The sequence below is a fragment of the Hemiscyllium ocellatum genome, chromosome 28, assembly GCF_020745735.1.
Source record: "Hemiscyllium ocellatum isolate sHemOce1 chromosome 28, sHemOce1.pat.X.cur, whole genome shotgun sequence".
Lineage (NCBI taxonomy): Eukaryota > Metazoa > Chordata > Chondrichthyes > Orectolobiformes > Hemiscylliidae > Hemiscyllium > Hemiscyllium ocellatum.
Window position 1 is genome coordinate 36,882,441 of NC_083428.1, and position 288,358 is coordinate 37,170,798.

Here is a 288,358-nt window from a genome sequence, read left to right on the forward strand (position 1 = left end):
CCAAGCACTTGATATGACTGCCATTCTCTCATTTCCTTTGCTTCGATCTGTTTCTTAGATGCTAACATAGTTCAATTATTAAGTCAGGTAGTACATTTCACAGCTTTGTAACCCAGTGTGGAAAAATGCTGCTCTTTCTCATTGTATCTGTTATCTCTATTCTTCATGGAAATTGGTCTGCTTTTACCATTTCATGATGTTTAAGCCTTTATAAACTCATCCACAAGCTCCTCTTTCTTCATGAGAGTAGGTCCTTCTTTCTGAAGAGAATTGAGTATTAGCTTCAAGATTAAATCAGGGTTAGAAGTTACAGAATGTAGCTGGACAAGGCTGTAAAGACATTAATAATTGAGAATGTAAATTTGGATCTGCTGCATTGAGTAACAGAAGAGCAATAAGAAACATCAAGGAAGGGGTCCTGGATGATCAAGCACTAATGTGAAACAGGATACTGAGATTATTGCAATTGAAGGAGCAAGAAAATTAATCATTTGTTAGCTGCATTGGTATCAGGATTGAACTTGAATGTGATTCTGAAACATTAGCTTTACAAGCAGTTGGAGAGGCAAGGCGAGACTTGGGATAGTCGGCATGGATTTGTGCGAGGGAAACTGTGTCTCACAGTTTTTGAGTGTTTTTGAGGAAGTAACCGAGAAGATGAATGAGTGCAGAGTGATAGATATTGTTTACTTGGACTTTAGTAAAGCCTTTGACAAGGTTCCACATGGTAGACTAATCTGTAAAGTGAGAAAAAAAACTCAGGGAGGTGTAAAAGAATTTCTTGATAATACCGTGATTCATTGTAAAGCCATCAAGATGTACCTATTGACCAAAACTGCCCAAATATATTGTATCCACTTTAAGACAGATCTTAAATGCATCGATGAGCTTTAAAGAAATTTTTGAGTTCAACAAGGATATACTAACATTGGCCCATGCAATTAAATGAGTGTTGATATCTTTTTATTTTGGTGCGTGTGGGAATCACAGATCACCATGGAACAGAGTGTGTATTCACTTGTAATGTTAGAATTCCTACTGTAAAGATGAAGTCACCATAGTTCTGCTGTCTCATTAGACAGGAAGACAACGGGTGCTGGCTTTAACCTGAAAGGCTCCACACCATCGGGCAAGGGGTGAAGTTGAGAAGGCATGACATTCATGGTAACCTGATCTGATACAGAAAGTGTACCCTCACTGGCAATGTCCCTCTGTATCACCAACCAGCTATCCAGCCAACTGTAGGACATTTCTCATTCTCTCTTTTCAGGCGCACATAGAAATATGGGAATAGGAACAGGCCATTCAGCCCATCAAGTCTTCTCCACCATTTAATATGATCATGGTTGATTGAACATCCCCATAAGCATGTACATCACTGGTAATCAGTGGTCGATCAATCTCTACTTCAAATGTACTCAAAGAATAAACTTCACTGCCGTCTGTGTTAGTGAATTCAAAACATTTACAATTCTCTGAGTGAAAACAAAATCCCTCATCTTAGGGTGGGATGGTGGCCCTGTGGTTAGCACTACTACCTCACAGCACCAGGGAACTGGGTTCAATTCCAGCTTTTGGGTGACAGTCTGTGTGGCATTTACACATTCTACCTGTGTCTGCATTGGTTGTGTCCAACAGTCCAAAGTTATGTAGGTTAGGTGAATTGACCATGCTGAATTGCCCATGGTGTTCAGGGATGTGCAGGCTAGGCAGATTAACCATGGGAAATGCAGGGTTACATGGATATAATAGAGGGTTGATTCTGGGTGTGTTGCTCTCAGAAAATTAGTGTGGACTTAATGGGCCAAATGGCCTCCTTCCTCGCTGTAGGGATTCTATGGTCCTAAATGACAACCCTCTTATTTTTAAATTGTGTCCCCTGGTTCCAGACTACCCAACCATGGGAAACATCTCACCTTTATCTACCCTGATCTATTTATTTAAGCATGTTGTCGATTTCAATGAGATCTAAAATTCATGACAGCTCCTCTTTTGTGAGATGCAGAGGATCAATCCTGACATTGGTCTGAGTTATTTATGATGTCTGGATGAGCAATGCCTCCTTTCGGCAGTCACCCAGTCCCACTATTCTGCAAACACTGTCAAAATGAAGACAGTGAGGAGGGGCATTCCTTTCTTCCCTATGATCTCTGGACTGGTTTTTATCACCTTGGAGTTGGTGCAAGTCATCAGCATCACTGAATATTTAATATTTACTGTCTCTTCACAGTGTGGCAGTTCCTTTCAGTAATGAAAAGCCCCAAGTTTGTCTTGTCTTCTTCTCTTAACTCAACCGTTGACTGAAAGGGAACAACCTCTTGGCTTTCCTTCAAACCATCCTGAGTATGAATGTCTTTCTTGGGTCTAAGCGATCCTGACTGGTTGCAGCCCACAAGGCATTATTTGTTCAAACTCTTGTGTAATTTTAACATTACATTCTCTCACTTTTACTCCAGTGATTTAGAACTCATTTCAGCATTCCATTAATTTTATTCGTTTCTGCTGCACATTGTCTAGACATTTTTAGCGCCAAGTCCATTGCCATTCTTAAATCACCTTCAGTGTCTCCACAGCTACTTTACCACCATTCACCAATGTTCAGTTCATCAACCTCTTCCATCTTTGGCAAATAGGTACCTTCCCACAGGAAGGAAGTAGAGCTATTGCTGGATTGCTTTGTTTTGGGTTGTGTTGTAGAAATATTGCAGCACTTAGCCAGCCTTGCATTATGGTTCTGAATTATTAACCATGCACTCTTGCCTCTAAATCACAAATCCCGGTCCATTGTTGAGCACTTAGCCCTGGTAAAAGTACAGTCTGAGGGAGTGCTCCATTACTTCACGTACGGGTCATCAGAGGAGATGGGAAGCAGTTAAGTTAAGGCGATTGTTAAAACTCCCAAGGCACTATTTTTAAAAAAAGGGAACAATTTCTCATTCTATAATCAACACTAAATAAAAACAGATGAACTGGCGCAAAATTACACTGCACAAAATTGCTGCCAGCATAAGGCAACCACTGCACGTCAAACCAATTCATTGCGGCTGGCTCATTTTGAGATATCCTGACAAACGTAACCACGTGTTAGAAAAAGGAAGCATTGAATGGTGGAGTCCAATCAAGCCAAGGGAAAATGAGAAGGAAAGTGGAAAGTTCCACCTCAAAAAAAATAAAACAAAGACATGGATAATAAAGGTGCAACAGAGCTTGAAAAGTAGTGCTTATGCTATTAAGAATGATGAAAGCACTGAATCGACTAATAGGTTCAACAGCTGATGAGCTAGAAATGGATCAAAGCATAGTGAAAATTGAGAGAAGCTTCAGGGAAAGTCAGGAACTGCACTGGAGACTGGCTGCAGCAAAACCAGACCAACAGCGAAAATATCCAAATCAAGAAAAATAGAACTAATGATGGGGAGTTGAGAAAGTAAGTATGAAGCAAAATTTTTTTAAAAAGTAAGAAACAGCAAGGCATTTCAGTGAACAAAGTGAAGCATTTACAAAAAATAATTCTGTGAGTGTTCTGACAGTGAGGGAACAACACAGTAGTGAAAAATGTGGAGTTTTAACACTTCAGTTGGACCGACAATCTGTTGCAGGTTCAAGGTTATGTATGCAAGGGGAGAATAGATATAATCAGATTAAGAGAGACAAGTATAGAGCCTGAGGATGTACATCATTTTAATACAGATGGATATCAAACATTTCAAAGAGACATAGATTGAGGGTAGGCTGCTTATGAAAGAGGATCTCAGCGATATCAAAAGGACTGATGATCGACAATACGAAAAGTCATTTAGTTTTTAAGGAAAGTTTTCAAAGCCAAGGCAAGTGTTAGAAAAGAGAAGGAGAGTTACTAATCAAGGATAAGCATAATCATCCAAAAGCTAAGAGAATGATGGGGGCTTTTTGAATGAATCTTTCAGTTAGAGCACTTAGTAGTTGCTGTGAGCCTGAGGTGGTGTAAAGCTTAGCGTTTAAACATGCTTAAGTATCCATGTCATGAGAAAATTACGAAATAAGATGAGAAAGGTAATGGAGCATGGTGCCTTTGTTAGCTTGAACAGCTTATTACACTTGGACTGACACTTTTGAAATGAGAGTTTAGATCAGAGTGGAGCTGAGAAAGCACAGCAGGTCAGGCAGCATCTGAGGAGCAGGAAAATCGATGTTTCAGGAAAAAGCCCTTCATCAGGAATAGAGGCAGGGAGCCTCAAGGATGGAGAGATAAATGGTGGGGGTAATGGGGGAAGGTAGCAAAGGGTACAATGGGTGAATGGAGGTGGGGATGGAGGTGATAGGTCGGAGGGGAGGGTGCAGCGGATAGGTGGGAAGGGAAAGTGTCAGGTAGAACAGGTCGTGAGGACTGTGCTGAGCTGGAAGGTTGGAATTGAGGTAAGGTGGGGAGATGGGAAATGAGGAAACTGGTGAAATCCACATTGATGCCCTGGGGTTGAATGTTCCGAGGTGGAAGATAAGGCGTTCTTCCTCCAGGCATCAGGTGATGAGGGAGCAGTGGTGGAGGAGGCCCAGGACTGCATGTCCTCACCATTTATCTCTCCACCCTGGAGGCTTCCTGCCTCTATTCGTGATGAAGGGCTTTTGCCCGAAACATCAATTTTCCTGCTCCTCTGATGCTGCCTGCCCTTTTCCAGCACCACACTGATCTAAACTCTGGTTTCCAGCATCTGCAGTCCTCACTTTTGCCTAGTTGATTTTTGAAATGAGTTGACCAGAACAAGAGTACACTTTGAGAACAATCTGCATTTATAAATACAGTCCGATCTGATGTACCGCTAAGTTCCATTCTCGTGCGATCTCATGCAGAAAATCACACAATAGCCTCACCATTTAAACTAATGGAGCTGAAATCATGTTATAGCCAGTACAGGTAAGGAAAGTTTGTATTCTACAAATAACACTCTAAATTCTTCAAAAATTTTAAAGCCAATTGATGTTGAAGAAACACGCATTATAGCAGAACTGAATGTTTAACTCGGTCCTCTTTATTTTTGAGATGACCTTGCAATGTGATGAAATTTAAACATGGAGTAAGAGTGCCAAACACCATTTATTAAAGCAAAGGATAGCATGGTGGCTCAATGCTTAGCTCTGCTGTCTCGTAGTGCCAAGGAGCCAGGATTCCAGCCTCAGGCAACCATCTGTGTGGAGTTTGCACGTTCTCCCTGTGTCCACGTGTATTCCATCTGGTTGCTCCGAATTCCTCCCCCAGTCTGAGGTGGCAGTCTGGTGAATTGGCCATGCTAAATTGCCCATAGTATGTAGGGATGTGCTGGCTGGGTGAATTTGTCATGGGAAATGCAGGGATAGGGTAGGAGATTGGATCTGGGTGAGCTGCTTTTTGGAGTGTTGGTGTGGACTCGATGGATAAAATAGCCAACTTCCATACAATAGTGATTTTATGAAAATATTGTGGATGCTGGAACTGTTGAAAATAAATATCAGAGGTGCAGGAGGAGGCCTGGCAGCATTTGAAGAGAGAGAAACTGAGAGCTGAATGTTAGGTTTTCTTGTCTAAGTCCAGATTGCATTTAGTTTTTTGGAAGCTGTTTCATTATGAGGCACTGTGTCTTAGCTGTCGCTGAACAAACTTACCTCATGAAATACTTGCCCTGCACTTCTGTCATCTCTCACATTCAATTCTGACCCCACCTTACCACACACCATTGCTGGAAAAACTCATCACTGCATGGATAGCCACCGAAAGGCCAGACTCCATTGTGCCGTGCCATTTTGAAAGGTTGCTGTATATCCCAACGTGTGATGGGAATCGGGTGTTGCCACCCACTGGCAACATCAACTACTATAACAATGACTGTACATAGCTCACAGCACATAGATAATGTAGCTTAGACTCCTTTATACATTATAACCCTTTCTCTCCTCCTCTGTTTGTTAAGATATAGAGGTAAATTAGATAGATTACTTACAGTGTGGAAACAGGCTCTTTGGCCCGACAAGTCCACACCGACCCGTCGAAGCGCAACCCACCCATACCCCTACACCTAACACTACGGGCCAATTCACCTAACCTGCACATCTTTGGACTGTGGGAGGAAACCGGAATAGCCAGAGGAAACCCACACAGACACAGGGAGAATGTGCAAACTCCACACAGACAATTGCCTGAGGCAGAAAATGAACCCGGGTCTCTGGCACTGTGAGGCAACAGTGCTAACCAATGTGCCACCCTGCCAGGTAAATGCTAGTGACTTGGGCTGTTAACAAGACATTTAACAGGAAATATTCCCCTCTAATTGTCAGCTTGCTGCTGCCTAATGCGAAACTTGCCATGCTGCTTGCCAGAATTCAAAAAGATGCCGAAAGATACTCCTACGGTCAAGATTGGCGTCATCAGACTCCATGTCTAATTTTGCTGTTATTCTCACACTAACCCACTCAGAACCCTCTAATATTTCACTAAAAGCTACAGTTTGAGTCCAGTGTGATTTGCTTTCAGAGCTAAAGAAGAAGAAGGAAATTTGACGGTTTTTACGACATAGAGAAATGTAAGGAGGAGCGGGTGGAATAGACAGGAAAGGCAAGGTAAGGTTATGGAGTGAGGCAGATGAGAAGTCACAGATATCACATACCAATAAGCAAAGAAAATGGAAGTGGCTTGGGTGGCACAATGGCTCACTGTTACCTCACAATTCGGATTCGATCCCCCCCCCCAGGTCACTTTCTGTGTGAAGTTTGAATGTTCTCCCCATGTGTCTCTGCCAGGTACCCGGTTTCCTCCCATATCCAAAGATGAGCAGTGAAGAGGACTGGCCATGCTAAATTGTCCCACAGTGTCCGGGGATGTTCAGACTAGGTGAAGTAGCCATGGGGAATGCAGGGTTATGGGAATAGGGTAAGGGGATGAATTTGAGTGGGATGGTCTACTGAGGCTTGGTGCAATGGGCCAAATGTCTTCTTTAACACTAAGGATTCTAGGAAAAAAGATAGGTCCAATTAGGTGTTGATTAACTCACTTTAATTTTGTTCTATGACACCATGCGACCTCTATTCTAACTCACTCTCTATCCTTCTCTTGACCTTCCCTTCTGCTCCACATGCAACTTCCCATCTTTTCCACAGCATAAAATCCACCAATTTTCACCTCTCTCTTCAATTCTAAAGAAGGGCCAAACCGGATTTGAAACATTTCCTTGAGTGCTGAATAGGGAGATGGATTGGGTGAGAGATGGGCAGAGCAGTCAGTTTTAATAATGCTTTTGAAAGAGATAAAGCAATTGAAAAGACTTACAATGGAACTTCCAGAGTGCTGGAAAATAAAATCTGGGGCAGCCTCCAATGGTATCAGAGGTTTAAAGATCATGGGCATCGTGAAGTTAGGGTCACTTCAAGTTATAGAAAATGATTTTAAAATCAATTCAGAATTAGGATTCTGGTGTAACCGTAGATCAGGGATAGCAATGACCAGATAAATAGCAAAGTGGTCTTGGTGACAGATCAGTTGCACTGAATTAAAGAGTTCCAAATCAAGCAAAGACGAAAACCTTTCAAACTACACGGCACCCTTGTAGAGGAGGATAATTCAAGGAAGGAAAGGCTACGTTCAGAAGAATTTCACCATCAAGTGACTTCAGAAATTGTACCAAAGCCAAAATGTGTTGCATGTTTTGAGTAAATGTCTTGGTGCTGAAAATGTGTTGCTGGAAAAGCGCAGCAGGTCAGGCAGCATCCAAGGAACAGGAGATTCGACGTTTCGGGCATAAGCCCTTCTTCAGGAATGAGGCAAGTGTGTCCAGCAGGCTAAGATAAAAGGTAGGGAGGAGGGACTTGGGGGAGGGGCGTTGGAGATGCGATAGGTGGAAGGGGGTCAAGGTGAGGGTGATAGGCCGGAGTGGGGTGGGGGCGGAGAGGTCAGGAAGAAGATTGCAGGTTAGGAGGAGCAGTGCTGAGTTCGAGGGAATCGACTGAGACAAGGTGGGGGGAGGGGAAATGAGGAAACTGGAGAAATCTGAGTTCAGATTTCTTGGTGGCCTCAGTAGCCCAACTCAACCACATTAAACAAAGAACAAAGAAAATTACAGCACAGGAAGAGGCCATTCAGCCCTTCAAGTCTGCACCAATCCAGATCCTGTCATCTATTTTCTTAGAGTCTGTAACCTTTTGCTCCCTGCCCATTCATGTATCTGTCTAGATATATCTTAAATGACGCTATCATGTCTGCCGCTACCAGCTCCACTGGCAACACATTCCAGGCAACCACCGTCCTCTGTGTAATGAAGTTTCCACACATGTCTCCCCTAAACCTTCCCCCTCTTACTTTGAACTCATGACCCCTAGTAATTGGGTCCCCCACTCTTGGAAAAAAACTTCTTGCTATCCACCCTGTCAATACCTCTCATGATTTTGTCGAACTCAATCACGTTCCCCCCTCAGCCTCCATCTTTCTCACAAAAATTATCCTAATCTACTCAACTTCTCTTCATAGCCAGCATCCTCCATACCAGGCAACATCCTGGTGAACCTCCTCTGCATCTCTGCCAGAGCATCCACATTCTTTTGGTAATGTGGCGACCAGAATTGTACGCAGTTTGCTTGAAGAAGTGACAATGGAACAGGGAGTCAATTAATCAAATTAGTGTTATTGCCAGGGAAGGCATCATGCAACGAGTGAGAAACATTTGGAATGGTGTTCCCAATGGATTGTAGAAGCCTAAGCCACTATTTAGAGAGGCATTCAACTCCCCACAAGGTTGGGGAAAGTAGTCATGTCATTGTTTCTTACCTTTCAATTATCTTCCTGTTTTCCTGAAAGTACTGACCTATATGATGGATTTGAATGTTATCAAGCATCCTTTGGCATCACAAGCTAATATTTCATGTGTAACCTCCCCCTCCCCCACCCCATCCCAAATTCCCTCTATCTCAGATAAGAAATGCCAGTTCTTGCTGAGGGATAATTGCTGAGTATGATCATATCCATTCAAATGCATTTTTCAGCACAACTTACTGAGTAAAATCCAAATCTATCACTATCACATACTCAGTAACTAGATAGTCCCTTGTAACCTTCCTGGTCAGCTTGCTTGTTAATCATATAAAGGTTACAGCTTGTTATGGCAATGGGTAACACCCCTACCCCCCCCCCATCCCCCCTCCCTTGCTAATTTAAACCTGCAACACAGAAATGATGTACTCCGTGCAGTAATCTGTGAAAATTTGAGAGGCCAAGACTATTTAAAGTAGAAATTAACAAATTTATTTCTTAAAGTATAAAGTATAACAGAGAATAATTAACAAACAACTATTTAGAACTCCTTTCTCGAACCTATCTTTTACTTTCTCCTTCTACAATGCTAGTCTGATAAAATCTCTGATTAAGATTTACCAAAAATTCAAATTTCAAACCCAGCCAGCTGTTGAATTTTCTCTCTATATGTTCCTCTGTCTTCTTTTCTTGTTCTCAGAGATCACTGTTTCACAGGTCACTGATTAATAAAGATACCTTTAAGAGAGCTATTCTGTGGGCAGTCTGTATGTGTTGGTGGCTTGGCAGTCCTTCCCCAGTCTTATACCCCAAAGCATCGGATTGAGTCATTGGCTTTTAATATTGGCAACATACTAAGTTCAAACTTGATTGGAGTATTTTTTGGTATTTTTTGGGATATACTTTAAAGTGATTGGCCGCATTTGAATTTGTTCTTGTCTCCAGACAATCGGCTACTCTAGCTACTGAATCAAAAGGTTATATTGTTTCTTGTTCAGAACATTGGTGCTGTCAGGTAGTTCTGGTAGCTTTTAATTCTCTTAAAAGTACAGTACACTTCTACACCTTCCTATAACAGCTACATTTTTTACCCTGAGGCAGGGTAGATCCTAGGAAGCACTTATACTTTATGACCCAGTGTGGGAATTCTTTGAGATCAAGAATGAAGTGCTTCCAGTCCAATCCATTGGACTCTCAGAGATCTGATAAGTGCAAAGGATGATCGTCAGACACTGCCAAATATAACTCGTACTTGAAGGGTCAGGTCGATATTTTCTTTAGGTTTCTGAACTCATGTTGATCCCTCAACTTTGTCTTTGCATTGTTCAGCGCCTTAATCTGTTTTGAGTTTAACTTTGTTGCATGGCTAAGTAATCAGCACTGTTTGGGGTAGGGTTAAGGGCATAATGGGGATGGGGAGATGGCGAAATGGGAGGGGATTAGCTCACTTGGTTAGGTGGCTGCATTTAGATCAGGTTAATAACAATGGAGGCTTTGATTCTCATTTAGGTTGACTTGGACTTTGTCAAACCCAAACAAATACAACGTTCTTCCATAATTTGGCAAATAATCACCAAGTCCTTTCCTTCAAGCAGAGAACTGAGGAAGAGCTAATCAGTCACTGAAACAGATAAAACTAATTGACCACACCAAATACATACAGCTTGATTCATTCTACACTCTGTACTAGTGACATAAATATTTCAAAATGAATCTGCAGGATTAAGGCAGGAGAAAAAGAATGAAATCATAACTCATCTCCACAAGTGTCCTAACAGAATATTGATGACAACGTACCTAAGGGAATTTCAAATCTTTCTTCAGTTAGAAAATAGTCTAACTAACAATATCTCCACACATGTGAAAGCAGGTTGCCTTGATCTTCCAGTTGTAATTGTTAAGGGGTTAATGAGTGCACTAACATGGCACAGGCAATACAGTGATAACCTCAGCACTAAAAATACCCAGATCAGAGAATTTGAAGACTCCCTGGGCTACTGGGTTTTAATGAAATCCAGCTTTGGAATAAATACCATTATTACTGCAATGTCAACCATAAACTATTAAAATAAACCTAAAACATAATTTATAATACATTTTCCATACTCATTCTGTCATCCACTTTGCCTTCTATACTTTATCTTTGACCATATTAGCTTGAAGTTGCCCTGTTAAATTGTAATAATGTATATGCTATAAATAAATTAACCTTATTATTGTTAATACAGTTGTGAATAATTTGAATTACTTTAGTTTTAGCATTACTTTAGATTTAATTCTACTCCACTTCAAAGATCTTAAACCCCACCCATTGTAACCCATTCTAATCCCAATTAATTTGGTAACATCTTAAAATATTTTAAAAAGGCTGAGAACTGGACTGGCTGAATAGAGCAGTGGGGATCTCCATCGTTTGTATGTTTACATGAACCTTGCATTTACCTGGCATCCTTCATGACTTGAAGATGTCCTAACATGCCTTACCAGGCAATTAAATTGTTTTCCAGAATAATTGCTGCATCACTTAACCATTATCTCTCTCACTTGCAATTTCCTTCTGCAAAGTGAGAACCCTCCCCCCAAAGCTGAAAATGTGTTGCTGGAAAAGCGCAGCAGGTCTTACAGCACCCAAGGAACAGGAGATTCGATGTTTCGGGCATAAGCCCTTCTTCAGGAAACCCTCCCCCCAAACCCAAAGTTTCCAATTGCTGAAAATTCACACCAAAGGATTTTTTTTTCTCTAACTACAAATTCTCATCGACAGAAAGTGGTCATCTGATTCATAATAGCCAAATTAGATCATGTGGAATTAAAAGTGGCAGTAGCAGCATGATTCAGAGTGAAGGTAGATGGTTGTTTTTGATGAAAGGAAGGTTTATAGAGTGGCTCTGCGGGGGATCACTGTTAGGATCCTGTTTTGGTATGTATCCACACCCAGAGGAATTTCAGATTTGCTAATGATCCAAAACCTGGACGATTATTAACTGTGAGAATAGCGTTAAACTTCAAGGGAAGGCAGTGGACGTCTGGTGAAATTTACTTTAGAGAATCGTGAAGTGATTCACTTTTGGAAGAAAGAACCAGGAGTGGCAATTTAAAAAAACACACACAATTCACAAGCCGTGTGGAGCAGGGGGGATCCAGGAGGATATGTGCACAAATCATCAAAAGTGTCTGGGAGAGTTGTGAGCGTGGTTAATAAAACAAACAGATTCACTTTTTTTATAAATAGGGATATAATTTACAGATGTAAGCAAGCTATGACAAACCTGTATAAAACACTGGCCTCAACTGGGGTAGTGTGTTCGTTTGTGGGCACTGCACTTTTGGAAAGATGTGAAGGCAACAGAAAAATGCAGACATGTTTCAGAAGAACAGTTCCAGTTATGAGGAACTGCAGCCAGCTGGCTGGATTGGAGAACATGGGCCTAATATCCTTGGAGGAGAACCGATGAGGAGATTTGATGGAGGTGTTCATAATCCTGGGGGGCCACTCAGAGTTTAGGAGGAGAGGAAATGTTACAGTTGGCAGAAGGATTGAGAACCAGGAGAGACCAATTTAAGTCGATTGCCAGAAGAAGCGCCAATGACATGATGAAATGGTTTTTTACAGTGCCAGAAGAGAATTGGCTAATAATCTGAGGAGAAAAATATTGTGGAGTTAGAGGAGGGTGAGATTGATGAGGTACCCATGAAGCCAACCAGTGTAAACATGATGGGCGAGATGATCTCCTTCTGTGTTTTAATTGTTCCATGATTTGAAAAACACTTGATCTTGTTTTGAAATAAAGAGGCACTGCTGCTCTAAAGAAACATGTGGACAATCTCGCTGTACAGCGAAACGTCTCAAAGGACTACAATTTGATCTTATGCTATGTGCCTACAATCACATTCATCCCATTAGGTGTCTGGAGCCTAAATGAGATCTCCTAGGAGTGCAATGCAGGAACACAGGGCCAAGAGTAACTCTGCACTCTGCAGTAAACATTAGGTATTAGGATTCTTTGCTGTGGATGGAGATAATTAAAGCCATGAGGCACAATGCTGAGGCAGCTATCAATATTCTACTGGCAAATGTGTTTCATGCAGATCTCCAGTGGACACCTCAGGATCACAGTAAATTGTCACATCATGCAGTAAAAAGAAACTGATATATGTCTGATCCTGCAGCTAGTCACACTTCCCAAGAGGCATCTCAAGGCAAGAAAGAACAGCTCATCAGCTTTCTCGGAGCACAAGTTACTGTTAGTTCTGGAACTGCAATTGCTAAATTACCAGCACTTATTATATCATGTGTCAAGTATCAACAATGCAACAAATGGCACTTTGGGACATTGAACAGCAGCATGTGGGTCCGGCCGACTCGACAGTCATTGACCATAGACCGGTTAGCCTAATGTCAGTGGTGAGAAAGTGAGGACTGCAGATGCTGGAGATCAGAGCTGAAAATGTGTTGCTGGAAATGCGCAGCAGGTCAGGCAGCATCCAAGGAACAGGAGAATCGATGTTTCGGGCATAAGCCCTTCTTCAGGAATCCTGAAGACTTGATTCCTGAAGAAAGGCTTATGCCCGAAGCGTCGATTCTCCTGTTCCTTGGATGCTGCCTGACCTGCTGCACATTTCCAGCAACACATTTTCAGCTAATGTCAATGGTGGGTCAGTAGTTGAAGCGAATTCTGAGGCACAGGATTTATGTGCATTTTGAAAGGCAAGGCCTGATTAAAGGTAGGCAACATGAATTTGCGCGTGAGAAATCATGTCTCACTAACTTGACTGAGATTATCGAAGAAACCACAAAGAAGATTGATAAAGGCAGAGTGATAGACATTGTCTAAGTGGACTTCCGCAAAGTGTTCAATAAGCTTTTGCATGGCAATTTGGTTAGTAAGGTTAGCTTGTATGGAATCCAGGGGACCTAGTCAATTGAATACAAAATTGGCTTGAAAGTAGCAGACTAAAGTTAGTGGTAGAATGTTGCTTTTCAGACTGAAGGCCTGTGACCAGTGGAGTGCCACAAGGAACCGTGCTGGGTCCATTGCTTTTCATCATTTATATAAATGATTGGGATGTGAACATAAGAGGCATAGTTAGTAAGTTTGCAGATGACACCAAAACTGGTGCGTAGTGGACAGCAAAGAGTACAATGGTACCTTAGAGTACAATGGTACCTTGATCAGATGGGCCAATAGACTAAGGAATGACAGATATAATTTAATTTATACAAAGGTGAAGTGTTGCTTTTTGGAAAGGCAAATCAGGGCAGGACCTATATAGTTAATGGTAGGGCTCTTGGGAATGTTGCTGAACAAAGAGACCAAGGGGTGCAAATTCATAATTCTTTGAAAGTGGAGCCACAGGTAGACAAGGTTGTGAAGAAGGAATTTGGCACACTTGCCTTCTTTGGTCAATACGTTGGGATGTCATGTTGTGACTGTACAAAAGATTGGCTAGACTATCTTTGAAATGCTGTGTTCAATTCTAGTATTCCTGGAAAGATGTTGTGAAACTTGAAAGGGTTCAGAAATGATTTACAATGACGTTGCCAGGGTTGGAGGACTTGACCTATAGGGAGAGGCTAAATGGGCTGGGGCTTTTTTACTTGACACATCAGAGGCTGAGAAGTGACCTTACAGAGGTTTATAAACTCATGAGGGGCATGGATCGGATAAATAGCCAGGGTAGGAGAGTCCAAAACTAGAGGGCATAGGTTTAGGGTGAGAGGGGAAAGATTTAAAAGGGACCTAAGGGGCAACTTTTTCAGGCAGAGGGTGGTGCGTGTATGGAATAATCTGCCAGAGGAAGTGGTGCAGTCAGATACAATTATAACATTTATGAGGCATCTGGATGGGTATATGAATAGGAAGGGTTGAGAAGGATATGGGCCAAATGCTGGCAAATGGGGCTAGATTAATTTAGGATATCTGGTCAGCATGGACGAGTTGGACCAAAGGGTTTGTTTCCGTTCTGTACATCTACGACTATCAGACCAGTACAACACAGTGAAAGAAGGAACAACCTGTTGTATTTAAATTATACCGCGTCAAGTCTTTCACGCTGCATTCACACTGTTTCCAACTGCTTTGTGCAGTAATGGTTCTGATTAGACAGTCTGGTTAGCAGTAGGACCCCATAGGCAGGAGCTGGTGAATTCATGTTCCTCTTGAGGGCTTGGGGACATAATCCAGACTGACAGTCCTTCAGTAAAACTGAAGGAGCACAGCATTGTTAGAGATGCTGCCTTTCAGATAAGACGTTAAATCGATGTCCTGTCTGCCTGCTGTGCCTCATGTGAAAGATCCCATGTCACTGCTCGGAAAAGAAGAAGGGGATTCACCCAATGTCTCAACCAATATTTTACAAACAGCATGAAAAGCATTCGCTGGTCATTTATCATACAGCTGCTGGTGGGACCATTCTGTGTGCCAATTACTTACTACAGAAATTTGCTTAGTTAACAGCATTGATGACAATTCCAAAATAGTTCATTGGAATATTCAAAACATAAATGATACGATATACATATCAAACACTTTCTTCTATCCTCTATTCATAGTTTCTGGCTAGATCTCCAACCAGCGCCAGAGAATATTGGAGTGGTTACATTCAGGTGGAGTAACACAATGAGGACTCCTGATTATTACATTTCAAATGCTTCTGCATTTGTTTGCACTGTCTGAAAATTTGAATCAACATTTAGAGCCACACCACATTGTAGATATGCTGCTTCCTGTGTTGAGTTGCCTCTTTTAGGGAGTTTAACTATCCTCTCAAAGGTCAGGCCTGATGCTGTGTTGGACATTATGACAAGTCAAAATATAATAAACTACAATGAATGTCTGATGTTGGCCTCTTGTGAATTTCTATCTCCATAGTCCTTCTGAATGGACACCTGGGAGTGCAAACATTGGGCAGCATACTTTGAAATTGCTTCTTTAAACCCTTCCACCTCCTTCTTCTCCTACAAGATCCCCCTTAAATGCCAGTTGCTGATCAACCTCAATGTCACCTCTGTCTAACATCTCCCTCTTGGTATCTCAGCATCCATTGCTGTCTGAGTGCAATGTGCTACAGAAACATTTTATTGCCATTAAAGGCTGATGAAAATCTCATTTAAAAGGAACCTAGATCTGCACCTGAAGCACTGTGCAAGGCTATAGATTAGGTGCTGTTAAGTGGGAATAGAAAGAGCGGTTAGTTTATTCAGTCAGGGCGGATATAATAGACTGAATTGCCTCTTTCTGTGCTGTAACTTCTCTAAGGCTGTACGGTTGTATGGTTAAAGGTGCTACATAAATGCAAGTTGTTGATGTTTACGTGCACTGCAGGATGCCATGAACTGAAATGAGTATAACAGGGGTCACTGGAGACAAGCTTTGTTCACTTTCCTAAGGTTTGTACGAGTCATGGACAAGGTGAAGGAATTGATTAAACACGGCAAGAGATAAATCAATTCCATACAATGGTTCTACTCTGCCTGCAGTGAACAAAACTCAGGACATCAGTTAAAATATTTATCTGACACTCCTGCCACATTATAAATGTGTGGATGGTCAGAATCCCTGACTGGCGTTTTGGGTAGCTGTGCCAGGTGGCCACCTCTTGCCGCAGAGCCAGATTATAGAGGGACTGCTCTCAATGGCAGAGTCAGATCACCAAGGACACCACCTCTCTACAGAGAGCCTGCTTTAAATCAAATGGGACAACTTGATAATCAGAGAGGTGCCATATTTCAGCTGCACCACCATCTCCAGCTCTGAATGGTAACAGACACAAATGCTTTGTTCACTATCCTTGCTGTTTGAGAAGAGAAATTGTGAGAGAGAGTTTGAGGAGAGAGAAGCCCAAGAAAGGAGGTGAGAAGTTGAAATCCTGAAACACCAAGAAAAGATCATTGCAGTTGACTTGGTTTGATTGAATCAGACCCGTCGCCATGCCTTCTGCACTTCAGTCAACTAATGCATCATTAAGACCAAGAAGATTTTGTTTAATGCATCCCGCATAGATTGAAAATTAACAAAAAAAAGTTCCTAATTTCAGCAGTGATTTTTTGAAAAATTATTTAATGTCTGTGAATGTCACTAGCTAGGCCAGCACTGCATCCTGTTCCTACGCTGTATCACTGTGTTGATTACTGAGAAGACAGGTAGGATGGAAATTGGGTGGATTGATGAGGGCAGAGCAGTGGATGTGATCTACATGGATTTCAGTGAGGTGTTCAACAAGATTCCTCATGGGAGACTGGTTAGCAAGGTTGGATCTCATGGAATACAGGGAGAACCTGCCATTTGTAATCAGAACAGGCTCAAAGGTAGAAGACAGATGGTGGTGTTGGATGGTTGCTTCTCAGACTGGAGGTCTGTGACCAGTGGTGTGCCACAAGGATCGGTGCTGGGTCCATTGGTTTTTGTCATTCATATAAATATTTTGGATTGAACATAGGAGGTATGGTTAGTAAGTTTGCAGAAAACACCAAATTTGGAGGTGTAGTGGACAGTGAAGATAGTTACCTCAGAATATAATGGGATCTTCATCAGCTGGGCCAATGGGCTGAGGAGTGGCAGATGGAGTTTAATTGAGATAAATGTGAGGTGCTCCATTTTGGAAAGGCATATCAGAGCAGGACTTATACACTTAATGGTAAGGTCCTGGGGTGTATTGCTGAACGAAGAGACCTTGGAGTGCAGGTTCATAGTTGCTTGAAAGTGGAGTTGCAGGTAGATAGGATAGTGACGAAGGTGTTTGGTATGCTTTCCTTTATTGGACAGAGCATTAAGTATAGTAGTTGAGAGGCCATGATGCGGCTGTACAGGACATTGGTGAGGCCACTTTTGGAATATTGTGTGTAATTCTGGTCTCCCTCCTATCAGAATGATGTTATGAAACTTGAAAGGGTTCAGAAAAGATTTACAAGGATGTTGCCAGGGTTGGAAGATTTGAGCTATAGGGAGAGGCTGAACAGGCTGGAGCTGTTTCCTGGAGTGTCAACAGCTGAGGGGTGACCTTGAAGAGGTTTATAAAATCATGAGGAGCTGCTTAGGGTAAATAGGCAGGGTCTTTTCTCTGGCTTGGGTGAGTCCAGAACTAGAGGCCATAGGTTTAGGATAAGAGTGGAAAAATCTAAAAGGAATGTAAGGTGTAATTTTTTCACGCAGAGGGTGGTGCATGTATGGAATGAGCTGCCAGAGGAAGTGGTGGAGGCTGGTACAATAACAACAGTTAAAAGGCATCTGGATGGGTATATGAATAGGAAGGGTTTAGAGGGATATGGGCCAAGTGCTGGCAATGGGACTAACATAGATTAGGATATCTGGTCAACATGGATGAGTTAGACTGAAGAGTCTGTTTCCGTTCTGTCCATCTCTGTGACTCTTTGACTCTATTATTGGATTGGTCCTGCTTTTTGAGGGAGGGTAAACAGAACATAACTGGGAAATTGTCCACATTGCTGGGCAGAAGTCAGTGATGAAGATTTACTGGAACAGATTTGCCAGAGTTGTGTCTAGTGCTGGATCACAAGACTTCAGTACCATTGTTTGGATACTGCCAGGGTCAATAGCTATTGCAGTGTCAACTGGCTTCAGCTATTTCTGTTATCATGTGAACTGGATCAGATTAACTAAAAGCTGTGATGCTGGGGACCTCTGAGGCTAGCTGAGATGAACCATCTGCTCAGCACTTCTGACTGAAGAAGCAAATACTTCCACTCTGTCTTTACACTGATGTGGTGGACTTTCCCATCATTGAGGTTTGTGAAGCCTTTCCCCTTCATCAGTTAAAGAATTGTTCACTTTTATTTATGATTGGATATGGCAGAACTGCAGAGATTCAAACATTCCATCTAATGCTTGTCACATTCACTGTTTAACATGTACATATTTCTATGGGTGGTTTCACCCAGATGGTATCTCAGTTTCTAAGGTCCTGTTCCTGGAATACTCTACTGCTCTCCTCACAGGAGTGACATTAACCTCCGGTCATGGTAATGCCAGAATAAGGAATATTCCAGATCATAAAGTTTCAATTTGGGCCACTTCCATTTGCTTTTTAGTGAAAAGCACTGAATAGCATTAGGTCAGTGGTTTATTTTTAAATATTGTTAGAGGCTGGATTAGGCGTGTGAGGCCACATCAATATTTTAATAATCTGCTCTAGCCCTACAATCACCGAAGAGCTCATCATTTCCCCAGCTTTGGCTCCCCCACTTCCTTCATTGGCACTTCTGTCATTCACTGTCTAGGCTATAGATTTTGAGATGCTTGAGTTTTTTTTAACTCTCTATTAGGTACTCATTAAATCAAGCTCTTTGACCAATATTTTCTGCTTATGTGGCCTCATGCGAGAGACGGTGCAGTGCATTTTTCGACCAGTTTGGACGGAGTTCATTTTATCTGATGTCAATGAGAATATTCAGAATGACTGGATTTTCCTGCTTTGCACATCTTCTCAAATCTCACTTCATCCATTTCCTGCTAGCCTGTGTGATGTGCAGACACCAGATGGTGTATCCCTTTCCAACTCCTACTCTCAAGACACTCCCCCTCCCCCACCCCGCACTTGCTGTTTCTTTCAGATATCTTAGATTTGCAGCCTGACCATTGAGTGGACCCTCTCCATGAAGGGTAAGAGTTATGGCTAATGATGGAGCACTGTCACATGTTCTCACCCTGACCACCACCAGCTCTGGTACTAACACTGTGTCTGCCTCAGAGGGTTGTGCACTGATAGGATCAGCAAGTGGTGAGATGCCAGGTATGAGTGGACTGCAACCAGGACAGGGGGGAAAAGATGTTAGAGTGCCAGCTCATAGGCGGGTTAGCCCCCAAACACTCCAGAGGATGAAGAAGTTTACGCGTTGCCACTGAACAGACAATTGCAGATAAATACTTGGTGCATTGGCCTGCCACAGAGTCTTGTCATAATCAAGGAGAGTGGAAGACTCTCGCTCTAATTTGGCACAGAGCTTTGAACAACACCTTGCACCCATCCTGCCTGGGGTAAAGGTGATGGACAACTTTGAGAAGCTTTGGAGGATCTGCTCAAATGGACCATCTACTGGTCTCTGTGTCAGCTTCCATTACAGCAAGCCAATACCTGAGCTCTGCAGCGAAAGCTCAGATTCAGGCCACGCTTGGTGATATGCAGCTCAACTAGGAGCCATGCAGGTGAGGATTGATGCCACTGTCTCTGCAGATGCCAGTACTCGAAGGACCTTGCAGGGTTTTCACTGCAGATTCCAATGACTCCCGAGATGTCACCCTGTGGAGGAACAGTGGCTGGATGCAGCAAGAACCTGTTGTCCTTTATCACTGACAGCATTTCTGCTTCCACCACCTCCCGAGTGCCTCTTTGATCCAAGGCCCAGAGCTACTCAAAGTGACCCTGTTTGGCTATTTGCAATATCCCCCTCTGAAAGCTGAGCAACATTATCCTCAATGTTTTGGCAACATCTACAACAGCAGCTGAATGAGCAATGTTTTCAGCAAATGATCCCTTGGTCCTCAAAGAACATAGAACAAAGAAACTTTACAGCCTAGGAACAGGCCCTTCGGCACTCCAAGGCTGTGTTGATCCAAATCCACTGTTAAACCTTTCACCCAATTCCTAAGGATTTGTATCCCTTTGCTCCCCACCTGTTCATGCATCTGTCCAGATGCACCTTTAATGAATCTACCATGCCTGCCCCTACCATCTCTGCTGACAACACATTCCAAGCACCTACCACCCTCTGTGTAAAGGATTTTCCATGTGTATCCCCCTTAAATTTTTCTCCTCTCACCTTGAACGTATGGCCTCTCGTTATTGAATCCCTTACCTTGGGAAATAGCTTATCTCTATCCACCCAGTCGATACCCTTCATGATTTTTAGACCTCATTCAGGTCTCCCCCAATCTCCTTTTTTCCTAATGAAAACAATCCTAATCTACTCAACCTCTCTTCATAGCTAGCACCTTCCATACCAGGCAACATCCTCATAAACCTTCTCTGCACCCTCTCCAAAGTTTTTGGTAATGTGGCGACCAGAATTGTACACAATATTCTAAATGCAGCCAAACCAAAGTCTTGTACAATTTTAACATGACCCGCCAGCTCTTATACTCAATATCCCGTCCAATGAAGGCAAGCATACTATATGCCTTCTTGACCACTCTATCCACCTGTGCAGCAACCTTCAGGGTACAATGGACCTGCAATCCCAGATCTCTCTGCCCATCAACTTTTCCCAAGGCTCTTCCATTTACAGTATTGTTCGCTCTAGAATTAGACCTCCCAAGATATATCACCTCACATTTACCCATATTGAACTCCATCTATCATTTCTCTGCTCAACTCTCCAGTCTACCTATGTACTCCTGTATTCTTTGACAGTTGTCTATGCTTTTTGCTAATCCACCAATCTTCATGTCATTTGCAAGCTTACTGATCAGACCACCAATGCCCTCTTCCAAATCATTTATGTAAATCACAAACAAAAGTGGCTCCAGCACTGATCCCTGTGAAACACCACTGGTCACCTTTCTCCATTTAGAGAAATTCCCTTCAACTACTACTCTCTGTCTCCTGGTGCTCAACCAGTTCTTTATCCACCGAGCTAGAACATTCTGCACACCATGTGACTTCACTTTCTCCATTAGTTTACCATGGGGAACCTTACCAAATGCTTTACTAAAGTCCATGTATATGATATCAACAGCCCTTCCTTCATCTATCAACTTGGTCACTTCCTCAAAGAACTCTATTAAATTGGTAAAGCATGATCTCCCCTGCACAAAACCATGTTACCTATCACTGATAAGCCCATTCTTTTCAAATATAAATAGATTCTATCCCTCAGTACCTAATCCAGCAACTTTCCCACCACTCACATCAGGATCACTGGTCTGTAGTTACCTGGAATATCCCTACTACCCTTCTTGTACAGGGGACAGTTCTCTGGCACCTCAGCTGTGTTTAAGGATGCTATAAAGATATCTGTCAGGACCACAGCTATTTCCTCTCTCACCTCCCTCAGCAACCTGGGATAGATTCCATCCTGTCCTGGGGATTTGTCCACCTTAATATCCTTTCGCCTACCCAACACATCTTCCCTCCTTATGGCAACGTGATCCAGAGTAAACAAACTTCTATCTCCATTCTCTGCGTTCATCATGTCCCTCTCCTCAGTGAACGCTTTTGCAAAGTAATCATTGAGAATCTCACCCATTTTCTCAGGTTCGACACACAGCCTTCCTTCCTTATCCTTTAGTGGACCAACCCTTTCTCTAGTTACCCTCTGGCTTCTTATATATAAATAAAAGGCCTTGGGATTCTCCTTAATTCAGCTCGCTAAATTTATTTCATGATCCTTTTTAGCCCGCTTGATTCCTCATTTAAGACTGATTCTACTCTACGATATTCCTCCAAGGCCCATTCTGTTCTTAGCTGTCTGGACCTTATGTATGCTTTCCTTTTCCTCTTGGCTAGTCGCATGATTTCTCTTGTCATCTAAGGTTCACAAATCTTGCCTTTCCTATCCCTTTTCATAGGGACATGCCGTATCCTGCACTTTTTTCAACCTAATTTTGAAAGTCTCCCACATATCAAATGTGGACCTCCCTTCAAATAGCTGCCCCCAATCCACATTTTCCAGGTCCTGCTAAATTTTGATAAAATTGGCCTTGGCCCAGTTTAGTGCTCTTCCCTTAGGACCACTCTCATCTTTGTCTACAAGTATTCTAAAACTTACAGAATTGTGGTCACTATTCCCAAAGAAATCCCCCACTGCAACTTTTACTACCTGGCCTGGCTCATTCCCCAACACCAGGTCAAATATAGCCCCTTCCCTAGTTTGACAATTGACACACTGCTCTAGAAAATTGTCCTGATTCTTCTTACAAATTCTGCCCCATTCAAACTTCTGACACTAAGTTTATCCCAGTCATTGTTGGGAAAACTAAAATCTCCCATCATCACCACCCTGTTGCCTCTACATCTTTCCATAATCTATTTAGCTTTTTTTTCTTCGACCTCACGCTCACTGTTGGGAGGCCTGTAGTAACAGCCTCAACAATGTAACTACACCCTTCTTATTTCTCAGCTCTACCCAGATGCCTCACTGCTCAAGCCCTCCATAGTGTCCTCTTTTAGCACAGCTGTGATATCATCCCTGACCAGCAGTGCAACTCCTCCTCCACCTTTTACTTTCTACCCTCTCCTATCTGAAGCATCTATATCCTGGCACATATAGTTGCCAATCATGCCTTTCCTTCAACAAGGTCTCTGTGATCACAATAACGTTATATTCTCAGGCACCAATCCAAGCCTTAAGTTCGTCTGTCTTAACCATTATATTCCTTGCATTAAAGTATATGCACTCCAGACCACCAGTTCCATTGCGCTCATCTGCTTTCTGCCTACTCTTCCCCTTGGTATTGCTAACTTCATGATCTTTACAGTCTCTAGTTTCCACCTCACTGTCTACAAGTCTTCTCTTCTGGTTCCCAGCCCCCTGCCACTTTAGTTTAAACCCTCCCCAACAGCAGTAGCAAAAACTCCCCAATGTCATTAGTTCCAGCCTGGTAATTTGTAAAAGTCCTCGGGAGTACATTTGATGGATAGTTGTCTTCTTGGAAATTGAGATGGGTCCTTGTCCATGGGACAGTTTCTAGGCTATGGTAGCGTCTAGTGTATTAGCAGTGACAAGATGGCCTTGACGTTCTGGGACTGGGGGCTGCTTCAGCATGCTTCCTCCTTGGCGTTGCGTCCTCAGAGATACCTTTAACAGCTGCGCAATATGGCAGCGTCTCCATATCCATTTAGGAAATAAATAATTGTGGATGGAGCCAAAAAAATGAAATTTGTCCTAACATTGTATGATTTATCTCTTTTTTATAATTTATGTAATTAAAATGGCACCGGTTTATGGCAACTTATACACATTTTTTACATCATTTCCAATACCCCGAGAGTTCCAAAGTAGCTATTGATGAAGAGATCCAGTACTGCCTTCAGTGTACTGGCACAGCCTTTGGCCACCAGAGGAAAAGGGTGTTCGAGGACAACAACATCAGATTCAACACCATTGTATACAGAGCTGTGGTGGTTCCCACCCTCCAATATGGCTCTAAGACGTGGACTGTCTACAGCAGGGACCTCAAGGTGCTGGGGCAGTCCCACCAATGCTGCCCATGCACGCTCCTGTAAATCCGCTTGGAAGATAGATGCACCAATACCAGTGTCCTCAACCAGGCCAACATCCTTCAGCTTCAAGGCACTGCCCACCTCCTTGATTGGCTGCAATGGGCTGGGCATGTTGTCCACATGACTGACACAAGGCTTCCCAAGCAGGTTCTCTACTCCCAGCTCCGAAACGGCAGGTGCGCCCCAGGTGGACCCAGGAAGTGCTTTAGCGATACCCTCAAGGCCTCACTGGTAGAGTGCAGACATCTGGAAATCACTGACCCAAGGCCATCCAAAATGGAGGAGGAGCATCCGGGAAGACGCCCAGCACCTTGAGATTTGCTGTCAGGAAAAAGCACAGAAGTCAGGTGAAAATAGCTAAAGCAGCACACTGCCACACCAACATCCCACCTACCCCCTTCCCATGACCGCCACCCTCCCCAAGTGTAACAGAGCCTGCGGTAGCCACATCGGTCTGTAAGGCCACCTACAGACTCACCCTGAGGGTGGAACATCCATGAGGGACTACGGATAATATAACAATACACATTTTACCGTATTTTCATAAATACATGCAACAATAAATTATTACTATTACATTGCATAGCATAAGAGGACAGACCAGGTAAAGGCAACCATAAGATAAATGCCAAAAAATATACAACGGTCAATAGTTATCTGTGTGTTGTTCAAAGTTTAATTGAATAAGATATAGAATGGGTTTTTGTTGGTGACTTTACATTCGGGATCCTGGTCAAGAGGATGGTTGTCAGTAAATAGACTGAAAGTTGAGGTGTAGAACAATTATGATGTGAGAATGAGGTCTGAGGGAATGTGGAGTTTGTGATTATGCTCATGGAGCACCTAAACATAGTTAGCCTGGCTTACTCTCTTTTGCCTCTAACCCTTACTCCTCCTATTCCTCATTCAGGAATTACACTTCAGACTTAAACACTCAACCGTGGTGCTGGGGAGTGTTGCTGAATTAAGAGACCTTGGGGTGCAAGTTCATAGATACTTGAAAGTGGAATCATAGGTAGATAGGATAGTGAAGAAGCTGTTTGGCACACTTGCCTTTATTGGTCAGTACAGGAGTTGGGATGTCATATTGCGGCTGTACAGGACATTGGTTAGACCACTTTTGAAATACTGCATGCAGTTCTGGTCTCCCTGCTAAAGGAAGGATGTTTTAAACTTCAAATAGTTCAGAAAAGGTCTACCAGGATATTGCCAGAGCTGGTGGGTTTCAGCTTTAAGGAGAGGCTCTTTAGGTATGACCTTACAGAGGTTTACAAAATTATGAGGAGCATGGTTAGGGTAAATAGACAAGGTCTTTTCCCTGGCGACTCCAAATCCAGAGGGCATAGATTTCAGGGAAAGATTTAAAACACACCTAAGGGGCAATATTTTCATGCAGAGGATGGTGTGTTTACAGAATGAGCTGCCAGAGGCAATGGTGGAGGCTGGTGCAATTACAGCATTTAATGACATCTGGATGAGTATATGAATAGGAAGGGTTTAAGAGAGATATGGGGCAAATGCTGGCAAATGGGACTAGATTAATTTAGGATATCTGGTCTGCTGGAGCGAGTTGGTCCGAAGGGTCTGTTTCCGTATTGTATAGCTCTATGATTCTAAGAATCTATCAAAAGTCACAGAAGGGACAGTCAGAGAACCTTCTCTGGGGAATACTTCAGGATTCCCGGAGAGCCTCAGCTATTACTTAAGGATTGTTAAGTCCACAATATTCAAGAGAGTTCCATGCTTCTTATTGTAGGTGGACTACCTGTGTGTGATGCTGTGCAATGGAGCATGGCGTCCAGTCGCCAGGTTTGAGGTTCTCCTCCTGAGGGTGGGCACACTTAACTGGCACAGGATGAATGAATCCTGGCTGTTGCCAAAACACCAGGCATTCAGTGACAGGATCTCCTGGGCACAGTCACACTCACCACCTGCACATTAATCGACTGTAGCCCTTGTGGTTATGGTATGTCACTATCAAGATTGCGTCAAGATGACGGCTCCAACATAGTGGGTAGTGTTTGGGTTGAACCTGTCCACTATAGGGTGGCTGCATTCTTTTTCTCTCTCTCCTTTTCATCTTTTTTTCTTTCCTTCACTTTCCTGACGTTTTGGAGAGGCTACAGCAGTGTTAGCAGTGATTCCTGGCTTGTAGGCCCGATGAGTGAATTCCTCGAATGGTTGTGGCATGTTGATTGCAGCACTGGCAGATCAGAGGCTCCTGGCTGCCATTGGGCCCAGAACAGGAACTTCTAGCTGTGGTAAGCCCAGAGCAGAGACCCCTGGTTGCAGTAGGCCCAGAACAGGGGCTCCATGCTGTGGTAAGCCCAGAGCAAAGGTCCCTAGCTGTGGTAGGCCCAGAGTAGGGGCCTCTGGCTGTGCTAGGCCAAGAGCAGGGCCCTCTGGATGTGGTAGGCCCAGTGTGAGGACTCCTGGCTGCGGTAGGCCCAGAGCAGGAACTCCTGGATAGAGTACACCAGAACAGGGACTCCTTGCTGTGGTAGGCCCAGAGTGGGGACTCCTGCTGTGCTTGGTCAAGAGCAGCGACCTCTGGCTGTGGTAGGCCCAGTGTGAGGACTCCTGGTGGCAGTAGGCCCAGAGCAGGAATTCCTGGGTACAGTACACCAGAACAGGGACTCCTTGCTGTGGTAGGCCCAGAGTGGGGACTCTTGGCTCTAGTAGGCCCAGAGCAGGAGCCTTGCAGGAGCTGTGTTTTGGACCCTGGCTTATGAAGATGAACTCTGTTTCAGTGTTTTATTTTTATTCTTTTGTACCTCAAATGGTGCTGGTTGTGGCGACAGAACACCTTTCACTGTATCTCTCTAGATATATGTGAAGATAAATTGTTCATTTGTTTATTCATTCATATCAATATATAGGCCCCACAGAGGCAGTTGTGTGCTGCTGACTGTATTCTGTGCCATTGGCAAACCAGACCAGCCTGGCAAAGAGAAGCGCTCATGCCTCCTGTTGCTCTCTCTGGTCCAAGACAATGTGATGGAGTATCCTCCCTTGCCATATAAGGCCTGTTTCACCTCCTAGATCCAGCGATGGATAAAGAGCAGTGAAATTCTGGCAATGTCACCCTGCTCCCAACCTGGACAAATTCTCAGGCATTGAGACTGTGGGCCTGGTGATGTGGATAGGCCATTGGCTGTATCACCCTCACTCTGCACTGAGGCTGAGGTAGACAAGCAAAAGGCTGGAAGAGCACAGCAAGTCAGGCAGCATCAGTCGGTGGAGAAGTCAACGTTTCAGTCCTGAAGAAGGGTTACACCTGTGTTAGGCCGGAACCTCGGGGTTCCAGTCTTCGCGAGTTCTTTGGAAGGAGAGACCGTACCAGCTTCTTTAGTTTGGAGCAGAGCACCGTTTATTTTACAGAATCAAAACTGGCAAACTATACAACGAATTCTACAGCATGCAATTCGTTGGAGAAGGCGTTCTGTCTTCTCCTTTGGACTTGGCTCAATTATACTTCGCACCGCCAGGAGTTCCCGGTCAGTTCTCCCTCGTTCGTTCCCCTCATTGGTCGGTACACCTGAGAGCGAGGGGGTCTGTGCCTCTATTGGCCGCATCGAGGTGCCTGTCCAGCTCCCGCTGCGCCGGATAATGGTACAGCCATCCTGGGGTCGGCAGTTCCGACCCTGCAATCAATAGTCCATTGTTCAGAGTATCGATCTCATTACTATGTGGCTTAGGTTGTCCCTCGCCCGAGGGATCTTACCCGTCATCGGCTAACCAGTCGTACTGCGTTGAATTGTAGATATCGACATCCGTTTCACCGCCGTCAAGAACGGACACAGGCAGTGGCAACCGGCTCAATAGCGTATTCAGTGGCCCTCGAGACCAGCTGAAGCCAACCGGGAGCACTGGAGATTATGTAAAAATCGCTTGTGTGAACAGCAGCGTTTCGAGTCCCGGGCACACAGTACACCTCAACCTCCCGCTGTACGAAAGGATCAATTCACATATCCCCAGGTCAAATGGGCAAAATAAGTAGGGGCTCCTTGGACAACCGGACCACATTCATTGTTTATAAAGGAGAAAAGTTAGTACTGAGTAGCATCAAGAGCAGAACCGTAGCGCACCACCGTGGACGACGCAATCGGATGAATTCGAAAGAAAGCCATTGAGACCGCTGACATGCACCGGAGAGATAGTATTTAGTACGCCTGAACCCGTAGCCCATTCAGAGGTGGTAGTGCATCATTGGAGAGAATAACCGCCAGATCCCCACTCGCCTGGCTTCCCATCGGGAGGCGTGAGTCACTTTCTGCAACCGGCCGCGCGGAAAACCGGCTCCACGGTTCATGAATGGAAGTCACCCCACAGCATGTATTCCATATGTCCCTGCACGTTTGTAGGAGATCACACGCAGGCTGTCATGTGCAGAGCCCAGCGTATGGGGGGTTCGGTTGAAAAGTAATGATACCACATTACATTTAGACCAGAGAGATGGGGCTGCAGAAATGTGGTGAAAAGAGTCCTGCCATCCCCAGGGTGACATTTGGTGAGGTGAGCCAGAAAACATCCTACCAGTATGGGAAATAAAAGCATTGTATTTAACAACCGCCATTAGCACATTCCTGTGAAGGCGGAGCCATTGGGTGAGCTGATCTGGAAAAGCTCCTTGCTATTAGACTCAATGGACATCACCATGCCAGTACTTCTGGATGCGAAGTCTCATCTAGTAAAAGGAAGAGGGGGCCAGTGCGAAATGTCCAGTGCATTCACTAAGATTGCCCCCCACCCAGTTGTGCAGCAGAACTGGAGAAACCAGATGTCAATCAAGACAATGAGAGAGAGAAAAAAAAAGTGAAGGTAGGCCTAACGCCTAACCTTTCTCACAGCCCATGGACCTGTACGAAGCTGTCACCTAAAAAAATAGAGTGATCCCAGTGTGAGGTAGAAGGAGTGGTTCCGTCTAAAAGGAAGAAATAGTACCTTGTACAAAGGAGTGCAGAGCAATTTGTGAACTCCAATCAGAGAGAAAAAAGGTCCCTGACCACTGGATGCCACAAAAGGCAATTGAAACAGGGGGAAATAGATCATCCTGTAGGGGAATTGTTCGTCTTATTTTTAAAGAGTCAGAAAAAAGCGAAAAAATGCAACCACCCCACTGATTCAGTATTGGGAGAGGTAACTGCGGAAAAGCAGTCACGCAAAAGATACCAAGTAGCAGCATTTCTTAATCAGAAAAAGGTAAAAAGCAAACGTGCGCAGGCTGTGGAAGACATTCAGTAGGAAAGGCTGCGGCCGATTGGGAAATAGCACTATACAGGGCAGATAAATTCCGGGACAATGATGAAAATGCAAGATAGTACGAGTCTCGGTTATAACTTGCCGTGCATCTGCACTAGCAGCTGCAGGCGCAAAAACGTCGTCATGCACATGAAATAACCAAATGTTGAAAAGTAAAAATATCCGGCCAAAAGCTCTACCGAAAAAATAGGGTGACCCCCTAGAGGGGGTCAAAGGATTGGCAACAGTTAAAAGGGGCGAAATAGTACACCGTATAGGGGAAGGCAAACTATGTCTACTGTCACCACAGGTGATTACAACAGATTGTCGTATGCGCAGGTTACTTCCTTAGGAGGCAAACCGAAAAAACAGGAGGAATATAAAGTAGGTAATCAGTTCAGATGAGCTGGACATGGGTGAATGCACCGCGCAGGAACTGTAACAACTGCAGCGTGTACACTATGTAAATGACAAACCAGAAAGTTGTCGGGTGTGAGATCACGAACATACAGGGTCGGCTCTGCTGCAGTATGGGTGACCCGTGGCAACAGGACAATAGAGCAGCTAAATTTCCACTGTGTGGTTACAAAAAAACATGGCGCAGGGGGCCCCCTAATTTCCCAGGGTGCACAGCATAACTCGCACGTAGGGGAGAACCCCGAGCTGTTCGTAAATATTGTTGAGAGGTAATTTAAAAACACAAAGGCAACTCAGAAAGCATGGGTAACATCAGCAAAAAAGGCACCTGCGTATCGCTGAAGCTCCTCTTCAGGCGAATTGTTCCCTGCTCTTCCCAGATATTCATGTACGTCCTGCCCGTGTTTTAGTCTGAGGGTCCCCCATGCGTCCAGGGAGAGGGTGGTGGGGAAGCTATCTGGTGGGGACCGCCGTATAAGATTTCAGAAAAGGTCAAACGAGGCCGTCTCGTCTGTCCGTGGTCCTAAATTATCTCATGGCAGGTTTCTCTCTCAAAAGTCGCTATGTGACCAGGGGACCTAATTCTCCTCCCCCACACTAGTGGCGAGGAGAGGCGCTTGGACGTTTGGCCTAGTAGCAATGGCCCCCTTTAGCGGGCTACACCCTTCCTCACGACCCGCAATAATCTCCCCCTCGTCCAGCTGGGAGGTAGTGTCAGGCGGGGAGGTGAGCTCACACCCCCCTGCACAAGTTTGCCCTGGAGGTGGGCTCCCGTGACTATTAGAGTGTCGTTTTATGCTGCGAGGGGGTGTACCCCCGTCGGGGCTTGTGAACTCTGCGGGGCAGCAACAGGGGCCGCGGACAGTAGGGGAATGATAAGGTCGAGGCCAAAGCTTTCTACCCCTGTGGGAGGCGATTGTATGTATGGTGCTTTCAAGCGCAGGTGAAGGCAAAAACGCTCCGGACACTGTAGGTGCAGCGGAAAGTCAAAAGTAAACGTCGGCCAGGTCTGTGACAGAGAAAAAATGACAGGCAGGCGTGAGCGCCTGCAGTGCAACAGCGGGGTCCGGAACCTTCAGATTTAAAGTGACTGTGGCCCCGTTTATTCTTCGGAGGTCATGTAACGAATCCTGGTCATTAAAGAATCTGTGAGCATAAGAGTGGAAAAAATGGCTTAAGCACCCATGTCGGCGGACAAAAATGAGTGACTGGTCACGAGGAAAAAGAGATGGATGAGCTAGGCCAAACGCTTTACTGTCTGCTGAGTCGCAGGTCCCGGTTGGAGACCTGAGATCTGCGGCCTCCGGGAAAAAAAAGGAGGAATAGGCAAAAACAAGTGGGCTGGGGGCTGTCAGAGCCTAATGCCGGCTTCGATAATGCCGGGCAAACAGCGGTCGCATGAAAACCACTTTAAAAGGGGCGAGTAGTAGCGGCCACTGTGCCACCGTATGGTCATGCTGCACTGCGCATGTTGTTGGTCGGTATTTTCTATTTAAAAGTAAAAAGGGTACAACCTGTCGAATAAGATGTAGTTAGAAGCATGATCCATGTCATCATCATGATAATTTAAGAAGACCTTCCCATCGGATTATCCCATGGACCAGGACAATCACGCCTACGTGTCCCTCCGATGTAGTAGTAGCTTAGTGGTCGACCTGTTAGGGTCGCAGACCCCTGAAAACGAGTAGCCCCTCCCAGAGCGAGCAATCCTGCCAAGAGTGAGCATTCGCGCCAAAACTAAAGGGACCCCGCCCAAACTGAGCATTCGCGCCAAAATTGAGCAAACCCGCCAAAAGTAAGGCAACAAGGGGCGCGCTCGGCTCCGAAAGCCACGTGAATTAAACAGACAACAAGGGGCGCGCTCGGCTCCGAAAGCCACGTGAATTAAACAGACAACAAGGGGCGCGCTCAGCTCCGAAAGCAACGCGAAATCGAACCGGTACTAGTTAAAAGGTTAGTGGTAGCTTACCAGTCAGGATTCTGCGATGCTGCTGCCAAACTGATCAGTTTTTTGGGTTGGTGAGGGTCAGAGAGCAGACAAGAGACTAACTAAAGAAATTTAACTACTGGAAGCCTTAGGTTTAACAGGCGCTTCCTCACCTTAGAAGGTTTCGGACGAAGGTTGTCTGCCCCCTGATCCGCCAACGTGGCCAACTTGCCGTGGTCTCATTCCCTTCCTGCGTCAGGCTCACCAGATATTAGGCCGGAACCTCAGGGTTCCAGTCTTCACGAGTTCTTTGGAAGGAGAGACCGTACCAGCTTCTTTAGTTTGGAGCAGAGCACCGTTTATTTTACAGAATCAAAACTGGCAAACTATACAACGAATTCTACAGCATGCAATTCGTTGGAGAAGGTGTTCTGTCTTCTCCTTCGGACTTGGCTCAATTATACTTCGCGCCGCCAGGAGTTCCCGGTCAATTCACCCTCGTTCGTCCCCCTCATTGGTCGGTACGCCTGAGAGCGAGGGGGTCTGTGCCTCTATTGGCCGCATCGAGGTGCCTGTCCAGCTCCCGCTGCGCCGGACAATGGTACAGCCATCCTGGGGTCGGCAGTTCCGACCCTGCAATCAATAGTCCATTGTTCAGAGTATCGATCTCATTACTAAGTGTCTGACAGGCTAGGTGTTTTCCATAACAGAGTCAATGGTTTTCCGCAAGCGAATTAACAATCATTATTATTTATCATGGGTTTCGATGGGAATCCGTTCTAGTAGGTACATTAACAGATGCTTTAACAATCATGTACTCCGATAGCGCAATTCACACCGTTCGACAGTTACCGGTTCCTTTATTAGTCATGAGTTCTCAATGGGACAGTCTGATACTGGCTGACATGATCTAATCAGCGAGGAATGTTGCTTCAGACAGGTAGCCCTGCAGTTGCTAGGTTCTCCCCCATGGCTGTGGTTAACTGTTTGGGGACTGGAACTGGTAATGTCTGCTGTAGCAATAGTGCTACCCTCCCTAGCCCCACTCTAGGCCCTCTGATGATGTATTCTCCCCAACACCTGAAATGTTGACTTCTCCACCTCCTGTTGCTGCCTGGCTTGCTGTGTTTTTTCAGTCTCCTGCTTGTCTACCTTGGTTTCTAGCAACTGCAGATTTTTTTTAATATCTGAGGCTGCAGCACCATTTCTGATGCTGGCTCTGTTCAGTCCTCATCTTCTTGGTGAAATCGCAGCACCCAACCAGACTGTTCCTGGCTGAGATGGAGGCAGGAGAAAAGTTGCCTAACATCTTCCCCATGGTAGGCTTATGCGGAAAGTCAGGAGGCATGAGATAGAGGGAAATTTGGCCATTTGGATAGAAAACTGGCTAACCGGTTGAAGTCAGAGAGTGGTGGTAGATGGTAAATATTCAGCCTGGAGCCCAGTTACAAGTGGAGTTCTGCAGGGATCAGTTCTGGGTCCTCTGCTGTTTGTAATTTTTATTAATGACTTGGATGAGGGAGTCGAAGGGTGGGTCAGTAAATTTGCAGATGATATGAAGATTGGTGGAGTTGTGGACAGTGAGGAGGGCTGTTGTCAGCTGCAAAGGGACTTAGATATGATGCAGAGCTGGGCTGAGGAGTGGCAGATGGAGTTCAACCTTGCCAAGTGTGCGGTTGTCCATTTTGGAAGAACAAATAAGAATGCGGAATACAGGGTTAACGGTAGGGTTCTTAGTCAGGTGGAGGAACAGAGGGATCTTGGGGTCTATGTACATAGATCTTTGAAAGTTGCCACTCAGATGGATAGAGCTTGTAAGAAGGCCTATGGTGTATTAGCGTTCATTAGCAGAGGGATTGAATTCAAGAGTCGTGAAGTGATGTTGCAGCTGTACAGGACTTTGGTTAGGCCACATTTGGAGTACTGTGTGCAGTTCTGATCGCCTCACTTTAGGAAAGATGTGGAAGCTTTGGAGAGGGTGCAGAGAAGATTTACCAGGATGTTGTCTGAAATGGAGAATAGGTCGTACGAGGATAGGTTGAGAGTTCTCGGCCTTTTCTCGTTGGAACGGCGAAGGATGAGGGGTGACTTGATAGAGGTTTATAAGATGATCAGAGGAATAGATAGAGTAGACAGTCAGAAACTTTTTCCCCGGGTACAACAGAGTGTTACAAGGGGACATAAATTTAAGGTGAAGGGTGGAAGGTATAGGGGAGATGTCAGGGGTGGGTTCTTTACCCAGAGAGTGGTGGGGGCATGGAATGCGCTGCCCGTGGGAGTGGTAGAGTCAGAATCATTGGCGACCTTTAAGCGGCAATTGGATAGGTACATGGATGGGTGCTTAATCTAGGATAGATGTTCGGCACAACATCGTGGGCCGAAGGGCCTGTTCTGTGCTGTATTGTTCTATGTTCTATGTTCTATGTTCTATGTTCTATCTCTAAGTAGGTGGCTTTCAAATGAAATGTCTCCTCCTCTTCGGCCAGAGCTCCCCTCTCTGTCTGTGCAGTCTGCTCCAACCTCAAGTAGCCTGAGAGATCTGAAAGAGGCTTGCAAAATTGTGAGTGGGCTGAATAGAGGAACAGGGAGACGCCATTCCCACCCATAAAATGAAAAAAGAATGAGGGGCCATTGATGTGCAAAAGATATAAGGGTAATGTGAGGAGAAAAAAACCTTTCTCACTCAGTGAACAGTTAGGGTATGGAATGCACTGTCAGGAAATGTGGTGGAGATGGATTCAGTTACAACATTCCAGAAGATCTGGATGGTTATTTGGATGAAAATGGTGTACAGGGATATTAGGAAAAGTCAAGAGAGTGACACCAGGCAGTAGAATCAGTACAGGCATGATGGGCCAAAGGGCACCCCTTTAGTGCTATAACAATTAGTTATCGAATCATATAGTATGGAAACAGACCCTTTGGTCCAACTCGTCGATACCTATCAGGTTTTCCAAATTAAACTAGTCTCATTTTCCTGTGTTTGGCCCATTTCCCACTAAACCGATTCTGTGAAGAGGAACTGAGATGATAGTCTCTATTATTGAAGAAAACTTGCTTCCAACTGATCAATCAAGCCCACCACAACACCAATCCAATGTCGCTGCCCTTGGACATTTGTCCTTTTTTGGTGACATCACTGGCTGGCCCACACTCATTGCCCGTCCCTTCAGTGCAATACCAGTAACACTGCACGCAACACTCAAACAAAATCTGCACCAAACAAGTTAAAAGCACTAGCATTAGGTCATTAAGTCATATGTGGAGCATCCCTCAGTTGTAACTGATTGAGTGGACTTGCACTGGGCAAATAAATAGATGTTGCAGGCAAATCAATCCATGTTGGCATGACGACCTGCCCATTCTGTATGTTTTGATGCACTTTAGTGTGGTGACAATCAGGGAGACCCGAGCAGAAATTGGGTGTTTTGACCTTTCAGGCTTTCTGCAGTGCCACCGATCAGAACCTCACTGGGTTTTACCACACCCCAGGACATCTCTGTCTACAGCTTTGAAAATACAATCACTCTTTATAAACATAGTCGACAGCTGACCTCTGAATGGCAAGATCCCACAAGCAGTTAATTTTCTTCTTGGCACATTCATCAATTGGTAACCAGGCTGCCTTGATTGGTAACCTCGGTTGGTAACCAGGCTGCCTTGTTCTGAGACCATCCCAACACCAAATCTTTCCAGTGCTCCTTAATGTAACAAACAATCGAGTGATGCCAATCTGCCATTGAAGCATTCCTTCCTGAAACCTAAGATCATACGTACGTTACCTGGACTGAAGGTCAAACAACCTTGTGATTCAAATACAAAAGAGAAGCGACTGGACCAAACTGGCATTTAGATGGATGCATTCCTGCTTGAAGACTGTGCACTGAAAGGAGTTAAACTATCCTCCCTCTACCTCTGACACCATGATTTAAATCCATTTCAGACTGATAGGATCAAAGTCTGCTCTTTAATAGCTGTCGTGATCCTAAGTGAAATGAATAGAGTAATCTCAAGCAGGTTTCTAGTGAGCGTGTGTCCTTGGTGGATAATTCAACAGCAACTGGCCCTGAAATGCCAGTCTCTTTCAGGATTATCGACATGGTGCCTGGTGTACAAAATGGAAATGACACTTGGGCACAAAACAGGTGCTCTTTGGAGCTTTTATCCCATGTTACTGTATGAATAGAAAGAAAAAACTTCAATCCAACTGAATTTATTGTACCTGACTAGCACGTACTTGGTCCTAAAAATGTGAAAGAAAATCTTCAGCTTCATTCACTGACATGTTCCTGAAAAGGACAAAGTCCTCGTAAAAACAATCCCTAGTGAGTCGTTACATGTAATCAAGAATTGCTTGGAAAAAACAATTTGCCACATAAATGTTTGAGCACTTAATATGTTCCTGTGATAAGCACTTGTCTGCCTTTTAGAGGCAGATTTTTCAGGCTCGTTTCAAATGGGTTAACACCTTTACTAATGCAGAGGACAATATGATGTCATCTAAGCATGGAGAAAAAAATAAGCTGTAGGCTAAAGGCACTAAAAAAGCAAAAGGGTTAAAAAACACCATCATATTAAATTGTCATTCAACAAGCTAGCCAACAAAGAGATGATTCCTAACACATTGTGTAGGAATCTCTGAATAAGTGTTTGATTGTGCCAGCCTTGCTTATGCTCACATGAAATAAGAGGTTGGTTAACATCCTTATGCTGCCAGAAATGAGCAAAGTGCTGGTTTGTCTGGAAGGATGTTATGCACTGAGCAAATTTACCAAAATTCTGTCATCAATAAAACTATTTCCATTGATTAGACGTTCACTATTAGAAAGGCACATTTTTAAAGACTTGAGCTAGGGCAGGAGTGAAATTGGGAAGTAATTCTCACATCAAAGGTAATGGGAATCTGTTACTTTCTGTCCATAAAGCTGACGTGTCTCCCACTATAACCTGGAATGGCTTTAATGGAGCTTCGAGCAGATGGCACCTGATGGGAGTGTTTGAGGCTTTTCTAGGGTATGTTATTTTTAATATAATGCAATCACAGATATGTTAGACGTCTTTGCTCACAACTTAATGATTGTCTGGTACATGGAAGCTTAAAAAAATGTCTCAGGCAGGATTCCAGACTTGGCAGACAAAGGTGGATACTAATAAAATTGGGGTTTACCCAAGATACTAATATTTTGTACAATTTATCACCAACACTCTTTAGTATGTATCATTTCATATTATTTTTGCATCACAAGCTGCCAATTTTCCTTCGTTATCAGTTTTTGAATCCAGTAACCTTCACACACACAATTTCAAAGTTTAGCACCAACATGGCAGACGAACATTGTCTAACTACTCCAGTTGCATGCTGTTGTCTTTCTGACTGTTTATCAGCTCAATATCAGAGCCGAGGACTCAAATTTTTCTGTCAGAAGTTCATCAAATTTAAATCTAGATGACACTTTATGCAGATTTGAAAAAAAAGACTATCGTCCCCTCTTTCAGGTGAAACATAGTCAGAAGTCACACAACATCAGGTTATGGTCCAACAGGTTTATTTAAATTTACAAGCTTTCGGAGTGCTGTTCTTTCACCTATCAAAGGGGCAATGCTCAGAATGCTTGTGATTTTAAATAAACCTGTTGGTCTATAGCCTAGCATCATGTGACTTCTGACTTTGTCCACCCTAGTCCAACGCTGGCACCTGCACATCAGGTGAAAATTGACATTGAAATTGTGTCGGACAGTAAAGGCAGACACAAATGACAAGTGTGATGCCAAATGAAAAGGAATGGGGAGCTTCCTTAGTGCCTTGCCTCATATTTCATCCTAATAACAACGACAAATCAACAGCTCATTCAACTAATTTACTGTTTGGGTGATCTTGCTGTCTGTAATTAGTACTGCTGATATAACATTTTTTGTGCCCAGTGTTCATTTGGGCAAAAGTACAGAAGTGATAGAAACCTGTAATGTGCCAGAAGGATTTACCACTCAATATGTTGGAGGTACATAAGTAATCTCTGTAGCCTCAGCAAAAAAAATCTAGGCCTCAGCGTTCTGGGTCTGTTAAACTAAGAATTGAAATCACACTCTCTGGAACAGGCTTGTGTTTGAAATTTAATCGCTGTGCAAATGAACAGAGGTGCTGTCTGATGATTCCAATGTCTTATGTTTGGAGTGCGCATGTCTGACTGGAATGGAAAAATCAATGGGTTAACTGCAGTAAAATTGGTATAGTATCACGGGGGGGCCTGAATTCTCTATTGGTTAGCGCAATGGCTGGGAGTGACATGGAGCAGCGACTAGCAGATGTTTCGGGTCCTATGTAAACCAATTGCCAATATCTGAGGTACAAGACTGCACATGCCACCCACTAAATGCCATGAAACCACTGACACACATCAAGAAATCACTATGTAAATTTTATTGAAACTGATTAAAGAGTAATGAAATGGAAATATATGCATTGTTTGCCTTCCTAATTTGCCTTATTAAAAAAAACAACCTCGACACATTTAGCACTGAGGTAAATATGACTAATCTAGAAACTAATATCCCCCACTGGGTCAATTAACACATCAAAAGTATTTTAAAATGTTGAGCTGTTTATAAACCAAAAATAGCAGTCAGAAGCATGTTTCCAGAACTGATAACCATACAGGGACAGTATATAACTATGGGCTCAGTAATGAGCTAACACAGGAGAGACTTATACTGCACAAATAAATTGAAAGGACTTATATTGGAGAAGCTAACATATACAGGCAAAGCTGCAATAAATGATTGTGGTACAGTGGGAAAAGTAATTTACATTAAGTGCCTTCAAAATTACAAGGAAAATAATCCAGTTAAACTCAGTAATGAGTTGAATGCAATGAATAAATAAATGAAAGCCTTAAGCTGAAAGATTATCATTATTCAGCAATCTGTCGGAATGTTGGAGGTTACTGGAGGTTCCTGGGAAAGTTTCCTTCTGCTGTCTAGACAGACCTCAGTGTTTTCAGTCCTTGGATGTAGCTGTGACAATTCTGCCTGACCCAAAATACATTAAAAAAGTAAAGCTGAATCATCCAAATGAGCTAGAGTGGCAATCAAGGTGGAAAGTGAAGCATTCACATATCACCCCTCCCAGAATTTTCCAAGAAACTCATAACATACAATAAAAGAAATTAGCGCACAGTTCTTTTGGAGCTGCTAAATACTGCAGGTATCACAGATATTAAATGTGCTGCATTGCCTCTCTGTGTTTGCCAGTGTCGGTTGAGGGAAGAAAGTTGGCCAGGACTTGGGAGAACCTCTTTCTGTTTGCAATTTTACTGTCGTTCTGAAATGTTAACTTAGGTTCCAGTCCCATTTGAAGGAGGGAATTTCTGTCAATATAACACTTAACATGTGGTGTGGTAGATTCTGCACCCAAATCTTGAAATATGGATTGAGGGATGACAAGTAATGTCTATTTGAAGACAGTTCAGCAATCCTTATGGCACTTGTGGAAGAAAGATTAGCTGACTTTTCCTTAAACTATTGCAGATTTAGTTGTGACATATTGAGAAAATTCATAATAATGACGAAGAGCTGTAAGGTTTCAATCTTGCAGAGGGTGTGACGAGTTCTAATTGCGACAAGGTATGAGTGCTAACTTGGGAATTTGGTGCACAGTTTGCTGTCTATGCATCGCTCTGTGTGAGCACTTTATGATCTGTTACATCCTTAGTTGTCTGATCTGCCGGCATTGCTCACAAAACAAAGCTTTTCACTGTACTTAGGTACATGTAACAACAATAAATCAAATCAAAATCAAATCAGTGGAGGGAGCAAGTGCTGCTTGTTATATTTTGTGTCAATTGCTGAATCTGATAAATGTTCAAAATGTCTATTTAGATAAGCAAGTAGGTGTTATTGTTTGTTGTCTGTTTAAGATGTTATCCCTCTAAAACATAGGTACAAATTGAAACCAGTACTGGGGAGAACACACCTTGCAATAGACCCATAGCTTAACTAATTCACCTAAGTTATTTGGTGATATTGAACTGCTCTGCCCTCTTTAAACCTTTGTTACTTCTTCAAAAAACTCAATCAAGTTAGTGAGACATGATGTAATGCACACAATGCCATGTTGACTATCCCTAATCAGTCCTTGCCTTTTCAAATACATGTAAGGCCTGTCCCTCAGTATTCCTCCGTCAACTTACCCATCAATGATGTCAGGCTCACCATTCTATAGTTCCCTGGCTTTTCCTTATCATCTTTCTTAAATAGAGACACCACATTAGCCAACCTCCAGTCTTCCGACACCTCACCTGTAGTTACCAATGATACAAACATCTCAGTAAGGGCCCAACATTCACTTATCAAACTTCCCATAGGGTTCTAGGGTGCACCTGATCAGGTCTCAGGGATTTATCTACTTTTGTGCATCTTAAGTTGTCCAAATCTCCTCTTCTGTAATATGAACATTTTTCAAGATGTCGCTATTTATTTCCCACATTCTCTTGTAGATACAAAATACTCTTTAGTGTTTCCCCCATCTCCTGCAGCTCCATACCTTATGGTAAGGTCCTGGGGAGTGTTGCTGAACAAGAAGACCTTGGACTGCAGCTTCACCTTTCGTTGAAAGTAGAGTCACAGGTAGACAGAAGAGTGAAAAAGCTGTTTGGTATGCTTGCCTTTATTGGACAGAGCATTGAGTATAGGAGTTGGGGGGTCATTTTGTGGCTGTACAGGACATTGATTAAGCCACTTTTGGAATATTGTGTGCAATTCCGGTCTCCCTGCTATAGGAAAGATGTTGTGAAACTTGAAAGGGTTCAGAAAAGATTTACAAGGATGTTGCCAGGTTTGGAGGATTTGAGCTACAGGGAGAGGCCAAATAGCCAGGGGCTATTTTCCTTGGAGTGTCAGAGGCTGAGGGTTGACCTTTTAGAGGTTTATAAAATCATGAGGGGCATGGATAAGATGAATAGACAAGTTCTTTTCCCCATGGTAGGTGGAGTCCAGAACTAGGGGGCAGAGGTTTAGGGTGAGAAGGGAAAGATTTAAAAGGTACCAAAGGAATAACATTTTTCATGCAAAGAGTGGTGTATGTATGGAATGAGCTGCCAAAAGAAGTTGTGGAGGCTGGTACAGTTGCAGCATTTAAAAGGCATATGGATGGATACATGAATAGGAAGGGTATCAACCAAATGCTGGCAAATGGGACTAGATGTTTTTAGGATATCTAGTTGGCATGGATGAGTTGAACGAAGGGTCTGTTTTTGTGCTGTGTAGCTCTATGACTCTGCTACATGAGTATTTTTGACAAAAGACACATTTTGTTGCAACCTTATGTTTTGCAATCATCAGCACAATTTACAAGAATACCAATGTAAAGAGAAAACCAACACTGACAATGCATGAGAGGAGAATGCTGAAGCATTTTCATTTTTTTTTCAGACGAGAAATGGAGACGTATAGCTTTTTCTATTTGAAATAACTGCACAGGGGCTGGTATCCCATTCTCAAGTCACCTTTTATTTACTTGTGCACAGTACACTGGCTGTGGCCAGCCAGCTCAGAGTCAGTCCCTTGAACTGAGGAGATTCTAAATCTCCTGTCATTTCTTTTTCTCTCCCTTTCCCCCACACTACCACCTAATGCAGTAGTGCTTATATTTTCCCCAGTGTGTAGGCATTTTCATGAATAATGCACTAGTTAATGACAATTAACAGTTAACTGTCAGACTTTGTTTAAATTTTAAACAAGGCAGGATGACTCTAATTAATCAGGTCATTGCACTGAGAAATGAACATGTGAATGGCTATTGTTTGCGTTGTTGAGTTGAAACAGGTACAATGCATGTACCCCTTCTGACCGTAAAGGTCCTGTACATCTATGCCATACCGTGAGATGAATTGACAGTCCTAAATTGGTTTTCAGCATAATTTTGCACAGTTAAATTACTTGGTTTTAACTGCAGGTAACAATTGAATCATAATTCTAAAACTGAAACATAATTAATTAGAACTGCTGCCTCACAGCACCAGAGACGCGGGTTCATTTCCCGACTCAGGCGGCTGACTGTGTGGAGTTTGCACGTTCTCCCCGTGTCTGTGTGGGTTTCCTCCGGGTGCTCCAGTTTCCTCCCACAGTCCAAAGATGTGCAGGTCAGGTGAATTGACCATGCTAAATTGTCCATAGTGTTGGGTGTAGGGATATGGGTGGGTTGCGCGTCGGGGTGGATTTGTTGGGCCGAAGGGCCTGTTTCCACACTGTAAGTAATCTAAAAAAAATCTAACTACAGTAAAGACACTTGGGCATATGATACATTGCAGCTGGAGTTTGTGGATGCTACTAGACTCTAGTCTGATCCACAGCAAACACATTTGTATTGATGTCTGTAACTCAAGGAATGCTGGCTCAGTGCTGATGAGCTGAAACCTCAGCATTAGGGGGGAGGCAGTTATCAGGACATTTTGTTCCAGAGGGCAGTCAAACCCCTCAGGTTAGCTGTTGCTGGAAAAGCTGAGCAGGTCTAGCAGCATCCGTGAAGAGAAATCAGAATTAACGTTGTGGATCCGATAACCCTTCCTCAGAACCCAACAAGTTGCAGCATGCTGCTGTGCAGAGGGACCTGGGTGTCCTTGTGCATGAATCACAGAAGGTTGGTCTGCAGGTACAACAGGTAATTAGGAAGGCAAATGGAGTTCTGTATTTCATTGCTAAAGGGATTGATTTTAAAACAGGGAGGTTATTCTGCAACTGAACAGGGTGCTGGTGGGGCCATACCTGTGTGCAGTTTTGGCCTCCTTACTTGAGAAAGGATGTACTGACACTGGAGGGGGTGCAGAGAAGGTTCACTCAGTTGATTCCAGAGTTGACGGGGTTGGCTTCTGAGGAGAGACTGAGCTGACTGGGATTATATTCATTGGAATTTAGAAGAATGAGGGAAAATCTTATGGAAACATGTACAATTATGTAAGAATAAATAAGATAGATAGAAGAAAAGATGTCTCCTCTGGCAGGTGAAACTAGGACAAGAGGACATCACCTCAAAGTTAGGGGGGAGCAGATTTAGGAATGGATTGAGAAGGAACTTCTTCACCCAGAGGGTTGTGAGTCTATGGAATTCCCTGCCCAGTGAAGTAGTTGACACTACTTCAGGAAATGTTTTTCAAGTGGAGATAGTTTTTTTTTAACTCTAAAGGAATTGAGTGTTATGGAGAATGTGGGTAAGTGGAGCTGAGGCCACAGAAAGATCAGCCATGATTTTATTGAATGGTGGAGCAGGCTCGAAGGGCCAGGCGGCCTACTCCTGCTCCTAGTTCTTGCGTTCTAATTTATAGCATTGGAAGAACTTTATTAATCACCCAACATGTTTAAGATTTTTGTAACTTACATGAATGGGATCAGGAGTCTATGTAGAGACATTAAAATGGAGTGCATGAATAATTGGTGCAATAATGATCGGGACAGAATAATTAGTGAGATACAAACTATGGTTTGTTGCTGCGAGTCCCAAAGGCTATGTTGCTTGTCTTGTTCCAGGTTTAAATTAACCTTTTCAGTGCTGGAAAGGAATTTGACGTGAGAAGCGAAGAATTCAGTTGTCATGCTCTAGATGGATATCAATGACAAACTGAGAAAGAGGTTCTGCTGAAGGAACATGAGGAGCTGAGAGCCAAAGGAAAACACAGAATGATCAAAGCAATAATCTCTGAGATACGACCTGATCCATGAGAAAGTAGCCTGGGATAACTAAGATTAGAGAATTGAATGCATGCCTTAAAGATTGGTGTGGGGGAAGTGGCTTTTGATTCATAGGACACTGGCAACACTACATGGCAGAAAGGAAGTTGAAATACCGAAATGGCCATCACCTGAATAACACTTGGCCAGTGTTCTGGCCAATCATATAATTATGGTTACAACTATGGCTATAGAGAGGATTTAAAATATACAGTAGAGGGAAGAGTTTACATGAGGCAAGATTTGGAAGTAATGAAGATATGAAAAGGTCATTGTGTGGAGTAGTGGCATGATAATGATAACCAGAAAGTTTCAGGAAGGGAGGGAGCTTGCAAACAGAATAGCACACCAAAAAAAACAATCAGATTAGGGGAAAATATTAAACAGGCAGAATGATAGGTTGGTTATGGGCGGCACGGTGGCACAGTGGTTAGCACTGCTGCCTCACAGCGCCAGAGACCCGGGTTCAATTCCCGACTCAGGCGACTGACTGTGTGGAGTTTGCACGTTCTCCCCGTGTCTGCGTGGGTTTCCTCCGGGTGCTCCGGTTTCCTCCCACAGTCCAAAGATGTGCGGGTCAGGTGAATTGGCCATGCTAAATTGCCCGTAGTGTTAGGTAAGGGGTAATGTAGGGGTATGGGTGGGTTTCGCTTCGGCGGGTCGGTGTGGACTTGTTGGGCCGAAGGGCCTGTTTCCACACTGTAAGTCTAATCTAAGTCTAATCTAATCTAATCTGTAACTGCATAGGCTGAATTGACAGCAAAAATATAAAGACATACATTATACTTGCCTTCACAATGTAAAACACAGAAACCATCCCAAGGAAAATAAAAAAGCAAAAAATCAGGTAAATAACATCTACTATATTAGCAGAGATTACAGTGTTATGTCCTTTAAAGTAATGTTAGTCAAACAAGATTCTCTCTTTCCTTTCAATATTTATTACTGCATGTGATTTCAAATAAACCTGTTTGACTATAATTTGGTGCCTTTGATTTCTGACTTTACAATGTTATATTCCTTTATTTAAATCCAGAACCACAATATCTTTCTGCCTGGCACTACACCCTTCTCTAATTAATCATTAAACAGGTGTAGCAATGCTTCTGTTATCATTTACCCAGATGCTTTTAAAATATATGTTTGCAAGACTATTTGCATTTGAAGTTCTTTAGAGTTTTTTTAAAAATTATTTAATGAATCCCCTTTCATTATAAATGCACATATTTTATTCTGTATTACCTTAGCCAATGTTGTTGCAGAATGAATGTTGTGCGGAGTGGTGTGTTGTTGAATGGAATCTTTGCTACGCTATTTCGGAGAAAGTTAAAAATCACACAACACCAGGTTATAGTCCAGGTTTGTTTGGAAGCACTAGCTTTCAGAGCGTGACTCCTTCAGCAGGGTGGTTGCGGAGTACACAATTGTTAGACACAGAATTTATAGCAAAAGTTTATAATGTCAAGAATTCTCAAGGTAGATTAGATTAGATTACTTTACATTACTTTAGATTAGATTACTTACAGTGTGGAAACAGGCCCTTCGGCCCAACAAGTCCACACCGACCCGCCGAAGCGCCCATATCCCTACATTTACCCCTTACCTAACACTACAGGCAATTTAGCATGGCCAATTCACCTAACCAGCACATCTTTGGACTGTGGGAGGAAACCGGAGCACCCGGAGGAAACCCACGCAGACACGGGAAGAACGTGCAAACTCCACACAGTCAGTCGCCTGAGTCGGGAACCTCAGCTTTTCTAACAATAGGTGTGAAGTCTGTCTTTGTCCCAATGCTATGTCTGACTGACAAACCCTCTGCATCATTTTACAGAGTTTTACATGGATTCATACAGTTTTTGAGCAAAATAAAATGTCATTCTGCAAAAACAAATTCACCCCATAAACTTATGTGTGTCCTTGTGTAGGAGGGGCAGAGTGAGTGTGCATGTGAGTGTGTGCGTGTGGGTGTGAGTGCACGTGATAGAGTATGTGCGTGTGTGAGTGCGTGCGTGTGTGTAAGCTTTAGGGGAAGATAGTTTCAGTAAGAATTAGATCTAAAAGATAATACTGCCAACAGTGGAGTACTCCCTCATTCACCCATTAGACTGTTAGCCTCGATTACGTCCCTGCATCTCTATTATGGGGCTTGAATCTAGACTTTCTTATTTAGAAGCATGATGTGATCTGATGAATTACTGGTCAGAAATAATGATAACCCACAGCCACAGTTACAGTTGTGTCATGCTTTGTAAATTATCAGAATCCGGTCAGCAGAATCTTAAATGCCAGCCAAGTAGTCCTTTCCAAAATAAAGCGCACATTAAGATTAGGAATTATACATTGTAAAAAATGTACCATGGCCTAAGGGATCCTATTGTATTTAACATGAACAGATAAACAAAGTCACACATAATTATTCTCTGTCACTGCCTGTTCAAATTTCAGCAGCAGACTCTGTTATCTATTCTCAACCTGTTCAACCCCTTTCTTTAATACTTTATTGCACACATTTCTAGATATATCCTGAATAATTGTTCATCCATTCCCACACAACCTTTCTCAAAATGGTGAACTCCCTTCAGCACCCAGAATAAACTGCCAGCTCACCAGCTGAATTGAAATTCAATGGACCTTCAGATTAGATTCCCTACAGTGTAGTAACAGGCCCTTCAGCCCAACAAGTCTACGCTGACTCTTCGAAGAGTAACCCAACCAGTCCCATTTCCCTCTGACTAATGCACCTAACACTATGGGCAATTTAGCACGGCCAATTCATCTGACCTGCACAAGGAAACCAACGCAGACACTGGGAGAATGTGCAAACTCCACACAGACAGTCACCCGAGGCTAGGGATCAAACCTGGGACCCTGGTGCTTGAGGCAGCAGTACTAACCACTGAGCCACCATGCCGATATTAATGCTTGTTTAAAAACAAAACCTCATCTCTGGGATGTGGGTACTGTTGACTTGGCCAGCATTTATGCCCCATCCCTACTCACGCAAAGGGCAGTTAAGAATCTAACATTTTTGTAATTCACTTGAGGGATGTGGGCCTTACTGGCCTGTCTCTAGTTGCCCTTGAAAAGGTGAATGGGAGCTGCCTTTCTCACTCGCTGCAGTCCAGGTGGCTGTAAATTGACCCACAATGCCGTTCCGCAAGGTATTCCAGGATTTTGACGCAGTGACACCGCCACTGACATTACTATGGGTCTGCCGTCAAACTTAGCACAGAGCAGTTAAACATAGCAGATTTCTTCTCTGAAGGGTGTTGGTGAACCAGATGAGTTATATGACCATTGACATGGTTGCAACTGGACCATCTTTTTATTCAGTTCAGATTTCACCACCTGCCAACGAGGAACTTAAATGGATGTTCCAAAAACATTAGCCTGGAGTTCTGGATCACCAGTTTAGTAGTAATGTCAGTTCACCACTCCCTCTTCTTTGCATTTCGCAGTGGCCTGTGGCCCAGTGCAGAGTGTGGGGGCAGTGGCTCAGTGTGGAGTATGGCAGCAGTGGTGCAGTGTGGAGTCTGGGGGCAGTGCTACAGTGTAGAGTGTTGGGGCAGTGGGACAGTGTGGAGTGTGAGGGCTGTAGGACAGTGTGGAGTGTGGGGGCAGTGGGACAGTGTGGAGCGTGAGGGCTGTGGGCCAGTGTGGAGTGTGGGGGCAGTGGGACAGTGTGGAGTGTGGGGGCAGTGGGACAGTGGGACAGTGTGGAGTGTGAGGGCTGTAGGACAGTGTGGAGTGTGGGGGCAGTGGGTCAGTGTGGAGCATGGTGGCAGTGGGACAGTGTAGAGTGTGGGGGCAGTGGGCCAGTGTGGGGTGTGGGGGCAGTGACTCATTGTGGTGTGTGGTGGCAATGGCCAGTGTGGAGTGTGGTGACAGTGGGACAGTGTAGAGTGTGTTGACAGTGCCCCAGTGTGGAGTGTGGGAGCAGTGGGCCAGTGTAGAGTGTGGGGGCAGTGGGACAGTGTGGGGTGTGGGGGCAGTGGGACAGTGTGGAGTATGGGGGCAGTGGCCCAGTGCAGAGGGTGGTGACAGCGGCCCAGTATGAAGTGTGAGGGCAGTGGCCCAGTATGGAGTGTGGGGGCAATGGGACAGTGTAGAGTGTGGGGGCAGTGGGCCAGTGTGGAGTGTGGTGGGAGTGGCCCAGTGTGGAGTGTGGGGGCAGTGGGCCAGTGTAGAGTGTGGGGGCAGTGGGCCAGTGTGGAGTATGGGGGCAATGGGACAGTGTGGAGTGTGGTGGGAGTGGCCCAGTGTGGAGTGTGGGGGCAGTGGGCCAGTGTAGAGTGTGGGGGCAGTGGGCCAGTGTGGAGTGTGGGGGCAGTGGGCCAGTGTAGAGTGTGGGGGCAGTGGGCCAGTGTAGAGTATGGGGGCAATGGGACAGTGTGGAGTGTGGTGGGAGTGGCCCAGTGTGGATTGTGTTCACAGTGGCCCCATATGGAGTGTGGGGCAGTGGGGCAGTGTGGAGTGTGGGGGCAATGGCCCAGCATGGAGTGTGGTGGCAGTAGCCCAGTGTGGAGTGTGGTGTCAGGGGTCCAGTGTGGAGTGTGGGGCAGTGGGCCAGTGTGGAGTGTGGGGCAGTGGGCCAGTGTGGAGTGTGCAGTCAGTGGCCCAGTGTGGAGTGTGGTGTCAGGGGTCCAGTGTGGAGTGTGGGGCAGTGGGCCAGTGTGGAGTGTGGGGCAGTGGGCCAGTGTGGAGTGTGCAGTCAGTGGCCCAGTGTGGAGTGTGGTGGCAGGGGTCCAGTGTGGAGTGTGGGGCAGTGGGACAGTGTGGAGTGTGGGGCAGTGGGCCAGTCTGGACTGTGGGGGCAGTGACCCAGTGTGGAGTGTGGGGGCAGTGACCCAGTGTGGAGTGTGGGGGCAGTGGGCCAGTGTGGAGTGTGCGGACAGTGGCCCAGTGTGGGGCGTGGGGGCAGTGGGCCAGTGTGGAGTGTGGGGGCAATGGCTCAGTGTGGAATGTGGGGGCAGTAGTCCAGTGTAGAGTGTGGGGGCAGTGGCCCAGTATTGATTGTGGTGATAGTGGGATAGTGTGGAGCGTGGGGCAGTGGCTCAGTGTGGAGTGTGGGGCAGTGGGCCAGTGTGGAGTGTGGGGGCAGTGGGCCAGTGTGGAGCGTGGGAGCAGTGGCCCAGTATTAATTGTGGTGACAGTGGGATAGTGTGGAGTGTGGGGGCAGTGGGTCTGTGCGAAGCGCAGCAGTAGCCGGACCATGTGAATGCCCCGTGCATTGGTTTGCTGCGAGAGCTCTTTTAGAGGCACTGCGATGTTGGTCTTTTTAATTTTGCCTCTTGTTTCTCTAAGCTGTGGTTACACTGTGTCTTGCTGTAATGAAACTGCGTTTTTCCTTCAGTTCCCTTTCTGTAATAAAAGGCTGTATTCAGTACTCTGTACCTAAGATGGCACCATGTGTCGATAACACTGTAACTAGCCTGTAACTGAAGAAGCTCTACTGAGATACCTTTATGCCTAAAATGGTGCTGTAAGTGGCAACTTATAGACTTTTCTCTGTACTCATTTGGGTACATGTGACAATAAAGCTAATTCAATTTGATCTGCCTGGTGATTTTTGTCAAATCTGCTTTGTTGTATTCTATGACTGCGCATTTTCAGCTGACCCAATCCCATACTCCTTCTATTAGGTACCTTCAAATCAGTCACTGCTCTAATGGAAATAACTGGGCTCTCTGGTCTTGACTGGATCAAGACTGCTACTACAGTACTTTTCACCAGTCTCCTTTTCTTTTGTATCAAGTCAATGCAAGTGTTCAGACAAAATGAAAAATAGCATAACATTTTCTGGAATGCACCTATAATGTATCTCCTGGTGTGCTCGCAGCAGTATGCTGAAGATCAATCTATAATTCTTGGAAGCTCTAGGATAGGTCTGTCATGTAACACCTACTGTATGAGGGATGTAGCTTAAAAATAAATTATATCTATATTAGAGAGAGAACAATTACTTCCTGCAGTGCCCATGGCCAATTTCTCCTCTTGCTGTCTTGAACAGAAATTGCATCAAATGAGGTATTCACAAGTGACGATGGATTCTGTGTATGTGTGGTAGTGTTGGTGTAGGTGTCTGTCATCTGTGCTGATAGTGACACTCCAGAAAGTCTGTTCATCTTCCAGAGATTCAGGAAACTAAGTAAGTCAACTTGGAGTGAGAGAAAACTGTTATCATTATAAACTTTGCAACATTCGTGAGAAAGTTGTTGGATTCTTAGCAACGCAGGACACTTAGGAAGCCACAAAAAAATCTCATAGCAAACGCTTAAACCCATGTAAATGTTTACATTTTTGAACTCCCTGGCTTTGCTCCAGTGTCAGGTGTCACTCAGTTGTGTCAAAGATCCTGGGTTCAAGTCTTGCTCCAGGAGTTGTCTACAAAAGTCAAGCCTGTCACTCCAGTGTGGTATTACAGGAATGTTGCACTTATGGAAGTGTTACCGTTCAGCCAGTACTCTGTCTGCCTTTACGGATACAGGAACCGTGTGGCACTTTCCTTAAAGAACAACATAGGCCATTCTCCCTTGTATTCTGGCTAACATCTGCCCTTCACTCTAAATTAAAAACAGATCATCCATCAATTGTTGCTTGCTGTATGCAAATTAAACTGCATATCTAATATTACAATCAGTGATTACATTTCAAAAAGGCTATATTTATTGTCAGGTGCTCTGGGGCTATTAGTAATCATGAAAGGTGCCACATAAATGCAATCCTTTTCCCCTATTGTGCTCCTTTCCTGCTCATTTTGTTGAGTTTTTCAAAGCTGTTGCATCAACTTGGCCAAGAAAGTTGAGGTAAAAAATTCCACCCAAATCATTGGTGCAGCTCTGTCAACTGTTGATGAACCTGCTTTTTAGTTTCATCACTTTCTATTTTATACCACTAATATAAAGACACAAAACTTGAATGCTCAGCTAGGTAGAAACACGGACGACAGATGCTGGAAACCAGAGTCCAGATCAGAGTGGTGCTGCAAAAGCACAGCAGGTCAGGCAGCATCTGAGGAGCAGGAAAATCAACGTTTCAGGCAAAAGCCCTTCATCAGGAATTGAGGTAGAGAGCCTCCAGGGTGGAGAGATAAATGAGAGGAGGGTGGGGGTGGGGAGAAAGTAGCATAGAGTACAATAGGTGAGTGGAGGTGGGGATGGAGGTGATAGGTCAGAGAGGAGGGTGGGGGAAGGTAGCAAAGAGTACAATGGGTGAATGGGGGTGAGGATGAAGGTGATAGGTCAGAGAGGAGGGTGGAATGGATAGGTGGGAAGGAAGATAGGCAGGTAAGACAGATCATGAGGGTGGTGCTGAGCTGGAAGTTTGGAGCTGTGGTGAGGTGGGGGAAGGGGAAATGAGGAAACTGGTGAAGTCCACATTGATGCCCTGGGGTTGAAGTGTTCCGAGGCGGAAGATGAGGCATTCTTCCTCCAGGTATTGGGTGGTGAGGGAACAGCGTTGAAAGAGGCCCAGGACTTGCACGTCCTCAGCTGAGTGGGAGGGGGAATTGAAATGTTGTATACTTGCTACTCAATTTTTAATGCTTTTCTGTTATTGCTCTTTGATTGTTATCACATGGAACAAGATATGGTGAAAAGTGTTGTTTTGCATGCTAACCAGGTAGATGGTACCATAGAAAGTGCATCAGGGAAGCATAAAAGAGTGTAAAATACAGTGTTCCAACAGCAGAGAAAGTGCAAAAAAAGACAGTCCAGAATTAACATTTGAGATGTCTATTTAAAAGCCTGATTACAGGGGCAAGAAGCTGTCCTTGAATTCATTTAGAGTCATAGAGTCATAGAGATGTAGAGCATGGAAACAGAGCCTTCGGTCCAACCCGTCCATGCCGACCAGATATCCCAACCCAATCTAGTCCCACCTGCCAGCACCCGGCCCATATCCCTCTGAACCCTTCCTACTCATATACCCATCCAAATGCCTTTTACATGTTGTAATTGTACCAGCCTCCACCATTTCCTCTGGCAGCTCATTCACGCACCACCCTCTGCGTGAAAAAGTTGCCCCTTAGGTCTCTTTTATATCTTTCCCCTTTCACCCTAAACCTATGCCCTCTAGTTCTGGACTACCCTACCCCAGGGAAAAGAACTTGTCTATTTACCCTATCCGTGCCCCTCATGATTTTATAAACCTCTATAAGTTTGTCCGTGTATTCAAACTTTTATATCTTCTGCCCAGTGAAAGAGGACAGGAAAGAGTATAACTGGAGAGGGAGAGATTTTTGATTATTTTGGTTCCTTACTTGAAGCAGGAGAAGCATAGATGATGTCAATGGATGGAAGGCTGGTTTGCGTGATGGACTGGGCGATATTCATGATTCCCTGTAGTTTCTTACGGACAGCAGTTGCCAAACCACATTGTGATGCATCGTGATAGAATTCTTTTGATACTGCATCTACAGAGACTAGTAAGAGCTCATGTGGACGTACTGAATTTTCTTAGCCTCCTCAGGTAGTAGAGATGTTGTTGTTCTTTCTTGACTGTCGCATCAATGTGGGTGGACCAGGACATGTTGCTGGTGATCAGCACTCCCAGAAACTTGATGCTCCTGATGATCTTCACCTCCGCAACACTGATGCAGTCAGGGACGTGCTGTCCACTCCACTTCCTGAAGTCAATGACCAGCTCCTTTGTTTTGCTGGCAATGATGGAGAGACATGCAGTTCAGCACTTAATCTCTGTCTTGTCATTGTTTGAGATCTGACTGAGAACAGTTGTCAGGTAACTTATAAATGGAGTTGGGGCTGAATTTGGCCACATAGTTGTAGTTCCATTCAGTTACAAATTGATTTTCATTATATTATTATCTCTTTTCCATTACGTTGTTAGTGAGGAGAAAGATGTTGGAGATCAGAGTGAAAAGGTGTGGTGCTGGAAAAGCACAGCAGGTCAGGCAGCAACCGAGGAGCAGAAGAGTCGACGTTTCGAGCATAAGCTCTTCATCAGGAAGTTTTTAGGCAGGCTTTTATTTTGCAATACTACAAATAATATTGAATGCTCCCTTCCAAGCAGCAAGATAGTGGCATCATGGCAATGTCACGAGCAATCCAGAAGTCCAAATTAACTCTCTGCAGAAAAAAAAAACAAAATTAAAACCAAAGAACTGTGGATACTGGGAATCAGAAACAAAAAGAGAAATTGCTGGGAAACTCAGCAGGACGGGCAGCATTTGTGGAGAGAGAGAGAGAGAGAGAGAGAGAGTGTTAATTGTTCTAAAAGGGTCACTGGACCTGAAATGTTAACTCTGTTTTCTCGTCACAGCTCCCATCAGACCTGCTGAATTTTCCCAGAAATTTCAGTTTTGTTTAAACCCTCTGGGCACATACTTTGGGTTCAAACGTTAGCATGATAGCTGATGGAATATAACTTCAATTAATAAATTCTGGTGAGCATGAAACTATCACTGATGTTCCAAAAATTGATCTAACCCAGTAATTTCCATTGATTGAATCCTTACAGTGTGGAATCAGGCCATTCAGCCCATCAAGCCCTCACTGACCTTCTGAGGAGCATACCATCCAAATCTACCACACAGCCCCCACTTCGACCTCTGTAGCTCTGCATTCCCTATGAATAATCCACATAGCCTGCACATCCATGGACACCACGGGCAATTTAGCATGGCCAATTCACCTAACCGGCATATCTTTGGACAGTGGGAGGAAACCAGACCACCTGGAGAAAACCCACACAGATGTGGGGAGAATGCACAAGCTCCACACAGAGAGTCACCCAAGGCTGGATTTAAACCCAGGTCCCTGCTGCCATGAGGTAGCAGTGCTAACCACTGAGCCACCATACCACCCATCCTTTGTGAAAGCATATCTGTCAGGCTGGACATGTATTGATACAAACCAAATCCACAGCAATAAAGAAAAACACTACAGATACTGGAAGTCAAAAAACCTAGAACAAAATGTGCTGGGAAAACTCAGTAGATCTGTGGAGAGAGATAAAGATTTAATGATTTAAGTTCAGTTCTGAAGAAGATCAACACTGTGCTCAAAATGCTAACTCTGTTTTCATTCTACAGATGTTGCCAGACTTGTTGAGTTTCTCTGCACTGTTTTGTTCTCATTTCAGACCCACAGCAATGTGTCGGCCCTCTGAAGTGGCCTGTTAAGCCATTCAATTGAAACATGATTAGGGATGGACAATAAATGCAGGCCCTTGTCAGTAATGACCACATCCTGTGCAAAAAATAAAGCATTACCATTTTAGTTTTTTTTCTGAAGAGGGTGGTGAGTAGAATCGATTACCCTTTCAGCTCCTGATCACAGAGTTTGAATCAACTTGTGATTGATATTTGAACTTAAAGGAAGTTCAAGCCTTCTGAACAGAGCTGCTTGATGGATGTCCCATCTGAGGAGAGAACCTGACAAATGGAGTGAGAAGCTGATGGGAGATCTGTCACTCACATTTTCTGCTGAGCAATCATCAGAGAGAATGGTCAGAGTTTACAACAGCAAGAGAGAACAGAACACAGCTTACATCGCCTCGACGGTTCACATTAAAGACATGAAAGGAAGGAACACAATAAACAGCCCAAGATTGAAAGCTGCGTTCAGAATACAGATTTTTAATGGGGAATCTACCTAATCACACCCACAGACTGTATTAACTGGGATTGCTTGGAAATAATTTTTGTTGTGTAATGCTGGAGAAAGCATCTTGATTTCATTGAGAGATGATTGTAATTTCAGGCACACGTTAATTTGCTCTGGTTTTCAGAGACCCTCTTTGATTGACCTAATGCTGCTCAACCTTAAGAGACTTTCCTTTTTGTTGAATAAATCAACTTTGCTTCCTGTGAAATAGATTATTTATTTGAGGCTCTACTCTTAAGTCCTTCACAAAGCTCCACATGACTGGATGACACACTCTGGCGAGGGTCTGGTCTGACTGATGTCAGTGAGCTTGCTATATTAACGTGGGTCTTGGAAGCTCTTGCAATATACCAGCACGGACATGCCCCCCCACCCCCCCACCACCCCCACCCCCTCACCCCCCGCCACCCCACCACAACTGCCTGATTAGGATTAAACAACAACAGATTATCCCACAAAGATTTTGGCCACCAACTCTCCAGGATGCCCACCTTGCGTCCCACCCCCCTCAACAGCTCCTGGTGCAGGGAGTGCAGATTGCAGACAGAATAGCAGGGGATAAAGGGACAAAGATAGTATAGGTGACAGCTCACCAGAAAAGAAGATCAAACATTAGTTCCCTTGCAGGATGCTGAAATGAGGATTTTGAAGGGTCACTTACACAAGAAAGCTATATACAACCCAACAGTCCTTCAGGAATCCTGGTGGAAATCCTCAAGAAAGAGGGCACCAAGATAGAATCCTGGCACTAACGTGAAGCAGGGCTTTGTCCAGAGCTTGAAACTTTTTCACTGGTGCATGATTTGACTCTTCAAGAGATTTGTAATGGGCTATGGGTAACCCCATGTAGAAGGAAGGCATGGTTAGTCTTGGGCTGGAGTGGTGTGGGGTGGAGCTGGGCTTTGTAGTATGGGTGGGTTGGAAGGTGCTAATTTCTGAGGAGGGAGCGGGTTGAAATAGCATTTTCATTCCAATTTTATTAACCAATGATATTAACCATTATTCATAAATTATAAATAATAAATTAAGTGGAATTACTTCATCAAACTTAGTCAGGCGGGTCCTGGCAAAGGTGTGCTGGGGTATGAGGGGTGGTGGGGTTATTGTGGGAGTGGTTGTGGTAATAGCAAAGCCTTTGCTTGGGCATAAGTGCTTGAACAAAAGTGCCACCTTTCACTGGGCAGAGTGCCACATGAAATGCCTCATCAATCCATCAGACTCTTCAGGGCTTGAATTGTCTCAGGAGTATGAAGACCAACTTTGACCTCGCCACCTGGATTTAATTAGAGGAGACTTAGGAAGGGGTCAGGCTCTCCACCCTACACCTTCCCATCCAGTTGGATGACCCCTGCACCTCCCAGACCATTCCTGGGGGCAAGGCATTAAATCCCATCCACCGTGTAAAGGCACCACCACTAATCTGCCTTAACTGTGAATGTGTGTCTTCATCATCACTTTCCTCTTGTTCCTCCTCTATTGTGTGTTCAAGCAGCTGAAAGGAGAAAGGCACAAGAGTGAGGCTATAGGGAGAAGAGGGGATTCTCACAAAGCTGGTCCTTTTTTTTCTCAAAGCCGTTCCTTTTCTCAAGGATACTGTGTCCTTTGTTTTTCTCAGAGGGATAATAAACCCCTCCCAGTTCCAATTAGTCTTGTTTGATACAGAGATCAAAGGATATTGAGAGGCCTTTTTGTTGATGTGTAAACAGATGAGACGTCAGGCTGAAGTGGTCATGTTTTAGAAGTAACCTGTATAATGAAAGGGGAGTGGTCAGCTCTCTAGCTGAGCAGTTCAGTTTAGTCCAGAACTAGCTAGGAATTCAACAGCGAGCTATGTGGAAGCTCTCTCTCTCTTTCTGCCCTTCTAACTTCAACCTGTAAGCATCTGTTCCATTTAACTGTGTTTTAAGGGAGTTTGCTTATTGGGACTGTTGTGTAGATTCAGAACAGCATAATTATGTTTAGTTTGGATAAACTGAGTTCTGTAGGGGTTCTTTATTCTGTTCTTTGTCTTTCATTGTGTAATTTTGTGAATAAAATTCTGTCTGCTTTAAAATCTAGTAGTCAACCTTGCGAACCTACTCCGGGTAGGTTCTTACTGTACACTTACTGAAATAAATTATGGTCTGGGTTGCCTGCTCAAGAATGTTTTGAGTGGTCTGGCCTAGTCCATAACAGGATGCTGAGGCCATCAGCAGGAAGTGTGGGTAGAGGAGGAACTGTGGTGTACAAAGGAGGATTAAGTATGAGAATATAATCATGTTCAGTTGATTCAGCCTGGGCGCAATGCTGGTCTTTCTAATAAAACCAGTTCTGCTCCCTCAAGAGCATTAGCCCTCCCTCCAGATAGCTCCTGCTGCCTTCACCTCTGTGCCATTGTCTTCTGAAAGTAAGAGGAAAGTGTGTTTGTGATTGTATCATAATCTATTGTAGCTGCCATGGTAGAATAGCTGGCAGTGAGCATCAGCCGGTAGTATGAGACTTATAGCAGTATAAATGGGTGAGGGTTTAATGGAACATGATAATGTTTGGCATCAGTCCTGATTGATGGAGATCATTAATAGGTGAGCAATCGACGTGGCGAATCAAGCAGTGACTGAGAGTAGTGGTGCAGTTGATTGGATATTGTCTTGAAAATGCGTGATCTGATCTTGGGCACTTGTGAACTCATTGAACTTCGTGCACCACTGCATCCAGATTTTCAGGGGTCGATTCCTTCTCTCAATGTCTGGAGTGCCTCCTGATCTCTTACAACCAATAACAAATTTTTCTCCACTATATCTCAGTGTACCATCCAAAATCTAAGGTCCTTCCCTATATACCACTGTGATGAATGGATGTGAGTTCACTATGTACCATTTCAAAGAATGGATGTGGGCCCACTATATACCATTACAATGTATGGATGTGGGCTCACTATGTACCATTACAATGTATGGATGTGGGTTCCCCATCTACCATGATTCTCATGCCCTTTTTAGGTAGCTATCCAATTTCATCAAAACTTACACTAATGCAGATTTTAAAATGATATCACAGACCCTGAATGACCACAAACACAATGTTCTGTTATTTTATAACGGACAAGTGTATGTTTGTAAAGTTTTTTACTTGCTTTAACACCTGGAAAAGTAAGAAAGATTCCAGAGCTTAAATTCAGCTATATCAGTGCAGATTTGTAATTGAGTATATCTTAGCAGAAGCCTTCTTTGATTTTCAAGCAGTTTTATTTTCTAAAAGCTCAGAATTAGCAGATCCTGTGTGCTTCGGAGTGGCTGACCTTCTTGAATACATTGCTCCCGGGCCGCAGTTTCTTTCATTCTGCTCTTCGAGGAGCTGTCTGTCGGAAGTCTTTGGGTCATATCACAATTCCATCCACCCTGCACCAAGTGAGCAACTGCTATTTTAATTCTGCTTCTGTGTCACCTCTCTAAGGGAGAAGGAAAAGAACAGAAAGTGTCCTGACATTTTGATTAATGGCTTGGTGGCCTCACTGGGCCCTGTTTTGTGATCATTGATTGCATTTAAGAGACAGAGTGAAATCTGGCAAATAGACCATCCTCAGCCTGTGTAGCAATGAATACGTGACCTGCAGGGGATAAGTAACAGCAGATGTAAGTACTGTTTTCATATAAGCATATGGCTGAATATGCAGGGGAACAACAAGAGCAATACAATTCTTCTTATGTGAATACACTTGGGCTTCTTGATGGCAAGTGCCCTGCTTTGTGCTGTACTGTGACCCAAGGACATCGGAGGTCCCAGGTTTGTGTAACATTAGGTGATTTCCATTCTGATATTCACCAGAGTATCTTTGATTTGAGCACTTCGGACCAATATTTTGTGGTTATCCGGTAGTCAAAAATGTTTTAGGCATATTGAGTCTACATTGACCATCCAAAGAGCATCCAAACCAGACCCACCCCCCCCCCACTCTAATTCTGTATCTCCGCATTTACCATGACTAGTTCACCTAGCCTCTACCTCCCTGGATATTAGGAGGCACTTAACCATGACCAATCCACCTAACCCGCGTATCTTTGGGAAGAAACTGGAGCACTGGGAGGAAATCCACATAGACACAGGGAGAACGTGTAAACTCCACACAGATTTTTCTTCAAAATTCAATTTACTGCAACTTGCACACAGATCAGATTCCTTTTTGGCTGAAAACAAGCTATAATTTGCCAGCATAGGCACCTGTCCCAATCCCACCATAGTAATGCCAACATTAACATTCAGAATAGTCTTGATCTCAAATGATTAGGATAATTTCTGCAGTTGAATCAGCTGAAACCATACAGATTATCATTACAAATACTGGTGAGCTTCCAATCCATTGCTCTTCCATTAGGACATGGCTTTGTGGAAATATTTAGAGCATAACGGAATGAAGCTTAGCCCCAGTGTTCTCTGTACTTCCAGATCCAATAGACAATCACCAACAATGTATTACCTGTTTCAACTATCAGGTTAAAATGAATCATTGGATAATGGCTTGATTCCAAGCTTCCATTCCCAGATCTCTCACTCGGTGAGACCACAGTTACCTTTTGACTATTTAATAGTAACAATTGGTCATTGGACAAATATTGAGTTGAGTCTTTGTAATGGAGCTACCATTGGCTGTTTTGGTGATAAATTCCATTCACTTTAAGATTCATGAGGAACTTGTTGCCTGACTGCAGACCCCACTCCATATTCTATTAATGGACAGGACAGGGGTATAATACCAGCTGTCTATCTGTTTGAACTCAAATCATGGATGCGTGCTCTCACAATTTGTCCAAATCCTGAAGTTTCTCCATCAGTTATACAGTCCCTAGATCTTGCAACCTACCAACAGCTTTGAGGCTTTGGAAGATCATATCCCAGGTAGACATTTATATGTAGGACATTGACAAAAACATAAGTTGGACATGAAACTAGTTCTACTTGCAGGGTGCCCAGTGACAGTTCCTGCAGCTCTCCCTACCTCTGACTTGGAGTTGCTTCCCCTTTACTACACAAGTCCACTTCATGGGTGTGGATCTGACAACAGGAGCCCCTTGTATTGGATATAGAGGAGTTCTAAAGTATGCAAATTGGAATTTGACTACATTGCTTTACTGTCGACATGATTCTACTGTCATTGAAGACAAATAAGAGAGGTTAAAGCATCTTTTGTCCTTTTTCAACTCTAATCCTGATATAAACCTGTCTGGCTTAAGGCCAGCATCCATCAACACCAAGTACTGCTTGGAATCAACAATTAGTATTATCACTTTACTCTTCAATCAGGCTTACAAATCCTCTACTCAGCTATACAAAACGCAAATACTACAGTTGGAGAAAGTGAGATCTCTTTCAATTACTTCATTGTACAAGGCAGTGGAATAAAGGGCACTAGTTCTTCAGGTTATGTCCAGGAGTAACACAATTTCACCTGAGAAAAGACAAGCGATAATTCTTTCAGAAATGACCACAGTGGGTGTACCAAAGCCAACACTAAGTCATCCAAATATATCTTTGGACAACATGAGTACATTGGACAACCATGTCTCAATGTCCTTTTCAACACCATTCAATCTCCTGTGTGCTCAAACATGGATAAGAAACTAAAGTTCAACTCTTGGATAAGGTCAATCCATGTCATGTCCTCCCATCACTTCTGGCAGCATGGAAGCAGGTCATTCAGCCCATACTGACCCTTCGAAAACCTATCTCCCTACATTTCTCATGGCCAAAATCACAAGATTGTTCAATTGTGAATAAACAGTAAATGTTACTGTGCAATGTAAGACCAGTGATACAAAGTACAAAGATATACAACTCATTTCTGACAGCCAGAATTATCATGTGGTAAACAAAGATAATAAACATGAGTAAGCAAATACCCCACAGCATAGTTCAAATGGCAAATTCTATCAAGACAGATTCCACAGATTTTGCAGCAAATTCCCTGTGAATGACACAGTGAGTTACAAAATCTTAATAAACTTGACAAGAGATTTTAATTCTTCACTTCTGCTGCTCTGGCCTCCAGACACTCTTGCGTGAGCTTCTCCAAATGGCGATGGATTCTATTTTGGTCAATCACTCTCCTTTCCTGGAATCTGAAACTCAGTCAGATCTGACAGCTAGACTCGCTGAGCCAACTCTACCACAAGATTTTGCACGAGTCTCAAACCTACTCAGTTCAGTGACTTGTGAGCTTCTTCACCCCCACCCTCTTAGTTACATTGAAGTATGAATGATTATAGACTTCTCCCAAGTTTCTCACAGTGTTATTAACGTAGAACTTAGGGTGGCATGGTGGTTTAGTGGTTAGCACTGCTGCCTCACACAGTGCAGGAACCCAAATTTGAATCCACTTCAGGCAACTGTCTGTGTGCTATCCTCTGGCTGCTCCAGTTTATTCCCACAGTCCAAAGATGTGCAGGTTAGGTGAATTGACCTTGCTAAATTGCCCATAGTGTTCAGAAATGCGTAGGTTAGGTGCATTAGTTAGGGGTAAATGTAGAGTAATGGGGAATGAGTCTGGATGGGTTACTCTTCAGAGGATCAGTGTGGGCTTGTTGGACCAAATGGCCTCTATGAGAACCAGCTTTCCACTTTCACAACTCCCCAGTATTTCTTGAGTCCTGACTCCAACATTTAGCTGCCTACTAATTCCTAGAACTTCACCCTCAGTTCCAAGAGAACCTATCCAGCATACTTTAACTCCTCACTGAGTATCCCACACAGAATCTTTATAGTTCAGCTGCCTTACCAGCAGTACAGCTATTTGCCATATGACTAGTATGGAGTCTACCACTGTCTCCCTCTCTAACCTTTCAATTCTACTTCAGTGGTCCCTGAACTGTCCTGAGTAACCTATTGAAAGCCTGTCAATAAACCCCTTAACTACTGCTAAGCAAAAATGAATGGCATTTAGGTTTTGAACAAACTCAAATTCACCACCATTAGAATTGAGTATACTCTGAAGATTACATTCTCACTGAATGCTGAAAATAATGCACAAACTGTGAAGTTAAAAATCTCATGGATACACCAAGAAAAATAATATGAATGGCTTCATCTTTCTGCAATCTCATGTCAAGCACAACTTGTTATATAAGAACCACATGCAAATGAAATTAAACTGGTTGCTCGTTGCCATTGCAGGTGAAGTCAATGCTACAATAATCCCCAAAATGTAGTAGCATTGTTTAATATTCCTCTGTAGAATTCAGCTTCCCTCTGTTTTCCATTCTTGTGAATAGATACTTCAAGTGCAGTATGGAACACTGGGGACAGATGTTTGGGAGAGACTGCTCCTTCTCACTTCTCAGAGTCTAATAGATTTTCATTGATGTCATTCTGCCATTCCTGTCTCCTTACTCCACCTTCTGAACCTGAACAATTGAATCTCTTCTTATGTAGCAAGCCACAGATATAATCCCCACAACAAGATATTTGAATTAGTAATTGTCTGACATTTGTTCAGGGTATCAAATAATTTCTTCAGCATAATCAATAGAATGGTGATCTGACCATTAAAATTTGCTGATATGTATTTAATGGGTTTGATTGCAATGTCTATTAATCTTATACATGCATTAAACCAATTCTTTCTACAAGTCAGATACAAAGGAGAGTCATGTCAGAGTCTCAAAACGACAGAGCAAAGCTGAGCACAATTGACTAATGGCTGTAAATATTTAGAGTATATTAGTAAAACTGTAAAACCAAAATCTCAAACAGAATGTGATGAGGTCCCACCACTTGCTGGTGGGCTGAAGGATGGAATTCATGCTAAGGTGCTTACCAGGATATGAACCATTATACATGCATTGTGAATTAATTGCAGCCACTTACTCACCATGAACAATAATAACCAGCAGAGCCTTAATCTAAATCCATAGCTCATTTGGAGACACTGTCAAGAAGAATGGCTTTCAGGACCTCATGCATCTTACAATTTGGCTGATTTCTGTCTTTTGCTGTTTGTAAGTCTGATTGGAAAAGTCAGAAGCACAAACATTTTTTTGACAATGTTAGGACCCAATGGTCATGATAGAATTGACCCTCGATATTGAATGTACAGACTCTTAAAAATGAGGGAACCGTATATACAGAAATAGAGCACCCACATTACACAAAGCATTGATTGTATTTCTCAAACACCTTTTACAATCTCGTATAACACCCATAAGGGCATCGCAGCCCTTGACTAGTTTGGAATTTTAAGCGCGAGCAGCAGCAGAGAAGGAGCGGGAGCAGCAGAGGAAGTGACGTGGACTAGAGGGGCAGCTGGGAAGGAAAGCAGTGACCATTTATATCAGCAAGGCGGCTAAACCTGAGACTCTACTACTGTAGTGTCTCCCACCCACCCTCCTCCTCTAACCTAGTTAATAAGTAGGAAGAGCGGGAGCGACGACCAGGGGACTGCCGGTAATATATCTGGGCAGTGGCTGAACCTGAGACACTACACGTGCTGTGTCTCTTCCCCTCCCCATCTCCGCCAACCGCCCCCCCCCCCCCCCACCTCCTCTAACTAAAAGTAGGACTCTGGTTTGTTCAGGTAAGGATTTTCTATTTCTTTATTGGTGAATGGTTAAAAATTTACTTTTTATGGTTTATCTATTAATTGGTTTTTAGAAAAAAAAACTACAGCAGAGAGGTATCAGAAAGTATTTTAACTCAAACCTATACAAAGTAATAAAGTAATTAACTAAGCAGAGCTGGCTGGGCAGGTGATGAGCTGTAGCTGTATGATGTGGGAGCTGGCTGACCCCATTGTGAATGGCAGTGACCACATCTGCAGCAAGTGTTGGTTGCTGGAAGAACTCCGGCTCAGAGTTGATGATCTGGAATCTAAGCTTCAAACACTGCAGCACATCTGGGAGGGGGAGAGTTACCTGGACGCTTTGTTTCAGAAGGCAGTCACACCGGGGAGATTAAGCAATTCACATTCAATTAGTGATCAGGGACATCAGAGCGTGACTGTAAGTGAGGCAGGTAGGGGGAACTTGAGTTCAGGAGTGCAGGAGCCTCAGCCCTTGACCTTGTCCAACAGGTATGAGATTCTTGCTCCCCATACGGATGAGGAAAAGGGTTCTGGACAGGATGAGCCAGCTGACCACGGCACTGTGGTGCATAAGGCCATTCAAGAGGGGGGAGCAAAAAGACAAGCAGTTGTTATAGGGGATTCTATAATTAGGGGGACAGATAGTATCCTTTACAAGCCGGATCGGGAGTCTCGCATGGTGTGTTGCCTGCCCGGTGCCAGGGTGCGGGACATCGCCAACTGGCTTGAAAGGATATTGGAGCGGGAGGGGGAGGATCCAGTTGTTGTGGTCCATGTTGGGACTAACAACATAGGCAAAGCTAGGGTGGAGGACCTGTTTGGGGATTATCAATCACTAGGAAGGAAATTGAAGTACAGGTCCTCAGGGTCATAATCTCTGGATTACTGCACAAGCCACGTGCCAATTGGCATAGGGATAAGAAAATTAGGGAAGTAAACACATAGCTAAGGGATTGGTGTGGGAAAGAGGGATTCCATTTCATGGCATCAGTTTTGGAACCGGGGGGATCTGTACCGTTGGGAAGGTCTCCACCTGAACTGATCGGGTACCAATGTTCTAGCGAAGAGGATAAATAGGGTGGTCAGTAGGACTTTAAACTTCTGAGTTGGGGGGAAGGGAAAGTGAAAGCGACAGGGAGTATGGAGTTAAATGGAGAGATAAGCAGGAGGATAGCATGTATGCAGGTGGATTTAACCTTGGGGCAGATTAGGAATGCAACAAAAAGGAAGGATAACTTAGGACATCTTATGATTTCCAATATCTCTAATGATAAGAATGTTAGCATTAAGGCACTTTACCTGAATGCTTGTAGCATTCGTAACAAAGTAGATGAACTAACGGCACAGATCATCATGAACGATTATGGTGTGGTAGGCATCACAGAGACATGGTTGCAAGGGGTTCAGGACTGGCAGTTAAACATTCAAGAATTTACAACTTATCGAAAAGACAGGGAGGTGGGCAGAGGGGGTGGGGTGGCCTTGTTAGTTAAGAACAAAATTAAATCTGTGGCACTGAATGACATAGGATTGGATGATGTGTAGTCTGTGTGGGTGGAATTGAGGAACCACAAAGGCAAAAAAAAACATAATGGGAGTTATGTACAGACCTCCTAACAGTGGTCAGGATCAGAGGCGCAACGTGTACCGGGAAATAGAGAAGGCATGTCAGAAAGGCAAGGTCACGGTGATCATGGGAAACTTCAATATGCAGGTAGACTGGGTAAGTAATATTGCCAGTGGATCCAAAGAAAGGGAATTCTTGGAATGCTTACAGAATGGCTTTTTGGAACAGCTTGTCATGAAGCCCACAAGGGAGCAGGCTATTTTGGACCTAGTGCTATGAAGTGAACCAGACTTTACAAAAGATCTTAAAGTAAGGGAACACTTAGGAAGCAGCGATCATAATATGGTAGAGTTCAGTCTGCAGTTTGAAAGAGAGAAGGCAAAATCGATTGTAAAGGTTTTACAGTTAAACAAAGGTAATTACGAGGGCATGAGAGAGGAACTGATGAAAATCGACTGGAAGCAGAGCCCAGTGGGGAAGACAGTAGAGCAAAAATGGCAGGAGTTTATGGGTATAATTGAGGACACAGTACAGAGGTTCATCCCCAAGAAAAGAAAGATTATCCGGGGAGGGATTAGACAGCCATGGCTGACAAAGGAAGTCAGGAAATGTATCAAAGAAAAAGAGAGATCCTATAAAGTGGCCAAGAGCAGTGGGAAATCAGAAGATTTGGAAGGCTACAAAAACAAACAGAGGATAACAAAGAGAGAAATAAGGAAGGAGATGATCAAATATGAGGATAGGCTAGCCAGTAATATTAGAAATGATAGTAAAAGTTTCTTTCAATACATAAGAAACAAACGACAGGCAAAAGTAGACATTGGGCCACTTCAAACTGATGCTGGAAGGCTAGTGATGGGAGATAGGGAAATAGCTGGAGAACGTAATAAGTACTTTCCATCAGTCTTCACAGTGGAAGACATGAGTAATATTCCAACAATTAAAGGGAGTCAGGGGGCTGAGTTGAGTATGTTTGCCATTACAAAAGAGATAGTGCTAGAAAAGCTAAAAGGTCTTAAAATTAACAAATCTACTGGCCCCGATGGGCTACATCCTAGAGTTCTGAGAGAGGTGGCTGAGGAAATAGCGGAGGCATTGGTTGAGATCTTTCAAAAGTCACTGGAATCAGGGAAAGTCCCAGATGATTGGAAGACCACTGTTGTAACCCCTTTGTTCAAGAAAGGATCAAGACAAAAGATGGAAAATTATAGGCTAATTAGCCTAACTTCGGTTGTTGGTAAAATTCTAGGATCCATCTTAAAGAATGAGGTTTCTAAATTCTTGGAAGAGCAGGGTCGGATTAGAACAAGTCAACATGGATTTAGTAAGGGGAGGTTGTGCCTGACAAACCTATTAGAATTCTTTGAAGAGGTGACAAGTAGGTTAGACCAAAAGGCCTTTGATAAGATGCCACACGGGAGGCTACTGAGTAAGGTGAGGGCCCGTGATTTTTGAGGTGAGCTACTGGCATGGATTGAGGATTGGCTGTCTGACAGAAGACAGAGAGTTGGGATAAAAGGTTCTTTTTCAGAATGGCAGCCGGTGACAAGCGGTGTCCCATAGGGTTCAGTTTTGGGGCTGCAGCTGTTCATGTTATATATTAATGATCTGGATGAAGGGACTGGGGGCATTCTAGTGAAGTTTGCCGTTGATACGAAGATAGGTGGACAGGCAGGTAGTACTGAGGAAGTGGGGAGGCTGCAGAAGGATCTAGACAGTTTGGGAGAATGGTCCAGGAAATGGCTGATGAAGTTCAATGTGAGCAAATGAGAGGTCTTGCACTTTGGTAAAAAGAATACAAGCATGGACTACTTTCTAAATGGTGAGAAAATTCATAAAGCCAAAGTACAAAGGGATCTGGAAGTGCTAGTCGAGGATTCTCTAAAGGTAAACATGCAAGTTGAATCCATGATTAAGAAAGCGAATGCAATGTTGTCATTTATCTCAAGAGGGTTGGAATATAAAAGCAGCGATGTGCTACTGAGACTTTATAAAGCTCTGGTTAGGCCCCATTTGGAATACTGTGTCCAGTTTTGGGCCCCACACCTCAGGAAGGACATACTGGCACTGGAGCGTGTCCAGCGGAGATTCCTGGAATGGTAGGTCTAACATACGAGGAACGGTTGAAGATCCGGAGATTGTACTCATTGGAGTTTAGAAGGTTGAGGAGAGATCTAATAGAAACCTACAAGATAATACATGGCTTGGAAAGGGTGGACGCTAAGAAATTTTTTCCAGTAGGCGAGGAGACTAGGACCCGTAGGCACAGCCTTAAAATTAGAGGGGGTCAATTCAGAACAGAAATGTGGAGACATTTCTTCTTCCAGAGCATGGTGGGCCTGTGGAATTCATTGCAGCAGAGTGCAGTGGAGGCCGGGACGCTAAATGTCTTCAAGGCAGAGATTGATAAATTCTTGATGTCACAAGGAATTAAGGGCTACGGGGAGAATGCAGGTAAGTGGAGTTGAAATGCCCATCAGCCATGATTGAATGGCGGAGTGGACTCGATGGGCCGAATGGCCTTACTTCCACTCCTATGTCTTATGGTCTTATGGAATGTAGTCACTGTAATACCGCAGGAAATAAATCAATCTGCACTCACCTCGCTCCCACTAAACAACATTGTGTTTGGTAACCAAACAATCCGTTTTCATCTGATAAAGGGTCAATAAACCTGAGGGAGTAGACGGGAGCTCCATTTAGCGTCTCATCCAGGATACAGCCCTTTCTACAGCGTGGCATTATCAGTGTTTCATACGAATGTCTGCCAGGACTTTACTGCCCATGTTTCTGGAATGAATCGTATACCCCCATTGTCTCCTGCCTTACAGTGAGAATGCAGACAACCGAACTACAACAGTAGACACTAAAAATTGGATCAGCACATGGCAATTGGACATGGAGGTGCATACAGTGAAATGGAGAACACAGCATCCTCCTCCTTGGGACCCTCCAACCACACAGGATCTATGTGGATTTTACCAGTTTCCTCACTTCCCGTCCCCCCATCTTATCTCAGATCCAACCTTCCAACTTGGCACTGCTCTCTTGACCTGTGCTACCTGTCCATCTTCCATCCCACCTATATGCTCCACCATCCTCTCCGACCTATCACCTTCACCTCCAACTTCATCTACCTATCACATTGCTAGCTAGCTTCTCCCCAGCCCCACCCCACTCCCATTTATCTCTTAGCCCCCTTGGGCCACCCCGTCATTCCTGATGAAGGGCTTATGCTCAAAACATCGACTCTCCTGCTCCTCAGATGCTGCCTGACCAGCTGTGCTTTTCCAGCACCACACTCTTTGACAGGAGAACACAGCACACAATCTTTGAGCATAAGTTCAGAGAGAACCCTGTAAACATACTTTCAGCAAAAGTACTGTTTCTCGAATTTTTTCACTTAAAAGGAATAAACAAGACAGGAATGTATGCCACATATGACTGCAGGAAGTATGTTTTAAAATTCCCTTAATATGAATCTGTCACTGAGAAAGACTGTTGGGAAAATGAGTCAGACAGACACAGATTCAAACAGTGAAAAAGAGACTTGAATGATACTGCTGCTTTCCAGTCTCTGCTAGCAGGGGAGCAGGATGCTCAAAAACAGAAGGAAAAAAGATAATTTCAGACATTAAACCAGTCACAAGGGACTTGTGAATAAAATATGAAGCATGAATGGCTGCTTTTTGTTTAAATTTTGGAGATGTTCATAGTTTGATGACTCTTCCTAACTGCTGACCTAATGTGTGCTCAGTGTCTGATAGTTTTAATGGGACTTACATGATGCTGTGTGAATACACAACGCTACAATTGTGGACATGCACATAAATCCTTTCCTTACCCCTTTCCTTTCCCTGCCTATGATGCTGTATGGTTTGTGGTTTATTTGCATGTTTTATTTGAATGTCTTTTCAAGTAACTAGTGGCCTGCTGTGTTTTTGTAAGATTTGATCAATTATATGTGACTACGTGGAACGTTTCAGCGGAATACCTATTATTCACACTACAATAAAAGCTCCACTGAGGGATAGTCCACCAGTCTTTGGAATAGACTACTCCTTCTCAGTTCTCAGAGTCTGGTGGACGACTGCTGATGATATTCTGCCATTACTATCTCATTACTCCACTTTCTGAACTGGGGAACAATTGGAATTTCTCCTTGTTGAGTAAGTCACACCTCCCCCCTTACTTCCCTCCAAGGCCCCAAGGGATCCTTCCATATCTGCCACAAATTCACCTGCACTTCCACACACATTACTTACTGCATCCGCTGCACCCGATGTGGCCTCCTCTATATTGGGGAGACAGGCCACCTACTTGCGGAACGTTTCAGGGAACACCTCTGGGACGCCCAGACCAACCAACCCAACCACCCCGTGGCTCAACACTTCTGCGCCCCCTCCCACTCTACCAAGGACATGCAGGTCCTTGGACTCCTCCATTCCCCAGACCATAGCAACATGACAGCTGGAGGAAGAGCGCCTCATCGTCCGCCTAGGAACCCTCCAACCACAAGGGATGAACCTAGATTTCTCCAGTTTCCTCATTTCCCCTCCCCCCACCTTGTCTCAGTCAAATCCCTCGACTTCAGCACTGCTTTCCTAACCTGCAATCTTCTTCCTGACCTCTCCGCCCCCACACCCACTCTGGCTTATCACCCTCACCTTGACCTCCTCCCACCTATTGCATTTCCAACGCCCCTCCCCCAAGTCCCTCCTCCCTACCTTTTATCTTAGCCTGCTGGACACACTTTCCTCATTCCTGAAGAAGGGCTCATGCCCGAAACGTCGACTCTCCTGCTCCTTGGATGCTGCCTGACCTACTGCGCTTTTCCAGCAACACATTTTCAGCACAGATATAATCCCACAACAAGATACTTGGATGAGTAATTGCCTGATGTTTGTTCAGGGTGTCTGATAATTTCTTCAACATAATCTGGCTATAATCAATAGGAACATGATTTGAGCATCAAAATTTGTTGATGTATATTTAATGAGTTTGATTGCAATACCTACTAATTTTACACAAGTTAACCCAATTCTTTCTCCAGATCAGATGCAAAGGACAGTCATGTCAGACCTGAAATGTTAGCTCTCCTGGCTGAGGAACTGCTGGACCTGCTGATTTTATCCAGCACTTTCTGTTTTTATTTCTTTCTCTAGATGTCTGCTCCGACAGTATAGACCCAGTTTTACACTGCATTCTGTATTGAGGCACTAGAAAGTTTATTCTTAATTTATTACAATGACCAAACTTCCACACTTCCTTCATTTAAAAGAAGGCAGTTTGGCCTATCCCATCTGTAAAACAGTCACGGGAAGCTGGCAAGTTTTGAGAAAAGTGATAATGTCACCAGACCTGTAATCTGGAGACTCAGAATAATGTTATAGGGAAAATTATTTTAGCCACCGTATATAGCCATATTAGCACACCTCCTAGCCCAAAGACATCGACACTATCACTGCACTAGCTTTGTAAATGACACAAACTTGTTCAAATCTCACCATGGTATTCGGTGAAATTTAAGTTTAGTAAATTCACAAGTATGAAATCAAAAGCTATCCACAGTACTAGTGACTATGAAGCTGTCACTATATGTCAGAACATTCACAGCTCTTTCACTGATATTCTTGAAGGAAAGAAATCTGCTATTCTTATCCGATCTGACCCACAGATCTGCACATGGAATACAGGGAGAACTAGCCATTTGGATACAGAATTGGCTCCACAGTAGGAGACAGAGGGTGGTGGTGGAGGGTTGTTTTTCAGACTGGAGGCCTGTGACCAGTGGAGTGCCACAAGGATCGGTGCTGGGACCTCTACCTTTTGTCATTTACATAAATGATTTGGATGCGAGCATAAGAGGTACAGTTGGTAAGTTTGCAGATGACACCAAAATTGGAGGTGTAGTGGACAGTGAAGAAGGTTACCAAAGATTACAACATGACTTTGACCAGATGGGCCAATGGGCTGAGGAGTGGTAGATGGATTTTAATTTAGATAAATGTGAGGGGCTGTACTTTGGGAAAGCAAACCTTAGCAGGACTTATACACTTAATGGTAAGGTCCGAGGGAGTGTTGCTGAACAAAGAGACCTTGGAGTGCAGGTTCATAGTTCCTTGAAAGTGGAGTCGCAAATAGATAGGATAGTGAAGAAGGCATTTGGTATGCTTTCCTTTATTGGTCAGAGTATTGAGTGCAGGAGTTAGGAGGTCATGTTGTGGCTGTACAGGACGTTGGTTATGCCACTTTGGGAATATTGCATGTAGTTCTGGTCTCCTTTCTATTGGAAAGATGTTGTGAACTTGAAACGGTCCAGAAAAGAATTACAAGGATGTTGACAGGGTTGGAGGATTTGAGCTATCGGGAGAGGTGGAATAGGCTGGGGCTCTTTTTCCTGGAGCATCAGAGGCTGAGGGGTGACCGTATAGAGTTTTATAAAATCATGAGGGGCATGGATAGGATAAATAGACAAATATTTTCCCTGGGGTGGGGGATTCAAGAACTAGAGGGCATAGGTTTAGGGTGAGAGGAGAAAAATATAAAAGAGACATGAGGGGCAACGTTTTCACACAGAGAGTGTTTTGTGTATGGAATTACCTGCCAGAGGAAATGGTGGAGGCTGGTACAACTGCAACATTTGAAAGGCATCTGGATGGGTATATGAATAGGACGGGTTTGGAGGGATATGGGGCGCGTCCTGACAGGTGAGACTAGATTAGGTTGGGATGTCTGGTCGGCAGGGACAAGTTGGATCTGTAGGTCTCTTTCCATGCTGTACATCTCAATGACTCTATAACAGAATGCAGGTGAGTGTGACTGCCCACTGCAATGGCCTATCAAGCATTCCCCATGAAAATGCCTAGATAAGCCATTCAGTTCAGAGATAGGTAACACACAGGATGTTCCTAGTGGTGTCCCAAATACCATGAGATAACTAAAGCACTGATCTACATAGGTTACCAAACTCACTCAACCATGAGAAGTGTTTTGCTGACTGTACGTGCTGCTTCCTGTTTTCCTGTGGTGACATATACAGAGGGCATCGGTCAACATCATTAACATATATAGACCCTGAAAATTGGTGTCCACAGAATTTTCTGAAGAGATATGCAGAAAAGTAATGTTATTTAATGATGACATGACAATTCTATGAGTGGAGAGTTCTGCCATAGATGACTCCTCGCTGTGTATGAACCCAATTGGTAGCTCACTGAGAGCATAAAGCAACTTGTCAATTCTAATTGATTTTGGAAGGCATCGTAGCCAAGACTGATTCTGTCTTCCCCCAGTAAGCACACGATTGATGTTCAAATCATTTACCAGTTGGTCATGGTTTAATTTCTGATTCAGAGAACTATGGGTTCAAAATGTGAACATGTTGACAACTGAAAGCTGTACTTTTGCTGCCTTTATGATGATGTACTTAAAACAAGGCCTTGTTTGATCATGTGATTCAAAAGATCCCATAATACTATGTTGTAGAATAATTGGAATGCTCTTTCTGGTGTCCTGGCCAATAGTTACCCTGCCAAACGACACTTAAAAGAGATTAGCTGGTCACTGATTTTATTAGACATTTGTTATTTGTTGAACATTGCCAACATTGTGATTACACTTAAAAGAAAAAAAAATTGTTGATTCTAAAGTACCTTGAGGTGTTCTGAGGTCATGGTAGCTTCGATATAAATATGAGTCTGTCTTTGTCAGGATGTGGAGTTGGCTTCAGGTTTGGCCTGAGTCTTACACATTGCAATGTTCCTCTAACCAGGCGACCAGGAGAATAGCCATTTTGTGAACAAACAAAATTACACAGTACGATAGACAAATTGATGAGATGCAAATTTTTAGAATAGCATTTCTGATAATGAGATCAGTCATACAAAATTTTTGTATACAAAAGTTTCCAATATGATCTGATAAAGACAATAACTATTCAGAGGGGATTGTCTTGGTAATATGCCAATTTAGGAAATTGATCTGAAGTGCAGTGTAGGACCCAAAGAATTGACACAAGATGCCTGTCAGTGAGCTAATGGCTGAAAGCAGAGTACATAGCTCTCTGCTTGCTTGCCTTGTCTGACAGCGACATGGTGTCTTGAAATAGCCCAGACAGCAGTGATGAATATGATTCACCTTCCTGAATGAGGCACTTGTCACAGAAAAGAAGGAGAAAAAAGCATTTTGCTCTGACAGATAGGAACCCAAGTGTCAGCAAATGTGAAGTCAAACCCACCAGTTCTCCAAAGGAGTGAGGAGTGTCAGAGTGAATCGAAGCATTGTCCTAATGCAGTACATCGAGCTATACATAGAAACACTGATATGGAAATAGGAGCCAGCTTGTTTTGTGCACTACAGCAAGTGATTATCTTGTGTGTGTCATGCAGATGCTTTTTATTCCATCTGCAGACCTGACTTTCTGCAGCTTGGTAGAGAACTGTCAGCTCATAATCCCTAGTACAAAAGAAACCTCATGCACTGCCAAAATAAAGCCTGACTCTCCCTGCGGTCAGCCTGATGCTTTCAAACTGCTGCATTTGCATTAGTGTAACGTTTGAGAACAGGGCACGGCAGCAGAAGCATGTATTCTCCTGCCAATGGAGTGGAATTACTGTGTTGCAATTGTGTTAAATGCCTAACCGTCAATGCTGATACTGAGGGTTGAAGCACAGATTATAGGCAGCAAAAACACTGTCGAAGTACAAGAGTGAGAGTTAGGGCTGAATGGTACCAAAATCAGCTAAGTGTCAGTTTTGTGGAGTTTCACTGAGGGTTTCTCTCAATGAACTCTCATTGATTATCTCAGACAATTCTCTGCCTCTCCCCTCATTTTGTATGCAGCATCTTTATTGCACTGCTCTTGAGCTATCTTGGCACACCAGCAATGAGTGTACTCATCACTGCTAGGACTTTCTGGGACTTTCGCCACTGGCACCATACCTCAAGACCAGTTGTACAATAGGTCAATCGCTGCCAGCCACAAATCAGTATGGAGAGGAAAATGGGAAACAACAGCTTCAGGGACGTTGTGGCTCTTCATTGGAAATACAAGCACACACTGCTTTGCTACTTTACACCATCACTTGGCTGAACAACTGTCACTGTAATTACAAATACAAGAATTATCCAGGTTACCCATCCACAGTGTCATATCATGTTAGAAGACTGTTCACGTTTTTTTTTGCAAATGCCCAGCATAGTGTAATACTTTGTCATTGTTTGCATCAACTGTTGGAAATGTCTTCAAACAGTTGAAGATGTTAAATTTTATAGATAATGTGCAAAGCAAAACAAACAAAATAAATCTGTATTTGCTCTGGGAATAAACAAGGACTGCTTGCCCTTTGAGCAACGCCAAATTCGCAATCAATGAGTGATCCCTACAAGTAGCTCACAGCTATCACAGTGGATGTTAAATTAGTCCTGAAAATGTGTTGCTGGTTAAAGCACAGCAGGTTAGGCAGCATCCAAGGAATAGGAAATTCGAGGTTTCGGGCATAAGCCCTTCATCAGGGTTTATGCCCGAAACGTCGAATTTCCTATTCCTTGGATGCTGCCTAACCTGCTGTGCTTTAACCAGCAACACATTTTCAGCTGTGATCTCCAGCATCTGCAGACCTCATTTTTTACCCGTTAAATTAGTCCTGTCTGGCTTGTTGCTCATGATGCTGCACTGCTCTATGAGGGTGAAGCTAATGTTCCTCCTACTCAATGTCTTTATCTTCTTCCTTAGAACACTGCTGCCATTCTCCCAGCTCGTAAGCATCCATCAGCCCTTCCCACCTCTGACTGCTGCAAGAATGCAGAGCACAGTCTGCAAGGATTGTTTGAACTGTACTGCAAGGTTCTCCATGAGCATCCAGGCATGATAACCTCACATCTGCTCCACAATGGCTCCAGTGGAAGAGTGGGCTGCATTGTATCTTTGCTCCACCTCTGTCAAAGGGTTACATAACAGCCATGTGTTTTAGAGGCTGTCAGGTTTGTGTCGTTGGAAGGAAAATGGACCTTGAAACAAATGGAATCCTGAGAGCTCTCAAGGATGTAGCAACAATGGCAGCTGCCCCGGTGCCTAGTACAGACTTCTCTGATGTTGTACAGATAATCCCTTGCACGTTGATGAATTGGAGTCTCTTTCTGTTGATAAAGCAAGCCATATTATGATAACGTACTTTGCCTGATGACCAAAATTGCCTGTTGAAGGGTCTCACATTGTTCACAAGTAAACCTTGTGACCTCACACAGAAAAATAACACACTTATTCTGCCCAGTGGTGGTAACCATTTTCCAGTTCTAGTCTCCATTTGTGTTTTGGATGAAGATGGAAACCAATACAGGACTCGCATCAACAACTTATGCTTGAAACATCAACTCTCCTGTTTCTCAGATGCTGCCTGACTGGGTGTACTTATCAAGCTCCACACTTTTCAACTCTGATCTCCAGCATCTGCAGGCCTCACGTTCTCCTATAATATAGGTTTGGCCTGGTCGTCAAGGAGACCTCCAAAACCTCCAGTTTCCTTTCCTCCTTGCACTCCCTGTCGCCCCTCCCGGTTTTTGGCTTTTATGCTTTCCTACCCAACTCTTTCTTCCCCCAACTTTACCTCCGAGAAACCAGCCTACACCACAGTTGCGCCAACCAGTGTGCCGCACTGTCACACTTTCGAAAGCAGGGTGATGGTGATCATTAGTTATCCTCCTGCTGCAGAAGCCATGAAGAAGGGCTTATGCCCGAAACATTGATTCTCCTGCTCTTTGGATGCTGCCTGACCTGCTGCGCTTTTCCAGCAACACATGTTCAGCTCTGATCTCCAGCATCTGCAGTCCTCACGTTCTCCTCCTGCTGCAGGAACTCTTGTTCTCCAATTCTCTCCCATCCTTTCACGTTGAATTGGTCCAATCATGATTAATGTCCCCGTGTTCATCCCAGCACACAATCCTCACAACTGACTTCCCAATTTCTTACCACAGCAGCGGCCTCTGATAGCCCCCTTTGAATTTCAATGAAAACATCTCCTTTGATTGATTGTTTCACAGCACCCCGATTGGCTTGGAATGACAACCCTGGCTAATGACTGACTGGACTCCTGACCAATTCCAAACTGACTTATTACTAATCACTGGGCTAGTTACACTGGACCTCCGGGACAATAATAATATGGAAACTACGGCCCTAACCACTACAAGCAGACAACTGACCATACCAGTCTGCCCTGCACTGAGATTGGGTGCTGCCCTGGACTAACTATGATGGGGTCTTCTGATTAAAACCAATTCCCCCTTGACTTGATCAAGACTACTGCTCTTGGGGCCTGTTTCTTTCTCAGCATTAAGAATCAGGTCAGTCTGGTCACATGACTGACAGTAATGTGCTGCTCCTCGGATGCTGCCTGAACTGCTGTGCTCTTCCAGCACCACTAATCCAAAATCTGGTTTCCAGCATCTGCAGTCATTGTTTTTACCTAGTAATGTCTCCCCCACTATTGCCTGCTATTGGTGTGGGAATGACTTATAAGTTGACACTCAACATATTTTAGCACATTGTTTGCTTGGCCGTCAAGTCCTGGAGTGGGACTTGAACTCAAAGCTCCTGGCTCAGAGACTGGGGTGCTACCACAGTAGCACAAGATCTCCCATTGTTGGGTTAAAGAGTGAGTAAATAATTTATTGGGCAATCTATCATTATACAGTAATTATCCACATTACACACTTTTCAGGAGAGGATCACAGAGCATTCAGAAGCAATTATTCTTTGTTAGGTACATAGAAATCTACATAGCACCTGTCACTGCCTCAGAATGTCCCAGAGTGCTTTGCAGCGAATGTATACTGAGTTGATAAAAAGAAGACTTGCAGGGCTTTGGGGAATGAACATGGGAGTGGGGTGTAATGGGATAGCTCGCTTGAAGAGTTGACACAGGCACAAGAGACTGGAAGGCCTCATTCTGTACTGTAAGATCCCATAAACATATTACTGTTCTGTGAAGTGCTACAGCTATCTTCTCACAGGAAAGTCTAACCAACAGCAATGAGATAATCTGTCTTTAGTGGTATTGGTTCATAAATATTGGCCAAAATAAAGGTGAAAGCTCTCATTCTCTTCTTCAAACGGTGCATTTCAATCTTTAACGTTCACTTAAGGAAGCAGACAGATCTTCAGCATAAAAATAACGTGAAAAACAGCAAGCTGGACTTGAGCACACACAAATGTGAGCCCAGCCCTTCAAAAAAAAATTTGACATCCTTCAAAATCCTTTGATATAATTTGCTTTCATCAGTTGTAATTTGCTCGTAAAAATAGTGATTCAGGCATCACTTCATTTCATTTAATCTCATTTGCACTGAAATGCAATCTTTCAGCTATCAGTAGCTATCATTTGCAAAGAAGAGAAAATGCATATCTATAATTTGGCATCACAAAGGTTATCAACTAGCATCATTGTCAATAATTAGCATTGAATGGAATATGAAGACAGAGTATTTTTTTCTTTTCCTTTCTCACCCCCACACGACTGCCTAACTGCAGTAGTGCTTATATCTTCCCCAGCACCCATGTTGTGTGTGTGCAGGTGTGAGACACAGTGAAAGACAACAGGCATACAAATCTTTATTCAGTTTCCACCACCAGGAAGAAAGGAAACACCAGGGTAGCCAGTGACAAGCAGTGCCCTTCACATCAAAGGGCAATGCTGCGTGATCATAAAAGTGAAAGGGAGAGCAGGGATTAAATCAAAATAGAGTTGGAGGGGGAAGTAATATACTCCACTCCCTGCAATACCCACCTCTCCCTGAACAACTCGAGGGAGTTGGTACCCACCACATGCTCCTTCTCCAGGGACACCTGCACTCGGAGGTAGCCCCGGAAGAAGGGCAGGCAATCAGCAGTAATGACCCCCTCCACAGCCCGCTGCCATGGACCTATTTATAGCTAGTTTGGCCAGGCACAAGAGCAAGACATAGAGTATTTGTCATTAACATTGTTTGATTTCCCTTTAGTGCTCAGGATCTTTTCGTTTTCATTTACAGGGCACACCCATGTCTGGCCATGCCAATATTTATTGCCCATCCCTAATCACAGTTGAGAGTCAACCACATTGCTGTGGGTCTGGAATGAAATGTCGACCAGACCAGGTAAGGATAGCAGGTTTTCTTCCATGAAGGACATTAGTGAACAAGACGCTTTTTCCTCCACTGACGATTAGCACCAGTTTCATAGTCTCTTACTTCACTAGGCTTCACAAGACTCTTGATCCCTGATTTTTATTGAATTCAAATTCCACTTTCAGCTGTGCTGGGGGATTTGAACCCAGGTCCCCAGAACATTATCTGGGTTTCTGGATTAATAGTTTTGTAATAATACCACTAGGCTATCGCCTCCCCTTAAATTGACCAATGTGAATTTAAGACACTATTTGACAAAGTTCCACTCATCATTTGTGATCAGAAATATCATGCCATCAATATTAAATAGTGCCAAATGATATGTGAAACAATGTGTAGACACCTTAATAGCACAGATCATGTTGTCAGGCTGTGTATATATATGCCTCCCTTTCCATTTCTTGGTTCCTGTATTTGGGTAACTACGTGGATGTGAAACATATAAAACTTCAACCTGTTAATGGTTCCATTGTCTTTCTGACCCACTCCAAGGCAATTTATCTATCAAACCTATTCTAGCATAGTAGAGAGAAAAATTATAGTTGATTGCGTGGTGTTCTTGTAATGAAAAATGATTTGAGGGTAACGTTTATTATCTAAGTGATTTGTGCATAAAATTTTCTGAATCAAATGACAATTTCAATTGAGATTTTCTCGTGTCTCTTGAGAATAAACTTGTGAACTAATGTTTTCAATATCATGCATCACATAATCAATAAAGAAAGATTATTTCATAATCTCAATAACAGACTTCAGTGTTGTATTTATTTCATTCCGATTAACTTGACACAAGGCATTGTTCTACACACTGACCAACCAGATGCAGGTTAATAAATTAAGCGCAGTCTGGCCACTGAAAGGGGTGTGAGAGTGAGGGTAGCATGATAGGCTACCAGTCCTCACACACCCACAGGGCTGAGTTCAGGATGGAGACAGCACCACAAAATAGATAGAGTACCCCTTAATGAGTGAGTCAGAGCTCAACCTCACCATTAATAACTGCTGCCTAAATGCGTGATAACCATCCAGGATCCAACATGAGTTGGTGGAATAATGGAGCTATGCAGAGGTCAGCACAGTGGTTAGCACTGCTGCCTCACAATGCCAGGGACCCGGGTTCAATTCCTGCCCCAAGAAAATGCCTGTGTGGAGTTTGCACATTCTCCTCATGTTGGTGTGGGTTTCCTCCAGGTGCTCCAGTTTCCTCCCACAGTCCAAAAGGTGTGCCGGTTAGGTAAATTGGCCATGCTAAATTGCCCACAGTGTTAGGTGTAGGGGAATGGGTCTGGGTGGGTTGCTTTCCAAAGGGTCAGTATGGACTTGTTGGGTCAAAGGGCATGTTTCCACACTGTAGGGAATCTAATCTAATTGATGCTGATCTGATTCTCATCATTTTCATAGTTTGTTGATTTTATAACTTAATTAGGTTTTGTTATTCTTTTTACAGTTATTAAATACATTTACGTTAATGTTTAAAAGTAAATGAAAAAATGCATTAAATCTTACATAGCAATAATTTCTTTGCTGTGCTTTTTAAAACATATTTTTCAATACATACATTAATGATTAGATTTGATGTCAAATAATGCCCTTGATAGCTTCCTTTTGATGCCTTCCTTTCACACTTCTGGGAGTTTAACTGATGGCCTTTGGTAGCTTCAAATTGATGCCTAGATGTGAGGGATTTTGTCCAATGTCGAACATGCCTTAATACCACTTGGAAAAGCTCTGAGTGCTTTATTTGTTCCAAATGAAAATATTTGATACCAAAAGCTTGCTGCACTGTTATTAAGAGAGTAGAAAGCATACATCTGATGTCAGAATCTTTTACTAGGGAAATCATCTGCTCAAGGTTTTGAGGTGGGTTTTGAATCTATAGACTTCAAATGAGGACGAATAGACAAATCCATTGAGCCCCAGTTGCCAAAGTTTGTAACTGACTTTATAGAAGAAATTGAGGTTGCAGATTCTAGAGTGAGATACAGCTGACAGAAAACTAAGTGGCTGTTAATGGCAAACAGAACTTTAAGGTAATTGCAGTACAATTATTGTGATGTTTCAAAAACATTCCCAATTAAAAAAAAAGTGAAGTCACCACTCTCTCATGAGAGAAAGAGAGAGAGAGAGACAGCAGACTGATGGTGGTTTAACCTGAGGGTCACCATACCTCAGGCGAGAGGAGAGGTTGAGAAGAAGAGTCTTTCAAAGTAACAGCAGCTGGTGTGGGAATTGAACCCTTGCTTTTGCTATCACTCTGCAATTGCAAACCTGTCCTCCTCTAACTGATCCCCATTGCTAATAACAACGCAATGCAATCAGTGAAAATATGAGTTTTAACAGTTAAAACAAATACTGGAATCTGAACAATTCCATCAATGTGTTAATAAATATCTTCTGTGGGGAGAAACTCAGCAGGTTTGGCATTATCAATGTTTGCATCTGTGGTTTCATTGTTAAGTAACATGGTTAGTGACCAAATGTCAGAACAGTAAGTACATCCACATACAAACAACAGACCTGCTGAGTTCCTCCTGCATTCTCTATGGTTGTTTCAGATTTCCAGAATCCACAATATTTTACCTTTAATGCAAACATACTGCACTGAAAATCCAGTGTGCAACTGACCATGTGGCCTCAGGGTCTGGACAGTAGATACAGCCACAGAATGAGTTGCTGATGTCTCAATAGTCATGCCTTTTTGCAGCTGTGAAATTGTATTTACGAAATGACTGTAGAAAACACGGTGGAAAATTTCCTAGACAGTATAGAAGGCTTCAGTGTAGGCTTTGCAGTTAGTTTACTATTGATTATTCCATTGCTCAGCCTAGTTTGGGGCCTGGAGATTCAGCTAAACAACTTCCCAGCAGTCTATAACCAGCTAAACATGCATTTTAAATAACCTTTTGTATCCCATCTGTTCAATTGGCCAAAAGCTGCAATCATTTGCTATTCACGTGCATAAATAGAACAGAGTCAGTGTAGGCCAGGGCAAAATAAGAGGAGAGAATGTAGGCAGCAGTCCTTCTCTGTCAGAGCCTCTCACTGTCAGATTGCTGAACAAAGGCAAGCCAGGCCACCTCTGTTGAGTAATTATATCCTGGGAAAGAAAGCAGCTGTCAATCTTCTCAACATTATTTTATCGATGAACTGTTAGAGGCAAAGATACCAACAGAAGGACATAGATTGACTGTCTACATGAGCTGCTCTGATCCTCAAAGTAAACAACAGAACATAGAAACATTGAGTCATTGAGTCATACAGCACGGGACCCAACCCTTTGGTCCAACCAGACCATGCTGAGCATAATCCCAAACTAAACTAGTCCCACCTGCCTGCTCCTGGCCCTTATCCTTCCAAACCTTTCCTATTTATGTATCCATCCAAATGTCTTTTAAATGTTGCAATTGTACCCACATGCATCACTTCCTCAGGAAGTTCATTCCACACGTGAACCACTTTCTGTGTAAAATAATTGCCTTTTATGTATTCTTTAAATCTTTATTCCTCTACCTTAAAAATGTGTCCCCTTGTCTTGAAATTCCCGATCTTGGGGAAAAGTCAACTACCGTCAATTCTATCTATTCCTTTCATTATTTTATAAACTTCTATCAGTTCACCTCTCAATCTCCCAGTGACCTACAACCTAAAATTGCAGTACACTCATAGTGAAGACATTTGTAGGAGCGTCCAGTACACACATTGACCACTGCCTTCCTTGCAATACAGTTTGAAAGTATTCTATTGGTTGAGATGTGTTTTAAAATGTGGTTCTTCTGGCTCGAGAATGGACCATTTTCGAAGGACAGTACTATGATAGTGTTCAGTGCTCTCCAAACTTCCCTTGGGATCACAGTCCATATTTCAGATACCTGGCTCCTGGGTTCTGCACAGGAATCATTTTCTTCTTTGACCTTCTCCAATCAGTGAGGTATTTAAGCAACATATTTAGGTCACTGAACATGTGGAAATGAAACCCCAGTCCTCTGGTGAGGTCACAGATGCAGTGCAGCTTGCACAACCTACAAATCAAGCTAATAATGCCCAAAAGAGAATCATGGAATTTCTATTGTGTGGAAGCAGGCCATTCAGCCCATAGAGTCCATATTGATCCTCTGAAGAGTATCTCATCCGGACCCACCCCTCCATCTTGTTGCTGAAGCCCTGCATTTCCCAAGGTTAACCCACCTGACTTGGACACTACCTGGACACTATGGGACAATTTAGCATGGCCAATCCACCTAAACTACATATCTTTGGACTGTGTGAGGAAACTGGACCACCCGGCAGATTGATCTGTATTTGAGAGCTGTTGTTTCAGGATGAGCGCTGTCTGTTTCCAGAATCTACCATCTTCAGAGTGGGTGCTGGGCATTAGTTGGTATAAATGGGGCTTAGGGAGTGTGTGAGGGTGAGTGAGCATTAGTTATTTTTTCTTAACAGTAACAAACCCTTGGACCAACAAGGCAGACCTTTTAACTAATTCACCTTAGCATCTGACAGGTAGCCCTTATGACCACTTCCACACTTTTTCTGGGGTCCCTACGCCCAACTCCAATCAGACAATGGGTAAATAGCAAAGACTGTGTGAGCCTGGCAATGGTCTGAGTATCAGGATCAGTCAAAGTGAAAAAAAGAAAGGACCCGAATGTAAGAGTGAGCACAAAGGATGATGTATGAGTGCCCATCAGGGTCTGTGGAAGTCACATGACACAGAGTGGAGAATTTTAGAAAGTGTGAGAGATAGACTTTGAAAGACAGACTGTGACAGAGTGAATATGAAGGAGAATGGCAATGCAAGGGAGCATCTTTTTAAAAATGAGCGTACCACTGAATAGGAATGACAATGTGCGAGGAGATGTGAATGTATGTGAACTCTATTGGCAGTGTTAAATATGAGATTGCAACAACTACACTGTGATAGAGAAACAAAAGAGAAATTTAATGTGACAGTAGGAAGAAACATGAATGCATTTCAGTGAGAGTGCATGTGAGAGAGATTATGTGAAACTGTGAGTGAGTTTGTGGCTATGACAGTGTTTGAGACTGGAACAAAGTGTGACAGAGAGCATGTGTGGGAGTACATGAGAACATGCTTTCCAGGGAGAATCTGAGGGTCGAGGATGCCTGTTAGAATGTGACACAAGGACTGCAATAGTGTGACAGACTGTGAAAGTATTATCTTGGGAGTGAGAGGTACTGAGAAAGGCGACACAAGGATAAGAGACAGAGTAAGGCAGTGAGAAAGAATCTAAGAGAAATAGACTGCCTGGAAAGCAGATTAAACTTACCCCTATGATATTCTCAGGAGAATTATAGCTGAGGTAAAGAGATTAAGATTGAGAGAAGCTGCGCAGACTTAAGAAGGTTTTTTCATTTCAATAAATTCTCGCTTTGTGTTTGACAGCAGCTACTTTCAGTAAAAGCAGGAACTGAAAGCTTGCACATTACTGAGTTGCACTGTTGTCATGCAGTAACAGATGTCAAGCCTCAGAGAGTGTGGAGGAAATTGGCAGCCTTTGGCAGAACGTCAAGAACTGTGCAAACTTTATTGTGACACTGTGGGGGCGAAACTCAATATAGATGATGTAGGTGGGGGAGCTGAACCTGAGTAATTCAATTTGCTATTTGATGCAACTAGCAGATTCTGAGCATTGGTGGAACAAGTTTCTGTCTGATCTTGAGCAAAAACATTCAACAAGTTTTCTTTTGGAATGCATTCTTGACAGGGTGGTTGAAGCAGATTTGTCCAGGAATTGGAAATGATTTTTAGGGCAATGGGGAAAGAACAGTGATGTGAGTCGGTCCTCAATAGCAAAAACAAAATGGGCAGAATGAAGTCCTTTCATCATATATTGTTCTAATGCTCCCAGTATCTTGATCACAAGCAGTCCCTGACCTTTTCACCTTCAACAGGTTATTGAAGTAAACAACCACTGGAACATGGAAATGTGGGTGAATTAGCCACTAACACTGTTTGTCAGGCAAATGAAAAAGTGATTCCAAGTGGCCACAGAGAACCTACAGCGTTCTGCACTTGAGCATTGCTGAAGTCTATAATTCCTGAAGAAGGGCTTATGCCCAAAACGTCGAATCTCCTGTTCCCTGGATGCTGCCTGACCTGTTGCGCTTTTCCAGCAACACATTTTCAGCTCTGATCTCCAGCATCTGCAGACCTCACTTTCTCCTTGAAGTCTATAAATCCAAATCTTAAAGGCAGAGCTGAAAGAGGAGGAGATATACATCCTAATTTTCTATTCACTCCACTTTCCTCATTCCATTCTTCAATTAGTGATCTCTCCTTTATATTCCAAAATGTTCCTTTCCGTCCGTTATTTCAGGGCTTTTCCTTATTCCCCATTCCCTGCAAACTACTGTTGATTAAGCTCATTCAGACACTTTGAAATGGTCTCTCCAGATCGTCACATTTTGCCACCTTGCATCTTGATTTCAAGAACAGCTGCAAGGCAGTAGGTATCCTGCTGATGGTACACACTGTTGCTATAAAGCATCGGTGGTGAATGGAGAAGATGTTTGTGGTTGTGTTGCTTAGTGGTTTGTTTTGCCCTGGATGGTGTCAAGCTTCCTGTGTATTGTTGCCAGTGCACTCAACCAGGCATTTGGGGAGTAGTCCATCGCACTCCTGACTTGTGTCATGCGGGTAGTGGACAGATTTAAGGGAGTTAGAGAGTGAGTTACTTGTTGCAGGATTCCTAGACTTTGACCTGCGCTTGTAGCCATTGATTTTATGTGTGTGTGTGTGTGTGTGTGTGTGTGTGAGAGAGAGAGAGAGATAGGGGTGTGAGATTGCTAGTCATATTCAGTTTCCAGCCAATTATAACCCCCTCGATATTGATCGAGGGAGATTCAGTCATAATACTATTGAAGGGACAGTGGTTACATTCTCTCTTATTGAAGATGGTCATTGCCTGATATTTGTGTGTAGGGAAGTGAACATTACTTGCCATTTATCAGCCCAAGCTTGAATATAATCCAGATCTTGCTGGATTTGGACACAGACTGAAGAGTTACTAATGGTGCTGAACATTGGGCAATCCTTAGCAAACATCCCCACACCTGACTCTAGGATGGAGGGAAGGTCATTGGTGAAGCAGCTCAAGCCAGTTGAGCTGAGGGCTTTGCCCTGAGGAACTCCTGAGGAGTTGAGATGACTGACCTTCAACAACCGCAACAATTTTCCTTTGTGCCAAGTGTGACTCCAACTAGCCAAAACCTTTATATAGAACAAATGCATTGGAAGGTGGGAAGCATTTAAAGATCCAGTGAAATTGGAAACACGCAGCACCTCCACATCATGATCTGGATGTGTAATGCCTGCCATACCAGTAAAGGCTTTGTCTAAGGACCAGGTTCCAAACAACCATTAGATCCTTGATTCCTGATGAAGGACTTTTGCCCGAAACGTCGATTTTCCTGCTCCTTGGATGGTGCCTGACCTGCTATGCTTTTCCAGCACCACTCTAATCCAGACATTAGAGCTTTGTTTTCATATTCCAATAAGGCTCCTCCAGCGCCAAACACGTTTGTTTTCCCTGATCTACTTCACACTAACACATTGGGATTTTCACTTAAGAGGCAAGAGAGGGCTCAATTTAAACCTTATCTCATTCGTAATTGACAACTTTGTTTTCTTAGGTCATCTCAACCAACATCACCATTCAAAAAAAATGTCTTTATCTAATTTCTTGGAAGGTTGTGCTCGTTTTGCACAAAATTTGTCAGCCATGAAGGGATTTGGAACATCCTCAAGATATAATAAAGTGCTATGATGTTATCAATTATTTCTCTATGTAAATGTGTTTCTTGTCCCTCCTTTCCAATGATCAATGTTTAATTACAAATTGGCACAGAAACTGTAATGGCTGACTAGAATAATAGAATCCTTACAGTGTGGAAGCAGGCGATTCAACCCATTGAGTATGCACTGACCCTCCACATAGACAGTTGTCCAAGGCTAGAATCGAACTCGGGTTCCTGGCAGGGTCCTGTGAGGCAACAGTGTTAACCATTTCTCAGGATAGCTTTGAGTTCTACGTCAGGACCCTTTGGAAATTCCAATCAATTGACTCCATTAAATTCCCTACAGTGTGGAAACAGTCCACACCGACCCTTCAAAGAGTAACCCACCCAGACCCATTTCCCTCTCCCTAATGCACCTAACACGATGGGCAATTCACCTGACCTGCACATCTTTGGACTGTGGGAGGAAACCAGAGCACTTGGAGGAAACCCATGCAGACTCCATTGAAATTGCTGGGAAATTAAACTTTCCTCCAGATATTGTCTTGCATTTGGAACCTTCAACTCACTTAAGGTTAACAATTCCCCAGGAATAAGTAAACAAAACTACTTTAATACTGAGTAACTATTGGAATGAAACCCTTACTCAATATCAATCAAATCCTCACTCCACCGGACCTGATATCAGCAGCATAAGCCCAAACCCAGTGCACTCAGAACACTCTCCTACCCATTGACCCAGTGAACCAAGACTGTAGGAACAAACCTCCACCTTTGACTCTACCACTCAGTGTAGCTTTTGCTTTCATTAAGGGAGGCAAAAGTTTGGTTGTAATATTGCTGGACTGTCAATCCACAAACCCAAGTGATGTCCCGAGTGATGTCAAATCGTGCTATGGCCCATGTTGAAATTCAATAAAAATCTGGAATTAGATTAGATTAAAGATTAAACTCCCTACAGTGTGGAAATGTCCACACCGACCCTTCAAAGAGTAACCCACCCAGACGGTGGCACGGTGGCACAGTGGTTAGCACTGCTGCCTCACAGCGCCAGGGACCTGGGTTCAATTCCTGCCTCAGGCGACTGACTGTGTGGAGTTTGCACGTTCTCCCCGTGTCTGTGTGGGTTTCCTCCGGGTGCTCCGGTTTCCTCCCACAGTCCAAAGATGTGCGGGTCAGGTGAATTGGCCATGCTAAATTGCCCGTAGTTTTAGGTAAGGGGTATGGGTGGGTTGCGCTTCGGTGGGTCGGTGTGGACTTGTTGGGCCGAAGGGCCTGTTTCCACACTGTAAGTAATCTAATCAAAAAAAAACCCCATTTCCCTCTCCCTAATGCACCTAACACTATGGGCAATTAGGCATGGCCAATTCACCTGGCCTGCACATCTTTGGACTGTGGGAGGAAACCAGAGCACTTGGAGGAAACCCACGCAGACACGGGGAGAGTGTGCAAACTCCACACAGACAGTCGTCCGAGGCTGGAATCGAACCTGGACCTGGTGTTGTGAGGCAGCAGGAATTAAGACTCTAATGTTAGCCATTATTGATTGTCAGAAAAGTCCATCTGGTTCACTAATAGAGAAGGAAACAGCCATCCTTACCTGGTCTGGCCTCAGTGTAATTCCAGACCCACAGTAATGTGATTCACTCTGAACTGCCTCTGAGCAGTAAATATTGACATAGCTAGCATCACTTACATTTTGTAATGAATACAGAGGAACCTCTATTATCTGAATACCAATTATCCGAAAATCGGTTTATCCGAAAGAGATTTCGATGTCCGGATGAAAACATTACATCAAAGATGTGTTTCCAACAGAGATCGTGTCTTTTGTTTACAGTGATTAAGCAGGCACCGTCTCCGAATGGCTGACTGTCCGCCCTCTCTCTCTCCCCACACTTTACCTGGAGTTCTACACAGGGGTGTACCCTAAACCCCCTTTCCCAGATAATCTCTCCAACATTGTCCTGTACAGGGCAAAGGTGGCACCTGTCAAAAGGATTGTGTAAAAAGTTGCGTGTGTGGCTGTGTGTGTGTGTGTGTGTGTATGCGTGTGAGTGCGCTATTTGGAGACTTACCCCAAAAAGGCAGCAGCAGTAGTCTTGTTGTTGGTGTCCAGTCCAGCGGCCACGGATAGGGGGTGAGTGTGTATGGGATTGGGAGCGGAGTTGGATGGGGTTGGGGGTGGGGGTGGGGGTGTTGCGGTGGTGTTGGATGTGGTTGGGGCGGAGGGGGGGGTGTTGGCCGCGGGGAGTATTGGGGGGCAGGGGCCGGCTCACTGTGTGCTGCTGCAGTCTCCTGAACGGGGAGCAGACTTTTGAAACTCCGAGCACCAGAGGAAAGTCATTTAATCGATTAACCGAATAATCGATGATCTGGGCGAAATAGTGCCCACCCATCATGCTCGGATAATCGAGGTTCCCATGTATAGAAATCTTTATTGTAACCTCTCACCTAACAGCCATGCTAAACCCTTATCCACTGTGCATCCTTGTGTCTAAACCCACCCGGAACCCTCCCCCTCACTGACCTGGCATCATGCCCTGACACTTATTTTACATACTTGCCTTTTCACAGTAGTTGTCAAATAGGTGCTGGACTTTTAAACTACATGATATGGTACACTTACTGCAGGTAAAAGAGCCTACAGTCTTCATGTTGATTCGCTTTGCTGTTGGCACTGATGATTCCTGGATTGGTCTTCTTTTTTTGTAACAGGAGGCTCATGTCCAGAACGTTGAAGGGCAGAAGTGATCAAAAGGTAAATGTGTCCATTTTAGTCCTCTCAGGAAAGGAAATTGGGCAGAATCTTGTTGGGATGTGGGCCAAGTGTCCTATTTTGAGATGTGTGGCAGAATTGGGTGACAAATGTATGAGATATATCAAGAACATCTTGCCTCATCTTTTGTGCTTTGATAGATGTCAATTGACAGGGATTAATGCTTGTCAAATGCCTTGTTAATACCAAAATTCAGATGCCATCTTACCAAAATCACCAAACATGATGTTGAGAAGACATGGCAGGGAAGTGAGTGTGTACCTGACAGAATTAGTTCAGCACTGGCTCCGCCATGAGTCTTGTGACCAAACTGCAGCTCAGGGCAAGATACACTGGCAATATATAGATCATGTAACATTCACATCACTGCTCTGTATATAATATGTATCATTTGGTAATCACATCTGGTTATTAAGACCTACTCCAACACACCTTTAAGTGCATTTTCAACAATGACAAGTCACATTGCAATGGGATGGATGGAGTAAAACTCACACTTGGAACTGTCCAGGACAGGACTTAGATTAGACTTACAGTGTGGAAACAGGCCCTTCGGCCCAACAAGTCCACACCGACCCGCCGAAGCGCAACCCACCCATACCCTTACCTAACACTACGGGCAATTTAGCATGGCCAATTCACCTGACCCGCACATCTTTGTGACTGTGGGAGGAAACCGGAGCACCCGGAGGAAACCCACGCAGACACGGGGAGAAAGTGCAAACTCCACACAGTCAGTCACCTGAGTCGGGAATTGAACCCGGGTCTCTGGTGCTGTGAGGCAGCAGTGCTAACCACTGTGCCACCGTGCCGCCCGTTTCAGTTGATTGGCACCCACGCTTATGACCAGCATCTGGATCAGTGGTGCTGGAAGAGCACAGCAGTTCAGGCAGCATACAACGAGCAGCAAAATCATATGACCAGCATGCTCAGTCTACCAACTTCAGCCAACTGTGGTTTCAATGTGCATTATTTACCACGTGTACTGCAGCAACTCACCAACTGATAAGGATTGTAGTGCTGTAAGGGGCTACAGAGATAGGGAGGGAAAGGCCATGAAGATATGTAAACACCAAGAACAATCTTACATATAAGTCATTGATGGATCAGAATCCATGTAGACTATCAAGCAAAGGGTCATTCCATCCCCTGCCTTTCCCATGTGGAACAATCCTATTTGATTCCAGATAGATTGTAAATTCATGGTGACAATATAAAGGATAAAAGATGCTCATAAACTGGTTGCATGAAAAAGAGTGAAAAATAAACCCCATCATTAGTCATTCTTATTACTGAAACTGAAGGGAATTATATACACCCCCGGAATATCGGTGATATTAATGCAAGATAATTATTAACCCTCCAATCAGCTCCATGTTTTGTATGTCCAACTAAACACCATTAAACACCACAAACTTTTTTTAATGTAATTTAAGTTTTGAATGACATGATCTTTGAGCAGTGGAATGTTTAATTGACAAGACAAAGGCCTATAAAGTATTGTTCCTAATCCCTTTTGTTCCTGCAAATAACCTGCCTCAGGGGCTCTGTATGAAACAGGCTAACACTAACTGTGTATTCACAAATATACTATGGATTAGGAATGTGACAGACATAAGTAACATCCTGCTGATTCACCTCAGAGAATGGTGGATATCTTTCAGGAGCCTGAGGCCTTTGGCTCATTAACACAGTTTTCATTGTTCACAATAAGCTGTCCTTCTCAATTCTGTCTCTGAAAAATCCCTTTATTAGCATTAATTTTAGATGTTGGCAAAAGAAAACATTTTTTCTCGCCCCAATGTCAACACTGGATATTCATCTCAAGTTTCCACCTAATCTTCACCAACAAAGGCAGTAAAACGGCAAAAAGATGAAAACGCCTTTCAAAATTGGAAGCAGAAATCTGAGGAAATGCAAACAGCTGCAAGCTGCGACAGAAGTCAAGTCTGAGCAATGGGGGTGGGGGAGACTGTAGCAGGACGTTATCTCGAAGTTACAATGCAGCAAATTACTCAAAAGGATCCTTTGAATGGATTGAGCTTAGCTAGGAAAATGTGTAGATTTTCAATAAAAGTCCTGTGGCAGCAAATTACACATCTCATTGCAGCAGCACTCCACAAATATCCACAATTACTGGGCAGAAGTACTGAGTTTATGATTCATGTCTGCCTTCTCCAGTGTCATGATTTGGAGATGCCTGTGTTGGACTGGGGTGTACACAGTTAAAAATCATACAATACCAGGTTATAGTCTAACACCTGTTGAACTATAACCTGGTGTTGTGTAATTTTTCTCCAGTGTTCTCCACCTTCAGATAATTCGAATCACTCCAACAAAGGTTGGAGGCACTGCAGGGTTATGGGCCCTGACAACATTCTGGCAAAAGGCCTGAAGACTTGTGTGCTCCAGACCTTGCTGTGTTTTTAGCCAGGATGCTCCAGTACAGCTACAACACTGGCATTTACCTGACTTGAAAAGTTGCCAAGTAATGTCCGCTTGACAAAAAGTAAGACAAATCTAAACTGGGCAATTACTACCCCCATTAACGTACTCTCGATCATCAGTAAAGTGATGGAAGGTGTCATCAATAGTGGTATAAAGCAGCACCTGCTCAATGACCCGCAGTTTGGGTTCTGCCAGAGCCACTCACCTCCTGACCTCATTTCAGCCTTGGTTCAAACATGGAGAAAAGAGCTGAATTCCAGAGGGGAGCTGAGAGTGACAGCCCTTGACTCAAGGCTATGATTGACTGAGAGTGTAGTAGATGATTCTCTGCTAATGGCTGGGACACAGGTTGATGGTTGTGGTTGACAAAAGTCAGTCATCTCAGTTCCAGGGCAGAAATTATTTAGAGTCGTGTCCTAAGCCGAATCATCTTCACCTTCCTGTCAACACGAGACCAGAAGCAGAGTTGTTTGCTGACTACACAAAGTTCAGAACTCCTCAGATACTGAATCAGTTTATGTCCAAATGCAGCAGGACAAAGACAATATCCAAGCTTTGGCTGATTACTGGCAAGTAATACCCATATCACACAAGTTCCAGGCAATGACCGTGTCCAATAAAAGAGAAGCAAATCATCACCTCTTGACAATCAATGGTGTTACCATTACTGAATCTACTCCCATCAACATCCTGGGGCTACAACTGGCCAGAAACTGACGTTTAACGAGTTACATAAACACTGTGGCTACAAGAGCAGGTCAGAGGCTGGGAATACTGCAGCAAGTAATTCAGCTCCCGACTCCCCAAAACCTGTCCACCATCTACAAGGCACAAGTCCGGCATAATATGGAATGCTCCCTATTTGTCTGAATGTGTGCGGCTCCAATAACCTTAAAGAAGGTTGACACCATCCAAGACAAAGCAATCTGCCTGACCTCACACAGGTCCACAGACACTTGCTCCCTCTACCATGACTGTTCAGTAGCAGCAGTGTAGACCATCTATGAAATGTACTGCAGAGGTCCACCAATGTTCCAGGGACAGCACTTTCCAAACTCCTGATGACTTCCACCGAGACCGATAAGGGAAGCAAAGACGTGTGAACACCACCTCCTACAAGCTCCCCTCCAAGTCACTCACCATCTTGATTTAGAAATATATCACTGTTCCATCAGTATCACTGGATGAAAATCTGAACAGTGCTGTGGGTCTACTGACAGCAAATGGTATTAAGTCGTTCAAAATAGCAGCTCACCACCATCTTCTTAAAATCAACTGGGGATGGACAATAAAAGCTGGCCCAGTCAGCTAAGCCTACATCCCGTGAATTAATTTTTTAAAAAGCTGTTAATGAATTATCAGAATAATGTAAAAAATGAGGTCTGCAGATGCTGGAGATCACAGCTGCAAATGTGTTGCTGGTCAAAGCACAGCAGGCCAGGCAGCATCTCAGGAATAGAGAATTCGACGTTTCGAGCATAAGCCCTTGTGGTCACTGAAACACTGTCTTATTTATTTGCAACAATACAGCCCAATGGCTAGGCTGAGCTAGGAGCTCAAGAGTGGGGTGCTAGAAAAGCACAGCAAGTCAGGCAGCATCTGAGAAGCAAGAGAATTGACGTTTTGGGCAAAAGTGATTTGTCAGGAATGAGGCTGGGAGCCTCGGGGATGGAGAGATAAATGGGAGGGAGTGGGCTTGGGGGTAAGGTAGCTGAGACTGCAATAGGTGGATGGAGGTGGGGGCATGATGATAGGTCAGAGGGGAGGGTGGAGCAGATAGTTAGGACTGAAGATGGACAGGTAGGACAGGGCATGAGGGCGGTGCTGAGCTGGAAGTGGGATAAGGTGGGAGGAGGGGAAATGAGGAAACTAGTGGAATTCACATTGGTCGTGTGTGGTTGGAGGGTCCCGAGGTGGAAGATGAGGCATTCTTCCTCTAGGCATTGGGTGGTAGTGGAGTGGTGATGGAGGAGACTCAGAATCTGCATGTCCTTGGCAGAGTGGGAGAGGGAGTTGAAGTGTTCAGCCATGGGCGGTGGGGTTGGTTGGTTTGGGTGTCCCGGACATGTTTTCTGAGGTGCTCTGCTAGTAGGCATCCTGTCTCTCCGGTGTAGCAAAATCTACATGGGAAATCGTGACTCACTAACTTGACTGAATCTTTTGAAGAGAGGATTAATGAGGGCAGACCAGTGGATGTGATCTATTTGAACTTCAGTAAGGCATTCAACAAGGTTCCTCATGATATATTGGTTAGCAAGTTTAGATAATGTGGAATACAAGGAGAACTAACTTTTTGGATACAGAACTGGCTCGGTGCTAAAAAACAGAAGGTGGTGATGGATGTTTGCATTTCAGACTGAAGGCCTGTGACCAGTGGAGTACCACAAGGATTGGTGCTGGGTCCACTACTTTTCATGATTTATATAAATGATTTGGATGTGAATATAGGAGGTATAGTTAGTAAGTTTGCAGATAGCATCAAAATTGGGGGTGTCGTGGACAGCAAAGAAGATTATTTCAAGTGGAATGGTCATGCTAAATTGCCTATGGTGTTCAGGGATGTGTAGGTTAGGTGCATGAGTGGGGGAAAATGTATGGTAGGGGAATGGGTCTGGATGAGATACTCTTCGGAGGGTCAGTGTGGACTTGTTGGGCCGAAGGGCCTATTTCCATACTGTAGAGATTCTAACTCAAGAGTAATGGGATCTAGATCCATCTCCAGCATCTGCAGACCTCATTTTCTCCTCTAGATCAGATGGTTGAGGAGTGGCATTTGGAGTTTATTAGATAAATGCGAGGTGCTGAATTTTGGAAAGGCAAATCAGGGCAGGACTTGTCAACTTACTGGTAAGATTCTGGGGAGTGTTGCTGAACAAAGAGACCTTGGAGTGCAGGTTCATAGCTCCTTAAAAGTGGAGTCACAGATGGAAAGAATAGTGAAGAAGGCATTTCCTTCATTAGTCAGAGATTTGAGAATAGGAGTTGGGAGGTCATGCTGCGGCCGTGCAGGATTGGTTAGGCCACATTTGGAATATTGTGGTCTCTCTCCTGTTGGAAGGATGTTGTGAAACTTGAAAGGGTGTAAGAAAAGATTTACAAGGATGTTGCCAGGGTTGGAGGGTTTGAGTTACAGGGAGAGGCTGAAAAGGTTGTTTCCACTGGAGTGTCAGAGGCTAAGGGTTGACCTTGTAGAGGTTTATAAAATCATGATGGACATGGATATGGTAAATAGACAAGGTCATTTTCCTGGGGTGGAGAAGTCCAGAACTAGAGCTCACAGGTTTAGGGTGAGAGGGGAAAGATTTAAAAAGGACCTAAGGGGCAACTTTTTCATGCAGAGGATGGTGCATGTATGGAATGCGCTGCCAGAGGAAGTAATGGAGACTGGTACAATTACAACATTTAAAAGGCATCTGGGTGAGTATATGGGCCAAATGCTGGGAAATGGGACTAGATTAATTTAGGATTTCTAGTCAGCATGGATGAGTGAGACTGAAGCATCTGTTTCTGGACTCCTATGACTCTATGACCTGGAAAGTGGGAAACAAGAAAAGAACACACGCAGGTATCTCAGAACTTAGTGGTTCCAATATGTCAGTAAGAAAACATGATCAGTGTGAGGGGGACCTCAACTGAGTGGGACAGAGTCTGAGTGAACTTGGGGAATTGGTCGAACTGGAGTTTAGTGCAGAGGGGGAATGATATGCTTAAAGTTAGATTTACTACACAACATAAAGTGTGAAGAGTGACAGGTTCAATGAAGTGTGGGTCAAAGGTGATCTTTTCCTCTCCTGTTCATTTTTTTCAGATTCCTGCACCTGTTTTCCAAATATTGTGTAGCAGATAAACCATGAACTTGTATTATGAGCAATTGTAAGTTTTTTTTTCAGAATTGTAAGTATTGCATTATTTCATCGGTATTTTAAACTTAATAGCAGTGCTAAAACCTTTTGGTAACTATAAGCCGTATTAATGTTAAATTAATGAATTATTAATTATTAGTGTTTTGGTCTATTAACTATGTATCGCTTGCCCTTGCACATGCGATATCAAGAAACAGCTGGAGACATTGGAAACTGCAAAGACGACAGGCCCTGACAACACATCAATAATACTGAAGGTAGACTCCAGAACTTGCCGCTCCACTAGTCAAGTTGTTCCAGTACAGCGACAACAGTAGCATCTACCCAACAATGAGGAAAACTACTCAGGTTTTTCCTAAGCAATTACCACCCAATCAGTCCACTTTCAATTACCAGTTAAATGATGGAATATGTCATTGATGCACTATCAAGCAGCACCTGCTCAGCATTAACTTATTCAGTGATTCCCAGTTCGGGTTCCACCAGGGTCATTCAACTCCTGACCTCATTACTGCCTTGGTTCAGACATGGACAAAAGGGCTGAGTTCCAGAGAGGACATAAAAATGACAGCATTTGACATCAAGGCTATATTTGATCAAGCATAGCATCAAGGAGACTGAGCAAAGCTGGAATCAAAAGATACCAGAGGGCAAACTCTCCCTGGGTTGTGGACTCCACTGCAGCCATACCTGCCACAGAAGGAAATGGTTTCAGTTGTTGGAAGTCAGTCATCCCAGCTCCAGGACATCATTTTGCACGGCACAGTGGCACAGTGGTTAGCACTGCTGCCTCACAGCGCCAGAGATCCAGGTTCAATTCCTGCCTCAGGCGACTCTCGGTGTGGAGTTTGCATATTCTCCCCGTGTCTGCGTGGGTTTCCTCCGGGTGCTCCGGTTTCCTCCCACAGTCCAAAGATGTGAAGGTCAGGTGAATTGGCCTTGCTAAATTGCCCATAGTTTGAGATGAAGGGGTAAATGTAGAGGAATGGGTCTGGGTGGGTTGCTCTTCAGAGGGTCAGTGTGGACTTGTTGGGCTGAAGGGCCTGGTTCCACACTGTAAGTAATCTAATCTAATCTAATCACTTCTGGAGGTCCTCAGGGGAGTGTCCTCAAACCAACCACCTTCAGCTGTTTCATTAATGACCTTCTGTCCATCATAAGCTCTGAAGTGGGGATGTTCACTGATGATTGCACAATGTTCAGCACCATTCCTGGCTCCTCAGATACTGAAGCAGCCATGTCTCAATGCAGCATGACTATATCCAGCTTTGGGCTAAAAAGTGGCAAGTAACATTCATGCCACACATGTGCCAGGCAATGACCATCTCTAATAAGAGACAATCTAACCACAGCTTAACACTTAATGATATTACCATTACTAAAACTCCCATTACCAACATCCTGGGAGATATCATTCAGAAACTGAACTGGACTCTTTAAATAAAAACAATGAATAATACAGTAGGTCAGAGGCTATGAATACTACAGTGAGTAACCAACTTTTTGGCTCCCATAGCCTGTACATCATCGGCACAACACAAGTCAGGAGTGTGATGGAATACTCTCCACTTGCCTGAATGGGTGTAGTTCCAACACTCAAGAAGCTTGACACCATTCAGGACAAAACAGCCGGCTTGCTTGGCACCACATCCACACTCAAACGTTCCACTGATGCTCAGTAGCAGCTGTGTGTACCGTCTGCAAGATGCACTGTATTAATTCACCAAAGACCATTAGACACAGCCTTCAAAATCATGACCATTCCCATCTAGAACACAAGATACATGGGGATACCGCTATCTGCAGGATCTCTTGCAAGCCACTCACTATCCTGGCTTGGAAATACAACTTCACAACTGCTGGGTCAAAATCCAGGAATTCCTTCTCATTGTGGATGTACCTCTGGCACATGGAGGTACAAGAAGGCTGCTCACCTGCATCTTGTCACATACAACTAGGGATGGGCAATAAATGTTGGCTCAGCAGCGACACCCATGTGCCACGAGTGAATAAAAGATGGGGCTGCATACAAGTTCATCAAGTAATAAGGAAGACATATGAAATGTCTGCCTTTATTTCAGTTGGCACAGAGCATAAAAATTAGGATTTCTTTAATCAGTCAGGGAATCAAGGCTTGGGGGGAAATGCCAGAAAAGTGGAATTGAGAATTGAGATCAGTGATGATCTTATTTCATGGTTGAGCAGACTCACTGCCTACTTCCACTCTTACATTTTATGGTCTTACCCAATGGTTTGTATTTTGATAGAACTGTGTGCTTCTTCCTGAGAAATAAGATATACTTGGAGTGGATATTTTTCTCTTCCTTAGAATAACGTGGATCTAACAGCTGCCTGTGGAACAACCTACCCGTAAAATATTAGGAATGTAACAGAATTTTTTAACACAATAAGGAAACCTGTTTCTTCCAAACAAAAAGGGTATATCATTGACTGTGAATCTCCTGAGGGCATCCTGAGGTTGTGGAAGGTGCTAAATAAATATGAGACTTTTTAATAATTTTCCTAATTAAAATGGTTGTCAGACTCCCATCTAAAATATTCAAAATACAGGACTTGATATTGCATGGGTTGTGGACCCATGTGCTGCACCCATCAAAGTTTCCAATGTTGGCCCTGGAGAGAGGCAGATGAGAAATCTTTGGGATAGCAATTAACCATGTGAAACTCCCACAGTCTTGGATTAATGGTGTAAGTAAGTTATATAATGAAAGAGGTATTAGTTTTGGTCAAGAAGCTTGATCCTTTTGTGCAAACTTCCTATCCTATGTGAAAATTATTTGTAAGCACATGAATTTAGGCAACTCCAACGCGTACAATTGTCAGAAATGCTTTGTCATGCAGTACCTCTGTCCACCAATAGGTATTGCTAACGTGCTTTGATCGATATGGTACCTGTTGACTCTTGATTTAGGGAAGGCATGGGAATGAATTAACCCCTTTCTTGAACAAAGGTGGATTAAAACAGAACTTGCTATAAAACGGGGTGAAATTTCTCTTCTCATCCCCTTAGATTTATACTCAAGGCCTTGATCACTTTAAGCAATATTAGTGCCCCATAATGGTGATAGAATGCTAATTCATCTCAACCAGTTGAAGTGACTGAAAACTCAACACAGCATCCATATCCTAACTGTAAAAAATTAACAGTTACCTATGTTTACTGTATAAATAGAGTTATAATTATACACATTGAAACAAAAGCTGTCATACTGCTATAATAATTAATTAGCGATATATCAGGGAAAGACTAAAGTGTAGAATAATAACCAGTTTATAACCCTTATTGATATATTGTGTTGTGTGTGTTGTCAGATTGCAGAGAATCTGTTTATGAAATGACTAAAAATGTGTTATTGTCACAGTTGATGCCTCCACCCCAATTTCTTCATCATAAATGGTGTGTAATGATTCAGTGGACAGGAGTGCTAACAGATTACAATAATGGATATGGATGAGGAAGGTCTTTCAGTCCATGCCGTTAGTGCAGCCAGCCAGAAAAACATTATAGTCCCTAATTACAGTATCCAGCTGTTTCTTAAATAATTTCCATCACTCATCCAGATGTCCATTCTGTGTGTTGATTACTTGTTGGGGGTGGGTTTGGATGTGATTCAGTAAAGGGAGGTTTCAATGAGTCTGCAGCATGCTTTTCAATTCTCCCAATTTTCCCATTGACTGCAGCTTATTTGATAATGTTTGATTTTGGGCCAGATCTTCCAATCTCTGGAGAGTCAGCGATCATACGTTCGACCCAGAGATGCATCAGGAGCCCTTGGATGTCCTAATGCATTGACTCAGGGGTAACTTTTAGTTCCCACAATCATGCAGGAACGTGTCTGACTCTGAGTTGGGTCAGAGGCTAGGAGGGAGAGATTGGACAGATTTACCTGGATATTGACTGAGGACATGTCAGAGAGATTAACAATGTTCTCATAAGTAACAATACAACTGAAATTCTCAATTCTCCAACTCCCTCTTCCTGAATCCTGAATACCCCGACTCTCCAATCCCCCAACTCTACCCTAACTCTCTTAGATCTCCCCAAAACTCTGGCGTACCTGACCCTCTAACTTTTCCCCTAAGACCAATCCCTTACCCCATTGATAGATGGGGTATCTACCTTTACTTTCGACATACTCACAGCTTGAGCTTCCACAGATCTCTGTTGTACATAATTCCAAAGATTTACAATCCCCAAGTAAAATAGTTTCTCCTTATCACAGTCATAAAAGACTTTTACTTACTTTGAAATTGTTCTAGACTGTACAAACATTTTACCAACATCTACTTTGTTTATCCCTTCAAGGGTTTCATAAGGCTTTAATGAGATCACCTGTCATTCTTTGAAACTTTAGAGAATCCAGGCCCAGTTTGCCTAACCTCTTTTCACAGAACACTCTTGCTATCCAGTGAACAAGCTGGGTGAACCTTTTCTTGCATTCTCTCCATGGCAACAATACTTTTCTAGCGATAAGGGGACCAATTGCAGACAGTGCTCCAGCAGCAGTCTAACCAAGTGCTACACATGTGAAAAATGACGCCACTACTCCTGTACTAGAATCCTTTTATGATAAAGGCCAGCATTCCAATACCCTTCCTAGCAGCTTGTTGCATCTATATGTTAGCCTTCAGAGACTTATTGACAAAGATACTCTGTACGTATACACTTAATGACCTCTCACTATTTAAGAAATACTCTGCACTCCTGTTCTTCCAACCAAAGTGGATCACCTTGCATTTTTCCACATTATATTTGTGATGACGCTGTCACTTTAAAAAGGTTATTTTGTCCTTGGTATTTTTTTGAAGAGCGGTCATAAAGGCAGAGGTGTTGAAATGTCTAGTTTAACAACGGAAGGGGAGTGGCCAGTTCTCCCAGTTCAGGGCTTTCTAGTTTGGTTTAGCTGTGGCACTCACAAGATGTGAGGGTCCAAGGGATTTGCAAGCTTCAGTAAAGAATTCCTCTGATTTGCTTCTGAAATCTCTCTTGAAAATTGTTCCCCCCTGCCAGTGAGAATTTGTGTTTGAATTTCCCTTTTTGCCAAGGGATTTTATGGGATGTTATTGTATTGGAGCAGTTAATAATAGTTACTGTATCAAGTCGGTTAGAGTTTTCAGTAGTTAAGTTATTCTAAATTCCACTTTCTTTTATTTGTGTTTCAACTGTAGTGTTGAAATAAATTCTGTTTTGCTTAAAACCGAGTGGTTTGACCAGCTACATCACTCCTGGAATATCCACTTCATATCTGACTTAAAAATAAGAACAAGTTATGATCTAGGCTCTCTTATTAAAATAATTTGAGGGGGTCTGACCTGGTCTATAACAGATTGCATTTACATTTTTACCTCATCATCAAGCTTATCCAAATCCTCCTGAAAATATTTTGCATCTTGGTCACAACATACATTCCAGCTTAAGTTTTGTAATGTTAAAAGTTAGCACTGCCAAGGAGACCTTCTCATTTTATCCAGCTTGCTGATTCCTTCCGAGATTGTCAGGGTATGGCGATTGCATCCCATGCTGTGCATAGCATCCACTGGAAACGCTGTTGCCAGCACTCTCCCAGTTACCTTCGAACAGACAGAGATGGAAGATCACCCTAGAAAGTTAGGGTGAAGTTCACGGGAGCGTATGGATGTGTACTCTGTTTAACAGCAGGTCATTGACTCAATGTCTGTTCATGCTTCACCCTGGGCCATTTTCTTGGCAGTTTTTGAAAGTGGTGGCTTGCCATTGCCTTCCACTCTCAGAGATAGGAAGCAAGAACCATTTCAACCTTAGCTACACTGGCAATCGAAGCTGTGATGTTGGAACTACTCTGAAGCATATTTTAGCCACCGAAGCCAACCATCCTCCTCGAAACCTATAGGAACGTACAAAGAGGAATAGTTAATTTAGTCCATTGAATTTGTTAGCTACTCATTCAGAGCATGTCTAATCTCTGATGTATCTCCATGTGCACATCTTTGCTACATGTTTATTTAATTCCTTTGGTTAATAAAAACAATCAAATGCAGATTTAATATTAACAAGGGACTCCAGCATCAAATACCATATGTCGAAATGAGAAGCATATTTTGACCATACTTTGCCTGTGAAAGTGTTTCATAGCTTCACTGCTGAAAAGCCCGTTTCTGACTTAGATTGTGTTTCCTCATTTTAAATTCTCCAACCTGCAAAAATAGGGCAGATAGAAAGAAGCATTCCATTCTCCTCAATACAGAAACACAGCAAACGGGATCAGAAGTAAGCCATTCAATTCTTTGAGCCTGGTCCAATGTGGGTGTCACAGTGGCACAGTGGTTGGCACTGCTGCCTCACAGCACCAGAGACCCGGGTTCAATTCCGCCTCAGGCAACCGTCTGTGTGGAGTTTGCACATTCTCCCTGTGTCTGCGTGGGTTTCCTCCCACAGTCCAAAAGAAAATGCATAGGTTAGGTGAATTGGCCGTGCTAAATTGCCCATAATGTTAGATAAAGGGGTAAATGTAGGGGAATGGGTCTGGGTGGGTTGCTCTTCAGAGAGTTAGTGTGGACTTGTTGGGCCGAAGGACCTGCTTCACACTGTAAGTAATCTAAAATCAATACTGGAGATATCACAGGCTCAACACTGGGAGACAAAACTTCTCCACATCTTAACCCTGAATGGCCAATCCCATAATCTTTGACTGTGACCACTGGTTATTCTAAAAGCATCCATCACATCATCTCTTGGCATTCCAATTTTGAGCAACATTGGCCCTGGTTAGTAGAGGTTCAATTAATCACTTGGTATCCACCCACCATTGTGGTAGATCTATATTGCCAATGTGCCTCCAAGGCTTCCTTCCTGAGCTCTGGTGCTCAGAGTTGAACCAGAAGTAGCTCTCTGTACTAAGATTTTATTATCATGGACATATGACTTCTGCCCCAACTAATACAGCAGAGGTTCAAAGGGTAACATGCTAATCAGATAGCATTACATGGCAGTGTTAACATCGCACCTCATTCCTCCTCCCAATTTTCAGCCCCTTAGGCTCAGTGCTCCATTGTGCTTGCCTCATACTCTCTCTGATATTGCAGAAATTGGCAATCTGCTAATATAAAACACAAGTACCTGGCCAGCACTAAGGTCTGGAACAATCTGTACGGTGCAAGAGTAATGTCACTGACAAGTAGTAATTCATTGAGTAAACAACGTATTAATATACTTGAATAGATTGCTGCTTAATGGTGCACACCACGGAATGTTTCTTCAAGGCTTTAAAACAGCCGGTGAGTAGTGGTTTATTGGTTTCCACACACAAATCTGAGTCATTTCCTGTTAGTTTTCACCCTCTTGGCCTCTGCAATATACATCACATGAAATAGCAAGGCGCCTATCCATGCTTGAAGAATACGACTTATTTTCTCAGACTCAAGTTATCAATGTGATGCATTAACAGACTGCACTTCGAGGTTAACTAACATAGATGTCCTGGCTGAGTGTTTTTTTTTGCCTTATTTTATCTTTTCTTCTCTTAGAAGTGACAATTCATGCTAGCATATTGGTTCCCTGGAGGTAGGTATTCAATTTTCTTGACTGACCATGGAAGGTATCAGCAGACTTTTTGACCACTGTAGGCATCACATCTCAGCTGATCCTGCCCTGAAGTGACATCCAACATAATTTTCCCCATCAATAGATGCAGAAGTAGAGACTTGTATTGATTGTTCCTCTCCTTTGCTCAGTGTTCCTCTGAGTGCTTTTTCTGGCACCACCGCCACTTGCTTACAATCAGCTGAGTCAACAAGGGGATGGAATGTGGGCCCTTCATGTCTCAACACCACACCGGCACATTTTGAGAAAAGCCCTTTGTTTCATGTTTTGAGAGTAATCAGTTAAAAAGAAGATGAGATGTTTTGTCTGCATGGGTTTGTCACTGATCACAGTCAGAAAGGTGTTGGCTTTAGTTCATGCAAGCAAGGGTAGAGGGAATCAGCCAACTATTGGAGATGAAGCTCAAGGCAAAATTGAGGGCATAATCTTCATCTGCTGAGGTTTACTTTACAATCATTTGACTTATTGCACCTCTAATTCACACACTTGGTTTCCTTGACGTCAATTCTCCATATTCCTCTCTTCCTTTTTATGTTTAAAACAATTCATTCTCAGGATGAGGACATTGCCTGCTGCATCAGCATTTATTGACCATCTCTAATTTGGCAGTTTTAACCATATTATTGTGGGTCTGGAGTCATGCGTGGGCCAGACCAGGTAGGTTTCCTTCCTTCAAGGAAATTATGGGTTTTTCTGACCATTGGCAGTGAACTAATGCTCATCATTAGACTCTTAATTCCAGATATTTATTGAATTCAAATACCACCATCTGCTGTGGCAGAATTCGAACCCAAATCCCCAGAATATTATCTGGATCTCTGGATTAACAGTCCACCAATAATAGCACTAGCCTCCCCTCGTTCCGGCCCTTTTCCTCTTGTTCCTCCTTCCTCTCCTCCAGACCTTGCTTTCTCATTCTCTGCTTTCTCCCTGGACACTTCGCTATTCACTCCTGTCCTCCCTCCTTCCTCTCTCCTTCCACTCTTCTCCTCCTTCAAAACCCTTCCCTACATTGCACCAAAGAAACAAAAAACAGAATAAGGTAGGGAAAACATTTCTCGTGTGGCATGATTGCTGTCTTTGCACTGTGTCTACAGATGGTTTTATACCACAATAAGTTGCCACCCAACCATGAGGACAAATTGTAGAGAGCTAGGAAGCATTTCAGAAGTGCTTCTAGTAAAAATGGTTCTGCAAAATCAATGCAGGTTCCTACCTAACTGTTCCACTTCACTGCCTTAATGACTGCACTTCTGAATGAAAGTGCCACTGCTCCCAAATGATTTTCCATTTAGTGGTTTGCACAATAAATTGCTTCTTGCAACTTTTGTTGCAATGCAGTGGCCGATGGAGTAAAATGTTACGTTGCCATGGAGCCATCAATTAAAACCGAATTGAGGCTTTGTGCCAAATCAAGAGCTGAATTAACTCCAGCACAGAAACAGACATCAATCTCAGATTATGCCAGTTCACATAGGCTCGTCTTTAAGCAGATCTTTCAATCCAACAGAATGTTGCTGAGAGTCAAAGCTCTGGCTGATGCTGCAGGCACAGCATCTAAAAAAAACTAAACGCCTTCAAAAGTCCAGTTCCAGCAAGACTTGTGCCCGCTGGCTTTTTACATCTTTTCAGGTCACGTGCCATCTTTGTGACTATGCACATGCCTCCATTCACTGATACTGCACCACATCAGGGTTAACCTTAAAATATGTGACATCCCAACATGTAATGTTGCTGAATGATTAAAAAAAAACTTTGTAGGCATTCATTGGAAGGCAGCTTTTGTAGGGAGCATGTGCCTGAGATAGACTTTCTCCTTTTAGATGCAAATGAATCTCTGTGCGGTTTGGATTCATTTATTTTGTATTCCACTGTTTTACTCATCTACTTTGCTGCATTTGTTTATTTTAGTGGCTCTTAACTCGATCTGAAAGAGAACCTCCATTAGGTTTCATCTCTTTGCAAGTTTGAGAAACTATTTTCACTTTCTCCCAAGCATCTGCCTCCCAACACATCCCTTTACTTCATATTGATCAGCCTTGATTGTAATGAATGATGGGGAAGAATCCAAGGACCAAATGCACCATTCCTTCTTCTATTGATCATGCTCCATGTCCCATGTCTGGTTGGCCACTACAAGGAGTTTAATGAAAACAGAACATTTTGGAAACTAGAGGGCAGCTTTTTTATACAGAGCGTGGTTTGTGAATGGATGAACTGTCAGAGGAAGTGGTGGATGCAGGCAGTTACAATGTTTAAAAGACATTTGGATAAGTTCATGAATAGGAAAGATTTAAAAGGGTATGGGCCTAGCGCAGGCAGGTGGGACTAGTTTAGTTTGGGATTATGGTCGGCATGGACTGGTTGGACCGAAGGGTCTACGCTGTATGACTGTATGAATTAATCTATCAGAAACAAGATCAATTTCCGACACCCTGACCTGGAGTCTTAATTCACATATGGAGAGCATCTGAAAACACTGCGTCCCACTCTTCTGGAACGATTCTGCGGTCAACTTTTCAGATAGAAAGCTCCGTGAGAAACATTTATTTGTCGAAACTTTTATCTCTCTTTAACAGATGAAATTGCCAACATTTGTGGTGTCCTCGTGACAGCAGTTATGGAATTGCAACCATAATGTCTGCCATTAACTCTTGTTTATTACCTTAGACACAAACTTTGTTGGCATCTGCATCATGAATAATTTAAAAGCATGGAGATAGCAGCGGCCTGGAAAACATTCAGAGGAGAGATACTGGTTTAATACAACTTGTAAAAAAAACAGTTATCGCAATGTAATAGAAGCTGTGACATTTTATTCTGAATGACCGTAGATTCCGGTGATATTTGACTGACTGATTTAAAATGATTTATATTTGTGGATAGATCCTTTGAATCAGATACATTAAGGAGAATGAAGTTGTATATATTCTGTAATCATAACATTAAGTAATGGTCTATTATTCTGACAGAGGGTTAATGGCCTCTCACACTGGCTATGTTCATAGAGGAAGTGAAAATTATTATATGCAAATGCTTCATAAAATAGGTGGAAAGGAGACACTGTTACTGCTGAAGGTGGGGTGTATTGGAGACAATACATTCCTTAGTCATAGCATGGCTGACTGGACAGACTCCATGGACCAGTTGATCTTTCTAGGTCCATCATTTTTGTATATTTGCTCGAAGAACCTCATTAAGACTCTGGGAAGTGGTTCAATTGTAACTAAATGGAGTACATCATTTCATGTCTAGCATCTTGGAAGTGTTTGTCAAGATTCCTGGGAGGGTAATCACCAGCAGCTCAGGATCATGACCTTCTACGTGAGAAAGGTAAAGTAAACATTTGCAAATCTCACTTCAAGATGACCTGTGTGAAGAAAAGGAGAAACAATCAACAGCAGGTAACATTCATACGATGTTAAACATCCCAAGGAAGTATTGTCACCTGGTCATATATAAACAAACTACTTGGACAGATGACCAAAACCTTGGTCAAAGAGGTTTTAGATTAGATTACTTTACAGTGTGGAAACAGGCCCTTCGGTCCAACAAGTCCACACCGACCCGCCGAAGCGCAACCCACCGATACCCCTACATTTACCTCTTCACCTAACACTATGGGTAATTTAGCATAGCCAATTCACCTGACCTGCACATTTTTGGACTGTGGGAGGAAACCCACGCAGACACGGGGAGAATTTACAAACTCCACACTGTCAGTCACCTGAGGCGGGAATTGAACCTGGATCTCTGGCACTGTGAGGCAGCAGTGCTAACCACCGTGCTGCCCTATTGTATAATAGGAAATGAATATTGAATTGAATTAACTTTATTGTCACACATACTTACATGAGTGCAGAGAAAAGTTTACAAGTCGCCACTTCTGGCGCCATCTTTGGTACAAAGGTACCAAGGTACAGAATCTTGGTACAAAGCAGAAAAATAAGGAAAACAAACTTAAAATGTTAAACATTACAGTCCTTCTTACTAAAAAGTGGAAAAACAAAGAAACACTGTGAATAGTTCGACACCACATAGGATACTGATAGAATGGAATCCCGACGGTGTGGAAACAGACCATTAGGCCCAACAAGTCCACATTGACCCTCTGAACAGTAACACACCCACACCTATTCTCCTATCTTATTACAGAACAATTTGATTATCTGAACAAGACGGGCAGGGAGTATTTTGTTCAGATAACGGATAACAGTTTTATGGGACCTTGACATTTTGTTTGGATAGTTGATGTTTGGATAACCAAAGTTGTTCTGTACTCTACATTTACCCCTGACTAATGCACCTAACCCACACATCCCTGAACACTATGGGCAACTTAGCACAGCCAATTCACCTAACCTGCACATCGTTGGACTGTGAGAGGAAACCCACGCAGACACAGGGAGAATGTGCAAACTCCACACAGTCAGTTGCCCAAGGCTGGGATCAAACCCGGGTCCCTGGAGCTGTGAGGCAGCAGTGCTAACCACTGAGCCACCATGCCACCAACAATTTGATTTGTATATGAATTTACAATCCTGGCATCAACACAAGCTATTGAGAGTGTAAGAAGAGAATCAAAACATTGTTCATAACGAATGTAATCAGCATTCTTTACATTAGAATGTCAATAAAAGAATTGGCAGGACTTACTGAGATTCAGTAGACGTGGAATGGGAGCAGTCTAGCAAAGCCCTTAACTGAGCAACACAGACATCTATCTCCTTGATCCCATGGTAGGCAGAATCCATGAAGGGATAATAACGTAGGCTTGGGCTTGTGGAAGTACCACAGTCTGTAGCGACAGCCGCAGTGGCAGATTTTAAGGAACAACTTAAAGGAGGACAGGGAGATCTAAGAGGCAAATAGAGTCATAGAGATGTACAGCATGGAAACAGACCCTTCATCAGGTCACTAAGGAGCAGCTCTCTGAAAACTTGACAAATGCCTTTCTCGATCTCCCTGTCCTCCTTTACGTTGTCCTTAAAATCGGCCACTCTGGCTGCTGCTACAGATGAAGGGTCGGCGCTCCGAAAGCGTATGATTTCAAATAAACCTATTGGACTATAACCTGGTGTTGTGTGACTTCTGACTTTGCCCACCCCAGTCCAACACTGGCACCTCTACATCCTAGAGAGGCAATGCCAGAGTTTGGGATCCAGGAGCCTGAAGATTGGAAATTGAACAGGGAAGAAGTGATAAGTTATAGGAGATGTGCAAGGCTGGAGAAAGTTTCAGAGATGGGGAGGGGTGAGACCATGAAGTGCTTTTAATTTTAGAAATTAAAAATAGAAAAGGTAGCTGGAAAGTGTGGATACAATTTTTCCTTGGGCCATTCTTTGGCCCATTGTCAGAACCAGTTTGATATTTTTGGCCACGTTTATGACAAATAAGGAGACACCTCGCTACATGAATAGCGTCAGTGGTCACGTCATAGTGATACTTCCACAATCCAGTAATCCTAGTATAGGATCTTCACATGAGGAACATGATTACATCTCATGAATGTCCCCACATTAGCAAATTACAGTAGCCATGCACTGGTTCTTTTCAAATGGACCTGTCTTTTATATATCTCAATTAACGAAATCATGTAATGTTCTGAAGTAGAGTCGTACTGGACTTGAAACATTAACTCTGTTTCTCTACAGATGCAACCAGACCTACCAGAGCTCTCCAGCACTTTCTGTTTTGTTTTAAGTCATGAAGTATTACTAAAAATACTGGAACTAGCAGGTAGAGTCTCAGGATAACAATGGGTTAGTTAGGACTGAAGATGAGGACAAATGACTTCATTTAAAAGCTTTTCAATCTTTGGAATTCTCCAAAGAAGGTTGAGGATGCTTAGTGGATGAGAACATCCACTTTGACACTAAGTTACTCAAGGGATATGGTTATCCTGCAAGAAAATAGATTTCAGTCAAGGATTAGTCGTGTTCACATTAAATGGTGAAGCAGGTCCTGTGGCCAACACCTGCTTCTTTCATGTTCTTACAACAGAGGAAACTGTTGGGATATGTGACACATGTCATTGTTCTTACAATAATGAGCATACTCAATGCTGGAGGATTGCCCCACACCAGTAACAAGGACAAGCATCTGCATCCATCTTCAGCTAAATGTGTCAAGTGGATGATCAATCTTTGCCTCCTCAGTTCCCCAGCATCACAAATGCCAATCTTCAGCTGACGTCAAGTGATGTCAAGAAATGGATGAAGGCGCTGGATACTGCAAAGGCTATTGCCTTGACAACATACCATTGGAGTAGAAACTAGAAGTAGCCACCCTCTGTGTCAAACTATTCCAGCCTGGCTGCTATACTGACATTTCCTCCACAAAGTGGGAAATCGCAGTGGTAAGTCCTGTTTACAAAACCATGCTAATATAAAACAAAGAGCTGTGGATACTGGAGATCTGAAACACACACACACACACGAAATTACTTGGAGAAATTCAACAGGTTTGGCAGCATTTGTGGAGTGAAAGCAGAGTTAATGTTTCAAGTCCAATGATTGTTCTTCAGAATTTGCTAACCAGGTTGAAATATATCAGATAAAAACAATAGTGAAAGCATACATACAAAGTCAACTAAGTGATAGGAACTGGGGAGTAGTGATGAACAGTTGTGCGTTTGACCAGAGGAAGCTAGAGATCCTAGTATTAAGATCCACTAATGTCCTTGACATATTAATGATCTCGACATGGATGCAATTTAAAAGTCTGCAGATGACAAAAACAATTGACTTTGTTCAACAATGCTCAGGCTAATCAGAGCAGCCAGCACTGCATGTGGAAACCTTATTGTAAAACAACCGTTACATGTCTTCTAGACTTGATAAATCACATTTACATTGCAATGACACTACCACTTTAATTTCTCATGGATGAATTTGCATATTGACAAAGACTAATTAAGAGAGAAGAACAGAACTTGGATTTAAAGATTAATTAAAGGCCTGGAAAACAAGATTTAGTATCACAAACACACACATCACATGTAGGAAAGGGTTTTAAATCACACTGAAAATTGACTCAGGCATCTGCAAAATCCCATTATAACATATTATTATAGAAATCCCATGGTTTGTACACAATTCATTGCCTTGCCATTATACTGATCCTATACTGACGTCTTTGTAAATGCTTTCCAAAATATTACCATTGTAATTGATTGTCAGCACTTCTGTTGAGGTGAGTCTTAAAAGGAGTTGAAAGAGAGCAACAAGAAAATTGCGATTGTACAATGAAATAACTTTCATGACCTCAGGGTCACCCAAAGCATCTTACAGTCAATTAAGTTGCTTTTGCGGTCACCATTGCAGTGTTGGAGACACGGCAGTCAGTTTGTGCACAAAGTCCCACAAACAACAACATGCCGATGATTAAAGGAGCATTTTTGCAATGTTTGTTGAGGGATAAATGCTGTCGAAGAAACCAGGGAGAAATGCCTGAGTCTTTTTCAAAGCAATACAATGGGGTTCTGTATCTGCACGAGGAAACCTGTAGACAGAGGCTCAGAGTTTTATACCTCACTTGACTGCAATCATTGTCACTCAGGGCTTTGAGTGGATGATCCATCCTGAGGTCCCCATTATTACAGACCCCAGTCTTCAGCCAGGTCCATTCACTACATCAAGGAATATCAATGAAGTGTTGATCAAGTGGGGTACAGTGCAAGCCGTGGAATCTGACAATGTCCCAGCTGTAAAGTTGTGCACCCACCTGATGAAGGAGCAGTGCTCCAAAAGCTAGTGCTTCCAATTAAACCTCTTGGACTATAACCTGGTGTTGTATGATTTTTTTAACTTTGTACACCCCAGTCCAACACCGGCAACTCCAAATCATGCCAGCAGTAAAGTCTTGTGCTTCACAATTGGATACACCCTTCACTTGACTCCTTCTTGCATTGAACCAGAAAAGCCTGACAAAGAAAAATTCTTATCAACATGCTGCTGTAGATGGTACACCCTGCTGCTACTGAGCATCGGTGGTGGAGGAGTGAATATTGAAGGTGGTGGATAGGCTGCTCATCAAGCATGCGGCTGTGTCTGAGATATTATTGGGTCTCTTGTGTCATTAGAGCTGCACTCATCCAGGCAAGTAAGAGTTTTCCAAAACATTGTGACCTGGACAAACTTTGTGAAGTGAGGAAGTACTTTATTCCCAGCCTCTGCTCTTGCAAACACATTGAAACTGATTTCCACCTGGGCCAACTAAAGAGGAAGCATAAGGCAAGAAGACTAAAGGAAATGCACCCTCTGTCATAAAAATAAAAGTGTCATTACTCTCAGTAGGTTAACACAATGGGATGAGAGAATACTGTGGAGAGAGCAATTAACTTCAATGTAATTCACAGCATAGCAGCAGACCACCCAGATCCATGTCAGTGTTTATGGTCTACATGTCCCTCCAAACAACATGAGCCCCAGAATATTTTATAGCACTCTAGTATTTATTTACATTTTGTAAGTGTTCCAGATACTCCATCCAGATCTTGGAAGGTCAGCAGGTCAGGCAGCATCCAAGGAGCAGGAGAATCTACGTTTCGGGCATAAGCCCTTCTTCAGGACTAAGGAGAGTGTGCAAAGCTGGCTAAGATAAAAGGTAGGGAGGAGGGACTTGGGGGAGGGACATTGGGAATGCGATAGGTGGAAGGAGGTTAAGGTGACGATTATAGGCCAGAGAGGGGGTGGGGGCGGAGAGGTCGGGAAGAAGATTGCAGGTCAAGAAGGCGGTGCCGAGTCCGAGGATTGGGACTGAGATAAGGTGGGGGGAGGGAAAATGAGGAAGCTGGAGAAATCTGCATTCATCCTATGTGGTTGGAGGGTTCCTAGGTGGAAGATGAGGCGCTCTTCCTCCAGGCGTCGTGTTGCCATGGTCTGGCAATGGAGGAGGCCAAGAACTTGCATGTCCTTGGCGGAGTGGGAGGGGGAGTTGAAGTGTTGAGCCATGGGGCGGTTGGGTTGGTTGGTCCGGGTGTCCCAGAGGTGTTCGCTTTTACGTTCCGCAAGTAGGCAGCCTGTCTCCCCAATGTAGAGGAGGCCACATCGGGTGCAGCAGATGCAGTAAATGATGTGTGTGGAGGTGTAGGTGAATTTGTAGTGATATGGAAGGATCCCTTGGGACCTTGGAGGGAAGTGAGGGAGGAGGTGTGGGCGCAAGTTTTGCATTTTTTGCGGTTGCAGGGGAAGGTGCCGGGAGTGGAGGTTGGGGTTGGTGGGGGTGTGTGGTCCTGATGAGGGAGTTGCGGAGGGAGTGGTCTTTCCGGAATGCTGATAGGGGAGGGGAGGGAAATATATCCCTGGTGGTGGGGTCCGTTTGGAGGTGGCAGAAATGATGAAGGATGATACGATGTATCTGGAGGATGTTGGGGTGATAGATGAGGACCAGTGGGGTTCTGTCCTGGTGACGATTGGAGGGGCAGGGTTCTAGGGTGGAGGAGCGGGAAGTGGAGGAGATGTGGTGGAGAGCATCGTCGATCACGTCTAAGGGGAAATTGCGGTCTTTGAAGAATTTCAAAGAATTTCACTTTGAGAAAGTGAGCCCAGTGTGGGGGGAGAGAGTGAACCCAGTGTGGGGGGAGAGAGTGAACCCAGTTTGGGGGGAGAGAGTGAACCCAGTGTGGGGGCAGAGAGTGAACCCAGTTTGGGGAAGGGAGTGAGTCCCGTGTGAGGGGAGAGAGTGAGCCCACTGTGGGGGGAGAGAGTGAACCCAGTGTGGGGGGAAAAAATGAGCCCAGAGTGGGGAGACAGTGAACCCAGCTTGAGGGAGAGAGTGAACCCAGTTTGGGGGGAGAGGGTGAGCCCAGTGTGGGGGGAGAGGGTGAACCTAGTTTGGGTGGGAGAGTGAAGCCAGTTTGAGGGAGAGAATGAGCCCAGTGTGGGGGGAGAGAGTGAGCCCAGTGTAGGGGAGAGAGTGAGCCCAGTTTGGGGGGAGAGAGTGAATCCATTGTGGGGGAAGAGAATGAGCCCAGTGTGGGGGAAGAGAATGAGCCCTGTGTGGGGGGAGAGAATGAGCCTAGTGTGGGGGAAGAGAATGAGCCCTGTGTGGGGGTAGAGAGTGAGCCCAGTGTGGGAGGAGAATGTGAACCCAGAGTGGGGGGTGACAAAGAGCCCCATGTGGGGGGAGTGAGTGAGCCCATGCAGAGGAGAGAGTGAACCCAGTGTGGGGGTAGAGAAAGAACCCAGTGTGGGGGTAGAGAGTGAGCCCAGTGTGGGAGGAGTGAGTGAGCCCATGCAGAGGAGAGAGTGAACCCAGTGTGGGGGTAGAGAAAGAACCCAGTGTGGGGGTAGAGAGTGAGCCCAGTGTGGGAGGAGTGAGTGAGCCCAGTGTGGGAGGAGTGAGTGAGCCCATGCAGAGGAGAGAGTGAAGGCAGTGTGGGGGTAGAGAGTGAACCCAGTGTGGGTGGAGAGAATGAGCCCAGTGTGGGAGGAGAGTGTGAACCCAGTGTGGGGATAGAGAGTGTGCCCACTGTGGGGGGAGAGAGTGAACCCAGTGTGGGGGGAGAGAGTGAGGCCAGTGTGGGAGGAGAGAGTGAACCCAGTGTGGGGGGAGAGAAAGAGCCCAGTGTGGGGGGAGTGAGTGAGCCCAGTGTGGGAGGAGAGAGTGAACCCAGTGTGGGGGGTGAAAGCGTGTTGCTGGAAAAGTGCAGCAGGTCAAGAAGCATCCAAGGAACAGGAAACTCGACTTTTCGGGCATAAGCCCTTCTTCAGGAATGAGGAACGTGTGTGCAGCAGGCTACGATAAAAGGTAGGGAGGAGGGACTTGGGGGAGGGGCAATGGAGATGTGATAGGTGGAAGGAGGTCAAGGTGAGGGTGATAGGCCGGAGTGGGGTGGGGACAGAGAGGTCAGGAAGAAGATTGCAGGTTTGGAAGGTGGTGCTGAGTTCGAGGGATTCGACTGAGACAAGGTGGGGGGAGGGAAAATGAGGAAACTGGAGAAATCTGAGTTCATCCCTTGTGGTTGGAGGGTTCCCAGGGGGAAGATGAGGCACTCTTCCTCCAACAAATGTGTTGTTACAGTCTGGCGATGGAGGAGTCCAAGGACCTGCATGTCCTTGGTGGAGTGGGAGGGGGAGTTAAAGTGTTGAACCACGGGGTGGTTGGGTTGGTTGGTCCGGGTGTCCCAGAGGTGTTCTCTGAAACGTTCGCAAGTAGGCGGCTTGTCTCCCCAATATAGAGGAGGCCACATCGGATGCAGCGGATGTAGTAAATGATGTGTGTGGAAGTGCAGGTGAATTTGTGGCGATATGGAAGGGTCCCTTGGGGCCTTGGAGAGAAGTAAGGGAGGAGGTGTGGGCGCAAGTTTTGCATTTCTTGCGGTTGCAGGGGAAGGTGCCGGGAGTGGAGGTTGGGTTGGTGGGGGGTGTGGACCTGATGAGGGTGTCACGGAGGGAGTGGTCTTTTCGGAACGCTGATAGGGGAGGGGAGGGAAATATATCCCTGGTGGTAGGGTCCGTTTGGAGGTGGCGGAAATGATGGCGGATGATACGCTGTATATGGAGGTTGGTGGGGTGGTAGGTGAGAACCAGTGGGGTTCTGTCCTGGTGGCGGTTGGAGGGGCGGGGCTCAAGGGCGGAGGAGCGGGAAGTGGAGGAGATGCGGTGGAGGGCATCATCGATCACGTCTGGGGGGAATCTGCGGTCCTTGAAGAAGGAGGCCATCTGGGCTGTACGGTATTGGAACTGGTCCTTCTGGGAGCAATATTCCCAATTCCTTCGTCTCCGCTGCAACTGCTCCCAGGAGGACCAATTCCAATACCGTACAGCCCAGATGGCCTCCTTCTTCAAGGACCGCAGAGTCCCCCCAGACGTGATTGACGATGCCCTCCACCGCATCTCCTCCACTTCCCGCTCCTCCGCCCTTGAGCCTCGCCCCTCCAAACGCCACCAGGACAGAACCCCACTGGTTCTCACCTACCACCCCACCAACCTCCATGTACAGCGTATCATCCACCGTCATTTCCGCCACCTCCAAACGGACCCCACCGCCAGGGATATATTTCCCTCCCCTCCCCTATCAGCGTTCCGAAAAGATCACTCCCTCTGTGACTCCCTCATCCGGTCCACACCCCCCACCAACCCAACCTTCACTCCCGGCACCTTCCCCTTGCGCCCACACCTTCTCCCTTACTTCTCTCCAAGGCCCCAAGGGATCCTCCATATCGCCACAAATTCACGTGCACCTCCACACACATCATCTTTGCATCCGCTGCACCCGATGTGGCCTCCTCTATATTGGGGAGACAGGCCGCCTACTTGCGGAACATTTCAGAGAACACCTCTGGGACGCCCGGACCAACCAACCCAACCACTCCGTGGCTTAACACTTTAACTCCCCCTCCCACTCCACCAAGGACATGCAGGTCCTTGGACTCCTCCATCGCCAGACCGTAACAACACGACGGTTGGAGGAAGAGTGCCTCATCTTCTGCCTGGGAACCCTCCAACCACAAGGGATGAACTCAGATTTCTCCAGTTTCCTCATTTCCCCTCCCCCCACCTTGTCTCAGTCGAATCCCTCGAACTCAGCACCGCCTTCCTAACCTGCAATCTTCTTCCTGACCTCTCTGTCCCCATCCCACTCCGGCCTATCACCCTCACCTTGATCTCCTTCCACCTATCACATCTCCATCGCCCCTCCCCCAAGTCCCTCCTCCCTACCTTTTATCTTAGCCAGCTGGACACACTTTCCTCATTCCTGAAGAAGGGCTTATGCCCGAAACATCGAGTTTCCTGCTCCTTGGATGCTGCCTGACCTGCTGCGCTTTTTCAGCAACACATTTTCAGCTCTGATCTCCAGCATCTGCAGACCTCACTTTCTCCTGCATTGTGGGGGGAGAATGTGAGCCCAGTGTGGGGGTACAGAGTGAGTCCACTGTGGTCGGAGAGAGTGAGCCCAGTGTGGTGGAGAAAGTGAACCCAGTGTGGGAGGAGAGAGTGAGCCCAGTGTGGGGGAGAAAGTGAGGCCGATGTCGGGGAGAGAGTAAGTCCAATGTGGGGGAGTGAGTGAGCCCACTGAGGTGATGTCAATGAGTTAGACCCACTGTTGAAACCTGGCGCCTTAGGATTGGTGACTTTGTTGTTGGCTGTGCCCAATGCTGATGGTGGAAAAGCAATGGCGGGAGGGCAACAAGGCAACATCAACCTGGGCGATAGTCATGAATTTGTGTGTCTAATGTGGATGGTGGCAAAGGTGAGTAAAAAATGAGGTCTGCAGATGCTGGAGATCACAGCTGCAAATGTGTTGCTGGTCAAAGCACAGCAGGCCAGGCAGCATCTCAGGAATAGAGAATTCGACGTTTCGAGCATAAGCCCTTCATCAGGAATAAGAGAGAGAGCCAAGCAGGCTAAGATAAAAGGTAGGGAGGAGGGACTAGGGGGAGGGGCGATGGAGGTGGGATAGGTGGAAGGAGGTCAAGGTGAGGGTGATAGGCCGGAGTGGGGGGGGGGCGGAGAGGTCAGGAAGAGGATTGCAGGTTAGGAGGGCGGTGCTGAGTTGAGGGAACCGACTGAGACAAGGTGGGGGGAGGGGAAATGAGGAAACTGGAGAAATCTGAATTCATACCTTGTGGTTGGAGGGTTCCCAGGCGGAAGATGAGGCGCTCCTCCTCCAGCCGTCGTGTAGTTGTGTTCTGCCGGTGGAGGAGTCCAAGGACCTGCATGTCCTCGGTGGAGTGGGAGGGAGAGTTAAAGTGTTGAGCCACGGGGTGATTGGGTTGGTTGGTTCGGGCGGCCCGGAGGTGTTCTCTGAAGCGTTCCGCAAGTAAGCGGCCTGTCTCACCAATATAGAGGAGGCAAGTAAGCAGTGACACAGGCCGCTTACTTGCGGAACGCTTCAGAGAACACCTCCGGGCCGCCTGAACCAACCAACCCAATCACCCCGTGGCTCAACACTTTAACTCTCCCTCCCACTCCACCGAGGACATGCAGGTCCTTGGACTCCTCCACCGGCAGAACACAACAACACGACGGCTGGAGGAGGAGCGCCTCATCTTCTGCCTGGGAACCCTCCAACCACAAGGTATGAATTCAGATTTCTCCAGTTTCCTCATTTCCCCTCCCCCCACCTTGTCTCAGTCGGTTCCCTCAACTCAGCACCGCCCTCCTAACCTGCAATCCTCTTCCTGACCTCTCCGCCCCCACCCCACTCCGGCCTATCACCCTCACCTTGACCTCCTTCCACCTATCCCACCTCCATCGCCCCTCCCCCTAGTCCCTCCTCCCTACCTTTTATCTTAGCCTGCTTGGCTCTCTCTCTTATTCCTGATGAAGGGCTTATGCTCGAAACGTCGAATTCTCTATTCCTGAGATGCTGCCTAACCTGCTGTGCTTTAACCAGCAACACATTTTCAGCGGTGGCAAAGGTGAGTCTGCCCAGTGGTGAAAGGTGGTGCCTGAGGATCGTCAACTTTGACGTTAGTTTGGTGTGGTGAGGTTGTAGTTTGGTGAGCCTGCTCAGAACTCATACGTAGGTGGACTTCTCTTTCAGTGATATCTTTCCATTTTCTCTTCCTCATAAACTATCAAAACTGAGTGTGGCTACAATGAGAGCTTTTCACTCTATTTTATTCTATTTCACTGCGAAATGCATGTGACAATAAATCATTCATTCATCCCTGTTCCTGGCTCAACACTCTGGCAGGTGATGTGGCCTACCTGCCAGGTGACACCAGCTTGTGCCATGCACATTCAGGATATGGTGAGTGAAGTTCTGGCAATGACAAACAGATTCTGCAAAACAAGCAGGGGGACATAGTGGTTATCCTGCTTGGTAAAATGTACCTGCCTGGCAAAGCTACCCTCACCAATATGGCACCTTCAGTGGTTAAATCACAGAATGAACTGACCAATAGAATGCTGGAAGAGAAACATATGAGATCACCAAGTCGAGTTGACATTAAGAAAACATAGGAGACCAAAAACTAGTAACATTGACCCCTGTACCCTTGTCACACATAACTCCCTGTTACAAATGCAGCTTCTCAACATTTACAACATTAAGACAACTTCTGTATTTTTGTTATTAATGCAAACATTTCAGCAATTTCATTCAGGCAAAAGAAATATTACGGTTATTATCAACTTCCATTATACAGCTACACAGCCAGAGAGATATTGTGAGGGTAAGCTGGAAAGACTGCCATTTTTATCGAGCTTTATCACATCTCTCAGAATCAGCTCACATAATGAATTGCTTTTCAGGGAGAATGACAGTCACTATTTTGAGCATTGCCCATTGCTCAGCTTATCTGTGTTTTCTTTTGTGAAAAATAGTCAGGATAACTCCTCTCTTTTTATAGAGTAGCGATGAGATTTTTAAAGCCTTGCTGAACTACAGGAGACTCACTGTAGCATCTCAGCCAAAGAATGGTGCCTTTAACAGTGCAGCACTCTCGAGACATCAGCCTATAATTATTGATTAATATTGCCGTGGGTCCTACCTAGTGACTCTGAGGTAAAAGCAATGCTAACGGAGCTAAAGTGACACATACAGGTCTTATTATCAATTCAATACAATAGTGTTAAGGTGCTTTGAGCTAGGAGAGTTTACATTCATTTCTTGCTTGGAGATTTAATTAAAACAATCTGTTTTGAATAAAACACCTTCATTCTTTTTAAAGGAATTGCATATTAAAAGTTACATTGCCATTTCTTTGGGTCATTCGTAAACTTATATTGAAATCTACATAATACGATTATGTTGTCAACTATACAAATCTTTGTAATTATTCTTGCAGAACCATTTCCCATTAAACATTATTTAAATGTTATTCCTGTAACCTTGCTTTAATTTATAGTCCTCAGCCTCAGTACATGTCCTGAATTTATGAAATTGGATCATTTCACTGTGAGCCACTGTAGTTCTGCCATGGAGGGATCCTTCTTCACGATCCTTCCTCACAAACAATGACAGACCTTTGAAGTTTGCTCACCCGTGTAGTTTAAGAACTATGACAGAATTTTTTTACCCACACCAACGAGCCCCTAAGGAAAAAGTGGTGATGGCCAGACAATTGATGTTTGTGACCTTCATTCAGGCACAAATACTGATCACAAGACCTGGGAAAACGTCTTCAAATTAGTCATCAAGTCACACAGCATGGAAACAGACCCTTCGGTCCAACCAGTCCATGCTGAACATAATCCCAAATTAAACTCATTCCACCTGCCTGCTCCTGGTCCATATCTCTCCAAACCTTCCTATTCATGTACGTATTCAAATGTCTTTTAATTGTGCCAATATCCTCCACTTTGTCCGAAAGTTCATTCCACACCTGAACCACTCTTGCTTAAAGAAATTGCCCCCATGTCTTTTTAAAATCTCTCCCCTTAAATAGTATGACCCCTAGTCTTGAAATCCCCCTCCTAAGAAAAAGAGGATTGCTGTCATTAATTAACCCTATTCATAACTTTCATTATTTCTACAAGATTGCCTTTCAGCCCCCTATGCTTCAGTTAAAGGAAAGTCCCATCTTATCCAGTCTTGATTTATAACTTAAAACTTCCATACCTGGCAATATTCTGGGAGTTTGTGTGACCACCCAGTAGGGCAGATGGAACCCTTGGTTGATGTTTCATCGAAGAGATGGTGCCTTCAACTCCCATGCTCCTGACCTGAAGTGTCAGCTATGTGAGGGCCACAAGCTTGTGGAATAAGTCTGGAATACCCAATCTTCCAACACACAGGAAACTAAATCAAAGGGGCATCTGAGGTGATGATGAATAATGATATGGATTGCCTTTCTCAGTGTGACTACCATTGTTATGCCATGTGGCTAAAACACACAAGTTTTTAGGTGATTAGCTAAAGTGTTCATCACATTCCTAAACTCTGAAGATCATCCCATTTTCAAATCCGAGAGTGGTTCATCTAGAATGGCAATGTATGAGCAATTATTGACCTCAACCCATTTATATCAAGCCTGCTAAGTCGCTTAAGTATATGGATGAATTTTGAACCATTTTGAACTCAGATCAAATTTACTGCTCAATGTGTGAAAAACAGTCTCACAATTTTCACATTGTTGCCTTAAATTCTTGCACATGAAAAGCAATACAAAATAAAGAAACTTAACCTTAATCTCTAAGGTTCTGTGAAACAAATAACATCTGACAAGTCACACTTAAACATCATGTGTTATGTTATATCATTACTTCCGAGTTGGTGTGATTTAGGTAATATGGGGAAGAGGAGAGAACTTGAAGAGGAAAATGATATGCCTTTAGTTTGGGATATATTGGAGAGAGGAATTGCCAGAAGGGTAGCAGGGATGAAGGACTTCAGGTGCATGGAGAGGTACAAAAACCTGGAATCGTTCTCAATAGAACAAAGGAGATTAAGAGGCAGTTCCATAGAAGTATGCTAAATTCTTAAGGATTTTGATCAAAAAGTAACAAGGAACAATTTCCAATGTCAGGAAGGTCCGTGGCCGGTAAACACAGATTAAAGGGAATTAGGATAAAAAGAAGCAGAAATGAAGAGAATTTTTCCAGGAATGCAGTTTGAAAGAGTTCTGTAAACAGATTCAACTTTCAAAAGAAAATCAGATTCCAACTTGAAAAGTGACAAGTCGCATGAGTCACACACACCCTTCAGTCTAACTTGTCCGTGCCGACCAAACTTTCCAAACTTAACTAATACAATTTGCCTGTATTTGGCCCATTTCCCTTTAAACCCTTCCATTCATCTATCTATCCAAATGTCTTATCAATGCTCCAACTATGCCATCATCTACCACTCCCTCTAGCAGCTTATTCCACATACATAACACACTCTGTGTGAAGAAGTTGACCCTCAGGTCCCTTTAAATCTTTCTCCACACACTTTAAAAAATATGCCCCCTAGTTTTGAAATACTCCACTCTAGGGAAAAGAACTTTGCTAGACACCTTCTCTTCATAATTTTATAAAAACCCCCATTTTCTACGCTCCAGGGAAAAATGTCTCATCCTATCAAACCTCTCCTTATATCTCAAATTCTCTAATCCTGGTAACATCTTTGTAAGTCTTTTCTGCACCCTTTCCAATTCAATAATATCCTTCCTGTAGTAGGACAACCAGAACTGTGCACAGTATTCAAAACATGGCCTCACAATGCAACATGACATCCCAACACCTTTACTCAAAGGTCTGAGCAATGAAGGTAAGTTTGCTAAGTGCCTCCTTAATCACCCTGCCTACTTGCAACACAACCTTCAAAGAGCTATGTACCTGAACCCCTGGGTCACTCTGTTTGACAACACTACCCAGGGCCCTACAATTAACTGTACAAGTCCTGCCCTTGTTAATTTTACCAAAATGCAAAACCTTGTCTTTATCCAAATTAAAATCCATCATGCCTCTCCTCAGCCCATTGACCCAATCTTAGATAACCTTTTTCACTGTTGAACACACCATTAGTTTTGGTATTATCCACAAACTTACTAACCATGCCTCTAAATTCCCATCCAAGTAGTTTAAATAAATGACAAACAGCAGTGGACCCAGTACCAATCCCTAGTCACAGGCCTCCAGTCTGAAAAACATACCTTCATCTCCACCTTCTGTCTCCTACTGTCAATCCAATTTTGTATCCAATTGGTTAGCTCTCCCTGAATCCCATACGGTCGAACTTTACTAATTAGTCTGCCATGTGGAACCTTGTCAAAGGCTTTACTCAAGATCATGTCGAAAGTATCTGCTGCTCTGTCCTCACCTGTCTTCATAGTTATATCTTCAAAAAACTCAATCAAGTTTGTGAGACACCATTTCCCAAACTGAGAGTGACGCTGACTATTTCTAATCAGTCCTTACCTCTCCAAATGCATGTAAATCCTATTTCTCAGACATCCCTCCAACAACTTACCCATCACTGATGTCAGACTCACAGTTAACAGTGATGAAGGGCTTTCCTGATGAAGGGCTTATGCTCGAAACGTCGAATTCTCTATTCCTGAGATGCTGCCTAACCTGCTGTGCTTTGACCAGCAACATATTTGCATCACAGTTAACAGTACCCTGGTTTCTCCTTACAGCCTTTCTTCAACCAAGGCATAACACTAAGAGATAAGAGACACTGGAGTTGAAGAGAGGATTGAAGAGAGGATGATCAGTGAGATATATGAAGGGATGGTGGGGGCAGTGTGGGTGTTATAATTAAAGGGCAGGGTGAAGAAGATGGTATGTGTTTGTGAGGGGACATGGGGCAGTGGTATACTATGTGTGTTTGAGGAGTGGATGTGGATGCTGAGGGTATATGGATAGCTAAGAGACAATGAGAGAGTATGTGCGTGTGAGGGGGGTGGAAGGTATATGTTTGTGACAGTAGGTGAGATAGGTTGAGAGTGAAGTTAGGGGATAAGGGTCAAGGGGCCCCACACTCACCTGTAAGGAACTGTCCCAGAGAATAAATGTGGGTTATTTAACCTGGTCTCGTGGGTATCAACCCATTTCTGTATTCACCCAGAGTCTGTACTGGCAGACTTTAAATAATTATAAATAATTTTTAAAAATCCACTGACTATTTGCTACTTTCATTGGTACGTAATACTCAGTTTCTCAACAATAATAGACAGGAAGTCCTTCTATAACACAGAGACTGTGTTCTTGTGCAACCCTGCATTATAGAAACATCGCACTTTAGAAACACCGCTTAAAGTATTGGCAATGTAATCGTGTTACAGCTAACACACGTAAACGTTTGTTTTTAGAAACAGCGTCCACAATTCGTCAATCACGCCATAGTGAATTCGCGTTAACAAAACGTGCATTATAGCAGAATGACTTGTACATATTTAAAAGCACTTAACATGTACCTATTTATGTCATTGCACATATGAGGAAGCATAAAAGCCAATTTTACATTTCTCAAATTAGTGGAAACTCGCAGAAATGATTAACTCGCTTTGGGAGCATGCCAGTATTGAGGGTAAAGTTGGGCTTCCAGTGTCAATGTTCTTTAGAATAGTGTAAGAAATAGTGAAAATTTGATTTGCAGTGGGTGTCATTTGTACTTTAAATTACTCAATCTATTGTATGGGTATTTCTGAACGATGGCAAACTACATCGGAAACAATATTTTAAAACCTATCAACCTCTCTTCATTATCATGCCCTTCACTTTTCCTATTTCATTAATCTTCAAGCTTTCCAATGTCCACAAATTGTCTGTTACAGAGTCAGAGAGTCATAGAGATGCACAGAGCAGAAACAGACCCTTTGGTCCAACTCTTTCATGTCGACCAGATATCGTAAATTAATCTAGTTTTATTTGCCAGCATTGGACCCACACCCCTCAAACTCTTCCTATTCACATACCCAGCCAGATGCCTTTTAAATGTTGTAATTGTACCAGCCTCCACCACTTCCTCTAGCAGCTCGTTCCATACACACGCCACCCTCTGCATGAAGAAGTTGTTGCTTAGGTCCGTTTTATATCTTTCTCCTCTCACCCTAAACCTATTCCGCTGTCTCTGGTCTTTAGTGTCTTATTTCCACTTCAACATTAATAGCCCTGAATTTAGCGAAGAGAGTGTGATGCTGGAAAAGCACAGCAGGTCAGGCAGCATCCAAGGAGCAGGAGAATTGAATGCTGCCTGACCTGCTGTGCTTTTCCAGCACCGCACTCTGGACTCTGATCTCCAGCATCTGCAGTCCTCACTTTTTCCTAGGCCTGAACTTAGCCTCTGTGCCCCATATCCCAGACTTCCCTATTCTCCTTCACACCACTCCCCACCTCTTCCTTTAAAATCCCACTGCCTACCCAATGACCCTGATTTTGTGCACTTTCTCTCAGATCATTCTAGTTTGGAGTTCATTTTGATTATACTCTTGTGAAGTCTTTTTTTTACTGTGTTAGAGGAAATACATTTGTCTGTGTCCTTGTCATTGCACATCCTTTGTGATTATTCAAGGAAAGAAAGGAATTGCCTCTGGTACATTGGCTCATGACAGACAAAGGGGTCCACATTAATCAACTTTTCTTGTTAACAAATGCTGACAGTCCCTGTTCTGTATATTTCTACAAAGAGGGATCTGTCTCTATTCCTCTTCTTTAACAGGCTGTTTTCCATCTCTAACCAAAGACAAATTGGACAATCAGGAACCAAATGGCCGATGAAGGAAATGAAAGCCTCCTCAGGGGAATGACTCGAGTGCTGAGTAGAGACTAAATGCCTCAGGATCGATTCAACGCCCTTCTGAATGTTCTAGAAGGGACTGAATTCTCTAGGAAGGGATTGAACACCCCTGGGAGGGAACCACGTTCCCTTCCTTAGTTACAGGAAGGATATTATTAAGCTGAAGAGAGTTCAGAAGAGGTTTATAGGGATATTGCAGGGTATGGGAGATTTGAGTTACAAAAGAAGGTTGGATAGACTGGGACGTTTTTCACTGGAGCATAAAATGCTGAGAGGTGATCAACATAAAATAATGAGGGGTATAGGTAAAGATAATAGTAGGTGTTTTGTTTTCCCCTAGGAAGGAGATTTCAAGACCAGAGGGCACAGTTTTATTGAGAGGAGAAAGGTTTAAATAAGGCATGAGGGGCAAATTTGTTTTACACAGTCGGTGGTTTGTGTTTGGAATGAACTTCCAGAGGAAATGGTCGATGTGGGTACAGTTATGTTTAAAAGACATTTGGATAAAATGTGAATGGGAAAGTTTTAGAGGGATAGGGGCCAGGAGCAGACTAGTTTAGTTTGGGAATATATTCGGCCTGGAATGGTTGGGCCAAAGAATCTGTTTTCGTGCTGTATGACTATAACTGAATCTTACTTTGCAGAGGATCAATTGCCAAATGCAGCATTATCTGGAGCGATTTTTCAATTGAATAAAGTTATTGTTTCTCATTCAGTGAGCTCCAAATGAGACCATCGCTGTCTCCTCAACATCTTAATTAACAAAGGCAGAACATTACGGCTTTCCTGGGGGTAGCGGTGATTGATGGTCTCTCCCCTTGGAGAGGGATTGGAAAAGGGAGGCCACATGTAAAAAGAAAAAAGAAATAAGTAACTTTGAAAACAGGCCTGAAATTCCTGAGCGAATCATAGCCTGAGGATCTTTGTGATTGGAATGTAGTGATTTATTTAAACAGTGGAACCTTTTCTCCTCTCCCCTCCTTATACTAAATCCCAATAGATCCTAATGAATAGATATGTCCGCTTAATCTGTCAGCATTGACAGGAGTCTGTGTGTATTTTTCCTCCGTCAAGGCTAATTAACCATGGTTGCCTGACTTGGGCTACACAGATCCTCAGCATGTTGAGAATAGCAACTACTTGTTTGACACTCTCAGCAAGGATTTCCTTTTGCCAAATTGTACCGAAGTCTTTGACTGACACTACATCATCCCCCGTGCAGCACAACAGAAGGTTAGACATATAGTTCTGCCCAAGAAACATTGACAGTAAGCCCAAGCAGAGAATTTATTCTTTAAGTTATGCATTCATGTCAGTAAAGGACATCAGGTCCACATGAGCTCTCCTCATTGATTTGTCTGATCACATCCCCATGCACTACTGCTTCGCCTTTTTCTAACTCCTAGGGAGACAGATGGGCTTGAATAAAGTTATTGCACATATTTCAGCCTTGAATTATATGTTTCCAATCAGTACCTTGCTGCCACATCAAAGATTCCATGAGTTACTCCATTGGCAAATGACATGGAACATCTCCTGTGGGAAATACTGACCGAAAAGTTGGCCTTTCCGTTGCCTCTCCATGGACTGGATTGGCAGACCTGGAGCAAGTTCAGGAATCCTCTTCTCGAAAACTCTTGCTTAACACTCTATTAGGAAGGGTTTGGAGAGATATGGGCCAGGTGCTGGCAGGTGGGACTAGGTTGGGTTAGGGTATCTGGTCAGCACAGACGGATTAGACCGAAGGGTCTGTTTCCATGCTGTACACCTCTATGATTCCATGATCTCACAACCAAGCATCAGGAGGAATCAACTTATTAGTTACTTTGAGATAGAACCATCTTACTTCCTCATGCTGCTCTGACGATGGCATTGACATTTCAACAGAAAGACAATCACAATCCAAGATGGTGGCTGAGGAAATGGAAGGTGTTTGTATTTCACACTCAAGATGGGAAGCTACATGGTGAGTAGCATATATGTGCTAAACGTGGACTGCACAAACGTGTATTGGTAAGGAGTGCTGATTAGACAGGACACATTTATCCAAATAACAGGTGTTCATGAGCTGCCATTTTGAACCGAATGTAGAATGTGGTGTGCATTATGAACAGGGGATTTGGAGACAGATCAGCTAGACCGATTGTGGAATTGGGAGCAGTGGGAATGCTCCTTCCAGCTCCATATGAAATTCTGGAGATGCTGCCAGCCACCTCTTCCCATTAGCATCCTGATCCCCCAACTCCACCCCCCCCTCCCCAGGTAGACCGACTCTCTTTCAGAGATCATTTAGCTTCGAGATCTCACTGGAACTAAGTTCTCACTGAGTTGCAGCATGTGTAATGTCAGGTTCGCTCCCAGCGTGTCTGGCTCTCGGTGGCCCGCCCCAGCCGTCTCTCAGCGGTACTTGGCACGCTCTGTGCCTGGCACAGCCTCAGTGTGGACTTTCAGTCTCAAGGTGATTCCTTGAAGTGCGGACCCACTGTGGCAAAGAACGTAACGTTTGAACTTTCAGCTTCATTTCTTTATTTTCTACTTAAAACTGCAATGTGTAACTCCTAACCTTATTCCATATGTTTTCTGCTTTACCGTAATTACTGCAATGTTTATCATTTAACTTTGTTCTTTTTTTTCTACCTTGTTCCTAATATTCTGTAGCTAGTTACTTGTACTTGCATTGCGTGGTGATATTATCCACTTTCCACTGTACTCCTGTACTTTTGTGCTTGAACACACATGACAATAAAATCAAATCAAATCATCCAACCTTCTCAATGTATTACATTCACATTGGGAAACCTAACTGAGTCAAGGAGCTCAGAAACATTATGAGCTTGCACAACAAAGAAGGTGGCCTGGTAGTTCATCAAACCTGTACCAGCCACTTTCTGAAGAAACAATCCATCCCTTTGCCCTTTCACTGTCCTATAGCTGAGAGTGGTGGTGCAGGAGGACTTAACAAGTTGTGATTGGCAAATCCCAAACTTACCAATTTATAACAAACACACATTAATGGCTTAAAGAAAGTTATGGAATAAGAGATCTTGCCACCACATTCTCAGGGGTAATTAGAGATGGGTAGTAAATGCTGGCTTAGCCAGCAAGGTCCATATCATGTGAATGGATAAAGTTAAGTTAAAAATCGCACAACACCAGGTTATAGTCCAACAAGTTTAATTGGAGGTTTCAGAGCTCTGTTCCTTCATCAGGTGGTTGTGGAGTACTCCACAATCACCTGATGAAGGAGCAGCGCTCCGAAAGCTAGTGCTTCCAATTAAACTTGTTGGACTATAACCTGGTGTTGTGTGATTTTTAACTTTGTACACCCCAGTCCAACACCAGCATCTCCATATCATGAATAAAATTAAAATTGAGAAATCACTAACTCATACAGTCATAGAGATGTCCAGCACGGAAACAGACCCTTTGGTCCAACCCGTCCATGCCAACCAGATATCCCAACCCAATCTAGTCCCACCTGCCAGCATCCCTCTGTAAGGAAAACCAATTTCCTGCAAGGAGGAAAAGCAGGATGGTCAATTGAAGAAAATTATGAAGTAGGAACATAGATACGCTTAGTTTTTTCCTGAGTTTTCTCAAAGATCCCCCCCCCCAAAATACGCTTAGTTTTTTCCTGAGTTTTCTCAAAGATCCCCCCCCCAACACATTAAAGTATTTCAAATATTCTTCAAAAAAAGCATTTACCAACCACGGTAAGGCGTAACAAAGAAGGACCTTCAACAATTAGGTAGATGGAATGAGGAATTGCAGGCGGGTTTAATGTAGATAAATGTCAGATGGTGCATCAGAATAAAGCACCACACAAGAGTACATGATGGAGAGGGTCTATTAGCACAGGGTAAAGATGGAAAAGGCTTGGTTCATTCACTGACACTCTCCAGGAAAATGGAAGATGTGTGCAAGAAAACTAATCAAACGTGAAGCTGTAACGAAATCTTATTTAACTATAAATTTATACAAGCTAATCTTTTACATGCCAGACTCCAGTGAAGTCAATTTAAAATCTGCGTCCTGCAACATTGTCTCCTCGGCATGTGACCATGTATTTGTGTAACAATCTGAAGCACACTATTCAAAGCCACATAAAAGGCTGTGAATAAAGAAGCAAAAGATGGTTGTACCCAGATTTCGTTACATTCCTCTAAATATTGAGGAGCAGTCACAGACAGAAGAGGAGCCAGTACACTTAAGAAGTCAAGAAAATGGTTTGCGGCAGTTTAAATGGGAAATAAGGTAGGCAGGACACAGAATCCAAGTCTTTCAGATGGAGAGACTTTGTGTGATGCAAATGTAAACCGATTATCCCATTTGGAATTGAGAGCACACCACTAGATATTCTCATTTAACATTTTCTAACAAGGTTAAAGAGCTAAGCAATAGAGACATGAACGCTTTAAAGCTTAATTTTGCTATCTTGGGGGGAATGAAAAGCATTACCTCAGGATGTTAACTTGTAGATTAGATTTTTTTTAAGATTACTTACAGTTTGGAAACAGGCCCTTCGGCCCAACAAGTCCACACTGACCCGCAACCCACCCATACCCCTACATTTGCCCTTTACCTAACACTACAGGCAATTTAGCGTGGCCAATTCACCTGACCCACATATCTTTGGACTGTGGGAGGAAACCAGAGCACCCAGAGGAAACCCACGCAGACACGGGGAGAATGTGCAAACTCCACACAGTCAGTCGCCTGAGGTGAGAATTGAACCTGGGTCTCTGGCGCTGTGAGGCAGCAGTGCTAACCATTGTGCCACCTTGCCACCCACAATGTAATGCCACAGTTTATGAAAAGGTGTAAACTGTAGTCTATTTTTCACTCATTTCATAAATAGTTAGTTTTATCTTCCTTAAAATTAAGCTTCTAACCTGGTATAAGAGTGTAGCCAACAAAGGACATTGCACTGATGTTCCAATACTTCCATATATTAAAAGGAGTTTGTGCTCTGAATTGATTAAAAAACAATTGAGCAAATTAAATTTAAAATAATTCAGCTGGAGTACCAAGTTAAAGACTTCTGAAATACACGTGTGAAGAGTCAGCCATGGTGACTTTATTGGAATTATTCATTGGTCTCAGGGTCAACATCGTCTGAAACAGATTGTCCAAAATGTGATGAATGTGATTCTCTAATATCTGCTAAAAGCAAACTTGGCAGTTCCCTAAGTGAGGAGGTTAATCACAGTTATAGAGGCTATTCTCTTCAAAAGACATTCCAAGAATTTTGCTTAAGTACCTGATAGCATCTCAGGGGAATTTCCATAAATTTTCCTTCATTATATTCCTGTCAGGGTGAAAGAGAAGGCTGGTAGGTATAGGGAATGCTGGATGACTAAAGAAATTGAGTGTTTGGTTAAGAAAAAGAAGGAAGCATATGTCAGGTACAGACAGGATAGATCGAATGAATCCTTAGAAGAGTATAAAGGAAGTAGGATATACTTAAGTGGGAAATCAGGAGGGCAAAACAGGGACATGATATAGCTTTGGCAAATAGAATTAAGGAGAATCTAAAGGGTTTTTACAAATCTATTAAGGACAATAGGGTAACTAGGGAGAAAATAGGGCACCTCAAAGATCAGCAAGGAGGCCTTTGTGTGGAGCCATAGAAAATGGGGAGAAACTAAATGAATATTTTGCATCAGTAATTACTGTGGAAAAGGATATGGAAGATATGGACTGTCGGGAAATAGATGGTGACATCTTGCAAAATGACCAGATTACATAAGTGGAAGTGCTGGATGTTTTGAAACGGGTAAAGGTGAATAAACCCCCAGGACCTGATCAGGTGAACCTGAGAACTCTTTGGGAAGCTAGAGAAGTGATTGCTGGGCCTCTTGCTGAGAGATTTGTATCATCGATAGTCACAGGTGAGGTGCCGGAAGACTGGAGTTTGGCCAGTGTGATGCCACTGTTTAAGAAGGGCGGTAAAGACAAGCCAGGGAACTATAGACCAGTGAGCCTGACCTCAGTGGTGGGCAAGTTGTTGGAGGGAATTCTGAGGGACAGGATGTACATGTATTTGGAAAGGCAAGGACTGATTAGGGATAGTCAACAAGGCTTTGTGCATGGGAAATCATGGCTCACAAACTTCATTGAGTTTTTTGAAGAAGTAACAAAGAAGATTGATGAGGGCAAAGCAGTAGATGTGGTCTATATGGACTTCAGTAAGGCGTTCGACAAGATTCCCCATGGGAGATTGATTAGCAAGGTTAGATCTCATGGATTACAGGGAGAACTCGCCATTTGGATACAGAACTGGCTCAAAGGTAGAAGACAGAGAATGGCGGTGGAGGGTTGTTTTTCAGACAGGAGGCCTGTGACCAGTGGAGTGCCACAAGGATCAGTGCTGGGTCCTCTACTTTTTGTCATTTACATAAACGATTTGGATGCGAGCATAAGACGTACAGTTAGTAAGTTTGCAGATGGTACCAAAATTGGAGGTGTAGTGGACAGTGAAGAGGGTTACCTCAGATTACAACAGGATCTTAATCAGATGGGCTGAGAAGTGGCAGATGGAGTTTAATTCAGATAAATGCAAGGTGCTGCATTTTGGAAAAGCAAATCCTAGTAGGACTTATACACTTAATGTCTAGATTCGATTACTTACAGTGTGGAAACAGGCTCTTTGGCCCAACAAGTTCACACCGACCTGCCACCCACTCCACTACAACTAACACAATGGGCAATTTAGCATGACAAATTCACCTAAGCTGCACATTTTTGGACTGTGGGAGGAAAGCGGAGCACCTGGAGGGAGCCCATGCAGACACAGGAGAATGTGCAAACTCCACACAGTCAGTCGCCTGAGACGGGAATTGAACCCAGGTCTCTAATGGTGGGAGGCAGCAGAGCTAACTACTGTGACAACATGCCTCCTAGTGCATGTTGCTGAACAAAGAGACCTTGGAGTGCAGATTCATAGCTCCTCGAAAGCGGAGTCACAAGTAGATAGGATAGTGAAGAAGGCGTTTAGTATGTTTTCCTTTATTGGTCAGAGTATTCAGTACAGGAGTTCGGAGGTCATGTTGCGGCTGTGCAGGACATTGGTTAGGCCACTGATGGAACATTGTGTGCAATTCTGGTCTCCTTCCTATTGGAAAGAAATTGTAAAACTTGAAAGGATTCAGAAAAGATTTACAAGGATGTTGCCAGAGTTGGAGGATTTGAGCTATGGGGAGAGGTTGAATAGGGTGGGGCTGTTTTCCCTGGAGCGTTGGAGGCTGAGGGGTGACCTTATTGAGGTTTACAAAATTATGAGGGGTATGGGTAGGATAAATAGACAAAGTCTTTTCCCTGTGATCGGGGAGTCCAGAACTAGAGGGCAAAGGTTTAGGGTGAGAGGGGAAAGATATAAAAGAAACCTAAGGGGCGACTGTTTCACACAGAGTGTGGTATGTGTACGGAATGAGCTGCCAGAGGAAGTGGTGGAGGTTGGTACAATTGCAACATTTAAGAGGCATTTGGATGGGTATATGAATAGGAAGGGTTTGGAGGGATATGGGCGGGTTGCTGGCAGGTGGGACTAGATTGGGTTGGGATATCTGGTCGGTATGGACAAGTTGGAATGAGGGGTGGGTTTCCATGCTATACATCTCTATGACTCTATGACTCTACTCAAAACTCCTTTTCTCTCAGTTCCTTTCATTCACCTAGAGGTTATGTAGGTGTGTGTGTGTGTGTGTGTGTGTGTGTGTGTGTGTGTGTGTGTGTGTGTGTGTGTGTGTGTGTGTGTGTGTGTGTGTGTGTGGGGGTGAATGGCATGAGAGTTGGGAGGAGTGTGAGAATGGGAGTAAGTGCTGAGAACGTGAGAAAGTGTGGGTGAGTGAGAGTGGGAGTGAGTGGTGAGAGACTGTGAGAGTAACAGAGTGGGGGTGAGAGGCAAAAGAGTGAGAGATGGGGCAAGTGGTGAAAGTGTGTGAGAGTGGGAGTGAGTAGCGAGAAAGTGAGAGTGAGGGCGAGTGGTGAGAGAGTGAGGCTGAAGGTGTGATTGGAGTGTGTATGAGAGTGGGGGTGAGTGGTGTGTGTTAATGAGAGTGGGGGTGAGTGGTGTGTCTCTGAGAGTGAGGGTGAATGCTGTGTGTATGAGAGTGCGGGTGAGTGGTGTGTGTCTATGAGAGTGGGGGTGAGTGTGTGTGTATGAGAGTCACGGTGAGTGTGTGTGGGTATATGAGAGGGGGGTGAGTGGTATGTGTTTTTGGGAGTGGGGGTGAGTGTTGTGTGTGTATGAGAGTGGGTGTGAGTGGTGTGTGTATGAGAGTGGAGTGAGTGGTGTGTGTGTTAGGGAGTGGGGGTGAGTGGTGTGTGTATGAGAGTGGAGGGTGAGTATGTGTTTCTATGAGAGTGGGAGTGAGTGAGTGTTTATCAGACTGGGGATGAGTATGTGTTTATTAGAGTGGGGGTGAGTGTTTGTGTATGAGAGTGGGGGTTAGTGGTGAGTGTATGAGATTGGGGATGAGTGTATGTGTATGAGAGTGGTGGCGAGTGGTGAGTGTATGAGATTGGGAGCGAGTGGTGTGTATGTGAGAGTGGGAGTGAGTGGTGTGTATATGAGAGTGGAGGGTGAGTGTGTGCGTGTATGAGAGTGGGAGTGAGTGAGTGTTTATGAGGCTGGGGATGAGTGTGTGTTTATGAGAATGGGGGTGTGTGGTGTGTGTATGAGAGTGGAGGTCAGTGGTGAGTGTATATTATAGTGGGGGTGAGCGGTGTGTGTATGAGAGTGGGAATGAGTGTGTGTTTATGAGAGTGGCGATGAGTGAGTGTTTATGAGACTGGGGATGAGTGTGTGTTTATGAGAGTGGGGGTGTGTGTTTGTGTATGAGAGTGGGAGTCAGTGGTGTGTATATATTATAGTGGGGGTGAGCAGTGTGTTGATGAGAGTGGGGTTGAGTGGTGTGTGTATGAGAGTGGGTGTGAGTGGTGTGTGTATGAGAGTTGAGGGTGAGTGGTGTGTATATGAGAGTGGGAATGAGTGTGTGTTTATGAGAGTGGCGGTGAGTATTTTTTTGTAATAGTGGGTGTGAGTGGTGTGTGTATGAGAGAGGGTGTGAGTGGTGTGTGTGTGAGAGTGGGGTTGAGTGGTGTGTGTATGAGAGTTGGGGTGAGTGGTGTGTGTATGAGAGTGGAGGGTGAGTGTGGGTGTGGATGAGAGTGGGGGTGAGTGAGTGTTTATGTGAGTGGAGGTGCGAGATGTGTGTATGAGAGTGGGGGTGAGTGGTGTGTGTATGAGAGTGGGGGTGAGTGGTGTGTTTATGAGAGTGGAGGGTGAGTGTGTGTTTATGCGAGTGGCAGTGAGTATTTGTGTGTAATAGTGGGTGTGAGTGGTGTGTGTATGAGAGTGGGGGTGAGTGTATGTTCGTATGAGAGTGGGGGCGAGTGTGTGTTTATGAGAGTGGGGGTGAATGGTGTGTGTATGAGAGTGGGGTGAGTCTGTGTGTATGGGAGAGGGGGTGAGTGGTGTGTGTATAGAGTGGACATGTGTGGTGTGTGTATGAGAGATGGGGATAAGTGTGTGTTTATGCAAGTGGGGTTGAGTGGTGTGTGTGTATGAGAGATGGGGTTGAGTGGTGTGTGTGTATGAGAGATGGGGATGAGTGGTGTGTGTGTATGAGAGATGGGGTTGAGTGGTGTGTGTGTATGAGAGATGGGGATGAGTGGTGTGTGTGTATGAGAGTGGGGGTGAGTGTTTTTGTGTGTGTATGAGAGAGGGGGTGCGTGCTGTGTGTATGAGAGTGGACATGAGTGGTGTGTGTTTGAGAGTGGGGTTGGGAGTTGTTTTTATGAGAGATGGGGATGAGTGTGTGTTTATGCGAATTGGGGTAAGTGGTGTGTATGTATCAGAGATGGAGATGAGTATGTGTGTGTATGAGTGTGGGGGTGAGTGGTGTGTGTGAATGAGAGTGGGGGTGTGTTGTGTGTGCATGAGAGTGGGGGTGAGTGGTCTGTGTATGAGAGTTGAGATGAGTGTGTGTTTATGAGTGTGGGGTGAGTTGTGTGTTTATGAGAGTAAGGGTGCGTGGTGTGTGTATGAATGTGCGGAGGAGTGTGTGTTTATGCGAGTGGGAGTGTGTGGTGTGTCTATGAGAGTGGGGGTGAATGGTCTGTGTATGAGTGTGGGGTTAGTGGTGTGTGTGTATGAGAGTGGAGGTGGGTAGTGTGTGTGTATGAGAGTGGGTGTGAGTGGTGTGTGTGCATGAGAGTGGAGCTGAGTGGTGTGTCTATGAGAGTGGGGGTGAGTGGTGTGTGTATGAGAGTTGGGGTGAGTGGTGTGTGTGTATGAGAGTGGAACTGAGTGGAGTGGTATGAGAGTGGGGGTGAGTGGTGTTTATGAGACTGGGAATGAGTGTGTGTTTGTGAGAGTGGGGGTGTGTGTTTGTGTATGAGAGTGGGGTCAGTGGTGTGTGTATGAGAGTTGGGGTCAGTATTGTGTCTTTATTATAGTGGGGGTGAGCCATGTGTTGATGAGAGTGGGGGTGAGTGGTGTGTGTATGAGAGTGGGTGTGAGTGGTGTGTGTATGAGAGCTGGGGGTGAGTGGTGTGTGTGTATGAGAGTGGAAGTGAGTGTGTGTTTATGAGAGTGGCAGTGAGTATTTGTGTGTAATAGTGGGTGTGAGTGGTGTGTGTATGAGAGAGGGTGTGAGTGTGTGTTTGTATGAGAGTGGGAGTGAGTGAGTGTTTATGAGACTGGGGATGAGTGTGTGTTTATGAGAGTGGGGGGGGGTGTTTGTGTATGAGAGTGGGGGTCAGTGGTGTGTGTATATTATAGTGGGGGTGAGCAGTGTGTTGATGAGAGTGGGGGTGAGTGGTGTGTGTATGAGAGTGGGGGTGAGTGGTGTGTGTATGAGAGTGGGGGTGAGTGGTGTGTGTATGAGAGTGGTGGTGAGTGGTGTATGTATGAGAGTGGGGGTGAGTGGTGTGTGTATGAGAGTGGTGGTGAGTGGTGTATGTATGAGAGTGGGGGTGAGTGGTGTATGTATGAGAGTGGGGGTGAGTGAAAGTTTATGAGACTGGGGATGAGTGTGTGTTTATGATAGTGGGCATGAGTGTGTGTTTATGAGAGTGGAAGTGAGTGTTTATGAGACTGGGGATGAGTGTGTGTTTATGAGAGTGGGGGGGGGTGTTTGTGTATGAGAGTGGGGGTCAGTGGTGTGTGTATATTATAGTGGGGGTGAGCAGTGTGTTGATGAGAATGGGGGTGAGTGGTGTGTGTATGAGAGTGGGAATGAGTGTGCGTTTATGAGAGTGGTGGTGAGTATTTGTGAGCAATAGCGGGTGTGAGTGGTGTGTGTATGAGAGAGGGGGTGAGTGTGTGTGTATGAGAGTGGGAGTGAGTTGTGTGTGTATGAGTGGAAGTGAGTGATGTGTGTATGAGAGTGGAGGTTGAGTGTGTGTGTGTATAAGAGTGGGGGTGAGTGAGGGTATATGAGATTGGGGATGAGTGTGTGTTTATGAGAGTGGGTGTGTGTGTTTGTGTATGATAATGGGGGTCAGTGGTGTGTGTATGAGAATGGGGGTCAGTGGTGAGCGTATATTATAGTGGGAGTGAGTGGTGTGTGTATGAGAGTGGGGGTGAGCGGTGTGTTTATGAGAATGGGGGTTAGTGGTGTGTGTATGAGAGTGTGTGTGAGTGGTGTGTGTGTATGAGAGTGGAGGTGGGTAGTGTGTGTGTATGAGAGTGGGTGTGAGTGGTGTGTGTGCATGAGAGTGGAGCTGAGTGGTGTGTGTATGAGAGTGGGGGTGAGTGGTGTGTGTATGAGAGTGGGGGTGAGTGGTGTGTTTATGAGAGTGGGGGTGAATGGTGTGTGTATGAGAGTGGGGTGAGTATTTGTGTGTAATAGTGGGTGTGAGTGGTGTGTGTATGAGAGTGGGGGTGAGTGTATGTGCGTATGAGAGTGGGGGCGAGTGTGTGTTTATGAGAGTGGGGGTGAATGGTGTGTGTATGAGAGTGGGGTGAGTCTGTGCGTATGGGAGAGGGGGTGAGTGGTGTGTGTATAGAGTGGACATGTGTGGTGTGTGTATGAGAGATGGGGATATGTGTGTGTTTATGCAAGTGGGGTTGAGTGGTGTGTGTGTATGAGAGATGGGGATGAGTGGTGTGTGTGTATGAGAGTGGGGGTGACTTGTGTGTGTGTATGAGAGTGGGGGTGAGTGTTTTTGTGTGTGTATGAGAGAGGGGGTGCGTGCTGTGTGTATGAGAGTGGACATGAGTGGTGTGTGTTTGAGAGTGGGGTTGGGAGTTGTTTTTATGAGAGATGGGGATGAGTGTGTGTTTATGCGAATTGGGGTAAGTGGAGTGTATGTATCAGAGATGGAGATGGGTATGTGTGTGTATGAGTGTGGGGGTGAGTGGTGTGTGTGAATGAGAGTGGGGGTGTGTTGTGTGTGCATGAGAGTGGGGGTGAGTGGTCTGTGTATGAGAGTTGAGATGAGTGTGTGTTTATGAGTGTGGGGTGAGTTGTGTGTTTATGAGAGTAAGGGTGCGTGGTGTGTGTATGAATGTGCGGAGGAGTGTGTGTTTATGCGAGTGGGAGTGTGTGGTGTGTCTATGAGAGTGGGGGTGAATGATCTGTGTATGAGTGTGGGTGTTAGTGGTGTGCGTATATGAGAATGGGGGTGAGTGGTGTGTATATGAGAGTTGGGGTTAGTGGTGTGTGTGTATGAGAGTGGGGGTGAGTGGTGTTTATGAGACTGGGGATGAGTGTGTGTTTGTGAGAGTGGGGGTGTGTGTTTGTGTATGAGAGTGGGGTCAGTGGTGTGTGTATGAGAGTTGGGGTCAGTGTTGTGTCTTTATTATAGTGGGGGTGAGCGGTGTGTTGATGAGAGTGGGGGTGAGTGGTGTGTGTATGAGAGTGGGTGTGAGTGGTGTGTGTATGAGAGTGGCGGTGAGTATTTGTGTGTAATAGTGGGTGTGAGTGGTGTGTGTATGAGAGTGGGAGTGAGTGGTATGTGTATGAGAGTGGAGGGTGAGTGTGTGTTTGTATGAGAGTGGGAGTGAGTGAGTGTTTATGAGACTGGGGATGAGTGTGTGTGTATGATAGTGAGGGTGAGTGTGTGTTTATGTGAGTGGGGGTGAGGGGAGTGTGTATGAGAGTGGGAGTGAGTGACAGTTTATGAGACTGGGGATGAGTGTGTGTTTATGATAGTGGAGGTCAGTGGTGTGTGTATGAGCGTGGGCATGAGTGTGTGTTTATGAGACTGGCGGTGAGTGGTGAGTGTATGAGAGTGGGAGTGAGTGGTGTGTGTATGAGAGTGGAAGTGAGTGTTTATGAGACTGGGGATGAGTGTGTGTTTATGAGAGTGGGGGGTGTGTGTTTGTGTATGAGAGTGGGGGTCAGTGGTGTGTGTATATTATAGTGGGGGTGAGCAGTTTATTGATGAGAATGGGGGTTAGTGGTGTGTGTATGAGAGTGCGTGTGAGTGGTGGGTGTGTATGAGAGTGGAGGTGGGTAGTGTGTGTGTATGAGAGTGGGAATGAGTGGTGTGTGTGTATGAGAGTGGGGGTGAGTGGTGTGTGTATGAGAGTTGGGGGTGAGTGGTGTGTGTATGAGAGTGGGGATGAGTGTGTGTTTATGAGAGTGGTGGTGAGTGGTGTGTGCATGAGAGTGGGGTGAGTGTGTGTGTATGGGAGAGGGGGTGAGTGGGTGTGTATAGAGTGGACATGAGTGGTGTGTGTATGAGAGATGGGGATAAGTGTGTGTTTATGCAAGTGGGGTTGAGTGGTGTGTGTGTATGAGAGATGGGGCTCTGTGTGTGTGTGTGTGTGTGTGTGTATGAGAGATGGGGATGAGTTTGTGTGTATGAGTGTGGGGGTGATTTGTGTGTGTGTATGAGAGTGGGGGTGAGTGTTTTTGTGTATGTATGAGAGAGGGGGTGCGTGCTGTGTGTATGAGAGTGGACATGAATGGTGTGTGTTTGAGAGTCCGTGTGGGGGTGTGTGTGTATGAGAGATGGGGATGAGTGTGTGTGTGTGAATGAGTGTGTGGGTGAGTGGTGCGTGTGAATGAGAGTGGGGGTCAGTGGTGTGTGTATGAGAGTTTGGATGAGAGAGTGTTTATGAGTGTGGGGTGAGTTGTGTGTTTATGAGAGTAAGGGTGCATGGTGTGTGTATGAATGTGCGGAGGAGTGTGTGTTTATGCGAGTGGGAGTGTGTGGTGTGTCTGTGAGAGTGGGGGTGAATGGTCTGTGTATGAGAGTTGGGGTTAGTGATGTGTGTGTATGAGAGTGGGGGTGAGTGGTGTATATATGAGAGTTGGGGTTAGTGGTGCGTGTGTATGTGAGTGGTGTGGTATGAGAATGGGGGTGAATGGTTCCTGATGAAGGGCTTATGCCCGAAACGTCGAATTTCCTATTCCTTGGATGCTGCCTGACCTGCTGTGCTTTAACCAGCAACACATTTTCAACTGTGATCTCCAGCATCTGCAGAACTCACGTTTTACGTGAATGGTCTGTGTATGAGAGTTGGGGTTAGTGGTGTGTGTGTATGAGAGTTGGGGGGAGTGGTTTGTGTGTATGAGAGTGGGGGTGAGTGGTGTGTGTATGAGTGTGGGGGTTAGTGATGTGTGTGTATGAGAGTGGGGGTGAGTGGTGTGGTATGAGAGTGGGGGTGAGTGGTGTGGTATGAGAGTGGGGGTGAGTGGTGTGTGCGTAATAGAGTGGATGTGTGTGGTGTGTTTATGAGAGATGGGGGTGACTGGTGTGTGTATGAGAGTGGGGGTGAGTGGTGTGTGCGTAATAGAGTGGGTGTGTGTGGTGTGTTTATGAGAGATGGGGGTGACTGGTGTGTGTATGAGAGTGAGGGTGGGTGTGTGTGTATGAGTGTGGGGGTGAGTGGTGTGTTTATGAGAGTAAGGGTGTGCGGTGTGTGTATGAATGTGCGGAGAAGTGTGTGTTTATGCGAGTGGGAGTGTGTGGTGTGTCTATGAGAGTGGGGGTGAATGGTCTGTGTATGAGTGTGGGGGTTAGTGATGTGTGTGTATGAGAGTGGGGGTGAGTGGTGTGTGTATGAGAGTTGGGGTTAGTGGTGTGTGTGTATGAGAGTGGGGGGGAGTGGTGTGTGTGTATGAGAGTGGGGGTGAGTGGTGTGTATATGAGAGTTGGGGTTAGTGGTGTGTGTGTAAGAGAGTGGGTGTGTGTGGTGTGTTTATGAGTGTGGGGGTGAGTGGTGTGTGTATGAGCGTGAGGGTGAGTGTGTGTGTGTGTATGAGAGTAGGGATGAGTGGTTTGTGTGTATGAGTGTGGGGGTGAGTGGTGTGTGTATGAGAGTTGGGGGTGAGTGGTGTGTGTATGAGAGCTGGGGGTGAGTGTGTGTGTATGAGAGTTGGGGGTGAGTGGTGTGTGTATGAGAGTGGGGGTGAGTGTGTGTTTATGAGAGTGGTGGTGAGTGGTGTGTGTATGAGAGTTGGGGGTGAGTGGTGTGCGTATGAGAGTGGGGTGAGTGGTGTGTGTATGAGAGTGGTGTGAGTCTGTGTGTATGGGAGAGGGAGTGAGTGGTGTGTGTATAGAGCGGACATGAGTGGTGTGTGTATGAGAGATGGGGATAAGTGTGTGTTTATGCAAGTGGGGTTGAGTGGTGTGTGTGTATGAGAGATGGGGCTGAGTGCGTGTGTGTATGAGAGTGGGGGTGAGTGGTGTGTGTGTATGAGAGTGGGGGTGATTTGTGTGTGTGTATGAGAGTGGGGGTGAGTGTTTTTGTGTGTGTATGAGAGAGGGGGTGCGTGCTGTGTGCATGAGAGTGGACAAGAGTGGTGTGTGTTTGAGAGTCCAGGTGGGAGGTGTGTGTATAAGAGATGGGGATGAGTGTGTGTGTGTATGAGTGTGGGGGTGAGTGGTGCGTGTGAAGAGTGGGGGTGAGTTGTGTGTGCATGAGAGTGGGGGTGAGTGGTGTGTGTATGAGAGTTTGGATGAGAGAGTGTTTATGAGTGTGGGGTGAGTTGTGTGTTTATGAGAGTAAGGGTGTGTGGTGTGTGTATGAATGTGCGGAGAAGTGTGTGTTTATGCGAGTGGGAGTGTGTGGTGTGTCTATGAGAGTGGGTGTGAATGGTCTGTGTATGAGAGAGGGGGTGAGTGGTGTGTGTAAGAGTGTGGGGGTGAGTGGTGTGTATATATGAGAGTGGAGGTGAGTGGTGTGTGTTTGAGAGTGGGGTGAGTGGTGAGTGTGTAAGAGAGATGGGGGTGACTGGTGTGTGTATGAGAGTGAGGGTAAGTGTGTGTGTGTGTATGAGAGTGAGGGTGAGTGTGTGTGTGTATGAGAGTAGGGATGAGTGGTTTGTGTGTATGAGAGTGTGGGTGCGTGGTGTGGGGGTGAGTGGTGTGTGTATGAGCATGGGGGTCAGTGGTATGTTTGTGTGAGTGGAAGTGCGTGGTGTGTGTATGAGAGTGGGGATGAGTGTGTGTTTATGTGAATGGAGGTGTGTGGAGTATGTATGAGAGTGGGGGTGCGAGATGTGTGCATAAGAGTGGGTGTGAGTGGTGTGTGTATGAGAGTGGGGGAGAGTGTGTGTATATGAGAGTGGGGTTGAGTGGTGTGTGTATGAGAGTGGGAGTGAGTGGTGTGTGTATGAGAGTGGGAGTGAGTGGTGTGTGTATGAGAGTGGGGGTGAGTGAGTGTTTATGAGACTGGGAATGAGTGTGTGTTTATGAGAGTGGGGGTGTGTGTTTGTGTATGAGAGTGGGATCAGTGGTGTGTGTATGAGAGTGGGGGTCAGTGGTGTGTGTATATTATAGTGGGGGTGAGCGGTGTGTTGATGAGAGTGGGGGTGAGTGGTGTGGGTGTGAGTGGTGTGTGTGTGAGAGTGGGAATGAATGTGTGTTTATGAGAGTGGTGGTGAGTATTTGTGTGTAATAGTGGTTGTGAGTGGATTGTGTATGAGAGAGGGTGTGAGTGTGTGTATGAGAGTGGGGTTGAGTGGTGTGTGTATGAGAGTGGGAGTGAGTGGTGTGTGTCTGAGAGTGGAGGGTGAGTGTATGTGTGTATGAGAGTGGGAGTGAGTGAGTGTTTAAGAGTCTGGGGAAGAGTGTGTGTGTATGAATATGCGGAGGAGTGTGTGTTTATGTGAGTGGGAGTGTGTGGTGTGTCTATGAGAGTGGGGGTGAATGGTGTGTGTGTATAGAGTGGGGGTGAGTGGTGTGTCTATGATAGTGGGGGTGAGTGGTGTGTGTGTATGAGAGATGGGGGTGACTGGTGTGTGTATGAGAGTGAGGGTGACTGGTGTGTGTATGAGAGTGGGGGTGAGTGGTGTGTGTATGAGAGTTTGGATGAGAGAGTGTTTATGAGTGTGGGGTGAGTTGTGTGTTTATGAGAGTGGGGGTGAGTGGTGTGTGTATGAGAGTTTGGATGAGAGAGTGTTTATGAGTGTGGGGTGAGTTGTGTGTTTATGAGAGTAAGGGTGTGTGATGTGTGTATGAATGTGTGGAGAAGTGTGTGTTTATGCGAGTGGGAGTGTGTGGTGTGTCTATGAGAGTGGGGGTGAATAGTCTGTGTATGAGTGTGGGGGTTAGTGATGTGTGTGTATGAGAGTGGGGGTGAGTGGTGTGTGTATGAGAGTTGGGGTTAGTGGTGTGTGTGTATGAGAGTGGGGGGGGAGTGGTGTGTTTATGAGTGTGGGGGTGAGTGGTGTGTGTATGAGAGTGGGTGTGAGTGGTGTGTATATGAGAGTTGGGGTTAGTGGTGTGTGTGTAAGAGAGTGGGTGTGTGTGGTGTGTTTATGAGTGTGGGGGTGAGTGGTGTGTGTATGAGAGTGGGGGTGAGTGTGTGTGTATGAGAGTTGGGGGTGAGTGGTGTGTGTATGAGAGTGGGGGTGAGTGTGTGTTTATGAGAGTGGCGGTGAGTGGTGTGTGTATGAGAGTTGGGGGTGAGTGGTGTGTGTATGAGAGTGGGGTGAGTGTGTGTGTATGGGAGAGGGAGTGAGTGGTGTGTGTATAGAGTGGACATGAGTGGTGTGTGTATGAGAGATGGGGATAAGTGTGTGTTTATGCAAGTGGGGTTGAGTGGTGTGTGTGTATGAGAGATGGGGCTGAGTGCGTGTGTGTATGAGAGATGGGGATGAGTTTGTGTGTATGAGAGTGGGGGTGAGTGTTTTTGTGTGTGTATGAGAGAGGGGGTGCGTGCTGTGTGCATGAGAGTGGACAAGAGTGGTGTGTGTTTGAGAGTCCAGGTGGGAGGTGTGTGTATAAGAGATGGGGATGAGTGTGTGTGTGTATGAGTGTGGGGGTGAGTGGTGCGTGTGAAGAGTGGGGGTGAGTTGTGTGTGCATGAGAGTGGGGGTGAGTGGTGTGTGTATGAGAGTTTGGATGAGAGAGTGTTTATGAGTGTGGGGTGAGTTGTGTGTTTATGAGAGTAAGGGTGTGTGGTGTGTGTATGAATGTGCGGAGAAGTGTGTGTTTATGCGAGTGGGAGTGTGTGGTGTGTCTATGAGAGTGGGTGTGAATGGTCTGTGTATGAGAGAGGGGGTGAGTGGTGTGTGTAAGAGTGTGGGGGTGAGTGGTGTGTATATGAATGTTGGGGTTAGTGGTGTGTGTATATGAGAGTGGAGGTGAGTGGTGTGTGTTTGAGAGTGGGGTGAGTGGTGAGTGTGTAAGAGAGATGGGGGTGACTGGTGTGTGTATGAGAGTGAGGGTAAGTGTGTGTGTGTATGAGAGTGGGGGTGAGTGGTGTGTGTATAAGAGTGGTGGTGAGTGGTGTGTTTATGAGAGTGTGGGTGCATGGTGTGTATATGAGAGTGGGGGTGAGTGGTGGGTGTATGAGAGTAGGGATGAGTGGTTAGTGTGTATGAGAGTGTGGGTGCGTGGTGTGGGGGTGAGTGGTGTGTGTATGAGCATGGGGGTCAGTGGTATGTTTGTGTGAGTGGAAGTGCGTGGTGTGTGTATGAGAGTGGGTGTGAGTGGTGTGTGTAAGAGATGGAGGTGTGTGCTGTGTGTATGAGAGTGGGGATGAGTGGTGTGTGTATGAGAGTGGAGTGTTTTTGTGTGTGTATGAGCGTGGGGATGAGTGTGTGTTTATGTGAATGGAGGTGTGTGGAGTATGTATGAGAGTGGGGGTGCGAGATGTGTGCATAAGAGTGGGTGTGAGTGGTGTGAGTATGAGAGTGGGGGAGAGTGTGTGTATATGAGAGTGGGGTTGAGTGGTGTGTGTATGAGAGTGGGAGTGAGTGGTGTGTGTATGAGAGTGGGGGTGAGTGAGTGTTTATGAGACTGGGAATGAGTGTGTGTTTATGAGAGTGGGGGTGTGTGTTTGTGTATGAGAGTTGGATCAGTGGTGTGTGTATGAGAGTGGGGGTCAGTGGTGTGTGTATATTATAGTGGGGGTGAGCGGTGTGTTGATGAGAGTGGGGGTCAGTGGTGTGTGTATATTATAGTGGGGGTGAGCGGTGTGTTGATGAGAGTGGGGGTGAGTGGTGTGGGTGTGAGTGGTGTGTGTGTGAGAGTGGGAATGAATGTGTGTTTATGAGAGTGGTGGTGAGTATTTGTGTGTAATAGTGGTTGTGAGTGGATTGTGTATGAGAGAGGGTGTGAGTGTGTGTATGAGAGTGGGGTTGAGTGGTGTGTGTATGAGAGTGGGAGTGAGTGGTGTGTGTATGAGAGTGGGAGTGAGTGGTGTGTGTATGAGAGTGGAGGGTGAGTGTATGTGTGTATGAGAGTGGGAGTGAGTGAGTGTTTAAGAGTCTGGGGAAGAGTGTGTGTGTATGAATATGCGGAGGAGTGTGTGTTTATGTGAGTGGGAGTGTGTGGTGTGTCTATGAGAGTGGGGGTGAATGGTGTGTGTGTATAGAGTGGGGGTGAGTGGTGTGTCTATGATAGTGGGGGTGAGTGGTGTGTGTGTATGAGAGATGGGGTGACTGGTGTTTGTGTGTGTATGAGAGTGAGGGTGAGTGTGTGTGTGTATAAGAGTAGGGATGAGTGGTTTGTGCGTATGAGAGTGTGGGGGTCAGTGGTATGTTTGTGTGAGTGGAATTTCGTGGTGTGTGTTTGAGAGTGGGTGTGAGTGGTGTGTGTAAGAGAGTGGAGGTGTGTGCTGTGTGTATGAGAGTGGGGGTGAATGGACTGTGTGGGTGTGAATGGTGTTTGTGGGGGTGAATTTGTGTGTGACTGAGTGGGGATGAGTGTGTGTTTATGAGAGTGGGGGTGAGTGGTGTGTTTATGAGAGTGGGGATGAGTGTGTGTGTATGAGAGTGGGGGTGAGTGGTGTGTTTATGAGAGTGGGGATGAGTGTGTGTTTATGAGAGTGGTTGTGAGTGGTGAGTGTATGAGAGTGGGGGTGCGAGATGTGTGTATAAGAGTGGTTGTGAGTGGTGTGTGTATGAGAGTGGGGGTGAGTGTGTGTGTATGAGAGTGGGGTTGAGTGGTGTGTGTATGAGTGGGTGTAAGTGGTGTGTGTATGAGAGTGGAGGGTGAACGTGTGTGTGTATGAGAGTGGGGGTGAGTGAGTGTTTATGAGACTGGGGATGAGTGTGTGTTTATGACAGTTGGGATGTGTGTTTGTGTATGAGAGAGGGGATGAGTGTGTGTTTATGAGAGTGGGGGCGAGTGGTGTGTGTATATTAGAGTGGGAGTGAGTGTTGTGTGTGTATAAGAGGGTGGGGGTGAGTGTGTGTTTATGAGAGTACGGAATAGTGGTATGTGTATGAGAGTGCGTGTGAGTGTTGTGTGTGTATGAGAGTGGGGTTGAGTGGTGTAAGTATGACAATGGGGGTGAGTGGTGTGTGTATGAGAGTTGGGGGTGATTGGTGTGTGTATGAGATTGGGAATGAGTGTGTGTTTATGAGATTGGCAGTGAGTATATGTGTGCAATAGTGGGTGTGAGTGGTGTGTGTATGAGAGTTGGGGTGAGAGTGTGTTTATGAGAGTGTGGGTGAGTGATGTGTGTATGAGAGTGGGGATGCGGATGTGTATATGAGAGATGGGGATAAGTTGTTTTCATGTGAGTGGGGGTGAGTGGTGTGTGTGTATGAGAGATGGGGATGACTGTGTATGTGTAAGAGAGATGGAGTTGAGTTTGTGTGTATGAGTGTTGGGGAGAGTGGTGTGTGTGTTTGAGAGTGGGGGTGAGTTGTGTGTGTGCATGAGAGTGGGGGTAAGTGTTTGTGGGTGTGTATGAGCGAGGGGGTGCGTGGTGTGTGTATGAGAGTGGACATGAGTGGAGTGTGTATGAGAGATGGGGTGACTGGTGTGTGTGTATGAGAGTAAGGGTGAGTGTGTGTGTGTATGAGAGTGGGGGTCAGTGGTGTGTGTGCATGAGAGTAGGGGTGAGTGGTGTGTGTATGAGCGTTTGGATGAGTGTGTGTTTATGAGAGTGGGGGTGAGTGGTGTGTCCAAGAGAGTGGGGGTGAATAGTGTGTGCGAATGAGAGTGGGGGTGAGTGGTGTGTGTGTATGAGAGTGGGGGTGAGTATGTGTGTGTGTATGAGATATGGGGATGAGTGTATGTGTATGAGTGTGGGGCGAGTGGTGTGCGTGTGTGTATGAGAGTGGGGTTGAGTGGTGTGTGTATGAGAGGGTGGGGGTGAGTGTGTGTGTGTGTGTGTGTGTGAGTGGCGGTGAGTGGTGTGGGTATGCGAGTGAAGGTGAGTGGTGCGTTTATGAGAATGGGGGTTAGTGGTGTGTGTATGAGAGTGCGTGTGAGTGGTGTGTGTGTGTATGAGAGTGGGGGTGAGTGGTGTGTGTATGAGATTTGGGGGTGAGTGGTGTGTTTATGAGAGTGGGGGTGAGTGCTGTGTGTATCAGAGTGGGGGTGAGTGTGTGTGCGTATGAGGCTGCGGGTGAGTGTGTGTTTGTGAGAGTGGGGGTGAGTGGTGTGTGTATGAGAGTGGGAATGAGTATGTTTTTATGAGAGTGGGCGTGCGTGGTGTTTGTTTGAGAGTGGACATGAGTGGTGTGTGTATGAGAGTGGGTATGTGTTTGTGTGTATGAGACTGTAGGTGAGTGTGTGTGCGTATGAGAATGAGGGTGAGTGGTGTGTCTTTGAGAGTAGGGGTGAGTGGTTTGTGTATGACAGGGGAGGTGTGTGGTGTGTGTATGAGAGTGGGGGTGGGTGGTGTGTTTATAAGAGAGGGGGTGAGTGGTGTGTGTATGACAGGGGAGGTGTGTGGTGTGTGTATGAGAGTGGAGGTGAGTGGTGTGTGTATGAGAGTGGGGGTGAGCGGTGTGTGTATGAGCTTTGGGCTAGTGGAGTGTATATGAGAGTGGGGGTAAGTGATGTGTATGTGAGTGGGGTTGAGTGGTGTGTGTATGAGAGTGAAGGTGAGTGGTGTGTGCATGCGAGTGGAGGTGAGCGGTGTGTGCATGAGAGTGTGAGTGAGTGGTGTGTATGTGAGTTGGGGTGAGTGGTGTGTGTATGAGAGTGGGGCTGAGTGGTGTGTGCATGAGAGTGAAGGTGAGTGGTGTGTGTATGAGAGTGGAGGTGAGTGGTGTGTGTATGAGATTGGGGGTGAGTGGTGCATGTATGAGAGTGGGGGTGAGCGGTGTGTGCATGAGAGTGGGGGTGAGTGGTGTGTGTATGAGCGTTTGGATGAGTGTGTGTTTATGAGAGTGGGGGTGAGTGGTGTGTTTATGAGAGTAAGCGTGTGTGGTGTGTGTTTGAATGTGCGGAGGAGTGAGTGTTTATGCGAGTGGGAATGAGTGGTGTGTCTATGAGAGTGGGGGTGAATAGTGTGTGTGAATGAGAGTGGGGGTGAGTGGTGTGTGTGTATGAGAGTGGGGGTGAGTATGTGTGTGTGTATGAGAGATGGGGATGAGTGTATGTGTATGAGTGTGGGGCGAGTGGTGTGTGTGTGTATGAGAGTGGGGGTTAGTTGTGTGCGCATGACAGTGGGGGTGAGCGGTGTGTTGATGAGAGTGGGGGTGTGTGGTGTGTGTATGAGAGTGGGGTTGAGTGGTGTGTGTATGAGAGGGTGGGGGTGAGTGTGTGTGTGTGTGTGTGAGAGTGGCGGTGAGTGGTGTGTGTATGAGAGTGCGTGTGAGTGGTGTGTGTGTGTATGAGAGTGGTGATGAGTGGTGTGTGTATGAGATTTGGGGGTGAGTGGTGTGTTTATGAGAGTGGGGATGAGTGGTGTGTGTATGAGAGTAGAGGTGAATAGTGTGAGTAAGTGAATGGGGGTGAGTGCTGTGTGTATCAGAGTGGGGGTGAGTGTGTGTGTGCGTATGAGGCTGGGGGTGAGTGTGTGTTTATGAGAGTGGGGGTGAGTGGTGTGTGTATGAGAGTGGGAATGAGTATGTTTTTATGAGAGTGGGCGTGCGTGGTGTTTGTTTGAGAGTGGACATGAGTGGTGTGTGTATGAGAGTGGGTATGTGTTTGTGTGTATGAGACTGTAGGTGAGTGTGTGTGCGTATGAGAATGAGGGTGAGTGGTGTGTCTTTGAGAGTAGGGGTGAGTGGTTTGTGTATGACAGGGGAGGTGAGTGGTGTGTGTATGAGAGTGGAGGTGAGTGGTGTGTGTATGAGAGTGGGGGTGAGCGGTGTGTGTATGAGCTTTGGGCTAGTGGAGTGTATATGAGAGTGGGGGTAAGTGATGTGTATGTGAGTGGGGTTGAGTGGTGTGTGTATGAGAGTGAAGGTGAGTGGTGTGTGCATGCGAGTGGAGGTGAGCGGTGTGTGCATGAGAGTGTGAGTGAGTGGTGTGTATGTGAGTTGGGGTGAGTGGTGTGTGTATGAGAGTGGGGCTGAGTGGTGTGTGCATGAGAGTGAAGGTGAGTGGTGTGTGTATGAGAGTGGAGGTGAGTGGTGTGTGTATGAGATTGGGGGTGAGTGGTGCATGTATGAGAGTGGGGGTGAGCGGTGTGTGTATGAGCTTTGGGCTAGTGGAGTGTATACGAGAGTGGGGGTAAGTGATGTGTATGTGAGTGGGGTTGAGTGGTGTGTTTATGAGAGTGAAGGTGAGTGGTGTGTGCATGCGAGTGGAGGTGAGCGGTGTGTGCATGAGAGTGTGAGTGAGTGGTGTGTATGTGAGTTGGGGTGAGTGATGTGTGAATGAGAGTGCGGATTGCTTCCCACACAAATAACATGTGAATACATCCATGCTCAATCGAACTAACCCATAGCATGTTCAGGAGGTTAGTAGACCATGTGCTGGAAAGAAATTCAAACATTCAGTTTGTTTTGAATGTAGTTGTTCTGAAAGAGTGAACTTTGATAACTGTATTAAGCTCTACCCTGTCTGCTTATGTCAATCCCCTGGGAAGTCAGGATAACAGCTTTGAATCTCAGAAGAGGAAGCTGTGCCATTTATGTCTCCCATCAGTTCTCAGAACAGTGCCTATCTAATTAATCCAACTTGTAACCTATTGTTGTTAGCCACATCTTGCTCAGACTCATTGGCTGTTGTTCCTCTCCAACTTCGGTTCCTTCGGCCAAGTGGAGGAAAGAAGATTGTTGGCTATATCCTTTTACCTACAAAGACAACATGGTGACAGCAGTGAGTTTTGGCATAATTACTCAAGTGAAAAATCCATTTGACCCAGGAAATACATTTACAAAAAACACAACTGACCACTTTTGGAAATACTCAAACAGTAAAAAATGAGGTCTGCAGATGCTGGAGATCACAGCTGAAAATGTGTTGCTGGTCAAAGCACAGCAGGCCAGGCAGCATCTCAGGAATGGGGAATTCGACGTTTCGAGCATAAGCCCTTCATCAGGAATCTTTTCCTGATGAAGGGCTTATGCTCGAAACGTCAAATTCCCTATTCCTGAGATGCTGCCTGGCCTGCTGTGCTTTGACCAGCAACACATTTTCAGCGAAATACTCAAACAGACAACCATCAAATATTTAAACAAAGTCAGCAGGTTCTCGTGGAAAGACCAAGGAGGGAGAAACAGCACTCCCAACTAAAGCCTTTAATTTGACCTGGTAAGAAGTTCAGAGAAAGCAGTGTGGGCTAGAAAGAGTTTAAAGATTAGTTATACTTGGCAGCTCCAGATTTCACCAGACTGAATTGTACAACCATTACTGGTTAGAGATTCCATTAGGATGTGAACATATCGGAGCTCTGTGAGTAAGGTTAAAAATCCCTTTTGGGCAAAGGGAGAAATGTTAAATGAATGACACATGAAACAGGCTGACAGGGCCAGAGGCAAAATACAAAGGAGTACTTCATCTCACAATGAGCATTGCTGCTAAAGTGAGCAAGCACTTTGAGCCATAACCACGGAAGGGAAATTAAAGGCTATAGAAGGATTTTAATAACAAAGTCATGGCACTCAGACCATGACAAAGCAGAATTAAGGCAAAAAAGGGACAAATTAAAAGCTAAAGCAGACACAGTCTAACAGAAAAAGATAGAAGACTTTTGAAACCAAGACAAGAGCACGAGATCTATAATTCGAACCATGGTTCCGACAGGAAGAATTTATTAAGACTGCAGATACAATATTTATTTAAGAAAGTTCTGGAGAGGGACATACATTGTGTATTAGCCGGTAAAAGGAAGGAAGTCAGTCAGTGAAAAAGCAAGAAACTTCCATTTTGAATGCACAACTGTAAGGAGTAGAGTTATATAGTGAAACTATTTAACAGATTTAAAAATAGCAAGCCAGTACAGCTGTAGAGGCTGCCCCCAGGTTGTGAATTAGTTCCAGTTCTTGCATTTGTTTGCATGTTAATTTATATGTACATCAGAATGCAATTCAGGACAATATAAAATAGCTGTTTTTTAAAAAAATACTGTTTGTATGCTGGATCTTTAAACGTACACCCCCATATTGGATTGTGTTAGTAATTCAGATCATAAAATTCAGAGAGAGCCCCTGTGTACGGCATTGTTTAAAAGTTGTAAGGTAAGGAAAGTAAGCAACATTATTATATATAGAAGTAAAAATCATCAATGAAAGAGATTTCAGCAGAATTGAGATACTGTGGAACTTAAAAGTTTTAGAATAAGAATAATTAAATAATCGAACTAGGATAACATGGCTGGACAAATAAATCTCCCTGTGAGACTGCACAGGATTGTCAGAGCACAGAGCTAAGTCACTCAGCCCATCTCACCTGCACGGGCTCTTCAAACAAGCATTATTACCTTTGTGCAAATCGCCTTTTTCTGTCCACCTATTCTTGAATGCTCTTTCTATCCAAGTAATCACCCATTGTACTATTGAATATCTCACTGCTCTTCCAGGCTGTCTGTTCCAGTCTCTATTACTCACTATGTCAAAATATTTATTCATACAGCACATTTACTCCTTTTGCAAACAACTCTAAATCTATGCCCTCTCGTTCTCATTCCTTTTACAAGAAGGAACAATTTCTCCCCTTTCAGTCTCTCTCTCTCATGCTCATGATTTGAAAACCTTTTTTAAAAAAATTCCTCTCAGCCTTCTTCTCTCCAAGGAAAACAGTCCTAACATCTTTGATCTATCCTCATAACTGAAGTTTCTCATCCATGGAATCATTTTTATATTTCATGTCTGCACTCTCTCCAATGCACTCGCATCTTTCCTGGATTGTGACATCCATTAACTGTAAACAATGTTCCAGCTGAAGTATATCAAGCATCTACTATAAGTTCCTTGATGAAGGGCTAATGCTCTTCTGTTCTCCTTGACTCTCCTGCTCCTCGAATGCTGCCTGACCGGCTGTGCTTTGCCAACACCACGTTCTTCGACTCTGCTCGCCAGCATCTGCGGTGCTCACCTTCGATCTCCTGACTCTTTCAGAAGTCACAAAACACCAGGTTATAGTCCAACATGTTTATTTGAAATCATGAGTTTCAAAGCACTGCTCTTTCCTCAGGTGCAGTGGGTGGCACGGTGGCACAGTGGTTAGCACTACTCACAGCGCCAGAGACCTGGGTTCCCGTCTCAGGCGACTGACTGTGTGAAGTTTGCACGTTCTCCCTGTGTCTGCGTGAGTTTCCTCTGGGTGCTCTGGTTTCCTCCCACAGTCCAAAGATGTGCGGGTCAGGTGAATTGGCAATGCTAAATTGCCTGTAGTGTTAGGTAAGGGGTAAATGTAGGGGTCTGGGTGGGTGGGGGTTTGTGTGGACTTGTTGGGCTGAAGGGCCTGTTTCCACACTGTAAGTAATCTAATCTAATCTAAGTGTCTACACCAGTACCTCTACATCATGGCCACTTGTATTTACTCTTGTACTCATTGTTCTTATTAAAAAGCCGAGGGCTGTGTACACTGTATACCTGTTTTTTCCACTGTGCATATTTACATGCATGCCCTTCTGATGCCCCCTTTAGAATTCTGTCCCCTATTCTATATTGTCTTGCAGTGTTCTTCTGACCAAAGTACATCACCTCACACTTCTTATCTGCCATATCCCAGCCTACTTCACAAACTTGTCAATGTCCTTTTGGAGTTCTGCACTGTTGTCCTCATAGTTTACAATTCTTCCAAATGTTGTGTCAACAACAAACATTAACATTGTCCCTTACATATCCAGATCTATGTCAATGTGATGTACAAGTACAATAATATTAGAATATCATCCGAACTGAGACTGTGCCAAAGAAATGCCAGCACATACTTTCTAGGCGGGGGCTTGACAAGCCTGAAGGTGGAACCTCAGTGACGAGGTGCAGAGGTAGTCCAGTGCCTGATGAGCATTCCCAAGTGGGAGGCTCAGTCGCTCAGCAGTGACGTGTGCCTTCAATTGTCCCAGAAGAAGTGGATGAGCATTTTCAGTCAGCGTCTTTGTGACAAATTCCAGTGGATTGATCAAACAGCTACCTCAATATTCTATTTGTTTGCGTGCAATGGCAGTGTCCTTACCTCTGGACCAAGGAGGCCTGTGTTTAGAGCCTACCTGCTCCAAAGGTGTCTCATGATATCTCTGAACAGGTTGATGAGAAAATTTCTATGACCTGTACTTAACCCTGTGATGTGTGGAAGTAGTCTGGGGGACAATACATAATAATACATCCATCCCCTTAGGCACCAAACCACCATTTTCACAAAATTCCCAAGTTTCAGCTTTTGCAGCCTGCACTTTTGTGTTGATTGTGTTTTTTATTTTCTGTCTCTCTTGTTTCAGGACCCAGTTTAGATCAGCCTTGAGTTGGTTGTCCAATTAGCTAACTGAGCTACAACAGCTTCCACCCAATAGGGAAACTTGTTTGTACACTCCTTGGGCCTAAAAGATACTAAAATGGTTCCCCTTGAACTTAAACCCAGATTGACAGTTTATCATACTGCCAGCATTTAGTATTACATTTTAAAGCAAAAAATTAACTCAAGCTCCAACCTTCAGAAAACACCTAAGTGCCAATCTTTGAGACCTGCACCCTAGACATATAAGATTATGAAAGGATTGGACAGTCTGGCAGCAGGAAACATGTTTCCGCTGATGGGTGAGTGCCGAACCAGAGGACACAGCTTAAAAATACGGGGTAGACCATTTAGGACAGAGATAAGGAGAAACTTCTTCACCCAGAGAGTGGTGGCTGTGTGGAATGCTCTGCCCCAGAGGGCAGTGGAGTCCCAGTCTCTGGATTCATTTAAGAAAGAGTTGGATAGAGCTCTCAAAGATAGTGGAATCAAGGGTTATGGAGATAAGGCAGGAAGCGGATACTGATTAGGAATGATCAGCCATGATCATATTGAATGGCGGTGCAGACTCGAAGGGCTGAATGGCCTACTCCTGCACCTATTGTCTATTGCCTATTGTCTATTGTCTAGTAAAATTATAATTTTTTTCAAAACTTAGCTATTCCTTGGCAATTTTCCTCCCCAATGCCAGGCCACAAATAACATCATTTATTCAATTCAATCCCATACATTGCCAAAGTATGATTTGAGCTAATGATTTCTGGTTACTATTCCAATCACATACCCTCGTTTATTCATGGAGACAGCTGCAATGCTGTAAGGTAGTAACATGATGTACATGCATATTCAACTGCAGCAAACTACAGCAACAGTTCCCACTTTGGACATTCAGTTGATGTCAGTGTTGAATTAAAGGCTCAGAAATATTCCTTGTGCTCTGCGTAAAACAAAAATGCGTTACAATTTAAATTATCCCCAACTTTCCCATTCACACATCATGAGCTCTCATGCTTTTTCTAAGCAAAATGCCAACTTAACACAAGGCGATAGGTTTGTTCACATTTCTGAACATAATGGGTTAATTCAGTCCCGGACCTTGCAGTGATAAAGTGATCACCAAGGTTTCTTCATTAGATTTCAATAGAATTGAAGTTTAGGCTCAATGTAAAAGAGATGGCTGATTCCCTGTAACCCATGTTCTACCACCACTCAAAATAAAATCTAACTTCAGAAAATTAAGACATTTTTGCTGCTTGTCTAAAGTCACTGATTGCAGGAGAAACGACGTTTCGGGCATGAGCCCTTCTTCAGGAAAGAAGGGTTCATGCCCGAAACGTCGACTCTCCTGCTCCTTGGATGCTGTGCTTTTCCAGCAACACATTTTCAGCTCTGATCCCAGCATCTGCAGTCCTCACTTTCTCCTAAAGTCACTGATTGCAGTGTAAAGCAAAAAGATGCTGCTGTAACTCAGGGATGTTTTGATGCAGAATTTCATGTCGGTTCTGTGATGTTGCAATCTAATTTCAGGGAAGGAAGTCTGGAAGAAAGCCATTTATATCTCTGAGCATTTGTTTCTGGCTCAACAGTTCCGTTCTTGCTTCTGTCTTCTGTGATTACGAAGGTGTTCGGGGCACACACAGACTGGAACCAACATCGAGTATTGCTGAGGAGCCAGTCAGAAATCCACTTTGGCTCCACATCAAAATTTAAAAAGAAAAGAATACTCTTGCCTTGCTTTTGGTAACTTCAAATAACTTTATTTTTAATAACCTCTGGTTAACCAACTGCAGGCCCACAAAAACATGTCCTGGCTCACATGGTACTAGGAGGTCTGGAGAAGGCCACAGACATATGGTGGGGTTGAGGCTATAGAGGATACAAAAAAATAAGAGCATAAGGAAAAGCAGCAGGAAGAGGCCTTTTGCTCTCTCAAGCCTGCCACCAAATCATGGCTGATCTGTCTGGGCCACAACTGAGGTGGAAGTGGTCAAGAGCCTCAGGTTCCAAAGAGTAAATATCATCAACAATCTGTCTTTGTTTATTCATGCCCATGCTATGGTGAGGAAAGCACATCAATGCCTCTTCTACCTCAGAAGGCTAAGGAAATTTGGCATGTCCGCAATGTCACTGACCAATTTTTATGGATGCACTATTGAAGACAACCTATCCAGATACATCTCAGTTTGGTAAGGCAACAGCTCTGCCAAAGATTGCAGGAAATTACAGGAAGATGTGAAGGTAGTCTAGTCCATCACAAAAATTTGTAATTTTTCCAATGACTCCCATTGCCTTGGGAAAGCAGCCAACATAATCAAAGACGCCTCCCGCCTCAGTTATACTCTTTTCCACCCTCTTCTATCAGGTAGAAGATACACAGACCAGCAGGTTTAAGAACAGCTTCTTCCTTGCTGTTATCAGACTTAGGAACAGACCTCTCATACATTAGAGTTGATCTTTCTCTGCACCTTCTCTGTAGCTGTACCACTATGTTCTGCATTCTGTTCTATTATCCTGATGTACTTATGTGAGGTATGATTTGTTTGATTAGCACGCAAAACAATGTTTTTCACTATCTTCGGAAATGTGACGATAATAAAGCAAATCAAACTTCTCTTTTGTGTCAGCTCTGCATTGTCCAATACTTCAACAATCCACCTAACTCCTCTTTAAACATATTTAGTGATTTAGCTGCCACAACTATCTATGTTAGAGAATGCATAATCAATTTTCTCCTTCCATGAGACCATAAAACATAGGAACAGGAGTAGGCCAGTTGGCCCTCAAACCTATTCTGCTGATCCAACATTCCTCACATCCACTTTTCAGCATTTTCCCCACAACCCTTGATTTCTTGAATGATCAAAAATCTATCTCAGCCTTAAATCTACACAAGGACTCTACCCCCACAGCTATCTGTGGTAAGGATTTCCAAAATTTCTCAACTCTCTGACAGAAGAAATTCCTCCTCATCTCAGTCTAAAATATGTGCCCTTTTCTTCTGAGACTATGCCCCCTTGCCTGCTTGGCACACTCTCCTCATTCCTGATGAAGGGCTTATGCCCAAAACGTCGAATTTCCTATTCCTTGGATGCTGCCTAACCTGCTGTGCTTTAACCAGCAACACATTTTCACCCCTTGCCTTAGGCTCACCCATGAGGGGAGGCATCTTCTCAGCATCTACTCTGTGAAATTCCTGGGCAAAGGGGGCATAGTCTCAGAGAAATTCTGGAACTCCTTACCACAGATAGCTGTGGGGGTAGAGTCCTTGTGTAGATTTAAGGCTGAGATAGATTTTTGATCATTCAAGAAATCAAAGGTTGTGGGGGAAATGCTGGGAAGTGGATGTGAGGAATGTTGGATCAGCAGAATAGGTTTGAGGGCCAACTGACCTACTCCTGTTCCTATTTTTTACAGTCTTATGGAAGGAGAAAATAGATAGTTGAGTCAGCTAAATCACTAAATATGTTTAAAGAGGAGTTAGGTGGATTGTTGAAGTATCGGACAATGCAGAGCTGACACAAAAGAGAATTTTGATTTGCTTTATTATCTTCTCATTCTATTTAAACTCCAGTGAGTACAGTCCTATTTTGTTTAACCTTTGCTCATAAGACAATTACTCCATACTAGGGATCATCCTCGTGAACCTTCACTGAGCAAATAAATGATACCTTTCTTGAAATAAGTGAATCAAAACTGCTCATAGTTATCCAGGTGTGGTCTCAACAGCACCTTGTGAAGTTGTAGTAAGACTTCCAAACTCTTAGACTCAATGTCCCTTCAAATAAGGGTCAATATTTCATTAGCCTTTCTGATTACCTGATTAACCTGTGCGCTAGCTTTCTGTGTTTCAAATACAATTACCCAAGTCTCTTTCTGCAGCTTTTCTCAATCTAAACAATATTCTGGACTTTTGTTCTCCCTTCCAAAATGAACAACTTCACATTTCCCCATATTGTTCTCCATTTGCCAAATATTTGGCCATTTACTTAAACTATCACAAATGCTCTGTAAACTGTTGGTATTCCCTTTTGGAACCTGACTTCCCAGTTGTCTTAGTTATATGCAAACTCAGCTACAGTACATGCACCTCCTTCCTCCAAGTCTTTAATATGTATTGTAAACAGTTGAGATCCCAGTACTGAACTCTGTGGAACCCCACTGGCCACAGGTCACCAAACTGAAAAAGAACCCTTATCCCAACTCGCTTGTTTCCAACATGAGCCAATTCTTTTTCCATGCCAATAAACTACCTTCACCACTGTGGGCTCTTACTTTATGACTTAGTCTTTTGTGAGGTACATTCTCGAATGCCTTCTGGAAGCCCAAATGCAGCACATCTACTGGTTCCGCTCTATCTACTCTGATTGCAAAGTCCTTGAAAAACTCTAATAAATTAGTCAGACTCAATTTCACTTTCATGAAGCCATGACAATTCTGCTTGAGAACATGATGATTTTCCAAAAGTGCTGCTATTAATTGATTTCAATATTTTTCCAACAATTGATGTTAGGCTAACCAGATTATAGTTCCCCATTTTTGCCTCCCTTTCTGAATAGGGTTGTCACATTGACAGTTCTCCAATCCCTGGTATTTCCTCAGATCGAAGAATTTTTGGAAATTGCAATCAATGCATTCATTATCACTGCAGCTACCTCATTTAGGATCCTAGGACCTATTTGCCTTTAGCCCTGTTAGTTTGTCTAATTCTACTTCTCTTCTGATGTTGATGGTAGTTAATTCCTCCTCTGGATTCTTTAGTATAAATGGGATGTTCAAAGCATCTTTCACCATGGAAACTGATGCAAAATATCTGTTTAACCCAAATGTCATTTCCTTGTTTCTTGTTAAGAAGACATATGGTGTTTTGGCTTTCAATAACAGGGGGATTGAGTTTAAGAAGCACGAGGTTTGGTGCAACACTATAAAACCCTGGTTACACCAAACTTGGAATATTGTGTCCGGTTTTGGTCACGTCATTAGAGGGGAGAATGTAACTGCTTTAAAGCAGGTGCAGAGGAGATTTACCGGGATGCTGTCTGGATTGGAGGGTTTGTCTTATGAAGAGGAGTTGAGCGAGCTCAGGCTTTTCACACTGGAGAGATGAAGGAAGAGAGGTGACCTGATAAAGGTGTGCAAGGTAATGAGAGGCATAGGTAGAGTTGATAGCCAGAGATCTTTCCCCCAAGCCAGAACTGGCTATCATGGAAGTCATACTTTTAAGATGATTAGAGGAAGGTGTAGGGGAGATGTCAGAGGTAGGTACTTTATGCAGAGAGTGGTGGGTGCATGGAATGCACTGCTAGCAGAGCCAGTAGTATCAAGGACATTAGGGACATTCGAGTGAATGCTGGAGAAGCACATAGACGCCAGTAAATTGAGGGTTGTGTCAGTTAGGTTGATTTTAGATTAAGATAAATGCTTGGCAAAACATCATGGGTCGAAGGACATGTACTGTGCTGTATTGGTCTTTGTTCTATAACCATCTCCACAGATTCATTTTCAAAGGGGTCTATGTTCACTTTGTGACATCTGTCTTATATATATTTAAATGAAAGAACAAACGTTCAGAGACACAACATTCCTGTTGGTGTGAAGGGCAAGCCTGGTAGGCATAGGGAATGCTGGATGACGAGAGAAGTGGTGTGGGGTGGCTCTGTTGTCTCACAGTACAGGGGACCCAGGTTCAAATCCAGGCTCAGGTGACTATCTGTGTGGAGTTTGCACATTCCCCCTGTGTCTGTGTGGGTTTCCTTCAGGTAGTCTGGTTTCCTCCCATAGTCCAAAAATGTGCAGGTTAGGTGAATTGGCTGTGTTAAGTTTTCCATTGTGTTCAGGGATGCATAGGTTAAGTGCATTAATCAGCGGTAAGTATAGGGTAGGGGGTATGTGTGTGGGTAGGTTACTCTTTGGAGGGTCGGTGTAGACTTGTTGCGCCAAAGGGCCTGTTTCCACACTGTACGGATTCTATGAAATTGAGGTTCTAGTTGAGAAAAAGCAGGAGGCATATGGCAGGATCAAGTAATCTCTAGAGAAGTATAAGGGCAGTAGGTGTATACTGAAGAGGGAGATCAGGAGGGCATAAAGAGGAAATGAGATAGCTTTAGCAAATAGGGTTTAGGAGAATGCAAAGAGATTCTACAAATACATTAAGGGCAAAAGAATAACTAGGGAGAGAATAGGCCTCCTTAAAGATCAACAAGGCTGTCTATGTGTGGAACTATGGGAGATAGGTGCGATACTAAGTTGCTATTTTGCATCAGTATTTATTGTGGAGAAAGACATGAGAGTTAGAGAACTTGGGGAAATATATAGTGATATCATGAAAAGCATCCATATTACCAAAGAGGAGGTGCAGAACATCTTAAAACACATAAAGGTGAATACATCCCCATGACCTGATGTGGTGGTCTCTTGGAACTCTGTGGGAATCTAGGGGAGAGATTCCTGGGTCCCTTGCTGAGATATTTACATCATTGATAACAATGGATGAAGTGCCAGAAGACTGAGGGTTGACTAATGTGGTGACATTATTTCAGAAAGGTGGTAAGGAAAAACCGGTGAACAATAGACCAGTGAGCCTGACATCACTGGTGAATAAGTTATTGGGAAGGGATTGAGGGACAGGATTTACATGCATTTGGAAAGTCCAGGATTGATTAAGGATCATCAACATGGCTTTGTGTGTAGGAAATTGAGTCTCACAAACTTTATTGAGTTTTTTGATGAAGGCAGAGAAATGAATATTGTCGATATGGACTTTAGCAAGGCATTCGACTAGATTCCGCATGGGTAACAAGGTTACATCACTTGGCATCGTGGGGGGTGGGCATGGGAGGAGTGGGGGAGCTAGCCAATTATTTACAAAATTGGCTTGAAGGTAGGAGACAGGGGATGGTGATGGAAGGCTGTTTTTTGGACTGGAGGCCAGTGACCAGCAGTGTGCCACAAGGATCCGTGCCAGGTTCACGGCTTTTTTGTCATTTATATAAATCAATTGCATGTGATATAGGAGGTGTGGGAAGTAAATTTGTAGATGAAACCAAAATTGGTGGTGTAGTGGACAGCAAAGAACATGATCTCAGAATACATTGGGACCTTGATCAGATGGGCCAATGGATCAAGGAATGCCAAATGGATTTAATTTAGATAAATGTCAGACGTTGCATTCTGGAAAGGCAAATCAGGGCAGGACCTTTACTCTTAATGTTAGGGCCCTAGGGAGAGTTACTGTACAATGAGATCCAGGCATGCAGGTGCATAGTTCCGTGAAAGTGGAGTCGCAGGTAGACTGGATGGTGAAGAAGGTATTTGACATACTTGCCTTCATTGGTCAGTGCATTGAGTATAGGAGTTGGGATGTCTCATTGTGGCTGTACAGGACATTGGTGAGAGCCACTTTTAGAATACTGTGTTCCATTCTGGTCTCCCAGCTCTAGTAAAGATGTTTTGAAACTTGAGGGGGTTCAGAAAAGGTTTACAAAGATGTTGCCAGGATTGGAGGATTTCAGCTATAGGGAGATGTTGAATAGGCTGGGGCATTTTTCTCTGGAGCATCAGAAGCTGAGAGGTGACCTTTTAGAGGTTTATAAAATCATGAGGGGCATGGATAGGGTGAATAGCTAAGGTCTTTTCCCCAGGGTAGGGGAATCCAAAATTAGATGGCATGTGTTTAAGGTGAAAGGAGAAAGATTAAAAAGGATCTGAGGGGCAATATTTTCATCGAGGGTGGTGCATGTAAGGAATGAGCTGCCAGAGGAAGTGGTAGACTCAGGTACAATTACAGCGTTTGAAAGGCATCTGGATGGGTACATTAAAAGATGGGGTTTGGAGGGATACCAGCCAAGTGCTGGCAAATGGGACTAGATTAGGTTAGGATATCTGGTTGTCATGGACGAGTTAGACTGAAGGGTCTGTTTCTGTGCTATACATCTCTATGACTCTTCTTGTGTGTTTTTAAAAAATTCTTCAGTAGTTTGCCCTCGTAGTTTATTTTCTCCATCTTGATTATCTTTTTAATCCTCCTTTGCTGGGTTCTGAATTTATTAAGGTCTTTGGGGCTATCATTGACTTCTGTCTGCTTATATGCATTTTCTTTTATACTCTCCTTAACTTCCTTGGTTAGCCACGGTTGATTTATCCCTCTCTTAGAATCTTTATTTGGATATGTCTTTACATGGATTACTTCCTTAAAAGTCTGCCACTGCTTGCTTATTGTTGTTGCATTAACTCTGATTTCTCTCCAGAGATGCTGTCAAATCTGCTGAGCTTTTCCAGCAATTTCTGTTTTTGTTTCTGATTTACAGCATCAGCAGTTCTTTCGGTTTTGGCATTTTGTCATTCCTGTTAATCATTCACTTTATCGTCATTTCATTGTAATTCCCTTTAACTTAAACAGTTGCTTTTGTTCCAAGTTTCTCACTGTCAAACTGAATATTAAAATCTATCATGTGATGATTGCTATTTCCTGCAGATCTTTTACTCTGAAGTCATGTTCTAAATCTGCCTCATTACCCATTACCAAATGCAAGTTCGCTTGCTCCCTGGTTGACTCAATGGCATATTGCTCCAAATCCCTAATGCAGTTATAACTTCATTGTCATAGCCACCCTTTCCAATTAGATTAATTCAATTAACATGATGGTTAAATTCACTCATAATTACTGTTGTATTATTTTCAAATGCTCCTAGATTGTTGATATATAGCCTTTCCAACAGAGTGGCTCCTGTTTGGGAGTCTGTACACTACTCCTATTAATGTCTCCTTTCTCTTGAACTAAAACAGAATGTGCTAGTAAAACCCAGCAGGTCTGGCATTATCTGCGAGGAGACAGCACAGTTAATGTTTTGAGTCTGGTGCTGGTTCATCATCTTTCCTTTGCAGTTTTGTACCTCTGTACAAATGGACTCGACATCATCTGAGCCTAAATCATCTCTCTCAACTGTCCTCATTTCATCTCATTTCAATAGTGCTGCCCCACCATATTTTCAAACCCTTCTGTCACTCGAAAAGCTCAAACGTCCCTGAATGTTAAACTCCCAGTTATGATTTCTTCATAATCATGTTTCTGAAGTGATGAGATTGTATTCATTCATCTTGATTTGCACTTGCAGTTCATTTACCTTACTCTGAATGTTTTGTGTATTATGATACAAAGATTGTTCTAATATCAAATGTGCCTATAGTTTTATGGTTCTTTGGTGCAACATGACGTTTACACACTCCACCCTTTCCTTTCATTATCTGGTAACGTAGTGCTCTTGCAATCTGCAATCCAATCTTCTTCATTATCCTTGATTTTCGAACTTTCTGTGCAACTGAACCCAACTCCCACTTCTTTATTGCCTTTTTTCTGTCATTTGCTCATGGTTCTGAAAACATTCAAATCTTCTGGCTTACTTTTTTTTGCCAATTTGTATGCTTCAGTTTTTGATTGGATACTCTCCTTAACCCAATTTAGCGAATGGTGAGTGGTTCATCATTTCATCGAGTCTTTTTTATTGACTGGAATAAATTCTTTTGTAGTGTTATAAAATATCTGCCACTGCTCATCCACTGAAATTCCCCTTAGTACGCTTTCTCAGCTTGCTTTAAACATCTCTTCCTTCATAATTTTGTGATCCAATATTTAAAGTTGAAGATATTGGTTTGAGACTCAAATTGTTCTCCCTCCAACTGAATTTGAATTTCCATCATGTTGTATTTGCTACCCCCTAAGGGATATTTATCTTCATGATCTCTTACTAATTCTACCTAGTCAGAACTCACACAACACCAGGTTATAGTCTAAAATCACAAGCTTTCAGGGAGCTGTTGTTTGTCAGGTGAAGTTTGGACTGAAACCTGCTATTGTGTGACTTCTGACTCTGTCCATCCAAGTCCAGCATCAGCACCTCGATACACATTACTTGCTCTTAAATAGCTTGTTTCCTTGCAAGTTCTGTTCTAAGAAGCAATTCCTGAATCTCTTAACGAATTTGTCTTCCATGTCACCCTTATCTATTTGATGTGTCTTGATTTGATTAGGGCATCTTGTATTTTCGTTTTACCTCCCATTTCCCAGAGGCCAGCAAGGCCAACAGACCCAATTCATGATCCTACACAACTTGTTATCTAAGTGTCTCTCACTGTCAGATTCCCCATTTATCATCCGGGAGCCCTATCTCATAGAATTTACTCTGCATCCCTGTGGAAGTTCTCAAACATCTTCAGAGTTGCTCTACTGCTGCATGGTGGCTCATTTGGGGTGGCACAGTGGCTCAAAGGGGTCGCAAGGTGGCTCAGTGGTTAGCTCCTCTGCTTCACAGTGCCAGGGACCCAACTGTCTGTGTGGAGTTTGCACATTCTCCTGATGTTTGTGTGAGTTTTCTCCAAGTGCTCCGGTTTCCTCCCACAATCCCAAAGACGTGCAGGTTAGATGAATTGGCCATGCTAAATTGCTCATAGTGTTCAGGGATGTGTAGGTTAGTCTGGGGTAAATATAGGATAATAGGGTCAGGGAATGCATCCAGGTGGGTTACACTTCGGACAGTCAGTCTGTACTTGTTGGGCTGAAGGGCCTGTTTCCACACTGTGGGGATTTTATGATACTTTTCTGCCTTATGATCTCTGCAAGTGGTCATTACCTGACCTCAGGGTTTCTGAGGACTGGTTTGAGAAATCTTTCACAAGCAATGCTTAACTTATACTAACTGGCTGATGCAGGTATAGAACATTGCTTACCTCTAACCTCCCCTGGTGTATGAGGTATAAAAAGGGAAGCTGTTTATATCATAGTATTCCCAACTGAATAGAAATTAAATAAACACTTTGTTTCAAAATTAGGTTCTAGTTGATTATCCAGCATTGAATCAACATTTGAGAATACTGTAGCTGTTTGAAATTAAATTTTCATCACCAGCTAGTCTTCCTTTGAAGTAAAGCTCTGGGTTTACCTTATCTGTATCATTTAATGACTTATATAGTTCAATGTGGTTTCCCCGTGAGCATTTCTCTACACTGTACGGCTTGAGATCTTTAATCTTTCTTTACAGTGGTCATGCATTCTTTATGAACAACAGCAACTCCATTTATACAGCACCTCCAATGTAACATTTGTCTCACAAACTGTCTTCAGGAGGCAAAGGAAAAATGGATGCCAAGCCAAGAAGGGACAGTGTCGGAGAGATGACAAACTGCTGGCTCACTGCCAGGGTTTTTAAGGGAGGTTTCTGCTTGAGGATGTATGAGAGAGCAACACAGAGACGCAAAATGAAGGCAAGAGAATCACCAGATAGCAGAATTCAAAATATGACCGTTGTAGCTGTTGGCTCGGCTACCACTTTAAAATCAAAAATATGAAATTATAAAATGTCTGCCAATAATTATCATCTGCATTACATCATTATAAGAAAGATAATAACCCAATGCTACCCACTTCCAAATAGTTGCTTTGTAAACACAACATTTTTGCGTCTCTTGGGCTATCTGAAGAAACTGTGTCGTATTGATATGCCTCATGATGTTTGCTGAGCATGCTGGAGGGAAAACTCTGTAACCCCCTATTAAATAATCCCATTATTGTTCACGCACTGGTTAAGGTGGAGTTGGTAGCTTCTGTGAACCCTGGAAAGCACCATTTTAAGTTTTTGTCTCCTGTGTGGAGCTTCACCCATTGGCAGGACACATTGAAAATGGAAGAATTGAGATGATATGAACAAATGAGTTAGGAGTAGAGGTGGCCCAAAGCCTGCTCTGTCTTTCATTAAGATTATGGCTGATATGTTTGTGTTCCAAATTTGACATTCCCATCTATCCCACATAATGTTCCAGTACCCTTGCCTAAGAAATATAGAAACATTGTTAGGGTTGAGGTAAGTAATGATTTTAACTCTGATGTAGGAGTTTCAAAGTTGCATAACCCTTAGTAGATAATAAAAACCTCATTTCTGTACTAGAAGGGAGATGGCTAATTTCTAAACAGTGTCTCTTAGTTCTGCACTACCCAGAAGGATAAAGATTTTTTCCACATTTATCTTGTTGATGCTAATTCAGTATCTTATCAACTTCAATCAAATCACCTCTTCCTCTTCTGAACTCTGGTGAGAATAAGCTCAGCTCATTCTAAATATCGATTGAGTAAACCTCATGTGAATTTACTCTAGTACATTTACATCCTTTCTTAAATAAGAGACCTAAACTATATAAAGTACTCAAGATGTACTCTCACCAATACCTTGTATAATTGCAGTATAACATCTTTATTATGAGAGGAATTAAACACAGAAGTGAAGACTGGCAGCTCAGTGCCATTTTTGATTATGTGCTGCACTTGTAGAGTTTCTCATGCACTGGAAAACCTAAATTCTTCTGCACCTCAGAATTCTGCAGTCATTCAACATTCAAGGTTTGTGCGAAGATTTGTAGCTTAGGTGCTCATTGTTGTGGTTCTGTTCGCCGAGCTGAAAGTTTTTGTTGCAAATGTTTCATCCCCTGGCTAGGGTCCGGTTTCGCAGGAGGCTCCAAAGCACTGATGATGTCGCCTAGCCAGGGGACGAAACGTTTGCAACAAAAACTTCCAGTTTGGCGAACAGAACCACAACAACGTCATTCAATATTTAAGTAATAGTCTATATGAGTTCCACAAGAGTCTCAGTTCATTGATGTGGCCCAGTTACATTCAACCCAAATTCATTCTCTCAACAGGTAATGTTCAATATCGGGAACTCTCGTATTTTTGAGTTCAGGGTTCTTGTTTTCTGTTCCATTCTGGTTTGGTGGGTAGTATTTCTTTCAGGATGTAGGTTTGCTTGTTGAGCTGGAAGGCTCATTTCATCACCATACTAGGTACCATCTTCAGTAAGCCTCCAGATGAAGCACTGGTGGTATAGCCCGCTTTCTATTGAAATGTTTGGGTTTCCTTGGGTTGGTGATTCATTTCCTGTGGGGATGTCATTTCTTATTGTGATGTCATTTCCTGTTCTTTTTCTCATGGGGGTAAATGGGATCCAAGTCAAAATGTTTGTTGATACAATTCCTGTTGGAACGCCATGCTTCCAGGAATTCTTGTGCATGTCTCTGTTTGGCTTGTCCTAAGATGGATGTGTTGTCTCAGTCGAAGTAGTGCCCTTCCTCATCTGTATGTAAAGATACGAGTCAGCGTGGGTCATGTCTTTTTGTGGCTAGTTGATGTTCATGTATCCTGGTGGCCAGTTTTCTGCCTGTTTGTCCAATGTAGTGTTTGTTACAGTTCTTGCATGATAGTTTGTAAATGACATTAGATTTGCTTGTTATCTGTATAGGCTCTTTCAAGTTCTTTATTTGCTGTTTGAGTGTGTTGGCTGGCTACCATGATGCCAAGGGATCTGAGTAGTCTGGCAGTCATTTCTGAGATGTCTTTGATGTAGGGGAAGAGTGGCTAGGGTTTCTGGCTGTGTTTTGTCTGCTTGTTTGGGTTTGTTGCCGAGAAATTGGCGGACTGTGTTCATTGGATACACATTCTTTTTGAATATACAGTATAGATTCTCAAAACTCAATAGATTTCTTTACACCTGGTTTTGCAAAGTCCAGTTTCTTGCCTGAAATTACTATTAAAGTTGTACTTTATTCATAAAATACAATTGGAGACCAAAGGTTGGATTGCAGTGTAATAAATACAAAAAATCATATTTTGACTGTAAGTAATCAGATTAAAGCATGCAAAATTGTAGTATCAATATTAAACAAATACATTTGGCAGGTAACAGGACAGCAGTGAATGTGATATTAAAAGAAGATCATTTTGAATTAAAACATTAATATTATAAACCAATATATTATTCCAATTTACAGCCACTGATGTCCATACACATTTCATAATTTAGACTCTTAATTGAGGACCCAAACTATGTAGAGAATAATGTTACTTCAGAATATTTCCATTCTGTGTTTTATGGAGATGAATTTACAGGTTTTGGTGTCAATATTTTTAATTGCAGGAGAAGGAAATAATAATTTTCGTCAAGCTCTCCACCCATCTCCCAAATTCAAACAAAACTAAAGAAAAATGAGTTCAGAGAGTGCTCCTGTAATCCTCAAATATTAATATTACTCAGAAATATCACATTAATCCCCATGACTAATGAAATAACCTGCTCTTCTTTTCCATTTTCATGCTTCATAATCTAAGTAGGAATTCAATTCTCTTTATCTGTTTCTCTCACCTTGGTCCCACTGTGCGCTACATCATAGTAACTTCCAGTGCTTCACTTCTCACATTTCCTCTGCCAAATATATTCCCTGAAAATGCATTACCGGGAGCAATGAGACCAAATCATCCCTTTTTTACAGACTTCCATTGTTCCTCTCAGGGACATCTGTTCTCTCAATTCTGCATTCTCTTGTTCCTTCAAGGCTTCTTCCTCTGTCTCCTCCCTGTGGAAACCCAGATTCATCCCCTCCCTAGATTCCGCCTTCCCAGGACTCATATTTGGGTTTCTCACCTCCTTCCGATAAGTTTTTGTTTTCAAAGATCACATTTGATTTGTCTTGTCATTACATCTTGTTCTCTCTAATTCTCCGGCCTTTAGAACGTTGATGCTGTCTTCCTCTTTAGCCAAGCACCCAAGCTTCTCCTTTTAAAAAGAAAAAAAACAAATAGGTTCTTAAGCATTTCCAACTAAACAAAGCAGCAACCTTGTTATATATTTTGAGTTTGGTGAAGCATTGTTAGTGCAGTTTTCGAAAGTTTGGTGTCAGCATTTTTAATCGCAGGAGAAGGAAACAATAATTTTTGTCAAACTCTCTGCTCAACTCCCATAAAGTCAATGCAGACCGATGCAGTTTTTGCTGCCATCTTTGATATTGTCTAACATTTGCTTTGTTAGTAGGATGGGTTCTTATGGAATGACATTATACAAGGAAAGATTTCTGTTTTCTAAGCTAGAACTACTGATAACACAGGACTCGTAAAATTCAGCTGGCTGAATGGAATCCCCAATTTAGTTTCAAATCATATTCAGTTGTTGACAGACTATCCTCAAATTGGTGGTATATGCTGACTGTGTTGGTGTGCAATCATTCCTGCATGGTTATTGTGTACCAACCAACTTCACATCAATGGGTGCTAATGGGGCACCAGAATGGGTGAATTTTAGCTCTGAAGTGATTTTCCTCCTATCTCCCTAAGAAAACATTCTTCTGTCCTCTTGCAATGATATGCAGCCCCACATGGTTTAATGTGAGAGGTGAAAGGTTTAAAAGGGACTAAAGGAGTAACTTTTTCATGCATGTATGGAATGAACTGCTAGAGGAAGTGGTGGAAGTTGGTACAACTACAACACTTAAAAGGCATCTGGATGGATATATGAATAGGAAGGATTTAGAGAGATATGGGCCAAATGCTGGCAAATAGTTTAATTTAGGATATCTGGTTGGCATAGACAAGTTGGACCTAAGGGTCTGTTTCTATGCTGGGCATCTCAATGATTGTAAATGCGAGTCAAAACAGATATAGTCACCACAGTCTTTGCAATGGGTTGTTCTCCCATTACAAAAAGAGATAGGAATGGTGGTGGTTTAATTAGAGGACCACCATGGTAACTTCAGCTGGTGCAGCATTTGAACCCGTGCTGTAGGCATCACTCTGTCATGCAAACCAGCTGCCCAGCCAAATGAGCTACCCAATACCAAACACAAGTAAAGTTTCAGTGACTTAGGGTCATAAAGTCCTACTAGGCTTATCAAATCTGCACCAACTCATCTACACTTATCTCACTATCCAGTACCTGGCTCATAGCCATGACTGTTACATCATTACTGTTAAAATTGTGATGTGTCTCTGCCTCAAGTACCTGACCTGGAGAAAGTGAGGACTGCAGATGCTGGAGGTCAGAGCTGAAAATGTGTTGCTGGAAAAGCGCAGGAAGAAGGACTCATGCCCGAAATGTTGATTCTCCTGCTCTTTGGATGCTGCCTGACTTGTTGGGCTTTTCCAGCAACACATTTTCAGCTCAAGTACCTGACCTGCCACCTCAGGGATCTGTGGACAAGCACTCCAAGATTCACCCATTCCTCTGAGCTTTCTGGTGTTAATTATAACTTGGGCCATAAGACAATATTTTGGTAGATGTGCAAATATGGAGTTCAATAAGATTCCACAATCAGCAAATAAGATGTAGCTTGTAATTAGATATGGTTTGTAAAGATATTGCTCAAGGCAGGAACATTGGCCCAATGTTATAAAATGCCCTAACATAAGTCAAAAGGGTGCTGAGGAAGGGTAACTGAACTCAAAACATTAACTCTATTTTCTCTGCATTAGACTTGTTGAATCTCCCCAGCAATTTCTGTTTCTCATCAATGAAATTCCTTGCTCTTTTATGTCAGTGAAACAAAAAGAAAACAATTCAAAGCAGTTTTTAAGCCACATTATGTTTCTATTATGGATGTTCATGAACGTTAGAAATTTCAGTTTATTCTTGCAAACAAATTAAGCCACAAATTCAATGCTGTTAGAGTTCAATTGTTTTGAGCAAAATAATGCAAATCCCAATAAGTGTACTCCTAGCATTTGGTTGTAGTTTAATAGTAATTATGTTTTTTTATATTTTATACCAGTTTAATCATTCATTGATCTCCTGAATTAAATAGTAATACTCAACTGGCCCCATCCCAATTGAAAGGTAATCAGTTATGCTTCCTCATGGCAATGAAAGCCTCCCTTTCCCAGGAGCCGGTTGTTATCTCGATGCTCAATAGGTGGTGCTCTAAGCACTCACCAAGCATAACCCAGCTCCCAATGAAACATTGACTCATAAGGGAAGCTGCTTTCTACAACAGAATTATTTAAAGCAATAAAAGAATCTCAGTAACCAACTCCAGGACTCAGCTGCTTGTGTTAAATTATTCCCAATCTACTGTCAGATGTTGCATTGGAGGAACATCAGACACTTTCAAGACTAGGGCAAAGCAAAGTAGCATTATGCCCTGGTGCCAAGTCTCTTTGGCATATTTTTCTGATTATTGTTCACTTTTGGTGACTGAAGTGAGGGCATCTACCTGCATGCCAGGGGCTGAAGGCAAGCTGTTCAACTTGGCAAGACTTCATACCAAGACCGAAGTGCGTGACTCAGTAACTTACCAAGGCTGGAAACAAAAACTGTTGGATGTCACAGCGGGTCAGGCAGCATCTGTGGAGAGAGAGCAAACTAATGTTTTCGAGTCTAAGTGACTCTCCATTAGAGTCATCAATTCACCAAGGCTTCTGACATAGCACCTTCTCAACCAATGAGCTCGACCTTCTTGGAAGGACAAGAGCAGCAGATGCATGGGGAAAACCACCATCTGCAAGTACCCGTTAATGCCATCCTGACTTGGAACCATATTATCATTTCCAGGTCAAAATCTTGGAATTCCCTTCCGAGCGGCACAGTGGATGTTGCTTCGCCTCAATGTTACAGTGGTTTAAGAAAGAAGCCTTGCCAGTGACACCTACATTTCATGAAACCTTTCTAAAAGGACCAGGCTATGAATTGTTATTTGTGAATGACTCTGTACCAGTTCCTACTGAAGAAGCTTGTGAACAAATTCAATCAGTGCTGGAAGGCATATGGGCTGACAAACAGAATAAGGGAAAATGCAATTATGGGTCAGAATATAGAGGGCTTCGCCTCTAAAGTGCCAACCTCAAAGAAGAAGTCATTGATTGCTTCACTCACCATGAACCAATAATTACCTGCAACCTGTCCCATAGTGTCAGAAATCAGCACAAGCGTTGCCAGTCTCACTGCTGTCATGTCAAAGTTGAGAAAGTCAACAGCAAACAAAGCAAGACAAAGCTGTGTGTCTTTTCAGATTCTTGTTTAGCAGTAACAGAATATGGAAAGCTTACCCAAATGAAACATTAAAGGTTGAACATCTTCCACCTCTGCTGCCTGGCATCCATTTTGAGGATGCTGAAAATGTGTTGCTGGTTAAAGCACAGCAGGTCAGGCAGCATCCAAGGAACAGGAAATTCGACGTTTTGGGTCAGAACCCTTCATCAGGAATGAGGAGAGGGTGCCAGGCAGGCTAAGATAAAAGGTAGGGAGGAGGGACTTGGGGAGGGGCGATGGAGATGTGATATGTGGAAGGAGGTCAAGGTGAGGGTGATAGGCCGGAGTGGAGTGGGGGCGGAGAGGTCAGGAAGAGGATTGCAGGTTAGGAGGGCGGTGCTGAGTTCAAGGGATTTAACTGAGACAAGGTGGGGGGAGGGGAAATGAGGAAACTGGAGAAATCTGAGTTCATCCCTTGTGGTTGGAGGGTTCCCAGGCGGAAGATGAGGCGCTCTTCCTCCAACCGTTGTGTTGTTATGTTCTGGCGATGGAGGAGTCCAAGGACCTGCATGTCTTCGGTGGAGTGGGAGGGAGAGTTAAAGTGTTGAGCCACGGGGTGGTTGGGTTGGTTGGTCCGGGCGTCCCAGAGGTGTTCCCTGAAGCGTTCTGCAAGTAGGCGGCCCGTCTCCCCAATATAGAGGAGGCCACATCGGGTGCTGCAGATGCAATAGATGATGTGTGTGGAGGTGCAGGTGAATTTGTGGCGGATATGGAAGGATCCCTTGGGGCCTTGGAGAGAAGTAAGGGAGGAGGTGTGGGCGCAAGTTTTGCATTTCCTGCGGTTGCAGGGGAAGGTGCCGGGAGTGGAGGTTGGGTTGGTGGGGGGTGTGGACCTGACGAGGGAGTCACGAAGGGAGTGGTCTTTTCGGAATGCTGATAGGGGAGGGGAGGGAAATATATCCCTGGTGGTGGGGTCCGTTTGGAGTTGGCGGAAATGACGCCGGATGATATGCTGTATACGGAGGTTGGTGGGGTGGTAGGTGAGAACCAGTGGGGTTCTGTCTTGGTGGCGATTGGAGGGGCAGATCTCAAGTGCGGAGGAGCAGGAAGTGGAGGAGATGTGGTGGAGGGCATCGTCGATCATGTCTGGGGGGAATCTGCGGTCCTTGAAAAAGGAGGCCATCTGGGCTGTACGGTATTGGAACTGGTCCTCCTGGGAGCAGATACGGCGGAGACGAAGGAATTGGGAATATGGGATGGAGTTTTTACAGGGGGCAGGGTGGGAGGAGGTGTAGTCCAGGTAGCTGTGGGAGTCAGTCGGTTTATAGTAGATGTCTATGTTGAGTCGGTCGCCCGAGATAGAAATGGAAAGGTATGGAAGGGGAGGGAGGAGTCTGAGACATTCCAGGTGAATTTGAGGTCGGGATGGAAGGTGTTGGTAAAGTTGATGAACTGTTCAACCTCCTCGTGGGAGCACGAGGCAGCGCCGATACAGTTATCGATGTAGCGGAGGAAAAGGTGGGGGATTGTGCCAGTGTAGTTGCGGAAGATGGACTGTTCCACATATCCTACAAAGAGACAGGCATAGCTGGGGCCCATGCGGGTGCCCATGGCAACTCCTTTAGTTTGGAGGAAGTGGGAGGATTGGAAAGAGAAGTTATTCAGGGTGAGGACCAGTTCAGTCAGTCGAAGGAGGGTGTCAGTGGAAGGGTACTGGTTGGTACGGCGGGAAAGGAAGAAGCGGAGGGCTTTCAGTCCTTCGTGATTGGGGATGGAGGTGTACAGGGACTGGATGTCCATGGTGAAGATAAGGCGTTGGGGATTGGGGAAGCGAAAATCCTGGAGGAGGTGGAGGGCGTGGGTGCTGTCCCGAACGTAGGTGGGGAGTTCTTGGACTAAAGGGGACAGAACCATGTCGAGGTACGCGGAGATGAGTTCTTCCTGACCTCTCCGCCCCCACTCCACTCCGGCCTATCACCCTCACCTTGACCTCCTTCCACCTATCACATCTCCATCGCCCCTCTCCCAAGTCCCTCCTCCCTACCTTTTATCTTAGCCTGCCTGGCACCCTCTCCTCATTTCTGATGAAGGGCTCTGGCCCGAAACGTCGAATTTCCTGTTCCTTGGATGCTGCCTGACCTGCTGCGCTTTTCCAGCAACACATTTTCAGCTCTGATCTCCAGCATCTGCAGTCCTCACTTTCTCCTATCATCTATTCAACACATTTTCAGCTCTGAATAGATGATAGCCTTGTCCTCAAAGGCGTGCTGTATTGGCACAGGACCAACTAGACTCATTGACTTCTGCAATATAAACACATCTACAAGCAATACTAGAAGCTGACCAGGATCGGAGTAAGTGTGTAGAAGGTTTGCACTAATGATGGAATGCCTCCATACAAACATTCAGGAATAAGGTTTGCTCACTGAGATGGAGGGTTCATTTTCAGCTGTTTTGTACCATATTAAGTAACATCGTCAGTGAGCTTCTGGATGAAACACTGGTGGTGTAACTGCTTTCTATTTATATGTTTGGGTTTCCTTGGGTTGGGGTGGGGATGGAGGTGTAGGTCAGAGGGAAGGATGGGGGAAGGTAACAAAGAGTACAATAGGTGAATCGGGGTGGGGATGGAGGTGATAGGTCAGAGGGGAGGGTGGGGGAAGGTAACAAAGAGTACAATAGGTGAATTGGGGTGGGGATGGAGGTGATAGGTCAGAGGGGAGGGTGGAGTGGATAGGTGAGAAAGGAGTTTGGCAGGTGGGACAGCACTGAACTGGAAGGTTGGAACTGAGGTAAGGTGGGGGGTGGGGAAATGAGGAAACTGGTGAAGTCCACATTGATGCCCTGGGGTTGAAGTGTTCTGAGGCAGAATATGAGGCATTCTTCCTCCAGGCATCGGGTGATGAGGGAGTGGCGCTGGAGGAGGCCCAGGATCTGCATATCCTTGGCAGAGTGGGAGGGGGAGTTGAAATGTTGGGTCACGGGGCAGTGGGGTTGGTTGGTGCGGGTGCCCCAGAGATGTTCCCTAAAGCGCTCTGCGAGGAGGCGTCCAATCTCCCCAATGTAGAGGAGACCGCATCGGGAGCAACGGACACAACAAATGATATTGGTGGATGTGCAGGTGAAACTTTGATGAATGTGGAAGGCTCCTTTAGGGCCTTGGATGGAGGTGAGGGAGGAGGTGTACAGTTCCTGTGGTGGCAGGGGAGGGTGCCAGGATGGGAGGGTGGGTTGTAGGGGGGTATGGACCTGACCAGGTAGTCACGGAGGGAACAGTCTGTTTTATGTAGCCGACAAAGGGACAGGCATATCTGGGGCCCATTTGGTTGCCCATGGCTACCCCTTTGGTTTGGGGGAAGTGGGAGGATTTGAAGGAGAAATTGTTAAAGGTGAGGACCAGTTCAGCCAAACGAATGAGAGTGTTGGTGGAAGGGTACTTTTGGGACATCGTGTGAGGAAGAAACGGAAGGCTTGGAGGCCCTGGTCATGGTGGATGGAGGTGTAGAGGGATTGGATATCCATGGTGAAGATGAGGCATTGGGGACCGGGGAAATGGAAGTGTTGGAGGAGGTGGAGGGCGTGGGTGGTGTCTCGAACGTATGTGGGGAGTTCCTGGACTAGGGGAATAGGACAGTGTCGAGGTAGGTGGAGATGAGTTCAGTGGAGATGGGGCAGGAGCATGCTGAGACAATGAGTCGGCCAGGGTGGTCAGGCTTGTGGATCTTGGGAAGGATGTAGAATTGGGCAGTGCGGGTTCTCGAACTATGAGGTTGGAAGCTGTGGGAGAGAGATCTCCTGAGGTGATGTGGTTCTGTATGGTCTGGGAGATGATGTTTTGGTGATAGGGGGTGGGGTCATTGTCAAGGGGGTGGTAGGAGGAGGTGTCTTAGAGTTGGCATCTGGCCTCAGCGATGTCGAGGTCAGTACGCCAAATTACCACTGCACCCCCTTCATCTGCTGGCTTGGTGGTGAGGTTGGGATTGGAACAGAGGGAGTGGAGGGCTGCGCTTTGTGAGAGTGAGAGGTTGGAATGGGGAGGGGGGTAGACAGTTTGAGGCAGTTAATGTCTCAACTGCAGTTGGAAATGAAGAGGTCGAGCGTGGGTAATAGGCCAGCGCGGGGTGTCTGGGTGGATGCAGTGTGTTGGAGGCAAGTGAAGGGTGGGCGGGAGTCCTGATTGTAAAAGTAAGCTCGGAGGCGGAGGCGGAGGCGGCGGAAGAAGTGTTTGACGTCACAATGCGTATTAAATTCATTGATGCGTGGACGGAGAGGGATATAGGTAAGGCCTTTGCTGAGGACTGATCGTTCGTCCTCAGTGAGGGGAAGGTCTCGGGGGGATGGTGAAAACTCAGCAGGGCTGGGAGCTGGGATCTGGTGTAGCTGTAGAGCTGGGGGCGGAGCCAGTAACTGGAGTGGGTGTAGTGGTGGGGGAATGGGGGTGGAGTCATGAGCAAGGGCAGTGTTTCCCTCAGGGTTCTGGAGGGCGGGGATGGTGAAAGTGGGATCTGTGGGGGGGGGGGGGCGTGTCGGCAGAATGCAGGTGAGTGGTTTTGGTGGGGGCAGAAGTGGTGATGAACACTGCAGTAGAGGGGGCAGACGTCGCTGAACACGTAACGTCAGTGATTATGTGGAGGACGGAGGTGATGTCACGTGTGGTGCATGAGGAATCGTGAGGGGTGAAAGTGGCTGTGGAAGTGGCCATGATGGGGGCGGACATGATGTCATCGATCACCGTGAGGATGGTAACTGTACCAGCCACATGGTTAATGGCGTCCTAGCAGTTCCAGAGACTGGGTGAATCTTCTGGAATATTTGAGGAGCACTGGTTATGGAGGTGGGTGTGTAAAAGTTTGTTGTACTTACAGTTTTTGATGTTTGAGATGGTGTTGAAATACTGTTTGTTGAGACTATGAATTCTTCTTAGAATATAGTACAGAGTGGGTCCTTTCCAGTTCTGAGAGAATGTGGCCCTCAGCTGAGGCAGGGCTGACTGTGGAGAAATTAGGTGCCGGCGCATGGTTATGAACGTGGAGAGGAGGATCCAGAAGGAGAACTGTTTTTGGTGGTTTTAGAAGCTGTTCAGTTCCAAACTGTCTTGGGTTGAATGTAGTCCGGAGTCCATGTGGGATCAGTTGGTTACGGAAGGCAGGCACTGAGGAAGCAAATGTGGCTGTGGTAGCGAGTCTGTTTCAGTATACGGTTGAAGAGCTTCAGGGCAGTGGAGATGACCTGGGGGCTGCAGTGAGAGAGAGGCTCACTGAGATTCTTGTGGAGAGAGGAGGAGAACTTCTTCAAGGTAGGCATCCTTGCAAGAGGATTCACAGTAAGGTTAAAATCAGCTCAGCAAAAGTGAGGACTGCAGATGCTGGAAACCAGAGTTTAGATCAGAGTGATGCTGTCGTTATGCAAAGGATGGTACAACCATGCAAGTAGCTACCAGGTGACCCAGAATCTGTGGAGGGAGTTGTCTTTGGCCTGTGATCAAACAAGATCTGCAGCTACAAAGTCACTAAAATAAGCAATCGCTGGCAATTCCTTGATTCTGATCTATCTGGTAAGACATCATTTGTCTCATAAGACATCAACTATTACGAGCTACATTCGGAGAAGTTTTGAAACCAACCTCATTAATTTTGCTTTGATTTCTCACTCCTTGACAATGTGTTATATAAGGTATTAGGTCTGAAAGGACAATGTTGACATATGAGATTTGTTGTGTACAATAAACAGGATGAAAATCAGAGACTATAAAGGGTTGGCAGAAATGTATTCCACTCTTATCATCAAAGGAGCAAGTTCACGTGACAAGATTAGCAAAGGTTGCAAGACACAACTAAGATAACAAGCAGTACTGCTTATTTTCCCTCATCAATGAATCTTCAGGTGAAGATTTTCAAGTAGATATATACTCGGTGAACATATTGTTATTGCAAACATGATGTTAGGTGATGGGACAACACAAGTTCATGAAGAAATTTCAATTCTTCACTTTCCAAGAAAGAAACATCAGTACCAGAACAGCGAACATGCTAAGGAAGCAACAGTCCTCAAGCGGTATGATTGAGGAAGTGATCATTTTTCTATTCATGCTTAAAGCAACCACAAAGGCCAAGTGTAAATGATGTGGAGGAGCTAGTGTTGGACTGGGGTGAACAAAGTTAAAAATCACACAGCACCAGGTCATAGTCCATAGTCCAACAGGTTTATTTGGAAGCACTAGCTTTCAGAGCGCTGCTCCTTCATCAGGTAGCTGTGGAGCAGGACCATAACACATAGATTATAGTGTCATGCAATTGAAATGATATATTGAACCAACCTAGATTGCTGTTAGGTCTTTCACCTTTTAGAATGGGTTGCAGGTTTTGGCTCATTAACATGTAAATCTCTGAACTTCTTTTAAGCCACATTCTCAAGATAACTTAAGGTTTTATATAAAACAAGTGAACTGAAACCTTCAATCCATTCTAAAAGATGAAAAGATTGCTCCTACCCCATTGCAAAGTCACATGATTCCCACAGTATTAAATGCAGCTGCTCCTTGAATTTACAACTGCGCAACAGCAGGAAGCTTTGGAGTTAGTGCTGCTCCATACAATATCTGCTGCATATCAGGGTGCCTCAGTCTGGGATACAAAGGAATACATTGAGTTCTGAGGAAGAGTCACTCAACCCGAAATGTGAACTGCTTCCTCTCCACAGATGCTGCCAGACCTGCTGAGTTTTCCCAGCAATTTCTGTTTTTACAAAGGAATACACTGATTCATAAAAATCAGCCAACCGTCTGTATTTGAACTTTGAAACAAAATATTTCGAAGCAGTGAAATGAAAGTTAGATTTTGATAAAAACTTTCTCAGAAAACTTTGGGAAAGATTTTTAGAAAGAAGAAACTGCCTACAAACTCTTCAAATGCTGAATCAATCACCCCCAACCACAAAGGAATTTCAGACTAATACCAATGTTGAACATTTAGACTTCAGCTTTGAAATAAGAAGCTTGTTAAAGTGATATTCCTCATTTGTTTTCTTTTGCAGTTAAGCTGTTACTGGTTGAGTAATGATGTTACCTTTGAGTAAAAAATGAGGTCTGCAGATGCTGGAGATCACAGCTGAAAATGTGTTGCTGGTTAAAGCACAGCAGGTCAGGCAGCATCCAAGGAATAGGAAATTCAACGTTTCGGGCATAAGCCCTTCATCAGGAATGTTACCTTTTCCGATTCTACCTCCCTGTGTGTTCGCATCATGAACCATCTCCCATTTCATCTTGGAAGTGTATGAATTAACCCTACTGGTGTTCCACAACAATGCTGCTCCAGTCCTTGCAAAATCACAGCCCACAAATAGAGGCAACAGGGAAAGAAACATCCCGACTGTTAAATAAAAGGAAAGAAATTAAATCACCAGCTGTTTACGGACAGGTGGTAAGATTAAGAAGAGAGATTTGTTTTAACTCTTGCAATCTGTCGTGCTACCTACCAATCTTCTCACTCTGAAGAGAATGTGTTCTGGAAGAACTGTTAAACTTCAAGACTGGAATTTTGAAGTCAGAGATTTGGATGGAGGAGGGATGGCAGTAAATGTAACCATATATATGAATGCATAAATGTTATTTATGGAAAAGTGTTTGAGGGGGAGACGTATAAGGTAATGGTTCTGAAAGCGTTAATGCTGAAGGTTGTTTTCTGCATCACTGATGTCATAAGGATTTAGGTGGAGAAAAGCAAAACGTTTTAGCATTGAAATAAGCCAGACTTGCTATCCTAGGTCTCCCAATACTCTTAGTCACAAAATCTATCTTACTAGAGCCATAGAGTTATACAGCATAGAAACAGAACTTTTGGCCCAACTCGTCTATCCTAACCAAATTTCCTAAACTGAACCTGTGCCATTTGTCTGTGTTTAGCCCATATGCATTTAAACCTTTCCTATTTATGGATCTGTCCAAATGTCTTTTAAATGTTCTAACTGGATCTATCACTTCCTCTAGCAGTTCACCTTATCCATGCCTCTAAAGATTTTATAAACCTCTTTTAGGGTCACCACTCAGCCTCCTATGTTCCAGGGAAAAAAGTCCCAGCCTTTCCAGCATCTGTTTAACTCAAACCCTCCAGACCTGGTAACGTTCTTGTTAATCTTTTTTTCTAATTAAATAACACCCTTCCAAGAGCAAGGCAACCAGAATTGCAATTCCAAGTGTTGTCTTATTGCCTTGCACTACTGTAACATGACGTCCTAACTCCTATACTGAATGCTCTGAATGATAAACGACTTCCTCACCACCCTGTCTACCTGTATTACCACTTTCAAGGAACCATGTACCTGCACCCCACAGTCTCTGTTTGACAACAGTCCCTAGGGGCCTACCACTAACTGTGTGAGTTCTGCCCTGGTTTTTCTTAACGAAATGCAACACCTAGTGTTTATCCATATTAAATTCCATCTGTTCTACCTCTGCCTACTGGCCTAGTTGATCAAGGTCCCATTGTATTCTCAGATAAGCTTCCTCATTTTACCACCAATTTTGGTGTAATCTGCAAAATTACTAACCATATCTTCGATATTCTTACCTAAAACATTTATACAAACTACAAAGTAACTTATACCTGATTGCTGTCATGAAGATCATGGCTTCTAGTCCGAGATTATCCCACAAGGTTAGACAACCTTAGAATCTTGTATATTTTAATGAGGTCTCTTCTGATTCTTCTATATTCCAATGAGGACAAGCCAAATCCACCCAAACTCTCATAAGAACATTTCTTCATATCTGATATCAACCGAGTGAGGCTTCTTTGAACTGCCACCAATGCCACTGTATCTTTCTTTAGATTAGGGGCCCAAAGTGTTCAGTGTTCCAGCTATGGTTGACTCGTTTCTTACATAATTTTAGCAAAAAACACTTACATTTGGACCTCATTCCATTTGAGATAAAGGCTAACATTTCAGTTTCCTTTCCTATATTCCATAGAACTTTTTATGCTCACTTTGCTATGTTGAGCAAGAGTTCGCAAATCCATCTTCTTGTAGTTTTCTGCAGTCTTCCTCCATTTAAGTGATATTCAGCTAGACTCATATAGTTATAGAGATGTACAGCAAGGAAACAGACCCTTCAGTCCAACTCATCCATGCCGACCTGATATCCCAACCCAATCTAGTCCTACCTGCCAGCACCCAATCCATATCCCTCCAAACACTTCCTATTCATATATCCATCCAGATGCCTTTCAAATGCTGTAATTGTGCTTGGCTTCACCACTTCCTCTGGCAGCTCATTCCGTATATGCACCACCCTCTGCGTGAAAAAGTTGCCCCTTAGGTCTCTTTGATATCTTTCCCCTTTCACCCTAAACCTATGCCCTGTAGTTCTGGACTCCCCCACTCCAGGGAAAATACTTCTTTATTGTTTCTGCTAAAATGTGTAACTTCACCTTTTGTCTCCCAAATTGAATTCCATGACATTGCCCAAATTATCATGAAGGACTGTCCTTCTCAACCTTTCCCCTTGCCTGAGGTGCGTGACCCTCAAGTTAACTGAGCTAGTCTCTCTAACCCATTTATATTCTGAAGCAGACTCTGTCATCTTCACCACTTACATTCTCACCTATTTGTTTGCAGATCTCTCAATCACTTCCCTGTGCAAGATTTAATATATTGTAAATTGTGGCACCAGCATTGATACTTGTGATGCACCACTAGTTAAAGGTTGCCATCCTTAAAAAATGTCGCTTAATACAACTCTGTCTTCTATTAGATAGCTAACCTTCTAATCATGCTAATATATGATTCTACCAATATGTATGTTTATCATATTAAGTAGCTCAATGTAGAATCTTATCAAACACCTTCTGAAAATTCAACTATATTACATCCACTGCTTCCCCTCTATCTACGCTCCTTGTTACCTCCTCAAAAGAAATGTAATAAATTTGTCAGGTATGATTTCCCCTTCATGAAGCCATGTTGTTTGATGATATTATACATTTTTAATGTTCCGCTATGGTAACCTTTATAATAGATGCTATTTTTATAACATTTTTCGAACAGCAGATCTCCTTTCCTTTTAAATGAAAGTGTCACATTGGCAATTTCCTCTGGGACATATCCAGGATCAAAGGATTTCTGGAACCTTTCTACTTGTGCTTCCACGAACACACTTGCTGCTTCCTTTAACATCCTAGGACGTATACCCTTATGTCCAGGGAATGTATAGATATTTAGCCTCATTAGTTTCTTTAGTACTTTTTCATCTCGAAATAAGTATTGTATTTACTTACCCTCCCTCTTTGTCCATTGATTATTTAGTAATTTTTTAGAATGCTTAGTGCTTTCTACTATGAAGATGGATGCAAAGTATCTATTGACTTCATCTGCCACTTCCTGTATCACCATTATTATTCTTCATTCCCAAACCTCATTCTCCAATGAGCCTGTGTTCACTTTGGCTTCTCTCTTCCTTTACGTATATTTAAAGACGTTCTTGATCTCTATCTTGATATTACTTGCAATTTTCCCTTTAAAGTTTATTCTCTCCTTTTCCCATTTTTCTTTGGTTATCTTTTGCTGGTTTTTCAAACTTTCCTAATCTTATAGTTTACCATTTGCCTTTGTAGGCTTTCTCTTTCAACTTGATGCTATCCTAACTTTCATGGTTAATCATGATTGGCTTATCTCCTTCCTAACATCCTCTTTCCTCACATGAATACATCTTTTCTGCGAGTCAAGACTATTTTCTTAAACATCTGCCATTGCTCCTCGAATGTGTTTGATGCTAAAATTGTTTCCCAGTCCAACCCAGCCAGCATTGCCATAATTTCTTTGTCATTATCCTTACTTAAACTCAGTACAGTTGTTTCTGACTAAGGTTCACCCCTTTCAGGTTGAAAGCTATGTTTTGCCATGCCATAGTCACGTTTACTTTGTTCTGAATGCCAAGAGTGTTCAAGTGGAAAGCAATCAAGTTTGGTCTTTTTCCCCTTTCTATTCCCCTTCCTATTTACTCTTGTTTTTTTCAGTGTTTGCTTACTCTGTCCTCTCCTGTCCCATTCTAGGTATCAATATCTGAATAGCTGTTCTATAATGCTACCGCAGGTATCCTTTTGCTTTTAAGCCAATATTTCCCCTCTTCCAAGTCCTCCACTTCCCTAATTAGTTTGAAGTCATCTCTACAGCTGTAGCTGTTTAGCTCAGTTGGCTGAATAACTGGGCTAGATTAGAGTGGTGCTGGAAAAGCACAGCAGGTCAGGCAGCATCTGAGGAGCAGGAGGATCGACGTTTCGGGAAAAAGCCTTTCGTCAGGAATACAGCAGTCATCATTAATGGAGAATAACTGGTCTGCAATGCAGACTGACACTGCTAACAGCATCAGTTCAATTCCTGCACCAACTGAAATTATTATGAAGGACTCTCCTTCTCAACCTCTCTCCTTGCCTGAGGTGTGGTGACCCTCTGGTTAACTGACCAAATTTCTCTAATGATGGAACAGCCCTATGTTTCACTAAGATTGCAACAACTTTGCCTTTCGTTCAGTTTGCCAAGGCACTTGACCCAGCAGAGTCTAAGTGAAGATTGGCATCATGTGCTCATATTCACCGTGTAAAGTTTGATTTAAAATATCAAGACATTGCAAGAACTCCCATGAGCACTGATAAGAAGCCTTTTTAATGGCTCTAAAGTTTTGCTTTCCCCAGTGCTAAAGAGCCTTGGAGGTGTTTCAATTTTAGTCAGTTTTTTGAGGATTGTGCATACATTCAGTTCTTTGATCACAACATTCCTTACACATTCTGAAAAGAAACATACACTGAGCCCGCCCCCACAAACAAAAAGATGCTGAGGTCAAAAAAGAAATAAAAACAAAGAAAGAAAAGTACAGAAGCTGCAGAAAATGCAAATTGAAAAGATTAGACAGAGGATATTTTGCTTTTAAGTCATGCCACATATGAGGCTTCCATTTTTGTCCACACCAGGAGGGAGAACAGACAAGAAAGTGAACCCAGCTTTAATTACAAAGATTAACATTTATTTAATATTACAGCAGTAATCCATCCATGAGACCAGCCACCTCCAGTATACATACCAGCACAGACAGGAAAAAAACCTGTCCAAAATTGGATAAAAAAAGGAACAATGCCAAACAAAACAAGGAAGATAAATATTGCAGGCATTGAAGAAACTGTTGGCAGGAGAGTTAATAGCCAGAGTATACATTTACCATAATGGACTACACAAAAAAGAAATCCAGTGGACGAATGAATATTTTTCTTTTCAACACATTGAATTTTTATAATGTTGAATTTTTTGCCTGAAAGAGTGAGGAAAACAGACTCAAAGATTAGATTACTTACAGTGTGGAAACAGGCCCTTCGGCCCAACAAGTCCACACCGACCCGCCAAAGCGCAACCCACCCATACATTTGCCCCTTACCTAACACTACGGGCAATTTAGATGGCCAATTCACCTGGCCTACACATCTTTGTGACTGTGGGAGGAAACCGGTGCACCCGGAGGAAACCCACACAGACACGGGGAGAACGTGCAAACTCCACACAATCAGTCGCCTGAGGCGGGAATTGAACCCGGGTCTCTGGTGCTGTGAGGCAGCAGTGCTAACCACTGTGCCATCATGCTGCCCACAAACATTACATTAACTTACAAACATTAAAGAAATAGTGAAAAAGGAAAGCACTGCATGATTATGGCAGACTGGCAATAATTGGACTAGAACCGACACTGGCATGATGGCTGAATGGCCATCTCTGCTGTATTATTCTGTAGAAATGGAGAGGAGGATCAAAGATCTGAAAACCAAATCCATAGAGACCTGAAATAAGGTGACTTGGCTCATTGTATCTGTATTAAACCTTTGTTAGAGCACCCAAAATATTCCCGGTGTCTGTCTTCCCTTCACAATAGAATGATATCTATTGGTTCTCTTATTTTTTCTCTTTATAATGATCAGTGCTCAACTATTATTCCCTGAGGCAAAAGATTCAGTGTAGAAACTTATTGAAAACTCCTCGCATTTCATTTTGAGTTTGGTGGCAGTTGTCTTTTGACTTTCTCTTTTCAGTCTGAACAGTAAGTCGAATTATAAAGCATCTCTAATCTACCAAAACATTCAAAGGCACTTCAGAGAGAAGTTTGAATCTAAGTCACATCAGGTGGTGATAGGGCAGGCAAACAGAACCTTGATTGAACAGGTAGGATTGCAGGAACGACCTAAGACAGAAGAGAGAAACAGAGAGGCTTCATCATATTTAAAATCCCTGCAAATCTCCATATCGATGGCAATAGTTCTCATTGCCAAAAAATGGAAATTTTGGATTTGTCCTGGTGAATCTATATGGTATTTTCACTAAGTTCCTTGTATAACTTACCAGCCAAAACTGTGGGCTAACTGATAATGTGAAAATTCATAACTTTTTTACTATTGTGCTCTTCAACCATATTTTTAAGTCTGCAAATGAGTAAATTCATATTGGTCTTCAGCACAGAGAAAGGCTCTTTGATTCAGAGAGTCTGAGCCAATCAAAAGTAACGAACAAACTATTCCAAACATATTTTCTAGCACTTGGCCCACAGTTTCATTGCCTTGGCATTGCAAATGTACTTCAAATATTTCTGAAATATTGTCTTAATCTTGTCTCCTTCTCAGTCTGTTCTGCTTCAAAAAAGATAACCTCAGCCTATCCAATCTCTCTTCATAACTAGAACTGTCCAGCTCAGGCAACATCCTGGGAAGATCTGCTGGTCTTCTTAGTGGCTTTATCAAACTTGCAGATTCAGGGCATTTGAAGCAATGGAAGTTGACAAAAATTCAACAGAAATCTTTGAATGATTTTAAGCAAAAATAAATGAAGCAAAATCCGACCTGAGAACCAATTTGGAGCTCAGGAAGTCACATGACAAATGGGTTTAAAAAGATCAAACAATCTGAGAAACATCTTTTCATGAGAGTGCTATTACAGATCTACTGGAATTAGAAAAAAAAGGTCATTAAAACAAAATGTTACCTCACTGCCATAATGTTAGTCACAAGGAGTAATGTTAGTTTTAATAAGGCAGCTGATGAAATCATTTTTATTGCTAGTCAGGTCATGAGATTTTTAAAATATTTTAATTGGTTAGTTCTGTCCTGTAGTAATTTTGTGCTAGGATCATTGTTAAAACCCTGTTATTTCAGAGCAGACAGAAGGACAATTTTTACAACTCTCAGACTGAATTGAACCCTCAGAACTGCTTGAAGTGGTTCTTTGAACAGGAGTTTACCTTCATTATGAGCATTGATTGCTGACTCACTGTTCTCGAGGTGAACCAGGATACTTCAGAGTAAATGGACCAATTCCACACAGTCAATAGCCACTTTATTCAATTCTATTCTCGTTTTCCATTGTTTCCTCCTATGGCTTACTAAGGACTGAAAACTTGTTCAGCACATCAGACTTTTAGGGGTAATTTTCACCCTATTTGAAGGGCTGGTTTGAGTTGGATGGAATGTCAGGAGGTAGATGCTTCATTAACATATTTGAATGAGGCAGTTTATTTTAATTCATCCAAAGAATATGAATACTAGTGGCCAAAAAGAACGGGGACCCAATGAACGCAGTCCGCCGATTTCTCAGCAACAAACCCAAACAAGCAGACAAAACACGTCCAGAAACCCTAGCCACTCTCCCGACATCAAAGACATCTCAGAAATGACTGCCAGACTACTCAGACCTCTTGGCGTCATGGTATCCCACAAACCCACCAACGCCTCAAACAGCAGCTACTGAACTTGAAAGACACTATACGGACAACGAGCAAAACTAATGCTGTGCAAGGACTGTAACAAACACGACATTGGACAAACAGGCAGAAAACTAGCCACCAGGATACATGAACACCAACTAGCCACAAAAAGACATGACCCTCTCTCAGTAGTATCCTCATATATGGACCGGGAAAATACATCCATTCAAGGACAAGCCAAATAAAGACACGCATGAGAACCCCTGGAAGCATGGCATTCCAACTGGAACTCTATCAACAAACACATCGAGTTAGACCCGCATCTACCACCCCTTGAGAAAAGGAACAGGGAGTGACTTCACCACAGGAAATGACATCACCACAGGAAACAACATCACCAACCCAAAGAAACCCAAAAATAAATAGAAAGCAGGAATTTTCAGCATTGCTTCGCCTGAGGCCAATGAAGATGTTACCTAGTAGGGTAATGAAACATCTGGAAATGAACCTTCCAGCTCAGCGAGCAAACCTACATTCAAAACTCAATGCTCTGACTGGTGAAGACAAGTTTGGATGAACCTGACCTAGGAGACAGAGCATCAATCTTCAGTAAAAGGAAATGGACTCTTCAGCAAGCCAGTGCCAAAGCAGAGGCACACAATAGTGCATGCTTGAGAGACAGAATGTCACTAATGTCAACTTGTTGTAACTCTTACTACCAGTTGGATTTATTGAAACTTGGGTATTGCTTGACAAAATAAAAATCTAGCCAGTGAGTATTCTGTCATCCAGGACCATGCTCATGATGATAATGAAGTTGCCATTTGTTCATTGCAATCACTCAGTATTAATTAGTATACAGCAGGTCCAGATACAGGGTGATGAGCTTTAGGAATTAACAGTTTAATCATTCCTTCCAAATGTGTTTCTCTTCCCTGAGAAGCTGTTAGCAGAGGGGAAACTCCTTTGAATTATCCAGACAGCTGGACGAGGTGAGAAACCACAGTTCGACAGAATTCACCAAACTGGAAACAGTAAACAACTGTGTATGCACAATCTTGCAACATTTAAGGGTCATGACTGTTAATGTTTTGCTAAATGCATTGTCAAATCTAAGGAGAAACAGGTGGATGGCATTGTTTTACTATGTTTCTTAAATACGTTTACAAAGGGACTTCAAGCGATGGCTGATTAGTTAATTAGTTTTCTTGTCTATTTGATTTTATCACAAAAAGTATAAAAAGGGACTGAGAAACATAATGTCAGAGAATCATAGAGATGTACAGCACAAAAACAGACCCTTCTGTCCAATTCATTCATGTCAACTAGATATCCTAACCTCATCTAGTCCCATTTGCCAACACTTGGCCCATATCCCTCTAAACCCTTCCTATTCATATACCCATCCAAATGCTTTTTAATTGTTGCAATTGTACCAGCCTCCATCACTTCCTCTGGCAGCTCATTCCATACACGCCCCACCCTCTGTGTGAAAATGTTGCCCCTGAGATCTCTTTTATATCTTTCCCCTCTCACCCTCAACCTATGCCCTCTAGTTCTGGACTCCCCCACTCAAGTGAGAAAACCTTGTCTATTTACCCTATCCATGCCCTCCATGATTTTATAAACCTCTATAAGGTCACCCTTCAGCCTCCAACACTCCCGGGAATAAAGCCCCAGCCTCTCCCTACACCTCAAAACTTCCAACCCTGGCAACATCCTTGTAAATCTTTTCTGAACACGTTCAAGTTTCACAACATCCTTTCTTTGGGAGAGAGACCAGAATTGCTTGCAATATTCCAATAGTGGTGTAATCAATGTCCTGTACAGCCGCAACATGATCTCCCAACTTTTATAGTTAATGCTCTGACCAATAAAGGAAAACATACTAAATGCCTTCTTCACTATCCTATCTATCTGTGACTCCACTTTTAAGGAGCTATGAACCAGCACTGCAAGGTCTCTTTGTTCAGCAACACTCCCCGAACTAATTTCAGAAATCACACAACACCAGGATACAGTACAACGAGTTAATTTGAAATCACAAGCTTTTAGAACATTGCTGTAAAGGTTTTGATTTAAAATAAACTGGTTGGAGTATAACCCTGAAGCCATATGATGTCTGACTTTGTCCACCCCAGTCTAACACCAGCACATCATAATCTCATTTCAATGTTGATCTTATGTAAGAACATTCCACACTCCGCAGAGAAATAAAGTATACTTGTTCTGAAAAGAGCAATGAGGAACTGAGAGAGAAAATGTGTTAGGAGAGAGCAAGTACCCCTGTCATAATCAGACATGCTACAGATCCATTGACATAGTGCATATCCTTGGCATTCTCGTCTAATAGATGTGGGGTGCATTCTGCTTCCTTGCCTCGCTTAACATATTTACTAGGAAGCTTTGTTGCAGATAATCTCATCAAGGAATGCCAATTTGGTATCTACTTCACTGTAAAAATACTTAAGATGATTTATGGAGGTAAAGGTTGAGCTCGTGTTTTGAAAGATCGCTAGAATTAATTTTCCCTCCTGCTCCTGTGGACCGCAGCTTGTTTCCATTATTATTTTCCCTCAGGGGAAGGGGCTACCTCATCTGTGGCTGCAATGTGTTCAGTCTATTCAGCGTATCTCTCAATCCACAGGATTGTACATTCACAGCCAGCTAACTCTCACTTCAAACCACTGGAGCTCATTTCATTCATTTTAACAGTAGCTCACTGCAATATGATCTAACTCTGTACTCCTATCCTTAAAGGCACATTGGACTGAAAAATAGCACTTGATAACCCACTTCCACCAACCTATCCCCTGTAGTTTTGGACTCTTTCCCTCGAGGAAAAAAACCCTTGGCTATTCGTCCTATCCACGTCCCTCATTACTTTATCAATCTCCAAATGATCACCCTTCAGTCTCTGACACTCCAGGGAAAATAGCACTTGATAACCCCCTTCGCCTACATATCCAATTGCGATTTTACACCTTAACATCATATCAAGACTCCTTGTGCCAGGGGCCTCTGTCACCCGCAGGGAACAGATGTAAAATCAAATGAATAACTCAAAGTTATTTGGAGGAGTAAGGGGTTGAAGGGGTATCTGAGGAGTTTGGCTCCACATAGCCAGGTGATCAAAATGAGTCTGACACAAGTTGACCCCCTTCCGCCTGCGTCAGGTGGTGGACATGTAGAAAATCTGTTGGAGATGTCCCAGGGAGGGGAGGCTTCCTAAGAAGCAGGCTTGCTATTGACTGAAGAAACCCACTTGCGAAAGGCAGGTTCTTCCCTAAATGCAACATACAAAATGTTATTGATTGTCATTGTGGGTTGTACACATTTAAGCATTTCATCTGAAATTACAGAACTGGTGATGGTAACATATGGTGACAGGAGAAAGTGAGGACTGCAGATGTTGGAGATCAGAGCTGAAAAATGTGTTGCTGGAAAAGCGCAGCAGGTCAGGCATCAGCCAAGGAGCAGGAGAATCGGGCATAAGCCCTTCTTCAGGAATGAGGAAGGTGTGCCAAGCAGGCTAAGATAAAAGGTAGGGAGGAGAGACTTGGGGGAGGGGCATTGGGAATGTGATAGGTGGAAGGAGGTTAAGGTGAGGGTGATAGGCCTGAGAGGGGGTGGGGGCGGAGAGGTCAGGAAGAAGATTGCAGGTCAAGAAGGTGGTGCTGAGTCTGAGGATTGGGACTGAGATAACGGTGGGGGGAGGGGAAATGAGGAAGCTGGAAATATCTGCATTCATCCCTTGTGGTTGAGGGTTCCTAGGCGGAAGATGAGGCGCTCTTCCTCCAGCCGTCATGTTGCCATGGTCTGGCGATGGAGGAGTCCAAGGACCTGCATGTCCTTGGCGGAGTGGGAGGAGGAGTTAAAGTGTTCAGCCACAGGGCGGTTGGGTTGGTTGGTCCGGGTGTCCCAGAGGTGTTCTCTGAAATGTTCCGCAAGTAGGTGGCCTGACTCCCCAATGTAGAGGAGGCCACATCGGGTGCAGCGGATGCAGTAAATGATGTGTGTGGAGGTGCAGGTGAATTTGTGACGGATATGGAAAGATCCCTTGGGGCCTTGGTGGGAATTGATGGGGGAGGTGTGGGCACAAGTTTTGCATTTCTTGCGGATGCAGGGGAAGGTGCCAGGAGTGGAGATTGGGTTGGTGGGGGGTATGGACTTGGTGAGGGAGTCGCAGAGGCAGTGGTCTTTCTGGAACATATGGTGACAGGCTAAATAGCAAAGTTGCACTTTTTCTCCTTGTAAGATCTATACTATTAAAAAAAATAATTAGAGTGGTCGGTCTGAAAAGTTCAACCTTCAGGACAGAGAGTAGATTGGCAGATACAGATGATACTGTAACAATCATGTGTTTAATGGGTCTGTGTCAGCATAGAATGCTGACACAGTGGTGAGGCCACTTTAGGAATACTGTGTACAATTCTGGCTGCCTTTCTACAGAAAGGATGTTGTTGAACTTGAGAAGGCATAGAAAAGATTTACAAGGATGTTGCTGTGATTTGGGGGATTTGAGCTATAGGGAGAGGCTGAATCGACTAGGAATTTTTTCCCTGGAGCATTGGAGACTTAAGAGGAATCTTGCTTGGAGGTTTATAAAATCATGAGGGACATGCATAGGGTGAATAGACAAAGTCTTTTCCCCAGGGTAGGGGAGTCCAAAACTACAGGGCATAGTTTTAGGGTGAGTAGGGAAAGATTTGAAAGGGACCTGAGGGGTAAAACATTCATGATGTGGAGGTGCTGGTGTTGGACTGAGGTGGATAAGGTCAGAAGTGGCAGTTCATTTCTACACGCATCACCCTCTGCATGGAAAATTTACATGATACCAGATTATAGTCCAACAGTCACCTGATAAAAGAACAGCACTCCGAAAGCTTGTGGTTTCAGATAAACCTGTTGGACTCTCACCTGGCTGCCATGTAAATGTTTCACACAGAGAGTGGTGTGCGTATGGAATGAGCTGCTCGTGGAAGTGATGGAGGCTGGTACAATTACAACATTTAAAAGGCATCTGGATGGAAACATGATATAGGAAGGGTTCAGAATGGGATTAGATTAATGTGGGATATCTGGTTGGTATGGACGAGTTGGACCAAAGGGTCTGTTTCCGTGTTGTACTCCATGACTCTATGACGTCAGATCGTTATAAAATGACCTTTCTCATCTATGGATCCATTTCATTTTAAATGCTGCTTGTTTGACATATTAAAGATAATTAAATCCTATATTATCCCATTGCTTCTCGTGGATCTGGCAACAACAACACTGGAACACCATCTCCAATCCAAGCTGTCTAGCCACAGTAGCTTTGTGGATATCAAGGAAATACTCCATATGTGTCTAATGGATGATAGCCCTTCTGATATCCTATTTTTTGGCTACTACGTCATTCTTTTCTTAGAATCCCAACAGCATGGAAGCAGACCATTTGGCCCATCAAGTCCACTCTGACTGTCTGAAGAGCATTCTGCCCAGATCTACCTCCCTACCCTATTGCTGTAACCCTGCATGTCCCATGGCTAAGTTGCCTAGCCAGCACATCTTTAGCCTGTGGGAGGAAGCCTACGCAGACACAGGGAGAATGTGCAAGCTCCACACAAATGGTCGCCCCAAGCTGGAATCAAACCTTTGTACTGTGAAGTAGTAATGCTAATCACTGAGCCACCCATGTTTAAAATTTGTTCTGTGTGTATTTACCTCTTTACTGAAGAATGGTTCAATGCTATTACACCCTAAATGGTCAGTCATGCCTTGTGGGTCTGGACAGCAAGTGCACATGATCACAGAGGGCAGCACAGCAATATCCAAACCTTTACCTCACTTGGAGCTGAACTTCAAAATGCCACTGAGATTGGGAATAGAGGTGGATAAGGCCTGAAATGGCCAGTGACAGCTAGTTTATCAACTGCCATCAGAGAGTCCCACTCACCCAAGGGATTAGGAAGCTCAATTGGTTTCAACTGCAACAAAATGACCTGACTGGAATTTTTCAAATGCCTCCATTTTGCAGACATGGTAAGTGACATCTGAGGTGTTTCCAGTCTGGTCAGGCCCTACAGGGTCACCTCTGGGGGAGGCCACAATCATAGAGCCACCCTATAAAGGAGTTTTCTCCTCCCAAACCAGTGGTGGCTAAACTACATTTTGATTTCTTTTAAATTCAACTGTTGGGCCTCCTACTATTCTGTTTGGAAAAAAAAGGTTAGAGGAAACACACCTCCGTAGGGAAGCACCCTCTCTGTTTTTCCCGCTCTACTGCAGCCTGATTTCTTTTTATGTTTACTTGCAGCATGTAGGAGTTGCTGATAAGGCCAGCATTTATTGCCCATTCCTAATTGTCCAGAGGGCAGTTAAGAGTCAACCACATTGCTGTGGGTCTGGAGTCACATGTGGGCCAGACCAATAAGGATGACAGATTTATTTTTTCCCCAAAGGACATTATTGAACCATCTGGGGTTTCCCATAAATTCACAATGGTTTCATGGTCATAATTAGACTCTTAATTCCAGATTTTTATTGAATTCAAATTTCACCATACACTACAGTGGGATTTGAATCCTGGAATATCAGCTGAGTGTCTGGATTAATAGCCTCGCAATAATAAGACCATCATCTCCCCTCTTAAGGTGAAGGATCTCTGCTCAGCCTTTTATCTTGGAAAACACAGTCACCTGGCTTAATCGGAGAGGGAAACTGTTGGTGAGTGCCACCATGAAAATCCCACAGAGGGACTATTTGCCCTCAGGACCTGGGTTAGGATCTGGCAAAAATCCGAGTTTTTAGTTTTTCTGCTCCCTGAGCAAACATTTGGCCTCATTCCAATGTTGCACCAATTGTAGCAAGCAGCAGCAGCATCCAGCTCACAGAAGGTAATGGGTAATTTTATGCAGATATCCTAGGTAGTCGTAGATAGCACTTTCCCCCTAATAAGGTGTCTGACTGTCAAAACGCAGCTTCAGGTAGAATCAGCACTACATTACAAAAGCAACATCAATAAAACAGAGCATCTGCTGGTTATCACTTTGTCACTTGGAGGGCCTTGCGCTACACAGTTTGGTTGCTTGTGTTTCCTATCTTACAGCAGTCACTATACTTTGAAAGGACTCATCAGCTGTAAAGTACTTTGAAATGTCCGGTGATGAGAAAATAATACGTTTTCTTTTGTTTTGTTAGAATGATCACTCCATTAACACTGCAGGGGGTACCCCACTATCCCACAATGCACCATTAAGACTCCATAGCCTGAATTTTTGCAAAATGGCGAAGAAAGCTGATAACTGGAGGCCTCAGCCCTCCCGGGGAGAGTGCCCACCATATTTGTAGGATGTGGGTACGTCAGGTTTTCTGTGGACATATTTCAGAGAATTTAGTGCCCACGTCAATCAACAGCTGGCATACACAGAGCAGACTGGCAAGAGAATGGTCTGAACATTGTGCATTTGTTTGGATAATCGACGTTTCGGGCATGAGCCCTTCTTCAGGAATGAGGAAAGTGTGTCCAGCAGGCTAAGATAAAAAGTAGGGAGGGGGGACTTGGGGGAGGGGTGATGGAAATGCGATAAGTGGAAGGAGGTCAAGGTGAGGGTGATAGGCCAGAGTGGGGGTGGGGGCGGAGAGGTCAGGAAGAAGATTGCAGGTTAGGAAGGTGGTGCTGAGTTGAGGGAACCGACTGAGACAAGGTGGGGGGAGGGGAAATGAGGAAACTGGAGAAATCTAGGTTCATCCCTTGTGGTTGGAGGGTTCCTAGGCGGAAGATGAGGCGCTCTTCCTCCAGCCATCGTGTTGTTTATGGTCTGGCAATGGAGTCCAAGGACCTGCATGTCCTTGGCGGATTGGGAGGGGGAGTTGAAGTGTTGAGCCACAGGGTGGTTGGGTTGGTTGGTCTGGGTGTCCCAGAGGTGTTCCCTGAAATGTTCCGCAAGTAGACGGCCTGTCTCCCCAATATAGAGGAGGCCACATCGGGTGCAGCGGATGTAGTAAATGAAGTGTGTGGAGGTGCACGTGAATTTGTGGCGGATATGGAAGGATCCCTTGGGGCCTTGGAGGGAAGTAAGGGGGGAGGTGTGGGCGCAAGTTTTGCATTTCTTGCGGATGCAGGGGAAGGTGCCGGGAGTGGAGGTTGGGTTGGTGGGGGGTGTGGACCTGATGAGGGAGTCACGGAGGGAGTGGTCTTTTTGGAAAGCTGATAGGGGAGGGGAGGGAAATATATCTCTTGTGGTGGGGTCCGTTTGGAGGTGGCGGAAATGACGACAGATGATACGATGTATGTGGAGGTTGGTGGAGTGGTAGGTGAGGACCAGTGGGGTTCTGTCTTGGTGGTGATTGGAGGGGCGGGGCTCAAGGGCGGAGGAGCGGGAAGTGGAGGAGATGCGGTGGAGGGCATCGTCGATCACGTCTGGGGGGAAATTGTGGTCTTTGAAGAAGGAGGCCATTTGGGTTGTACAGTATTGGAACTGGTCCTCCTGGGAGCAGATGCGGCGGAGACGAAGGAATTGGGAGTATGGGATGGCATTTTTACAGGGGGCAGGGTGGGAGGAGGTGTAGTCTAGGTAGCTGTGGGAGTCGGTCAGTTTATCATAAATGTCCATGTTGATTCGGTCGTCCGAGATAGAAATGGAAAGGTCTAGGAAGGGGAGGGAGGAATCTGAGATGGTCAAGGTAAATTTGAGGTCGGGGTGGAAAGTATTTGTAAAGTGGAGTTCAACCTCCTTGTGGGAGCACGAGGCAGCACCGATACAGTCATCGATGTAGCAGAGGAAAAAGATGGGGGGGGGTGGTGCCAGTGTAGCTGCGGAAGATGGACTGTTCCACATATCCTACGAAGAGGCAGGCAACACTGAGGCCCATACGGGTGCCCATGGCTACTTGTTTGGTTTGGAGGAAGTGGGAGGATTGGAAAGAGAAGTTGTTCAGGGTGAGGACCAGTTCAGTCAGTCGAAGGAGGGTGTCAGTGGAAGGGTACTGGTTGGTACGGCGGGAAAGGAAGAAGCGGAGTGCTTTGAGTCCTTCGTGATGGGGATCATGAAGGACTCAAAGCACTCCGCTTCTTTCTTTCCCGCCGTACCAACCAGTACCCTTCCACTCACACCCTCCTTCAACTGACTGAACTTGTCCTCACCCTGAACAATTTCTCTTTCCAATCCTCCCACTTCCTCCAAACCAAAGGAGTAGCCATGGGCACCTGCATGGGCCCCAGCTATGCCTGCCTCTTCGTCGGATATGTGGAACAGTCCATCTTCCGAAGCTACATTGGCACTACCCCCCACCTTTTCCTCTGCTACATTAATGGCTGTATCGGCGCTGCCTCAAAATGGTACTGGAGGTGAGCGTATTGTGCTTTGTGTTACCAAATATACCAAGTGCAGGCATGAGAATTTTGCATGTCGGTGCCCTGTATGCAGGTGAACGTAACCACCTGGAATCCACAAAGTCAGCAGGAAGAGGCAAGGAGGAAGAATAGAGTGGGGACAACCGAGTATTACATTGTGCGTTGGGTTTACCTGCTACAGAGGTCAAACTTCAATATGATGGAAAATTAGTGTCCAGGGCAAAACCGTGCAGTGATCACAGACATATTTCATGTGGCCCAGCAGCAACTCCATTCATTTCCCATTGGCTCCGTGCTCAGCCAGTGAAATGAAAGGTAACTGTGGTTCTCAATTTTTATGCATCGAGGAGACCCACCTAGTATATCACAATCAGCAGCTCACTGCTATTTCAAGCTACCTGTGTGGAGGAGTACATTAATACCCCTTTATTTTGGCATTTCAGGTACAGGGAGCCACAACATTTCCCAGTTAGCAGGCACAGAGGATTATCAATTGCTCTACGTCACCATCTTCATCAACATAACGTCCATCCATTCTCTCAATGTCCATGTCTTTTGTGACCACATTGGGGTTTTCCCTCAAGGCTGTGCAAGGTTCCCTGGGAACTGCCATGTCATCATATTGAGGAGTTCCCAAGCCCTTCAATTATTTCATTCACTGTCACTGATCCATGTTTAGCTTCTCAGTGATGCCCTAGTAAATATAGGAGCCCTCAAATTGAGGCTGAGCCCAATTACAATAGCAGCCATGTTCTCACAGGGAGCCATTGAGCAGGCCATTGTCATTCTCAAAATGGACTCCCCGTGCCTTGACAGCTCAGGTGGAGCTTGGCAATCTTCCTCAAGGTGTAGGGTGTTGTGTATCCTACAACTCAACAATAATGATGTCATCATCAGAGATCCAATCTCTGATGGGCAGGATGACGAAGATGAGGAAAATGAGGAGAAGGAAAAGATGACTAAGCTCCTGTCCATTCTGATGAATTTAAAATGCAGGTGGTTGAGACCATTAGTGTAAGAACATGACTGAGACATTCCCATATATCCAGGGCTGATCTGTGCAGGAAGGACTCAACCCCAAACCAGCTTTTGTGTGAAACAGATTCAATAAGGTCCTGAGATCTAATAATCAACCATTTCCTGAGTATTCCAAATAAAGAATCCTTGACATGGTAGACACTGTTACTCAGAGAACTGTCATCCTCAACAAGAGAGAGGGAAATATATTAATGAATTTGACTTAGTCACATAAAAATGACTACATTGTGACACTGGCCTTAACATACTGCAAGCACAAGGTAAACATTTCTTCACCACCTGTCCCCCTCACAAAAAGTAACTGAGACATTCGCAAACCATATCCACAATGCTGAGTGTGTCAGTAGGATGTAGTAAGTGAGACCCAATAGTTGCTGATAGGACTGTATGTGCCAATGTAAATACCGCTAAGACATATTGCTCAGTATGAAGCCATAATCAGTGCTGACACAGCCAGCAATGCTCATATCCCATGTGAATGAATTTAAAACAATGTGTGAAATGAGCAGCTCCTATAACACGTGCAATAAACAGGTTAAATCGCTCATTGAAGCAAAGGCTACAGTAGAAGTACTAAGTGAATACTTCTCTTCTGTCTTTACCAAATTAAAAGATAGTGACAATGGCTTAGTCAAAAATGTGTGTTGAGAAACTGAGCAGTATAGCATAGATAAAGGCGAGATACTGAAAAGGTTGGAGAACTTCAGGTGGAGAAATCTCTGGGCCTGGATGTTAGGTTTCTGAGAGAAGTAACAGAGCAAATTGTGGAGCCATTGCTAGAAATTTTCCTGGCCGCTGTGAACTCAGGCTTAGTCTCGGGTACTGGAAGATTGCAAATGTGATGCCGTTGTTCAAGAAAGGATATCCCAGGAAACAATAGACCTGTCAAGTTCACATCGATAGTGGGAAAACTGATACATGCCATAATGTGGGATAAGATAAATTAGTGAATACTCGACAGTCAACATGGCTTTTTCCAGGGAAGGTGAAGTCTGACAAATTTAACTTAGTTCTTTGAAAAGGTGACACAGGCAGTGGATGAGGGCAGTGCTTTGTATGATTGGACTTTCAGAAAGCATTTGATACAGTGCCACATGGCAGGCTGAGAAGTAAGCAATTGAGAAATGTTTGGGATTGATAGTTCCTTGGCAGCATGGATGAGAAGTTGGCTAAAAGATAGGAAACAGAGGATAGGTATAAATGGACATTTCTCAGATTGGAGACAAGCTAAAAATAATGTTCCACAGGGGCTGACACTGGGATCCTTGCTTTTTCTGATTTATATTGAAGATTTGGAGAAGGGTGTTTAAGGTAGAAATCTCTGAATTTGCAGTTGAAATTTAGCGAGGGAGAATAGTGAATTGCAAGGATGATGCTGAATAACTTCACAGAGACCTTACTGGTAATGGAGTAAGCAATAGGTAAAGATGGAGCTCTAAGGAGAGAAAGACAGTTGGTTAAGCAAAGGGATGAGACAATAGTATGTCAAAGAGAAAGAAAAGCTGGAAGATGGGGACCATATGTTGGTGAAAATGGCTTTTCTGTGCTGAAAGCAGCCCAAAAAATGACAAGACCTGGTGTGTGGCGGTTGGAGAAGGACATGGGAGAAAGTGCGCAAGGCCCTAAAATCACAGAACTCAATATTTAGCCTTGAAGGCTGCAGGCTTTCCAAGTGGAAAATGAGATGTTGCTCTTCCAGCTTGCATTGAGCTTCGCTGGAGCACTGCAACAAGCCCAGGGAATGTGATGTGAGCCAGGGAACACTGCGCAAAGTGGCAGGCTACTGGAAGCTCAGGGTCATTTTTGCCGATAGAGGGCGAGTGTTCCATGAAGTGTTTTGCTCATTCTGCATTTTGTTTCCCCAGTGTAGAGGAGACCACATTGTGAGCAGGGTACATGGCTCTTGAGAATTCCACAAAGGTCAGTGCTCACACATTGGTTACTAAGGGAGAATCGTTACTAGGGCTGAAATCCTGCACTTGCAATTTTCAGTGTTGCTGTAAGCATCTCTCCATGAGATTGAGCAATCTCTCATAGCTCACAAGTCTGGTAGTGAGAAATGGAAGCAACTAAGTCAACCTTCGGATTTGTTAAGGAAGTATTTTTGAGAAACTTCAAAATGATGGTGTTGAGACAAAGATGAGATCATATTTTAAAATCTTTCCAACTGTATTACATTTATGTAGCTTTTTTGGTTAGTTCCATTTGTAGTTTATTTTGTATAATAAACTTTAGTTCCATCCATTATTAAAACCAAATTTGTGTTATTGTGTGTTTATGTCTCAGTGAAAGACAACCACATCAAATTTTTAAAAATGTGATCTATTAGGTTAGATTTCATTCAAGGATTTGACTTGTCCAGCAATAAATACACAAGAACTATGACAGACATTGTGAGAGAAGACAATTGTTCTTAACTTTGTCTTAAATAGAAGAATCTTATTTTTAAATGGTCGACCATAGTTTTTGTATATTTCATAAGGGAAATCATATTCTAAACATTTAATCTATTGCCATGATCTAGCTGATGTTACTGCCGGACAAGTCAAATCCTAGAATGAAATCTGACTTGATAGATCAAGTTTAAAAAAAAATGTGGCTTTCTTTCACTGAGGCATAAACACACAATTATACAAATTTGGTTTTAATAATTGAACTAAACACCATCACTTTGTGGTTACTCAAAAATCAAAGAAACTTGTGAGCTGTCAACACTTTTCCTTGGATCATAACATAACTGAGATCTTAGACTTTCTCAGCTTTGAAGAACCAATGTACATTTCTCAACAAACATTCCTGCTTGGAAGATGCGCAAATTAGACTCTTTTCTAAAGGTAACAGTTCCATACAATCCCCTTTCTCCAGGCAAGTCTATACTAAGATATGAATTTGGTCAGATCTCCTTTGAATTAACCAAAAGCTTTTCAGACTTTAGGATTTTCTAAGCTAAAGTCACTTCTTGATTATTTTTAATTCAAAAGTGAGCTAATGTCTTTCAATGTTTTTTTCTCTTCTATCATAAATCCTCACTTTATAAGGATACTTTCATTGATATACAAAGAGGCCTTTAGTCATCTGATGTCTAATGCATACTGGTTTAAAGTCATGGCTCCAGAAACTGACCTTTTTTTTTAGATTAGATTTACAGTGTGGAAACAGGCTCTTCGGCCCAACAAGTCCACACCGACCCGCCGAAGCGCAACCCACCCATACCCCTACATTTACCCCTTACCTAACACTACGGGCAATTTAGCTTGGCCAATTCACCTGAACCGCACATCTTTGGACTGTGGGAGGAAACCGGAGCACCCGGAGGAAACCCACACAGACACGGGGAGAACGTGCAAACTCCACACAGTCAGTCGCCTGAGTCGGGAATTGAACCCGGGTCTATAGGCGCTGTGAGGCAGCAGTGCTAACCACTGTGCCACCGTGCCGCCGACCTAGTTAATTATTAAACTCTGTCACAAAATAACTCTTGCCCAAATGCCAGTACTTTGCAATCTAAACTGTAAACATATGATATATGTTATGTGTACATAACACACCTTCATCATTTACCTCAGATAATTTCTCATTCTTCTCAACTCCAGTGGAAACAGACCCAACCTATCAATCCTTCCCTCATTTGATAGCCTTTCATCCTGAGAATCAGGTGAGAGAATCTTTTCTGAACTGCTTCTGATGCAATAACATGCTTGTTTAGAGAGACCAGTTTGTCCCTAAAATAGCAGATGTGGTCTCATTGTACAATTCTGGCACAACTTTCCTATTTGAATGCCTCATTTCATTTTCAGTGAATGCCATTATTTTTGCCTTTCTAATCACTTGATGTATCTGTATACCAACACATCAATCTTGTATCAAAACACTAAATCACTCTCTGCACCAGATTCTATAATCCCTTTTAATTTAAATAATATGCTGCTTTTCTAATTTTCCTGATACACACTCATTTTTTCTAGGAGAACATGACCCACAGGTTCTGGAGATCAGAGTTAAGAGTGTGGTGCTGGAAAAGCTCAGCAGGTCAGGCAGCATCCGAGGAGCAGGAGAATCGACGTTTCAGGCATAAGCCCTTCATCGGGAATCCAATTGCTGCTTGATACTACAACGCTCATTTTTTTCTGCATTATACTTAGTCTGCCAAATGCTTTCTCAATTGCTTAACTTGTCTATATCTCCCCATAGATTCCTTATGTCCTTTCGCAACTTACTCATTAGGAAATTTAGCAACCACACATTTAATCTCTTCATCCAATGGTTGAGCAGTGGGAAACAAATCCCCTCTTCATAACCCCACCTAAATCAATCAGTCGCAGCAAGTATTTTATTTAATACAGAAGCTTTGGAAAATGCCAGGGAAACCAAACAGCATCTTTGGTGGGGAAAAGAGTTAACATTTTGATCTGGTATGATTCTTCTTCAGTATATTTATTTTCTTCTTAGCTCACAATCTTCACACTTCAGCAGAAACATATATTTCTAGGAAATGAACAAGCCAACTTTCAATGAGTAAATGAAACTGCAGGAAAATAAAGTAATAAAAATACAACATCAAGCTCTCACACAAATGCCGGTAATAAGTTTAAAATGGAGAGTGCCTGGCAACAGACAGAGAGAACAAATGTAACATGATTCAAAGGTCTTTAGAATGGACCTAACACTGGAAACTGAAATTATTTCCCCTCAGCTGCAGGTTTATTTTGTGCTGTCGTCAGAAACCTTTAATATCAGCAGAAGCAAATAATTCATTTCTCAATTAACAGTCTCCAATTCACCTGCTGTGCTTTTTCCAACACCACAGTTTATCAACTCTGACTTTCCAGCATCTGTAGTCTTCGCTATTCAAAGTTTGAAAGAAGATTTGTAGCTCAGATGCTCATTGTTGCCGGAGGAAACATCACAGAAGCGCTTCACAGGAGGCTCCCAAGCACTGAGGATGTCACCTAGACAGGGGACGAAACGTTTGCAACACAAATTCCCAGCTCGGCGAACAGAACCACAACAGTCTTCGCTATCTCCTAGCCTTCATGTCATGTCATATAGACAGTTACCATTATAGGCAGTTATCTGGAGACACCACACTAAACGGTATGAGTTAATATATCTGAGAGGAGCTCTTTGAAATAACCCCACAGTGGTTGGTATCCCATCACCAAGTCGCCTTTTATTTAGAGGTGGAGAGCCTTTCACACTGATCCAGCTCCCTCAGAGACCCCAGCTCTCAGAGTGAACAGAATGCTTCAGTTGCAGTTATCTCTGGAAGACAATTCCCAAACAATCAGGACCACTAACCAGGGCTAATTTTTGTTAATGAGCTGTACAGCTTTAAATGATTGTTGTCTCGAGGAATTAAGGGCTATGGGGAGAACGCTGGTAAGTGGAGTTGAAATGCCCATCAGCCATGATTGAATGCGGAGTGGACTCGATGGGCCGAATGGCCTTATTCCACTCCTATGTCTTATGGTCTTATGGTCTTATGATCTTATTTATATCAATCACACCCTTAAATTCCAAAATCTTAGCTCTAATCTTTTAGAGGTACTTGGAGCTGAGAGGATATGATTTCAGTTTGAAATGTTAAATCCATTTGTTTAAATTTCATTAATGTACCAGAAACATTGGGTAACAATGAAGAGTGTATTGTTGGCCTGCATGGTTACAAGTCTGATATTGGGTTCCAATTTCCCATCACTAGTCACATTGCCCCCATTTGTATAGCTTGCTGAAAAATCCTTAACCTTGTCAGGAACAACTAAGTGTTGTGTCATTTGACTGCAAATCATTTCTTGTCTACCCTTCTGCCTTTTGCAATTTTTTCCAAGTTTATGTATGAATGAGTTTTTGAAAGACAATGGGAGGTCCTTAAGGTTTAGTGCGGGCCACCATGTATAAACTGGCACCAATGAAGTTAATATTGGAAACATATTCCTTAACATTTTATAAAGTTAATTTTGAATGATGATTCTTTTTGTGAAATACCTCATCGTTTCGATTAAAACCACCAACCAGCTGTGATATGGTACTTGAAGAGTGGTTGAGTTGGAGATAGTCACATTCTCTTCCCTGGCTTATCACTGGGATGGCAGTCAGTAAGTTTGTATGACTTTCTGTTGGTGAACATTTCTTTGTCTCTGCAGTTTTTAAAGCATTAACTTTTTCTGCACTTGATTGTGATAGGTCACTCTCTCGGTATGCTTCAGCAAATTACTTGATCACAAAAGAACGGTTATGTTTTTAACTAATGATCAGACACATGAATTCCTAGTGAAGTTGGTGAATAGGTATCAGGATGGTAAAGCCATTAAAATTGTCTCTCCCCATAACTAATTGTAGATTGACACCTTGATTACACACAGTAAACTTAGCACAGAGCATGCACTGGACTTGGAATCTGACTAATCACTGGATAAACTTGCCGTGCCATCAGAGTCATAGAGTCATACAGCACAGAAATAGACACTTTGGTCCAACCAGTCCATGCCAATCATAATCCCGAACTAAAGCAGTCCCGCCTGCCTTCATTTGGCCCACATCCCTCCAAACATTTTTCATTCATGTACTTATCTCAATACCTTTTAAACATTGTAATTGTACCCACATCTACCACTTCCTCTGGAAGTTCATTTCACACATGAACCATTCTCTGTGTAAAAACGATTGCCTTTTTAAAATTGTTCTTCTCTAACATTAAAAATATGCCTACTAGTCTTCAAATGCCACACCCTAGGAAAAAAAACAGCTGTCGTCCATCTTATCTATACCCCTCATGATTTTATAAACGTCTGGAAGGTCTCCTCTCAACCTCCTACACTCTAATGAAAAAGTTCCAGCCTCGCCTTCTAACTCAATCAATCTCACTTCCTTATTTGAAGACTTTGAGGGACACTGGCACAGCTCTACATTGGCCTTTCTCAAGTGGCCTTTCTTTACATCTGAACTGACCCGCCTCTGTCACAACAGCATCACAACTGCACATCATTTGGTCCTTGCTCACACCAAGCAAAGTACAGCCTAGGTGAAAAGGGTCACAGGATTCTAGTCTAAGATGTTCCTCGCCACATCAGTCCTCTTGTCTGGCCTACAGGTTTATTGAGGCTTTACTTTACCATACTGAGGGAAGCTGAAAATGTGTTGCTGGAAAAGTGCAGCAGGTCAGACAGCATCCAAGGAGCAGGAGAGTCGGCGTTTCGGGCATGAGCCCTTTTTCAGGATTCCTGAAGAAGGGCTCATGCCCGAAACGTCGACTCTCCTGCTCCTTGGATGCTGCCTGACCTGCTGTGCTTTTCCAGTAACACATTTTCAGCTCTGATCTTCAGCATCTGCAGTCCTCACTTTCTCCATACTGAGGGAAGTCGAAAGAAACACTTGCAGCACTTTCTTTTCCCTTCCCACTTTGTGTAAAAGGCGTCATTACCTTCATCCATTCCATGCATTATTTATTGCGCCCAAGTCCCATGAGGAACGAGTTGAAGAGAATATGAAGTGTTTATGCATGCAAACCTTGACATTTTTGAAATTGAATTGAAAAGGGAAGTATGAAGCAAAAATAAAAAGTTCCTGCATTTGATATCGACTCCAAACGCTCCATCTTTTTGATGTTAATGTTTACTGTCTGTGCTCGCCTGGGTTTTCGAGATAAGACAAGATATTTGCAAGTGTCAGTGTATGGAGTGTAAATTGAAGCAGGAAGGGCAAATGGCATCATTAGTGCGACATATGACTTTTTAGTGACTAAATTGGGCTGAAGATCAAAGGGAAACATTCCCCAGAAAAAAAAGCATAGTGTTACTGACAAGGAAGGTTTGAACTTTTAGTAAATCTGTACTCAATTTGACCAAAATAATTTGTCTATGCTGGCTGGTGAGGTAACAGAACATTGTTTTGCTCCAGTCTGTAATGATGTGGGTGAGATGAAGGTGATGCAATCTGCATGAATTATCCAATAGATTGCTATGGGTGCTGTTTGACATGACAACAGTGCGGAATGTAGAGCATCCAAACTGCAGACTGAGAAGAAAACAAGAGTTAGGGCAATGAGAGAGAAATATGACCTTTTGTGGAGTAATAAAAATATAGTTCTAATTTGTAAGCCTTTTGAACTCAACTACTCAAACAGGTACTGGTGAAGTGGCGACACCTCATCCAAGCATACAGAGAGTCACTGCACCAATCAAAACTACTGATAGAAAGCTTTGGCAGAGTGGCTGACCCTCCTTTCTTTAAAGTTGAGCTCGCATTTAGGCTAATTGTAGTGTAGACTGCTGTGAAAGTTTCGTCAATGATGCACTACATGAAGTGATAATAAACCCGGCCAAATTGGAAGTTTTCCGGGTGCCTTTATTCATAAAGTCATTGAGTCATAGAGATGTACGGCATGGAAAAAGACCCTTCGGTCCAACCCGTCCATGCCGACCAGATATCCCAACCCAATCTAGTCTCACCTCCCAGCACCTGGCCTATATCCCTCCAAACCCTTCCTATTCACATACCCATCCAGGTGCCTTTTAAGTGCTGCAATTGTACTTATGTTTGGCATGTACGGGAATTATCACCAGTCTCAGTGCCCCTGTCTAAGGGAGAGAAAGTTTGGCAGATATTTGCACCTCACGGAGCATGAGCCTTCACTGAAAGTTCACTTTTATGGATATAATCTACTCATAAGATACATCAGCCATTGATTACAATGCCAGAGGCAAGTTTCTTCAATGGTAACTAAAATAATTGCACAGAGGCTGGTATCCTGTCGCACAGTCACTCTTTATTCACATGACAACAACCTGATGAATGAGCAGTGCTCCAAAAGCTAGTGCTTCCATATAAACCTGTTGGACTATAACCTGGTGTTGTGTGATTTTTAAATTTATTTACATATAGAGAGAACTTCACACTGACCCAGCTCCCTCAGAGTCAGCTTTCAGTGTGAACAGAACCCCTGACACTCCTGTTTATATCTGTCAGTCTGGGCTCCCTGCTTGGACCAGGTTAACAGCCCCAGTTAGGGAACTCATACTTTATGAGATCCAGTTTAGATTAGATTAGATTAGATTCTCTACAGTATGGAAACAGGCCCTTCGGCCCAACAAGTCCACACTGACCCTCCAAAGAGTGACCCACACAGACCTATTTATCTCTGACTAATGCACCTAACACTATGGGCAATTTAGCATGGCCAATTCACCTGACCTTGACATCTTTGGACTGTGGGAGGAAGCCAGAACACCTGAGGAAATCCACGCAGACACAGGGAGAATGTGCAAACTCCACACAGGCAGTCACCTGAGGCTGGAATCGAACCTGGAACCCTGGCGCTATGAGTCAGCAGTGCTAACCACTGAGCCACCATACCGCCCCTTGGCTGACCTCCTTACAAATCACTCCAAAAACCAGCTGTCCTGACCTTCCCATAATTCAGACAATGATGGTGGGTAGCCCCTTTACAAGACAAGCCAGAGAATGGTCCAGAATGGGCATTTTCAGATCTGATGCCCAGCCAAAATGATTGTCACAAGGTTTCCTATTGAACTCTCTCACCTCTGCGGCTTCCCCCCAGCCCTAGGGTTTCCAGTTTCAGGATGCTGGTCTGCTATCTAGACCACCTCTATCCTTTGTACCACAGCTTATATGACTGTACTGGTCCACAATGTCTCACCAAGTTAGTGTTCTCAAACATGAATCCTTCAGCAGTGCTCCCCATCCCATTGGTCCTGCCATTGGTTTGTGCCCTTCTCATTAATCTCACTGCAGGCACGGGAAGACGAGACACCAAAAGTGCCACAGATTTCCCAGTTGCATAGGACCATGGTACCATCCTGTAATGAACTGGCACCTCATCTTCCGCCTGGGCAGCCTACCACCTGGAGAACTCAACACTGAGTTCTCCAATTTCAAATAACCTCTCTTCCTAACCCTAGCTTCCCCCACTCCCCACCCCAACTGCCTTCCATTCCTCTGATCGACCCTTCCTTCCAGCTACCAATTGGATTCATTCCTCCCATTGACCAACCAGGTCATACCCTCTACCTGTGTTCACCAATCCCTACCTCACCACCCCATTCCTCCCGCCCCGCTCCCCCCCACCCTCTTTATCTGCAGCTCCTCTTACACCCAGCCCCTGTTCAGAAGAAGGTTTACACCTGAAATGTTGACTTTTCCACGTCTTGATGTGGCCTGGCTTGCTGTGTTCTTGTAGCCTCCTCGTTGTCTCCATTAGGTACAGTCATAAAGAAAGATGCCATAGTTGGAGGCACTACAGGGCAGCCTGCCATTCTATATTGCCACCAAGAGCAGTGTCTTCAAAGAAAATATTTGTTTGTAAATGGTCACCTTCACTTTCATATAGAGTCATAGAGACGTACAGCATGGAAACAGATCCTTCAGTCCAACCTGTCTATGCCGACCAGATGTCCCAACCCAAGCTAGTCCCACCTGCCAGCACCTGGCCTATATCCCTCCAATCCATTTCTATTCATATACCCATCCAATGCCTCTTAAATGTTGCAACTGTACCAGCCTCCAGCACTTCCTCTGGCAGCTCATTCTGTACACGTACCACCCTCTGCATGAAAACGTTGCCCCTGAGGTCTGTTTTATATCTTTCCCCTTGCACCCTAAACCTATGCCCTTTAGGTCTGGACTCCCTGACCCCAGGGAAAAGACTTTGCCTATTTATCCTATCCATGTTCCTCATAATTTTGTAAACCTCAATAAGGCCACTCCTCAGCCTCCGACGCACCAGGGAAAACAGCCCTAGCCTGTTCAGCCTCTCCCTATAGCTCAAATCCTCCAACCTTGGCAACATCCTTGTAAATCTTTTCTGAATTATTTCAAGTTTCACAACATCTTTCCAATAGGAAGGAGACCAGAATTGCATGCAATATTCCAACAGTGGCCTAACCAATGTCCTGTACAGCTGCACCATGACCTCCCAACTCCTGGACTCAATACTCTGACCAATAAAGGAAAGCATACCAAATGCCTTCTTCACTATCCTATCTACCTGCGACTCCACTTTCAAGGAGCTATGAACCTGCACTTCAAGGTCTCTTTGTTCAGCAACACTCTCCAGGACCTTACCATTAAGTGTATAAGTCCTGCTAAGATTTGCTTTCCCAAAATGCAGCACTTTGCATTTATCTGAATTAAACTCCATCTGCCACTTCTCAGCCGTCTGATCAAGATCCTGTTGTAATCTGAGGTAACCGTCTTCGTTGTCCACTACACCTCCAATTTTGGTGTCATCTGCAAACATACTAACTGTACCTCTTATGCTCGCATCCAAATCATTTATATAAATGACAAAAAGTAGAGGGCCCAGCACCGATCCTTGTGGCACTACACTGATCACAGGCCTCCAGTCTGAAAAACAACCCTCCACCACCACCCCCTGTCTTCTACCTTTGAGCCAGTTCTGTATCCAAATGGCTAGTTCTCTCTGTATTCCATGAGATCTAACCTTGCTAATCAGTCTCCCATGGGGAACCTTGTCAAACACCTTACTGAAGTCCACATAGATCACATCTACTGCTCTGCCCTCATCAATCTTCTTTGTTACTTCTTCAAAAAACTCAATCAAGTTTATAAGACACGATTTTCCACGCACAAAGCCATGTTGACTATCCCTTATCTGTCCTTGCTTTTCCAAATTCATGTACATCCTGTCCCTCAGGATTCCCTCCAACAACTTGCCCATCACTGTGTCAGGCTTACTGGTCTATAGTTCCGTGGCTTGTCCTTACCACCCTTCTTAAACAGTGGCACCACGTTTGCCAACCTCCCGTCATCCGGCACCTCACCTGTGACTATCGATGATATAAATATCTCAGCAAGAGGCCCAGCAATCACTTCTCTTGCTTCCCACAGAGTACTCGGTTTCACCTGATCAGGTCCTGGGGATTTATCCACCTTTAACTGTTTCAAGACATCTAGCACTTCCTCCTCTGTAATCTGGACATTTTGCAAGATGTCACCATGTATTTCCCTACAGTCTATATCTTCCACATCCTTTTCCACATTAAGTACTGATGCAAAATATTCATTTAGTATCTCCCCCATTTTCTGTGGCTCCGCACAAAGGCCTCCTTGCTGATCTTTGAGGGACCCCATTCTCCCCCTAGTTACCCTTTTGTCCTTAATATATTTGTAAAATCTCTTTGGATTCTCCTTAATTCTATTTGCCAAAGCTATCTCATGTCCCCGTTTTGCCCTCCTGATTTCCCTCTTAAGTATACTCCTACTTCCTTTCTACTCCTCTAAGGATTCACTCGATCTATCCTGTCTATACTTGACATATGCTTCCTTCTTTTTCTTAACCAAACCCTCAATTTCTGTAGTCATCCAGCATTCCCTATACCTACCAGCCTTTCCTTTCACCCTGAGAGGAATATACTTTCTCTGGATTCTTGTTATCTCATTTCTGAAGGCTTCCCATTTTCCAGTCGTCCCTTTACCTGCGAACATCTGCCTCCAAACAGCTTTTGAACGTTTTTGCCTAATACTGTCAAAAGTGGCCTTTCTCCAATTTATAACTTCAACTTTTAGATCTGGTCTATCCTTTTCCATCACTGTTTTAAAACGAATAGAATTATGGTTGCTGGCCCCAAAGTGCTCCCCCACTGACACCTCAGTCACCCGCCCTGCCTTATTTCCCAAGAGTAGGTCAAGTTTTGCACCTTCTCTAGTACGTACATCCACATACTGAATCGGAAAATTGTTTTGTACGCACTTAAGAAATTCCTCTCCATCTAAACCTTTAACACTATGGCAGGCCCAGCTGATATTTGGAAAGTTAAAATCCCCTGACATAACCACCCTATTATTCTTACAGATAGCTGAGATCTCCTTACAAGTTTGTTTCTCAATTTCTCTCTGAGTATTAGGGGGTCTATAATACAGTCCCGATAAGGTGATCATCCCTTTCTTATTTCTCAGTTCCACCCAAATAACTTCCCTGGATGCGTTTCCGGGAATATCTTCCAGCAGCACAGCTGTAATGCTATCCCTTATCAAAATGCCACTCCCCCTCCTCTCTTGCCTCCCTTTCTATCCTTCCTGTAGCATTTGTATCCTGGAACATTAAGCTGCCAGTCCTGCCCATCCCTGATTCTGGATCAGTGGTGCTGGAAGGGCACAGCAGTTCAGGCAGCATCCAAAGTGCAGCGAAATCGACGTTTCGGGAAAAAAGCCGCATCTGCAGTCATTGTTTTTAACCTGCTCATCCCTGAGCCATGTTTCTGTAATTGCTATGATATCCCAGTCCCATGTTCCTAACCGTGCCCTGAGTTCATCTGCCTTCCCTGTTAGGCCCCTTGCATTGAAATAAATGCAGTTAAATTCATTAGTCCTACCTTGTCCCTACCTGCCCTGATTCTTTGACTCACTTCTGTTCTCAGCTGTACCAGTCTCAGATTGATCTCTTTCCTCACTATCTCCCTGGGTCCCACCACCACCTCTCGCCCTACCCCCCTCCTCAACACTTACTAGTTAGCAATTCTAGCAAATTTCCTATATTCATGCCCCTCCAATTTAGGTGCAATCCGTCCTTCTTGTACTGGTCACTTCTACCCCAAAAGAGATTCCAATGATCCAAAAATGGGAATCCTTCTCCCATACACCAGCTCCTCAGCCACACATTCAACTGCTCTGTCCTCCTATTCCTTCCCTCACTAGCTCGTAGCACTGGGAGTAATCCAGATATTACTACCCTTGAGGACTTCCTTTTTAAATTTCTGCCTAATTCTCTGTAGTCTCCCTTCAGAATCTCAACCTTTTCCCTTCCTATATCATTTGTTCCAACATGGAAAATGACCTTTTTCAAGCAGAGGGTGGTGCATATGTAGCATGAGCTGCCAGAGGAGGTGGTGGAGGCTTGTATAATTGCAACATTTAAAAGGCATCTTGATGGGTATATGAATAGGAAGGGTTTGGAGGGATATGGGCCGGGTGCTGGCAGGTGGGACTACATTGGGTTGGGATATCTGGTCGGCATGGGCGAGTTGGACTGAAGGGTCTGTTTCCATGCTGTACATCTCTATGACTCTATGACGTTATGAATACATGTGAGGCTGGCAATACATATCTACCCCAGCAGGACAGGGAGCCTCCACATTAACATGATGTTCCATCCACACCATGGATAAAAATAGCAACAAACCTATCCCAATGTACAGGGAAGATGGATTATATCTCCAAATTGCCATTTGTTCAATGGTTTAGCAACACAATGAGAGCAATTATCAAGGACACGATGATTGGTATTTTCAGGATATTCATTACCCATGATTGGATAGCGTCTGCTAATGGATATCATATCAGCACGTAATAATCATACTCCAACAGGTTAGCAGTACATATGCTCCTTGCTATCAAATCAATGATCATTAAATGTTGAGTAACAAAGCAGGATTTCTGCTTGTGCTCAGAAGCCAAATGGGAATGACCTAGCCTACCAGCCAATTTTCTCACCATGTAAAGACCCAAGACATGGGTCCTTTAAAGACAGAGGAGAAAGAAAGAGATACACAATGAGTGAGCAGATACAAAACTACCAAAACTGTACACTGGTTAGATAGCAGAAGTTAGAAATACAGTGCAAACAATTGGATATCAGCAACAGCTTCTAGAATATTGAACATCAGATAGTGAGGTATCCACTGGGAGCCAAATCCTACCCTTCCTTCCAACCCATTTGAGCATGATCTACAATCCAAGATCATCCCTTCTCCCATCACTTACCTTAGTTCTGCGTCCTGGGACTGGGGATGTTAGAGGGTGTGCCTGGTCATATCCATAGCAATGCTGAACCCACAGGAGCTGCTGGCTTCTAATTGGCTGGCAGCTGTTGCTGGACAGAATCCTGATTCTAGGGAAAGGACCACTGGTGGTCTTACCACTTCTGGTTTGTGATGTGGTTAAGTAAATCTACCCTGGAAGAGGCATCCTGGGCCGCTTGGCAGTACTCCAGAACCCAAAACTTCACAAGAATTCCACCCTTTGACTTATTGGTTTTTGATTAGTATCGTATTGGAGATGACTTGGAAAAATAATGTTGTGAATAAATCTCGAGCAAAGCTGAACATCCAGCAAAGGACAATCATCAGAAATATAGGCCAAATGATTTGACCATGTTAACTGCTGCAATATTTCATGAGCAAAACAGCCAGCAAAATCTTTGCATTATTTCCGCAACCTTGTAGCTTTTGCTGTATGAGATCAAAGTATAGCTATCTCTGTTTAGGTCACTAAACATTCCCAAAGACTTTTTTCCCATCCCCTTATTCTTTAATTTTTGCTTAAATGAGAGATGATATCGGTCTGAGCTAAATATCTGATGGTGAGTTTCCTGCGCAGAGTGAGCTGAAATCAAAAGCCACACAATAATACGTAGTTGAATATCTCCTTGGCTCTGAACTGATTCAGTGCAGCTTTGAACATGACCCTTAGGGGGCCTGTTAAACCTCAGGAGGCTAAATTACTTTCTATACAGGTCCCAGAGGTGGGTTGCAGGAAAAGGATGTAAATGTGTTTTGATTTGACATATAGGTTAAAGGAAGCTTTATGCCAAGAAACCATTGACTTTTGGTGAAATTCTTAAAGCTTGACAATTTCCAACAATGGGAATTGATTTTTCCTTTGCCAATGTTTTGTTCTTCTCCTACATAGATCTGGGTTCACTCCCCACTTCAGAGACTTGAATCCTTTCATCCAGACACTTATCCAGACCCCTTAGGTCCCTTTTATATCTTTCCCCTTTCACCCCTAACCTATGCCGTCTAGTTCTGGACTCCCCAAAACAAGGAAAAGGCCTTGTTTATTTAACCTATCCATGCCCCTCATGATTTTATAAATCTCAATAAGGTCATCCCTCAGCCTCTGATGGTCTGGGGAAAACAGCCCCAGACTATTGAACTTCTCCCTGTAGCTCAAATCCTCCAACAGTGACAACATCCTTGTAAATCTTTTCTGAACCCTTTCAAGTTTCACATTCTTCCAATACAAAGGAGACCAGAATTGCACACAGTATTCCAAAAGTGGCCGAACCAAATCCTGTACTGCCGCAGCATAACTTCCCAACTCCTGTGCTCAATACTCTGAGCAATAACATTCAAGAATCATTACAAATTCTGATTCATTCCTGACCAGTATATGTGATAGCCATATTGTGTGTTAAATAACCATCTGCCCCTGACCTGGCACCAACATAATATTTTGGCAAAATGCTATTACTATTAGGATTTGTTTTCTCTTAAATATCACTTGTTGTGAAATGCTACTTTCATCTCTGTTTGGACAAAATGAATAAATGTTGTCAGGTATGTTTTTAATACTATCTGGATAATGAGCTTCAGTAACTTTCGTAGTTGCTCATCTTCATTAGTTGCTGAAAATGTGTTGCTGGTTAAAGCACAGCAGGTCAGGCAGCATCCTAGGAACAGGAAATTCGACGTTTCGGGCCAGAGCCCTTCATCAGGAATGAGGAGAGTGTGTCCAGCTGGCTAAGATAAAAGGTAGGGAGGAGGGACTTGGGGGAGGGGCGATGGAGATGTGATAGGTGGAAGGAGGTCAAGGTGAGGGTGATAGGCTGGAGTGGGGTGGGGGCGGAGAGGTCAGGAAGAAGATTGCAGGTTAGGAGGGCGGTGCTGAGTTGAGGGAACTGACTGAGACAAGGTGGGGGGAGGGGAAATGAGGAAACTGGAGAAATCTGAGTTCATCCCTTGTGGTTGGAGGGTTCCCAGGCGGAAGATGAGGCGCTCTTCCTCCAACCGTCGTGTTGTTATTTTCTGCTGATGGAGGAGCCCAAGGACCTGCATGTCCTTGGTGGAGTGGGAGGGAGAGTTAAAGTGTTGAGCCACGGGGTGGTTGGGTTGGTTGGTCCGGGCGTCCCAGAGGTGTTCCCTGAAGCGTTCCGCAAGTAGGCGGCCCGTCTCCCCAATATAGAGGAGGCCGCATCGGGTGCAGCGGATGCAAAGATGCTGTGTGTGGAGGTGCAGGTGAATTTGTGGCGGATATGGAAGGATCCCTTGGGGCCTTGGAGAGAGGTAAGGGAGGAGGTGTGGGCGCAAGTTTTGCATTTCCTGCGGTTGCAGGGGAAGGTGCTGGGAGTGGAGGTTGGGTTGGTGGGGTGTGTGGACCTGACGAGGGAGTCACGAAGGGAGTGGTCTTTGCGGAATGCTGATAGGGGAGGGGAGGGAAATATATCCCTGGTGGCGGGGTCCATTTGGAGGTGGCGGAAATGACGGCGGATGATACGCTGTATACGGAGGTTGGTGGGGTGGTGGGTGAGAACCAGTGGGGTTCTGTCTTGGTGGCAGTTGGATGACCGGGGCTCAAGGGCGGAGGGGCGGGAAGTGGAGGAGATGCAGTGAAGGGCATCGTCGATCACGTCTGGGGGGAATCTGCGGTCCTTGAAAAAGGAGGCCATCTAGGCTGTACGGTATTGGAACTGGTCCTCCTGGGAGCTGATGCGGCGGAGACGAAGGAATTGGGAATATGGGATGGCGTTTTTACAGGGGGCAGGGTGGGAGGAGGTGTAGTCCAGGTAGCTGTGGGAGTCAGTCGGTTTATAGTAGATGTCTGTGTTGAGTCGGTCGCCCGAGATAGAAATGGAGAGGTCTAGGAAGGGGAGGGAGGAGTCTGAGACAGTCCAGGTGAATTTGAGGTCGGGATGGAAGGTGTTGATAAAGTTGATGAACTGTTCAACCTCCTTGTGGGAGCACGAGGCAGCGCCGATACAGTCATCATTCATTAGTTGTCAAATACAACTGTCTACATTAGCTTTGGCCAAAATGGGCAGCATGGTGGCTCAGTGGTTAGCACTGCTGTCTCACAGCGCCGGGGACCCAGGTTCAATCCCTGCCTCGGGCAACTGTCTGTGTGGAGTTTGCACATTCTCCCCATGTCTCCCACAGTCCAAAGATGTATAAGTTAGGTGAATTGGCCAAGCTAAATTGCCTGTAGTGTTAGGTGTGTTAATCAGGAGTAAATATAGGGGGTGGGTTTCTCTTCGGAAGGTCAGTGTGGACTTGTTGGGCCAAAGGGCCAGTTTCCACACTGTAGGGAATCTAATCTAAAAATGCAATGTATCAAAATTGAGAACATTTTCAACTTCAACTGATTTGATTATGTTATTTGTGGACTTCTCCACAACAATGGCTGTGTTCTGAATGCCATCAGTCGTGACTATGGGGAAATTTATACATATTGGTGGTCTTGCCAATGCTGAACCACTGTTAGCCAGCAGAAAGTTATAGAGTTATAGTGTCATTCAGCACAGAAACAGACTCTTTGGTCCAACCAATCCACGTTGACCATTATCCCAAACTAAGCTAGTCCCACCTGTCTGCGCTTGGCCCATATCCCTTTAAGTATTTCTTATTCACACACTAATCAAAATGTCTTTTAAATGTAATGGCCCACATCTACCACTTTCTTTGGAATTTCATTCCACACATAAACCACCATCTGTGCAAAAAAGATGCCCCGCATACACTTCTTAAATCTTTCTCCTCTAACCTTAAAAATATGCCCCTAGACTTGAAATCCCCCACCCTAGGAAAAAAACTCCAGCCATTCACCCTAGTTACATCATCATGATTTTATAAACCTCTACAAGGTCACCCCTCAAACTCCTATGCTCCAGTGAAGGGGAGCTTGTGTATTGGCACTACAGTGTGATTGTGTCACTACATAGAATTGGTGTTGCAATAAATGATGTGAGACTATCTTCTTTGTCCCATGGGGCTCCACTTTATGGAGTCCATCTCTTTTAGGATATGTAGTGGTAATATGTTCACACATGGATACTGTGTTGATTTTAGCTTGCATGGTGTGTTGCCCTGCCTTTTAAAATTAATGATTGTAAAATCTTATATTGTGTGAGATTAATACCATGGAAAACTCAGTCACCTTCTGATATTTGCCTTTTACTCGGTTGTCTCTGGACCTAATTGATGTATTTGCTCTTACTAGCACTTTCCATGCTGCTAATATTATACTTTTGTCCCAATTTGTTGATCACCTGTGTTTTGATCTGGTCTGACCTCCTGTACATGCTTATCAAATGTCCCCTGGTGCTAAGTAATTTGCAGATATCCAGAAAAGCTGGAAGCTTTGGGATAGGTGCAACAAACCACATTGGTTACATATTTTTGTGGATTGGTCCACTTCACTGATTGCCTGCACCTAAAGCATGTAATTATTGTCGACCTGCCATGAGGGCTTCAGAGTTATGTCTGCCTTTAAGTAATGTTTCAGTGCTTTGGCCTATTTCTAACTCAAATGATTCTTCCTGAATATTTTAATTGGTGTAGAGGCCATTACTAATTCAATGAGCCTCTATGAGAATAATCTCAGAATAGTCTCACTCATGTTGGGGTGGCGCAGTGGCTCAGTGGTTAGTATTGCTGCCTTATAGTGCCAGGGACCTGGATTTAATTCCACCCTTGGTTGACTGTCTGTGTTGAGTTTGTACTTTCTCCCAGTGTCTATGTGGGTATCATTCAGGTGCTCCAGTTTCCGCCCACAGCCCAAAGATGTGCAGGTTAGGTGGATTGGCCATGCTAAATTACCCATAGTGTTCAGGGATGTACCAGTTAACGGGATTAGGCATGGAAAATGCAGGGTTATTGGGTGGGATGCTCTTCAGCATGCTAGTGTGGACCTGATGGGCTGAATGTCCAGCTCTCAAGCTGTAGGGATTTTGTGTTTTGCTATGGCATATTCAAACAAAATGGTTGACAGATTGTTGGCGCTTTTGTCTCAATGATGTAAGTTAGAGTCTGTTAGTCCTAAAGCTAATTCTTACCTTGAGCTGATTTTCAAGAACCTTCCACATCTTTTCTGGATTTTCCAAACTGTCCTTGGAAAAACAAAACAAATATAGTAATTGTACAAAGCCACTCCGTGCAAATGACAAGCAAGATTTAAACAGCTCTTTTCTCAGGCTAGTTTATTGCTTGATCTGTAAAACACAATAATGTACATTTCTTGAAAAGCTGTAGTTCAGTAAAGGTACCTAACATTGGCAGGCTAGCCTATAATTAAATGCTTATCATCCACTTCTTACTGAGGGGCCTTAATTTTTTTTAAGAAGTAGATTATAGTGCATTGTTTGTTTATTTATTTTGTTAAGTTTTGTTCTCCCTGCTTTCTTCCATTCCTTTCCTGCCTCTATTTCTCTTTAATTTTGCTTCTTTCTTTAACCTTTCTGCCCTTTGACCCTTTCAGAGAGGTGTATTAAGAGCTATAGCCTTGGGGGTTTAAAATTTCAGCATCATCATTTCAAGTTTCAGACAGTGGGTGGCACATATTCCAAATGAAGAACAATGAAGTCACAGGGGCTTCCCTTTGTATTCCCTTTGTAGGGGAAAGAAAAGGCAACTGCTGCAAATGTGTTGCTGGTCAAAGCACAGCAGGTTAGGCAGCATCTCAGGAATAGAGAATTCAACGTTTCGAGCATAAGCCCTTCATCAGGAATAAGAGAGAGAGAGCCAAGCAGGCTGAGATAAAAGGTAGGGAGGAGGGACTAGGGGGAGGGGCGATGGAGGTGGGATAGGTGGAAGGAGGTCAAGGTGCGGGTGATAGGCCGGAGTGGGGTGGGGGCGGAGAGGTCAGGAAGAGGATTGCAGGTTAGGAGGGCGGTGCTGAGTTGAGGGAACCGACTGAGACAAGGTGGGGGGAGGGGAAATGAGGAAGCTGGAGAAATCTGAATTCATACCTTGTGGTTGGAGGGTTCCCAGGCGGAAGATGAGGCGCTCCTCCTCCAGCCGTCGTGTAGTTGTGTTCTGCCGGTGGAGGAGTCCAAGGACCTGCATGTCCTCGGTGGAGTGGGAGGGGGAGTTAAAGTGTTGAGCCACGGGGTGATTGGGTTGGTTGGTTCGGGCGGCCCAGAGGTGTTCTCTGAAGCGTTCCGCAAGTAAGCGGCCTGTCTCACCAATATAGAGGAGGCCACATCGGGTGCAGCGGATGCAATAGATGATGTGTGTGGAGGTACAGGTGAACTTGTGGCGGATATGGAAGGATCCCTTGGGGCCTTGGAGGGAAGTGAGTGTGGAGGTGTGGGCGCAAGTTTTACATTTCCTGCGGTTGCAGGGGAAGGTGCCGGGGGTGGAGGTTGGGTTGGTGGGGGGTGTGGATCTGACAAGGGAGTCACGAAGGGAGTGGTCCTTGCGGAACGCTGATAGGGGAGGGGAGGGAAATATATCCTTGGTGGTGGGGTCCGTTTGGAGGTGGCGGAAATGGCGGCGGATAATACGTTGTATGCGCAGGTTGGTGGGGTGGTAGGTGAGAACCAGTGGGGTTCTGTCTTGGTGGCGGTTGGAGGAGCGGGGCTCAAGGGCGGAGGAGCGGGAAGTGGAGGAGATGCGGTGGAGGGCATCGTCGATCACGTCTGGGGGGAATCTGCGGTCCTTGAAGAAGGAGGCCATCTGGGTTGTGCGGTGTTGGAATTGGTCCTCCTGGGAGCAGATGCGGCGGAGACGAAGGAATTGGGAATATGGGATGGCGTTTTTACAGGGGGCAGGGTGGGAGGAGGTGTAGTCCAGGTAGCTGTGGGAGTCAGTCGGTTTATAATAGATGTCTGTGTTGAGTCGGTCGCCCGAGATAGAAATGGAAAGGTCTAGGAAGGGGAGGGAGGAGTCTGAGACAGTCCAGGTGAATTTCAGGTCGGGATGGAAGGTGTTAGTAAAGTTGATGAACTGTTCAACCTCCTCGTGGGAGCACGAGGCAGCGCCGATACAGTCATCGATGTAGCGGAGGAAAAGGTGGGGGGTGGTGCCAGTGTAGTTGCGGAAGATGGACTGTTCCACATATCCTACGAAGAGGCAGGCATAGCTGGGGCCCATGCGGGTGCCCATGGCAACTCCTTTAGTTTGGAGGAAGTGGGAGGATTGAAAAGAGAAGTTATTCAGGGTGAGGACCAGTTCAGTCAGTCGAAGGAGGGTGTCAGTGGAAGGGTACTGGTTATTCCGCAACTACACTGGCACCACCCCCCACCTTTTCCTCCGCTACATCGATGACTGTATCGGCGCTGCCTCGTGCTCCCACGAGGAGGTTGAACAGTTCATCAACTTTACTAACACCTTCCATCCCGACCTGAAATTCACCTGGACTGTCTCAGACTCCTCCCTCCCCTTCCTAGACCTTTCCATTTCTATCTCGGGCGACCGACTCAACACAGACATCTATTATAAACCGACTGACTCCCACAGCTACCTGGACTACACCTCCTCCCACCCTGCCCCCTGTAAAAACGCCATCCCATATTCCCAATTCCTTCGTCTCCGCCGCATCTGCTCCCAGGAGGACCAATTCCAACACCGCACAACCCAGATGGCCTCCTTCTTCAAGGACCGCAGATTCCCCCCAGACGTGATCGACGATGCCCTCCACCGCATCTCCTCCACTTCCCGCTCCTCCGCCCTTGAGCCCCGCTCCTCCAACCGCCACCAAGACAGAACCCCACTGGTTCTCACCTACCACCCCACCAACCTGCGCATACAACGTATTATCCGCCGCCATTTCCGCCACCTCCAAACGGACCCCACCACCAAGGATATATTTCCCTCCCCTCCCCTATCAGCGTTCCGCAAGGACCACTCCCTTCGTGACTCCCTTGTCAGATCCACACCCCCCACCAACCCAACCTCCACCCCCGGCACCTTCCCCTGCAACCGCAGGAAATGTAAAACTTGCGCCCACACCTCCACACTCACTTCCCTCCAAGGCCCCAAGGGATCCTTCCATATCCGCCACAAGTTCACCTGTACCTCCACACACATCATCTATTGCATCCGCTGCACCCGATGTGGCCTCCTCTATATTGGTGAGACAGGCCGCTTACTTGCGGAACGCTTCAGAGAACACCTCTGGGCCGCCCGAACCAACCAACCCAATCACCCCGTGGCTCAACACTTTAACTCCCCCTCCCACTCCACCGAGGACATGCAGGTCCTTGGACTCCTCCACCGGCAGAACACAACTACACGACGGCTGGAGGAGGAGCGCCTCATCTTCCGCCTGGGAACCCTCCAACCACAAGGTATGAATTCAGATTTCTCCAGCTTCCTCATTTCCCCTCCCCCCACCTTGTCTCAGTCGGTTCCCTCAACTCAGCACCGCCCTCCTAACCTGCAATCCTCTTCCTGACCTCTCCGCCCCCACCCCACTCCGGCCTATCACCCTCACCTTGACCTCCTTCCACCTATCCCACCTCCATCGCCCCTCCCCCTAGTCCCTCCTCCCTACCTTTTATCTCAGCCTGCTTGGCTCTCTCTCTCTTATTCCTGATGAAGGGCTTATGCTCGAAACGTTGAATTCTCTATTCCTGAGATGCTGCCTAACCTGCTGTGCTTTGACCAGCAACACATTTGCAGCTGTGATCTCCAGCATCTGCAGACCTCATTTTTTACTGAAAGAAAAGGCAAAACCATTTGACTTTTGCACACAGGTAAGCCTTCTTACCCGAGATAACTATCTTTATGTGTTTGTATTTAAGCTTTGTTTCTTTCAGGAAAGTGTTGTAGCTCCAGCTAGGAGAAGCATTTGTTGCCTTTAAAAAGAAACAAAACTTCAGACATTCAATGTGTTTTTTTAAAAGGAATAGGTCATCTCATTTGAAAGAACCAAGATTTTAATCAGAATGATATTATCTCAGTCTGTTCAATGTATGCTACCGAAAATGGCTGGTGTTGCTTAATGTCCGAATACTTTGATGTCTAGGACATTTGTATAGTTTATCTTCCATCAATTTTCTAACTACCTACCACCAAGATCTTGGAGTTACTTTTATGAATGTTCACCACTGTTTACGTTGATGCATGCTTTGCCCACCAACAGGTTATTTGTACCTGATGTAGCAATGCTCCTAATAGAAGAACCAGAAATGGGTAAAGTAGTATTGAAGAAGCCAGCAAAAATGTATTACAGCTGGCTGTTATATACAAACATTACAGCCACAGATACATGTGTGTCTGGGCTACCATTAAGTTATTCAGTTATAAAGAACAATGTATAAACACATGTACGTATAAAATGGGAGGAGAGGTAGGCCATTCAGCCTGCTGTGCCATTCTATAAAATTATGGCCAATCTGTTGGTGTTTAGAATTCCACATTCTCACCAATTCCCAACAAACTTTGATCTCCATGTCTAACAAGAATCTATCTACACCTGCCTTAAAAATATTTCATGATATCATCTCAAATACTTTCTGAAGTAGAAAGTTTCAAAGTCATCCAACATTCTAAGAAAAAAATCAACACCTCATCTCTGTCCTAAAGGGTGGCTTCTAATTTTAAATGAGTGCCCATTAGATTCACCTACAAGATAATATATAATTTTGATATCTACCTTGTCAAGATCATTCAGCATCTTTTACATTTCAATCAAATCAACTCTCACTCCTCTAATCTCCCTGCAAGCCCAACCTGTCTAATCTATTCTCATAAGACTACCCGTTCATTCCAGTTACCAGTTCAATAAACGTCCTCTGAACTGCCTCCAATACATTTACTTCCTTTTTTAAAGAAGGAAACCAAAATCACAGAGTATTTGAGATGTGCTCGCACCATTTCCTCGTATAGACCCACAAAATCAAGATGTTTATGTTTGATTCCTGTCATAATGGCAGTAGGACTTCATTAGCCTTCTCCATTCTGTGCTGAATCTACATATTAACCTTTATTGATTACACGCACTAGAACACCTAAACCCTTCTGCATTTTGTAATCCCAAAATTGATCTCTATTGAATACTATCAGAATTTTGTCCAAATACTCAACCTATCTATATTTATATCAAACCCCACTTATGTCTTCTACACAATATGATTTCCTATTTATCTTGGTGTCATCTGCAAATTTAGCTATTGTGCCTTCACTCCCCTCATTTAAGTCTTTAATGTAAATTGCAGAATGTGGAGGCCACAGCACACACCCCTCCAGAACTCTACTCATCAAATCCTGTCAATCAAACAAAGATTTATTTCTGCATCCCCTGTGTTCTCTGTCAAGCAGCCTTCTATGCATCATCATGATTTATTTTCATCAGTGCACCATGTTTCTGGTGACCCAAGTTAGGCTAGATTCTGAGCCCCTTACACTCTCAGATTATACTTTCTGAAACCGATGATATATCTCTTTAAGCTATATTGAATGAAATACTATGTTCCTGAAATTTGTACTGAAATACTGACCATGAGACATAAAACAACATTTCCTACTTCCAAGCTTCTGATCTTTGAGACTAGAAGATCCTGTTGGCAAACCTCATCTCAGCTGGAAAACCTTATGAGGAAACCACAGAGATGTGCCCCCGATCTCCGTCCATGCATTTTAAAAGCCATGGCTACTGTTCTCCCCACTGCCTCAGATGATAGATGCATTGTCTGGTATGGAATAGACTCATATACATATGACCATGTTTGACATTCAGACTGTGTTAGGTTTGATCTCAGGTGTGGAGAAAGGGAGATTCTCAAGAAATTTTCACACATGGCCCTTTTCACTCCCAGGATAGGGACAACAAGAGCGTAACCTGTCTTCTAACTTGCTGAACAACGCCCAGCATCTCCCAATGGAATGTGTGATGGGAAACCCTCTGCCGACAATGTAATTACAAATTGACCGAGAGGGCACTGGGCTTAGGTCTTTGGCCCAGTTTTTTTTTCCACTCACCCTATTTGCCACTCCTGAGGGCTGGCATGTAAAATGTGCTGGTTGGCTTGATTTAGAGACAGGGTAGGCCCTGAGATAACTGAACTGGGTTAGGTTAGTGATAGGCTTCCTTTCCAAACATTGTGCTTCAGCTTTAGCCAATGGATTGAAAATAAGATTGGCCTCTTCTGTTTCTTTCAATCCTTTTGTACCTCTTCCAGTGTTTCACTGTTGATTCTATTGAAGGACCATCAGAAACTGGGCTGGGCCCTCTCTCATGGCTTTGGACGCCCTCAAGAGAGGGTGGAATTCATTGCCACGGAGTGCAGTGGAGGCCGGGACGCTAAATGTCTTCAAGGCAGAGATTGATAGATTTTTGTTGTCTCGAGAAATTAAGGGCTACGGGGAGAACGCTGGTAAGTGGAGTTGAAATGTCCATCAGCCATGATTGAATGGCGGAGTGGACTCGATGGGCCGAATGGCCTTACTTCCACTCCTATGTCTTATGGTCTTATGGTCTTAGGGCCCAGCCCAGTTTCTGCCCTACTGCACAAGGAACTATCATTCCATAGAGTCCTCAGAGCAACAGACAGAAGTGTCCCAAAACGAAGAACACAGCCCTTCATGCCAGAAGGCCTCTTAAGTATTACTGAAAAGGCAGGCTGGGAGGAAAGGTGACATATTGCAGTTACAATGTACTTTCTAGACAGACAGGTATCAATTGAGTTGGGAAATAACAGCAAGTAACAATTATGTGATCTTTTAATATAACTAAAACATTCCAAGCTTGTCCGCAGGAACATTACCAGACAAAACTCAAGACTGAATCACGTAAAGAAGTGTTAGGAATAGTGAGCCAAAGCTTGGTCAATTAGCTAAGTGTTAATGAGCCACTGACACAAGGGACTCGAGATGGGTGGGAGTGGAGATTTGGGCAGAGAATTGCACGTTGCTCAAAAACTTATACCTGCCAAGTCTAGGCATGCCTGAAGTAAGCCAAGCAATGCAACCAACCCCTTTGTCAAGTTCAGCTCACCCAGCACTAGATTAGATTAGATTAGATTAGTTATCGGTTTCCGTGGCCCATTTTTATGCTAAATTTGGCACACCATGAAACTGGCACTTAGATGGTTAACTCTATAGAGAAATGAAACAGAAAATCAACACCATTCTACTCTGACACTGTAGTGTAGCATCAGCACCAGACAACAGACTGACTCAAAGGTTATGAAACGATATTTACAGTCTTCTTTGAACTCTTTTAATGATAACACTTAAATTCTGTGCCTGTTCCAAATTACTAAAAGGTTGCATTGGTTTCAATTCTTATAAGATATGGTTTAATGATTTTTGTGTTTGCTAAAGGCGAACATATTCACATGTAATGTCAGAGGAAATGCGAACCAGCATTTCAAAAGGAGCAAGTTATTATGAATTTGAATGAGATGCAATCATGTGCCCAGGGCAGGAAAGTTGTGTTAGGCTCTAAAGCCTGAGGTAGGCCCAACCAACAAAGCTCCCTGTTGCTTATCTATGCTTACAGAAACAATTCTTAAAACAAAACGTGTTATTTTAATTGGCCTGCTTTATCTTGCAACAATGAATCTTTTATGAGACTCTTGTTAGAATGCAATTCTTCTCCCCTTGGCCATATTGCCTTACTGGCAAGGATGGCTTATGGGAATGTATTCTCAAAAGAAGCCCAATATAATCCAAAGGAGTTGATTATTATTAAGATTATCAGACTGCCCCCAGTTCTTCAGTGTGAAATGCCCTTTTGCTTTCAGTGAGGGAAGGGTAACCTTATTTTAGCATGATTTGTATGTAATGCATGCTTCGGTTCCAATCTCTGTTTAGCTGTCAATTCCTCAAGGTATGTTCTTCTTACTATTAATCTCCTGTCTCTGATTTGCGTTGGTGTCACCATCTATTTTACAGGGTCATTGAGTTATACAGCATGGGGAGCAGTTTCATCTGCACCGACCACACAACCCAATCTGACCTAGTCTCATTTACGAGTTTTTGGCCTGTATGTCTCTAAATGCTTACTATTCATAAACCCATCCAGATGCTGTTTAAATGCTGGAATTGTACCAGCCTCCACCACTTCCTGTGGCAGCTCATTCCATACACACTCCACCCTCTACATGAAAAAGTTGCCCTTTCAGATCTTTTTTAAATCTTTCGCCTCTCACCCTCAACCTATGCCCTCCAGTTTTGAACTCCTTCACCCTAGGAAAAAAAAACCTTGGTTATTCACCCTATCCATGCCCCATGATTTTATGAACCTCTACAAGTTCACCTCATGTATCCTTCATTGATTAATGGAATTTCATTCTATCTCTGTCCAAATTCATGAAACAATAACATTGATATATTGTTAATTTTATTATAAACCAAATGACACAAATTCATAGCAAATGTATGAAGGATTTTATTTGAAATTTCAACATCAATGTGGATCTCCTTTGGGGTTATTGAAGTAATGTTTAATGGCAACAGTTTTAACTGATAACATGAATGTATTATCCTATGCATCAGTGCAGTTTTCTCCAGTGTAACTCTCTGACATGCCTGTGCAATTCTGGTCCTATGCACACTCTGATGTTGATACCTCTATAATCAGTGGCTGTACTTTAATCTGTTTAGGCTCCAAGATTTGCAATTTCCTTCAGAATATCTCTATGCTTCCTGATTCCTTGAGCCCACTCATTGAATCCTACGTCTCTGATCAAATCTTTAGTCAAGTCACCTTTCCTAATTTTCCCTTATGTCATTCATTCTCATATTGGTCTAATTACTTCAGCACTCCTGTGAGATACTTTAATGTAACAAGGATGCCAGTTGTTGTCATTACACCTCAGCAACAAGAAACTAGAGGGAGGAGATAGGAGGAAAGAGCCATGGGTCAGATTTAGAAATGATGTGGTGCGAGGATCTGAGGCAGAGAGACTATGTTTGTTTTTCACCACAATCCCAAGCCCATTGCTGAGAAAGGTGGCCTTTTGGATCAGATCATCACAATTCAGGAAATTTAAGGATAATGACAACATCCTTTAATGTCCTTCTCTCTTGTCAATTGAGATTTTCAGAGTCTAAACCAGTGTGGTGTCTCAAAGTGGGGATTGTGAGGCAAGATGACATGACGATTAGCCTTCCTCAGTTGCCTTGAATGGTTGCCCAAACTCAACTGTGGCCCTTAGTCATTTTCAATTATAAAACCGATTGTAATACTTCGGAGGGTCCCTCCATTTTCATGCCCCCTCCCTCTCTAGCTCTCTCATTCTATTACACATGTGCAGCACCCACTTCAGCTGTTGAGTTGCTGAAGATCAGAGCTAGAAAGCCACCCGTTGACATTCCAACATCAAGTTGCCACCACAATCCTACTCCCTATCACAAATTGGGCTGGCAATTGGAGTAATGGGTAATGTTCTTACCACCGTGCCAGAAGTTCTGAGGTTAAATCCCACCTGAGGAGGTGATGGCCATGGAAGGAACATTCCAAAGGTTCAAAGTGTTGAATATTAGCTTGGGAATCCTTTTAATTACCTTCATATCGTAGTTTTCCTACAGTGTGAAAACAGGCCCTTCAGCCCAACAAGTCCACACTGACCCTCCGAAGAATAACCCAACCAGACCCATTCCCCTACTGTAATACTCTGCACTTACCCTGACATTCCTGAACACTATGGATAATTTAGAATGGGCAACTTACCTAACCTTCACATCTTTAGGTTGTGGGAGGAAACCGGTGCACCAGGAAGAAGCCTACGCAGAAACAGGGAGAATGCGCAAACTCCACACAGACAGTCACCTGAGGCTCGAATCAAACCCGGTCCCTGGCGCTGTGAGGAAGCAGTGCTAACCGCTGAGCCACTGAAATAAAACATGTTCATTCGCCAAACTGTGACCTAAATTCCTACTCTTAAGCTGTAAATGTGACTTCTTAATGGATTTATTAGCAAAAAGCAAAGCACAATCGAGCATTCTAACTGCTAAAGTATGCACATTAAATACACAAATGCATATAACTATAATCATCATAAATTATTAAGTACAATGAAAGTCAATTCTTATTTAAAAAGGCAATCTATAATGAGACTTGGAGAATTCTAATAGCGGCTTGAAGTGGAAAGCAGGAGAAAATTAGCTGAAATTATGTGTTTTGGGCTGGATTAGTGATTGCACTTGAGAACTGTTCAACAAGGATTGATTCAAAGTGAAGCCAGGGTGAGGTGCCATTAAATGTTAACAAGACTGAGGTTGTAGGACGGGAGTGGGGGGTGAAGTGAATGGGGTAAGACTCCACATTCAAAAGCTGGAAGGAAAACCATTAATTATTTTCATTGTCCCCCATCACAGAGCATTTGCAGAGCTGGGAGCTGGATCCTGATTGAAGTCAGAATATCAGATTGTTCTGAAGAAGGGTCACTCGCTATGAAATATTAATGCTGCCTTCTCTCCACAGATGCTGACAGACCTGCTGAGGTTTTTCCAGCAGTTTCTATATCAGATTAAAAGGGGAACAGAGGTCTCTGAAAACATTTATTGACAAGAACTGCTAAATTAAGTCCCCAGTTTCTTTCTTTTGTGATTTTTGCAACATATATGAGCAGAGAAATGCATTGTTGCTGGTTTGACTGCTGTGGTTTGGATCTTGAGAAAATGGATCTTGCCGTAAGTCTCCTTTGAGGAGCTGAGCTACCATTGACATTCAGATGCAATGTATTGGAGAGCACCTCAATAATTTGTAGCCTTTTCTGTGCAGCATTTTTGTAATGGTGGGTTTCTAAAGAGCCCTAAGAGTGGCAGGGTGAGGATGGGCAGTGGTACTGTTGGGGGTGGGGGTGGGGGAGGGGGGAGGCGGTGGGGATCAGGGGGAAAGCTGGTACATGAGCAGAAAATTTAACTGATACCAAGAAGAGATGAAATGGACTTTCAGAGTTCTGCTCCTGGAGATAATCAGATATTTACTTTAGATGTCTAAAATATATCATTCCCCTGTGCAGTGTTCAGTCAGAACTAGCTTTTATTCCTCAAGAGAAATATCAAGGAGTTTGTAAACTCTTGCAAAGCTGAATGCCTTACTTTGATGCCTCTGGACACATTTTATGGTTTCTTACCTCTCGGTTGAGAACTCCTATTGGTCTGTGCATTCTCAATGGGCTGTGTGGGTGTATCTATCACAATTTATAATGTTTCTTTTCCTCTTTTGTCTATCCATTTCCCAGGTGCATCAGTGTCAAACTGAGCCATCTTAGAATGATGTTCCTATTTTGAATTTACTTCAGAGATTTGTTTTGTAGTCCAGGAGTGAATAAAAAGACATTAACAAAAGATTTAACCCATTGGTTCAACCTCTGTTTTCAGAATACCATGTGCTGGGAGCTAGTCTCTGCATTAACAACATGCACATATATTTTCAGCTACTAATAATTAACAATATTTTGACATTAAACATGCAGTTTCATTCAAAGCATTCATACTCTGAATAATAACACAGGGAGATTAGAATTAGAATTAGATTTATTGTTTTGTGTACTCAAGTACAGGAGGACAGGGAAAAGTTTACAAAGTCACCCCACACAATGACATCTTAGATACAAAGTACCTAGGTACAAATCTTATATATAAGATAGAGAAATAAAGAAAAAAGTTACATTATCTTGCAGTGATTTCTAGTACAAGTTAGAAAATAAGAAATAAGGTTAAAAGGATAAACATTACAGTCAGATAAACAGATTAAGGATAAACATTGCATTGTAGTAGATTTACATATGTTCTGATTGAGCTCACAGCCGCTGACCGCCCATGCTGGACTCCAGTACAACAAGCGACCCCACTCCACTCCACTCCAGGCCCACAGCCCACTCTGCCTCGGGCCTCCAGCCCACTCCACTCAAGGCCTCCAGATGGTGGTAATGTCACTGGATTAGAGATGTAGAACCAAGGCTCTAGTGTTCTGAGGACACAAGTTTGAATCTGACTGTGACAGATGGTTAAAATTTAAATTCAATGTAAGTCTGGAATTAAAACATAGCCAAGTGGCGACTGTTGAATTCCTTTAGGGAACAAAAAAAAATCTCCATTTTGTTCACTGATTCCCCAAAGGAAATCTGCAGCACCATAAGGAAAAACCTGAGAATAAAACAGACTGGTCTGTCTTGTGTACTTCAAAATGGAGGGGCAGATCCCAAAGGTTTCCCAATGGTTCCTGCTGGATTTAGTGGCAGAACTGCGATCTAATCTCTCCAGTTATTTCCCTGTTGACCCACAGATTGCAGATGAACTGACAGTCAGTGAGCAGTGAGTAGGACATGTACAGCAGTGCAGTGAGACAAGCTCCTGCTAACAGTTTGAGAGCATCATCTGTGATGATAAAGGAAGTCAGATTGTCTCTCAGAATGGGACCTGAAGGAGGAAGGTTCAAATTATAGATGTCCTGCTCAAGTGTATCTCTGGAACTAGTCAATAAACTTTCTTTACTTTGTACTTGCATGGTTTCCAGCACCATCCTCACCCCATTTCTATCAAAGTCACCTGGATCCCATTCCTGATGTCAATATATGCTGTTAGCAGGGGGCACTTGTGGCAGAGTAGCAATGTTCCTACCTCTGGACCAGAAGATTTGGGTCCAATTTCCATCTGCTCTTTGGTGTGTGATAACAATTCTGAAGTGGTTGAATAAAATAACCAAAATATTAATGGTAAATGGGGCTGTTGGGGGGGGTAGGTGGCAGGAGTAGCATCCCTACCTCTAAGCCAGCAGACCGAGGTTCAAGTCCCACCTGCTCTAGGAGAGTGTAATGGCATCTCTATCAGGTTGATTAAGACACATCTATAATGTTGGTAGTCTGTGAGTTGTTTACTAAGCAATCTAGCTGATGCCTGTAAAGGCAGGGAAAGAAACAGCCATTGAACTCTCTGTCCCTACCCGTTGCCAGTCTGTACTGCCCTCACATAATATCATGAGTTGCAAATAGGGGTGACTGAGTGCTAGTAGATAATGGGGAAAAAAGTGCCATGGGGGTGATTTGGTGATGAGAATACAAAATGTTCAGTTGTGTGTAAGAGCACTTCTGGATATACGAAAGAGGAAAGCTATTGGCCGGGCTTGTGATCGTAGCAACTACTGGGGCTCCTCATGAGTTGGAGATACTCATCGACCAGATACCTTTGAGTCCGACCCAGGTAACGTCAGGAGGATGTCTATCGTACAAACCTACTGGCATTGGTGTCTATCAACAAGTAATATTTACTGGCTTGGATGGACTGCTCAGGAAATAAAGGGGCAGTAACTCCAGGTCTCCACAGGATGCCCATATTCCTGACTGTCATCCCAAAGGATGAAGGACAAGGTCAGGCAGATTAATTAAGCAACTCCTAGTCAGTAGGAATGTTGTGGAATAGGATAAATTGCAAATAATTTATGGGTAGAATGGAAGTCCTGGGGGAAGGTGTAGTATACAGAGGAAATGGGTGTTGTGTTAACAGCTGGAAGTGTACTATCAGTGATGTCAGATCACATGGAACTGGTCTTGAAGGAGGAAAGTTTCACTGGAGTCTAAACACCCACAACCACAGTTCCCATGGAGTCTACATTCAGCAAGCAGATAATCAAAGTTCATTTGTGTGCACCTAACAGGGTTCCTAGCTTTTTGCTATTAAAGGCACCCAGAGCCCAGTCGTGAATCTGGACAGCATTGGGGTCTGAGTTTGGCATCAGGGGTCAGAAGTCAGAGTAGCAGAGCCATTGATATCAATGGCGTGGGGTGCATGTGGTTTCATATTAGTGATCATAGCAAAACTGAAAGTGTGAGGTGGTGGATAATGGAAGTATTACCCAACTCAGTGAGGTTGAATGAATTGAGGAGATTGTTTCATTAGGTGCTTTTCAGGGCAGCCTAGAAAGTCAAATGGAAGTTGTCCTGCTTCTGTTAATTTGTAGGTAATATCTCTTACCTGTGCCATCCGGTCACACTCAGTTCCTTTCAGCTGCTGGATTCCCTGGGTCATGGAAAACCATTGCTGGAATGGTTTAACCAAAGGTTAGTGATGTTCAATTTAATGAGACCTCATTAAAACCTCATAAAGATGTTAACTGTTGTAATGAGTACCACCCACACACTAATTCAGTTATCAACTGTGGTGAGGTTATTACTCAGAAGCGGCTAAAAGTGCCTCAGTTAAAACTTACAGCAGGCAGATAGCAATTGTAACCCAAAAATCAATTATTTAAATTAGTCTCCTGACCCGAACACACTAATTCTTGGGGATTAAAACTTACCCACATGGACTGTCGTAAAATTTGGATCAATTTCCTTTCCAACTGAGTATCCCGTCTCATTCAAAACAACAATGCCTCTGTTTGCACCCTGTGTAAATTAAACTCAGTCAACTTTTTGATGCACAAATCTCAACCATCACTGAGCCCAGACACACGTACCGTACCTTCTGTGCCCCAAGACCTTCGCAATCTCTTCAGGTAGCTGGGTTTTTTTTTTCTGAAATTGTTCTTGTAAAAAAAGCAATGTTTTACTACCTTTGTGGCGCTAAGTGCAAGTTGTTGTTGGCCTCACCCGTTGAACCAGGGAGCAGGAGGAAGGAGGAATCAGACAGCTTTTCCATTCTTGATAGTCCTTTAGAAAAATACTGATCGCTAGGAGAATTTAATTATACAGGCTTTCAGAATTGAATAGTAATCCCAGAAAAACAGTCACTGGACTGACAGAACAACAATACTGTTGTAATATATTGTAGCAGAAAGAGGAGCAGGGTTTGAATTGCACAAGAGTATGTGCTTGTTGTTATAAATTGGAATAGTAAAATAGATTAATAGTGTAATAAAGGATGAAGCTCTATTTTGTTCAGTTGTATGGGATATGTTTGCCTGCCATCAACTTGGCTCTTGTCACTGAGTCAGAGAAGTGGCAGATTCTTCACTTCAGGACTTGAACACAATTCCCAAGCTGACATTTCAGTGCTTTGCCTGGTGTTGAGTCAGTGATATTATGTCCTTCAGACGAAGTGCAAGACCAAAGGCTCATCCAGTTCTTTGTGATTCAAGAGTTGGGAAAACGTCGAAGCTTTTAAGACCTCTGGAAGCACGGTTACAATCAAAGAACATAGAACAGTATAGCACATGACGTTGTGCTGAACATGATGTCAAATTAAACTAATCCCTTCTGCTTTCCCTGGGTGCATATCCCTCCTTTCATTGCATATTCATGTGCTTAAACACTGCTGGCAGCACATTCCACACTACCTACCAGCCTCAAGGTCAAAAACTTGCCCCTTACATCTCCTTTGAACTTTCTCCCCTCATCTTAAATGCATGTCCATTAGACATTTCAATTTTGGGACAAAATTTCTGACCATCAATGCATCTCATAATTCTATAGACTTCTATCAAGTCTCCGAACAGCCTCTGCTGCTCCAGGGAGAACAACCCAATTTTTTTCTAGCCTCTCCATACCCTCTACTCCAAGCTGTGTGGAGGGCTTTTAAAGTCAGCTGTTGAGATTGTTTTAATGAAGGACATGTAGCAACCAATTTATGCACAGCAAGATCCCATGAGCATATATTGTGATAGTGACCAGCTAATCCATCTTGACAATTTTAGGGGGAAACCAGAACACCAAAGAAAACTCACATAAAAAGAAACAGCAGTGAACTCTTTTAGGTCCATGAAAAACTAGACACGGTCTTGGGTTAAGACCCAAAAAACTCAACCAAAAAATGACACCTCCTACAGTGTAGCACACCCTCAGTATTGCACTGAAATGTCAGTCTAGATTTTGGGTCCAAGTTTCACAAGTGTAAGTGAAATTTCCAATCTTCTGACTCAGGCGAGAATGCTGTTTGTTTATGGTGAACAGAGTTGAATGTTAAAAGGCCTGTCAGTATTATTTGAAGATTCAGGCTAATATTTCTCCTTCAAGTAAAGCCACCAAAAATTAAGGCAGAGAGTAACATTCAATCAACTTCACTGTTCTGTTCCAGAACATAATGAGGGACTGGGCTTTGAAGTGATTATTTGTTTGGTATGTTTCTGGGTGATCTCTAGTGATGCTATAGAAATGCAATCTTTTTTACTTTTTGCCAATTCTTTTCTTGGATAATGTTTCCCCTCCCTGTTTCCCATTTGGTATACACTCATAAAGTCATACAGCAGGGAAACAGACCCTTCAGTCCAACCAGCCCACGAACATAATCCCAAACTACTGAAAACAACAAATGCTAAAGATCACAATGGGTCAGACAGCATCCATGGAGAGAGAGCAAGCTAATGTTTCGGGTCTAGATGACTCCTCACTAGAGTTGAAGTGAAGCATGGAGAGGATTGCATTTATGCTGTAGTTTGGGAGGGTTGGGGTTACTGGGTGCAGGGCACTGATGGAGAAAATATATTGATAGTTCAGATTAAGTGAAGAGAATATGGGGATGGCAGAACAGAGGTGTGTCTCCTGCCAGATTTGAAAGGACAGTAAGCGGAATGGAAGGAAGGAAGGAAGGCCTTAAATCTAATCCAAAACTAAACTCATCCCACCTGCCTGCCCCTGCCTCATAAACCCCCAAACCTTTCCTACTCATGACTTATCTTTTAAATGTTGTAACTGTGCCTGTATCTGCCAATTGCTCAGAAAGTTCATTCCATGTTGCAAACCACCATCTGTGTAAAAAAAAACTACCTGTAAATGTAGGGGTATGGGTGGGTTGCGCTTCGGCGGGTCGGTGTGGACTTGTTGGGCCGAAGGGCCTGTTTCCACACTGTAAGTCTAATCTAATCTGTCATGTTTTTTTTTAAATCTCTCCCCTCTCACCTTAAAAAATGTGCTCCCCTCATCTTGAAATCCCCCAACCAAGGGAAAAGACAGTGACCATTAACTCTATCTGTACCCCTCATGATTTGACAAACCTGTATAAGGTTATCTCTCAACCTCTTATGCTCCAGTGAAAAACGTCCTAGCCCATCCAGCCTTTCTTTATAATTCAAGCCTTACATACATGGCTTCTGAACCCTCTCCAGCTAAATAATATCCTTCCTGTAATAGGATTACCAGAACTGGACACAGTACTCCAGCAGAGTCCTAACCATTGTCCTGTACAAAGTATTGAACATCATCAAGATTATACATAATTGGAGAGGAATGTTATCGGTGAGAGTGGGGTTTAACTTAGGTATGTTTGTAAACATGTGTGCATCATGCTCTGGAGAGATTGGTTCCAGATTGTAATACTTATATTAGACAATTTCACAGGCACTTAAATCTATTATCACATGCATTGTTTTCTTGACATCCTGGATGTTGCAATGTAAAGGATGCAAGGGGATTTTACAGCAATTTTAACAGTAGGTATGTAAATCGTCAGTGTTCACAATTGCCACTGCAACATGGTTTGTTGAAACCATTCGTTCTGAAAGGCTACTTTGTGAATCTTGAAAGAGTGGACATGCTGTAAATTCAAGGTTAAGGCAGCTGTCATTCCTATTTAATGCAGCAGACACATGGGGATTCAGAGTCTGCATGGCCGTTGACTCATTTGATTGCTGTGACTGATAATGCATGGTGGAAGCCAAACTGTCAGTGGAAGAAGACATCATCACAATGCCCAGAAATATCAATGCTCTCAGTCTGAAGGTGGATTCCTTCGCCTCCGTCTGCATGGAAGACTTGTCAGCAGATTTTCCACAGCTCTTTAATAATTCTGCTTCTCATCAATGGTTCCAGGTTCAGCATATTGTTTTCAACTAATCGGAGAGGGCTTTACAGTCAGACAAACCCCACACCACTGACTTTGCCATCATTGTCTGCTCATGCTTGTGAGAGTCACCATGTGAAATGTTGTCCGTGCTGAGGACACTTCGACTGGTTTTCAGATTATAAACAAAAAACCCATAAACAAGCCCTCTTGGCAGTGAAGTGGGCAAGGGAGGATAGAACTCAGCTTGTGGTTCAACTCGATTTTAGTAACAAAATATCCCTTAATAAAAACACCGTGTTGCGCATTTCCCAAATTCCCACAATATTTAGTCTCCATTCAGCTCTATCGTCTGAGGAAGGGTATTACCCCTCAAGGACCCACATGTTTGAACTGGGCCTTGGAATCTCATTCTTCTCCAATGTAGGGCTAGCTCTCTTTCACAAAGATGGGTGTCCCAGATCAGGTGGATCTACTACTGGGTCTCCTTCAGTTGCTGCACAGTTCCCTACCAGCTGTGTGGGTCTTATTCCTTCACCTGAGATGTTCCTGAACGTTCTGTGGCCTTTGGCCAATGGGATCAAGAGTAGGGTTCAAAGCGTCCAATGAGATTGTGCCATCACCCTTCACTGTTGCCATGCCTGGGTGGTGTAACGTGCTGGTCCTCAGGCGTAGGCTGGAGATCAAAGTGCCAGAAGACCTGATTGATAGTTCTCTCATACACAACCCTCCAGCTAGTTGTGATTGGTTTCCCCAGAGCTTTTCTGACCACTTGGACCTTGCTTTCCACTGTAGGTGATACCTGCTAACTCCTGCTTAACTTACTTTGGCTAATTTGCTGTCAGGCCCATTTCTCCAGCTGTGGGTCAAGTTAGAAAGTCCATTTTTGGACTCATGGTTGCTTGACCATATTAAATTGAGAGAAATTGACAAACCCAAGAAACAAGCATCAGCAAAAGATAACTGACTTTTGGATGACTCGAGTCATACCCTGTTGATATGTTAATGTATTATTTGCAAAATGGAGCCAATATAATAATGAAATCAAATGCAGCAATGAGGAAGTGAACTGCAAGATTCCACAAATGTGTAAATGTTAATCTCTATCTTTGTTCAGAGGAAAAAATTGTTCAGGAGCGTTCTCTGCTCTTTTTGAATGATCCCAAAAGACTTTTTTATGTCAACTGCAAGGGAGACCTGGCTTCTAACAGTTTATCCACAGAAAAGTTGCATCAGTTGTCGACTTATCTATTGGAAAATTGGGATCAAATTGCCAATTGCTCTTGAAAACACCTGGAATTCCTTTACTGTTGGATGCACTAAGCCCTTTCCAGTGCTGTAATGTTGACAAACTATCCCTGCATCAGCAACCACGTGGCACTCCCCCAGTCACATCCTGAAGGGGTCTTAAACCATAGCTGGCTGACTTAGAAAGAATGCTCCCGTAAAGCATAATAAGTACTTCAAGCAATGTTAAGCTTGGGTTTTAAAAACCTGGAGGAAATAATTAAACTGCCTAAAATCCATTATACATTCCTGTATAGCTCTTATTACTGCACCTCCCTTGCTTTACAGAGCTTAATTAAATATTGTTTCTTTCTCACTAACAAGGATTAATTTAAAGAAATTAGAACAATTATGCCTTGCAGTCTTAAAGTGGCACACACCCACTCCTTAATGGTAGGATTAAACACTGTGCCCTGTGTCATGAAATGTTCCCTTCCCATAAAACAGTAGATTCTCTGGCTTAGAATCATTAGGAATTTTATAGAAACGATCTCTCATGCTTGAAACATCCTACTCAGAGTAATATAAATACCTGTCACACCTGAGACAAATATACAAAAGCAAAAGCTGCAGTTTGGAATATGGCGAGAGCTTCAAATGTTTGCCTACACTTTCGTTCTCATATACATAATGGCGCCAGAGTGGCTGTTACCTCCCGACTTTCACTGCGTTTGCTTATCATTTAAAAAAGCAAAATAATCTGTACTTCAGCTGCAGAGGAACACAATGACCCTGACAGTCTTTGCGTTATCATCAAAGGGATCACCAGTTGGAGGAATGACTTTAGACTCTACCTGTTATTTTGGCTGTAATTTCAAGTCTGAGCTGGAGTGGGGATAGTGGGCCTGCCCTTTCAGTGGCAAAATATTTAAATCATTGTCCAATGATTCTTTGACAGCATACATCCTTATTACTTCTGCCAGGTGGAATCTGTAACCAGTTAAAGGGAGCGACACTAATTTAGATTTATCTGGCACCTTTGACTTAATAAAACATCTCAGTCGAGAGTGTGTTGCTGGAAAAGCACAGCAGGTCAGACAGCATCCGAGGAGCAGGAGAATCGACATTTGGGGAATAAGCACTTCATCTTAGAAATGTCGATTCTCCTGCTCCTCGGATGCTGCCTGACCTGCTGTGCTTTTCCAGCAACACACTCTCGACTCTGATCTCCAGCATCTGCAGTCCTCACTTTCTCCTCCTTAGTAAAACATCTCATCCCAGGAGCATTAATTATAAAACAAAGAACAGAACGGAGCCAGATGAGGTCAGCTGACCGAAATCCTAAGGAAAATATAGGTTTCTTTGGAGTGTCTTAGAGGATGGAAGTGCATCAAACTGACAGAGATAGTGAATAAGTCAAATCCTTGCACCCATTAGTGACCAAAGTCAGGAACATTTCGGTACATACCTTAGGCCTGCTGGAGTTTTGGAAACTTCTTTTGTCTCTTGAGAAATTGGTAAACTGGGTTTTAAATTGTTATGAGTGAGATGGTCTGGCAGGTTCTGAGTTTCATAGGGGACAGTGGCTACTGCAGATGCTGGAGGTTAGAGTCAAGAATAGAGTGGTGCTGGAAAAGCACAGCAGATCAGACAGCATCTAAGGGGCCGGAAAATCGATGTTTCGGGCAAAAAGTCCTTCACTAGGAATGAATGTTAAGGGCTTTTGCCCGAAACGTCGATTCTCCTGCTCTACGGATGCTGCCTGACCTGTTGTGCTTTTCCAGCACCACTCTAATCTTGATTCTGAGTTTCATATGTACATCCCTGGTCAATATTGCTGGTGAGTGGGTTAGGTTAGAATAGATCCTAGGCTGAAGGTGAATGGCAATTAACAAAAAGCAGATTAAGTTCCATCAGGAGCAGTGAATGTTGATGTGCCAATGAAGTTAGTCATATGGAATCAAGAGCCCCTGAGCAGGAAACATTGAAGGAGAATACATTACCATACTAATAACAAAAAACAAATTGCTTTCAAGATTGTAATGATCATCAGCATTTTACAACCTTAATTTTGTGTTGAAATCCAATATTTACCTGTACTTTTGTTCTGATGTTCATGCTAGGTTAATTTTTTACTTCTCCAACCCATTAATAAGCCTGTACAGCAACTGGAGCAATTGAATATTGATGGAATATTCAAACAGTCATTACATGAGTAATATTAGCAGTAATTTATATTGTAAATGAACCCCCTACTCAAATTATCCAAGCCATTGCCTTATAAATTATATATCATTTAAATCCCTGGATTAGAAAGATTCCATTATTATTTATTAGCTGCAACATTCATTTTTTATAAGAATAGTCTTTTAATTTCTCAACAAAGCTGTGGTTTGAGCTAAAAGTAACCCTTTCTCCCACTATTCATGTTGTTATTTTGCGTGAACTCTGCACAGAGAGAGACATTAGAGAGGGATGGCACGGTGGCTCAGTGGTTAACAGTACCAGGGACCCGGGTTTGATTCCTGTGTCTGTCTGTGTGAAGTTTGCACAATTCTCCCTTTGACTGCGTGGGTTTCCTCCGAGTGCTCCGGGTTCCTCCTTCAATCCAAAGATGTGCAGGTTAGGTGAATTGCCAATGTTAATTTGTACATAGTGTTCAGGGATATGTAGGTTAGGTGCATTAATCAGGGGTATATATAGGGCAGAGGAATGGGCCTGGGTGGGTTACTCTTTGGAGGGTCGGTGTGGCCTTTTTGGGCGGAAGGGTCTGTTTCCATACTCTAGGGATTCTACTTCTAATTAGTGAAGACTTTTAATCTGTCAGCTGAAAGCTAATGTATGACATGCAAAAAAAGTGTCATTTTTCCTACATTCATTTGTTTCCTTTAATGCTCTGTTATGTTCACTGGGGAGAGGGGTGGTGTTGCCAGTGGCACACTCAGCATTGATAAATCGCATGGACTTGTCATCCTGACTCAAACTATTTGCAATCATCGCTCCACATTAATAATATCCTCCTACAAGATTATCTCCTTCATGTTTCACTCTCTCTAAGTTTGAGAGCCAGTGTGATGTAAAAACAAACACTGTTTTCATTCACCATCAAAGCGATTTCAAGTTAGCCAATGATCAAGGCTCAAATTCAGGCATTTTCTATGGTCAACAGGATAGTCCAAGACAATATATAATCTGCCAGATATGCCTTCCTACAGTCTGCAAGGCAAGAGTAAAAACATTTCTTACTTTTCGGTATTTTTTATTGTGGATTTAAGTGGGAAGGAACAATTTTAGCAACAAAGAATTTTCCTTTTTTAAAAAAAGTAACCTGACACTCATTGTACACATTATTTACCCAGCTGCTGTAATGGAAGCCTAGTTTGCAGATGTGCTGGAACTAAAGAGTATGTATGAATGGAAACAGAAACAAAGATTCAAAATTTGTGAGATTTGTAGCTCGGGTGCTTGTTGTTGTGGTTCTGTTCGCCGAGCTGGGAATTTGTGTTGCAGACGTTTCATCTCCTGTCTAGGTGACATCCTCAGTGCTTGGGAGCCTCCTGTGAAGCAGTTCTGTGATGTTTCCTCCGGCATTTATAGTGGTTTGAATCTGCCACTTCCGGTTGCGGCAGAAACAAACCACTATAAATGCCGGAGGAAACATCACAGAAGCGCTTCACAGGAGGCTCCCAAGCACTGAGGATGTCACCTAGACAGGGGACGAAATGTCTGCAACACAAATTCCCAGCTCGGCGAACAGAACCACAAGAAACAAAGATTGCTGTAAAAGCTTTGCAGTTCTGGTAGAATCTTCAGAGTTAACATTTCGAGTTGAGTTACCCTTCCTCTGAACAGTTTTTGCTTTTGTTTTTGTGTGGAATGGAACTTTGGCTGGCGACAAGCAGTGATTGGGTCACTGGACTAGTGACCAGTTATAGCCAGTTTTATTCAATAAGCTAGAGACTTTATAAGTGTGAGCCAGTCACCTTGTACCTTTTGTAAGCAAGTGAATATATCTGGGAAAAGGAGAATTAAGGTGCAGCATGTTATGAAAAGCCAAAAGGGCCATCTCATCAAACCCTGTAAACAGGGATTTGCTTTCTCAGTCTTTTCCTCTGTCCAAAACACCCATGCTTCCTTCTTGTCTATGGCATGTAAGGTAGTGTTTGTAAAATGGTTACTGGGGTTTTAACTTGTATGGTGATACGGCAACAGGGTAATTATTATTATTTGTGGACAGAGTCTTTTAATCTGTAATAAATAAGAATTATTGTTTAGTACAGAAGCTTGATCCATGCCTTTTGATGACTTGGATCTAAAAAGCAGGTAAATTGGGGAATTCTGCGTATTTCTAAAAGTCTTTAATTTTTGTGACAACTCTGGGAATAGTGGGGCTTGATTTCCAGTGCACTACCTCAGCAAGGTATAATACTAGAAATGCAATTTAGATACTCTGAGCAAAATGAATACAACCACCACAGGGTAGGAATATGTGGTAACATATTTGCGTGGGTTTCAATTTCCTCCCACAGTCCAAAGGTTAGGTGAATTGGTCATGGTAAATTGCCCATTGTGTTCAGGGATTTGTAGGTTAGGTGCATTTAGTCAGGGGTAAACGTAAAGAAATAGGATAGGGGAATGGGTTTAGGTGGGTTTCTCATCAGAGAGTTGGTGTAGACTTGTTGGGCCTAATGGCTTGTTTCCACACTGTTGGGATTCTATGATTCCTGAAAGATCAAAATATCAGGTTACAGGGCTGGAGGAGGTTAAAGAGCTAGGGAAAGATGAGGTTATGGGTAACATTAATTACCACAATAAGAATTTAATTTTGGGGGCTTTGAGGAACAAGATCCAAATATAGGTTAGTGAGAGGGACATGGCAGTTTTCCTAAGCCAGTGTGAGGTGTACAGCTGAAAATACACATGTTTAATAAAAATGCAGTCTTATCTGTGGAGCCACCCACAGGAACATCCATTAGAGGGTCACATGGGACTGAGGTATTGAGATTAACACAAAACACCGGAGATATTACCTCACCACAGCCATCAAGAGCAAGAAGGAGAACTGCAATTTAATGCTGAAAATTTAGAATCATGGAATCCCTATAGTGTGGAAGCAGGATATTTGGCCCATCGAGTTCATACTGACCCTCTGAAAAGCATCCCACCCTGACCCAACCCCACCTTTCCCTGTAACCTGTCATTTCCCAAGGCTAACCCACCTAGCCTGCATGTCCTTGAACACTATTGAAGATTTAACATGGCCAATCCACCTAACTTACACATTTTGGCTTTCACAAGTGTTAAGATTGATGGAATGGTAATAGTATACCCACAAAACTTCTGCTATGTTGTACTGTTCCAATTTTCCTCATTAGTTCCACACAAGTAATGCTGAAATCATTTAAGACAAAGATCCATGCTGTCTGGGAGGGAGGTAAAATAACAGCAATTTGAAAAGGAGACTGGTGCTGGCAAGCATTAATTGCTAACTCTCTATTAAGGGATAATGAATACCGTTAATTAACGGAGTCCGGATATTCCAGGAAAATGTGGCTGACTAAATTATTCATCACCTGTCTGGAAGGCTTTGCTCTAAGTCAACAACATTTTGATGTTAAAGTCCTCACCTTTTGCTTTCATATAGCCCTATGTTCTCACCCTTGCTTCCTCATCACCCTCCAACACCTTTTCCAAACCCTCATGACCCTCTGAGATCTCTGTATTTTCTTAATTCTGGTCATTTGCACATCCCGAATTTTAATGGATCCAATTGAGTATGAGGTCTTAGCTTCCTCAACGTCTGCCTTCACTTCCTCCTTTAAAAAGATCCTTAAGACATCATTCTATAATCATGTGTTTGTTCAGTTATTCTCCTATGAACATCTTGAAATGATCGACAGCGTTGAAGGTACTATATATACGTGCACAAGCTATCGTTGGTCCTCTTCGGTTGGTGCTGTGCTACCCTTTGCAACAGGCTGAGAGGCAAGAAAGGGCCCCTGGGTTTAATATCTGGGATATGGCACCTCCAGAAGTGCTGCACTACACGCACCGGGAGTGTCAGCCAGGATTTTGTCGATGGATGGATACACAAATCTACAGGATTCTCATTTGGGGACAGGACATCTTCCAACTGAGCCCACAATAGACATAACGATAATTGCGCCACCATCTTACTCAGGAATGATGAAAACAAATAAATTCACTGAGCAGGAGCAGCCTCCACTCTGCAGTCTGTTGAAGTGCTACAGTGCAGCACGACACAATCCTCTCCAGACCTGTTGTCAGTTTAATGGGAATGCTTCAAGTCAAACGCAGCAAATTCAAACAATATCCATCATTTATGCTGTTTTAGAAGCAGAACCTATTTGAAAATGGAAAACATGTGATGTTTCTGCGCGGCTTTGCATTAAATATTCAGGAAGACTTGTGATGCCTGCTGAGTTTCAGGGGCACTCTACTGCGGCGTGTTTTTGCCTTTGGGAAGTGGCTGACTGAACTCGTACAAACCCCAAGACATGTCCTGAAATCAGACCTGATGCCTGGCAACTGAAAGTTCCCTAAATTGTGGCATGCAGCCAATTAATGTCAGCTTTCCAAGATCTGGGAATGAAGGTACAAGTAGAGCTGTGTGTGATTCTTGTGGGGGCCATTTCCCTCCCTGGTGACGGATGTCCATAATTTACCACAAGTTGGCCATTCCTCAGCATTTTGCTGAAGTTTGCTCTCAGGCTCAAAATAAAAATCCTTTCTTCTTGAAGATCAAATTCCAATTTCTTAAACCCCAATTCTGCACTAATTATTTCTCTGGCTGCATCAACTACACAAGCAGAATTAAAACTGTAAAGCTGACTTGTCTGAAAACAAGTGTCAATGTGATCTCAATGGATAAAAAGACCATTGCTTTCATTCTTCAAATCCTCCTGTCATCTACAGACTTTTAACTTTGCTTCAGTTTTTCTTAGTTTTATTTCACTTGATTTACAGCATCTTTCATCTTTGTTTTACACTACTGTACATTGTATGGTGTCACACTACAGTCATACAGTGTTTTAGTGAAACTGCATCTAAAGTATTGGGAGCATTATTGATCTCCATGTCTACAAAAAGACATATTTTCGTCGAAAACACTAAAGCAAAGGTTCGCTACAATTCCTGGAATGAGGCAGCTGGCCTGTGCTGAATGTGTTTTCTGGAAATAAATTAAACAAATGAGATTCTGAAAAGATTAGATACAGAGAGGTTGTTACTCCTTCCTGGGGAGTCTCAAACATAATGGGGACTATTGTGTTATAGCATCGATTCAAGAGCAAAGCATTGATTCCTTTAAAACAGTTACATGACATCATGACATGTGGTTCTCTGTGTAGAATACCCTCCTCGCCTTCAGTCATTCTCTCTGTGAAATGGAGTCAGTGTTCAGTCAGCTGTTCAAAAAGGTCATCAGTGAGTGCTCCGAGCACGTTCTTTAGGTCACTGAGTTATGAAGGTCCTTCATGTTGAGTTTGCACAGGACAATGTTGAGGCCTGCTCTGGAGTACTAAGTCCAGTTTTGGTCACCCTGTGACAGGAAGGCGAGACTAGTTTAGTTTGGGAACATGGTTGGCATGGACTGGTTGGACCGAAGTGTCTGTTTCCACACTGTATAACTCCATGATTCAGAATGTAACCTTCAAAGGCAAGAAAATCATAATCCCACATGCTGTACATCCCAACATACTGACCATATGTACATAGATCTTTTGGGCACAGGGAAAACAAGAGACTGTCACATGAATCCATACATTGGCCTGGCTTTAATAAGGACTTTGAGGAACCAATTAAACCAAATGGCACAAATCAATTCGATCAACTCAACAATCGAGAGGTACCAGCTCCAAAAGATTCCTTCTGTGTTGTGTTTCCCATTGATGTTTGTCATATCCACAGATTACATTCTGGTGACTGACGATTTCACCAAGCATTCTTTTGTGTGACAAACCAAAGATTCCACATTTCCAATAGTTATTGACTCATTACACAATATTAAGTTTGTTTGGTGATTTTAACAAATTGTGTTCAACAATTGCCTACAGTCAACCAAGGCTTCCTTCCACTGTATGTACAAGAAATGAGTGCTTAACATATCAGCTTTATTCCTCACTACTCTCAGTTGAATGGTCTTACAAAAGACACTATAAAATCCCTGATGACTAAATATAAAATAATTTGCTAAGAGTTTTTGATAGCTGCATTAAATCTACAAGTTACAAATCTAGGAGACCGTTTCACACACTTCCATCCTCCCTGACCCTTAGCACCCAATGAACTGTGCATGACATATTGTTGGACAGGACCTTGCTCAGGCCTTTTCTGGAATGCTGTGTCCAATTCTGGTCACCCTGTTATAGGAAGGATATTATTAAGCTAGAGAAGAGAGATTCACCAGGATATTGCTACTAATGGAAGGTTGCATTATAAAGAAAGGCTGGACACAAAGAGAAGTTGGTACAAAGTATGATCGATGAGCATGTGGACAGTTATCCCAACTTGAGCCAGGAAAAAGCATCATCGTTCAAGACGTATATATGAGTACGTGGGTTCACGGAAAGATTCTACGTCATTGTGCCGAGTCTAAATGATAACATGTTGCAACGAGCAATAGTCAAAGTCTTAGAAAGAAATGTACAACATATCCAAACTGCTATCATCAGCTACCCATACAACAGAATGATGATTTGGATACTGAAGACAATGAGACCACATCTATGACAAATGGGACACAGTCTTACATAGATTCTGAGGCAGAGGGGTGACCTTATAGAGGTTTATAAAATCATGAGGAGCATGGATTGGGTAAATACACAAAATCTTTTCCCCAGGGTGGGTGAGTCCAGATCTAGAGGGCATAGGTTTAAGGTGAGTGGGGAAAGATTTAAAAGAGACCTTAGGGGCAACTTCTTCACACATAGGGCGATGTGTGTATGGAATGAGCTGCCAGAGGAAATGGTGGAGACAAAAAAAACTGCAGATGCTGGAATCCAAGGTAGACAGGCAGGATGATGGAAGAACATGAAGCCAGGCGACATGTGGAGCTGGCGAAGTCAATGTTTCGGGTGTAACTTTCTTTAGGACCGGGGATTTGTGTAAGGAAGCTGCAGATAAAGGAGATGGAGGGATGGGGTGCTGAGGTAGGGACAGGTGAACACAGTTAGAAGGTACAACCTGGTTGGTCCATGGGAGGACTGAATCCAATTAGCTGGAAGGAAGTGTCGGTCAGAGGAATGGAAGGGAGAAGGAGGGGCTGGGAAGGGAGTTGGGGGAATGGGAAGGGAGGTTATTTGAAACTGGAGTACTCGTGGGCGGCACGGTGGCACAGTGGTTAGCACTGCTGCCTCACAGCGCCTGAGACCCAGGTTCAATTCCCGACTCAGCCGACTGACTGTGTGGAGTTTGCACGTTCTCCCCGTGTCTGCGTGGGTTTCCTCCGGGTGCTCCGGTTTCCTCCCACAGTCCAAAGATGTGCGGCTCAGGTGAATTGGCTATGCTAAATTGCCCGTAGTGTAATGTAGGGGTATGGGTCGGTTTCACTTCTGCGGGTCGGTGTGGACTTGTTGGGCCGAAGGGCCTGTTTCCACACTGTAAGTCTAGTCTTGTCTAGTCAATATTGAGTCCTCCAGGCTGTAGGCTGTCCAGACAGAAGATGAGGTGTTGTTCCTCTAATCTGAGGTCTGATTTGTTGTGGCAATGGAGGAGACCGAGGAGGGTCATGTCAGCAACGAAGTGGGAAGGGGAATTACAATTGGTGATGACTGGGAGGTCAGGTTGGCACCTGCGGACCCAGCTGAGATGCCTGGCAGAACGTTCCCTGAGTTTATGTTTGGTCTACCCGATGTAGAGAAGGCTAGGCTGGAGGAGAGGCAGGTGAACCTCTGTCTCACCTGAAAGGACAGTTTGGGCAAGAGGCAGGTGGTGTACCAGCAGGTTTTGCATCTTTTCTTATTGCAGGGGAAGGTACCTGGGGGTTCGGGGAGGGGGCAGGTTGGTGGGGAGAGTGGCGCGGACCAAGGATTGGCAAAAGGAACAGTCCTTGTGAAAGTGTTGTGGGGAAAATCACCAGTCTCAGAGTCAGAATCGGGATCCAATGTCAGAGTTTATTGTACAAAGAAACCGGAGCTCTGGGGGGAGAGGGAGAGAGAGAGAGAGAGAGAGACGTTTGTCAGCACGGCTGTCAGCTGCGAGCCTCCTCTCAGCCTCAGAGCACGTCATGATATTTTATACATTTCGTGGTATAAAAGTTCAAGTATTGGGCCTTTGTTTGGACAGCATGATTTGTTTACAGAAAACTTTACAAAATCATTGTCAGTTTTAGTGGTCGTGATTGTTCTTCCTGAAAAGGAAGATTGTTTTCCATTACTGCAGATCTGAAGTATTAACACGTGTATGCAAGCAGCCTCAGGTTGTTAACATTTCTATAGAAGGTGGTGGCTGGACTCAGACACTTCGGCAGGCAGTAGATGTTACTGATGTGTATTCTCTTCCCCACCTGCCTTAAATTAATCATCTCTGCTCTGTGTCTATTGTGCTGGTATCCTGTTAGCCTCAGGCAGTATCTGTGTATGCTTTGCTGTATTTTTCCATGTAATGGCTCAGCGGCCATCTTGTGTGCTAAGTGACCAACTTATGAGTCAGTGGCCATCTTGTGTCTGTGTGCTCTATGTCAGCATGCCCCATGTCAACACCCACTTCAGATGGCAGAGAAGAGTAGGGAGGGGAAGATGTTCTTGGTGATGGGGTCGAGTTGGAGTTGGTGCAAGTGTTAAAGCTTGATTCATTGGAGGTAGTGGATGCTGGTCATTTTGCAGCATTTAAAAGGCATCTAAATGGGTGCATGAATTTGAAGGGTTTAAAGGGTTCTGGGCCAAGTTTTGGCAAATGGGACTAGTTTAATTTAGGATATCTGGTTGGAATGATGAGTTGGATCAAAGGGTCTGTTCCTATGCTGTACAGCTCTATGACTCGATGACATCCATCAACATCTTCAATCAAGTAGTATTCCTGAAATAATGAATGTGGAAGTTTCAATATTTTCATCTATTCTCCTAATGTCATATATATTCTGTTGGTGGAGGCAATGAATTCGACACAAACATTTGCAGTGAGCAGATGTGATCTGGACTGCTCTTGATCAGTAATATAGTTGAATTCATCAGCACCTTGCAATAATCTATCTTGTTAACTGAGACCAGGTCTTCTTCTGCAAAGACTCTATAGTGGTGTATCCTCTATCACTGAAAGCTACCTTGAACAACTCTTTCTCTGGACAATGTACTGGCAGAGGTAACAGATGAGCTGCCAGAAATAGTATCCAGATGACCTTTGCAGAATAGGCCCATGTGATCACTATTGTGACCTCCATATAAACTAAGCTTATATTTCTTCACCCACAGTATTATTTTTTTCATGATCATGGACGATTTGGAAGACCTAAACACAAACCCTGCATCATTGAAGAATTTGTGACCACTTGAGGAAGCCAACTGAAGAGTCAGGACCAATTTGTTAGGTGTTAAATGCTTTGATACCTTCAACTATCTCTATAAGATGCTATATTTGTCATGTAGATGTGTTTAAACTGAAATGATTCATTGCTTCACTCTGTCATAGGGTTAGTGAGGACTGCAGATGCTGGAAAATCAGAATCGATAAAGTGTGGAAGTGGAAAAAGCACAGCAGGTCAATCAGCATCAGGGGAGTAGGGAGAATCGGCATTTCAGAACCTTCCATCAGGACTGGGGAGGGGGAAAGGGGGCTGTGAAATAAATAGAGGGGGAGCGGTGGGCCTGAGGGAAATGTAGATGGGATGGTGATAGGTGGATGCAGGTAAGAGTTGATTCTGATTGGTCAGTGGAAAGGGTGGAGTGGATAGGTGTGAAGGAAGATGGAGAGTTGGGGTCAGGTCAAGGAGGCAGGGTGGAGAGGGAGGGCTGGACCTGGGATAAGGTGGGGGAAGTGGAGAGATTTGGAAGCTGGTGAATTCTATGTTAGGGCCGTATGTTTGTAAGCTCCTGAGGCAGAAGATAAAATGTTCTTCTTTCAGTTTGCATGTGGTCTTACTTTGTCGGTCCAGGATGGACATGTCATGGGTGTGTGTGTGTGTGTGTGTGTGTGTGTGTGTGTGTGTGTGTGTGTGTGTGTGTGTGTGTGTGTGTGGCAGGGGTGTGTGTGTGTGGTGGGGGGTATGTGTGTGTGGCTGGGGGGGTGTTTGTGTGGTGGGGTGATGTGTGTGGCGGGGGAGTGTTTGTGGCAGGGGGAGTGTGTGTTGCGGGGGGGTGTGGCTGGGGGGTGTTTGTTCTAGGGGGTGTGTGTGGCGGGTGTGTGTGTGTGTGTGGGGTGGGGTGTGTGGCAGGGGATGTATGTGTATGTGTGTGTGTGGGGGGGTGGGGTGTGTGGTGAGGGTGTGTGTGTGTGTGTGTGTGTGTGTGTGTGTGGGGGGGGGTAGGGTGTGTGGCGAGGGTGTGTATGTGGAGTGAGTGGCAGGGGATGTATGTGTATGTGTGTGTGTGGGTGGGGTGTGTGGTGAGGGTGTGTGTGTGTGGGGTGGGGTGTGTGGCGAGGGTGTGTGTGTGTGTGTGTGGGGTGGAGTGTTTGGCGAGGGTGTGTGTGTGGGGGGTGCGTGGCGGGGGTGTGTGTGGCAGGGGGTGTGTGGCTGGGGGGTGTTTGTGCTAGGTTTTTTGTGTGTGTGTGTGTGGGTGTGGGTGTGGGTGTGGGGGCGGGTGGTGTGTGGGGAGTACGTGGCAGGGGTGTGTGTGGGGGTGTGAGAGGTATTGAACTGGCTGGAAACTGGAATATGAGGATGATTGGAGTGTATGGATCATAAACGTTCCCTGAACTGGTCCCTGCGTTTACACTCCTTCTCTCTGATGTAGAGGAGACCACATATGGGGCAATGAATGCAATAAAGTAGGTTAGGGGAAACGCAGGTGAATCTTTGCCGGACGTAGAATAATTCTTTGGGACCTTGGCCAGAGGTGGAGGGGGGAGCTGTGGAGGCAGGTTTTTCACCTCCTGTGGTGACAGGGAAAGGTGCCTGGGTGGAGGAGAGGTTGGTGGGGAGTGTGGACCTAATGAGGGAGTTGCAGAGGGTACAGGGTCCATGTGGGGAGGGAAATAGCATTCTTTTGGTGGGGTCAGACTGCAGGTGGTGGAAATGGTGATGGATGATGTTCTGGACTTAGAGGTTAGAGGGGTCAAAGTGAGGACCAGTGGGACTCTCTCCTTGTTGTGGTTGGTCAGGGGAGTGTGGTTTGAGGCCAATGGTGGAGAAAACGGAGAAGATGCAGTTGAGGGCATTGTTGGTTACGGCGGAGCGGAAAATTACAGTCCTTGAAGTAGAAGGACATCTGGGATGTCCTGGAGTGGAATGCCTCATCCTGGAGTAGATATGGTAGAGACAGAGGAATTATGAGCATGGAATCATATTTTTGCAGGTTTGAGGGTGGGGGTGGGTGTGGGAGCTGATGCAAGTGAGGTAGGTTTGAAATAGATGTTGGTGCTGTGTTGATTACTGTAGAGGTCGAGGAAGGGGAGAGAGGTGTCAGAGATGGTCCATGTGTACTTAAGGTCCGGGTGGAAGGTGTGGGTGAAGTTGATGAACTTTTCCAGCTGCCCATGGGAGCACGAGGTGGTGTTGACACAGTCATCAATGTAGTGCAGGAAAAGGAGGGGGATTGTGTCTGTGTAGCTGCAGAAGAGGGACTGTTCCATGTATCTTATGAAGAGCCCGAATCCTTGTGGGTACACATGGCTTCTGGTCTGTACAAACTGGGAGAATTGGAAGGAAAAGTTGTTAAGAGTGAGGACCAGTTCCGCCAGGCAGAATGTCGGTGGAGTGGGACTGGTTGGGTCTGTGGGAGAGAAGGAATTGGAGGGTTTTGAGGCCTCCCTCATGGGGTATGTAGAGAGATTGAAAGTCCATGGTGAAGATGAGGCGTTGGTGGACGGGGAACTGAAAGTCGTGTAGAAAGTGGAGGGAATGGGTGGTGTCCCAAACAGATGAGGAGTTGCTGGATCATAGGGGACAGGACGGAGTTGAGGTAAGAAGAGTTGAGTTCAGTGGGGCAGGAGCAGGCAGAGATGATCGGTCAACTGGTGCAGTCAGGTCTATGATGTCACTGATGCTGTCGATCATGTGGCTGTTGACATCACTGCTGATCACATGACTATTCCCCCCACATACCCAAACCAGAGACAATCTCCAGCTCCAGTCCCAACTCAAGCCACCACACTAGACCCCAGCCCCAAGCCTGCTGGGTATTTACCATTCCCCAGACTGCCCCCTCACTGATGATGAACAGTCAGTCCTCAGCAAGGGACTCACCTTCATTCCACTACACCCACATATCAACAAATTTCGCACACGTCTAGATGTCGAACTCTTTCTCTATGTCCTTCACCTATGTGCCTACTTCTTCAAACATAAATCCCACCCATCCTCTTCAGGCTACTTCTCCCACCTCCAACAAACGCCATCCTCGTCGACACTCCATCTTGGTCTCCCACCCTCCCTTGACGTCTTCATCTCTAACTGCTGTAATGACATCAACTGCCTGAATACTTCTGCTCCTCTCACCCACACCAATCTGCAGCCATTGCAATGCGCAGCCCTCTGCTCCCTCCACTCCAACCCCAAGCTCACCATCAAACCAGCTGATGGAAGTAGGAGAGGGGATGTGGTGTTATTATGGTGCACAGACCTTTACCTCACTGAGGCTAGATGCCAACTTGCTGTTCATCAACTTCACCCACACCTTCTACCCAGACCTTAAGTTCACATGGGCCATCTCTCACACCTCCCTCCCCTTCCTGACCTCTCCATTAACCAACACAGCACTGACATCTATTTTAAACCCACCGATACCCACATCTCCGCCTAACGCCCTCTCGACCACAACCCCACCTCTCATCATCAAACTATCATCTCCAAGACCATCAACAACCTCATCACCTCAGGAGATCTCCCATCCATGGCCTCCAACCCCACACCGCCTGTTTCTGTGCTCCTACCAGTTGGCTGGTTGTCTTTGCCTGCTCCTGGCCCACTGAATCCATCTCCTCTTACCTCAACTCCCTCCTCTCCCTTTAGTCCAGAAACTCCCCACCTAAGTTTGGGACACTACCCACACCCTCCATCTGCTCCACGACATTCAATTGCCTGGCCCCCAACACCTCTTCTTCCCCATAGACATCCAGCCTCTCTACACCTATATCCCTCGTGAAGGAGGCCTCAAAGCCCTTAGTTTCCTCCTCTCCTGCCAACCTAATCAGTCCCCCTCCACTGACTCTCTGCTTGGCGGAACTGGTCTTGACTCTTAACAACTTTTTCTTTCAATTCTCCCATTTCCTGCAAACCTAAAGGGGCGGCCATGGGTATCCGCATGGGTCCGAGCTATGCCTGCCTCTACTTAGGACACATGGAACAGTTCCTTTCCGCAGTTACACTGGCACCACTCACGCCTTTTCTTCTGCTACATTGCTGACTGTATTGACATTGCCTTGCCCTCCCACGAGGGGCTCGACCAGTTCATCAACTTCACCCACGCCTTCCACCCTGACCTCAAATTCACCTGAACCACCTCTGACACCTCCCTCGCCTTCCTGGACGTCTCCACTTCCATCTTCGGTAACTGACTCAGCACCGACATCTATTTTCAAAACCATCAACTCCCACTGTTACCTCGACTACACCTCTTCCCAAACCCGCAACCTGCAAAAATACAATTCAATACTCCCCATTCCACCACCTCTGCCGTATCTACTCCCAGGAAGTGAAATTCCACTCTAGAACATCCCAGGTGGGGATAGAGTCCCTTGGTCCTCATATTCCAACCCACTAATCTCTAAATGCAACGCATCATCCATCACCATTTCCACCACCTGCAGTCTGACCCCACCAGCTGAATGTTATTTCCCTTCCCATTCCAATCTGCTTCCCGCATGGACCCTATTTCCTGTGCAACTCCCTCGTTAGGTCCATACGCTCCACCAACCTCTGGCACCTTTCCCTGTGGCTGCAGGAGGTGAACAACCTGCCCCCACACCCTCTCCTACCTCTGTCCAAGGTCCCAAGGAATCATTCCAAGTCCAGCAGAGATTCACCTGCATTTGCTCTAACATTATTTACTGCATCCATTGCTCGCTACATCAGAGAGAACAAGCGCTAACTCAGTGATTGGTTCAGGGAACATTTATGATCCGTACATTCCAATCAACCCTACCTTCCAGATGCCAGTCATTTCAACTCCCCTCCCACTCCTCCAACGACATGTCCATCCTGGGCCTCCTCTACCACATACAAGCTGGATGAAGAACAGCTCAACTTCTGCCTCAGGGTCTTACAACTATACGGTCTTAATATAGAATTCACCAGCTTCCAAACCTTCCCACCCTCTCACCTCATCCCGGGTCCAGCCCTCCCCACCCTTTCACCTCATCCCGGGTCCAGCCCTTCCTCTCCACCCCATCTCCTTTACCTGACCTAACCTATCCATCTTCCGTCCCACCTATCCTTTCCACCCTTCCCACTGACCAATCACAATCATCTCCTCCCTACATCCACCTATCGCCATCCTACCTACCTTTTCTGTCGCTCCACCCCTCCCTCGATTTATTTCACAGCCCCCTTCCCCATTCCCAGCCGTACTGAAAGGTTCCAACCTGAAACATTGATTTCCCTGTTCTTCCGATGATGCTTGACCAGCTGTGCATTTTTTCCAGCTTCACACTTTATCGCTTCTGTCATAGAGTCATTCAACGTGGAAACAAACCTTTTGTTCCAACCAGTCCATTGCCCTGAAATGATAAGTTAACTATTCCATTGGCTTGCATTGTTTAAGGCATTATGATGCATGAGAGCTCTTGTTTACATTTGGAAACATTTTGCATTAAAAACTATGTAAAAAAAAACTGCTTCAGGCCTCCAGTGTAAATGTTTAGATTCATCAAAGTGTTCAGGGACTGTTTAAAAGAAAACTTCAACAACCTTTACATTAGCTAGAGAACACAGCCACTTGCTACTGTCCTGTTTTGATTAACAGGACACCTGGTGTAACTTAGTTAAAAGGAAAAAGGCTTTCTGGTGTTGTAGTTTCAAAAGCCTTCAATGTTTATATTTGCCTGGATTTGTTTTGGCAGTTGAGCCTGTTATTTGGCTGAGTTTTAAAAGCTTCAGAATCATTTATCTCTGAATTAAACACATACTGTTAGAAACAGGGCATAGTAAGATCCCACACATCTCAGACTTATAACCTATTGGACTGATTATTGAAAGTTCAATATTAGACAACATACCAGGGAAAGGTATCCTATTCTTCAGAGTGTTAAGGAATGTATGCAGGGCAGACAGTTCCACATTTTTATGTCTCAGGCTTGGTTTCACTGCCATGTCAGTCTTGAGGAAGCTGTGTCTTCCTTTCCCGCCGCACCAACCAGTACCCTTCCACTGACACCCTCCTTCGACTGACTGAACTGGTCCTCACCCTGAATAACTTCTCTTTTCAATCCTCCCACTTCCTCCAAACTAAACCTCAACTCAGCACCGCCCTCCTAACCTGCAATCCTCTTCCTGACCTCTCCGCCCCCACCCCACTCCGGCCTATCACCCTCACCTTGACCTCCTTCCACCTATCCAACCTCCATCGCCCCTCCCCCTAGTCCCTCCTCCCTACCTTTTATCTCAGCCTGCTTGGCTCTCTCTCTCTTATTCCTGATGAAGGGCTTATGCTCGAAACGTCGAATTCTCTATTCCTGAGATGCTGCCTAACCTGCTGTGCTTTGACCAGCAACACATTTGCAGCTGTGATCTCCAGCATCTGCAGACCTCATTTTTTACTCGAAGCTGTGTCTGAGTAGAGACTTTAATGGCTAACATAGTCAGTGTTCCAACTGTGTTGCGTTCTCCAGCGACAGAGCCGTAGACAGACACCAGTCTGGGATGTGAAAGTAGGCCATCAGCTTTTTGCCTGACTGGAGACGTACTCATTTGAACATCTCACATACTGTAAAACCCTGGTACAAAAAGCCACAATTCCTCTTTATGTGTGCCCATTGTATTTGAAGCAGTTTTCCCTTTGAAATTTTAAATCTATTGCTTAGATTAACAGGCTGTGGACTAACACGGTTGCCTGAGGGCAGTAAACCCTGTTAGTTCTGTTGTGGTACTCACTGATGGAAAGTTATTAAAGAAGCCTGAGGGCAAGAGTCTAATTTTAACATGTTCTAACATGTCATGCCACATAGGGTCTTATTTTACTGTCTCTCGTCACTGGAAGCCCTCCCAGGATTAGGCCAGATTCACTTCTGCCTGATCTTACCCTATAATGACTTGAAAGCACAGTCTAATCAGATGAAGTGTGAAAACAATATTATGCAATTCTATTATTTAGTTTTAAAATTGTCTCCAATACATCCCAATGTTGGACAGAATTCAATGATAGAGGGTCTTTCCCATCAATTGGAGACCCCATCCAATTTTCAGGAAGACTTGTTGGCTTAAATGCCAATTAATCATTTTAGTGGTGCAGTGACTGGCCTTTCCAAGCAACATGGATGCAGGGAGTGAACATCTCAGTAAAACAGGCAATCAGAGACTGGTATCTGTTCAGTGCTCTATAGCATTGCCAGTGGTTAGAATTGAACTGAGTTAGCTTTATTGTCATGTGTACTCAAATGAATACAGCAAAACCATGCAAGTCACCAGTTACAGCGCCATTTTAGGTACATTCCACATTTGTAAATACAAATTCTTGGGGCAAAATGTTAGAAAAGTAAAGAAATAAAGAGTCTAACTGTACAGATAATAGGAATAAATGAGAAAATAAATAAATAAAACATTCTGAATAACATTCCCTCCAACCCAATCCATGCTGGTATCTAGCCACTAGTCCGCACCAGGCCTTGACTCCAGACCTCACCTCAAGGCGCTGAAATCATATTGAGGCTTAAGGTCCATGCTGAAGCCATGCCAGGCTGAGAGGATGCCACACTGAGTGGATGGCAGCTACTGTTGGTATTGCGTACACCACAAAAACGTGGAGGGACGCAGACCACAAGTCAGCGATGGTGTGATGGGAGTCGCAGGTTTTGGGTCAAAAGAGAGGGGTGGGGGAGAGTGGTGGGTGTGGCTCTCTTTTGCTGCCCCCTTTTCCTGAAGCTAGGTCCTTTGGTCAAGTGCTGAGTCCCTGACCATAAAGTAGTCCAATTGGAAGCTCAAATGCAACCCCAACTAATGTATTTTTTTACGAATCCTGCATAAAGAAGTTGCTCATTGAATATGGGGCAAGGCTATTAATTGTGCATCAATTTACTAATTAATGTCTTTATTGGTGGTGACAAAAGTTCAACCACACCCCAAAGTGAAATGGGGTCACCACCAATTAACATTAAATGCCCTGTCTCATTTTAAGGCACAACATGCCACTGAAAATTCCATACTTGAAAATCGTTTTCATTCATTTGTGGGACTTGAGTGTCGCTGGCTGACCAGCATTGATAGCCCATCCCTATTTGCCCCTTGAAAAGGTGGTGATGAGCTGCCTTCTTAATTCACTTCAGTCCACTTGCTGTGGGTTGACCCCTAATGCTAGTAGGGAGAGAATTTGAGATTTTTAACCCAATGATTGTGAAAGAACAGCAGTATATTTCTAAGTCAGGGTGGTGAGTGGCTTGGAGGGGAACTTGTGGGTGGTGGTATTCCCAAGTACCTTCTGCCCTTGTCCTTCGAGATGGAAGTGGTTGTGGGTTTGGAAGGTGTTGTCTCAGGATCTTTGGTGAATTTCTGCAGTACATCTTGTAGATAGTACACACTGCTGATACTGAGTGCCAGTGGTGGAGGGATTGAATGCTTGTGGATGTGGTGCCAATCAAGCGGGTTGCTTTGTCCTGGATGATATCAAGCTTCTTGAGTGTTGTTGGAGCTGCACCCATCCAGGCAAGTGGGGAGTATTCCATCACACTCCTGACTTATGCCTTGTAGATGGTGGATAGACTTGGGGTCTCAGAGGGTGAGTTTCTTACTATAGTATCCCTAGTCTCTGACCTGCTCATGTAGCCACTGTGTTTATGTGGTGAGTGCAGTTGAGTTTCAGGTCAAAGGTAACCCCAAGGATATTAACAATGGAGGATTCAGTGATCGTAATACTGTTGATTATCAAGGGGCAGTGGTTAAAGTGTCTCTTATTGGTGATGGTCATTGTCTGGCATTTGTGTGGCACGAATGTTACTTGCCACTTGTTAGCCCAAGGCTGGATTTTGTCCGTATCTTGTTGCAATTGAGCATGACTGCTTCAGTATCTGAGGAGTTGCGAATGGTGCTGAACACTGTGCAATCATTGACAAACATCCCCGCTTCTGACCTTATGACAGAGGGAAGGTCATTGATGAAGCAGCTGAAGATTATTGAGCCTACGATACTATCCTGAGGGACTCCTGCAGAGATGTCCTGGAACTGAGATAGCTGTCCCTCCACAACCATCTTCCTTTTTACCAGGGTATGACTCTAACCAGTGGAGTGTTTGTCCCCGATACCTGTTTTGCCAGGCTCCTTGATGCCATACTCTGTGAAATACAGCCTTGATGTCAAGGGCTGTCACTCTCACCTCATCTCTGGAATTCAGCTCTTTTGTCCATGTTTGAACCAGGGTTGTAATGAGGTCAGGAGCTGAGTGTTCCTGGTGAAACCCAAACTGGGTGTCACTGAGCAGTTTATTGCTGAACAGGTACAACTGATAGCATTATTTATGACCCTTTCCGTCACTTTACTGGTGAAGGAGAGAAGACTGTTTGGGCGATAATTGGCCAGGTTGGATTTGTCCTGCTTTTTGTGTCCAGGACATACTTGGGTAATTTTCCACATTGTAGGGTAGATGCCAGTGTTGTACTGTACTGGAAGAGCTTGGCTAGGGGAGTGGCAAGTTCTGGAGCACACGCCTTCAGTACTATTGCTGGAATGTTCTCAGGGCCCATTGCCTTTGCAGTATCCAGTGCAGTTTCTTGATGTCACGTGGAAAGAATCGAATTGGCTGGAGACAGGTAAAGCTGGGATCCACTGGAGGAGCCTGAGATAGATCATCCACTTAGCACTTCTGACTGAAGATTGTTGCGAATGCATTGGCCTTATCTTTTGCACTGATATGCTGCACTCGTCCATCATTGAGGATAGGGATATTTGTGGAGCCTCCTCCTCCTCTTCCAGTGAGTTTTTAAAGTGTCCACGATTGGATGTGGAAGGACTGCAGAGCTTAGATCTGATCCGTTGGTTGTGGGATTGCTTAGCTATGTCTATCACTTGCTGTTTATGCTGTTTGGCACACAAGTAGTCCTGTTTGGTAGCCTCACCAGGTTTACCCCTCATTGGTAGCTATGCCTATTGCTGCTCCTGGCATTCCCTCCTGCACTCTCCATTGGACCAGGGTTGATCCTCTGGTTTGATGGTAATGGTTAAGTGGGAGATGCACTAGGCCATAAGGTTGCAGATTGTGCTAGAGTGCAATTCTGCTGCTGTTGATGGCCCACAGTGCTCATGGATGCCTGGTCTTAAGCTGCTAGATCGGCTTGAAGTCTGTCCCATTTAACACGATGATAGTGCCATACAACATGATGGAGATTGTTCTCAATGTGAAGTCAGGACTTCATCTCTACAAGGACAGTGCGTTGGTCACTTTTACCAATGCTGTCATGGATAGATGTTTCTGCAGCTGGCAGATTAGCGAGGATGAGGTCAAGTATGTTTTTCCTCTTGTAGTTTCCTTCATGACCTGTCGCAGACCCAGGCTAGTATTTATATCCTTTAGGACCCAACCAGCTCGATCAGTAATGCTGCTGCCAAGCCACTCTTGGTGGTGGATATTGAAATCCCCCACCCAGAGTCCATTTTGCATCCTTACCACCCTCAGTGCTTCCTCCAAGTGTCGCTCAACACAGAGGAGTACTGATTCGTCAGCCGAAGGAGGCCAGTCTGTGGTAACCAGTAAGAGGTTTCCTTGGCTGTGTTTAACCTGAAGCCATGAGACTTTGTGGGGTTCAGAGTTAATGTCAAGGACTCCCTGGGTAATTCACCCCCAAATGTATCCCACTGTGCCGCCACCTCTGCTGGATCTGTCCTGCCAGTGGGACAGAGCATATCCAGGGATGGTAATGGTGCTGTCTGGGGTGTTACCTGTAAGGTATGTTAAGGCTGTTGCTTGATTAGTCTGTGAGACAGCTCTCCCAATTTTGGCACTTGCCACTACATGTTGGTAAGGAGGACTTTGTAAGGTCGACAGGGCTGTTTGTGTTTTTGCCTTTATTTTTTTCCAGTTCCAAGTTCAATGCCAGGTGGTCCATCCAGCTTAAAGTCCTTGTTGTGACTTTCTAGTGATTGATGTAACTGAGGGGCTTGCTAGACCGTCTCAGAGGGCAGCTGACAGTCAACCACATTGCTGTGGCTCTGGAGTCATGTGTAGGCCAGACCAGGTAAGGATGGCAGATTTCCTTTCCTAAAGGACATTAGTGAACCAGATGTTTTTTTTCAGCAATTGACAATGGTTTCATGGTCATCTTAATTCCAGATTTCTTTTATTGAATTCAAATTGCACCATCTGCTGTGGCAGGCTTTGAACCCAAGTTCCTCAGAACATTATTCTGGGTTTCTGGGTTAATAGTTGAGTGATAATACCACTAGACCATCACCTCCCCTCAAATCTATGACAGCGTGTGGAGGGAGAGCTCTCCAACTTTTTGGAGTTGCTGAACTTGGCGTCAGAAGTCTTGGGTTGGGTTTCGGGGCCAGAGAGATTACACAGTGTATTGTTTCTGACTGCTGTGCTGAAGTGTATTTTCATTCATAGAATCTCTACAGTGTGGGATTAGGTCATGCAGCCTATCAAGTCCATGATGGCTTTTGGTAGAGCATCCCGCCTAGAACCACCTTATTCCTGTAACCCTGCAATTCTGACAACTAATCCACTTAGCCTGGACATCCCTGATCACTATGAGTAATTTAGCATGGTCAATCCACCTAATCTGCACATCTTTAGATTATGTGCGGAAACGCAAAGGAAACCCATGCAGACACGGAGAATGTGCAAAGACAGTTGCCCGAGGCTAGAATTGAACCTGGGTCCCTGGCACTGTGAGGCAGCAATGCTAACCACTGAGTCACTGTGCCACTCTTAGCTGAGGGTTGTTTGGAAGTTGGGTGTGTGCACAGTTTTGAACTACCAGGCTGCATGTTGGTTTGCTGGCATGTTCCCACCTCTGGCCTATTTTCACAGAGGCAACATTTGGTTTAGGATATGCAGTCAGTAATAGGTAGTTATCAGGCTCATGGAAGGAAGAGGAGGCAGTGGAATAATGGTAATATCACTGAAGCGGTAATTGATCACCTTCTAAGGTGGGTTTGCACCCATAACTCAAGGTGAAACTTGACTCCAATAAAAATCATCTGGATTTAAATGCCATGAAACCAGTTTTGTAAAAGAAAGTCTGCTTCTTGTTCATTAAGGAATAAAATCTACCAGCCTTACCTGATCTGGCCTGTGTGTAACTTCAGATTCATAGCAACGTGGTTGAATCTCAAATGACTCTCTGAAATAGCCCAAGCAACCTCTCTAGCAGGTTACTGCAGGGGAGTGCTGATTGGTTAACAATTGGGCTCTAATTGTTACAGAATTTGCCATTGATAATGTACTGGTTAATAATGATTGATAGTTAACTGTCATGCATCGTTATAATTTTCACTGGGCAGGTCAAGGCATTGCCTTAGAAATGAATAGTAAGTAACTGTCATCTATTTTGCAGAGTTAAAGCATACACAATGCACAGTGTCATTATGTCTGAAAACCACAGGGCCCTATGTATTAACAAATGTAAGTTCAAGTACAAGCAAGTACACCGCACTGAATGCCTGACTGGTAATCCTAAAGTAGTTGTCAACCTTATCCTTGGTACACTAAGAATTATTCAGTAAAGGTTGTATAATATCAGAATCACATCTAATGTTGACACTGTGTAGTAAGTTTTGCAAGTGTGGGTTGCTTGGATTAGGTCAGTACCTTGTTTGCTGTGAACAGCTGAATTCAACTGCCGACCAATCAGTACTTTGTATAATGTTGCCTATCCCCTAGAAATCATATACATACAAATTATTCTCATGAGTTTTGAAAAGCTACAGCATTGCCTCTATGGCAATAATATTCATTTAAAGTTAAGGGGACTAAAATTCATGCAATAACCTTTGTTCTTTCGAAGCAGGGGTTCTATGCTACTTTACAACTCCTGCATTCAAATTCTCTTGTGATAAAAGCTAACATACCTTGAGCCTTCCTAATAGCCTGTTCTTCCAGCCTGTTAGTCTTCCATGGCTCAATGACGAGGACATTCATGTCCCTTTGTCGTCCACATTTTCTAACCTCTTACTATTTAAGAAATAATCTGTGCATCTGTTCCTGGTATCAAAGTGGATAACCTCATACTTTCTCACATTATAATCCATCTGCCATGTTGTTGCTCACTTGCTAACACTTTACAAATCCTATTGAAGCTGTTTTGAATCTTCCTCACAGCACAGATTTCCACCCACCATTGTGAACGTGGAACGTTTTATTTGGTCACCGCATTCAAATTATTGAACATATTGCAATTAGCTGTGGTTCAAGTATTGAACATTGCAGACCTCACTAGTCACAGTCTGCCAATGTGACATTGATCCATTTATTCCTCTTCTCTGTTGTTTGCATGTTAGCCAAACACTAATCTACACCAATGCAATGCCTCCCATACTGTATGTGCTTTAATTTTGTTAACTAACCTCCTTGGGGAATTTTATCAGAAAACCTTCTGAAAATTTAATCACACCATGACACATGACTTCCTTTTATCAATTCTGTTAGAAATATCCTCAAAACACTCCAATAGATCTGTCCAACATGATTTCCTGTTCACAAATCCATGCTAACTATGCCCAAACAGATCATTATGATCCAAACATCTATTTACAATAATTTTTATAAGAGATTCTAGCATTCTCCTGACTGTTTATGAAACACTAACCGAGCTATCGTTCCTGATTTTCTCTTTCCCTCTATTTTTAAAGACTGGAGATGAAGTTTGAGAAGACCAACAGGCTGACACAACAGGCTCAAGGTAGGTTAGGCTTTATCACAAGACAATTTGCATTCAAGAGTAGTGAAGACTAGGCACATTTACTCCATTCTGATCTGCAGCAACCATTCCAGAATCTATAGAATTCTGGAGGATGATCATCAATGTCGCCATTATCTTCATGGATACTTTCAAAACTCTGGAATGTGGAATATCAGGTTCTGGAGACTTATCAACCTTGAGTCCTATTAATTTCACCAACACATTTTTAAGAATGCCAAATACCTTCAATTCTTCTTTCTCCCTAGTCCTATGGATCTGTAATATGTGAAGTTTCTTGCATCTTGCTCTGTGAACATAAAAGCAACATAATCATTTGTTCTTCTTTTCTATTTCTTCATTCTCCCTTATAAATTCTTTTCATTCTCCCCGTGATGGAACCACATGGGGCTTGGCTAAATATGTCCTTCTTACATCCTGACAGAAGCTTGATTTTATGTATTTTTTTTATTAGTTTACCTTCAATTTATTCCCTCAAAAGTTTAGGTTTCTATCCTGTGCAGTAATGCACATCACAACTCAAATTTCAGAACGTAATTTTCCTCCTTCTCTTATTGAAGAGGAGCAATGTGAGAGACCAGAAAATGTTGGTGTTAGCTTGTTACCATAGGCTTGTTCGCTCTTAGATCTCTTCAAAGGCAATCCAAACATTATTCACAAAGCACCCTCACAGCTAGTTTCATTTCACTCCATCAGAAGAGACTGAATTTGAACCCACGTTTCACAAATAGAAACTCAATGTTTCACCCATTGTATCACCCAGTTCTTTGCATTGTCACCACTTTAATTTTGCACTTTGGATCATATTGTTTGCTTTTTAAATGTTAGATTTCATTATTACATCGCCTGTCAGTGCAGAAGCTCAGCACATCCTTCATTTAGTCATTTTACATTTCAGTGAAGCGCAGGTGAGCAAGGCAATCTTGCTATCTTTCAGTCCTTCTTGCCCACAGCTCCATGACTATCACCTGACTGCAGCCTTCTGATTAGCATAACTTTCCTTTTCAATTGCTACTTCCTTTGGCTTCTATGAAATGAAAGCAGTTTCTAAGCAGAGGGGAAGCTTGTGCTGCCCTGCTCCTGATCTATGCGTCACTGCCTTTCACTACTTGCTTTCCATTCTCACACATTTGTCAACTGCATGTTTGGAAAGATTCAAACACTATTGGCTTAGTTTGTAAGTTGCACAAGTACTCTGGACTCTGGAAACTCAGAGTTCTGCATTTTGACTGATTAGATTTGCATGACGAGAATGGAGCCAAAGGTGCTGATCACTTTTAAAATGAGAGCAACAGAATTTTGCAGTAAACAAAAGCAGGAATCGCTGGAGAAACTCAGCAGGTCAGGCAGCATCTGTGACCAGAAAACAGAGTCAATGCTTCAAGTCCAGTGACCTTTTTCAGAATTGAGTTTCTCCAGCAATTTTTGCTTTGGTTTGTTGCAGATCTTCTATGTTTTATTTTAGAATTTTGCGTGAGCGCTCAGTGGTTGGCACTGCTGCCTCTCAGTCCCAGGGATCCAGGTTTGACTCTACTCTCGGGTGACCGTCTGTGTGGAGTTTGCAGGTCCTCCCTGTGTCTGTGTGGGTTTCCTCTGGGTGTTCCGGTTTCCCTCTGGGTGTTCCGGTTTCCCTCTGGTTTCCCCTCACAGTCTAAAGATGCGCAGGTTAGGTGGATTGGCCGTGCTAACTTGTCCATAATGTCCAGGGATGCGGTGGAATGGTGGATTAGCCATGGGAAATGCAGAATTACAGGGATACGGTCAGGGGGATGAGTCTGGGTGAGATGCTATTTGGAGAGTTGGCGTGGACTCGTTGGACTGAATGGCCTGCTTCCACACGGTAGGGATTCTATGGTTTAACTACATACATTCTCCCCATGGCTCTGATGGTAAATGAGATTTCTGGATGGGATGGGGCAAAAAGCCCACAATAATCTACTACATCAAAGGATTAGGACTGTACATTCTATCAGGCTGGAAAAATACTTTGGGTTGAATGGCCCACTCTGTTAAAGACAGTGAGTAAATCGACCACTGAAGTCTTGAAAAATCATTTCAAAAATAGACAATTTATACGCTGAGCATAGAGGTGGACTCCACAGCATGGGTATGGCCATCACCGAATTGAAATATCATCAGGATTTGATACGCACTGCAACTCTGTTTTAAAATCCTATGCATGTTTGTCATGTCGCCCAGACAGTAAAACATCTGCTTGTGAGGAGAAAAATTGAAGCTGACTACTAAAGCCTATTAGGTCACGGCTGAAAAGGGAAGTTGAATTAGATGCCAAATATATGCAAAAAATATGATCTTTAGGTTCAGAAAAATGAGGTTTTCTTATATACCAGGTCAAGTTGTATGTCATGATTTACAGTATTTAATTTGTGATCCTGTGGACTCAATTTAGATAGAAATCAACACAAAACACCATAGAAACTTTAAGGTCACGCACATAAATTTTATTAATGCATTGACCACTTCATCAAACTTCCTCTAAATGAGGTCACGTTGCACAGCACAGCACTAGTCCATTGTGTATGAACAAGGAACTACAGTAGGCTACTCCACTTTCGACCCTGCTCCACCGTTCAATAAGACTATGGTTGATCAGATTTAAACCTGAACTCGACATCCTTGCAGATCTCTGATAATCTTTTAACCCCTTAGTAAACAGGGTATAAAGACATGGTGGCTCAGTGGTTAGCACTGCTGCCTCACAGCACCAGAGACCCAGGTTTGATTCCAATCTCGGACAACTGTCCTTCTGGAGTTTGTACATGCTCCCTGTATCTGTGTGAGTTTCCTCCCACAGTCCAAAGATGTGCAGGTTAAGTGGATTGGCTGTGCTAAATTGCCCACAGTCTTCAGTGAAGTCTAGATGGGTTAGCCATCGGAAATGTATGGTTACAGTGATGGGGTGGAAGTGGGTGGGTTGTTCTTCAGAGAATCAGTGCGGACTCAGTGGGCTGAATGGCCTGCTCACACACTGTAGGGATTCTATAAGTGTACTCTTGTATTCAATGAACGTAACATTCTATTAGTTTTCCTGACTTTTACCTGCATACTAACCGTCTGCGATTCATGCACTCGGTCACCCAGATCTCTCTGCATCTCAGACCTCTGCAACCTTTCATCATTTTGATTATATGTTCCTATTTTATTCTTTCTGCCAAAATGGATGATTTCACAATTTCCAACATTCTATTCCATTTTCCAGATCTTTGCTCATCTATTTATATCCCTTCATAAGCTTCTTATGTCCTCTTCCCTTTCATACCTACCTTTGTGTCATCAGTAAATTTAGTAACCATATCTATGATCCCTTCATTCAAATCATGCTGTTTTGTTTAATTATAAGGCAACGCAGTGGCTCCATGGTTAGCACTATTGCCTCACAGTGCCAGGGACCCAGGTTAGATTCCCGCCTTGGTGTGGAGTTTGCACATTCTCCCCGTGTCTGTATGGGTTTCCCTTGGGTGCTCTGGTTCCATCCCACAATCCAAAGGTGTGCAAGTGAGGTGAACTGGCCATGCTAAATTGCTTGCAGTGTTTGGTGCATTAGTCAGGGGAATGGGTCTGGGTGGGTTTCTCTTCAGAGGGTCAGTGTGGATTGTTGGGCTGAAGGGCCTGTTTTCATACTGCAGGGAATCTACTCTAATCATTTACATACATTGTAAACATTTAGGCTCCAGCACTGACCCCTGTACCACACCTTTCCTGACATCCTGCCAGCCGGAAAAGAAAACATTTATTCCTACTCTCTGTTTCCTGTTAGCCAGCCAATCTTCTAACAGGCTATTTTGTCACCTCCTACACCATGAACATTTATATCCACAATAACCTTTGATGTGGCACCTTATCAAATGCTTTCTGGAAATTTATGTACAATACATTCACTGGTGGCCCTTTCTCCATGACACAAGTTACTTCTACAATAAATTAGCTAAACATGATTTCCCTTTGATAAAAACATGTTGGCTCTGCCTGATTAGAACATAGAACATAGAACAATACAGCACAGAACAGGCCCTTCGGCCCACGATGTTGTGCCGAACATTTGTCCTCGCTTAAGTACCTATCCATGTACCTATCCAATTGCCGCTTAAAGGTCACCAATGATTCTGACTCTGCCACTCCCACAGGCAGCGCATTCCATGCCCCCACCACTCTGGGTAAAGAACCTACCCCTGACATCCCCCCCTATACCTTCCACCCTTCACCTTAAATTTATGTCCCCTTGCAACACTCTGTTGTACCCGGGGAAAAAGTCTCTGACTGTCTACTCGATCTATTCCCCTGATCATCTTATAAGCCTCTATCAGGTCACCCCTCATCCTTTGCCGTTCCAATGAGAAAAGGACTAGCACTCTCAACCTATCCTCGTACGACCTATTCTCCATTCCAGGCAACATCCTGGTAAATCTCCTCTTCCACAGCTTCCAAAGCTTCCACATCTTTCCTAAAGTGAGGCGACCAGAACTGCACACAGTACTCCAAATGTGGCCTTACCAAGGTCCTATACAGCTGCAACATCACCTCACGACTCTTGAATTCAATCCCTCTGCTAATGAACGCTAATACACCATAGGCCTTCTTACAAATTTTATCCACCTGAGTGGCAACTTTCAAAGATCAATGAACATAGACCTCCAAGATCACTCTGCTCCTCCACCTTACTAAGAACTCTACCATTAACCTTGCATTCCACATTCTTATTTGTCCTTCCAAAATGGACAACCTCACACTTGACAGGCTTGAACTCCATCTGTCACTCCTCAGCCCAGCTCTGCATCATATCTAAGTCCCTTTGCAGCTGACAACAGCCCTCCTCACTATCCACAACTCCACCAATCTTCGTATCGTCTGCAAATTTACTGACCTACCTTTTGACTCCCTTTTCAAGGTCATTCATAAAAACAGCAGAGGACCCAGAACTAATCCCTGAGGAACTCCACTTATAACTGGGCTCCAGGCTGAATATTTACCATCTACCACCACACTCTGACTTCGGGCCAGTTAGCCAGTTCTCTATCCAACTGGCCAAACTTCCCACTGTCCCTTGCCTCCTGACTTTCTGCATAAGCCTACCATGGGGCTTATCAAATGCCTCACTAAAATCCATGTACACATCCACTGCTCTACCCTCATCCACATGCTTGGTCACCTCCTCAAAGAATTCAATAAGACTTGTAAGGCAAGACCTACCCCTCACAAATCCGTGCTGGCTGTCCCTAATCAAGCAGTGTCTTTCCAGATACTTGCCTACCACCGAAGTAAGTCTAACTGGCCTGTAATTTCCGGGGTTATCCCTGTTCCCTTTTTTGAACAGGGGCACAACATTTGCCACTCTCCAGTCCCCTGGCACCACCGCTGTTGACAGTGAAGACAAAAAGATCATTGCCAACAATTCTGCAATTTCCTCTCTTGCTTCCCACATAATCCTAGGATATATTCCGTCAGGCCTGGGGGACTTGTCTATCCTCAAGTTTTTCAAAATGCCCAACACATCTTCCTTTCTAACAAGTATTTCCTCTAGCTTACCAGTCCGTTTCATAGTCTCCTCTTCAACAATACGGTCCCTCTCTTTTGTAAATACTGAAGAAAAGTACTCATTCAAGACCTCCTATCTCTTCTGACTCAATACACAGTCTCCCACTACTGTCCTTGATCGGACCTACCCTCGTTCTCATCATTCTCATGTTTCTCACATACGCATAAAAGGCCTTGGGGTTATCTTGATCCTACCCGCCAAAGATTTTTCATGCCCTCTCTTAGCTCTTCTAATCCTTTTCTTCAGCTCCCTCCTGGCTATCCTGCATCCCTCCAACGCTCTGTCTGAACCTTGTTTCCTCAACCTCATGTAAGCCTCCTTTTTCCTCCTTACAAAACATTCAACCTCCCTCGTCAACCAAGATTTCCTCACACGACCATCTATTTCCTGCCTGACAGGTACATACATATCAAGGACACGTCGTATCTGTTCCTTGAAAAAGTTCCACATTTCAATGACATCCTTCCCTGACAGCCTATGCTCCCAATTTATGCTCCTCAGATCCTGTCTTGGAGCATCGTATTTACCCTCCCCCCAATTGTAAAACCTGCCCTGTTGCACGCACCTATCTCTCTCCATAACCAAGGTGAAAGTTACAGAATTGTGGTCACCATCACCAAAATGCTCACCCACTAACAAGCCCATCACTTGTCCCGGTTCGTTACCAAGTACCAAATCCAATATGGCTTCCCCTCTGGTCGGACAATCTGAGTTAGAAAAGCTTCCTGGACACACTGCACAAACACCGCCCAGTACAATCTACTTGATCTAAAGAGCTTCCAATCAATATTTGGGAAGTTGAAATCGCCCATGACTACTACCCTGTGGCTTCTGCACCTTTCCAAAATCTATTTCCCAATCTGTTTCTCCACATCTCTGCTGCTATTGGGGGGCCTATAGTAAACACCCAACAAGGTGACTGCTCCTTTCCTATTTCTGACTTCAGCCCATACTACCTCCAAAGGCAGATCCCCCTCAAACTGCCTTTCTGCAGCCGTTATACCATTTCCAATTAACAACGTCACCCCCCCTCCTTTTTTATCGCCCCCCCCCTAATCTTACTGAACCATCTGTAACCAGGAACCTCCAACCACCATTCCTGTCCCTCTTCTATCCACATTTCCGTGATGGCCACAACATCGTAGTCCCAAGCACCAATCCATGCCTTAGGTTCACCCACCTTATTTCTGATACTCCTTGTGTTGAAGTATACACACTTGAGCCCATCTCTGTGTCTGCAAGTATTCCCTGTCAGTGCTACCTTCTCCACAGCCTCCCTACATTCTTGGACATCCTGAAAAACAGCTAACCTACTTGCTGGACTACAAGTCCGGATCCCATCCCCCTGCCAAATTAGTTTAAACCCCCCCGAAGAGTGCTAGCAAACCTACCTCCCAGGATATTGGTGCCCTTCTGCTTGTACAGGTCCCACCTTCCCCAGAATGCAGTCCAATTGTCCAAATACCTGAAGCCCTCCCTCCTACACCATCCTTGCAGCCACATGTTCAACTGCACTCTCTCCTATTCCTTGCCTCACGTTCACGTGGCACCAGCAACAACCCAGAGATGCCGACTCTGTCCCTCCTAGCTTTTAGCTTCCAGCTTAACTCTCTGAGCTCCTGAATGACCTCCCCAACCCTCTTCCTACCTATGTCGTTGGTGCCAATGTGCACCACGACTTCTGGCTGCATACCCTCCCCTTAAGGATTCTGAAGGCACAGTCCGAGACGTCTCAGACCCTGGCACCTGGGAGGCAACAAACCATCCGAGAGTCTCGCCCATGTCCACAGAACCACCTGTCTGTCCCTCTAACTATAGAGTCTCCTATAACTAGCGCTCTCCTCCTCTCCCCCTTTCCCTTCTGAGCCTCAGAGCCGGACCTCTTGCCAGAGACCCGGTCACTGCAGCTTACCCCTGCTAGACCATTCTCCCCCAACAGTATACTTATTGTTGAGGGGAACGACCACAGGGGATCCCTGCACTGCCTGCTTCCTCCCCTTCCCATCTCTAACTGTTACCCAGCTACCTCTGTTCTCTGGCGTAACTATGTCCCTGTAGCTTCTATCTATCACCCTCTCAGCCTCTCGAATAATCCTCAGTTCATCCAACTCCAGCTCCAGTTCCCTAACGTGGTCTGTGAGGAGCTGGAGCTGGCTGCACTTCCTGCAGGTGAAGTCGGCAGGAGCATCGGTGGTCACCCCTACCTCAAACATCCTGCAGGAGGAACGATCCACAGCCTGCGCTGCCATGACTGTACACTTAGTCTCCAAAAAAAGAACACTAAGTAGCTTACCTGTTCAGCCGACTGAGTCCTTTTTTATTAGGTTAGAGGAGGAGGGAGGATGGGAAACACTACACGTGTAATGTCTCGGGTTCCTTCTCCACTCAAACTTCTTACCTTCCCAGAAGCCTCTGTTGATGACTTCCGGGTTCCTGCTCTTAGTTGAAAAAAAAACACAGACTGCGAAAAGAAAAACGTTAATTTAAACTGGTCTCTGCTTACCTTCCGGCTCCCCTCTCTATGCGCCCGCTGTAGCACTGAGTTGAAGTTATCTTCAACTTAACTAAATGCCCTGTTACAAAGTCTTTGCTAATAGGTTCTTCCATTTCCCTGTGACAGATAGAAGGTACATTGGCCTATAGTTTCCTGCTTTCTGCTTTCCTCCCTTTTTGAACAAAAAAGTTACATTAGCTTTTTTTCCATTCTAAAGGAACCTCTCCTGAATCCAATGAATTTCAGAAAATTAGAACCAATGAACCAACTATCTCACTACCTACTTTTCTTGAGATCCCAGGATGAAATCCCGCAGACTTCTATCCTGTGGAGCTTAGAGGAGTAAGAGACAAATTGAGACGTCTTGATGGGGTACATGAGTCGGGGTAATATTCTCTTCTTGGAGATTCTGCAACTAGGGATCATGGTTGAGTTGAGGACATTTCATTTTCTCAGAAAGGGCAGTGAGACTTTGGAATACTCTCCTTCAGGATGTGAAGGCAGAAGTAGGTAGTTTCATGAGTGAAAGATTATCACACTTGAACTGCCATCATGATAAGGGTCTTTGCCTCCAGTAAGGTATTTACACTTGAAGCAACAAAATTATGTTAATTCCCATAGCATTAGGATTAGGCATGGGAAACATGGTATTGAAAGATTGAAAAGATATTTATTAGAGCTTCTGATATATAACTATATTACATTCACAGGCACTTTACTGTCTAGACCAGTAGAAGTTATTTGGTTCCAGAGATTAATGTGTCATACTTCAAAAGGCTCCAATTAAGATGGATTTGGAGAATTTTGTAACTTCAGTTCACAGATCACATCGAGTCATACAACACGGAAACAGATGCTTCAGTCCAACCAGTCCATGCCAAACACAATCCCAAACTAAACTAGTTCCACCTGCTTGCTCCTGGCCCATATCCCTCCAAAACTTTTCTATTCATGTACCTAACCAAATGTTTTGTAAATGTAATTGTACCCACATCCATCACTGCCTCAGGAAGTTCATTCCACATGTGAACCACCCTCTGCGTAAAAGATTTGCCCCTCATATCTTTTTATAATCTCTCTCCTCTCACCTTAAAAATGTGCTCACTAGTTTTGAAATCTCTAATCCTTGGGAAATTACAACTACCATTAACCCTATCTATACCCCTCTTTATTTAAATGAACTTCTATCTGGTCACCTCTCAACCTCCTACACTCCAGTGAAAGAAGTCCAGCTTATCTAGCCTTTCTTTGGAAATCAAACCTTCCATACCCTGCAATATCCTGGTAAATCTCTTCTGAACCCTCTCCAGTTCAACAGTATCCTTCCTCTAACTGGGCAAGCAGCACTGGACCTAGTATTCCAGAAAAGGCTTCACCAATATTATGATATGGTGATGATATTGAGTCTCTTAAATGTTTTAAAATAAAAACACACTGTCTTTATTCATTCATTGGATATGGGCTTGAAAGTTAAGTCAACATTTATTGCTCATTCCTAATTTTTCTGAAACTAAGTGGCTTGCTGAGCCATTCACGGGGAATTAGGAGTCAAGTACATTGCTATGGCTCTGGAGTCAGAACTAGGACAGACCAGACAAGGACAGCAATATTACTCCCCTAAAGTAGGTTAGTCAACCAGATGCATTTTTGTGACAATAGTTACACAGTCACCTTTGTTTAATTCCGGATCTTATTGCATTCATATGTTACTATCTACCATAGTGGAATTTGAACCCATGCTCCCTGATCATTAGCCTTGGTTCTGAATCACTGTGATGTTCTACTACATCATAACCTCCCCTCTAACTGAGATATAACACAACAGTACAGTCAGGAATATGGAATAATCAGCATGCCCGAAACATCGATTCTCCTGCTCCTTGGATGCTGCCTGACCTGCTGCGCTTTTCCAGCAACACATTTTCAGCTCTGATCTCCAGCATCTGCAGTCCTCACTTTCTCCTATGGAATAATCAGGTCAGCAATGGTCTTTTTGAATGCCAGACCAGGTTCATGTGGCTGAATAGATTACTTCTACCACAGCCAAACAACCCCCCCGACCCCCAATCATATTTACCAGAGAGAATAAAGAGGAGTCTTTGATGAAATTTGACTTTTATTTACTTAGCATTTAAAATGACTAACTTGCCAACCTTCTGTAAAGGAATCTGTAATCTCTCTCTGAATATTTTAAAATAAGTGAAATAGGCTCGTTGTTTCTTTGCCTGTATTAACAATATAAAATAATGTCCTGTCTCATAATACCTTCATGTGAAACATGAAAAAATATTATTCTGCAGTTATCACATCTTAGCAGCTAGATAGAATGTTTAATCAGCGAAATGTCTACATTAGGCATTTAGTTTAATCTGCAATAGTGAGATTTTATTGGCAGTATTACAAAATATAGCAAATTATATTATTAGAGTTCACATTACTTAAACATAAGTGTAATTTAGTGCAGATGATGTCCATGAGTTAGACCACCTTTTAATGAAATTACAACCTTGGTATTCATTCCCTATGATGGACTCATCCAAACTCTATTTGATTTCGGGTGCATACACCTCGGAACGTTCCTTATTTCATTTCCAAGGTTGGAATTTTGAAGCCCCTCCAGGTTGAGTAGCAGATTGGGAGATATTGCTGGGTGTGCAACTGGGTGCCATGGTAATTGGATCATGCTTACTGCCTCCCCAGTCATGCCTGACTGCACTGGAATTTTACCAATGGTAGGAGATGTATCAGGGGCCTGCTCACCCATTGGTCAGTGGTTCTCATCTGTAGTCAATTATTATCCACTAGGGGGAGGTGTTGGCCTAGTGGTATTATTGCTGTATTATTGCTTTTAATTCAGAGACCTAGGTTCAAATCCTGCGGTGAAAATTATTTTGCAATAAATATCTATAATTAAGAGTCTTCTGCTGACCCATGAATCCATTGCCATTTGTCAAGAAAAACCTGTCTGGTTCACTAATGTCCTTTTAGGGAAAGAAACTGCTATCCTTACCTGGTCTGGACTACAAGTGACTGCACACCTACAGCAACATGGTTGACTCACAACTACCCTCTGGGATGGACAATAAATGCTGGCCTAGTCAGCAGTACCCTCAGCCTGTTCCTGCTGCTGTTGCAATTTTACGTGGAGTCATAGGGTCATAGAGATGTACAGCACGGAAACAGATTCTTCGGTTCTACCCGTCCATGCCGTCCAAATATCCCAACCCAATGTAGTCCTGTTTGTCAGCACCGGACTCATATTCTTATAAACCCTCCCTATTCATATACCCATCCAGATGCCTTTTAAATGTTGTAATTGTACCAGCCTCCACCACTCCCTCTGGCAGCTCATTCCATACACACACCACCCTCTACATGAAAAGATTGCCCCTTAGGTCCCTTTTAAATCTTTCCCTTCTCATCATAATCCTATGTTCTCTAGTTATGGGCTGCCCCTCCTAGGGAAAAGACCTTGCCTATTTACCTTATCCATGCCCCTCATGATTTTATAAACCTCTGTCAGCTCCAACACTCCAGGGAAAACAGCCCCAGCTCAGTCAGCTGCTCCCTAAAGCTCAAACTCTCCAAACTTGGTTACACCCTTGTAAATCTTTTCTGAACCCTCTCAAGTTTCACAACTCCCTTTCTGTCGGAGGGAGATCAGAATTGCACACAATATTCCAAAAGTATCCAAACCATATCTCCCAGCTTTTATACTCAATGCTCTGACCAATAAAGGAAAGCATAGCAAATGTTTTCTTCAGTATCCAACTACCTATGACTCCACTTTCAAGGCGCTATGAGCCTGCACTCCAAGGTTTCTTTGTTCAGCAACACTCCCTAGGAACTTAGTGTTAAAAGTGTAAAAGCCCTGCTCTGATTTATCTTTCCAAAATGCAGCACCTCACATTTATCTCAACTAAACTCCATCTGCTATTCCTCAGCCCATCTGATCAACATCCCAATGTACTCTTTACTGGCGACTACACCTTCAACTTTGGTGTCATCTGCAAACTTACTAACTATACGTCCTATATTAATATCCAAATCATTTATATAAATGCTGAAAAGCAGTGGACCCAGCGCTGATCCTTGTGACACTCCACTGGTTACAGAACTCCAGTCTGAAAAACAACCCTCTACCATCACCACTTCTATCTTTGAGCCAGTTCTATATCCAAATGGCTAGTTCTTCCTGTATTCCATAAGATCTAACTTTACTAACCAGTCTACCATGAGGAACCTTGTCGAACACCTTACTGAAGTCCATATAGATCATGTCCATCACTCTGCCCTCACCAATCCTCTTTGTTACTTCTGCAAAATACTCAATCAAGTTTGTGAGACATGATTTCCCAAGCACAAAGCCATGTTGACTATCCCTATCAATCCTTGCCTTTCCAAATACATGTAAATCCTGTCCCTCAGGACTCCCTCCAACAACTTACCCAATTCTGATGTCAGGCTCACCGGCCTATATTTACCTGGCTTTTCCTTACCACTTTCATTAAATAGTGGCACCACATTAGCCAATCCCCAATCTTCGGGCACTTTACCTTTGACTATCAATGATCCAATTATCTCAGCAAGGGGCCCAGCAATCACTTTCACCAACCTAATGGGGAAAATCTGAAAGACTGGTGGTCGGGAAAAAGAGAGTGTTCTTATTTATGATTGATCTGAAGGCTGAATTTAACCACCACGACACTACACCCCCTACAACACTCAACCTCTAAGGTACTCCCTCCTCGGCATTTTCCTCCTCACTCCCTCTTCCCCTCTCCTCAATCCACCCCATTCTCGCTTTCAACTCTCACCGCCAAGCCTGCTAACTTAGCCCTGACCCTCAATTCCAAGATCTATTGCATCCATCCCCCTTTCGTCAGCTCGCAGCTCTTTGAGATGGTTGGCGGTTGGTGGGGTGGGGGGAGAGGGTTTGAAAGATGTAGAAAGCCATGCCCAAACCAATTAATAGTCACATACTATCAAATTACTAGAGGGTGAGCTGACCAAGCCATGATGTGCTCAGCTCTGCCTTATACACGAGAGGACAGATACCTTCCCTCAATTGAAAACTTCAGCTTCAAATATCTCTTCTCCAAATTAGATTCCTGGGGCTTTGTTCTCAATGTACCCACATTAAGATCCAATATATCTTCTCCTACACTGACCCTTTCTTTTCCAGTACCTTTGAACCCTTGTAAAATCCACAGGTTTTTCATTCGGATAATTACACAGAGGGTGGTTCGCGTGTGGAGTGAACTTCCTGAGGAAGTGGTGGATGTGGGCACATTTGCAACATTTATAAGACACTAGGATAAGTACATGAATAGCTGAAAATGGGTTGCTGGAAAAGTGCAGCAGGTCAGGCAGCATCCAAAGAGCAGGAGAATCGACGTTTCGGGCATGAGCCCGAAAGAACGACTTATGCCACAAACGTCAGTTCTGCTCTTTGGATGCTGCCTGACCTGCTGCGCTTTTCCAGCAACACATTTTCAGCTCTGATCTCCAGCACCTGCAGTCCTCACTTTCTCCTCCTAAGTACATGAATAGGAAAGGTTTGGAGGGATATGGGTCAGGAGCAGGCAGGGGGGATTAATTTAGTTTGGGATTATGTTCGGCATGGACTAGTTAGACTGAAGGGTCTGTTTTTGTGTTTTATGACTCTATAAGTCTTAATTATGGATTCACCCACTTTTGCCACAGTTTTCCCAGCCTTGATGGTGCACTGTGAGAGGCACGTCAGTTAATTTTAGCAATAAAGCCATTTCTATATTATTCATTGGAGCAAAGACATTCCCAGTCTGCATTAGGACATCAATGGACAAATTCCATGTTTGTAATGCAGAATGCCATGAAATTCTTCCATTCAGTTCCACTTTTCCTGAAGATCAAAGCAGAACATGTTTGCTCTTTTCTTAATGCTCAGCTCATTAAATTCAATCCATCACTTCACTTGAGAAAACAGCACGGCAAACAAGTCTAATGGAAGGATTTTATTTTCACCATGCTATTTCACAAATAGTGTTCCTAACAGGTAGTGAAAGGCTGAAGAGGTTTCAGGAATATTTGATGGATTGGCTCATACAGTAGGTTGGTACTGGCCTTTTGGAGTCTAGTTTCAAATCTAGAACAGTACAAATAGTGTGTGAGTGTTTTATCTTACCGCACGGATATATCTGCTGTACTGAGAAATGCATTTGCACATTTGCAATCCAGGCCTTAGGAGTCAGCGAGGAGCTCACAAAATAGCCCTCCCAACTTTGGAGTAAAATTGAATGCATTCAGGCTGAGAAGCCCCACATTGATGTACACTGTCTCAACATGCGATGGCTCTTCAGACACTGGGGATGCAATGTATTATTGGGGCTGAATAGAATGTGCTTGAAATGCAAAGTATCCCATTAGCCAGCACAATTCACCTCAAAGAGCATAGAATTCATACAATGGGTTTTAAAATATGTTTTATTCAGTGTGTACCGTCAGATTAAGGAATCCTAATTCCTTTGATCTACCCTTGCCCTTTACTGCCAGCACCAGTGTTTATTTCCTGGAGCATTTGGTAGCAATGGTCATATGTGTCAATAGAACTTAAAGGGACATCCCTCTCTGAAGTGGCAATGTTTAAAATGCACTGTATTAATTGTAAATGACAATGCACCACAGCCATATCATAGGCAAGCTTCCTGGGGCTGCTTATGTTCAGACATTGAAAGTAGAACTGACAATATCACGGCAGCCCGAGGAAGACGGCACTGGCACTATTGGGTTCTCATGCAACAGCGTAGAGGAATGCAGCTGATGCCACTTTACATACCATACAGCTGGAGACTGAGATGTTCGTTTGTTCCCCACCACTCACTATCACTCCCAGCCTTTGGCCAATTGCATGACAGTTAAGAACCGTGTGGCACTGTTGAAATTGTAACTATGTCATTGTATGTAGTACGCCAGCAATGACCTTCTTTTCTGCGGATGTGACTTCGCTTAATATCAATACAGTAAGAATGGAATGCTGATAAACAGCAATAATGTTAATTTCATGGCTTCACTCATTGTACTGAGGTTGACTTAGTGAATCAATCGAGGTATAAGACTTTTGCTACTCAACCCAAATTACGGAACCCTTACTCCGGACACAATTCTTTGTCAAACTATCTTGGCATTTATTCAGATAAAGATTTGCCATTGTTGTCATAGTTACTGTTGAAGATTTGTGCATCATTGTTTCCACCCTCTTGTCTTAAAATTGCTGTCTCACACTCACTGAGCAACCTTTGCTATGAATTAAGACACTCACAGTGTTAACCTTCAATCAACTGGTGTGTGGGTGTTGCTATTTCTGATCCACATGCCCCTTCAGTGCAAACCTGTGCTGGAATCATTGAATTTATTTGTAAATTTTAACAAATTTCAACAAAGGACAGTTCTGCTAATTCCTGTTATTGTTTGATATATGTACACAGACATTCCCTTTCCACTGGATAACAAAACGTTGTAACCATGAGCTGAATCTTGCACTATTTTGGGTGTGTCATTTTCTTCATGGATGATTTCTCTTTACAAGGTCTAGTGGGTTTTCTCAAACTCTCATTCCAAAATTGCCTCATTAACTAACTCCATGTCTATGCTACCCATTCCTCAATGTCCATTGTAACTCATCATCTTATTGTTGTGAAATGTAAGGTTAAGGAAGCTTTTGAACAAGTCTAAACATTTACATTTATTTGCAAAGAGCAAAGCACACTGAATTCCAACCAACAGAAGCTAATTTCCCATCTGGCTTACAAATTATTTGCATCTTGAAGAAGCATTTTACAGTCAATGAGTGATTACTATACCCATCACTACTGGAATGGTGTATTGGTTAGGTTCTGTCTACTTTATAATGCCCGATCCAGCTACATTCTATGATGCAAAAGACAATGTTCCTTCACATTGTCCACATTCTCCTGTCTGGAACATTGCTCGCCTAGTTCCTTAGTATCCATCGTGTCCTGCTCTAGCTGTACAGTACGGCATTCCAAGATTAATCCAAACAAGTTAAACCTTCTCTCCAGAAGGCCTAACATCTCCTTCATCATGGCACTGGCCAAAGAATGGACTGCACTGTTGCTAAACTCAGCCTCAGCCTCAGCATTGGGTAAGGGGGTCATCAGCCATGGATGAAGAACATAGCCCTTGTTAAAGCTCAGCCTAATCATCAGTCTCTCTCCTCCAATCTTCTGAACCTCCATGTCCCCCAGTGCTCCTTGCTCAATCCAATTTGGGGCTGCACTGTGGCTCAGTGGTTAGCACTGCTGCCTCCCAGTGCCAGGGACCTGGATTCAATTCCAGCCTCGGACAATTATCTGTCAGATTAGATTACTTACAGTGTGGAAACAGGCCCTTCGGCCCAACAAGTCCACACCGACCCGCCGAAGCGCAACCCATCCATACCCTTACATTTACCCCTTACCTAACACTACGGGCAATTTAGCATGGCCAATTCACCTGACCCGCACATCTTTAGACTGTGGGAGGAAACCGGAGCACCCGGAGGAAACCCACGCAGACACGGGGAGAACGTGCAAACTCCACACAGTCAGTCGCCTGAGTCGGGAATTGAACCCATGTCTCAGGCGCTGTGAGGCAGCAGTGCTAACCACTGTGCCACCGTGCCGCCCACCAATGTTTGTACATTCTCTCTGTGTTTGCGTGGGTTTCCTGTGGGTGTTCCAGTTTCATCTCAAACTCCAAAGATGTGCAGGTTGGGTGGATTAGCCATGGGAAATTCAGGGTTAGAGGAATAGGGTAGGGGATGAAATGCTACTCAGATGGTCAGTGTGAACTAGTTGGTTTGCTTTCACACTGTAGGGATTCTATGATGATGAATCCATTTTGACCAAACACCCACCTGATCCCACCTTGAAACGAAACTGCAACAATCTTCATTAACCCCTGAGCTCTATCACTACAGTTTGGTGATGACAACCATCATATCACAGAGGGGTCCTATCAAGGCTATGGTGGTGACGACTGTATAACATAACCCCTCACACAGCATCCCGTGTCCTCCCATGTCATACTGGCTTCCCCAGACTTATATATTGAGCTAACCACCCCACCCTCCCCCATTCGCCATCCTTGTCCACTCTGCATCTCAGCTTGCTCTATTCAATCGCCAATATTGATCCTTTCAGCATCCCTTCCACTTCAATGCTCCCTATTAGCCACCCTGAACTAACGTGCCATTGATGCTCAGCACTACTTGTGCAGCACTCCCAGGACTGTTCTGAAGGCACCCTCTGACCATGACAATCTCAATGGAGAAGAGATTGTGCCCTAGTCCCTGAACAAAGTGTGAATGCTAGTCTTGCGGAAAGTGAGACGCTGGAGATCAGAGTCGAAAGTGCGGTGCTGGAAAAACACAGCAGGTCAGACAGCATCCAAGGAGCAGGTGAGTCAACGTTTTGGGCATGAGCCCTTCATCAGGAACAAGGCTTGTGGGCTGGGGGGGGCTGAGAGATCAACGGGAGGGGGGGTGGGGTTGGGGAGAAAGTAGCTGAGAATGCAACAGGTAGATGAAGGAGTGGGAGAAGGTGATAGATCAGAGAGGAGAATGGGGTGAATAGATAGAAAGGATGATGGACAGGTCAAGAGGGTGGTGCCGAGTTGGAAGGTTGGGACTGGGATAAGGTGGGGGGAGGAGAAATGGGGAAACTGGTAAAATCCACATTAATGTCAATCTTGATTGATTGTTCCAGAACTGCCTGACTGACACCAACTCTCCAACCACCTTTCTTCAATAAAAGAACACTCCCTTTTGACTCTGAGAAGTTGTCATTCGGTTCTGGACTCCCCTACCCTGGGGACAAAGACCTTGACTATTTGCCCTATCCAAGCCCTTCATGATTTTATAAACTTCTGTAATGTTAACCCTTAGCCTCCGATGCTCCAGGGAAAATAGCTTTTAGATGTGGGATAGATGTGGTTTTTGCCCATAAATTGTTCCCTGAACTGTTGGTGCGAGATATCCAAGAACTCAGACCAGAAGAGCAAATAGTGAGCTCAAGTGTCCAGGTAACCACACTGACGTGCATGCTGGGAATTCTTGACATCAAGCAGCAGTGAGGGACAGCGTCATGTTTCTGCTACACACAGAAGCAGTCATTGAATATATTTAAGGCAGAGATAGATACATTCTTGTGAGGCAAGGGATATCAGGGATAGAAGGAACTGTAGGATTAAAAACACATAGAGGCAAACCATGATCTTATTAAACATCAGAGCAAGTGTGGGGAGGTGGGGTGAAAGGCTTATTTTTGCTCTTGTTTTGCACATTCACATATTCATACTCCCACAGGCAGGAGAGGGTTAAAACATCAACAAACGCTGCTAATTGGTGTATGGAGAGACCCGTTTGACTGGTTTCAGCACAGTATGCAAATCATTCCTCTATTCATTGGTGTTTTTTTTCTCCTTTCTTGAGCGCAGGTAGAGTCCATTTTGTCCTTAAGTGGTTCCGATGACTAAATCGACCTGAACGTCGAGCACCTCCGTGCTTAGTGAGTAATCACATCTGTACCTGATTATGGTGATTGAGAACTGAACTGCGAAGACTCCAATGGGGAAGAACAAAAACTTTGGCTTCAAGAGCTTTTTTTTTAAAAAGGTCATTTGCCAGAGGTGGCTTTTCTGCAAAGCTGCTTCCAATTTTACCAGGCTTGAAATAGCCACCTCATTAATTCTTTTCGACTAAAAATCCTCATAGTTACTGTCTTCTTCTCCCACCCCCTCACCAACCACCCTCCTGAAGTATCAAAACCACAAGCAAAAAGTTAATATTGTTGATTTTAATGTAAGAGACCACAAGCTGCAGGGCTTATTCTTCTTAATTTGACTCAGTTTACAATGTGAGACTGCTGCGCAAAGTTGCTAAGGTGCTTGTTACTAACCCTGCCTTTGTTTTATGGGCTAATCTGCTCATTCACTTGGTCCCACCGATGTGCCTATCGCCTCTGGGTCAGAAGGTCATGAGTCTCATGTTCAAAAAAGCAGAGTGCCATGTCTCATACAGAGGGTGTTCTAACTATTGACAACGCTCCAGGAACTGAAGATTAACCATAGGGTTATTGCTAAAAGCAACCAAGGAGGTTCAGTCATGAGGACATTAAAAACAAAACGATTTTCTTTAGTAAACTTTCCTGATTAATTATCAATATATTGGGGTGGGGTAAAAGGTTGTTGGTGCATTTTAGGAATCATCCAATCAGGTAGTTTGCTTTCCTTCCCCCTAGCTGACCAATATCTGGAACATGGAGGCAGTGCATTTGGAAGTCATGGAATCGTAGAGATGTACAGCATGGAAACAGAGCCGTTGACCCAACTCGTCCATTCTGACCAGATATCCTAAATTAATCGAGACCCAATTACCAGCACTTGGCCCATGTCCCAGTAAGCCCTTCACATTCATATTATCATCCCGAAGCCTGTTAAATGTTGCAATTTTACCAGCCTCCACCACTTCCTCTGGCAGTTCATTCAACATATGACCACCTTCTGGGTGAAAATGTTGTCCCCCAGGTCCCTTTTAAATCTTTCTCCTATCACCTTAAATTTATACCCTCTAGTTTTGAGCTTTCCCATCCTAGGGAAAAGACCTTGCCTATTTATCCTATCCACACCCCTTATGATTTTATAAAACTCTATAATATCACTCCTCCACCTCTGACACTACAAGGAAAGTAGCCCCAGCCTATTCAGCCTCCCCCTATAGCTCAAACCCTCCAAACTTGGCAACATGCTTGTAAATCTTTTCTGAACCATTTCAAGTTTTGCAACATCCTTCCTATAGCAGAGAGACCAGAATTGAACATAGTGTTTCAAAAGTGGCCTAACTAGTGTCCTGTAAAGCCATAACATTATCTCTTAACTCCAATATGTAATGCATTGACCAAAAAAGGCAAGCATATCAACTGCCTTCTTCCCTATCCTGTTTACTGGGACTCCATTTTCAAGGAGCTATGAACCTGTCCTTCAAGGTCTCTTTGTTCAGCAACACTCCCCAGGACCTTACCATTAAGTCCTGCCCTGATTTGCTTTTCCAAAATGCAGCATTTTATATTTATCTAAATTAAACTCCATCTGCCACTCCTCTGCCCTTTGGCCCATCTCATTGTACTCTGAGATAACCTTCTTCACTCTCCACTTCATTGTCATCTGCAAACTTACTAACCATACCTCCTGCATTCATCTGACGAAACTTTGGGAATCGGTTCCACTGGATTTGACAACATTAGGAATGCCACATTATAGGAAGCATTGTCCGTCAGATATACTGTTTAATTTAGGTTATCAACAATTCTTCCCTTTTGAGTTGTTAAGACCAGGTGAGGAGGGGTGAATTATCTGCCAGTTTTTAAATACCACCTCTCCTCTCAGCTGGGAACAATAAATATTTTATTTCTTTATAATCTGCAGCACAACTGCACTTCAATGAACATAATGCTAGTTAATATCAAGGAGGCAATTCAAGATTTTTTTGAATTAAAAGAGAGGACCTTAACAAGTTACAGATCCACAGGAAGATGTTAAATGCAACATCAAGCATACTTACAAAGACATGCAAAATGTTGTCGAGGGGAAGGGTGTCTTGTATGAAAGAAAATATATGCATCTTAGAATTTCTTTGAGTTCTTGAGTTTAGAGAGTTGAGACCATGTTTGTTTAGTTAACATCTCATATCCTCAACAGGGGTGAAATTTTTACTACCGTCAGGTGAATTGGCCATGCTAAATTGCCTGTAGTGTTAGGTAAGGGGTACATGTAGGGGTATGGGTGGGTTGTGCTTCGGCGGGTCGGTGTGGATTTGTTGGGCCGAAGGGCATGTTTCCACACTGTAAGTAATCTAAGTAATCTAAAATCTTTGAGTTTTTGATCAATAGTTGTTTCTCTGTTTTGCTTTATGACTGGTGCTGGCCTGTGAAGGGCTGAGGAGGAAACAGGGAGCAAGAGAAAACAAGAGTTCCAGATTCCACTGTTACATATCCATTGTCTCTCTCTCTGCTGCTGCTGCTGCTCAAAACCAGTTATTAAATATTGTTCATTTGTGTATCCTCAAGTCTAGTTTAATTGTTGTCTGGTAAGCTGGATAATCTACAGGCAACCTTCCTTCTCCCAATATGCAAACTCATCATGTAAGGATCTTGATGCCTGATCTTGTTGACTTATTCATTCAATTTTGTTTATTCTACATTGATTTCTGTGAAGTTGACTCAACCATTGTAGGTCCATGTTTCTTTCTTTTTAAAGCTTTAAGGAATTGGACATGTAACTCAAACAATGGATATTGGTAGTTTATCTGTTACATGAGTGTAACAGGCTCATGTTTAGAAGATGATGCTCGAAACAGACGTCCTCATTCAGTCCAAACCCCCAGAAAGCAGCAATCACCTTCTCTGTTTGCATGGTCTTGCTGCATTAGGTTGAGTAACAAACTATTTCAATGTGATTTATTATGTGAAGTTTGAGATACCAGTAATGTCTGCAAAAGCAGTTTATGTGTTCGCCTTTATGTTCAAAATCTGCTGGATTTCCATTTCTCTCCCAGTTCTGCAGTGCCACCTTTGCTAAGTTAACAATGTTCTCAGGACTTCCTACCCTAGCTTTACTCCTGACCCAGAATTTCTCTTTTGCACATTCTCTTTTGCATCCACAATATATCTTTCTAACTTGTAACTTGTCCAGCAGAGGGACGCTAGGCCAAGAGAACTCCTGTCTCACCAAAGAATTGCATTACTTCCTGCAGAACCACAGAACAATGGCACAGACTTCCATTATTTTAGTTTTTGAATCAGCAGCAAATTTATCCTGAGCCTTTGAGAGATGTTAATTAAGCATGAACAGGCCTTCCTCTCCATGTATCCCATTCCTGGATAGAGCCTGATATTTCCAAGATATTCCAGTTTTTCAAAAGCTCTGTTTTTCTCTCTCTGCCATTATCTACTTTATTCAATCTTTATCCATTCAGTTTATCTTTCCTGATCTTAATCTGCCTCCTCAACCTCTCTTGCAGCTTTGTCTGCGATCTCCAACTGTTTTTCTCACCTTCAGTATCATTAATGAAGTTGGTGTAAAGTTCCAATACATATCCATCCTATAAATGATTCCTTTTACATTCTTCAAGCCACCAACAGATCCCTTTTTGAAACACCAGGCTATTGTGGGGGTGAAATCCTGTTCTCATCATACATTTGAAATGTACATATTTTTGGTTGAAGTCACTGGACAACAGTCCGGAGTGAATTTGAGTTGACCTTTCCTAACCCTCTTTAATCCTGGCCAAAGAGTCTGAGCTAACTAACATGGTACACCCAATTGCCTCTCCTTAATGCTCTAAGTAGGCTAAGTGAAAGTCAATCATAGATAATGGCTCAGTCCTATAGACTTGCCACATGACAGCAATATCAAAGCAGCATCTGTTAACAAGTTCTTAAGTACCAGGCAGTGTTTCAGTCTAGTGATGGGAATTTTTTTTTATTAATAATCCACACTATTCAACCACACTTGAGTACACATCGGAAATATGTGAATGGGACTTACAAAGTGAAAGACCTTTTCCAGCTTGTTTACACCTCTCGAGGGCCAAAATAAATATGTCGATTGTTCTAAAGCAAAACAGTTGAAGTTTGGATCTAACCTTAATTTTTCTCTGACTTTGCTAGAAAAAACACACTCCTTAGGGAGGACAGGACATCTCTTGGTCCATCCTTCCTCTGCTGGATAAATTTCAGCAGGTTCAGAGATGTGTTAGTACACAGCGCTAGAGCAGCTAGGACTTGAACTCAGACCTCTTAACTGAGAGATAGGGACGTTGCCCCTGTGCCACAAAAACCCCTCCCTCTGCTGGATAATTGAGAGAACTTTGCAAATAGCTCCTTTCTTGCATCATTCTTAGCCTGGTTGCTTCATGAGATCAGAAAGGTTGCAGAATCCTTAAGATCTGAAATACCTCAGAGGTGAATTTCTATAGGTTTCTGCTGGTACTTCCATAGCCATGCTAACAGCATGTTTTCATGGTTGCTCTTTTTAAAAAAATAGAAAGGAGGGAAATTGTATGGAAGTTCACCCAGATCCTCACCTAGTGTAATCCAGCATTCACCACCTCGGCTACCAATGGCCCATATTCCAATTCCTAGTTGACGCTGTTGATAATTTCCAATATTCCTTCAATGTGCTCTGAAGCTGATTGTCAAGAATGGGATCTGATAATTAAACCTTCACAGCCATGAGCAATTTCCTATCCTCAGCTCATCCCTCTTGTAACCTGGTCCCATAAACGAAGGTTATACTGAAGCTAACATTCCCTGCCATCATGGCTGAGGCAGCACTGGGTAAGGAATGAACCGATATAAAAAAAACTGCGATTGTGACTTGAAAGTTTCAACATCAATGCCGACAAATGTAAAATTAATACAAGTTGTGCAACCACAGCAGGTATGGATTTAATCTACAGATGTCCCAGGATCTCAGTCAATGTTGGAACAGGTTCAAGAAGTTTCCTCGTGTTTCAGTGAAGTGATGGCTTACAAGATCTATCCCTGCTGAAAGATAATGAACTGGCCTTTAAATAAGAACTGAGACTTTATTTTATTGCTTCAATTTCTGGGATCTGTCAAAGCTCAGTCACTGGGCAGAATCTTAAAGGATTCAGAATGTTGCGGGTTATGGTGAGATTTAAGCCAGAATCCATGAGATGTCCAATGCAGCTCCTTGCATCTATTATGCATCTGCCAAGCAGTGTGATGAGATTCCAGGTGAGGAATGGCAAGTTAATAATCAAGAGGGATTATCGTTTTTCAGACAGCACCAACTGGTCACACGAACCTTCAGCTTCCTATCTTACCACCTGCATCAAACAAGTTCAATGTTGGGGATGAAATCAGAATGGTGACCTGGCAATTTCAGCTTGCTCTGAATGACCTCTACGCTGCTCATGGGCACCTCAGGGTGCATTCCATGGGCGCAGACACACATTCCTCACAGCCATGGCTGGCCTCAAAGAGCCCTCATTGTCCATCTCCAATCCACTTCCAGGATGCTTATGCAGCTCAAGGCTGTGCCTTGGGCTTCCCTGGAAACTCTCATTGTAACACTGCAGTAAGAACACTGTGTGCCAGGGACACATACCCAGTTCCTGAATTGGACCAGGCTGTATCTCCAGCCTATTCACTCACTGTAATTACCCTCATGCTCTCTGAGCCTACCTGGATGATCACTGCATCCATGCATTACTTTACCATGTCTTTTTGAGCTTTGCTTTGCCAGTCAGCTCAGACGCAAAGACAAGAAGCTTGTCATGGTTGTCAGGAGTCTTCAGTCAAATCATGGGAGATGGCCTTAGGTAAGGGGCTCCTGGTATAGTAGATCAAGGCTAAAACCAGTTCAGGGCTTGGACATTGTCAGTCACCCGTACAGGATAGTCAGAGACAAGACCTGGACAATATTCAGGTTTTGCCTGACAAGCAACACAGTAGACACTCCACTCAAGTGTAGGGCAATGAACACATCTCACTGGAGAGAATCTAAGCATTATCAATTGACATGAAATAGAATTATCATTGATGAAACTCCCACTCCCAATATCCTGGCAGCTGCCATTGCTCAAAAACTGAATCGGACATGTTTTAGCTGTGTTGAAAAATGTGGTGCTGGAAAAACACAGCAGGCCAGGCAGCATCCGAGGAGCAGGAGAATAGATGTTTCGGGCATAAGCCCTTCTTCAGGAATGAGGAATTAGCTATGTTTTAGCTATGTACTATGGCTACAAGAACAAGTCAGAGCAGATTCTACAGCAAGTAACTCACCTCCTTACTCCCAAAACCTGTCCATCACCTCCAAGGCACAAGTGTGATGGGATACTCAATAAATAACAAAATAATTGCAGATGCTGTAAATCAGAAACAAAAGCAGGAATTGCTGGAAAAGCTTAGCAGGTCTGGCAGCATCTGTGGAGAGAAATCAGAGTTAATGTTTCGGGTCTGGTGACCCTTTCTCAGAATTGATGGTAACTAAGTAAATGTTGGTTTATATGCAGCAGATAAGGTGGGGGAGGGGGTAAGGAGTAAATGATAAGTGAGGATAGAACCTAAACAGAGAGAAGAACAGTTGGACAGACAAAGGAGGCGATAACGATCTGGCTAGGAGAATGAATCGCTGTGATGGAGTACTCCCCACTTGCCTGGATAAGTGCAGCTCCAATAGCATTCAAGAAGTTTGACACCATGCAGAGAAAAGCAGCCTGCTTGATTGGCATCACATTCACAAGCATCCACTCCCCCCACCAACAAAAAGAGTGTGTGCTATCTACAAGATGTACTGCAGAAATTCACCAAAGCTCCTTAGTCAGCATCTTCCAAACTTCCAACCACTTCTGTCTAGAAGAAAGAAGGCAGTAGATAGATGGGTAAACCAACAATCTGCAATCTCCCCTCCAAGGGCCTCATTACAGAGTCATACAGCACAGAAACTGACCCTTTGGTCCAACCAGTCCATGCTGATTACGTTCCCAAACTAAAATAGCCCCTCCTACCTGCGCTTGGCCCATGTCTCTCCAACTTTTCTTATTCTTGACCTCATTTTGAATTGGAAACATATTGTCGTTCCTTCAATGTCATTGGGGTAAAAATTTCATCCCCAACAACTTTGCAGATGTATTGACACCAAATGGACATCAGCAGTTCAGCACCTTTTTGAGAGCAACTAACAATGACAATAAAATGCTGGCCCAGTCAGTGAGGACCACATCCTGCAAATGATTAATAGAAAGCAGAAACCAGGATTGAACTCCACCCCCAATCCCAAAACTGTTTCTCATTCATTCATTTATCACCAGGAGAAAGGAATAATACACCCAAAAGGCCCTGTGCTGGAATTTTCCCATCTGTTACATTCAGATTAGATTACTTATAGTGTGGAAACAGGCCCTTCGGCCCAACAAGTCACACCAACCCTCTGAAGAGCAACCCACCCAGACCCATTCCCCTACACTTACCCCTTCACCTAACACTATGGGCAATTTAGCATGGCCAATCCACCTAACCTGCACATCTTTGTGACTGTGGGAGGAAACCGGAGCAACTGGAGGAAACCCACGCAGACACAGGGAGAATGTGCAAACTCCACACAGTCAGTCGTCTGAGGCGGGAATTGAACCTGAGTCTCTGGCACTTTAAGGCAGCAGTGCTAACCACTGTGCCGCCCACACTAGAATCTTCTAAAAGTGGAAAATGTAACTGCAGCACTCAGATCATTAATTTCATTTCCCAGCCCGTTACATACGAGACAGGGAGGAGAAAGTACAGATGGCAGATACTGGAAATCAGAGTTGAGAATGTAGTGCTGGAAAAGCACAGCAGGTCAGGCAGCGTCCAAGGAGTAGGAGAGTCAACATTTTGGGCTTATGCTCGAAACATCGATTCTCCTGCTCTTTGGATGCTGCCTGACCTGCTGTGCTTTTCCAGCACCACACACTCAACACTACACACAATACAGCCAAGGATAAGGCTGCATGGGTGTCAAGTTAGAGGAATGTTATTCAGATGCAAAATTAGGAAACTCTTTTTCAGAGAAAATGTGGAAAAAATCTGTCTTTTTCCCTCAAAAAGACATGAGTGGCTGGAATATGTAGGACGCTAAAATGGAATGATTTAGTTTGGAAAGGGTGAAAAGGATTTTGGACGTGATCAAATTGAAGGCTCGGACGGGCTTGTGTTCCCAAAGCTGAACCTTCTTAATGAAAGTGATTGGATTATGTATTCTTTATATTTTGGGAATATTAGGTTGATGTTGAACGTTTATATTGGTGCCCCATATCTTCTATATTGTTACCACAAGGTTAGACCAGTCTTTTTACAGATTGACTCAACTACCAATGTTCCCACACTAAAAACAGATTCCACAACACCAAAATAATTCAAAGATAAATCAGTGACCTTTGCGCATTCCTTCATCAACGCAGATTGAAGTCATCAGAAGCCTAGAGATGTTTCTCCCCAGTTAGAAAGCCTGATGTAAGAACCAAGCATCCTGGTGCAGAATGCATTAGAACTAGGAATATAGGACCTGCAGTCGGCTATTCAGCCCATCTAGCCTACTCCAACATCTAACATGATCATGGCTGAATCAACACGCCAATGTCTTTTATCTGCAATATCCCCATAATCCTTTGCACCATTGATAATCAAGCATTTACCAAACTCTACTCAAAAGCCAAGCTTCCACAGTCCTTGGTAAAGAATTCTTAAGGTTGGCAACACTCTGGGTAAAACAGTTTCTCACAATATCAATCCTAAATGACATCCCCTTATTTTTGTGGTGTACCACTCTCCCTCTGCCCCCCCCCCCCCCCCACCAGGTTCTGCATTCCACAACCAGAGGAAACATCTTATCTGCATCTACCCTGTCCATCCTTAAAGCATTTTGTAAATCTCAATGAGAACTGCTTTCATTATTCATAACTCTGGAGAATACAGGCCCAGCTTCCCCAATGCCTGTTCATAGCACAATCCCACTGTGTTTGGCAACAAGTCTGGTGAATCTCTGTTGCACTCCCTCTATGGCTGATGAGATAGGAAAACAAAATTGCGCGCAGTATTCCAGGCATTGTCTAACCAGGTTCGAGCCTAGCTGAAGTAAGACTCACAACTTCTGTTCTCAAAGCTTATTACAATTAGGGTCAACATTGCATTAACCTTCTAATTAGCTTGTCCCACCTACATGTTAACCTTTAGCACTTTATCGATAAGGACATCCAGGTCCATTTGTACATCTAGACTTTCTAGCCCCCCATTATTTCTGATTCTTGTACTAAAATGGACATCCTCACACTTTTCCACATTGTATTCTCTTTTTACCATGTTTTTGATCATTCACTGAGGCAATCCAAATCCTCCTGAAACCACTTTACATCTTCCTCACAACATACATTCCCGAAACAAGATGAGTAAGTTAATGCTGAGAGCAAGTTTGAATATTAATTTGAGTGGATTGAATCGTGTCCACTCACTCACAGCAACGACATTCAAATCCAACCAAATATGTAATCTTCTCTTCTTGTATTGCGTATAAAATACCCTCACAACTCTGCCGACATATTGCTGAAACCAGGGGCCGTAAATAAAAGATAGTTACAAAAACGTTTAGCAGAAACTTCTTAATCAAGGGAGTGGTGAGAGTTACATAGGACTAATTGAGTAAAATAGCATAAAAGCATTTGCAGCAAAGCTAGATGAACAACTGAGGGAACAAGAAACTGATGTTATGTTCATAGGATAAAATGAAGAGTGCAAAGAAGCTTATTTAAAGCATTAACACCGGTGTAGGAATGCTGGGCTGAATGGCCTGTTACTGTGTTGCAAGACTTGTGTTATTCTATGGAATTTCTCTGTCCAACATTTTTAAACTTGAGGATAAGATGCTACATAAATGTAAATTAATTATTTCTTTTCAGGGTCCTGCATTGAACAATATTCTTCATCATCACTTCTTGGTTTAAAGAAGATAAATGGGATTGAGGATTCTGAATCTCTTTCACAATAATCGGAAATACAACTGATGGTCAATTATGTCAAATTCCATAAAATATCATTGAACACAAACATATCCAACTGATTGTCAATTATGTCAAATTCTATACAATATCTTCATCAAACACAACTTATAGATCAAAACTTTCCTGTGTTCTACTCTGTTATTGTCATTGCACAATAAAATTGCTTCTCTATTTAGCTTCTCTTTTTTGCTTCTATTTCACTTCATGCACTTTTTCTCTAGTTTCTGTTGTCTTCATTTCTGTTGCATCTCCCTTCCTATGTTATGCTGTTCTGCTGCTTCACTTCTTCCCCTTCTGATATGCTGTCTCCCTTCACCAGGCATTTCCTCCTTTGCTTTCCCCACATCCTTCCAAAACTCCTCCCCCAATGCTATTTCACCCCTCCTCTTCCTCCCCCACTTTCATTTCCGTCAGTCTCTAATTGCCCACACATTGAAAGGTAAGTGTAAGTGCAGGCGTTACAAGTACTCAGTGCCATGCCAAGTTCAAGTTCATTACATCTATTTAATAAATTAATCTGGAGGCACACCATTAGGAGTTGACAGAGTAAGAGAGAATTGATTGCAGAAGTCTGAACACAACACACAATTAGCACCGTAAACATTCCATTAAATTATCCAACCGCGGGATCTTAAGTGGTTCCTTTTGTCCATGATGGGGCTGAAGGGGCTGTTTGTAAATGAGAGATAATCAGGGTTAATTAGGCTTCATAATGTATCTTAATTGCAACAATCAGTTTCTGCTTCATTCCCAGTTTAGTCAGCACATCTGGGGGCCCTTGGCACCCACACATGTTCGTTCACATTCACCCTGCTAAAACATGAAAATACATTGGTCAAGAGCTTACCGAACTGTGGCATGCTCCATTATTTCAACTTTTTCCTTCACCCGTCAACTTGAAAAAAGATTTGTATTACAAGTTTTTGAAAGTGTGAGCTGGGATTAAAGATCTGGGACTCCGATGAGCAAGTGTCATCAACACTAGTCAATATAATGCTGTCATGCAGACCTCTGGGCAGAAACTTTCAGAATCTCAAGAAGTAAGACTCAGCATCAAGATCCTCCTCATAGTTCCAGTACAACCCATGGACAAACCAATGTCATCTATAAAATTCCATGCAAGGACTGCCACAAACACTACGTAGGGCAAACAGGAAGAAAGTTAGCCACCAGGATACACGAACACCAGCTAGCCACAAAAAGACACGACCCTCTCTCCCTTGTAGCCCGACACACGGATGAAAAAAACTACCTTTTCGACTGGGACAACACATCTATCCTGGGACAGGCTAAGCAAAGACATGCCAGAGAATTCCTAGAGGCCTGGCACTCCAACCACAACGCCATAAACAAACACATAGATTTAGATACCATCTATCAACCCCTCAGAAAATGAACAGGAAATGACATCACCACAAACCCCAGGAACCCCATCCAGGAGAAAGATATAAATAGAAAGCAGGAGACAACAGCTTCGCATCACTTGGAGGTCGCCACTGATGATGTTACCTAGCCAGGTAATGAAATGTCTGGATATCAAACCTACAGCTCAGCAAGCAAACCTACACCCGAAGCCTTTTCTAGCCATAGCAGCATGATTTTCCAGTAAAACGCAAAAAAAAAGCTGACGCTGATATGTCAAGAGGTACATGGTGATGTGCAACACGTATGATATGGTAAACAGAGGAAGTGGATTTCGGTTTGCTGCCCTATGCAATTTGGTGGCAGCGGTGGAGTGCCCAGGGATTTTCAGCATCTTCAGACTCAGCTTTAAATCAGCTGGTTCTTCAAGCACTTAGAAACTGAGAAGAGCTGAACTTTTAAAAAAAAACTTCACAGAACAAAAAAAAACCCTTTCAGCAAAATTCAACAAGGAGGAACTTACAATCAATAGTAAAAGTATTTCAGACCTGGTAAGAGATGTATCACAGCAAAGTGCATCAAGATGGGAAATGAATTACTCCAAATCAGTTACTGACTCCATTATTTAGACTTAGACTTACAGTGTGGAAACAGGCCCTTCGGCCCAACAAGTCCACACCGACCCGCCGAAGCGCAACCCACCCATACCCCTACATTTACCCCTTACCTAACACTACGGGCAATTTAGCTTGGCCAATTCACCTGACCCGCACATCTTTGTGACTGTGGGAGGAAACCGGAGCACCCGGAGGAAACCCACGCAGACACGGGGAGAACGTGCAAACTCCACACAGTCAGTCGCCTGAGTCGGGAATTGAACCCAGGTCTGACAGGCGCTGTGAGGCAGCAGTGCTAACCACTGTGCCACCGTGCCGCCCGTGGGACACTATTCGGTAGGAGGAGTTGGGGTTCAGCGGGAGAGTGAATGGACATCAGAACTTTGTGAGTAAAGCTAAAAT